The sequence below is a fragment of the Pelophylax lessonae genome (assembly GCF_965119305.1).
Source record: "Pelophylax lessonae genome assembly, chromosome: 6".
NCBI classification, from domain to species: domain Eukaryota; kingdom Metazoa; phylum Chordata; class Amphibia; order Anura; family Ranidae; genus Pelophylax; species Pelophylax lessonae.
In genome coordinates this window covers 223221191-223506634 of record NC_138773.1, presented here as the reverse complement: position 1 = coordinate 223506634, position 285444 = coordinate 223221191, and the positions used below count along the sequence as shown (strand labels likewise).

Below are 285444 nucleotides of genomic sequence, written 5' to 3'. Positions count from 1 at the left end.
GCTAGAGATACACGACTTGAAATGCGGCCAATTCCTGCTGAATCAACTAAAATTGAATCTGTAGGTTGCCCTGTTGGCACCACCAGGCTTGACAAACATTGATTGAAAAATGTAAAATTGTTGGTCACACTATGACTACATCTAAGTGCTGCGGCTGTCTGAATGCAACAGCTAGTAGGCAAGTTTCTTGAGTGATTTCTTGAATGCCACAGGCTGAACCAGAGAAAAATAAATGTGTACGGCTAACTTAACACGTGGCTGCATCGCTTGGTCACTGTAAGACTCTATAATAACAGAGAGTCAACCTGAGAACTGCTGCTTGGGACTATTTTCATAGCCAGCATCCTTCTCGTGATGTCTAGGGTAGCTCTGATAACACCGGTGAACAGCTGGAGGAATCCAAGCTAGAATCCCCACCCCACTGGAACTGGGGCTGTCTGGCAGCAATCAGGAAGGCTCTCATTTCCCAGTAATAAGCAATGAGGGACCACCAGGGGTCTCCACTGGGCATCCTCAGCTGCCGCAGGCCGTGGAAGGATGTAAATTTATATTGTTCTTGACCCACCCACAAAGGGTGGAGCTTTGGGACTCGATCATGTGACCTTTTGGAATATACAAAAGCCCTACCACTCACTCCCCCAACTAGCTCTGATGAAGGGGGAACACCCGAAACGCGTAAGCGTTTTTATGGAGGTCTACATCCTTCCACGGCCTGCGGCAGCTAAGGATGCCCAGTGGAGACCTCTGGTGGTCCCTCATTGCTTATTGCTCGTGTTTCATAATCGTTTTGTGAGTATAATGTGTATACATGTCTATTACAATACATTTTTTAAAGATAATGCGCTAGGCTGGTGCGCCCTCTGTCCATTTCTCTTTTCCAGTATCTGCTTTGGGTTACCACGACCTGTTGAGAGTGGCAGCACAGCCTGAATTTACTACAATTTGACCTGAATCGCATTTTCAGGATACCAGCCGCAAGGCCACCCCTCAAGCGCAGGGGTCATTTGTTCTTTCTCATTTCCCAGTAGCTGGGTCTTTTAGAGAAGCTTTGTGCCATTACCTTTGGGCCGGCTGTCCACAGGCTATTTCTGAAAGTGAAGGTCTTCTAACCTGGCTGCAGATAATTTGCCCAACTACATCGACCTCATCACGTGTGGCCTCTCTGAGCTGTTGCTTGGGGAGGAAAATAGAGACATTTATCTTCCCTGGGCAAGTCCAGGAACCCAGTAAATTGCGGGTAAAGACGCTAAAAGGGACTGCATCTGAGTATGGTGAGTGAACGGGCACTCTGCTACACAGTGAACCAAGAAAGTTTTTTTTTTTCTAAAATTTTGCTCCATTTATTTTCCATTCTAAATATTAATATATTAGAATTAATGCGCCCACATGAGCTTACAGAAGATCAAAATATAGTATGACAAATTTTTTTTTTATTTTATGTGCCAGAGTTTACACATTACCAGTCCTATTAGATTAGTAACTGACTGGCAGTTGCAGCAATGTATATCGCATTTCAAACCTAAGTGTCTTTGCACGTCTAACAATCTATAATTTTTGTTGGTGAAAATTCACTTTTTCTGCGACTAGGCAAAAGTTACACTATTTATATAATTGCGCTTTAACAGAGGTTTCATATATTATACTTGTAATCAGCCCTTCAATTTAGCCAAAACACAACCTGGAGCAACCTGAGTAGTGCACTCAAGGGGGTTTATTTTCTAAAGGAAAATAGTCTGTTTACTATGCAAGGGTAATTGCACTTTGCAAGGTAACTTTCCCCCAGAGTGAATGCAATGAAATCTCACTTTGCAAAGAGTATCCAATCATGTGCAAGGTAAGGAAACTGCATTTTTGCTTGCACATGATTGGCTAATGCAAGTAAGCAGACCTTCAGCTCACCTATTATGTTCTTGGGGAAAATTTCCCTGAAAAATGCAGTCTGTTTGCCTTTAAGAAATCAACCCCTAGATGTACATAGGATCTTAGCATCAATAGCAGTTTTTTGCTCAAGTGGCAAAACAGTACAGTGCAAGTGCATACACCAGATGTTCTGCTTGTGTGTTTCAATTAACCATACAAGTAGCAGGCAGGATGGGTCACTTCAGGTTCTATTAGGGCTGTGCAGACTACAGCCATGGAGGTGGGGCTTTGGTGGCTTTTGATTTCCATTGTACGTCTACCTTTTATGAAGAAAAAGGCTGTCTACAAGTTTACTGCAATGTTTTTTTTTTTTTTTTTAAGGATTGGATGGTAATCACAGATGAAGGATGACTGGTTCCAGATCCAGGCAATGACATTGAGAAGTATCTTGATGCACCTCCTTCTGATACTGGTCAGGGAAATAGTTAACGTGTCATGCTGAATTATTCTAGCTGGCAACTTTTGCTCACATGAGATAAGACATAATACATGGGTTGCCTTGATGGATGACACGAAACATAATTACTGTATATAATTTTGGATTCACAGAAGAGATTATGTGTGCCCATTTTGACCTACCAATGGCTAGCCTAATCAATAAAAGAAAAGTCTGTATTTAATCTTTGCATGGCTTCATTTAGCTGTGTACATGAGGCATCTCTCATCCACAAACATGCCTTCTTCATAAAATATTTAGTCAGTTTGGACACCCTTACAGAAGAATAAACTCTTAATGAAACTCTCGGTTATGTCATTGTATGGTATCATGCACTGTTCTCTTATACACTGCCAGGGTTAAATTGTTTTCTATGAAGCAATGGAACAAAAGACAGAGCATATGTTTGTCATTACTGGAAACAGTTAAAAAAAAAAAAAAGGGAAAAGAAAGTAAAGTCTGATGGAGTGAATGCTGAATGTGAGAGTAATTCATTCCAGCTGCACCTTACCCCATCCCAGCTCCTAGATTGTATTTGCATCCTGATGTAAATGAAGGGGTCAACCAAGGGGGACCTTATGTCGCCTCCATTAAAAATAATTAATTGTCTTCATGCACACAAGAGACAGACAACATTCTTCCTGAAAGCTTACCATAAATTTTTGTTAGATTTTCCTTCTCTGGAGAGCTTTTACTGTTCTGCAGGCGCGGCTAATTCCTAGGAGTTTTCCGTCTCCCCCCCTTCTCTCCCATTTTTTGTGGAGGGAGGAAACCCAACTAGGGTACCTAGTATTGGTCCCTTTGCTGCAGCTTTTTGTGACACATCACAGACCCCAAGAGTCTGTGAGTTGATTCACGCATGTGCAGTGGGAAGCCAGCTGTGAGGCCACAAGGAGTCAATGAAATAATGTAGGAAAACACAAAACATCCCCAACTGTCCCAGATTCCACAGGATGATTTTGCCAAGATATTGGTGACTCACAGGTCCAGGAGAATCTTCCTTGCAACTTTCAGCACGTGATCTATGCCAGCACCATCGGGTAGAGTGATCCCGTACTTTACAGTGCTTTCCACTGTATTAGGGTGTGCACCCCAAAGCTTAAACATGTTTGTGTGTGTGGGCACATGTGTATATACAGTATCAGCAGAGCAATGGATGGTGTCAGAAAAGCAGAGAGTGGTGTCAGTAGGGCAGCAGATAGTGTCAGTTTTTATTTTTATAATTATTTTTCCATTTTTTTTTTTTTAGGAGCCCTGTTGGGGCTTTGGTGAAATATCAGGGGAATCTGCACCATACAGGGTGCTTAGGTTGTTCCCAGGCACACCCTGTGTGCAAGCCTATGGTGCTTTCATATTCCCAGCACAGATATGACTTTGCAGTGTGTTACAGGGACCCTCTGTGTCTTAGGTATGTAAACCATTGAATAGCATTCATACATTCCGGACTGAGTTACCACTGACACCACTGCAGATGGGGCTTGTTTATTACACTGACAATAATGGTGTTTTTTTTCTCTATTTACAGCAATAATGGGTATTCCATTTCTCTCACTAGTTTGCAATGCCAGGGCATCTTTCTGCTTTCACCAACTGCCAATGCCCAGGCATTATTCTTCCCATTGACACTCTCTCTCTCTCTCTCTCTCTCTCTCTATATATATATATATACACATACACACACCCACATATGCTATGAATAGGTGTGCACCCCAAAGCTCAAAATACACATGCCTTTCTCTGCAGCATCAGCTACACAGGGCAGTGAATGAATGGGGAGTGCTCTGTGCTGAGCGGCTTCCTGTTCATTCACAAACTGAAGCATAGTAAACACAGTTGACTTTGCTTCAGTTATCAATGAACACCGGGACCGAGTGTGTTCACTGTGGATATTTAGAAAGGGGGCTTGTAAATTACATATTTACTAGCCCCTTACGCCACTCTGCATCCTGGAACATCCTCCGCTGCAGCCAGGGCAGTGGCGGGGAAGCAAACACGGGGGAAGCCCAGGCAGTAGGGGAAATCGGCACCACGCGTAACGATTGGGGTGTGCCCAGGCACACCCATGATGCTGTGTCTAAGGCTGTGTAGCACAGTAATGAAGGCGGATGTTGTGGATGCAGTGTATAATGAGAGAAGGCTGATACTGGGCATTTTTTGGTGCAGTAGGCGGTGCTTGCCCCGTCTGTCAAAGTGTGTCCCATTGTACAAACCTTGTAATGTATGCTTTTGTGCATTTCACTGAAATTATTTTAGGAACTATCTTGAAGTTAGTGATATGTAGGGTTTGCAATTTGGCACTAACACACAAAGAAAGAATTGACTTTATGTTTTAAAAGTCCATCTCAGCACTTGTAAACATCTAATGTCTTTTATGAGGTTTCCAGTCTTGGCATATGTGCAGAATAAAGTCCTGTCTCTGCTTAACAATTCTTGCCAGCATTGATTAAAATCATCACACAACACTGCCATCTACTGAGAATTTGATGGGTACTGCAGTTTTTTTTATTATAACACACAGGTAAAATAAAGTAGTATGAAATTCCCAAAACAGTATATGGTCTACATAGCATGAAATACAAGTAAACTGTAGTGCTAAAAAACAGACAAATCTGCCAGGAATTTCCTCGAATGCTTGTTTAATTTTAATTGTGAAGAAATAAAGTTGCAGATATGTGAAGATAAAGTAGCAGGTTACCTTGGTTTCTCTGGAGTTCTCTTCTTTGCAACAGGCCTGGCTCTAGGAGGGTGATGGTGATGGAGAGGGTTGCATGCTTCCCTCACCCCCCCAGGTCTCACAGTGCATCCACTGGTCCATGAGCCAGTCTAATGGGGTAATTGTACTAAGGGGGCTCTATGGTTGGGACATTTGAAGTAAGGGGACACCCTGATGGCAGCAATTGATATAAGGGGGCAAGCTGATGGGGCCGATTTATGTAACAGGGCACTCTGATAGAGGCACCGGATGTAAGGGAGCATTCTGATAGGAACCCTGTGGGATAGAGGGACAGTGATGTGGACTCCTGATGTAACGGGGACGCCAACAGGAACACCTGATATAAGTGTTCTGTTTTATTATCCTAATCTAATAACAGTCTAATACATATGTAGCAGGTTTTTTAGGCCTTGAGCCAAAGGTGGGTCTGCCATTACTACTGGTGACACTTCCAACACATTTGAGTTGTGACCCCCCCAGGTGTGAGAACTGAAACAATGACCATTTCGGCATCCATTTTGGTTTGTTTGTTTTATTGTATTTAGGGGATGGGAGAAGGGAATTAGTGGGATACTCCTCTGCCTCAACTAGGTACACTTGAAGAAAAATGCCTGTTAGCGCTACCTTGACGCCGGCTGAATGCCAACCACCGCTTCCTGACGCTCAAAGACACTGTAGTACTAAAATTGTGCTGGAACCTCGACTTTAACTCAGAAGATCCAGGACTGTAGAACACTTGACTCCTGACACTGCTTTTAGCTCAAAAGTCACTGAACAGCTCCCTCCAGCCCTGCACTGGCTGAGGTAGCTCTGTGTAGATACTTGTGCTGCTGCAACTCTTAACCTTGTACAATTCACACTCATGGGCGTCCACAGAACTTTTTTCAGGAGGGGGCATCATTTTAAGGTCACCCATGCCCCGTCTCTTTTCAACAAGGTCATGAAGGGGAGGGGCTTAGTCATTATACTTATTTTGAGTAATTATTTTTAAAGGGCAAATGGCAGCATTTAGTTTTAAAGCATTTGTTAACCTAAAAAAAAAAATGTATCCTGTTCTCTTAAAGCATGTTATACAGCACAGTGCTTGTGCTGTCATGTGGCCCCTTCTATTACCTCAACTACCTGGCTGATCCTGCCTGGTTATGTCCTCCCCTCTGTAAACTGACCACGGTATACCAAGGCTGCTGAGCCCTAACACCGTGGTCAGTTTACGTGTCTTCATCTTCCGCAGCTCTCCTGTCGTCCTCTGTCCTCTCCCCCCCCCCTCCATGCCTGTCTGCTCCTGTGTCAGAGCCCGCCCCCTCCCCTCCCCTCCTACTGCTGTAGTTTCATTTAAAGTTTCATATCCTGTCTACAGTCTGTTTAATAATCCTGTGTGCCCCTGTATCTGTGTTTTATAAAAAGTTTTCAGAGCGCCAATCGCTGCTCATGTGACCCCCTGCCTCTCTCCTCCTCTTCCCCTTCTGTCCTTCTCCCCTCCAGACCGATGTAAGCAAGGAATCCTCAGCCCCGCCCGCGACAGGTAGCTGTCAGACGGGGAAAGGAGAGAGCCGATGGGTCACATGAGCGGCGCTCGGCACTATAAAAACTGGTAAAGAATGGCTTATTTTTTTAAAACACAGACACAGGGGCACACAAGATTATTAAGCAGACCAAACAGGATGGTATAAAGTGGCTTAACAGCCACTTTAACCACTTCAATACAGGGCAATTTCACCCCCTTCCTGCCCAGGCCAATTTTCCCCTTTTAGCGCTGTTGCATTTTGTATGACAATTGCGCGGTCATGCAACACTGTACCTACACCAAATTTATGTAATTTTCCACCCACAAATAGAGCTTTCTTTTGGTGGTATTTGATCACCTCTGGGTTTTTTCATTTTTGCTAAACAAATAAAAAAAGACCAAAAAGTTTGAAAAAAAAAAAAAAAAGTTTTTTTTGTTTATGTTATACAATTTTGTAAATAAATATGTTTTTTCCTGCACTGATGAGACTGCACTGACAGGCACTGATGGGGTGGCACTGATAGGCACTGATAGGTAGCACAGATATGCAGCATTGGTGGGCACTGATAGGCGGCACTACTGGGCACTGATAGGCGGCATTGATGGGCACTGACGGGCACTGATAGGTGGCACTGATGGGCACTAATGGGCACTGATAGGCGGCACTGATGGGCACTGATAGGCAGCACTGATGGGCGGCACTGATGGGCACTGATAGGTGGCACTGGTGGGCAATAATGGGCACTGGTGGGCGACACTGAAAGATGGCAATGATGGGCACTGGTGGGCAGCACTGATAGGGAGGGCACTGGTGGGCAGCACTGATGGGGAGGGCAATGGGGGGCTCCCTGAGCCCTGATTGCCATCCCTGGTGGCCATAGTGGGCATCCCTGGGGTCATAGGTGGGCATCCCTGGGGTCATGGGTGGGCATCCCTGGTGGTTCTAGTGGCACCCCCCCCCCCCCGAGGGTCTGCACTGGTAATCAATGATCTGATTACCAGTGCCGCCCCCGCCCTGTCAGGGGAGCCACAGATCGGCGCTCCTTTACTCGTGCCTGTCAGGCACGAACTAAGGAAAGCAGATCAACGGCTGTTCCTGTTTAATATGTGACCAGCCGTGATTGGACACAGCTGGACACATGGTAAAGAGCCTACGTCAGAGGCTTTTTACCGAAATCGGAGATGCAGGGTGTCGGGGGGCGCGCAGAGCTGTATTATCCTGCCGCCGTCATATGACGTCCGGTCAGGATAATACAACCACATTCCCGCCGTCAATCTGCTAGGGCGGGCGGGAAGTGGTTAAAGGGGAAGTTGAAATTCCAGGGGGGGGGGCGTTTGCCCCCCCTTGCCCCTACCTGCGGACGCCCATGTTCACACTGTACACTGACTCTTCAGGGTCCAAACTGCAGGCGCCCCCATTAACACTTCAGGGTCCTCTCACTAGGTACCCCCTTTGCAATTAACTGACTCCTGGATCCCCAGGACCTTCTCCAGAGTGGTTCCCTCTGACACTAGGATGACCCCCAGGGGCAGTCCACAGTACTCACGACCTTTGTAGGCTTTGCTGGAACTGGACCCCTCTCTCTCCGCTGGTTCTCGGCACACCCAATCCCCTCTGCAGCTTAGCTTCACACTCTCTTGATTCCCAGGCCGCCACCTGGGACACCCGCTTCCTCTGACAGGAAGCGAGACAGCCGTACTCTCCCTCCTGGGACTCTGCTTCCCGCCAAAGACGCTGAATCATGCACCCCCTTCAGACTTATACCCACTCCCAGAATCCTCTGCGGCAGAATCTGCCTTCTGGGGTAGATAGAAGCCTGAATGTGTCCCTGATTGGGTTTCATCCACTGCCCAATGAGAAGCCTCTCATAGAGCCAGTGGGGAGACTTCCCTCTCAGCAGACACAACTGAGAACAATGACAACCTACTGAAATCATGGCTCTGCTGTTTACCTAGCACCTACCTGTAGGGTGCTACACATATGTAGCAATATTTCTAGGCATTGGGCCTGATGTGGGTCTGCCATGGTCACTGGTAACACCAACAGCACATTTAAGCTGATTGCCCAAGTGTGAGATCTGAATCAAAGAACAGGCCGGCATCTTTGGTTTGTTTTTGTTTATTTTATATGGGGATGGGAGAAGGGAATGAGTGGGATACTACTTTGGCTCAACTGGGTACAAAAAAGGGACACTTAAGAAAAAAATGCCTTTCAGCGCTGACTTGATGCCGGCTGGATGCCGACCAACGCTTGCTGGTGCTTGAAATCACTGACTTGCTGCACTGTATTGAAACTTGACTTCTGACACTCTGGTTAGCTCAAAAGTCTCTGATACTGCTCCCTCCAGTCCTTCCTGACTGAGGTAGCCCTTTTAGCACTGCTGCAACTCTCAACACTTCCACTGTACACTGAATACTTCAGGGCCCACTCACTGGCACCCCCTTTACTCTTCAGGATCAACACTGGCACCCCCTTTTCTTTGCTCCTGCACCGGCTAGCTAGCTCCTGGATCCCTCTGACCTTCTCCGGAGTGGTCCCCTCTCACTAGGCAGACCCCCAGGGGCAGTTTGCAGTACTCACGACTGGGAATGCTTTCCTGAAACTCGACCCCTCTCAGCTCCGCTGGTCCTCTGCACCGGATCCTCTCTGCAGCTCAGCTCAGCCCTCTGTCCCCTCAGGCAAGCCGCCTGGGACACCTGATTCCTCTTGACAGGAGGAGAGACAGCCGTACTCTCCCTCCTGGGACTCTGCTTCCCACCAAAGACACTGCGCCATGTGCTCCCCTCAAACCTATACCCACTCCCAGAATGCTGTATGGCAGAATCTGCCTTTCTGGGGTAGATACAAGCCTGGGTGAGCCATTGGCTGGGTTTCCTCCACTGCCCAATGAAAGCCCTCATTGAGCACAGTGGGGAGACTCTCCAGTCTCAACAGCCACACCTGGGAACCATGACAGCCCAGCTGAAAATCATGGCCCTGCTGATAAGCAGGCAAGGCCTACTACACTTTACCTAGCACCTACCTTGTAGGGTGCTACACATAGAAGCATGACCTGTTCGACGGTACTTCTGGGTTGTGACTCTGTGGTACAGAAGTGCACCAAGTAAACCGGGAATACAGATTCACTGCGTGTATCACACTTACATAGTTACATTCATCATTAGTCTGTTTAATAAAAGACAAGTCCAGGGGCGTGGTCTGCAGCCAAGGAGATGGCCGATTAGTCGAACAGCTCCGTGAGCGCCGACTAAATCCTGTGGCTTAACAGCGACTTCTCAACACAAATCCAGCTCCCTGGGCTCGGTGACACACCCGGGGAACTGGCGGACAGGATGGGGGAAGAGAAAAGGAAGAGAGGGGCCCCGTAAATTGATGGAGTTCTTTGTATTGTCAGTGGCGTCCTCTCCGTAAGATGGCGTCGGCTCCAGCACTTTCCACGCTGCTCACAGCTCAGCAGGGAGAGAGAGTCAGCTCTCACCTCAGGAATGGAACAGATCACGCCCGTGGCAGAATGGAGCCTCACTGAGAGCATCCCCTACATGCAGCCCTCAGAAAGCAAGACAATGCTGGGAATCAGGAGACCAGGTGGGTGACAACATTACAGACTCCCTCTCTGGAGACACCACCAGGGAATTCATTGAGCAGTTGAAAGACTTCCAAACTACAGATTTACCCCTCACTGCAACTACTATTAAGGATATGCTAATTTCCCTTAAAGGCTCCCTTCATAGGGACATGCTATCTTTTATGTCACAAGTAAAGACAGATGTCACCGCATTAGGGGATAGAATAAACCATAAGGAAACTAAAATGGGGGAGTTTGCAAATGCACATAAACGTATTGACGCTCATATTGAAGCGGAGGAGGATATACAGGCAATAATGTTGAAACTAACTGATCTTGAAGATTGCTCCAGCAGGAACAATATAAAGTTCCGTGGGATTTCCAAAACCATGTTAGCATCTGACTTGCAGAGATATGTGCATCTCTACTTTATTTCCTGATACGTCGGACAGAGAAATAGTGGTAGACAAAGCACACAGGCTCCCAAAACCGTCTCATCTTCCTGACAATATACCTAGGGATGTTATTGCTAAAATTCATTTCTACCATGTCAAAGATGCATTGATGCGATTCTCAAGGAAAAACTCCCCTTTACCTGGCCCTTACAGCGATGTATCTTTATACGCTGACCTATCTCAACATATCCTGCTGGCGAGGAAAAAACGTGTTTCTCTGACTAAATTGCTACAAAACCACGATATCCCTTATTGGTGGGGTTTCCCCCCCAAGCCGCTGGTCACTAGAGAGCACCGAACAATTGCTATACACACTGAAGAGGAAGGCCCCAAGTGGGCTAAAAAATGGGGTTTACTTCCTAGTGACAAAACCCCTTACCGCCTACATCCTCTCCTAACAGTGTTTCAGCGGAGTGGGAAGATGTTCCAGTGAAACCATTTTCTCCCAATCCCAAGAGGCAGGACATCATTCCTGAGAGGTGATTGAAGTTGTACTCTCAAGCTGTCTAATAATTTTCTATACAAGCTGGACTATGCCTCAGGCACCCCCCTAGTTAATGTTGTGGCGAAGCCATTAACTGTTTTTTTTTTATCATAACCTTAAAGTTTACACCGTAGTTTATGGGTGTTGTTGATATCTAACCTATATTTCTTTTTTTACGCTTATAACAAAACTGTCTGCTGAAACACATCCGCTGAGTATGTACTGTAGGTCGCTTTATACAGAACTTTCTTCATAGACCCAGAAGATCTCCAGAACTGTGAGTTTTCAGCTTCTAAGAGGTGTGCTCATAGCCATAAAAAACTCAGTGTAATTTACATTACATTCCACCACCGTTGATGCACAAGGAAGGATACCGGATATTGGTCTGCGACTTAAATAACACCACCTATACCATAGTGAACCTGTATGCGCCCAACATTGGAAAAGGAAAGTTCCTTAACACTTTACTTAAAAAGTATTGATAGTCCGTCAAGGACTTCTCTTGTTTAGTGGAGACTTCAACTCCATCTGCAACCTACAACTGGATATTACATCAAGGAGAAGATCCCACAGAAAGACCCTTTTTGCTTTCCTGAGGGACAATAATCTCTATGACCCCTGGAGGTGTCTACATGCATCAGAAACAGACTATACGTTTTTTTCCGTTCTGCATCATTCCTTCTCAAGGATCGACTTCTTTCTAATGGGTCTCCAGCTACTCTGTAGAACTACACATGCAGATATACACAGTGCCATGTGGTCGGACCATTGTCACCATTAGAGAAAAGGACACGATCTCTCCAACCTTCTTATGGCGCAACGACACCTCTTTATTTTCCAAGCCCTCTAACAGAGATTGATAACACAGCTTAAAGATTTCTTCCAGCTTAACTCAGACTCATACGGATGTATTTTCAATTTGGTGCTCACACAAAGCATTCTGCAGAGGTTTACTGATACAAATGTCAGCAAGGGAGAGAAGGCAGAGGTCGCACATCAAATCAAAAGGTTGGAAGAACAACATAAACAAAACCTATCCCAGCAAACCTTAAATGAATTACAAAAAAGTAGGCTGGACCTTAGACAATTCTTATTGCTACAGCATGAAAAAACTATTAAACGGTCTAAGGCAACCTACTATGCTCAAGGCAATAAAGCAGAGTATCACCCTGATGTGTATCACCCTGATGAAACAGCGAATGCGTTCCAATCGGTTATATAACTTATAAGATGATTCGGGGACACATCAACCCTCCTCAGATAGTATTGAAAACTTTTTCACTAACATAAACTTACCATCATTGACCCCCCAACAACTTACCTTCTTGAATGGCCCTGTATCAGATGAGGAAATCCTTTTTGCTTTTAAAAATATGCCAAAAGGTAAATCTCCAGGGGCTGACGGATTTACCAAAAATTCTCGGACATACTACTTCCACATCTGAAAAAAGTTTTTAACAGGGTTGCGACCTTACCCTCCTTTGCTCTGGAAATGCAGAGAGCTACAATAGTTACTCTCCCCAAGCCATGGCAAGTACCTGTGACTGTCCTCAAAACCCTCAAAACTTCTGCCCCATTTCTCTATAGAATTCAGACTTGAAGCTCTATCCTGGCTAACAATACAGTGCCTTGCGAAAGTATTCAGCCCCCTTGAACTTTGACCTTTTGCCACATTTCAGGCTTCAAACAAAGATATAAAACTGTAATTTTTTGCGAAGAATCAACAAGTGTGACACAATCATGAAGTGGAACGAAATTTATTGGATATTTCAAACTTTGTTAACAAATAAAAATAACTGAAAAATTGGGCGTGCAAAATTATTCAGCCCCTTTACTTTCAGTGCAGCAAACTCTCTCCAGAAGTTCAGTGAGGATCTCTGAATGATCCAATGTTGACCTAAAGGACTAATGATGATAAATCCACCTGTGTGTAATCAAGTCTCTGTATAAATGCACCTGCACTGTGATAGTCTCAGAGGTTCGTTTAAAGCGCAGAGAGCATCATGAAGAACAAGGAACACACCAGGCAGGTCCGAGATACTTAATAAACAAGCAAAAAGTTGGGGGAGCAAACCCTGAACATGTATTTCTAAAGCTGGTGCAGCAATGAACCAAGCGACATGCATATTAAAAAAAGAATAGCGCACACATGCAAAAGAAATGACTATCAAATATGAAGACAATCCATGAATAAAAATGGGGATTTGGTCTCACCATATGGCCATATCGTGCTCAAGCCCACCACTACGTCAAAGTATCCCATTGTCAGTGGGTCCTACACTATCCATAAAAAAGGATGAATCCAGCCTCTCTAACCCTTGGAGACAACACTCCTTGCTGGGAGAGATGTGCTAATGCACTACAAGGAACTCCTCCTATATCTACTTGATAGTGGACACTGAGAGTACAGAAATAGAAAAAAGAATGTGGATGGACTTTAAAGGCACAATAAGATAAGAGTAAAAAACTTGTTTATTAATGACATAAAAACATTCGGACGTGGCACATTGTTTTATTATGTTGTTGCACCCCTATTTTTGCTGCTGTAGTGATAGCGCACTAACCTTGTATAACTTATAGAGTACAGGTGTGTGTGTGTGTGTGTGTGTGTGTGTGTGTGTGTGGGGGGGGGGGGGTTGGGTGCTCAATGTCAGAAGTCTGGTTAGACCGAATACATAATAAACAAGCAAAAAGTTGGGGGAGCAAACCCTGAACATGTATTTCTAAAGCTGGTGCAGCTATGAACCAAGCGACATGCATATTAAAAAAGAATAGCGCACACATGCAAAAGAAATGACTATCAAATATGAAGAAAATCCATAAATAAAAATGGGGATTTGGTCCCACCATATGGCCATATCGTGCTCAAGCCCACCACTACGTCAAAGTACCCCATTGTCAGTGGGTGATAGTCTCAGAGGTCCGTTTAAAGCGCAGAGAGCATCATGAAGAACAAGGAACACACCAGGCAGGTCCGAGATACTGTTGTGGAGAAGTTTAAAGCCAGATTTGGATACAAAAAGATTTCCCAAGCTCTAAACATCCCAAGGAGCACTGTGCAAGCGATAATATTGAAATGGAAGGAGTATCAGACCACTGCAAATCTACGAAGACCTGGCCGTCCCTCTAAACTTTCAGCTCATACAAGGAGAAGACTGATCAGAGATGCAGCCAAGAGGCCCATGATCACTCTGGATGAACTGCAGAGATCTACAGCTGAGGTGGGAGACTCTGTCCATAGGACAACAATCAGTCGTAAACTGCACAAATCTGGCCTTTATGATAGAGTGGCAAGAAGAAAGCCATTTCTTAAAGATATCCATAAAAAGTGTAGTTTAAAGTTTGCCACAAGCCACCTCGGAGACACACCAAACATGTGGAAGAAGGTGCTCTGGTCAGATGAAACCAAAATCGAACTTTTTGGCAACAATGCAAAACGTTATGTTTGGCATAAAAGCAACACAGCTCATCACCCTGAACACACCATCCCCACTGTCAAACATGGTGGTGGCAGCATCATGGTTTGGGCCTGCTTTTCTTCAGCAGGGACAGGGAAGATGGTTAAAATTGATGGGAAGATGAATGGAGCCAAATACAGGACCATTCTGGAAGAAAACCTGATGGAGTCTGCAAAAGACCTGAGACTGGGACGGAGATTTGTCTTCCAACAAGACAATGATCCAAAACATAAAGCAAAATCTACAATGGAATGGTTCACAAACAAACATATCCAGGTGTTAGAATGGCCAAGTCAAAGTCCAGACCTGAATCCAATCGAGAATCTGTGGAAAGAACTGAAAACTGCTGTTCACAAACGCTCTCCATCCAACCTTACTGAGCTCGAGCTGTTTTGCAAGGAGGAATGGGCAAAAATTTCAGTCTCTCGATGTGCAAAACTGATAGAGACATACCCCAAGCGTCTTACAGCTGTAATCGCAGCAAAAGGTGGCGCTACAAAGTATTAACTTAAGGGGCTGAATAATTTTGCACGCCCAATTTTTCAGCTTTTTATATGTTAAAAAAGTTTGAAATATCCAAAAAATTTCGTTCCACTTCATGATTGTGTCCCAATTGTTGTTGATTCTTCACAAAAAATTACAGTTTTATATCTTTATGTTTGAAGCCTGGAATGTGGAAAAAGGTCGCAAAGTTCAAGGGGGCCGAATACTTTCGCAAGGCACTGTATCAGAAATTGCCCCTACCTTAATCCAGGCTGACCAGGTGGACTTTGTGAAAGGCAGGCAAGTGGCAGATGGCACTAGACGCATATTCAACCTACTGAGATTAGTAGAAATCGCCAAAACCCCAACTATCTTTCTCGCATTAGACGCTGAGAAAGCATTTGATAGGGTCCATTGGGGATACTTTCAGGCCACATTAACTAAATTTGGCTTCCAGGGCCTTATCAAACAAGCCATCTCTGCTCTGTACACCAAACCTTTAGCCCAGGTTTTCTCGTCAAGTGTAATATCTGACACATTCTCTATCACAAATGGTACATGGCAGGGGTGCCCCCTCTCCCCGTTGATATTCTCCTTGGCTATACAGAGACTGGCAACCCTCATTAGATCCCACCCTCAAACTACATAGCATTAAAGCTGGAGAACAGACATATGAAATAGGGCTTTTTGCAGAGGATATGATCCTCACCGTCTCTGAACCTCAAACATCTCTCGAGGCAGTGAGTGCAGTCCTGAAAACATTTGGCAAAATATCCTATTACAAGCTTAATATAAAGAAATCATCCGCTCTACCAATAGGAATAACTGGAAAAGCCTTGAGGACCTTAAAAAGTTCATTCAATTATCAATGGGAAACCCACAGGCTCTCATATTTAGGCACCATCCTTACCCACCCTTCCAACCAAACATACTGTATGAGGCCAACTATGGGGCTTTGCTGAAACAGATGCTAAATGATTTCACCCACATAGGGAAATTTATGCTGTCCTGGATGGGGATACTATACTGTTTCCACACAGTCCCTGGAAGTTTTTTCAGCGCTGTGGATGTGGCTATTAGACGCTTCATTTGGCAAGAAGAAAATCCCACATAGCTTACACATCTCTGAGTAAAACATAAATCTGAAAGGGGGAATAGGCCTCCCTTTAATCTGCAATTACTATTATGCTGCGTTACTAGAACAGCTCAAAGCTTGGTTTACACCATTAGACAAAGAGTGGGTAAATATAGAGTGGTCAACAATTCAAAATCGTGATCTACAATCGTTAATGATGGCAAGTACAATAGCCGCCCCCCTGCTCAAATACACATCTCTCTTCCGTGTCAGCCACTCTGGAGACGTGGAAGTTTATTTTGAGCCAATATAATAATAAAACACAGGTAACCTTAGACATCCCTTTAAAAGTTTATGAACATCTTATACCCTTACTCAGGGTATCTCAGTAGTTGAATGTAAATACTGGAGAAAAACTTTTTTAGGCACACATGGGTAAAATCAAAAAAGCTTATTCAAAACAAAAATTCACATCATATACTAAAGCCATATAAAATCAGACTAGTGGAATTGAGTATCTGACCAAACGCTAGCACTCAGCCAGGGTCAACTGGCAACCCAGGGTCCTGTGGTGGTAGCCAGCACAATTGCGATTGGTCAGCATCAATGATTGAAACTCAACATGTTTCGCAAAATATTTTGCTTCTTCCGAAGCTCATTTGATTATTCTAGATGGATAAAAAATTAATAATAAGTACATTTCACAATATATTTAAACAATTTCTTTGCTGATAGGTAAACCAGAGGTAGAAAGACTGTGCTTGAGGTCCAAAAGTGGAATACCGACATGCAAAGAGGCTAAGGGCAGATGTGGGGGCACACACGGTACCAGCACCATAATATAATACAGTGTCCCTCATTACACAAGAAAATAGAACTACAGAAAGAAAAGAGAAAACGAGGTACACCAACTTAAGGAACATTAAAGTTTAGGTTATAAAACAAATCACATACCCTAAATGTCTCTCCTGGTAATAAATAGTGGTGGGCATGGGTAGCCCTTCCTCACAATGATGATATCGCAAATGGAATGGCTCAACCAGATACATTTTCATGACAAAAGCATTATGCAATCTATGAAAAATAAACCACTGCATTTAATGGGTATAGCACAGAGGGCATATGTCTATGTTATGGCTGTGCTGGCCCTTTAATCATCATGGCTGGTGATGGAAACGTGCTCACCTCAGATTATATAATCATGTAAGGGGTAGCCAGGGTTGGAGTGTTGTTTGAATTGTATGACTGTAAGTAGTGTTGAGCGAACACGGACTGTATTATTCGTGTTCGTACCGAATAATTGGATTTTTTTTACCCGAACACGGACACGGACACTTTACTGTATGTTCGGGTAAAAATCCGTGTTCGGTCGTTTTATTTCCGGGTTTTGCATGCTTTGGCGCTCTTTTCATGGCGGGCTTTCAACAGCCAATCAACAATCGTTTAACTGGTGTGCCTTAAGCCATCCCAGCCATGCCTGCAAATGTCTTAGTAGCTGTGATTGGCCGTCTGAAGCATGTGACCAAGTCTTTATAAGTTCGAGGCAGCCGCCGCAGCAGCGTCATTCTGCTGCTTAGCTAAGGGACAGAGCACACATCAATGTGCTGGCTGCTGATTAGGGAAAGATAGGCAGGAAAAAACCATTTGTGTCCGGATAGAATTGAGGGACAGGTCGGAGTGTTTAGGCAGGGCGAGTTGTAGGCATTTTAGGGATAGAGTCTGCTGAATTATAGGGTCAGTGTCTTCTACAAACTACAATCGATATTGCTGTGTGGGGGGTGGGGTGAATCTGCACTCAATCCTGATCTACGATCTCTTCTCAATCCTGTTAGGGACAGAGTCTGCTGAATTTTAGGGAAACTGTGTTCTACAAACTACAATCGATATTGCTGTGTGGTGTGGGATTGGAGATAGGCAGGTGTCAGTGATCCACATCCATTTTTCTGTGTGTGAGCTGCAGTGAACACAATCTTTTTGGGCTGCAGTGAACACAATCTTTTTGGGCTGCAGTGAACACAATCTTTTTGGGCTGCAGTGAACACAATCTTTTTGGGCTGCAGTGAACACAATCTTTTTGGGCTGCAGTGAACAAAATCTTTTTGGGGTGCAGTGAACACAATCCTTTTTGGTGTGCAGTGAACACAATCTTTGTGGGGTGCAGTGAACAAAATCCTTTGTGGGGTGCAGTGAACACAATCTTTTTGGGGTGCAGTGAACAAAATCCTTTTTGGGGTGCAGTGAACAACATCCTTTTTGGGGTGCAGTGAACACAATCTTTTTGGGGTGCAGTGAACAAAATCCTTTGTGGGGTGCAGTGAACACAATCTTTTTGGGGTGCAGTGAACACAATCTTTTTGGGGTGGAGTGAACAACATCCTTTTTGGGGTGCAGTGAACAAAATCCTTTTTGGGGTGCAGTGAACAAAATCATTTTTGGGGTGCAGTGAACACAATCTTTTTGGGGTGCAGTGAACACAATCTTTGTGGGGTGCAGTGAACACAATCTTTTTGGGGTGGAGTGAACAACATCCTTTTTGGGGTGCAGTGAACAACATCCTTTTTGGGGTGCAGTGAACACAATCTTTTTGGGGTGCAGTGAACACAATCTTTGTGGGGTACAGTGAACAGAATCTTTGTGGGGTGCAGTGAACACAATCTTTGGGGGGTACAGTGAACACAATCTTTTTGGGGTGCAGTGAACACAATCTTTGTGGGGTGCAGTGAACACAATCTTTTTGGGGTGGAGTGAACAAAATCATTTTTGGGGTGCAGTGAACAACATCCTTTTTGGGGTGCAGTGATCAAAATCCTTTTTGGGGTGCAGTGAACACAATCTTTTTGGGGTGCAGTGAACAAAATCCTTTGTGGGGTGCAGTGAACAGAATCTTTGTGGGGTGCAGTGAACACAATCTTTGGGGGGGTACAGTGAACACAATCTTTTTGGGGTGCAGTGAACACAATCTTTGTGGGGTACAGTGAACAGAATCTTTGTGGGGTGCAGTGAACACAATCTTTGGGGGGTACAGTGAACACAATCTTTTTGGGGTGCAGTGAACACAATCTTTGGGGGGTACAGTGAACACAATCTTTTTGGGGTGCAGTGAACACAATCTTTGTGGGGTGCAGTGAACACAATCTTTGGGGGGGTACAGTGAACACAATCTTTTTGGGGTGCAGTGAACAACATCCTTTTAGGGTGCAGTGAACACAATCTTTGTGGGGTGCAGTGAACAACATCCTTTTAGGGTGCAGTGAACACAATCTTTGTGGGGTACAGTGAACAGAATCTTTGTGGGGTGCAGTGAACACAATCTTTGGGGGGTACAGTGAACACAATCTTTGTGAGGTGCAGTGAACACAATCTTTGTGGGGTGCAGTGAACACAATCATTGTGGGGTGCAGTGAACTCAATCTTTGTGGGGTACAGTGAACACAATCTCATACTTCTGAAGATTTGAGGGTGCTGCCTGTTCCATACTCCCCCTACTCCTCATCTAGCCTTTTAGGGGTACAAACAATAGTAATTGGGGCCTAGTGTGGTTGTGTACGTGTGATATACATACACTTTTTTTGGATCATATTTTCTATTCCGCTATTTAATCAAAAACCTTTGGGGATCAGTTAAATTGGGGGATAGTCTGTGTTGGTACGTGTGAGAGAGATCCACCTTTCCAAGTTGTTGGGGTTCATCTCATACTTCTGAAGGTTTGAGGGTGCTGCCTGTTCCATACTCCCCCTACTCCTAGCCTTTTAGGGGTACAAACAATAGTAATTGGGGCCTAGTGTGGTTGTGTACGTGTGATATACATACACTTTTTTTGGATCATATTTTCTATTCCGCTATTTAATCAAAAACCTTTGGGGATCAGTTAAATTGGGGGATAGTCTGTGTTGGTACGTGTGAGAGAGATCCACCTTTCCAAGTTGTTGGGGTTCATCTCATACTTCTGAAGGTTTGAGGGTGCTGCCTGTTCCATACCCCCCCTACTCCTCATCTAGCCTTTTAGGGGTACAAACAATAGTAATTGGGGCCTAGTGTGGTTGTGTACGTGTGATATACATACACTTTTTTTGGATCATATTTTCTATTCCGCTATTTAATCAAAAACCTTTGGGGATCAGTTAAATTGGGGGATAGTCTGTGTTGGTACGTGTGAGAGAGATCCACCTTTCCAAGTTGTTGGGGTTCATCTCATACTTCTGAAGGTTTGAGGGTGCTGCCTGTTCCATACTCCCCCTACTCCTCATCTAGCCTTTTAGGGGTACAAACAATAGTAATTGGGGCCCAGTGTGGTTGTGTACGTGTGATATACATACACTTTTTTTGGATCATATTTTCTATTCCGCTATTTAATCAAAAACCTTTGGGGATCAGTTAAATTGGGGGATAGTCTGTGTTGGTACGTGTGAGAGAGATCCACCTTTCCAAGTTGTTGGGGTTCATCTCATACTTCTGAAGGTTTGAGGGTGCTGCCTGTTCCATACTCCCCCTACTCCTCATCTAGCCTTTTAGGGGTACAAACAATAGTAATTGGGGCCCAGTGTGGTTGTGTACGTGTGATATACATACACTTTTTTTGGATCATATTTTCTATTCCGCTATTTAATCAAAAACCTTTGGGGATCAGTTAAATTGGGGGATAGTCTGTGTTGGTACGTGTGAGAGAGATCCACCTTTCCAAGTTGTTGGGGTTCATCTCATACTTCTGAAGGTTTGAGGGTGCTGCCTGTTCCATACCCCCCCTACTCCTCATCTAGCCTTTTAGGGGTACAAACAATAGTAATTGGGGCCTAGTGTGGTTGTGTACGTGTGATATACATACACTTTTTTTGGATCATATTTTCTATTCCGCTATTTAATCAAAAACCTTTGGGGATCAGTTAAATTGGGGGATAGTCTGTGTTGGTACGTGTGAGAGAGATCCACCTTTCCAAGTTTTTGGGGTTCATCTCATACTTCTGAAGATTTGAGGGTGCTGCCTGTTCCATACCCCCCCTACTCCTCATCTAGCCTTTTAGGGGTACAAACAATAGTAATTGGGGCCTAGTGTGGTTGTGTACGTGTGATTTACATACACTTTTTTTGGATCATATTTTCTATTCCGCTATTTAATCAAAAACCTTTGGGGATCAGTTAAATTGGGGGATAGTCTGTGTTGGTACGTGTGAGAGAGATCCACCTTTCCAAGTTGTTGGGGTTCATCTCATACTTCTGAAGGTTTGAGGGTGCTGCCTGTTCCATACCCCCCCTACTCCTCATCTAGCCTTTTAGGGGTACAAACAATAGTAATTGGGGCCTAGTGTGGTTGTGTACGTGTGATATACATACACTTTTTTTGGATCATATTTTCTATTCCGCTATTTAATCAAAAACCTTTGGGGATCAGTTAAATTGGGGGATAGTCTGTGTTGGTACGTGTGAGAGAGATCCACCTTTCCAAGTTGTTGGGGTTCATCTCATACTTCTGAAGGTTTGAGGGTGCTGCCTGTTCCATACTCCCCCTACTCCTCATCTAGCCTTTTAGGGGTACAAACAATAGTAATTGGGGCCTAGTGTGGTTGTGTACGTGTGATATACATACACTTTTTTTGGATCATATTTTCTATTCCGCTATTTAATCAAAAACCTTTGGGGATCAGTTAAATTGGGGGATAGTCTGTGTTGGTACGTGTGAGAGAGATCCACCTTTCCAAGTTGTTGGGGTTCATCTCATACTTCTGAAGGTTTGAGGGTGCTGCCTGTTCCATACTCCCCCTACTCCTCATCTAGCCTTTTAGGGGTACAAACAATAGTAATTGGGGCCTAGTGTGGTTGTGTACGTGTGATATACATACACTTTTTTTGGATCATATTTTCTATTCCGCTATTTAATCAAAAACCTTTGGGGATCAGTTAAATTGGGGGATAGTCTGTGTTGGTACGTGTGAGAGAGATCCACCTTTCCAAGTTGTTGGGGTTCATCTCATACTTCTGAAGGTTTGAGGGTGCTGCCTGTTCCATACCCCCCCTACTCCTCATCTAGCCTTTTAGGGGTACAAACAATAGTAATTGGGGCCTAGTGTGGTTGTGTACGTGTGATATACATACACTTTTTTTGGATCATATTTTCTATTCCGCTATTTAATCAAAAACCTTTGGGGATCAGTTAAATTGGGGGATAGTCTGTGTTGGTACGTGTGAGAGAGATCCACCTTTCCAAGTTTTTGGGGTTCATCTCATACTTCTGAAGATTTGAGGGTGCTGCCTGTTCCATACTCCTCCTCCTACTGCTCAACCATCCTTTTAGGGGTACAAACAATAGTAGTTGGGGCCTAGTGTGGTGGTGTACGTGCGAGATACATACACTTTCTTTTTGATCATATTTTCTATTCCGCTATTCAATTAAAACCTTTGGGGATCAATTCAATTGCGAGATAGTCTGTGTCGGTACGTGTGAGATCCACCTTTCCAAGTTGTTGGGGTTCATCTCATACTTCTGAAGATTTGAGGGTGCTGCCTGTTCCATACTCCTGCTCCTACTGCTCAACCATCCTTTTAGGGGTACAAACAATAGTAATTGGGGCCTAGTGTGGTTGTGTACGTGCGAGATACATACACTTTTTTTGATCATATTTCCTATTCCGCTATTCAATAAAAACCTTTGAGGATCAATTGAATTGCGGGATAGTCTGTGTCGGTACGTGTGAGATCCACCTTTCCAAGTTTTTGGGGTTCATCTCATACTTCTGAAGATTTGAGGGTGCTGTCTGTTCCATACTCCTCCTACTCCTCATCCATCCTTTTAGGGGTAGAAACAATAGTAATTGGGGCCTAGTGTGGTTTTGTACGTGCGAGATACATACACTTTTTTGGATCATATTTCCTATTCCGCTATTCAATAAAAACCTTTCTAGGGCAAGATCTTAAATTACAGAAATATGAGGAGACCGTCAAATAAGGGCCGTGGCCTGGGTCGTGGTGCTGCTGGTAGAGCTCCTGTTGCAAGGAGAGGACGTGGTCGATCTGTGCCAGCTACACGCACAAGTGAAACACCTTCCTCAAGTGTGAGTAGGCGACAGAACCTGCATCAGTATTTGGTAGGGCATCAAACGCCCCTAGAAGTGATGAGGCCAGAACAAGTTGAGGCGATAGTAGATTGGTTTGCTGCTGACAGTGCCTCCAGTTCCTTCACATTGTCTCCCACCCAGTCTACTGCAGAAAGGTCAGAGTTGGCACCTGCAGCCAATGTCCAACCGTCTTTCACCTCACCCCCTTGCAAATCAGGCCAGCAGTCTGAGCCCCAAGCCATACAGCAGTCTCTTATTCTTTTTGAGGACTCTGTCAGCAGGGTTTCCCAGGGCCATCCACCTAGCCCTGCCCCAGAAGTGGAAGAGATTGAGTGCAGCGATGCCCAACCACTTATTTCTCAAGATGAGTACATGCAAGGATCATCGCAGCACGTCTCCGATGATGACGAAACGCAGGTGCCAACTGCTGCGGCGTTCAGCATTGTGGAGACCGACAAGGAGGGCAGGGGTGAAGACTGGGTGGAAGATGATGTGGAGGACGATGAGGTCCTCGACCCCACATGGAATGAACGTCATGCAGGTGACCTGAGTAGTTTGGAGGAAGAGGCGGTGGTCGCACAGAGCCACCAGCACAGCAGAAGAGGGAGCAGGGTGCAGAAGCGGAGCGGCCGTGCCCTAGACACTACGCCCGCTACTGCCCAACGCAGCAAGGGAACGAGCGCACCAAAGTCAGCTCAAAGGAGTTCTCTAGCGTGGAAGTTCTTTAGAAAATGTGCTGATGACAGGACACGAGTGGTTTGCACCCTGTGCAATCAGAGCTTGAAGCGAGGCATAAACCTTCTCAACCTGAGCACAACCTGCATGATCAGGCATCTAAGTGCAAAGCACGAGCTGCAGTGGAGTACACACCTTCAAAACCAAGAAACGTCTCTGGCTCATCCTGCTTCCTCTTCTGCTGCAGTCTCGGCCGCTCCAGCCACATCTGTAGTGATACCGGCACCTGCCACCCCGCAAACAGACGATCTGTCAGCAACACCACCACCTGGGTCACCAACAACCATCTCCACAATGTCCCGTGGAAGCGTTCAGCTTTCCATCTCCCAAACACTTGAGAGGAAGAGGAAGTACCCCCCTACCCACCCGCGATCCCTGGCCCTGAATGCCAGCATTTCAAAATTATTGGCCTTTGAAATGCTGTCATTCCGTCTGGTGGAGACGCACAGTTTTAAAAACCTTATGTCGGTGGCTGTCCCACAGTACGTCGTGCCCAGCCGCCACTACTTTTCCAGGCAAGCCATCCCTTCCCTGCACAACCAAGTGGGGGAAAATATCAGGTGTGCACTGCGCAACGCCATCTGTGCCAAGGTCCACCTAACTACGGATACGTGGACCAGTAAGCACGGTCAGGGGCGTTATATCTCCCTAACGGCACACTGGGTAAATGCAGTGGCGGATGGGCCTGAGGCGGATAGCAATTTGGCGCATGTCCTTCCACCACCGAGGATTGCAGGGCGCTTCAGTTTGCCTCCTGTTCCTAACTCCTCCTACTCCGCTTCCTCATCCTCTACCGCCTCCTCATCCGGACAGCGTAACACCTTCACCACCAACTTCAGCACGGCCAGGGGTAAACGACAGCAGGCAGTTTTACAACTTGCCTGTTTGGGGGACAAACCACACACCGCGCAGGAGTTGTGGAGGAGCATGGAACAGCAGACAAATGAGTGGTTGCTGCCAGCGAGCCTCAAGCCCGGCCTGGTGGTGTGCGATAACGGGCGAAATCTCATAGCAGCTCTGGGCCTAGCCGGTTTGACGCACATCCCTTGCCTGGCGCATGTGCTGAATTTGGTGGTGCAGAGGTTCCTTAAAAACTACCCCGATATGTCAGAGCTGCTGCAGAAAGTGCGGGCCGTTTGTGCGCACTTTCGGCGTTCTCACCCTGCTGCTGCTCGCCTGGCAGCGCTGCAGCGTAACTTCGGCCTTCCCGCTCACCGCCTCATATGTGACGTGCCCACAAGGTGGAACTCCACCTTGCACATGCTGGAAAGACTGTGCGAGCAGCAGCAGGCCATAGTGGAGTTTCAGCTGCAGCACGCACGCGTGAGTCGCTCTGCGGAACAGCACCACTTCACCACCAATAACTGGGCCTCCATGCGAGACCTGTGTGCCTTGTTGCGCTGTTTTGAGTACTCCACCAACATGGCCAGTGGCAATGACGCCGTTCTCAGCTTAACTATCCCACTTCTATGCCTCCTTGAAAAAACAATTCGGGCGATGATGGAAGAGGATGTGGCACAGGATGAGGAGGAGGAGGAGGATGAAGAGGTAACATTTCCAAGGCTTTCAGGGCAGTCATTCGCAAGGGGCTCCGAGGGTGGGTTCCTGCACACGCAAACGCCAGGGACGCAATTGTCCAGCAGGGGCACAGTTCTGGAGGATGAGGAGGAGGAGGAGCTGGAGGAGGAGATGGAACCATGTTCACAGCAGGGTGGCACCCAGGCCAGCTCATGGCCATCACTGGTGCGTGGCTGGGGGGATACAGAGGACACGGACGATACACCTCCCACAGAGGACAGCCTTTCGTTGCCTCTGGGCAGCCTGGCACACATGAGCGATTACATGCTGCAGTGTCTCCACAACGACCGCCGAGTTGCCCACATTCTAACTTGTGCTGATTACTGGGTGGCCACGCTGCTGGATCCCCGTTACAAGGACAACGTACCGTCCTTAATTCACTCACTGGAGCGCGATCGCAAGATGCGCGAGTACAAGCGCACGCTGGTAGACGCCATGCTGCTGGCATTCCCATCTGACAGCGGGGCCACAGTGGAAGCACAAGGCAGAGGAGGAGGAGGAGGAGGTCGCCAACGCAACCAGGGCACCGCCAGCACCTCAGAAGGCAGGGTTAGCATGGCCGAAATGTGGAAAAGCTTTGTCAGCACGCCACAACAAACAGCAGCACCAGCAGCTCAGATGGAACGTCTTAGCAGGAGGCAGCATTTTACCAACATGGTGGAGCAGTATGTGTGCACACGCCTACATGTAGTGAATGACGGGTCTGCCCCCTTCAACTTCTGGGTCTCCAAATTGGGCACATGGCCTGAGCTTGCCCTTTACGCCTTGGAGGTGCTGGCGTGCCCTGCAGCCAGTGTATTATCTGAACGGGTATTTAGCACGGCTGGGGGCGTTATAACAGACAAGCGCAGCCGCCTGTCCAGAGACAATGTGGACAAGCTCACGTTCATTAAAATGAACCAGGCATGGATCCCACGGGACTTTTCCGTACCTTATGCAGAATAGCAATGGATACCGACCTTACCCACCCATTGTTCCATTTTTGCTCTTTCTCACTCTTTTGGGGTGTACCCTCATTTAAAATTTTTGAAAAGAAGCAGTGTTGGCTACCTCGTCCTCCTCCTCAGGGCCAGATTAATGTAGGGGCTATTGGAGCTGCAGCTCCAGGCCCCTACCTTTTATATAGGCCCCGGGTTGGCCATATTCACTGTTACCGCTCTTCTGTCACTTGTAAACACAGAAGTCTGGCTTCTATGCTCGCTTCCCCAGGCAGCACCCTCAGAACCTCCCCACACAGCGTGAAGGCCGGACAAGGAGGGACAGTTGGCGATGCATGGATGTGTTTATGGGCTTCAGAGACAGCATCCCATGTTGAATTAGGCATGCATGGCTGCACCCTTCCTCCTCTGGGTGCATGGCAAGGCACGGCCCTTAAGGCCCTTCAAAATCCTCAGCACCAAGCCCATGATGCTGTTAATCCGGCCCTGGTCCTCCTCCACCGCCGCTTCCACCTACACCGCCCATAGGTGTGCGCAGCCTATTGCATTAAGGTGTGCACCCCAAAGTTGAAATACACATGCATGTGTTTGCCAGCAGGGAGAGTAATGTATCGGGGCCATGTACCTGTAGGCAAGGAGAAATAGAGCAGAGCAGGTCCCAGGGAGATCTTTCCCATCTCCTCACTGGCAATGCTATGTGCCCTAGGTGATTAGGGTGTGCCCAGGCACACCCAGCACACCCTGTGCGCACGCCTATGTCACCGCCACATCCACCACCACCTCAACCTCCCTCCTACTCCATATGGGCCTCGTCCTTCAGAGATGAAGAAGAACATTGTTTTATTTTTCTGTTTTTTTTTGTTGTTTTAAGTTATTTCCCTATCCACATTTGTTTGCAGAGCACTTGCCATGCTCTTAATTACGTTTTGCTGCCATTTGCAGCACTCTAGCCCTTTCCTTTGGTGTTTTAGAGCCATTTTAGTGCCTTAAAGTTCGGGTCCCCATTGACTTCAATGGGGTTCGGTGTCCGGGAAAAGTTCGGTAAAAGTCCGGGACACGGACCCGGACTTTTTTTTAAAGTTCGGCCGAACCCGTCGAACACGGACATCTAGGTGTCCGCTCAACCCTAACTGTAAGCAATCAAGGTAAACCAGTGTCCAGCTAAAGCAGTATCAATCGTTGCATCAACAATGAAGCTTTCCCAGGGTATAAGGATCTGCAATGTAAAGAGCCATCAAGTAACCAAAAGGACCATCTAACTACTCATAAAATTTATGCAGCAAGACTGACACAAATAGAGGTAAGATAAAAATAGCCAGAGCAGAGCTAGACATAATCTTCCACATGCCAAAGTTACCAAGGAACGCTACATGCCAGCCTACACACATGGATCGTAGGTGGTGTCTGACGCTATTTAAGGCTCACAACTGTGCCTTTTATGTGCGTCCTGATCGGGGCGTCCACGCCATCGGCAATGGCATCTCTCGACCCGGCCGGTCTGAAGTGCTCATACCCGAAATGCACAGCGCACATGTGTGAACGATTGTGAGGATCGCTGGCCTATAGAGCTGGCCAGGACAGACAACACACTCAAATGGAACAACAACCAGGGCACGTCGCCCCCCTGGTGTATCCTCCAGACACCGCAACCAATATCCACAGTCCTGGGAAGGGGCTGAGAATAAATTAGGTTGTGGCTTTCCGACCGCACATATGCCCAAAAAGCCTAGCAAGCATGGCTCCACACATTGATTGGACCTCCAACATAGTTGTATAACAAAACATTAAAAGAACAAACAATTGGTTAAGGGGTTTTTTTATACAGCGATAAATAATAGTATAGCTACTACTTATTCACAAAATAAATCCTCATTAAATGATCATAGTTCAAACCCAATTATCATATGCAACATCAGCATGATTACAAAATACATGAACATTTCCAAGCAAGTAAATTTGCAAAAGTAAGCATAATCACTCCTCAATCTGGATCTTTACCCTGTGAGGATAGACTCCTAGGAAAGGCTTAAAGGACAGTATTACATTAATACCAGGTGGATAGGTGGTTTTAAGTCACTCTATTCACAAGGTTTCTTTAAGTATTCGGTTGTCCCAGTCACCCCCTCTGGGGTCCAGGGGAATAACTTCCAACACCAAAAAGGTTACCAAAGTTGTATTGAATCTGTGGTATAGGTCCAAATGTCTATTTACAGGGTTAAGCATTTTCCCATTCACTGCATAGTGAATGTGGTCATTCAGTCTCTGCCGCAGCTGTCGGATTGCCTTCCCAACATAAAAAGCCCCACATTTGCAGAGCATGAGATAAATGATCCCTTGGGTGCCACAATCTGCTTGAAATTTGGGAAGAAAATTTTTCCCATTCGGAAGCACGAACCTAGAGCCACTGGAAATCCAGGGGCAGAAAGTACAGTGACTACATATAAATATGCCCCTAGAAAGTGCACCTCGCTTCTGAATAGGAGCATAGTGACTGCTGGTAAGCCTATCCCGAAGCGACGCAGCCTTTCTAAAGACAATTTTGAGGTAATTACGTAGATATTTTTTAAAGTAGGGCATCATGTAACAGATGCCAATGATTGACCAGTTTGTTCCTTAATTGGTGTTGCTGACCAGAAAATCTCGTGATGAATTTAACTGTAGGGGCATTCTGTTGCTTGGGGATAGATCTATAGAGGAGTGAATTGTGAGATTGTTTGAGGGCTTTGTTATAAGCCCTTCTTAGCAGGGACTTAGTGTAGCCTCTTTGTAGGAGTCATTGGTGGTTAACGTTAGCCTGCTGTTTGAAATCTGAAAAGGTGTGTACAGTTCCTCAGTTTAAAATATTGAGTGTAGGGAAAACTGTGGATTAATGCAACAGAATGCACACTTTGGATATGTAAGATGGCATTTCCAGCAGTCTCCCAACGATAGAGACTAGTGGCCAAACAAGTCTCAGAGTTGTTGAAGATTTGCCCAGGTAAGCAAGTAGGAGCAGGGGTGTGGTCTAGTAAAATCCATGTATTAATACAAAGCAGAGTTCCACCCTAAAAATGAACTTTACAGCATCAGTTACATTAAAAAAATCCTGAAAAAGAATTGGATAATAAATGGATTTTTGTAAAATCTTACCGTAAAATCCTTTTCTCCTAGCTCATTGACAGACGTAGTCCTCGGTGATACAGCACCTTCGGGTTATGTTGCCTCCACAGGAGCAGGACTAGACAGGAAATAAAAATGCTCTGGCCACACCCTAGGGGCAGTCCCAGAGGGTATATCCTCTCTCTCTCTGCCACAGCAAATCAGTTATGTCACAAAAGCAGTGCTTAGAGAATTTAACCCAACCCAACTCAAAAACAGAGGGGTGGGGACTACGTCTGTCAATGAGCTAAGAGAAAAGGATTTTACGGTAAGATTTTACAAAAATCCATTTTTCTCTATCGCTCATTGACAGACGTAGTCCTCGGTGATACAGCACCTTCGGGAAGTCCCAGAGCAGTATCACAAATGAGGGGTGGGAAAATGGAAATCAAATCCCAATCTAGAAGGCCCAACCGGTGCCAACTAGAAGTTTACAATGCTCATCCTTAATGATGAGACTCAACAAAAATACATTTTTCAAACAGAAAAAAACCCTCGAGGTAGACCACCGGTCTCCTCAAATTGCGGCCTGCAAAACCTTGCGGCCAAATGAGGCATCCGCCGATGCCATCACATCAATTTTATAGAATTTTGTAAAGGTATGTACCGACGACCAGGTGGCCGCCTTACATACCTGGACCACTGACGCCTGATGGCGAAAGGCCCAGGAAGTACTGAGCGCTCGAGTGGAGTGCGCCCTAACAGGGAACGGAGGACTCTGATCCTTAATAGAATAAGCCTGTACCACCGTTTGTCTAATCCATTTGGCAATGGTCGCGGCAGATGCAGGCAACCCCTTTCTGGGGCCATCCGTGATCACAAAAAGTGAATCCGTCTTACGGAATGATTCCGTAGCTTTCAGGTATACCCTGATTGCCCGAACCACATCCAAGGAATGCAACGCATGTTCCCGATGATGATTGGGCTGAGGACACAAGGAAGGTAGTACAATATCTTCATTCAGATGAAAATCTGAAACCACCTTAGGAAGAAAGGGAGGTTTCTGTAGAACCGATAAAACCAAATTAAGATCCCAGGGCGGTAAGGGCGCGCGGACTGGTGGAGCCAGGTGCCGCACCCCCTGGATGAAATTCCGCACCAAGGACTTGGTAGCTAAAGGTTTCTGAAAGAAGATTGCTAATGCTGAAACTTGACCCTTGATGGTGCTCAAGGCTAGTTTCTGCTCAACCCCTTTTTGCAAAAAAGCCAATATTCGAGTCACCGAATAGGTACGTGGAGGAAATCCTAAAGATTCGCACCACGCAATATAAGTCTTCCATGTGTGATAATAGACCTTGCTGGAAGTCGCTTTCCTTGCTTTAATAAGGGTAGGAATGACTGAAGCTGACAACCCTCTGTCCTTCAGTACTTGGGTCTCAATGGCCAGGCCATTAAAGCCAGCGACTGTAAAGCACAATGGTAAATTGGTCCTTGAGATCACAGACATTCCCTGAGACGAAGTTCCCACGGAACGTCTGCGACTAGCATGTCCAAGTCGGCCAGGCCAGGTTGACGAGGCCAGCCTAGAATTTCTAGGACCACTGGCGCTGACTGGATCTGAACCAGGCGTCCCTAGAGCTATCTGGCCCCGACCATCCGAGAAAGTCTGGTCGTTTCCTGTTCCCACACATTTATCAGATATCTGATTCCTATCAGGAAGGGTGATCTTTTCTGGTTGAACCTCAGGGACCGAAGTCACCCGGCTAGAGGCTTCTTGGTCTGTCCGGTCAACCAGATCCGATTCCTGTGGAGAATAGAGACTAATCTTAGGAAAAGGTAAAGGAAAAGATCTATTCAGGGAACGGTGACTACCGCTCCCTGTAGTACTTAAATGTTGGAAGGGAAGAATCGCACCGGTAGTGGTAGTCGATGCTCGATCTAATATCCTGAATACCGGTGAAAACGTCCCCCCACCCTCAACCCGGGTGGGGGCGCACCTTCAGGCTGTGTAATCCTTTGCTTCGGGTTTGGCTGAGTCGGTCCTCTGTTTGTCCGACCAGCCTTTCTTGAACCCTCCTGGAGGAGTCTTGCCTTTCCCGCTTGTTCCAGCCGGGCGTACGTACCCTTTATGGGCGGTAAAGAAAGGTCCTCGCTTGTTGCGAGGTCCCTTAGCTTTAGCAGCCTGTGGCAAAAAAGTGCTCTTGCCCCCAGTGGCATCCTTAATAATTTCATCTAGGGTGGCCCCAAATAGACGATTCCCCTGAAAGGGGAGATTCGTCAAGGTCTTTTTGGAACCTAGGTCAGCTGACCAGCATTTTAACCACAGCACACGTCTGAGGATTACCGCTGACATAGATGCATGCCCTAATAGGGGAGTAGTGTCCAAGGCTGCGTCACAGATAAACTGTAGCCCTTGTATAATCTGTTCCATCAAATCAGATGTTTCCTGGGGAATATCTTTTCCCCTAAGGTCTTGGCGTACCAATCTTGCCCATTCCGTAAGTGTCTGGGAAACTAGACCAATAACAATTACTGGTCTAAATGCTGACCCTATCAGAGAGAAGATAGTGCGGGACTCTGCTTCCATCTTCCGATCCACCGGATCCTTAAAGGACGAAGTGTCCTCCACTGGGATAACCGTGGCTTTATTCAGCCTGGAAATAGGTGGATCCACTACTGGTGGTACCGTCCATTTCTTAATGAAGGATTCCTCGAATGGATAGCGTCTAGCAATACGCTTGGAAATCGTAAAGGTACGCTTAGAATGCTCCCATTCTCCTTTAATTTTATTACCAAAACACTTGGGTACAGGAAAAACCTTCACCGTTTTGATGGGCTTGTTAGTACCAAAGGGGAATCTCTGTTTCAGTTGCCTCTGCCGGTAAAACCTCAAGTCTTAAGGTTTCCCGCACTGCCACAACTAGTGCGTCCACCAATGCTTCTTCCTGAATTATAGCGGGAGAAGGAACGTCCTCCTCACTGTCTGAGGGAGCTTTACCTGAGGTAACAGCCCTTGCAGAGGGACCTTCAGCTGCAGTGACCATCTCTGAATCTGAGTCAGAGGTGTCAGATAATATAGGGGTAGGCGGGGGTCGCTTCCTTGACCCCCGTCCCTGACAGGCTGCCTCCACCCGAGCCACCAAAGACTCCAAAACTGCTGTAAATGCATCCATACTCTGTGCACCGGCGGGTCCCGTGGCCCCCTCGAGGGAAACAGGTGGGGGAATTTGTGTGGCAGGGTCCATGATTATTCCAGTAACTTCCCGGAGAATACAATTCAATTAAATAAAAAACTTTTTTTTTTTCAGACCCCCAGCGCCACAAAAGCCCCTTAGTGTTACCTGCTAGGGATCCCTATCGATCGAGAGAGAGAGAGATAGACCCCCAGGCTCACCTTGAGCTTGAGTTTAACTGCAACAGGTTACAGCGCTGTCTTCACAAACAGGAAGTCTTTTGGCTGGCTGCCCAGGAAGAAAGGAGGCGGCTCCGCCCCTCTGCACGCCTTCCGGCGCCTCCCCTAGCTCCACGAGGTGTTTGGATCACCTCAAACATGGCCGCCCCCATGCTGGAGACACGAGGCTACGCCAAAATGGCGGCTCGTGCGATCCAGCAAAAAAAAATGGCGGCGGCCTGTACCAAATAGCGGTGTGCTGCAGAGCACACAACACCTTCTCTGCATGGGGATTTGGCGTGGTTGGCGGTACCGGCCCTGGCGGACCCCATGGCCGTTCGGGAGGCCTGCTATAGCTGGAGATTTGACTAGGAAGGCAGTCTACATGTCCGTGGCTTCTGACTGGTAGGTACTTTATTATTATCATAGTAAGATTCCCAGACTGCCACTGATTACAATCTTTTTAACATGTATACAATTAGATTGTTAGCTCCCAAACCAAGCCTCCTGGCTTTTTGCACATAAAATCACACTCAAAGTAGGGGGATCTGTGCCATGTTATAGGATAGAGGGGGACTCTATCTTACCATACAGAGAGGGGCCCGCGTTCACCACAAGACCCGTCAGGGGAAAAGGGGGAACATACTACTCACCATACCGGAACCAGGCGGGCACCAACTCCTGACAGTACCCCTCTCCACCGGGGCGGGAGGGCTGTCGACCAATACGGACGCCGTGACTCATGGTCCTTGGCGTTTCAGCGAGACGTTTAACTCACGGGGTCAGTCCCCCAGTGGGACTATGTCGCGGCCTACCCAGCGCGGAGCTATGGCCTGCACGCGCTCGTAGGCTGAACTGGGGTGACCACCGGATCTCAACATCCAGCCCGTCGCCCAGTTCAGCTTTCTTGCTTAAAGATCTCACAGGAACACTGGAGAAAAAAGCTGTCTAAAAAATCTTTTTAAGAAAAAAATCTTGCCAGGACCGAAGATCCCAGCAAGGTATCTAGGTCCTTACTCCTGACTAGACAGAAAAAAACTGATTTGCTGTGGCAGAGAGAGAGAGGATATACCCTCGGGGACTGCCCCTGGGGTGTGGCCAGAGCATTTTTATTTCCTGTCTAGTCCTGCTCCTGTGGAGGCAACATAACCCGAAGGTGCTGTATCACCGAGGACTACGTCTGTCAATGAGCGATAGAGAAATTTTTTTTTGTTTTACTTACCTTGTTTTTAATGAAATTTAACTTAGCTTCCTTCCTCTTCCTCCTTATGCGACCGGGGCCCCGATGCCACTTCCTCCTTTGCATTGCGTCCTGGGAGATGAGCGTCATCAATCCCAGGATGCAATTGGAATGGCCGGTCGCTACTCTGATTGCCGATCGCAATCTACAGAGAATGCACGAGATTGCGATCAGCATTCTGAGTAGCCAGGAACCAGGAAGAGGGACACTGCTGGGGACACAGCGGCATCAGATGCCCACACCGGAGATGGCCGCGCTCTACAATCAATTTTAAAGGTAAGAATTTATCTTTATTCCATAACTGTACTGCACTGTAATGTGGGGTTGGTGTTAGTGTAATAGGCGATAGCTTAGGATTAGGGGGGTATTTTAGGATTAGGGGGGGATTTTTATGTAAAAAATGTTTTTGTGGCCGGAACGCCACTTTAAGCAGAAATGAACAATAAACCTGCCTGGGCCCCTGTATTTAGCTGATGAGGCATGGGCCCAGTACAACAGGACCAGTTGTACTGCCTTACCAGCGGCCCTGGGTGGGGGGTTATGAGAAATAGCCCTCCCCAAACAGGATATTGCGCTAAACCTGTATGTAAATAAGAGTACCAAAACCTTTGCTAAGTGCAAGAGCGGGATTGATAATAAAGTTGGCAGTGCATCCATCAAGGACAGGGCCTCACTGAACAGAAGGGAACCTCTTCCTAGAAAATGAAACCGTAATCTAAACAAAGTAATTGGGAGCATTAGACCTATATAGAAATGATACAAGCTTGATAAGATATAACAGTACATACATCCAATGTACAAACACTTATTATTAACAAGGGACCTGATAGGAGTTCTGGTGGAATTATGCACATACAGTATACCTGTGTATACATAGTTAATATAGATACCTCCAGATACATTTTGCAGCAAAGTCCAAGTGCAGGGGCCCCTAAGGATTATGCGGAGTCTGTCTTTGTATTGCGAGATCTGAAGACAAGATCAGCGGTCACAGGGGTATCCTCCAACTGTTGTCCAACCAGTCTGGCAAGGTGCTTCTCACCAGAAGAAACTGTGGTATGGCATTGGAACTTCGAGCCAGCCTATTTACTTTGTGCTTAATCTCTCCCTAGTAACTTCTAATCTGACATGCAACTGGACCTCTCAACTACCAGAAGTGGCAATTGCATGCCTCACCTGGTTCCAGCCTATGCTGGTTATTGAGCCCTAAACTATAATTATAGCACACCTCCCAACTTTTTGAGATGGGAACGAGGGACACCTATTAGCAAACAAATGTAAAAGAATGTAGAAAATGAAATAAGGGCACAGACTGACCTAACAGGTAGGTCAAGTTATGCCCTCAAAGGGGGGGGGGGGGGATTTAAATGTGCCTCTATGAATCACCAAAATATGCATATGTTTATACAAATCATCAACAACGTGCATATATTAAAAAGGTAGTAAATCTTTATTTATACATATAATAAAAACAGTAAGTACGTCATTCTATCTGCATAGATTGGAAACATCAATATATTGTACAACATTTACAAAGTATAAAGATATTGCTGGAGCTACGCGTTTCACATTATGCGCTTCCTCAGGGTCCAGCAAGGAGATGTATTTAAACAGAGAGTCAATCTTAGCAAACTAGAGATACATAAAAAAACTTGTTAGATTTATGAATACAGTCATGCAAATAAAGTATTTTTGTTTACAATTCATTGCATCTGAGCTTTATTTTAAATTGTCTATTTCTTGCATCAGTAAATACTATTATATTAACTTCAACAGACCATTTTTACTATTGTCTCTTCAAGATGAATTCATAGTATATTTAGACAATAGAAAACTTCTTCTAGGTATGTCTGATACAATACAATACTTCGTCTTATAGGTCAATTAGAAAGACTAAAGAGAGTCTGAAAAGCTTTTTAAAAGTAAAACACAGCATCAAAGCATTACAGCCAGAAACAGTAACCTTCTAGGATACGAAAACAGAGGGAAAGGGAAAGAGGAAAAGGACGACAAAATGGGAGGGGAAAGAAGGAGTTGGGGAGCAATGTGGAGTGTGAATTACCACGTAGCCCAAAGGGGGGGCGATGAGGGGGTAGGCTGATTCCCCGGATTAATCAAATCCGGGGGACAGTCCATCCACATAGGAGGCATAGAGGAGATGCGACAAGATAACAAATGTGAAGATCCATATCCCTTAGGATCTGAATAGGAGAAACTCAGGTGTTTCGATGCCTTAGTAATAAAATAAAATAATCTTACCCTAATCTGAAGATCGCAGTAGATAACGTAGATCGTACTTGTTTTAGTTTAAAATCAAACTGTGTAGGGGAGGAGCCATAAGCCCTTAAAATTGATAAAGGGAAAAGAGAAAAATATATCCGTTAATCCTCAATTTAGATTGAGTTTAACCGGGGAGAATTTGGTGATGAATTTATTCATGAGAAGGACACTTACCAGGGACTCTTTCTAAGGGATCATGCTTATGGTGACAAGGAAGTCAAAAAACGTGCATAAAGTGTGGGTTTAAAGATTCAAATGCTGGTTATTAAAAAACATCCCAATCACTTGTATCCACAGGTGAGTGAGTAGGCGTGCAAAAAAAATTAGCCCTATTCACAATTAGGGATGGTTCTAGTGCAAACAGTGTAAAATTAAATAAGGCAGAGTCACCGAACACACTAGGCGCTTGGCTCACATCTAGGATCTGAAAAAATATATATTCGAGAGAAAATTCGTAAGTGATTGAGCATATTTATATGAAAGAAGAAAATGGTATAGAAGTATCACTTACCGGACATTGAAATTCAAGGGTCTTAGTAAAAATACAGCCGTCTAAATGTAGACCTGCTATTGTGAGCTGCCAAGTGTGTCAGCTATATATACTACCTGATGTGGGTCTAGCCTCCTCCTCCTCCGGGTCTCCCGCCCCCTACATCCGTCCGCCAAAGCATCCACGTGTGAACGCCGCGGGAGGATGTTCCCGCAAACCGGAAGTGATCGCCACTTCCGAGACCGGAAGTGACGATCCGCCGTAACGTAGTCCGCAATCAAAAATGCTTAAGCCGGTATCATCCACTCAGCATGTCTTAAAGGAACAGTCGTTCAAAGATACAGCAGACAAGAGTATACCATAATGACATAGCAACAAGAAGATGGCATATATAGAGAATACTTTTATACAATTCCTCGATAACTGTTTATCTGAACTTAAGATCCACTTCGACCATATAATAAGTAATGTTCTCTACAAATACCTACAAACAATCAGTTTTCCAAAGGGCATCATCTATAACCATATCTGAATGGCATAACAACATGGGAAAATAAGATATTATAATATGTGTATCATAGATAATACGGCAACCGGTATGCAGGACAATGGGTCACGTGGTAGTCAGACCCACAAAAAAAAAAAAAAAAAAAAAAAGGGCAGGGAGAGGGAAGGGAAAAATAAAACAATGTGATTTAAATTTTCTTCTTCAACATCATATTAGATATTTGGAAAGGTATTAATCTCCTAGAAAAGGAGCAAAGCTCAGGTGTTCATTGAGTCCTGGGAGAGTGCATGCATTCAAAGAAAAGATCCAACGTGCCTCCTTTTGTAAAATTTAATTATCAAAAGGCCCCCCTCTGGGTCCAGGGTGGATCCTATCTAAGGCAAAAAACTTGAATTTTGGACATTTATATCTATGCGTTTGAGCTATATGTCTGGCTATCGGGCTTTCTAAATCACCACCTCGTGTATACGATACATGATCCTTAATCCTCTCCCAGAAATGTCGTTTTGTCTTGCCCACATAGAAAGCGGGGCATTCACATTTCCAAAGGTACACAATTCCTATGGTTTGACATGTCACAAAATGTTTCAAAATGAATGGGCGGCCATTTGGCAGGGTTTGTTGAGCTTTGCTGGCAATGAACTTGCAGTACTCACATAGCCCACAAGGAAAAGTTCCCTGGGGTAATTTAGTGCAGGGGTCTGCCCTTCTGTCTCTCTGATAGTGACTAGCTGTCACCATGTCTCGAATAGATTTTTTTCGGTGACTCTGCCTTATTCAATTTTACACTGTTTGCACTAGAACCATCCCTAATTTTGAATAGGGCTAATTTTTTTTGCACGCCTACTCACTCACCTGTGGATACAAGTGATTGGGATGTTTTTTAATAACCAGCATTTGAATCTTTAAACCCACACTTTATGCACGTTTTTTGACTTCCTTGTCACCATAAGCATGATCCCTTAGAAAGAGTCCCTGGTAAGTGTCCTTCTCATAAATAAATTCATCACCAAATTCTCCCCGGTTAAACTCAATCTAAATTGAGGATTAAACGGATATATTTTTCTCTTTTCCCTTTATCAATTTTAAGGGCTTATGGCTCCTCCCCTACACAGTTTGATTTTAAACTAAAACAAGTACGATCTACGTTATCTACTGCGATCTTCAGATTAGGGTAAGATTATTTTATTTTATTACTAAGGCATCGAAACACCTGAGTTTCTCCTATTCAGATCCTAAGGGATATGGATCTTCACATTTGTTATCTTGTCGCATCTCCTCTATGCCTCCTATGTGGATGGACTGTCCCCCGGATTTGATTAATCCGGGGAATCAGCCTACCCTCTCATCGCCCCCCCTTTGGGCTACGTGGTAATTCACACTCCACATTGCTCCCAAACTCCTTCTTTCCCCTCCCATTTTGTCGTCCTTTTCCTCTTTCCCTTTCCCTCTGTTTTCGTATCCTAGAAGGTTACTGTTTCTGGCTGTAATGCTTTGATGCTGTGTTTTACTTTTAAAAAGCTTTTCAGACTCTCTTTAGTCTTTCTAATTGACCTATAAGACGAAGTATTGTATTGTATCAGACATACCTAGAAGAAGTTTTCTATTGTCTAAATATACTATGAATTCGTCTTGAAGAGACAATAGTAAAAATGGTCTGTTGAAGTTAATATAATAGTATTTACTGATGCAAGAAATAGAAAATTTAAAATAAAGCTCAGATGCAATGAATTGTAAACAAAAATACTTTATTTGCATGACTGTATTCATAAATCTAACAAGTTTTTTATGTATCTCTAGTTTGCTAAGATTGACTCTCTGTTTAAATACATCTCCTTGCTGGACCCTGAGGAAGCACATAATGCGAAACGCGTAGCTCCAGCAATATCTTTATACTTTGTAAATGTTGTACAATATATTGATGTTTCCAATCTATGCAGATAGAATGACGTACTTACTGTTTTTATTATATGTATAAATAAAGATTTACTACCTTTTTCATATATGTACGTTGTTGATGATTTGTATAAACATATGCATATTTTGGTGATTCATAGAGGCACATTTAAATCCCCCCCCCCTTTGAGGGCATAACTTGACCTACCTGTTAGATCAGTCTGTGCTCTTATTTCATTTTTTTCCATTTTTGCATATGGGGGAATGTGCCATTATACTCTTTATTTAAATAGGCCCCAACCTCCCCTTCCACTTAAATTCTTCCCTGTAATAGAAAGTAGGACACACCCCCTTAAGGGAAACCTATACAACAAAAAATAAATTAGTTAAACCCACAAAATCATTTTTATCCCTACATTCCCTTTACACTGACTTTGGAAAGTTACAAATGCAGCAATTTAGAAATTGGATACAAGGTTTAGCACTGTAAAACACCTTTTAAAGGATAAAAAGTGCATTTTATATACAACTATATAGATCAGACCAAAATGAGGGAGAAATGGAAGAAATAGGGACAGAGGGACTTTGTTCCAGATCAGGGATAGTCCCTTGAAATCAGGGACCATTGGGTGCCATGCTATGGAATCCCAGACCAGAAGGGACAGGGTTAACTAGAACAGGAGCTGCATATAAACTATATTGCAATAAACAGAATCACCCACTAATATGCTGGACGGTGACCACTATAAATAAACAGTGGCACAGACCTGGCTATCTGGAACTGTGCATGTGAGATAACAAAAAGGACAAACTTATTTGTCACTAGGATTCAGAAATACACTCAAGCAGCTATTGGCCACTGCGGTTAAACATAGTAATACTTACATAATAATCTTGGCTTCTGATCTGGGTAAAAATACAGCGGCAGTATCAGCCCCTGTGAGTATAAAGCCATGTAGCTCAGTTTTCTGTCTTTACCTTAATTTCCTCCTTCTGGGGTTGTCAAAGCCCCTCCCTGAGACAGGAAGTGGTAACATATAATTATACAAAGCGTGATATTAGCAGCCAACAGTAGAGGCCAGCAGATCCCTATACGTGCTATAACTTTTAATTACCAACACATTTGAAAATTGAAAAGTGTGAAAGTATTGTCAAGGTGATACAATTATAAAAGCTTAAAAGAGGAAAAAAACATACTTACTAGACAATGAAGTCCAGCATTGTCTTGCCTGCAGAGAAAGCTCTCCCTACATTGCTCTTCTCTTGGGCAGCCATCTTCAAACCAAATCCAGTACATGCACATATATGCTGCAGGGGTATTGACCAGGTCAAATAATGAAGACTCCATGCCATTTCGGCGCATGCACAAGAGCCCGCAAACTGCCTCTCGAGATGCGCGACAGACATCCCAGGAGGCGGTTTGCTGGACCTTGTACGTGTACAGAAATGTCACAGGAGATCCGGCAGAGATTTAACATTTTTTTTTTTTTTTTGCAGATGTAGCACCCTCCGAAGTAGGTGCTAGAGAGAGTATAGTTTTGGGTCCTTTCTGCTTACCAGAAGGACTGCAGGTAAATCTTTATTGTTCTCTGCTTACCAGAAAGCAGGATCGGTTAGTGAGGTCTGCTCATTGTGCTCCGTTGCAACTTGTTTTGTCTGCAGAGTGTTTCACACTGGTCCAATAGGGAGGCATATTGGACAGTGGAAGGAAACCTGACAAATTAGTGCACAGGCTTTTGATACAGCCCTGGTGATTTGGCAGAGGGAGAGTGCATGCTGGGATACTGTATAAGAGCCAGGAGCACATGTGCTCAGGGTCTTCGGCTGGATAGCGGAGTCCCGGAGGGAGGCCTCAGGTGCTCAACTTGAGGACCTAGAGAGTGCCAGTGATGAGCTGAACCCAGGAGGTCCAGGGAGGCTGACTGAAAGGGGAGACACTGGAGGATCTGATTCTGCAGTACAGCGAGTACAGATCGGTGTTAAGGGGCTTGACCTGAGGGGGACCACCCCTGAAGCTAGAAGAGTCAGTGGACGGGTGTCAGTAAAGTGGATGCTAGTGAGTGTCCCGAAGATAATGTAGATTCACCAAGTCTATTGCTGGAGAGAAAAGAGCAAGGAGACTTAACCCTTTCCATACATGTGGCAGTATGGATTAAGCAGTGCAGCTGCTTCCACAAATAGCCTGGTGAGGCCAAGTGAGTTGTCCTTATCCATTGTGAATAGTTATACAGTTGGAGTATCCCACTATTCCCTTCGCCCATCCAAGTTCCAAAATAAATACTAAAAACCAATACCCCTGGACTGTTTGTAGAACGAGCCATTGGGAGTAAGGAGGGATGTGTGAACTGTACCTCAAGTGACTGTTTACTCATAATCAGAGGAGGCCCGAGAAGTCATCTTACAGCAAGCCCTACGGGCACAGTGCTACACAATTGTTTAACTGCTTGCCGACCAGTTGCCATCGATTTACTGTGGCAGGCTGGCTCTGTCCAGCGAAACAATGTACTGTACATCGAATCGCGGGACCGCGAATGGGGGCGCGTACACACTGATTGCCCACAGGGGGAGCCAAATCAGCGGGTCTGCTGGGCACCCGCGATTGCTCCCCATGGAGACAGAACGGCGGTGTGCCGTTGTAAACATGGCAGAATGCTGCTCTGTCAGTAATGAACACAGGGATCCTGTGTTGTTCTTATTTAGGAACACAGGTCTCTGCATATATGCAGCAAGCCCATCCCCCACACAGTTAGAAAGCACCCCCTGGGGCCACATTTAACCCTTTGATCGCCCCTGCTGTTAACTTCTTTCCTGCCAGTGTCAATACAGTAACAGTGATTATTTTTAGCACCGATTACTGTAGTAATGTCACTAGTCCCCCCAGAAGTGTCAAAAATGTCAGTTAAGTGTCTGACCTGTCTGCCACAATGTCGCAGTCCCACTAAAAGTCGCTGATCGCCACCATGACTAGTGAAAAATAAATTAAAATTACAAATCTTTCCCCTAGTTTGTAGACGCGATAACTTTTGCGCAAACCAATCAATATACACCTATTGGAATTTTTTTTACCAAAAATATGTAGGAGAATAGATATAGGCCTAAAATGAAAAATTAGATTTTTTTGTTTAACTGGAAATGTCATATAGCAGAAAGTAAAAAATGTTTTTTTTTTTTCCCCAGAATTGTCGCTTTTTGTTCATAGCGCAAAAAAAAAAAAGAAAAAAAAAAAAAAGAGGCGCTCAAATGCTAACAAAAGAAAGCCATTGTGTCAGTCAAAGTAACGCAGTGCTGTATTGCAAAAAAATGGTCTGGTCAATAAGGGGGTAAAACCTTCCGGTCCAGAAGTGGGTTAAGAAAGGGAAGGCAGGAGAGAAGAGAAGAGTGGAGGTCTGCTATAAATTGAAAAACTTGGTATGTGCTTTGATGGCTTGTATTATTACAGATCATCTGACAGAGGGAATTTAATACTCCAAAAGCTTGCGTGAAAACATTTTAGAGACCATTACAAGCCATTATTTTGACAATGCCTTTGCTTTATTCCTGTGTAAAGCAACCCTTGAAATCTTGCAGTATACATCAGCCACCATGTGGTAACATCTTAGTATTACTCTTACTCAGACCGTACATGTTCCATTAATGAGCACTGCCTGCATTCTTCGTAGAGACCAAACACATGCCAAAAGTTAACTTTCCAGAGTAACATTAGGAACTAAAATGAATATGCACAACATTACTTTTTACGCCTTTAGTTTTATACAATGTTTAGGTTTTATTACCTTGACTCTATAAAGCTCAAAGAAAAAAAAATTCTGCACAAGGGAAGATTTTAACACACAAAAGCAGTTTACACCAATAATCTGGGATATCAAATTAGAGCATAAATAAATCAAATAGTGTAGCGCTAAATTATTACCACATGATAGAAAATATACTGTACTTAATATGCATACAACTCAGATAAATTAATGAAAAAAATCTCAATTCATAAGGTGCAAAAATGTGAAATACGTGCATTTTTTATGAAAAGTAAATTTGCATTTTTCTTCCTCATTTTTGCACTTTATTAATTGAGATTTTTATCATTAATTTATATTAAAAATGTAAGCACATTAAGTACAGCATATTTTCCATCATGTTGTATTATTTAGCGCTAAACTATTTAATTTATTCATGCCCTAATTTGGTGTAGCACCCTACAGGTCGTGCTAGGCAAATGTATAGTGGGCCTTGTCTGCCTAACAGCAGGGCTGTGATTTATTTAGTTAGGGTGTCAGGGCTTCCAGATGTGCCTGCTGAGGGGAGAAGTATCCCCACTGGCTCCTGTGAGAGGCTTCTCATAGGGCAGCCCAATCAGGGGACACATCCCAGCTTGTAACTACCCCAGAAGGCATATTATGCTGCAAAGGATTCTGGGAGTGGGTATTAGTTGGGGGGGGGGGGTTGGGGAGTGCATGGCACGGTGTCTTTGGCAGGAGCAGAGTCAGAGGATGGAGAGTGCGGCTGTCTCTCATGTCTGAGGAAAGCGGATGTCTCGGGCTGTCGCCTGAGAATCCAGAGAGTGCTGAGTTGAGCTGAGGGGATCTGGTGTGCCGAGAACCTGCGGAGAGGGAGAGGGGTCCAGCCCCAGGAAAGCCTACACAGGTTGGGAGTACTGAGGATTGCCCCTGGGGGTCTTCCAGAGTTAAAAGGGACCACTCCGGAAGAGGTTCTGGGACGCAGTGCCAGCTAGCTGAAAGGGGGTACCTAGGTTGAGGACCCTGAAGTTACAGAGGGGGGTGCATAGACCGGGAACCCCGAAGAGTTAAAGGTTAAAGGGGGCACCTGCAATTGGGCCCTGAATTGTACAGAGTGCGCCAGTTGGGATTTACAGCTTTACAGAATTCTACAACATACTACCTCAAGCCCAAGCAAGGCGGGAGAGAAGTATTCAGTGACTTGTTGCAGGATAACAGTGTTGGTGGTTCTACAATTTCCCAGTCCTGGATCTTTTGGACTTTAAGTCAAGGATTCAGAACTTCTACTAAGCTACAGAGTGTTCTCAGAGTTAGTGAGCGTTGGCTGGCGTCAAGGAAGTGCCAACAGGCATTTTTCAGGAACAAAGTCCCAAATGTACATAGTTGAAGCCTAAAGGAGTATCGCACTCATTCCCTTCTCCCATCCCCTTTATCTACAATAAAACACCAAAACCAAGATGCCGGAGTTGTCCATGTCTCAGTCTCTACACCCAGGGCCGCAGCTCACATGGGCTGGAAAGGTAACCGGTAACAATGGCAGATCCACATCAGGCCACAGGCCTGGAAAACCTGCTACATTGGTATCACAGATTTTGGTGTAGGCCGCTTTTGTGATAAAATCTTTCTCAGCACAGGATTTTAGTTTTTTTTAACATTTATAGATACATCCAGTGCCTTGCGAAAGTGTTCAGCCCCCTTGAACTTTGCGACCATTTGCCACATTTCAGGCTTCAAACAAAGATATAAAACTAATTTTTTTGTGAAGAATCAACAACAAGTGGGACACAATCATGAAGTGGAACGAAATTTATTGGATATTTCAAACTTTGTTAACAAACTGAAAAATTGGGCGTGCAAAATTATTCAGCCCCTTTACTTTCAGTGCAGCAAACTCTCTCCAGAAGTTCAGTGAGGATCTCTGAATGATCCAATGTTGACTAAAATGACTAATGATGATAAATAGAATCCACCTGTGTGTAATCAAGTCTCCTTATAAATGCACCTGCACTGTGATAGTCTCAGAGGTCCGTTTAAAGCGCAGAGAGCATCATGAAGAACAAGGAACACACCAGGCATGTCCGAGATACTGTTGTGGAGAAGTTTAAAGCTGGATTTGGATACAAAAAGATTTCCCAAGCTTTAAACATCCCAAGGAGCACTGTGCAAGCGATAATATTGAAATGCAAGGAGTATCAGACCACTGCAAATCTACGAAGACCTGGCCGTCCCTCTAAACTTTCAGCTCATACAAGGAGAAGACTGATTAGAGATGCAGCCAAGAGGCCCATGATCACTCTGAATGAACTGCAGAGATCTACAGCTGAGGTGGGAGACTCTGTCCATAGGACAACAATCAGTCGTATACTGCACAAATCTGGCCTTTATGGAAGAGTGGCAAGAAGAAAAGCATTTCTTAAAGATATCCATAAAAAGTGTTGTTTAAAGTTTGCCACAAGCCACCTGGGAGACACACCAAACATGTGGAAAAAGGTGCTCTGGTCAGATGAAACCAAAATCGAACTTTTTGGCAACAATGCAAAACGTTATGTTTGGTGTAAAAGCAACACAGCTCATCACCCTGAACACACCATCCCCACTGTCAAACATGGTGGTGGCAGCATCATGGTTTGGGCCTGCTTTTCTTCAGCAGGGACAGGGAAGATGGTTAAAATTGATGGGAAGATGGATGGAGCCAAATACAGGACCATTCTGGAAGAAAACCTGATGGAGTCTGCAAAAGACCTGAGACTGGGACGGAGATTTGTCTTCCAACAAGACAATGATCCAAAACATAAAGCAAAATCTACAATGGAATGGTTCACAAATAAAAATATCCAGGTGTTTGAATGGCCAAGTCAAAGTCCAGACCTGAATCCAATCGAGAATCTGTGGAAAGAACTGAAAACTGCTGTTCAGAAACGCTCTCCATCCAACCTCACTGAGCTCGAGCTGTTTTGCAAGGAGGAATGGGCAAAAATTTCAGTCTCTCAATGTGCAAAACTGAGAGAGACATACCCCAAGCGACTTACAGCTGTAATCGCAGCAAAAGGTGGCGCTACAAAGTATTAACTTAAGGGGGCTGAATAATTTTGCACGCCCAATTTTTCAGTTTTTTATTTGTTAAAAAAGTGTGAAATATTCAATAAATTTCGCTCCACTTCATGATTGTGTCCCACTTGTTGATTCTTCACAAAAAATTACAGTTTTATATCTTTATGTTTGAAGCCTGAAATGTGGCAAAAGGTCGAAAAGTTCAAGGGGGGCGAATACCTTCGCAAGGCACTGTATATACCTATAGAGTAAAAAAAAAAATATAAAAACGAAAAGAAATTAGATTAGGTATATACTCCCATACTTAGCTACTTACACAAGTGGTGGTTAAAAAGAAATAGAAGAAGAAAAAAAAAAAAAAAAAGCATAGAGTGCCTCTAGAAAAGGACAACTGGATTTTTTGGACTTCTTATATACCTATATATTAAAAAAAAAAAAAAAAAATACAATTTTCTTTAAATATTGTTTTTTATTAGGGATTTGGCACCTTGGCCAATAAAGAGAAAGAAAAACAAACATGAACATAGGAATTGCTGGAACATCATTATTATAGCTGCCCGACTCATCAACAAGCTATACACTGTAAGCAAAGATATAGAGCGTTTTATGTCGGATAAAATCCATCTCTGGGATCTTTATAATATTGCAGCAGAACAATTAACATACATATATACATTTTATGCAGTCTCTCATTAAAGCAATACAGTATATCAGATATTTGTAACATTAAAGGAAGAAAAGATCTGTACATTGCTTGTAGGGGCTGCTCTCTTACCGCCAGACTTTTACCCTTGCTAAAAAGAACATGAAGACTTAGACAGGACATGAGGCATCCACCTCTCGAGACTTGGCCATGTCTGAGTTATGGAATGCACACATAAAAAGTTTGTTAACTGGGATGAGAGTAATGTGCATCGTCACTGCCCTGTGTACCGTCTCACTGAATAAGCCAATAGAGTCATTTTTAATTGCACCTTTGCCTTTTGGAAGTTTAAGCATAAAAAGGAACTAATATATACTGAGAATTGATTTATACTTGGTGTAAAAAATAAATACATAAAAACAACTGGACTGATTTAGCCATTCTACTATCAAAGTTCACAGAGAGAGGCACGGGGAAGTCTTTTATGGAGTAGAAGTCCATTTAGACCTAACTGGAATGTGTGATTCAATTAAAACATAGCTAAACCTTCAACTTCTTCATTGTTTAAATTATTCTTTAAAGAACACCTGTTCACAGCACATTGGTGATAGCCAAAGAATGCTGGAACAATATTCAGCTCACTAAGACACCTTCGCTAAGGGTGCACACCTCTTCATGAAGCAAGACCCATGTTCGTGAGGCTTGAGGAGGACATCTGGTAAACTCTTTCAAACGTTCTTAATATCACATAAGAACACAGATCGGAACAAACTCCAAATCACAGCCAACAAACAGTAGTCACTTATCACAGAGGTAATTGCAATAAGCGGAAATCTGATTGGCTGGTATAGGTTACTGCAAACATTAATACTGCTTGTCACTATCCCTTAACGGGCAAGTCAAATAATTTTTCTTAAGTGGTGTACCACACCATTAGTTTGCAATTATATATTAACACTATTATCCTAGGACACATTTTCCTGTTCAACATTGGTCTCATCTCACAACAATTACATTTTTTTGATTTCATAACTTTAAATTCATGCATCGAAATGCAACATTTTGGCACATCTTTGAATTTTTGGCACCATTGATTGACTTTTACAGCTAAGACACTAGGGTTCAGCTTTAAAATACAAAAGGTCAAGGAATTTGCCTTTTCGGGAGGCTATGCAGCATACAGGTTTTTTTTTTTGTTTGTTTTTTTTTTTTTTTATTTTTTTTTAATATTAGGATTATAATAAAATGGGAACATGTATACCAACACCTCCAGATTTCACATCTACATACTTCCTGAAAATGCATGGTTCTAAAGAATGAATCATCAAGTCTGTGGAAGCTTTGATAAGTTGTAGGAAAAAGTCTGTCAAAACAGTTCATGAGCAGGAAGAAATTGAACATTTTCAGCGGAGGAATTGAAAACTCATCTTGGAGACAAATACGAGATTCAGTGCTGAGGTTCTGTTGGCTTTTGTGGCCATTCACTCCACATCAATTGGTACTGAGACACATTCAGTCTGAGAACCAGACCAGGAAAGTAACATTGAGATGTATCATTACTCACAGCATAGACAAAGAAAACAGGGCCTGGTGATACAGAGGTCTCTCTTGGTCTAATACTCGGCTGGGAGGCAACGTACAATGAAGTTCACTTGTTTATTATTGAACCTGTTTCCATATGTGTTTTGGGATACTTCTTGTAAGCGATGTTAAAGAAGTCTTCCACTGCATCAAGACATATCAGGCGATCCTAAGACAAAATCACAAATAGTATGCATTGTTACTTAACAGGAACATATAGTCCAACTCTACTATTCTGACTGATTTCAAACAATAAATAGGACTTCTTGCCATTCTTGTTCCCATGTGCACAAAGGTATCCAGTGTACTTTTGGTTATAGTCAAATAGGACCACAGTCACTATTGAATATTGCAGGTATGTATGCCATTAGATGGACATTTTGGTAGTAAAGGTTCACTTCATAGTCCAGCTGCATCAGCAGTTCCCCTAAGAAGTCCAACAAAATATGGACAGTTCCCATTAGGAATAAATGATATAGTGCAGTGATGGCGAACCTTGGCACCCCAGATGTTTTGGAACTACAGTTACCATGATGCTCAACTACACTGCAGAGTTCATGAGCATCATGGGAAATGTAGTTCCAAAACATCTGGGGTGCCAAGGTTCGCCATCACTGATATAGTGTATCTAAACGCAAGACCAAACAAAAAATATACTGCAACTTAGATGAGGTAGATTGCTTTTTACCCTTTTTTAGTCTAGCCCATCATACCAATAACATACTTCTTGTACTAAAGTGACAATGCTTACTTACTGCATCTATGGAGAAGCAGTGTTGTCACACCAGGACAAGAAGTGTGTTAAGGCTACAGCAAATCACCCCTAAAGCATAGTCATGTGGTGGGCCAAAGTGGTTATAATTAGAACACAGAAATGCAGGGAAGATTGATTTACTAAAGGCAAATATGATAGTGCAGTGGCTCTAGATCTGAGGGAAATCTCTGAAAAGAGAGGAAGCCCTGCTGATTTCTATCATTCAATCATATGCAAGCTAAAATGCTGTCCTATTTTCCTTGCACATTCCCCTCAGATCTAGAGCAACTGCACGTACAGTGCACAGACTATTTGTCTTTAGTAAATCAACCCCAAAATGTCAAACTTTTAAGACCCCAAAACAATTTATATGAAAAAAAATATATCACATTAAATATATTTAAATTTAAAACCTACATAATTTCTAATACATCAATACCATCCATATATAAAACACACCACATTGTGCGTTCTCAATACGTCGTGCTAAAGACTTGATAGGCGCTATAAGCTATAAAATGTAACATATTCGAGTTTGTTTTATATATGGACAGTGTAATAAATGCAAATGCAGTTAATAAAATGTATTTTTTATACATCGATTATATTGTTTTGGTGCCTTGAAAGGGCTCCCTCTCCTCATCTCCACAGCCGTTGAAGAAGGTATTCTGTAGTTGACAGAGGTAAACTGGGAAAGGCTGATAAAACAGTTTGAGATGCTGCTACGAAATCCACAGAAGTTAGGGGCTCAATGGATTTCTAGAAGGAATATACTCTTCTAATTGAACAAAAATATAATAAAATATTTTCAGTGGTATACCCTGCAAACCAAAAGAAAAAGGAATCAAATAAGATAAGTTACAGGGGAAAGAGTATTTGATCCCCTGCTTATTTTCTATGTTAGCCAACTGACAAAGAAATGATCAGTCTATAAATTTTAGTGGTAGGTTTATTTTAACAGGGATTGTCAGAGAAATGGCTGTTGCGAGACTGGCATTTCTGCCAGTACTCACGATGGGCACATCAGGCGCATTCCTGAGCGCATGCGCATTGGCAAAAGATTGACGAATGGGCGTACACAGGTTCGGAGTGCATGCATGATGCCATAGATGCGTCCATTTGCTGTCCTATTTAAGACCTCTGCTCAGCCCATCAAGTTGCTGGATTGTCATCAGCCTTCCTGTGTCCTGAGCATCTGCTAACCTATCTTTGATTTCCTGTTGTGACTCTGCTTGTTCCTGACCTGTCTGCTCTCCTCTCCTGGCTCCGACCCTTGGCTTGTCTCACCTACCTTGCTCCAGTTTGGCTCTACAGTGTATGACCTCGACTTGGCCTACGAACTTGTTACCTATCTGCCTGCCCTCCAGTATATGACCTCGGCTTGTTTCACAGACTCTGCCTTTGCCTTCTACCTGCCTTCCTGTTGCGACCTTGTCTAAAGTTACTGTTACCACTACCTGCCTGTGCCCTCGGACTGATTAACTGTGTTTGACACTCAGCTTGCTTCTTCACCCGTTTCCTGGCTGCACTAGTTGTCTAGTCAATCTGAAGACTCCCAGAAGACTTCTGCCCAGCATCCTTCAGGTGACCACAGGTCTACTCCATTGACCCTCAATATGGAAGAAATGGTTGCACTCCAAGTATCATCAAAATTCTGTTTTATTTAACCAAACTTCCCAATGTGGCAAGCAACAGGTAGACGTGTTTCACACACTAGCAAGTGTGCTTAATCATTACGGTGATTACATCCATTGACCCTGTTGGCAACGAGTGCTTCTTTGGGCAGTACACCTCCTGTTCCATCCTCAGGGGTGTATCGCCCTCAGCCGCAAGGGGAACTCTCTCTGCTTTTCAGTCTCGGATCAGGTATGTGACAGTGATAGACAGAACAACAATAAAAAAATCCAGAAAAAAAAACGTATTTAAAAAAAAGGTATAAATTGATTTTCATTTCAAATGAGTGGAAAAAGGATTTGGTCCCCAATTATCAGCTAAATTTCTGGCTCCCAGGTGTCTTCTATACAGGTAACGAGCTGAAATAAGTAGCAATCTCCTACAGGGAGTTCTCCTCATCTCAGCTGGTTACCTGTATAAAAGACATCTGTCCACAAAAGTAACTAGTCAGTCAGATTCCAATCTCTCCACCATTGCCAGGACCAAAGAGCTGTCCAAGGATGTCAGGGATTGTAGACCTACACAAGGCTGGAATGGGCTACAAGCCCATAGACATGCAGCTTGGTGAGAGGGTGACAACCGTTGGTGCGATTATTTGCAAATAGGAAAAATACAAAATAACTGTCAATCTCCCTTGATCTGGGGCTCCATGCAAGATCTCACCTTGTGGAGTTTCAGTGACCAGGAGAACGGTGAGGAATCAGCCTAGGCTAGAACTACAAGGGAGAATCTTGTCAATGATCTCAAGGCAGTTGGGACCATAGTCACCAAGAAAACAATTGGTAACTCGCTACGCCGTGAAGGACTGAAATCCTGCAGCGCCTGCAAGATCCCCTGCTCAAGAAAGCACATGTACAGACCCATCTGAAGTTTGTTAATGACCAGCTGAATGATTCTGAGGAGAATTGGTTGAAAGTGTTGTGGGCAGATGAGACCAAAATCAAGCTCTTTGGCATCCATTTAGCTCGTGTTTGGAGTAGGAGGAATGCTGCCTATGACCCCAAGAACACCATTCCCACCGTCAAATATGGAAGTGGAAACATTATGCTTTGGGGTCAGGAAAATGTCACTGCATCAAAAGGGACGATGGATGGGACCTCCTTCCCTCAGCCACGGTATTCCAGCATGACAATGACCCAAAATACACGGCCAAGGCAACAAAGGAGTGGTTTAAGAAGCAAATTAAAAAAGGTCCTGGAGTGGCCTAGCCAGTCTCCATACCCTTATCCCATAGAAAATATGTGGAGGGAGCTGAAGGTTTGACCAAGCGTCAATCTTGAAACCTTATTGACTTAGAGAGGATCTGCAAAGAGGAGTGGGACAACCTGGTGGTCAACCACAGGAAACGTCTGACCTTATGTTTTTGCGCAGGGGGTCAAATAGTTATTTCACTAATTAAAATGCAAATCAAATTATAACTTTTTTGAAATGTATTTTTCTGGATTTTTTGGGCGTTATTCTGTCTCTCAATGTTAAAAAAAAAAAAAATACCACCATGAAAGTCAAAAACTGATCATTTCTTTGTCAGTGGGTAAACGTACAAAATCAGCAGGGGATCAAATACTTTTTTCCCCTCACTGAAATTGTAAGGGTTTAGATATACTTTAAAGCAACTGTACAATGTAATGGTATAAGTTAATGACTTCCAGCTGAATTGTTGATAATTTTATTGCCCTGGTCTGCAATATTAGATTAAATATGAAAGGAAACCCTAAAGTCAAAACCTGACAACCCTGTCTCTACATAGCCAACTCTTATGTTTAAGCTAAAAAGGGACATATAAAACACTTGTGGCTGGTCAAATGGCTGAAAATACACAGTCATGTGAAGTGTGCCTTAAGGAGGGATCATGTGACTAATGCCTCTGGAGGGGAGGGGGGAGGGGGTTACACTTGAAAAATCAGGAATCATTTGTAAAATACACTTACCATAATATAGAGGTATCTCTCTGGCAAGTCCCATCCAGCTGGGAAGATGGTTGTCTCATCTGCAAGTCGTAAAAGCATTTCCATGGCCTTTTTCATGTTCTTTGGGCAACTGATGGTGCTTTGCTTTGTAACTGACAAAAGGGTCTCTGCTTCTTTTTGAAATCCTGTAACACACGATCACATTATTAAACTCTAAAAGAGCAAAGTTACATTTAAACTTCAGCCACAAATAATTTTTGGACATTTACACTGTAAAAATAAATTACCACTAATGAAGTATTTGCAATGGGTGGCTGTTGCTGCGTTGCTAAAATGCTTAGTATAATTCAGCCCATATAGTAAAGTAAACACTGATAATCTGGCAACAAGACCTACAAGGTGTTCTGAAATTGGAGAAGGGGAAAGAAAGTCTTTGTCGCTCCTCCAGTCACAGAACACCTTGTATGCAGTGAAAAGTATTCAAGACATTTTCTTATTGGAGGAAGTGCAGAGCGCTCAATCAGCTATCTTGAATTTTGGTACTTATTGTACTGTACAGGCTAAATTATAGTGAGATTTCCCAAATGCAGCAGCCTCACATGGAGCACAGTTCATTAACATGAATTTGTTTTTTCACAGAGGAAATGTCCAAAAATTGTTTTTGGCCAGATTTCAGCTTTAAGGCTCAAAACCAAAAAAGCTACATAATAAAGTACTGTGTAACATACAGTAGCTTGTTCTTTCCATATACTCTTCCTCTGCCAGAAGTTAGACCAACAGAAATGTTTTGGGATCTCTGACCCAAACGTAAAGGTTCTTCATAGATGAATGAGGTACAAAAGGTCTCTTTAAGGGGATTGTCCACAGCTTTTACTCCCCATCCATTGTTACCAACAGATTTTAAAATTTGAGATATATATATATATATATATATATATATATATATATATATATATATATATATATATATATATATATATATATATATATATATATATATATATATATATATCTATATCTATCAATCTCACAAAAGTGAGTACACCCCTTACATTTATGTAGATATTGTAAGACACTGAAGGAATGACACTTTGCTACAATGTAGTGAGTGTACAGCTTGTATAACAGTGTAAATTTGATGTCCCCTCAAAATCACTCAACTAAATTGCTGGAAACAAAAGTCAATACACCCCTAATTAAAAATGACCAAATTGGGCCCATTTAGCCATTTCCCTCCCCAGTGTCATGTGACTCATTAGTGTTACAAGGTCTCAGGTGTGAATGGTAGCAGGGGTGTTAAATTTGGTGTTATTGCTCTCACTCTCTCATACTGGTCACTGGAAGTTCAACATGGCACTTCATGGCAAAGAACTTTCTGAGGATCTGAAAAAGAATTGTTGCTTTACATAAAGATGGCCTAGGCTATAAGAATATTGCCAAGATACTGGAAATGAGCTGCAGCATGGTGGCCAAGACCATACAGTGGTTTAACAGGACAGGTTCCACTCAGAACAGGCCTCGCCATGGTCAACCAAAGAAGTTGAGTGTACATGCTCAGCATCATATCCAGAGTTTGTCTTTGGGGAAATAGATGTATGAGTGCTGTCAGCATTGCTGCAGAGGTTTAAGGGGTGGGGGCCAGCCAGTCAGTGCTCAGACCATACGCCGCACACTGCATCAAATTGGTCTGCATGGCTGTCGACCCAGAAGAAGGCCTCTTCTAAAGATGATGCACAAGAAAGCCCGCAAACAAACAGTTTGCTAAAGACAAGCAGACTAAGGACATGGATTACTGGAACCATGCCCTGTGGTCTGATGAGACAAAGATAAACTTATTTGGTTCAGATGTGTCAAGCGTGTGTGGTGCCAACCAGGTGAGGAGTACAAAGACAAGTTTGTCTTGCCTACAGTCAAGCATGGTGATGGGAGTGTCATGGTCTGGGGCTGCATGAGTGCTGCCAGCACTGGGGAGCTACAGTTCATTGAGGGAACCATGAATCCCAACAAGTACTATGACATACTGAAGCAGAGCATGACCCCCTCCCTTCAGAGACGGGACTGCAGGGCAGTGTTCCAACATGATAACGACCCCAAACACACCTCCAAGACGACCACCGCCTTGCTAAGAAAGCTGAGGGTAAAAGTGATGGACTGGCCAAGCATGTCACCAGACCTAAACCCTAATGAGCATCTGTGGGGCATCCTCAAATGGAAGGTGGAGGAGCGCAAGGTCTATAACAACATCCACCAGCCAGCTCGTCATGGAGGAGTGGAAGAGGACTCCAGTGGCAACCTGTGAAGCTCTGGTGAACTTCATGCCCAAGAGGGTTAAGGCAGTGCTGGAAAATATTGGTGGCCACACAAAATATTGACACTTTGGGCCCAGTTTGGATGTTTTGACTTAGGGGTGTACCCAATTTTGTTGCCTGCGGTTTAGACATTAATGGCTGTGTGTTGAGTGATTTTGAGGGGACAGCAATTTGACACTGTTATACAAGCTGTACACTCACTACTTTACATTGTAGCAAAGTGTCATTTTTTTACTGTTGTCGCATGAAAAGATACAACAAAATATTTGCAAAAATGTGAGGGGTGTACTCACTTTTGTGAGATATACATTATATATACACATACACACACACACACACACACAGATTTAGCTTTCTTCATTAGTAACAATATTTTTGCTGCAGATTAATCGGAAACCAAGGATACAGGAAAAGTCTCTGTTAAGCCCTATTAATTATTAAATTGTATTAACGATTAGTGGCAACTTTTTACAGAGCATACCCAAGTCCTCCAGTATCTTCCTCCATCTCGTTCTCACTTCTCGTCTTGCTTGCCTCAGGGTGTAAATTTCATAGTTGAGTTTCTGCCATTCCTGGTTGTTGACAAAAAATAATTATGACAAGTGAAGATTTAGGTTTCATTTTCTTTAGAACAGCAAGTTGGTTGGTTTGCTTAGGAGCTTGTATCATATGTTAGACGACTATACAAATAGATACAGTAATATATTAAAAGCATTTTATTTTAATATATAGCCATGCAACTCCTTTAAATGTAAAATACACCCGTTGTACATTTCTGATTGTAATGAACTGCAGCAAGTAAAAAGTCAACAACTATAACAGCATCAGCATCTATAACTATAACAAGAGCAAAGGTAGTTCAGCAAATAGTATCACTCATTAGATACACACACTTATCTTCCTCTCAGCTAATTAAAATGCCTTTAAAGCCATAATGTCATTCACTCTCAAATTGCAAATACTAAAAATCTGGAATATTGAAGAAGCTACGTACAGTACATCAAGGCATTCCGTGCTCCCTGATAAAAGGGAGGTTGATGAGGTGGATTGTATGACATGTGCCTTAAAATTTTAAAAACAGCAAAAAAAAAGGTGTTCCAAAAAACACAATGGCCAACTAAAAAGTGATTTTTTTTTGCCATATGACCTACCTAAGATCCCATAGTACAAGTTAGCCATGGTATCTTATTTCACATGACACACATTTTTTCTTCTTTTTTTTTTTAATATCCAAAAGTTTTCAAGGTACAGCTTAAAACACTGAACATATAAATGAAAATCCAGAGATTTTTAAAATGAAAAAATTTGCAAAGTCAGAAGGTTTATCGTAATGCATTCTATGCATTAGGATAAAAAAAAAAAAACCTTTGTGCAGCAACCCTCTCAGCCCCCCTAACACTTACCTGAGGTCCCTCTGTCCAGCGATGTCCACAAGTGTCTTCCAAGATTCTCCCTTCTGATTGGCTGAGACACAGCAGTGACTCCATTGGCTGCCGCTGCTGTCAAAGTCAGCTAGCCAATCAGGAGAGAGGAGCGGGCTCCATGTCTGAATTGACACAGGAAGCTGTGACTCAGCTCAGGTGCCCCCATAGCAAGCTGCTTGCTGTGGGGGCACTGAACAGGACGGAGAAAGGGGCCAGGATAACAGAAGAGGGACCCGAGAAGAGGAGGATCCAGGCTGCTCTGTGCAAATCCACTGCAACAGAGCAGGCAAGTATAACATGTTTGTTATTTTTATAGCAACACAAATAAAAAATGAGCCTTTACAGTTGCTTTAATATAACCTTATAGGGAGAAATAATTTCCTACATTCAGTAAAGACTCAAAGCCTGCTTTGCTGAGAATGTAAAACCCAATCTCTTCCATCTAAATCACTTCCTGAACCTTTCATTCTGCATGCTCTCTGAGCATTCAGCTCTGACTGTACTGACCAATGACCTTCTCGGAGCACAACTAAAAGGGTTTTACCTGCTACTCCTCGATCTTTTCACTGCATCTAAAAGCTGGCCATAGGTGAGTATTCCCCCCCCCCCCCCCCCGGTCAGTGGGTAAAGAAAAAAAAAAATGAACAGATTCTTTCATTCACACAAAGTATACCCAACATCAGGACATTGTATTTTGAGAACATGGACTGATGCTGTGATTGACAAAAAAGTCTTCCAACTTGTTAGTCAATCTAAAACTTTGACTTCTGTTGAACACAAGGATTGAAATTTTGGCTGCTCCCCATTGAATCTGTTGAATTTTGATCATCTATGACCAGCATTACACTGCTAGACATACCCTACATACTCCTTTTTAGTGGCATCTCTCCAAACTCTGTCAGAACACCCTAAGGTCAGTCCATGGCCCAGTACTCTGTCTATGCTACCTGTCTTGGCAAACTTGTCTTTTCTGTGCTCTCCAATATCTTGTATGAAAAGGACACACAGATCTTGATTTATTTTCCTGAGCTTTTCCCGTTTTGACCCTTGACAAATGCCAGTGGGACCATTTCTTCATGGAAATCCGAGAAATCACATAAAACGTTCATTATTTTCTGTAGAATAATTTCTTTCCTCATCCTTTGAGACTTGCCCACACCTTTAACATATTTAGGCAGCCCCTCAAACTGACTATCCAAAACCTCTTTCCTTGTCGACCATTACCTAATAATCAACGCTTATAACCTCAAACATTCATCATCTCGCTTACGTATTGTAGGTGTCCCTCACCTCCTACAATGTAAGCTCATTTGCCTAAGACCCTGTTTGTCTCATGTATCATGCAATTATATTGCCTGGAGTGTGTAACTTGCATTCCTTAATTTTTTTTTATGAGGACTACACATTTGCTGCCTAGCAACATGATATAAACATACCCTCCAGTCAAACCCATCTCCTTGGGGTTTCAGGTTTTCATGCAGGCATTGCTATAGTGAACCAGACCACTGTTTGTTATGGTAATCAGGGAAAAAAGGTTTTTATTTTTTGTAATGAGAAAGATGTATTTCCAAACACACCCACTGTAGCCTGTGTAGTGTCAGACAGTTCAGAAGAGTCAGAACTGTCAAAATTAAAAAGGTTTCTCACAGCCACCAGTCACATTCAAACCAGTTTTAGAAGTAGAATCTCATGGGTTACACACCAGCTGGAAATATAAGTTGATAGCACAGACTTCAGAAAGCTGGCCCACCACAAAGAACCTCTGGAACCTGGCCACTGTACATTTACATATACACATAGCCTGTCTCAACCAGGGTTTCTCCAAGTTGATTGTTAGGGGTTCCATGAGCTCCATGCCTCTCAAATAAGTTCTTGCTGGCAAAATTAATTGTAGCTACCTGTAATGGGGATTCTTCCCAATGGCCACAAACGTAAGGAGTATTCTTCCCAGTAACCATCACACAAATGTATAATGAAATGTAGATTATTAGCAGGGGTTCCACAGGACCGGAATGTTATTACAAGAATCTCTACAAGTTTAAAGGGTTGAGAAAGTATGACATAAAATATAGCTCAGCAAACTTAGTGGATGTTAATATTTATTGTGGATAGCTCTAACAGTGGACTAATGTTTATTCTTTTTTTTTTGCTTCCTAAATCGCTTCAAACTTTTGTTCACAACTACCTTGTTTGCAATACACTAAAATGAAGAAATTGTACCATGAGACCAAAGCTGGATACACACTATACAATTTTCTTCCCATTTTTTCCTTTAGATTTAGAAAACCATATAATATGAGTGTAGCACTACTCCCTTGGGAGCTGCTGGTTACGGGTTCCCCTGGGTTACCATTAGCAACAACATGACAGTTCAACATTTTCCCAAGTGTTTTTAGCTTAGTCAGGAAACAGTCCAGTAGCTTTGGTTTTTGTGTTTTTATTGAGAACTTGGATGGGAGAAGAGAATGAGTGGGATACTCCAACTTGTATAAACTATGCACAATTTGCTGGGACGACTGATTAATGCTGATTAACGCTAATTTAGCAGGTTTTCCAGGCCTGTGGCCTGATGAGAGTCTGCCATTGTTACCCGTTACCTCTCCAGCCCATGTGAACTGCAACCCTGGGTGTGAGAACTGAGACATGGACGACTCCGGCATCTTGGTTTTGTGGTTTTTATTGTAGAAAAGGGAATGGGAGAAGGGAATGAGTGGGATACTCCTTTAGGCTCAACTAATTACACTTGGGACTTAATCCTAGAAAAATACCCGTTGGCGCTCCCTTGACGCCAGCCAACGCTCACTAACACTGAGAACACACTGTAGCTTGATAGAAGGGCTGGATCCTCGACAATAAGTCCAGAAGACCCAAGACTGAATTGTAGAATTACTGACACTGCAAAGTCACTGAATACTCCCCTCACGCCTTGCACTGGCTTGAGGTAGTACACTGTAGATTTCTGTAAATCTGCAACTCTCAACTGTCACACTCTGTCCAATTCAGGGCCCATATGCAGGTGCCCCCTTTAACCTTGAACTCTTCGGGGTTCACTGACTATGTACCCCCCTCTGTAACTTCAGGGTCCTCAACCTAGGTACCCCCTTTCAGCTAGCTGGCACAGGATCCCAGAACCTCTTCCGGAGCGGTCCCCTCTGTCTCTGGTAGATCCCCAGGGGCAATCTGCAGTACTCACGACCTGTGTAGGCTTTCTTGGGACTGGACCCCCTCTCGCTCCGCAGGTTCTCGGCACACCGGATCCCCTCAGCTCAGCTCAACACTCTCTAGACTCTCAGGCAACACCCCAAGACATCCACCTTCCCCAGACAGGAGGAGAGACAGCCGTACTCTTCCTCCTGCGACTCTGCTCCCGCCAAAGACATCCTGTTCCGCACTTCCCCCCAAACTTAAACCCACTCTAAGAATCCTTTGCAGCATAATCTGCCTTCTGGGGTATTTACAAGCCTGGATGTGTCCCCTGATTGGGCTTCCCACACTGCCCTATGAGACGCCTCTCACAGGAGCCAGTGGGGATACTTCTTCCCTCAGCAGGCACATCTTGACACCTTACTAAATAAATCACAGCCCTGCTGTTAGGCAGACAAGGCCCACTATACATTTACCTAGCACCTACCTGTAGGGTGCTACACCGAGTAATGCTGAGTAGCACTGTATACCGCTAGTCACGGCTTGGCCTCTGCTTTACCTCGTCATAAGTAGTGAAATATAATTGAGTGAACTTCCTGAGGTAAACTCTACTGTACTGCCGAACAATCTTCAGGGCCCTTCCTGGCACCCCCTTTGTTCCTATTCTTCAGGGTCAACTACATGGCACCCATTTTACTGTCAAACTTCCTGTGTGAGCTAACTCCGTGATCCCCTGACTTCTCTGGAGAGGGCCCCTCTCCTAGGTAGGCCCTGTGGCAAATCCCCGAGTACTCACGACACTGTTTTTCCTGAGAGGCTCTGCCACCAGCTCTACTGTCAGCACTCTGGATCCTCTGCAGCTCAGCTCCACACCCGGTTCACTAGGCCGACTTCCTGAACCACCTTCCTCACACCTGCAGGAGGAGAGACCAACCATCTGCCTCCTCCTGGGACTCTGCTTCCCACCAAAGACACCCTGTCACATGACCCTCCGCTTTTATGAGCAATTCCAGAATTCATTGCAAGAATACCCTCCCACTGGGACTCTCACAAAAAACTGATGTGTCACTGGCCGGGTTTCCTCCACTGTCCAACAAGCTCCCTCATTGGATACAGTGGGGACACTCCCTCAGGCCCAGTGAATCACACGTGGAAACATGTGACAGGCAAACTAATAGATCAGGCTCCCCGGTTAAGCAGCAGGAGCAATATATGCTTTTATCTAGCACCTACCTAACTAGGAGGGTGCTACATGAGGTCAGACCTAAAAACTTTCAATTTGTATGTGTAGCACCCTCCTAGTCAGGTGCTAGGTTCAAAGCATTTTTTGCTCCATCTGCTTATCAGGGGAGCTTGATCCATTTGGTTGCCTGTTGCATGTTCCCAGGTAAGATTCACTGGGTCTGAGGGAGGGTCTCCACTGCATCCAATAGGGGAGCCTGTTGGACAGTGGGGGAAACCTGGCCAGTGACACATTGGCTTTTGTGGGAGTCCCAGTGGGAGGGCACTCTTGCAGTGCATCCTGGGATTGCTTATAAAAGCTGAGGGGACATGTGACAGGGCGTCTTTGGCGGGAAGCAGAGTTCCAGGAGGAGGTGGATGGCTGTCTTTGCTCCTGTTGCATGAGGAAGGTGGGCATAGGTGGTCGGCCTAGTGAACCAGGTGTGGAGCTGAGCTGCAGAGGATCCTGTAAAGCTGACAGTGGAGCTGCTGGCAGAGTCTTCCGGGAAAAACAGTATCCAGTGAAGTCCGAGGATAAAGGGTCAGCTCACACAGCGGGTCAGAGTAAAGGGGGTGCTGTGTAAAACTCTGAAGAGTAGGGAAAAAGGGGGTGCCAAGTAGGACCCTGAAGAGTGATTCACAGTACAGTGCAGTTTGCTTAATTCTACTTCACTTTAGTGGCATGGTGAAGCAGCGGCTGGCCGCATCCATTTATAATCAGAAGTCCCAGTAATTGTGCATAGTTTGTTCAGTGGGGAGTATCCCACTCATCCCTTCTCCTATCCCAGTTCTCAAATAAAACAACAAAAAAACAAAACCCTGGACTGTTTTCTGACTGAGCCAAGCAGTAGGACATGCTAAATCATCAAGTTGTTGCTATAGCTAACCCAGGGGAACCCGTAATCAGCAGCTCCCACGGGAGTAGTGCAACATATGCAATCAGGCAGGCCCTTGCACTACATAGCTGAAGGTAAATCTAAAGAAAATCTACCAACAAAAGTTGTATAGTGTGTATCCAGCTTAAGGGGTTGATTTACTAAAGGGAAATAGATTTGCACCTGCTTAGTAAATGAGGTAAAGCTTCACTTTGCAAAGAAGACCCAATCACATGCAAAGGAAAAAAAAAAAATGGATTTTTGTAAGATCTTACCGTAAAATCCTTTTCTCTTAGCTCATTGACAGACGTAGTCCTCGGTGATACACCACCTTCGGGTTATGTTGCCTCCACAGGAGCAGGACTAGACAGGAAATTAAAAAGCTCTGGCCACACCCTAGGGGCAGTCCCAGAGGGTATATCCTCTCTCTCTCTGCCTCAGCAAATCACATAACTGATTTGCTGAGGCAGAGAGAGAGAGGATATACCCTCTGGGACTGCCCCTAGGGTGTGGCCAGAGCTTTTTAATTTCCTGTCTAGTCCTGCTCCTGTGGAGGCAACATAACCCGAAGGTGGTGTATCACTGAGGACTACGTCTGTCAATGAGCTAAGAGAAAAGGATTTTACGGTAAGATCTTACAAAAATCCATTTTTCTCTAGCGCTCATTGACAGACGTAGTCCTCGGTGATACACCACCTTCGGGACGTCCCAGAGCAGTATCACAACTGAGGGGTGGGAAAATGAAATCAAATCCCAATCTAGAAGGCCCAACCGGTGCCAACTAGAAGTTTACAATGCTCATCCTTAATGATGAGACTCAACAAAAAAGAGAAAAAAAAATTTTTTTTTTTTTTTTTTTTTCAAACAGAAAAAAACCCTCGAGGTAGACCACCGGTCTCCTCAAATTGCGGCCTGCAAAACCTTGCGGCCAAATGAGGCATCCGCCGATGCCGTCACATCAATTTTATAGAATTTTGTAAAGGTATGTACCGACGACCAGGTGGCCGCCTTACATACCTGGACCACTGACGCCTGATGGCGAAAGGCCCAGGAAGTACTGAGCGCTCGAGTGGAGTGCGCCCTAACAGGGAACGGAGGACTCTGACCCTTAATAGAATAAGCCTGTACCACCGTCTGTCTAATCCATTTGGCAATGGTCGCGGCAGATGCAGGCAAACCCTTTCTGGGGCCATCCGTGATCACAAAAAGTGAATCCGTCTTACGGAATGATTCCGTAGCTTTCAGGTATACCCTGATTGCCCGAACCACATCTAAGGAATGCAACGCATGTTCCCGATGATGCTTGGGCTGAGGACACAAGGAAGGTAGTACAATATCTTCATTCAGATGAAAATCTGAAACCACCTTAGGAAGAAAGGATGGCTTAGGATGAAGTACTACCTTATCCCTATGAATCACTAGGTATGGGGACTGGCATGATAATGCAGCCAGTTCTGACACCCTGCGAGCAGAAGTAATAGCCACCAGGAAGGCCACCTTCTGGGATAAAGTAAGCAAGGGAATCTCCCTGATGTTTTCAAAGGGAGGTTTCTGTAGAACCGACAAAACCAAATTAAGATCCCAGGGCGGTAAGGGCGCGCGGACTGGAGGAGCCAGGTGCCGCACCCCCTGGATGAAATTCCGCACCAAGGACTTGGTAGCTAAAGGTTTCTGAAAGAAGATTGCTAATGCTGAAACTTGACCCTTGATAGTGCTCAAGGCTAGCTTCTGCTCAACCCCTTGTTGCAAAAAGGCCAATATTCGAGTCACCGAATAGGTACGTGGAGGAAATCCTAAAGATTCGCACCACGCAATGTAAGTCTTCCATGTGTGATAATAGATTTTGCTGGAAGTCGCTTTCCTTGCTTTAATAAGGGTAGGAATGACTGAAGCTGACAAACCTCTGTCCTTCAGTACTTGGGTCTCAATGGCCAAGCCATTAAACCCAGCGACTGTAAAGCATGATGGTAATTTGGTCCTTGAGACCACAGACACTCCCTGAGACGAAGTTCCCACGGAACGTCTGCGACTAGCATGTTCAAGTCGGCCAGGCCGGCTTGAGGAGGCCAGCCTAGAATTTCTAGGACCACTGGCGCTGATAGAATCTGAACCAGGCGTCCCTAGAGGTATCTGGCCCCGACCATCCGAGAAAGTCTGGTCGTTTACTGTTCCCACACATTTATCAGATACCTGATTGTTATCAGGAAGGGTGATCTTTTCTGGTTGAACCTCAGGGACCGAAGTCACCCGACTAGAGGCTACTTGGCCTATCTGGTCAACCAGATCCGATTCCTGTGAGGTTTAGGGACTAATCTTAGGAAAAGGTAAAGGAAAAGATCTATTCAGGGAACGGTAACTACCGCTTCCTGTAGTACTTAAATGTTGGAAGGGAAGAATCGCACCGGTAGTAGTGGTTGATGCTCGATCTAATGTCCTGAATACCGGTGAAAACGTCCCCCCACCCTGAAACCGGGTGGGGGCGCACCTTCAGGCTGTGTACTCCTTTGCTTCGGGTTTGGCTGGGTTGGTCCTCTGCTTGTCCGACCAGCCCTTCTTGAACCCTCCTGGAGGAGTCTTGCCTTTCCCGCTAGTACCAGCCGGGCGCCCTTTATGGGCGGTAAAGAAAGGTCCTCGCTTGTTGCGAGGTCCCTTAGCTTTAGCAGCCTGTGGCAAAAAAGTGCTCTTGCCCCCAGTGGCATCCTTAATGATTTCATCTAGGTTGGCCCCAAATAGACGATTCCCCTGAAAGGGGAGATTTGTCAAGGTCTTCTTGGAACCTAGGTCAGCTGACCAGCATTTTAACCACAGCACACGTCTGAGGATCACCGCTGACATAGATGCATGCCCTAATAAGGGAGTAGTGTCCAAGGCTGCGTCACAGATAAACTGTAGCCCTTGTATAATCTGTTCCATCAAATCAGATGTCTCCTGGGGAATATCTTTTCCCCTAAGGTCTTGGCGTACCATTTTCGCCCATTCCGTAAGTGTCTGGGAAACTAGACCAATAACAATTACTGGTCTAAATGCTGACCCTATCAGAGAGAAGATGGTGCGGGACTCTGCTTCCATCTTTCGATCCACCGGGTCCTTAAAGGACGAAGTGTCCTCCACTGGGATAACCGTGGCTTTATTCAGCCTGGAAATAGGTGGATCCACCACTGGTGGTACCGTCCATTTCTTAATGATGGATTCCTCAAACGGATAGCGTCTAGCAATACGCTTGGAAATAGTAAAGGTACGTTTAGAATGCTCCCATTCTCCTTTAATCTGATTACCGAAACATTTGGGTACAGGAAAAACCTTCACCGTTTTGATGGGCTTATTAGTACCAAAAGGAATCTCTGTTTCAGTTGCCTCTGCCGGTAAAGCCTCAAGTTTTAAGGTTTCCTGCACTGCCACAACTAGTGCGTCCACCAATGCTTCTTCCTGAATTATAGCAGGAGAAGAAGCGTCCTCCTCACTGTCTGAGGGGGCTTTACCTGGGATAACAGCCCTTGCAGAGGAACCTGCAGCTGCAGTGACCATCTCTGAATCTGAGTCAGAGGTGTCAGATAGTATAGGGGTAGGCGGGGGTCGCTTCCTTGACCCCCGTCCCTGACAGGCCGCCTCCACCCGAGCCACCATAGACTCCAAAATTGCTGTAAATGACTCTATACTCTGTGCACCGGCGGGTCCCGTGGCCCCCTCGAGGGAAACAGGTGGGGGAATATGTGTGGCAGGGTCCATGATAATTCCAGTCACTTCCTGGATAATATAATTAAAAAATAAAAAACTTTTTTTTTTTTTTTTTCAGACCCCCAGCGCCACAAAAAGCCCCTTAGTGTTACCTGCTAGGGATCCCTATCGATCGAGAGAGAGAGAGATAGACCCCCAGGCTCACCACTTGATGCTCAGAGTTTAACTGCAACAGGTTACAGCGCTGTCTTGACAAACAGGAAGTCTTTTGGCTGGCTGCCCAGGAAGAAAGGAGGCGGCTCCGCCCCTCTGCACGCCTTCCGGCGCCTCCCCCAAGCTCCACGAGGTGTTAGGATCACCTCAAACATGGCCGCCCCCATGCTGGAGACACGAGGCTACGCCAAAATGGCGGCTCGTGCGATCCAGCAAAAAAAATGGCGGCGGCCTGTACTGAATAGCGGTGTGCTCTCTGCATGGGGATATGGCGTGGTTGGCGGTACCGGCCCTGGCGGACCGCATGGCCATTCGGGAGGCCTGCTAATAGCTGGAGATCTGATTAGGAAGGCAGTCTACATGTCCGTGGCTTCTGACTGGTAGGTAGCTTATTCTTATCACCGTAAGATTCCCAGAATGCCACAGATTACATCTTTTTAACATGTATACAATTAGATTGTTAGCTCCCAAACCAAGCCTCCTGGCTTTTTGCACATAAAATCACACTCAAAGTAGGAGGATCTGTGTCATGTTATAGGATAGAGAGGGACTCTATCTTACCATACAGAGAGGGGCCCGCGTTCACCACAAGACCCGTCAGGGGAAAAGGGGGAACATACTACTCACCATACCGGAACCAGGCGGGCACCAACTCCTGACAGTACCCCTCTCCACCGGGGCGGGAGGGCTGTCGACCGATACGGACGCCGTGACTCATGGTCTTTGGCGTTTCAGCGAGACGTTTAACTCGCGGGGTCAGTCCTTTAATGGGACTTTGTCGCGGCCGACCCAGCGCGGAGCTATGGCCTGCACGCGCTCGTAGGCTGAACTGGGGTGACCACCGGATCTCAACATCCAGCCCGTCGCCCAGTTCAGCTTTCTTGCTTGAAGATCTCACAGGAACACTGGAGAAAAAAAGCTGTCTAAAAAATCCTTTAAGAAAAAATTCTTGCCAGGACCTAAGATCCCAGCAAGGTATCTAGGTCCTTACTCCTAACTAGACAGAAAATAACTGATTTGCTGAGGCAGAGAGAGAGAGGATATACCCTCTGGGACTGCCCCTAGGGTGTGGCCAGAGCTTTTTAATTTCCTGTCTAGTCCTGCTCCTGTGGAGGCAACATAACCCGAAGGTGGTGTATCACCGAGGACTACGTCTGTCAATGAGCGCTAGAGAAAGCAGCATTTTTTCTTGCACTTGATTGGATGATGGAAGTTAGCAGAGCTTCTGCTCACTTAACTGAGCTCTGGAGCAAAGTGCACAGACTATTTGCCTTTAGTAAATCAACCCCTAAATCTCCATTTGCAAAGTAAATGAGAAATGGGTATTCTAATCATACTTTAAAAGCTCTGCAAGCATTCTCTTAAAAAAAAAAGAAGAAGGATTTATCCTACATTATCTGAGCATGCCAACATGCAGTAAACAAGGTGTTCCCCACAGAATATGTAAATAAAATGGCACATTAAAAAAAGGTTCTGTATGGCTAAGATAGGCTTTGCATTCATATTTCTAAATCGGAGGAATGGCTGCTCATCTAAAACAAATAGTATTTGTAAAGATCTTTTGTACAAAGCCATATCTGTGCAAACCACAGTCACTGAAATGCCAAAACCAACCTAAAACCAACTGGCATTTCAGTGTCTGACTTGCAAATATGCATCTTTGCAAACCACAGACGCACTGAAATATTTTTTTTTTTTTTATGTTCTACAACATGATGTAGACATTATCTTATCCCACATCTGGCTCTAGCTATATTTAGGAAGCATCTGTTGTATAGGGTAGCAGTAATTAGAGGATGCAAATTTATATATGGAGAGAGAGAGAAAAGGGTAAGCCTGATATACAAAAGGGACATGTTGAGATTCAGGTGATGAGCACAGAGCTTGGATTAGGGATAAATTCCTAACAGATCTAGCCAGTTCAAATCTCATTAAACAAAGCAGCAATTAACCCTCATGCTGCAAACTTGGAATAGGAGAGGGATTATTTATCCACAAGAAAAAAAAAGGCATAGCTAGATTAGAGTTAAGATCCACAATTGTTATACAAGATTCTGTGAGAACAAAGCAGTCACAGAACTGTGTGGCTTAATGGAATACTTCCATAATAGCCGGAATTAAAGCACATGCTCCAACAATGTTGTTCTCAGTTCAACACAATGTTCAGAGCAGAATACCAAGGAAACAGCTAAATACACATACTGTAAATCTGTGGTGTTACCTGCAAAAAGTTTTTTAATCCTGTACAGCCAGTCCTACAAAATGCACACCTCTGACACAGTGTAAAAGTCAGGTCATTTATCCTATCAAGTCCTGGTTTAGCTTTTTTGCCAACTGTGGTCCCTTCCCTGCTTATTGCACAGAAGTGATCATGCAATTTTACTGACTAGTTAACATGCTGGAGGTGAAGAAAAGAGAGAGAGGCGCCTCCAAGTGCAGACTTTAACAGTTTAATAAGGGTTAGAACAATTGGCAACTCACATGGAGGTGAATAAAATCAGGCACATCAGTGATTACTTCATAAGAAATCCTCGGTGGGGGGGTCATGTCCCATGTGCTGGCGACGTCCTGCAGAAGGTGACCAGAGAGGCTGCATGACAACACATCCTTCACCAGGGCATGGGACACGACCCCCCACAGAGGATCTCTTAATGCACTAATCACTGATGTGCCTGATTTTATTCACCTCAATGTGAGTTGCCAATTGTTTAACCCTTATTAAACTTTTAAAGTCTGCACTTGGAGGCGCCTCTCTCATCTTTATTGCAGCTCTGGATACCTGGTTTTAGTTTCCCTTGATGGCAGCCCTAAGTACATGGACATTCTAGTACTTTAAAAAAGAGAAAGATGGGGTAACAAAGTCCATGTGCTTCATTGTTTGCTCCCTTTTATGCCCTCTGTTTATTCAGATCTGCAGCTCTAGCGCCTTTTTCCTTGTTGTTGGAACAAGCTGGAGGTGAAAAAGGCGACATTGAAAGCTGCATTACTAAATCAGGAAAAAAATATGCATCACCTGTCTGGCTGTACAGTTTTGGTTTGTACACCAAAAAATACACAAGAAAAGAGTATTCTTAGGAGTATGCAGCACCAGTATAAGCCATTCTGATGTGAATAAATCTTGTCCTGTATCATTGGATCGTAATCTTGTAAGTGAGCTCTAGATGTTTACTACAAATGGAGGCTTTTTGCGCAAAGAACATTCTTTCATTCTGTTAATTTCTGCATGTAGTCTGTAAGGTATATATTTCTGATTTGTGAAGGTATGTCAAGTTTGCTTTTCGAGTATATGCTTACAAGTAATTGACAAGATAGAGAGTTTAACAGTTACACAACCCTGATATACTTCCTCAAACGTCGGGGGTCTGTAGACCTAGTGTCATTCAGGTAGAGAATGCAGGAAATGGAACAGTTGTTGCTGTTGCCACATGCCTAGCATGTGGCTTCTATCTGTAAAGTCGGTCCTATCAATGGGTGTTTTAAGAGAGCTTTCACTGTGCTCTTCCCTGCCCAGGGAGTTCTGGCTAATGAAAAAGGAGGAGCAATCTTGTTGCAGGGAGAACCAGAGTTTATATGTTCCATGTCTGCACAAGTTGATTACACTTGCAATTAGGGATGATCGAGCGGTTCGGGTCGACCATCGCTTCGACCCGAACATTGACTGTTCGAAATTCAGCCGAATTCCAAACTTTTTGCGGAAACAGTTCGGAATTTGGCAACCAGAACCGACCAAAATGCAATGGGACAGGAACTGGGCTTTAAAAGCCCGTGATTGGACCAGAACCATCGGTACAAGCCAATTGGAGTGACTAGGGGGTCCAGAGGCCAATCAGTAGTGAATACCCCCCCCCCAGTATATAACCTAGCCCCTCTAAATCTCTAGCACTGCAATACAGGGGCTGTGGAAGAGAGTGGAAGCAGTTCTGTTACTCCTGCTTCAAAAGTGTCATTTAGCAATTATTAGTGTGAGGAAAGGGATATCTAGTGTAGTTAGGGTACTATTTTCCACTATAGTTAGATTTAATAATCTAGTTTCTGTAGGGAAAGTGTTAAGTGTCAGGGTGACTGTAGTGTAGTGTAGGGTGAACTGACTGACTGCTATGGCAGGGTGACCAAACTCTTCCATGTCAGGGTGACCACCATAGAAAAAAGATAATTTGTCTTACAATTGCAGTAGAGCAGGGATATGGCTCCGCTCCTGTCACACCTGGCCGTTTTTGTTGCAGGCGTTTATTGGGCTTTTTTGTGGACGTCTTTGGAGGCAGGCATGACATCTGAACTTCTGTGTAGGGGTATATATACACACACACACACACACACATATATGTATATATACACATACACACATATAGGTGTGAAAGTAGTGGAACCCTATGCCTGCGCTAATGAAATTATTTGCAGGCATAGGGCTCCGCTCCTATCACACCTATGTGTGTGTATGTGTATATATACATATATGTGTGTGTGTGTATATATACCCCTATACAGAAGTTCAGATGTTATGCCTGCCTCCAAAGACGCCCAAAAAAACCGCCTGCAACAACACACCTGGGCGTTTCTGTTGCAGGCGTTTTTTTGGGCGTCTTTGGAGGCAGGCATAACATCTGAACTTCTGTATAGGGGTATATATACACACACACACACACACACATATATGTATATATACACATACACACATATAGGTGTGTGAAAGTAGCAGAACCCTATGCCTGCGCTAATGAAATTATTTGCAGGCATAGGGCTATCCATGCCTCAGCCCCGGGTCAGGCATTCCCTGGATCGGCTTTGGTCTCCTTTTCCTATACTGGATTGCTCGTGGATCTATGACACTGCTTAAGGTAGTGTTCATTCAATTATATCCCCCATTATAGTTCATGATTTTATACAAGTATTTTATTATAACCCATATTCTCATTTTTAGACATATAATTTACATTCAAGCTCCTGATGAATGGACGGAGGTGCATGAAACGCGTCAAGACTACAAATACTCAGATGTTTCATTGAATTGTGATATATTTAAAGATTGTGATCACACAGAGATTAATTTATTCATTATATTATTGAGTGATCCATGTTTGATCCTAGAAATATTGTATTTATTTTTGATTCAATATGTACCGTTTTATCTACTGTATGCGCCTATGTAACATTGTTCTTATATTATATGCATTTATTCTCATGTCCAGTTGACCTTGTTTAAAGTCCGATACTGGATAGATAGATAGATAGATAGATAGATAGATAGATAGATAGATAGATAGATAGATAGATAGATAGATAGATAGATAGATAGATAGATAGATAGATAGATAGATAGATAGATAGATAGATAGATAGATAGATAGATAGATAGATAGATAGATAGATAGATAGATGCAACTAGACATTCTATGTGGCAAATCATATATATATTTTTTTTGTTGTTTTGTTGAAGGAGCTGTATGGAAAATGTTTGGCTACACAGTACCTTCATCTAATAAGATGAAAGCACTGTTGTGTATTCAGCAGCTGCTGAATACAATAGCCAATAGTAGAGACTCCTCTTTCCACGTTGCCAAGCATGGATAGAGAAAATCAGTTGATTTCCCTCATCCAGCCTGAGTGTGGGATAGAGGGTTGAATGTGAGGAATCTACATGCGTATACCCAACTTTAGAATAGCCTACACAATACAAGTCATTCTGCGAATGGGCAAATGGAGAGCTGGGGCGAACTTATTTTGGGCGACAGATGTCCCGCGATTCTGTTTGTTGGGTGACAATCGCAGCAAAATCGTGCCGCGATTGGGGTGCCATTGAAAAAAAAAACAGGAATCGCAAGCGCATCCTACTCTTTGCAGAATTTCAAAATCATGGACAAAATCTCGATGATTTCGCCCACGATCCGGAACGCCATGGCGTGAACCGAGCCTTAAAAATCGCATAATGTCCTGGAATAGCCAAATTGGAGTCAAGATCTCAAGCCAATAGAGAATTTGTCGTGGTACTTCTAACATCTAGTTCCTCAGCCAAGCTGGAGCAGTGTTGCAGAGAGGAAGTACAGTGTCCAGATGAGTAAAGCTGATAGAGGAGACCAAGCCGACTCAAAGCTGTAGTTACTGCCAAAAATGTATCTTCTAAACACGAATGGTAAAGGGGATACATTAAGTCATTTATTTTGTGTAAAATTAATTTGCAGAGATAGAATTATTCTTCAAAGATTATCGTACTGTTGATAAAAAAAAATAAATAAAAAATAATGAAGTTTAAGCAGCATTGGGGCTAAAGTGTAATTCCCAATATGTGGCATGAAAACCTTTCAGAGAAAAAAGCACAGGTGGTACATCCAGACACGTTCCACAAAGCAGTGAGGTGAAAGTCCTTTGTATTTTGGGATATAGCAAAGGGTGTCTGTAATTACCCTTTATAAAAACCCAAAACAATGGGGTACTATCTCTCCAACTAATACCAATGATGGGACACTATCCCTCAATGATGTGGCTCTATTCCTCCAAATACCTATGATGGGATCTATTCATCCAACTAATACCAATGATGGGGCTTTATTCCTCCAGCTAATACCAATGATGGGGTACTATGCCTCCTCCTGTTGACTTCAGGCGGTATAATGTAATTGTTTTACTCCCACTGACCACTAAGCCTGGAGGCATGGTTTACTCCCACTGAATACGTTTATTTTTTTTTCTATCCCTACAGGCCACAATCCGGCTCCCAAAAAGACAGTACACTGGCCCTTTGTTTAGAAAGTGTGGAGACTCCTTCTGTAGAGAGTAAAGAAAACCATGGGTCGGCAAAAAAAAAAAAAAAAAAAAAGTATAATGCAGTCATTTTCAAGCCTTTACAAATCCACAAACCTTATGAGAAGCATGAAGCGAATATGAAATGTGACCAAACTACCGAAAACTGTCTGTATCTCAGCATAATAGGGACATTACACTTCACTTTGCTCACTTCAGAGTCTTTCTCCAGTTGGCGTCTAGTCTGAATCCAAGTGTGCAGCATCCGATCATCCACAGCCTCTGTGTGAGATTGGTCATGGGGGGAGCTCCACAGGTTCCTCTCATCATCATGGATTATACTCGTAGAGTAGGTCTGGATATTGTTGTTGTTGCTATTAAGGAACAAAGAACCATCAACAAGTTAAAGATATTTCATAGGAAAATAAATTAGGTCAATATGTTTAGGTTATTGTTCTATAACATGATAATCTAGTTCACAAGAATAGACTTATCAGAAACGTGCATCTGCTACAGGAATCTACTAAAATGTATGAAAGGTGCAAAAAGGTGGGAACAAAAAGGTGAACTTAGAGCCTTAACTTGTTGGAAAAACCTTAAAACATGATTCGATGTGTATAAAATGATACAGATAAAAGATGTCCTCTAATTCTGTGCCATAGTCACCTATTTTAGTGACTTTGTATTTATTGGATGTGGAATCTTTTTTTAAATAGAGTTGTAAAATGGATTAGATATGAAGGGCGTGGGTTATAATTGGATTAAAAAGGTTATTTATTTTTAAAAAATCTGCATCAGTAAGCAAAAAAAAATAATTATTTTTATTGGCTCAGCCATCATTTGCACTAAGGGCACCCAAGGGAGACATAGTAAAGGACAAAAAAGCCTTTTAAGTAATAGGGAGCCAAGGCTGCCTTATTGTAATATCCTAAATCGGGTAGGCTTAAGCCAGGTACACACCAGCCGAATGTCAGGAGACATTTGCCAGTTTTTTTTTTCGTTCAACCTAAGATGTTTGTAGCACCACCCCCGCAGGAGCTGCTGATTATATTATTGGGTCTACACCCTGCCTAACAACCCAATCAAATTGGCTCGAACCCTCCTCAGGCACAACTGACCCAGAATAGGACTGGACTATCAAATAGATACACAGGTTGGAATACAATACTTCACTATGCAACAATACCTTGTTACCTTCTTGAATAGTAGTCCTTCTGGGTGACACAATGGAACAACGCACAAGATTGTAATTAACCAAACTTAGTTTACTATGTATCAAATTGAATAGGGGAGATACAATACAATACAATACAAGTCCATAAAAGGTTATTTAAAACAGCTTTAAAAAAGGTAAAAGAATACCCCCACACTCCTCCTGCATTAAGGCTAGACACAGTACCAGGTAGGTGGGCCTATCTGAGTCCCTCCCCCAGAGTTCTCTTCTTTCTTGTTGATCTTCGCTAGCAAGGTTATTGAATAGAGCTCATTTGTAATCCAGATTAGGAATAAAGATCAAGAGAGAAAAAAAACATCGAGCTGTTAGTTGTCACCGCAGGGTGTCTGCGTAACTGAGCAATAACTTCTGCGAGAGAGATAAGCCTCTGGCGACTCCTTTACAGACCTTATTGTTTGTCTATGAGTCTCCTGAGAGAGTATGGTGATAAACCCCGGGGTTTTATCACCTCCTGCTGCGCTACCGCTATCTGTAGATAAAACTGTCTCTTCAGCAGATAAAGTCAGTTATTGGGCATGTGCCCTCTCACCAACAGAAGTTTCTCCTTCGCGCGCTTCCACTGCGGTCTCAGTCCTTTGGCTATATGCCAGCCGCGCGGGGTCCTTCTGGCGGATGACTTCCGGTCTCGGCAAACAGCAGTATGACCTCCAGGAATGTGCCTCGTGCTTGAGATGGGACGGTTCCACGTCGTCCCTCCAGGCTAAAAGGCTCTGGCCCAATATCCAGTGTCAGTCCTTCACTCTCGCTCGCTGGTTCCTCAGAGTCCAGCGCAGAAAGGCCCCCCCTTCGCGCGCTTCTCTCTTCCTTTAAATAACCTCCCCCATAGTGCCGTGCGGTGCAGCCGTGCACCCTGGATCTTGCAAAGCAGCCTGGGAGATGTAGTTTCTTCATCTTGTGAAAAGGAAGTCACAGCCCGGGAAATTCCATGCAGCTACCACTAGAGGGAGCCTAGTTCCTGGATCTTGCAAAGCAGCCTGGGAGATGTAGTTTCTTCATCTTGTGAAAATGAAGTCACAGCCCAGGAAATTCCATGCAGCTACCACTAGAGGGAGCCTAGTTCCTTCCCACATATCAAACAGTGTCTTTAGGCATGTTTAACCCCGCTACACACTCCCCCCACTTGAGAAACTTTGGTCCCCAAAGAGGTCAACAGTATGTACCCTAGTGCATAGGTTGGCATTATACAACAAAAACATTAACATTTTGCTGAAATAAGTCAATCTGAATATATCCAATTTTGTATTCTAATAGCAGTGCAACAGTAAAACGATAAAGTGCAATTAATAAACAAATAAGTGATTTCTACAGTGTTAATATAGTGCTGATTTCTAGTGCTTTTATATAGTGCTCCTTTAAAAAGCACATGTGCCTTTGCAATTTCTTAAACACTTACATCTTAAAGTTTGTGTTGAAAAAAAAAACATCAAAAGGTGAGAAAGAGAAAAAAACATATAGTGAGGTCAGAGCAACAAAATGTGCGCAAACATTAACTCACAAAGTAAACCAAATTGTGAACATCAAAAACTGTGCTTATTATAATGGCCAAACCCAATATCCTTATGTACAAACTTAAATGCAAACGTTTTCTACTTCAATACTTTGTTCTCATGATCTCTCACAGACCCCCCAAAACTTGGGTGGCTTGTACAGTTGTGCCTGGGGGTGAGCTAGGGTTGTCCCCCACCAAATCTACAGTGGAGGAACTAGGCTGGTCAGGAGATCTTTTGGAGGTAAAAACAGCTTCTTCCGAACATTCACCCAATTGATCATAGGTCAGTCTCTTAGGTGGGTGAATGACTCTCCTTTCCCTCTGTTCCCGTGGAGGCATGCTCTCAGAGGTGCTAGGATCAGGCACTTCTGAGGATTCTTCAATGTCCCCCTCCTCATGTTCCAACACAGAGGAACCTGATGGTTCAAGAGAGGTCAGTTCTTCTTCAGAGAAGGGTGCAACCTCCTCCTCAGGATCTTCATCCTCAGCTGCTTCTTCTGGAAGCATATGAAAGGGTATGAATTCAGGGGCTTCTGCCCGAAGGGCTCCTCTATCAGCCAAGTCAGATGAAGACAGGGAGGCAGGTGTGGGTTCTGGCAACTGAGATGACCACAACCAGTCGGGTACCTCCTCTTCATCTTCCAAATCTTCAGATGGAGAACTTCCCTCTCCCTCATCTGGGAGCGTCGTCTGAGATCTGGTAACTGGTCTGGACCGGCGAGAAGTCGAAGGGGCCTCTGACAAGTCTTCCACAGGGGGCATACGAACCGCTTCAGAGAGAGGCAGCAAATGGTTCCGATGCCAAGCCTTCAATGGACCCACACTTCCTTCAGGCCGAATTTGGTACACAGGAAGGTTTGGCAGTTGCTTGCAGATAACATAAGGTTGGGACTTCCAGCGGTCTGCCAACTTGTGTTTTCCCGGGACACCCAAGTTTCTCAACAAAACCCTGTCCCCTGGTTGCAGGTCATGGATCCGAACTTTTAGGTCGAAATTTTTTTTATTCCGCAGTCCACGTTGATCAGATGTGGCCTGAGCCTTGTCATAGGCCGCTTTCAGACTCTTCCGCAGTCGGTCCACATATCCTCTATGCGATGCTGAAGAGGTATGATCAGGCGAAATGCCAAAGGCCAAATCCACTGGCAACCGAGCCTCCCTTCCAAACATCAGCCGATAAGGGGAATATCCAGTAGCATCACTGACAGTGCTGTTGTAGGCATGCACAATGGCAGCTACGTGCTTGCCCCAATGCTGTTTCTTCTCTGAGCTCAAAGTCCCCAACATATCCAAAAGAGTCCTGTTAAATCGTTCAGGCTGGGCATCCCCCTGTGGATGGTAGGGAGTGGTTCTAGTCTTTTGAATGCCTAACATATCTAACAGTCTCTTGATCAGTCTGCTTTCAAAGTCCCTTCCCTGATCAGAATGGAGGCGTTGTGGTAACCCATAATGTACAAAGAACTTCTCTACAAGAACTTTGGCTACCGTTGAGGCCTTCTGATCCCTTGTTGGGAATGCTTGAGCATATCTGGTAAAATGGTCTGTTACCACAAGGACATTCCCCTGGCCACTCAGATCAGGCTCTAAGCAAAGGAAATCAATGCACACCAGCTCCATGGGTCCCTGACTTTGTAGATGGCCCATTGGGGCTGCTTGACGTGGCAGAGTCTTCCTCTGTATACACCGGACACAAGAATGACAGTATCCTTCAACTTCGGCCCTCATACAAGGCCAGTAGAACCTGTCCCTGACAAGCTGAAAGGTTCTTTCGGGCCCCAGATGGCCATGATTATCATGAAGAGCGGCCAGAACTCCCTCTCTGTATTTAGCTGGTAAGAACAGTTGCCACTTCTCCTCCAGATCTTCAGATGGACCTCTCCGGTAGGCCACTCCTTCTCTGATCTGTAACCGGGTCCACTCTCTATGCAACAGACGGGCCCCCTGAGGGGAGTCAGTTAGAAGCAACTCAGGGCTCTGGATCTCCAGAGCTTCCAAGAGAAGTTTTCCCAAAGGGTCTTCCAACTGCTCCTTCCGCAAGTCCCTTTTGGACAGCCGGGGCAAACCCTCCCCTTCAACTTGGGTCACCTGGCAGTAGCATTTGGGTACTCCGATAGCCGAAACCCCAATCTCTTCTGCTCTTGACCCTCCTCGGGATCGAAATTCAGTTCCCTGATATAGGGCACGCACCCCTTCTGGAGCCAAATGAGTCCATTCTTCCGCAGGTTCCTGTGGAACATGCAACCTTCTGGATAGGGCATCTGCATCCCTATTTCCGATTCCTGGCCGATACTTCAGGCTAAAATTGAAGCTAGAGAGGGCAGCCAACCATCGATGTCCTGTTGCATCCAGCTTGGCCGTAGTCAACAGATAGGTGAGGGGATTATTATCTGTCTTGACAATGAATTCAGCTCCGTACAGGTAGTCTTTCAATTTGTCAACCACTGCCCACTTCAAGGCCAAGAATTCAAGTTTGTGAGTAGGATAATTCCTTTCAGCAGGCAATAGGCTTCTGCTCACATAGGCAACAGGTCGCAGATGACCCTCATGCTCCTGATAAAGTACCCCCCCCAGCCCATCTCGGCTGGCATCAACATGCAGTTCATATGGTTTTGTGGGGTCCGCATAGGCCAACACAGGGGCAGTGGTTAGGGTTTCCTTCAGCTGGACAAAGGCCCCTTCGCATTCCGGGGTCCACTGATCCTGGATGGATTCCTTAGCCTTCCGGGGGCCTATGGTGGACTTCGCCGGCTTTACCAACTCAGGGACATCATCTTCTTCATTCTTCAGGAGCTCATTTAGGGGTCGGGCAATCTGGGCGAACCCCTCCACAAACCTCCTGTAATAGGAGCAAAAGCCCAAGAATGACCGGAGTTCGGTCACATTTGTGGGTCTCGGCCAGGAAGCAACAGCATCCAGCTTGTCCGGGTCAGTGGCCACCCCTTCTTCAGACACGATATGGCCCAGGTAATGGACCGAGGACTGATAGAATTGGCACTTCTCAGGAGAAAGTTTCAGACCTTCTTCATGTAGCCTCTTCAAGACCTTTTCCAACCTCTCCTCATGTTCTTCTAAAGTTCTGCCAAACACGATAACATCATCCAAGTATACCAGTACCTCTATCAAATTCATATCTCCAACGGTCCTCTCCATCAGCCTTTGGAAGGTAGCAGGGGCCCCGGACAACCCCTGAGGCATGCGATTGAACTCAAAGAACCCCACAGGGGTGATGAAGGCTGTTTTCTCCCGATCTTCAGGGTGCATGGGGATCTGATAATACCCACTCTTTAAGTCCATCACACTGAACCACTTCGCCCCTGACAGACTCTGTAGGGCATCTTCGATTCGAGGAGTGGTATACTGGTCTGGGATGGTTCTTCTGTTCAGCGTTCGGTAGTCGATACAAAGCCTCAAAGATCCATTTTTCTTCCGGACTACCACTATCGGGGAAGCATACGGGCTCCTGGATTCTCGGATAATCCCGATCTTTTTGAGCTCTGCCAGCTGTTGACGTAGATCTTCTAAGTCACCTAAGGGGACTCGCCGGACTCTCTCCCTGAAAGGCTTGTCCTCACTCAGGCGGATCTTATGAGTAGCGCTCCTGGCACATCCCACGTCAAACTCGTCCTTAGAGAATATTTCCCTACATCGAGCAAGTTGTGCCTTGGCCCTCTTCACCCATTCCGGCGGGAGGGCAGCGTTTCCAGAGCAAAGCTCCTCTATAACCGCTTCACCCTGTTCCTTTTCTTTGAAATCAATGGGGGCAACTGGGGTAGCCGGGTTGACTTGGCCCAGGAGCACTCTGGCCGGTACCTTCACTGGTGTAATAGAGGTGTTTCTGACACTCACTAAAACCCTTCCACGGTTTTCCTGTAACACCTTCAAAGGGATCACCTCAGGGATCACTTCTATCCCTCTCTGTCTCTCCTTTTGACCTGATTCAAAGATAATGAAGGGACCCGGCTGTTGCCATGTGAGTTTAACAGAAGCCTTAAAACAGGCCACCTCTCCTGGCTGTAAGACCTTTTCTGCTCTATCCAGCTTCCAGAGTCGTCCAACTCCTTCTGCGGGGGTCTCTTGCTCCAACACTAATCGTTGGTAGGCCTGCTGTAGCATGGGATGGATCCTTGGCGCCTGAGCATCTTGTCCCTGGACCAGTTGTATCAGAAGGCGCCTTACCAGGTCAGTGTTTGTTCCTACGATGAGAGAGCTTTTGTTGGCCCCTGGTGGACGAGGACAGACCACCGCTAAGGTGTCGAAGGTTTCCGCTTCACCAGCCACTGATGGATCAAAGGTCAACTTGATTGGCAGATACCCGTCATAGGGAAAACTTTGGGTCCCAATACCCCATATCTCCAGATCTTCCAACTTCTGCAAAGGTAGATGGGTAAGATATTTATCATAGAAGTCTCTATACAAAAGAGTCACCTGGGCCCCTGTGTCAAGGAGGGCTCTTGTGTAAATTCCTTCCACCTGAACCGAGACCACTGGGGAGGGCCCGACCAAGTTAGTTGGGAATTCTCTTGATGTAGCCTGGTTGTCTGATTCAGTTCTCTGTACCCTGGCCCTCTTCTCCTTTTTCTTCCTTGATCTGGGCCCCCGCTGAACCCGGTGTGCATTGACTTTCCTTCCCTCAGTAACCCGGAGTCTAGAACTGGGGGTATTATATTTGGGTCTGACCCCCTGACTCAGTTTCCCTGATCCTGCACCACTTCTGGAGTCCCTTAAGACTGGCGGACACCCGGTTGACTCCTTCACCGGTGTCCTCTGAAGTTTCCCGCTGGCTCGCGAGGTTTCGCGGCAGCATTTCCTGAGCTGGGACATACCCTTCTAACATGCCCAACTCCCCCGCAGTTGAAACAAGTTAACAATCTTGCAGGCCGTGGCTCTGGATCTGTGCTGAGACTAACAGGTTCATCTGGCCTCTCCGATATACTCCCCTTGGGTAGAGTGGATACCTGACCAGTCAGGATGGACACCATTTCTATCAACTGAGACACTTGGGTCTTTAGAAGTTCAACTTGAGAGTCACCCTCTTCCACACTTATCACTCCAACCCGGGCAGTTGAGTCAAACTGCCGACTTTTCTTCTTGTTGTCCAACATAACCTCTTCCTCTCTGACCATTCGAATCAGATCGGGGTATTCTAGAATGCCGCCATCTCGACGAGTTCGTAACAGTATGGCAATGGGATCTAAAGGTTGAGCCCCTTTCAGAACCTGTCGTGCACGAGTCTCATCTATTTTCCGGTGGTCTATTCCTTTCTTTAACAGAATCTGGTGGATAATCCTATCCAGACGTTTAATGAATTCGGACAACTTCTCCCCCTCTTCTTGATAACAGTGGTCCAACTGGTAGAGAAGTTCAGCCGCGTTCTCCGTCCGACCAAACACATCTTGCAGAATGTCCAAATAATCCTGTGCAGTGCAGTTCTTCTTGCTAAGCTTTAGATTACGTACAGCCTCTAATGCAGGTCCCCTTAAACTCTCTGTGATTCTCTGCTTCTTGTGCTGTTCTGGTACCTCCCATTCCTCCAAAGCCTGAGTGGCGGTATCTAACCACTCTTCGAACCCATCTTCTGCTGAAGGCACAGGCTGTTTCCCAGAGAATGTCCGGAGCTTCCTATATCCAGTCATCAAATAGCTCGAGGAGTCCCTACTACATTTTGCCACAATCTCCCCAAGAACAGCACACAGTTCTGAGCTAAAAGTCGACAAAGGTGATGACTCAGGATGCCCTTCTTGGACACCTTTTTCTTGGCTGGATACCCCAGGGGTGGTGGATGAGGGACCCGCAATAGGAACTCCTGGATGTATCAGGAAAAGTTCTGTTTGGTCAGTAGTTTTTACACTGTTTCCGTTGAAATAATCAGGGACCCCCTTCCTCCACTCACACAGTGCATACGTGTGTGGGACAGTGGTGTCAGTTTTCATGTCAATCACCCAAAATTTCCTGTCTGTGGATAGTGCCCTCAAAACAGGGAGGAGCTTTTCTTCAGTCCAGGCTTCTCCCTTGATTTCAACCACCAGGCCATTTTCCACTATGACATTCTCTTCCTTGCACCACTCAGCAGCAGCGACAGGATCCATTTCTGCGTGGGAGGGGATTCTATGGCTGAGAGGGTTGTATTGCAGGACTGTAGAAATCCCGGACGAGCCCCCACGTGTAGCACCACCCCCGCAGGAGCTGCTGATTATATTATTGGGTCTACACCCTGCCTAACAACCCAATCAAATTGGCTCGAACCCTCCTCAGGCACAACTGACCCAGAATAGGACTGGACTATCAAATAGATACACAGGTTGGAATACAATACTTCACTATGCAACAATACCTTGTTACCTTCTTGAATAGTAGTCCTTCTGGGTGACACAATGGAACAACGCACAAGATTGTAATTAACCAAACTTAGTTTACTATGTATCAAATTGAATAGGGGAGATACAATACAATACAATACAAGTCCATAAAAGGTTATTTAAAACAGCTTTAAAAAAGGTAAAAGAATACCCCCACACTCCTCCTGCATTAAGGCTAGACACAGTACCAGGTAGGTGGGCCTATCTGAGTCCCTCCCCCAGAGTTCTCTTCTTTCTTGTTGATCTTCGCTAGCAAGGTTATTGAATAGAGCTCATTTGTAATCCAGATTAGGAATAAAGATCAAGAGAGAAAAAAAACATCGAGCTGTTAGTTGTCACCGCAGGGTGTCTGCGTAACTGAGCAATAACTTCTGCGAGAGAGATAAGCCTCTGGCGACTCCTTTACAGACCTTATTGTTTGTCTATGAGTCTCCTGAGAGAGTATGGTGATAAACCCCGGGGTTTTATCACCTCCTGCTGCGCTACCGCTATCTGTAGATAAAACTGTCTCTTCAGCAGATAAAGTCAGTTATTGGGCATGTGCCCTCTCACCAACAGAAGTTTCTCCTTCGCGCGCTTCCACTGCGGTCTCAGTCCTTTGGCTATATGCCAGCCGCGCGGGGTCCTTCTGGCGGATGACTTCCGGTCTCGGCAAACAGCAGTATGACCTCCAGGAATGTGCCTCGTGCTTGAGATGGGACGGTTCCACGTCGTCCCTCCAGGCTAAAAGGCTCTGGCCCAATATCCAGTGTCAGTCCTTCACTCTCGCTCGCTGGTTCCTCAGAGTCCAGCGCAGAAAGGCCCCCCCTTCGCGCGCTTCTCTCTTCCTTTAAATAACCTCCCCCATAGTGCCGTGCGGTGCAGCCGTGCACCCTGGATCTTGCAAAGCAGCCTGGGAGATGTAGTTTCTTCATCTTGTGAAAAGGAAGTCACAGCCCGGGAAATTCCATGCAGCTACCACTAGAGGGAGCCTAGTTCCTGGATCTTGCAAAGCAGCCTGGGAGATGTAGTTTCTTCATCTTGTGAAAATGAAGTCACAGCCCAGGAAATTCCATGCAGCTACCACTAGAGGGAGCCTAGTTCCTTCCCACATATCAAACAGTGTCTTTAGGCATGTTTAACCCCGCTACATGTTTAAAACAGAAAAAAAAATAGTGTGTACCAGGCTTTAGATCTCTTCCCTGAGTCTGCCTGATAAGGAATTCTCTTTAAGCTGGATACACCCTTAAATTGAATGCGGGTTTCCCTGCATCCAAGTCGCAGCTTGCAATGGAGCCTGTCCACACAGCTCCATGGTAGCCGTGGTCCAGATTGCAGAAGGGTACTGTGCATCTTTGGCTCGGTTTCAGGTACGAATTCAGGCAAAAATTCAGACTGGATTCACACCTGAACAGGGACGCACCGGACCCCCTGCTGTGAGCTGCGCCCTCAGCAAGGGTGAACCTGACCTAAAATTGAGCTAAACACGCTTATCCTTTTCAGTCAAGGAAACTGCCACCTTAGCCTCTGTTTGATCTGCAACTGCCATGGCGATGTGATGCACATGTGATCAGTTAGGGCACCAGTCATTTGATGGTTTGGTTGAGAACACAAGTAAATTTGACAGTTCGCATTAACAGCATGCCTTGAATGTAACTGCTTTTTGAAACAGTTACATTGATGTGTTTAGTTCCACTTTAACCACTTGCCTACTAGGTACTTTCACCCCCTTCCTGCCCAGGCCAATTTTCATCTTTCAACACTGTCACACTTTGAATGACAATTGCGTGGTCATGCAACACTGTGCCCAAACGAAATTGGCAGCACTGGTTGGCACTGTTGGGACTGCACTGATAATTAGGACGTTAATAATCAGTGCCCTAATTATCAGTGCTGATGTCCCTTTAACACAAGCAGGTTATCGACTTTGTTCTTCTCTTCTCACACAGACAGCATGAGAAAAAAAAAAAAAAGTCAATAACCGGCTTGTGTTGACATCCGTGATCAGCGGTCGTTGGACACAGCTGATCATGTGGTAAAGGACCTCTGTGATTGGCCCTTTACCCCGATCTGTGATCAGCTGAGTCCTTCGGACTCGGCTCTCACAGAGCGTGCCGGAAGGGCGATCGCGGGAGTCAAAGTAAGCCCGTGCTGTACCTGTAATTTGGCTATAGAGCGGGCAGCAACAGGTTAAACTTGCAGCTATTTCCAATTCTATATACCATTAATCGATTTAGAATTAAAACCTGTGTAGTTCAGGGGAGGCACTCTGAACTCCACCAAATCACATTGTTACGAACAAGAAAGGGGGGGGGGGAACAAAAAGAAAATGGAAAGATACATATGATCTTTAGGTTCTACAGTTTCTTTGTAAGCTTTAAAGCTGTACTACAATCAATTGAAAAACAAGTTGCAATTTACAGCTATATGTCCTAGTTGTTTGTTGAAGACAGTTTCAGAAAGATTAAGGCCCCTTTCACACATGCTGCTCCGTCGGCGCACTCCGTTTTTCTCAGCGGGGGATCGATCCGCCGATCCTCCGCTGAGCAGGCGGATGGCAGCTCTGTTTCCGCACACAGCGCGTTAGGTCCCCGCTGTTCTCTATGGGGGGGAATCGGACGAGAACGGACCGTCTGTCCGTTCTCATTCGATCCGATCAGCCAGATGGATGGAAAATAGGGTTTCCATCCGTCCGGATTTGACGGACAGGATCGGATGTCAGCGGACATGTCTCCGCTGACATCCGATGCCCCATAGAGATGCATGGGGCATCCGTTCAGATGCGCCTGAAAAATTGATAGGCGGATCTGAACAGTCCGCAAGTGTGAAAGGCATCAAACTCTTTACCAAAGCAAGGACTGCTGTTTTAGGTCTTTTGCTCTGTACTTGAGTAGTTACATTTCATAACCTTTTATCTTTATTTCATAAATAAACCATCTCGTGGATATTGTATACTGGTCAAAACTTAAAGAGGAGTTCCGCCTCCCCCTCCAAAAATTACAAGTTAGCAGCTACACATACTGTAGCTGCTGACTTTTAATATTATGACACTTACCTGTCCTGGAGTCCAGCAATGTTGGCACCGCAGCCGATGTTTCCATCGGCTGTCGGGTGCTGCCGCCGCCATTGCCGTTAAGGGAACCCAGCAGTGAAGCCTTGCAGCTTCATAGGCGGGTCCCTACTGCGAATGCGCGAAAAGCACTGCGCATTCCTATTGGCTTGGCAGGCAGAGGAGGGAGGAGGGGGCCAAACTTCTGAGAGATGGTGCTTTGGTGCCGTATCCCGGAAGTGGGGAAGGGTACCTGTCAAAAACAGGGACCTCCCCCCTCCCTCCTGAAAGGTGCCAAATGTGGCACCAGAGGGGGGGGGGAGAGAGAGAAAGTTCCTCTTAACTTTTTTTTAAATGAAATAAAAACATTGAACTGAAAACCTGTGTGGTTTCTTTTTTCTTTAATATACTGTGAGGGATTTAAAAAGAAACAAAAAATTCTGAGGCAAAGTTACCATGTTGATAACTAATTTTACTGAGCCCCAGTAGTTTTAAAGTGATTGTAAACCCTTACAGAGAACTAGTGAAGTGACTGGCCTCAGGTGATACACAGAGTTGAATCAAATCCTCTGATACAAGTTATACCAGTCCATCTGCAGTCTTCTCTTTTTTACATCCATTTTAAATGCTGAATTTATAAAAGCTTGCCTTAAGAAGTTTAGAGAAAGGGGAACGGAAAGCTGAAATTACACTCTGCAGACCTCAGTGAGGAGAGCTCTGATAGCTGATTGCAGAGGAGGGAAGGGAAGGGAAGGGAAGGGAAGGGTTACACCCCCCCCCCCTCCCCCTCCACTTCACACAGGAACCAAACCATTTTTCTCTTGTTGTCAGGAAAACTTGTCAGAACTGACTTATGCTGATAGCAGAGGAACGAAGCAGCAGGCAGAAATTACACTTAGTGCTCCTAATGAAGGCAAATGCACACTATAGAGGGATGAGCCTTGTTTATAATTCATGTCTGAAGTTAACCACTTTAATTCACTCAGCTATAATGATTATTATTCTCCATAAAGACCCTTATTTCCAATAATGATGTAGCACCCTACAGGTAGGTGCTAGGTAAAAGTATGGTGGGCCTTGGCTGCCTAACAGCAGGGCCATGATTTCAGCTGGGCTGTCATGTATCCCAGGTGTGGTTACTGAGAGGGGAGTGTCCCCACTGGCTCCGGTAGAGGATTCTCATTGGGCAGTGGAGTAAATCCAATCAGTGACCCATTCGGGCTTGTATCTACCCCAGAAGGCAGATTCTGCCGCAGAGGATTCTGGGAGAGGGTATAAGTCTGAAGGGAGCGCATGACGCATCATCTTTGGTGGGAAGCAGAGTCCCAGGAGGGAGAGTATAGCTGTCTCTCCTCCTGTCAGAAGGATCGGGTGTCTTGGCTGGCTGCCTGAGTATCCAGAGAGAGAACTGAGCTGCAGAGAGGATACGGTGTGCTGAGTACCAGTGGAGAAGGAGGGGTTCAGTTCCAGGAAAGCCTTCCAAGGTCATGAGTATTGTGAACTGCCCCTGGGGTCTGCTTAGTGTAGAGGTGACCACTCCGGTGAAGGTCTCAGGGATCCTGGAGCCTGCAAGTGTAAAGGGGGTTGCCTAGTGAAAGGACCTTGAACTGTCAAGGGGGTTGCCTAGTGAGAGGACCCTGAAGTGTAGAGGGGGCTCCAGTGGTTGGGCCCTGAAGAGTTAAGTGTGCAGTGTTAAGTGGGCAGTGTTAAGAGTTGCAGCAGTAAAAGCAGTCACAAGGAACTACCTCAGTCGGTGAAGGGCTGGAGGGAGTCATACACAGGACTTTTGAGCTAGACAAGAGTGTCAAGAGTCAAGGATCATTACAGTCCTAGATCTTCTGAGTTAACCAAGGGTGTTAAAATCAAAGTTCTAGCACAAGTTCAGCATAACAGTATTTTCAACGCCAGGAAGCGTTGGTCGGCATTCAGCCGACGTCAGGACAGCGCCAACGGGCATTTTTCTGTACAGTGTCCCAGTTAAACCTAGTTGAGCCAGAGGAGTATCCCACTCATTCCCTTCTCTCATCCCCATTATAAAATAAACAACACAAACCAAAGATGCCGGAATGGTCATTGTCTCAGTTCTCACACTTGGGTTTTCAACTTAAATGTGTTGGATGGGTTTCCGGTAAAAATGGCAGACCCACCTCAGGACCAATGCCTGGAAATATTGCTACAATGAGAACCAATATTCTCTGAAAAGTAACATGGCTAAAAGAACCATGGTTATTGCAAATTAGAGCTCCATGAGTTGTGCCTAATAGGCTTCATCTAAAAGCGATATTAAAAACGCAAAAACCAAAAATATTATATTGCGGCTCACCAATCATTAAATGCATTGTCTGCATCAGTTTATTTGGCCAGTAACATACCTCCTGTATTAGAGTGCCTCCACTCTTGATAAATGAGCACAGGGGCACCATTGTCTGTCTGGGGGCAGGGGAGCATTAGACATACTAGCAGATTTAGATACACTAAACAAATGGAAGCCAAACTCCAGCTCACACTTCAGTTACAGTTGCATTTCTTTTTTTCGATTTTACAATAAAGGTTTTACATAAATAAAATACAAGCCAATCATTTTAAGCACATAATGATACATTTGCAGGACAGCTTGTTCTGTTAAACAGATTTACTGTCCAGATCACCAGGTGCAAACAGAGGGAAAAACGCTTAAACCCCCCCCAAAAAAAAAAAAAATCACACACACCTGAGAATTAATTGGTAAGTTGCAATATGATAAACATTTGCTTTTGGGTTTAGTACTGCTTTAACCACTTTTCATTTTACACTTTTGACTTTTTAAAACAGAAGAGGATTCAGTTGATAAAGTAATTGGTAACAGGCAGTACAGCATTTGATGACAAGGTTATTTTAGAACTGAAGCTTACATACAATTTGTTTGGGGATACAGCATCAGGGACATACAGTCAGGTCCATAAATATTGGGACCATCATTACAGTTCTAATCTTTTTGGCTCTATACACCACCACAATGGATTTGAAATGAAACAAACAAGATGTGCTTTAACTGCAGACTTTCAGCTTTAATTTGAGGGTATTTACATCCAAATCAGGTGAAAGGTGTAGGAATTACAGTTTGTATATGTGCCTCCCACTTTTTAAGGGACCAAAAGTAATGGGACAACCAGCTGCTCAGCTGTTCCATGGCCAGGTGTGTGTTATTCCATCATTATCCCATTTACAAGGAGCAGATAAAAGGTCCAGAGTTCATTTCAAGTGTGCTATTTGCATTTGGAATCTGTTGCTGTCAACTCTCAATATGAGATCCAAAGAGCTGTCACCATCAGTAAAGAAAGCCATCATTAGGCTGAAAAAAACAAAACAAACCCATCAGAGAGATAGCAAAAACATTAGGTGTGGCCCAATCAACTGTTTGGAACATCCTTATATAGAAAGAACGCACTGGTGAGCTCAGCAACATCAAAAGACCCGGAAGACCACAGAAAACAACTGTGGTGAAGAAAACACCCTTCACAACAGTTGGCCAGATCAAGAACACTCTCCAGGAGGTAGGTGTATGTGTGTCAAAAGTCAACAATCAAGAGAATACTTCACCAGAGTGAATACAGAGGGTTCACCGCAAGACTTAAACCATTGGTGAGCCTCAAAAACAGGAAGACCAGATTAGAGTTTGCCAAACAACATCTAAAAAAGCCTTCACAGTTCTGGAACAACATCCAATGGACAGATGAGACCAAGATCAACTTGTACCAGAGTGATGGGAAGAGAAGAGTATGGAGAAAGAAAGGAACTGCTCATGATCCAAAGCATACCACCTCATCAGTGAAGCATGGTGGTGGTAGTGTCATGGCGTGGGCATGTATGGCTGCCAATGGAACTGGTTCTCTTGTATTTATTGATGATGTGACTGCTGACAAAAGCAGCAGGATGAATTCTGAAGTGTTTCGGGCAATATCTGCTCATATTCAGCCAAATGCTTCAGAACTCATTGGACGGTGCTTCACAGTGCAGATGGACAATGACCCGAAGCATACTGCGAAAGCAACCAAAGAGTTTAAAGTTTAAATGGAAAGAAGTGGAATGTTATGCAATGGCCAAGTCAATCACCTGACCTGAATCCATTTGAGCATGCATTTTACTTGCTGAAGACAAAACTGAAGGGAAAATGCTCCAAGAACAAGCAGGAACTTTAGACAGTTGCAGTAGAGGCCTGGCAGAGCATCACCAGGGATGAAACCCAGCGTATGGTGAGGTCTATGCATTCCAGACTTCAGGCTGTAATTGAATGCAAAGGATTTGCAACCAAGTATTAAAAAGTGAAAGTTTGATTTTTGATTGTTAATCCGTCCCATTACTTTTGGTCCCTTAAAAAGTGGGAGGCACATATACAAACTGTTGCAATTCCTACACTGTTCACCTGATTTGGATGTAAATACCCTCAAATTAAAGCTGAAAGTCTGAAGTTAAAGCACATCTTGATTGTTTCATTTCAAATTCATTGTGGCGGTGTATAGAGCCAAAAAGATTAGAATTGTGTCGATGTCCCTATATTTATGGATCTGACTGTAACTCACCTACAATGAAGAGTACCCAATGTTCTGCGTTCCTGATCACTGTACAAATTCTCCCTTCATGGATGATGGCTCCTCCTCCATAATATCTTGTATTATTTTCCCAGAGTGCAAAGTATTCTGTGATTGGAGGGGCATCCTGTCCCTGTGCAAACCTTCACCATTCTAGCCAAAGCAGTTAACCCATGCAGTGCTGGACATTCACCACTGAGATTTCAGCATCAAGAGACATTTACAGTCTATGTAACTCTTGGATATTCTTCATTAAATGAAAGTTATGTTTCTGGTGCTGTATCCCCCAAAAAATTGTAAGTGAATTTTAGCTTTAGGGGCTCATTCACACTATGTGGGGACTTCCATTTTTACCCACTAGTTAAATGCAGATCACCATTAGGGTACATACATTTTTTTTATGTGATCTGTTCACTGTGATCCATTGCGGTGTGGAAAGATGCAGCTTGTTACTGCACAGCTACACAATGCTCACCTTCCTATGAAAAAATATAAGAAATTGATCCTTCATTACATTCTCAACACTGCTAGAGCTTGTATCTAGACATGCGCAAAAATTAAGTTAGTTATTTACATAAATTGGTCTAATTCATTTTCGGATTACGTTTCGTTTATTCAAATTAAAATCTATTTGAATTCCATTTGAATCGAATTTCATTTGAAATCGAATTAATTCAACTTTTGGAAGATGGTTATATTCTTTCTAATCCATTCTTTTCTATTTTTCTCCCCCCCCCCCCTATTCAAATTTCAAAAAATGGTTATAATTATATTCTTTTCTATTGTCCACTCCATTTCCAATTTTATTCGAAATTCTAATTTCGTAAGAAGGTTATAAATTCTATACTTTATTTTCTATTCCATTCAAAATTAGAATTTATTCTATTTGAATTTTGGGAAATGGTTATACTCTACTTTTTTTTTTTTTTTTATTAAAATATTTTATTCTTTTCTTTTCGATTCTATTTGAATTTATTCTATTCAAAATTTGAGTTTCGGAGGAAGGTTATATTCTATTATTTTCTATTGTATTACAATTTATTCTATTTGGAATTCAAATTTCAGAAGATGGTTATATTTTTTCTATTTTATTTGATTCAAAAACGATTCAAATTCCCTGATGAGTGATTATTCATGAATTTGGGTACCCTTTATTATAACAGGTGATCGAAGGCCCTTATCCTCCCTCTAGCCCCCAGATCCCATGCTAATTTTTCCCTTCTAGTGGCAATCCCCGCTTCCCCCACTGCCCTAAATCATACCAAGTCCTCCTACTGTCTCTTTCTTATATATCTGTGCCTTCTGTTGTACCCTTCTCAAACCCTTTTCACCTCCTGTTCCCATCCCCCATTTGTTTTGTCCTACTTGACAATAATATCTTGAGGTTATTGTACTAGAAATGTGCTTACCTAAAAAATGCATATGCTTCACATATTTCTCAGCTTTCATTTACTCATTTTTTTATCTGGACTTTTAGCATACTGCCAGAGGCATACTACTGTAGTCAAAAAGAATGTACCGACGTATCTTAAAAATTATGCCCTGTTCACACTGGAAAGAGATTTTATTGTACGAACACTGAATTTACTACTTGAGATTGCCTTTTATATCGTAAAAGAGGCCGGCTGTTCTATAAAAAAATAAAATAATAATTCACTATTTAAAATTGTTCTACTACACGAACAGGTTATCTAAATTGGGGCTTGACAAATTTGACAAATTTGGAATCTAACAGCCAGCTAAAAAAGTTAGAAGCCAGTTATGTCGAATGGCCGGCTTCTGTCGGACCGGCTGCCATACACACGGGCCGAGCGGCGGCCAGTTTTCATTGAACCGGTTGACGTTGCCCGTGTGTACTTGGCTTAATGGTGTGATGGTATAAAAGAAAGATATAACTGCGCTAAATACTAGATAACACAGCAGCAACTTAAATTGTGACAAGCAAAAATGGGTATATGTAAGGGCTAAGTTGCGCTAATGGGTACTACATCCACAGATAAATGTAAGATGAAGCACACTAATGATAGTCCAACATTGGTGACAAGTCCGTATCCAAATGAAAGGCACAGTCCAAAACAAACGATTCCAGTGGCAGATGATTAAACCAACATTCAATTCTCCTTACCAGAATGCAGAATAGAGTTCGCCCAATACTCAAGTCAGATCTAAACGCTCAGCCTTCGGTCGGTGTGATCAATTAGTCCTCTCAACCACAAATAATGATCATATGCAAAGAAAAAATAGACAGTACATAGCGTAATACTGTTGAATGCTATTTCGTCACCAAGAGGAGTGCACACCGTCACCAGATGGCTAATAGTGGAAAGCACCAGTAACCTTAGGTCCCAAGTCCTCACCAGATATTCAATAATTAAGGTGATGGTTAAAAATGAAAGTGACACACAGAGACCTCTCCCGATATCACTGCCTCTTACCAGATTAAAGATAAGTGAGGGCCACACAGTCTGAAATGGAAGTGACACACAGAGACCTCTCCCAATAACACTGCCTCTTACCAGATTGTATATAAGTGAGAGCCACACAGTCTGTCGTCCCGTCACTGGAGCCGATAGCTCTGATGGTCCCTCCAAATATCAAATTCTCCCAGAATGTGTTGGGTTAAGCCACTCTCCCCAGAAGCCAATCCTTAGAACAGGTGTCACCAGGAGAGATTCTAGGGCTGACTCGATCATGTATCTGCACGGCCTCTGAAGACCCGATCAAAGCTGGCAGCTTTGATCGGGTCTTCAGAGGCCGTGCAGATACATGATTGAGTCAGCCCTAGAATCTCTCCTGGTGACACCTGTTCTAAGGATTGGCTTCTGGGGAGAGTGGCTTAACCCAACACATTCTGGGAGAATTTGATATTTGGAGGGACCATCAGAGCTATCGGCTCCGGAGACGGGACGACAGACTGTGTGGCTCTCACTTATATACAATCTGGTAAGAGGCAGTGTTATTGGGAGAGGTCTCTGTGTGTCACTTCCATTTCAGACTGTGTGGCCCTCACTTATCTTTAATCTGGTAAGAGGCAGTGATATCGGGAGAGGTCTCTGTGTGTCACTTTCATTTTTAACCATCACCTTAATTATTGAATATCTGGTGAGGACTTGGGACCTAAGGTTACTGGTGCTTTCCACTATTAGCCATCTGGTGACGGTGTGCACTCCTCTTGGTGACGAAATAGCATTCAACAGTATTACGCTATGTACTGTCTATTTTTTCTTTGCATATGATCATTATTTGTGGTTGAGAGGACTAATTGATCACACCGACCGAAGGCTGAGCGTTTAGATCTGACTTGAGTATTGGGCGAACTCTATTCTGCATTCTGGTAAGGAGAATTGAATGTTGGTTTAATCATCTGCCACTGGAATCGTTTGTTTTGGACTGTGCCTTTCATTTGGATACGGACTTGTCACCAATGTTGGACTATCATTAGTGTGCTTCATCTTACATTTATCTGTGGATGTAGTACCCATTAGCGCAACTTAGCCCTTACATAATGGTGTGATGGGCAGTGGCTCACTAGGGAGGAACATTGCAGCAAAGTGAGGGCGATCGGTGATCCAGTAACTCATGCCACCTTAGGTCCCTTTCATACAGGCACCTCCGCTAAGCGGAATCCACTTGCTCAGCTGGGATTTTTCCGCTAATGACGGGGTAGGCGAATGACGGGGCCTGTCCACTCCGCTATGCAGAGCGAACACTGACACATTCCCGCTCTCCTCTATGGGCCAATAAGATGGAAATGGACTGCCTGTCCATTTCCATTCGATGCCATCTGATTCGATCCACTGGAGGGATGAAAAATAGGATCATCATCCATCTGTTTTTGGTGGACAGGATCGGATGGCGGCAGTTGGCTGCGGACATCCGCCGCTCCAAAGAGGAGACTTAAGGGTCCGATCAGGTCCCCCTGAAAAAGTAACCGTCTAACCTGATCAGACCAGCTCGTATGAAAGGGGCCTTCAGCTGTTTGGCTGTCGCATGGTGGGGAGATAAAAAAAAAAAAAGTTAATAAACAGTTTCCATCTTTTGTGAGGGTGTGAATAGAACTGAGGCTGTTCCAATCAACCACCCCACACTCCCTGTCCACTTACCATTAGGTGAAGGGCACCAGACAAAGCCTGCAACAACTTCAGTTTCTTGTCCTCTTGGGAAGGGGATGGTCAGGCAGTGAGAACAGACAGGGGAAACACTCAGCACCGTTCGTGACTGCTTCTCATACCCCTGGCCACCACAAGAGGGCGCCAGCATCTCACTCCAGAAGGCCGCAAACCTGCCGGCGCGGCATCTTAGGCCACGCACCCATGCGCGGGGGGGGGCACAGGGACAAGACACCTTTTGTAGTGCAGCACAGGCACCAATTCTAATTGCCAATGCAACCTGACACCTGGGGTTTGTCAAGCCCTGATCTAAATAGCCAGTACAAAAGGAAAAGTAGATGTGCAAGAAAAAAAAAAAAAGTACTCCTGGAGTTTACATGAATTTTTTCCATACTTATTCTTTGTGACCAGCATAAAGGGGGGTATGGCAGTGGGGTATCATTTGCTTACATACTTTGTGCTGAAAACTGACTCTTTCCCATGTCTGAAAGTTGGGAGGTCCACCAATGTCAATTTGCCTTAAAGTGATTTAAAAAAAAATAAAAAACAAAAACAACCAAAATGCAAACAAACCTACTTGCTCAATGGTTTTACACAGGGTAGCCAAGATCAGCCTCCTCCTGAATCCCCCACAAGTGTTCTCAGCACCTCCGGGTGCCACCATAGAAAACCACTTCCCATGGTGGCACACAGTGAGGCCTGGCCCCTCCTCCAGCTCTCTTCTCACTGGATTTGATTGACAGCAGAAGCCAGTGGCTTCCACTGCTGCCTCTATGTCGAGTGTGGGGAAAGAGAAGAAAGGGAGAATTGGGACTTGAAATGAAGCAAGCGGCTACAACCTGGTAGCATAATCGATTGTTACATTTATTAATTCATGTATGTACCTGTTTAGAGGTACCGTGCAGTTGTAAATAGTAATATTGGTTGAAAAACACACACACACACACTGCACCCGGAAAGTATTCACAGCGTTTCACTTTTTCCACATTGTTATGTTGCAGCCTTATTCCAAAATGGATTAAATTTATTAATTATTTTCCTCAAAACTCTACAAAACAATACCCCATAATGACAACGTGAAAAAGACGTTTTTGTTTGAAGCTTTGCAAAAAAAAAAAAAATTATTTATATATATATATATATATATATATATATATATATATATATATATATATATATATAAAAAAAAAATCACATGTACATAAGTATTCACAGCCTTTGCCATGACACTCAAAATTTAGCTCAGGTGCATTCTGTTTTCATGGATGATTGGAGTCGCCCTGTGGTAAATTTAGTTGATTGAACATGATTTGGAAAGGCACACACCTGTCTATATAAAGGTCCTAGAGATAAAAGTACATGTAAAGGCACAAACCAAGCCACGAAGTCCAAAGAATTGTCTGCGGACCTTGAGACAGGATTGTATCGAGGCACAGATCTGGGGAAGGGTAAAACAATTTCTGCAGCATTGAAGGTCCCAATAAGCACAGTGGCCTCCATGATCTGTTTATGGAAGAAGTTTGGAACCACCAGGACTCTTCCTAGAGCAGGCCGCCCGGCCAAACTGAGCAATTGGGAGAGAAGGGCCTTAGTTAAAGAGGTGACCAAGAGCCCGATGGTCACTCAGAGCTCCAGCATTTCTCTGTGGAGAGAGAACCTTCCAGAAGAACAACCATCTCTGCAGCACTCCATCAATCAGGCCTGTAAAGTAGAGTAGCCAGATGGAACCCACCGCTCTAAAAGGCTTATGAAAGCCTCCATTGAGTTTTCTAAAAGGCACCTGAAGGACTCGCAGACCAGGAGAAACAAAATTCTTTGGTATGATGAAACAGAGATTAAACTCTTTGGCCTGAATGGCAAGCGTCATATCTGGAGTAAACCAGGCAACGCTCATCACCTGGCCAATACCATCCCTACAGTGAAGCATGGTGGTGGCAGCATGATGCTGTGGCATGTTTTTAAGCGGGCGGGAACTGGGAGACTAGTCAGGATGGAAAGATGCATGCAGCAATGTACAGAGTCACCCTTGATGAAAATCTGTTCCAGAGTGCTTTGGACCTCAGACTGGGGCAAAGGTTCATCTTCAAACAGGACAACGACCCTAAGCACACAGCCAAGATAACAAAGGAGTGTCTACGGGACATCTCTGTAAATGTCCTTGAATGACCCAGCCAGAGCCCAGGCCTAAACATGATTGAACATCTCTGGAGAGATCTGATAATGGCTGTGCACCAATGCGCCCTATCCAACCTGATGGATCTTGAGAGGTCCTGCAAAGAAGAATGGGAGTAACTGCCCAAAAAATAGGTGTGCCAAGCTTGTAGAATCATACTCAAAAAGACTTGAGGCTGTAATTGGTGCCAAAGGTGCTTCAACAAAAGTATTAAGAAAAGGCTGTGAATACTTATGTACATGGGATTTTTATTTATTGATTTATTTAAATAAACTTCTGATTTAAAGCAAACTTCTTTCACGTTGTTATTATGGGGTATTGTTTGTAGAATTTTGAGGAAAATAATGAATTTAATCCATTTTGTAAAAAGGCTGTTATATAAAATGTGTTAAAAGTGAAGTGCTGTTAATACTTTCCGGATTCACTGTATACCATCATAGCACATGACCGTTATAAAATATTATCTCCCATGGTGGGAGATTTTTTTCCAATCATCAGCACGCTATAACTTTTCTCTTTCTTCACTTGGGTTTCGAGTTCACCCCTATCATCTTTATCACACTTTTACTTTTATAGTCAAACACGCTACACTATGCTATTTTGTACTATGGAATTAGAAATCCTGTACAATTAGATACACTTCTACACTTTTTAACATCCTTCATAGAAGCTTTTTGGAGTTGTTTCTTTTGTACTACCCCTGATTACCATTTGGGGACCACATTCCCATAGACTCTTGTCCACTGCTGTCTTTGCTTGTGTTGGCTTGTAGTCATGGACTAAACTGCCACAGCTCCTGGAAAGGATGCCCCCAGTGTACCTTCAGCATTCAGGCCACATTCTGAACCTATAGTTGATCTGCAAGTAATCTGGGGGGTTATTCTCTCCCTTTCTCTCTGCCTCCCCCCCCCCCCTTCTTTCCTGTTGGATAACTACTAGACCAAATTGCACTTGATCTTTTTGTAGATATACATCCCGCATGTGCTCCTGAGGAAGTGGAGAGAATCCACAAAACACATCAAGCTTTTTGGATCATGTGTTCATCTTTAATTTTGTATACATACATTTTTGCAATTATGAAATATTTTTAATGTAATATGCTGATGTGGATCGGTGAAGTTTTTAAGCTACAAATCATCAACAATATTATTTATGATATATATCATAGGTAAAAAGGCGCTGGTAATCTTAATATATCACGTGTTATAAAAATTAATAGGTGATTTAAAGTGTAATATATGTGATTAAAAATTGCTACAAATATATATATGATCTACTATTGGTGCAATTAGCAAAGAAAAGTGCATACCAGTGCAATTTCAATTCAGAAGTGTTTGTGCTTCTCAAAGTAAATTAATCCACAAAGGTGTGGATCAGTGAACCAATAAATAGATATATAAAGAATTCCATACAAAAATCACATAAGAATATATAAAAATATAAATATATAAATGTGCTCCAAGTAGTGTTTAAAAGTCCAGGCAATAGCATGCAATCAAAATTGTGCTTGGTGGATTCTTATTAATCCCTTCACAGTGCTCCAGGTGCTGGGATGTGACAACCGTCAATTAAGAAGTGCTTGTGCTTCTCAAAGTAAATTAATCCACAAAGGTGTGGATCAGTGAACCAATAAATAAATATATAAAGAATTCCATACAAAAATCACATAAGAATATATAAAAAAGTATAAATATATAAATGTGCTCCAAGTAGTGTTTAAAAGTCCAAGCAATAGCATGCAATCAAAATTGTGCTTGGTGAATTCTTATTAATCCATTCACAGTGCTCCAGGTGCTGGGATGTGACAACCGTGGCCTCTTACCAGCTAGCAGCAGGTCACAAGGACCCCCAACGCCTGTGATCCCTTTATTGGGTGGATCAGACCTCTCCTCGATTGCTTGGATCTCTGGCTCCTATATTACTCGAGTTGGACCATGTAGTCCCCCCATACACATAAAGATATAGAAGAACAAATAGCCTCCAATAGTGAAATACTGTTTTATTCTCCAAAAAACATACACTATAAGGTGACAATTAGCCTCTTACTATTTGTTGTGCCCTCCTGGCACTGGGCAATTCGGCAGTACAAAATCGTTTTTTTGGGTCTTAGGAAGATATTCTCCGGGGATCTGCAGCACCCTGTATCTCCTTTCCCCCTTTCTTTGTATTGCGGCGGTGGATGGGTATCCCAGCCTCTGTTCCGAATGCCTCTGTGTGTTACTTCCGGGTTAGCATTGACCACAATGCATTTCGCTTAACGAGCGTCCTCAGGCAGTAACACACAGAGGCATTCGGAACAGAGGCTGGGATACACATCCACCGCCGCAATACAAAGAAAGGGGGAAAGGAGATACAGGGTGCTGCAGATCCCCGGAGAATATCTTCCTAAGACCCAAAAAAACGATTTTGTACTGCCGAATTGCCCAGTGCCAGGAGGGCACAACAAATAGTAAGAGGCTAATTGTCACCTTATAGTGTATGTTTTTTGGAGAATAAAACAGTATTTCACTATTGGAGGCTATTTGTTCTTCTATATCTTTATGTGTATGGGGGGACTACATGGTCCAACTCGAGTAATATAGGAGCCAGAGATCCAAGCAATCGAGGAGAGGTCTGATCCACCCAATAAAGGGATCACAGGCGTTGGGGGTCCTTGTGACCTGCTGCTAGCTGGTAAGAGGCCACGGTTGTCACATCCCAGCACCTGGAGCACTGTGAATGGATTAATAAGAATTCACCAAGCACAATTTTGATTGCATGCTATTGCTTGGAGCACATTTATATATTTATACTTTTTTATATATTCTTATGTGATTTTTTTATATATCCTTATGTGATTTTTGTATGGAATTCTTTATATATTTATTTATTGGTTCACTGATCCACACCTTTGTGGATTAATTTACTTTGAGAAGCACAAGCACTTCTTAATTGACGGTTGTCACATCCCAGCACCTGGAGCACTGTGAAGGGATTAATAAGAATCCACCAAGCACAATTTTGATTGCATGCTATTGCCTGGACTTTTAAAAACACTACTTGGAGCACATTTATATATTTATATTTTTATATATTCTTATGTGATTTTTGTATGGAATTCTTTATATATCTATTTATTGGTTCACTGATCCACACCTTTGTGGATTAATTTACTTTGAGAAGCACAAACACTTCTGAATTGAAATTGCACTGGTATGCACTTTTCTTTGCTAATTGCACCAATAGTAGATCATATATATATTTGTAGCAATTTTTAATCACATATATTACACTTTAAATCACCTATTAATTTTTATAACACGTGATATATTAAGATTACCAGCGCCTTTTTACCTATGATATATACCTATTTATTGTTTTATTACAATTAAAAGGGCAGCAGGTTCAACAATCTTTTATTTAAAGGGCCAGGCGCCTTCTCTTTTCTTTTTATTAATATTATTTATGACTGCAATGACCGAAAACCAAATCTCTTGCGACAGAGTCAAGTTGAATTTTTCCAGGTTTAACAGCCACCCCAAACTCTTGAGATGAGATTGAGTCTCCTGGAGATTTTCTAACATCTCTCTGGCATCTATGAAAAGTAGTAAGTTGTCCAGATAAGGGACAATGGAGATCCCCCTCAACCTCAGTGGCTCCAGAGCTTCTGCCATCACTTTGGTGAACACTCTGGGGGAGGACAGCCTGAAAGGGAGAGCCCTGATTCGGAGATGCCAAATGGATTCCCCCAGGTTGACCGCTAGCCAGAGAAGCTTGTGGCAAGACCCTGCTATTGGATGTGTAACTAGGCATCCCTCAGATCTTGAGAAGACATGACGTATCCAGCAGATAGCAGTTTTGTAGATTAGATAGTGTCCCCCTGAAAATGTTTGTACCCTATAGACCTGTTTAGAACCTTTTGATTTAGGATCAATTGATGATTGCCTGAGGGCTTCTTCACCAAGAAGATGTGTGAGTAGAAGCCCCAGCCTTCCTGTTCTTTGGGGACCTGGATGATGACTTGCTGTTGCATCAGCTCCTGCAAGGGAGACATAATTACAAAAGCTATTTCTTGGTCCTTTGGAAGCGGGGAGACAAGGAATCTGCTTTGGGGGAGTTTGAGAACTCTAGGTTGTAAACCCAAGACACAATGTTTTGGATGAAAGGACTTGAGGATAGAGATGGCCTTGCGCTTCGCCCAGTGGTCGGTTTGCGGCGAACTTTGCTCGTTCGCTGTTCGCCGAACATATGGTGATATTCGCGACCGCCATATTCTTTTACATTGTGAAAAAACTTGGACCCATGACACATCAGGTGGTACAGCACAGCCAATTGAGACATTTCAGCACATGGACATACCCTCTACCTTATAAATAGACCTGATGTGGCTGCCATTTTACATTCTGTCTTTTGCCAGTGTAGGGAGAGGTTGCTGTGTGGAGCAGTGACGGACTGTTAGTGACACAAATCGCTAGCTAATAGGTCCACAAAAGTCCTTTTAAGGACTGGTATAGGTTTACTATTGTTTGTGTGCAGTATATAGAGGTGTAATACACTTATAATATGCTTTCTAATATAGAAAGCATATTATAGTGGATTTGTATTATGCAGCATTGTGACTGGTGAGCGGTTCTGCCGCGATACTACAACTTCAAATGTAGTGACAAATGCAATTAGAAAAAAGTATTATAACTGGTGTGATATACCAGTCTCCCCCTAAAAATGACAGGATTGAAGCGGGGTGTTATATATACTTTCATAATAGTGTATTTGGGTACTGCAGAAATTTTGCCTGTTTTTCTGCGTTCCCTCTGCTACACACAGTGACAAACGTTACTGGAAAAAAGTATTATAACTGGTGTGATAGACCAGTGCCCCCCCCCAAAAAAGATTGAAGCGGGGTGTTCTATACCTTCTTCCACATATACTGCACTTCTCTAGAGACTTTTTTCACAGGGTTTTAAAAAAAAAAAAAAGGACAGGCAGAGGAAGAGGCAGGACCTTCCGCAGGGGTGGTAGGGGTAGGGCAGGAGCACCAGGCCGGAGCCAAAGTGGGAAGTTGCAGAAGCTGCTTTCGATTAAGTCAAAAGACGCACCAAACTTGGTTGAGTGGCTCACTCAGCCTTCGTCTTCTTCACCCTCCTCATCCTGTCTCCCACTTATTTATCCTGTGAATGCCTATTGTACCTCCAGCCACAGAATACAAAGTTCTTTGCTGTCAGGTAACCGCCTGTCGGCTAATTTTTGGGGCCTGTAATGGCCGACACTTACTTCTTTATCCTGTGAATGCCTGATTTTTCAGACGAATTGAACCTTATTGGACCCTATATGTATTTGACATGTATTTCCCGGCTGCTGTCAGTTCTGGCTGATTTAGGCCGAGCTATTACACTAAAACTGAGCAATATTACAAAAAACAAAATACAAGTTAAATGTATAAACGATTTATATAACTTATAAAAAAAAAAAAATTATGGCAACTTTTCCAATAGCAGGATCATCTCCTGCACACCCTTCATAGCCTGGTGTTGCCTCTCCTATGCGCTCCTGAATTGTCGAAATTTCGCAGATAAAAAAAAAAAAAATGAATGCTTGTCGATCGCAGATTCGCTTAATACTTCTGGTATGTCAGTGTCCCATGTTGTGGGACTGTGTGTGCACAGCTAGTAAGTATTTTGTGGCTGCAAATATGACCTGGAGGTTTTTCATGTTCGCCTGCCATTGAATGGGACCCGCCGCGAACCTGTGCATTCGCGAACCGTCCCATCATATGTTCGTCCATCATTACTTGAGGAAGCTTGTTCCCATTGTGGGAGAATAACCCCAACTTTCCTCCCACCGGAAGGGGGACATCATTTGCTTTTGGAAGACTGATCCAGGGGCTTGAGGAGAACCCCGACTCTACCTCTGCCCTTTTGGGAGGACCACTTAGGCTTGTGGTCCTGTTCCTTACCCCTCTGGGGCTGCGAAACAGCATGAAAATTTTTCTTTATAGGCGGTTTCTTCTTAGAGGAAAAGGCCTTCTTATCTGCCGTCCTATCCAGGATTGATTCAAGTTCTGAACCAAACAAAAAGGTCCCCAGAAAAAGGTAACCCACACAATTTGATTTTTGAAGCCGAGAATCTAGCAGACATTTTAATTGATTCCGCAGAGGCATCAGCCATGTACTTAACTGCTTTAAACAGCAGGGGAAAAAAGACTCCAATACATTTTTCCTAGATGTCCCAGCTTCCACATGGGTTTTGAGTTGTTCCAACCAGCACTCCAAATTCCTGGCAACCACAGTGGATGCCATAGCCGGTTTAAGGCTGGACCCAGAAGAGTCCCAGGCCTTCTTAAGGCCTGAATCTGTACTTTTATCCATTGCATCCTTTAAAAAAAACACCCATATCTTCGAATGCTAGATCAGTGTGGCGAGAAACTTGAGAAAAGGCTGCATCAACTCTGGGCCTTTTACTCCAAACCTGGGATTCCTAATCCTCAAAAAGGAACCTTCTCTTAAGAGATTTACAGAAGAAATGGGCTTTTTCAGGTTCCTTCTATTCTTTTTTAATGGCTTCTGTTGGAACCTTGTGCACTGGGAAAAAACTTGTGCTTAGACTCATCCAATACATTTTATCATGTACAGACAGCTGGATCTTTTCCTCCTCAATTTCAAGAGTAGTGTAGATTGCTTTGAGCAAATCATCTACCTCATCTAAGTACAGTTTATATTTGGAAGATCTACCAATATGAATCTTCTGAATCCCTGAGGGAGGGAAGTGTACTTGCTCCTTCTCCCTTTGAGACACTGGCCTCTGCCGACTTTAAGGTGGATGCTAAGGAGCTAGAAAAAGTACTCTGCTTGGAGTCTGTCTGTGTCGGCGGAACTTTGACCAATAAGGAACAGACTGAACTCAGTATCAGTTAACTCTTTCACAGAAGAAAATAAATCTTTGCATTGTTGCACAGACTCCTCTTCAACAAGGTCTGCTATACAAGTTTTGCACAGAGGCTTTGGCCAAGTATCTCTTAAGGGATTCTTTCCTTGATACAGAAGGAGACCTGGATTTAGCAGTGACTTAAAAACACAAGGCTATTGCCTACCAAACTAAACCCTGAAACACCAAGGTGAACAGACAAAAAAAAAAAAAAAGAAGGCTAATCAGTGCAAAACCCAGACAGACAAAAAAAAAACTCCCAGCTAAACACTGTAAAGGCTGAGACCATTGCACCCGCCACTAACAGTGGCAGGCTCCAAAGGAGGCAAAAAGGACAAAGGCCCAATAGTGAATAGATGGAGAAAAAAAAAAAAAAAAAAAAAAAAAAAAAAAAAAAAAAAAAAAAAAAAAAGGTACCCCTCTTACCTGGCCGGTGCTAGCGGCGCCTGCATCCACCGATGCTGCCGACCTCTCATCCATCCTGTGCAGAGGGCGCAGCAGAATAAGAAAAATGACTCCTCTTTGAAAAAACCACTCCTGGCATCCCTACGCTCCAGGGACCGGAAGCACCGACTCTTGACCTGCCGACGATCCCTGCGTTCCAGTGGCCAGAACCAATGGCGCAACACCCCCGAAGTCCTGCCTACCAGACATGCGCACTCGCAAGCCAGGACCGACATGCTGGGAAATTCAAAACTATAAACCTTGGCCCGGGCTGCCTACCAGCCCAAGACCTGCGGCTCCCGAGCACCCAGGCGAGAAAACCAGGCGAGGCCTCTGCTCCCCTGAGCCAGAAGGATCAGCAACTACGACAGCATGGGGGGTGCTGGGATGGTCAAAGAAGTAAACAAGGTGGGAAGCTAACCCTTTCCCCACTTGGAGAAAGCTCAGCCCCCTAAGGTTTCTAGCAGTCCTTCCACCATGGTGGAGGAAACACAATAACTGAGGGCATGATGGAGAAGGAGGGATTTAAAGTCTGCAGTGTTTCCTGGGTGGAGCTACGCTCTCTCCAGGCGCTGTCCTGCAAGGCTATTTGAGAAAGCAGGACACGTAGTACTTTTTTTTACCCGCACAGGTTATTGCAACATACTGTACCACATTGCAACCCACTGCAGTGAACACTTTAGAACATTTCAATAATGCAAAGAGTGTGCTGCATTGTGACACCGCTCCCTTCATAGTGTGGTAGAATGCAGCCATTGGTATGGACATCCCTGAAAAGCATGTTACACTTATGACAAGGGCAAAGAAAGCAAAGTGATAGCAGACAATGCCAAATTGTGACTTCAGCACTCCAGTAATGCTACAGCCTTCATATTTATATGAAAAAGATTGACTGTTCTTAAAGGCTAGAATGCCATTCCCCCCACCACCTCATGCGACAGTACCCAAGATGGAGAGCAAGTTAAAGTGTCCTTCTGGAGGGGGAATGAGCCTGACCCTCAATGGACCCTGGCACTCCCCTTGGAGAGGAAACATGGAGGCGCCCACTGTTTGGTTGTGGAGCTCTGAAGATAGTGCTGCCAATGGTTGCCGAATTGTAATTTTGTGCAAAACACCTTGGTGCACATTCCCTTTTTTGCACTGTGACAGCAGGAGTGGGGACAGAGTCCGCAAGACTTGTTTCTGGGAGGTGCAAAAATAAAGAAATAAATAGTGCTGCACGCTGCCAAAGTGATCTATAAAATACAGTGACCTTATTTAAAATTGACCTCAAAGTTGCTGCAAATACAAATTGTGTTCCCACAATAATAAGTGCTGATTGAAAAAAAGATGTGTATTTGCGCTGCTTAAAACAGATCGCTTAATTATATGACCATCCTCTGGTATTAGGTGATATGAGAGATTTTCTAGAATGTTTAAGCACCTATGAAAATGCTCAAACACATTCATATGACAGCAACACCTTATACACCTAAATGACAAATAAAAAATAAATAATAAAAAAAAAAAAAAAATTCCAAAACAAAAAGGAAAGTAGAAAGAAGTCAGTGCTTAGGGCCCTTTACCCTTAAAAATGATGTGCTTCACTGGGAAAAGCTTCCAAATAGTCTGCAGTTTATATCCAAAAACAAAGAAAAAAAAAAAGTGCAAGCGATGAGGGCTCTTCACCCTTATAAATGATGTACTCCACCGCCAGATGATTGTCATACTTCTAGAAGGATTGTTGCCCCTAAAAGCCTGCTTGATCTGTATTAATTTACAGATCTACTTGCAAGGTGCGCAAGCATTTTAGTTGGTGGTGGAGCACATAGTTTTATAAGGGTGAAGCGCCCTCAACACTTGAACCTTTTTTCCTTTATGTTTTTGGATATAAACTGCGGACTATTTGGAAGCTTTTCCAGTGAAGCACATAGTTTTTAAGTGTGAAGGGTCCTAAACACTGACTTTGTTTGAACTTTAGCACATCATTTTTAAATTTATTGCGGTTTTTCATGGTTTGGAATTTTTTTATGCAATTCGAAGTATAAAAAGGTGTTGATGTCATATGAATAGGTTTTTGATGCGAGAGATTTTCTAGATGTTTAAGCACCTATGAATTTATTCACCTAATACCAGATTATGGTCATATAATCAGCCAATCTGTTTTAAAACACGCAAATAAAATATTGCTGAAGGTATCTAAAGTCCTAACCCTCTCTCCATGTGAGCCTGGAACAATAAAACGTCTTTAAAAATACAGAAAGTGACTGGTACCCAATTTTATTTTAATCCTCTACTTAGAGTGGTTCCAAAATGTAACATTGCGCCATATGGTACAACACAAAATTCAGTAACTGCGTTCCAAATGCTTCATGTACACGTTAGAAACAATGCACAAATACCATGCAAATTGTATCTCAATTAAATGTTTGCATGTTAGGAGCAAAACTTTGCATGGCCATGATTAATTAGCATTAGATGGTAACATTTCAGTGAAGTTATCCACTAGTCCCAATCAAAAAGTAAAATACAAATACAGCTGTCTTTAAAACTAGTGTGGAAGCATGCACTGGGATCATGACAAGACCACACTGTTAATAGGACTATATCTTGTCAAACAGATTTTCATTTTATTGAAGCCTAAAAACATCCAATTTAATAGCTATAGAGTAAGAAAAAAAGAAAAAAGAAAAGAAGAGAAAATAGAAGAATAAGAAAAGAAAAAGAAAGACAACTATTCTTATATATTCACATTGTACTGTAAAATTAGTTTTATAGTAGCTATAGTAAAGTGAAAAAAAAAAACCCAGCTTACCAGTCCTTAAATATGGTTGCTGCATTGTTTTCTTTGTTGGGCTTTTTTTCCCCTAAATTGGCCACAGATGGATAAAAATTCAGCCGGTTTAGCATGAACCATCTGAATCGATCAGCAGGTGGTCGTTCCTGTCTGACAGAAGTCCATCAATAGATCTTTCGTCAATCAGCTGCTGCAGCCTCATTTGTGTGGCTGGAGGAATCTGTTATTTCTGGTTTAGCCCGCTGGCTGAATGAAAACAAAGAAAACCAACCCATCTATGGCCAGCTTTAGCTTTCACTTTATGAACTTGCCATTAACACCCTCCATATACTAGGAAGACAACGCTCACTCATTATTTTGTATCTCTGGGAGGAGCAGGGTTGACACCCTAGAACAGGAAATGTTAGGACTACAGAATACCTCATTCTCTTCTCCATAACATAGTGGGGAGGTGTTCTGTAGTCCACAGAGAGAACTAGGCAGGGAAAAAACAGTGCAGCAGAGGAGGAGCATACAGGAAGTTATACGCTCACTGGGTTTCTGGCAGGATTAACAGTTTTATATTTTGAATTTATCGAACAGATTTGACAAAATACTTTCAAATGGTAAATTTAACAAAGAAGAAGAAAAAAAATAAATAAAAAAGTAGTATATCGTTAGGTGTTACTAACAACAGTAATACGAGTCTGTATATGCAGTAAAGCATGCTTGTTACACTCACTGTGGAACCTAAGGGGTTAATCCTTCACATTGTGTAAAAAGGCTGTTTGATCCTGTCTTCTCTGAGCCTCCCTTTCTTTTACTGTCCCCAATCCATCTGCTGATAGTTCAGAGCCGTGGGGGCACTCTGCATGTGCTTAGTTTGGTGTGTATTGCTAGAGAGTTTTTTTTTTTTATTGGGAGAGTGCATTTTATTAGCACTGGGCCAATCAGCACTGTCCAGCACTTTTTTTTTAGTAAGACAAAAGTAAAAAAGGAACATTTGTGTACCTGCCATGTAGTTCTAAGAGAGAAATTGTACATTCGTATTAAATTCTGTACAGTCAGTTTTATGGACAAATACAATTTGAAGTGTCCATGTTGGTGGCACACATCGGAAACAAACACCAACAAGAGAAGGATCTGGGTGTTCTGGTAGATCATAAGCGTATAATTGGCATGCAATGCCAAGCTGCGGTTCCCAAAGCGCGCAAAATACTTTTTTTGTATTAGGAGAGGCACGGACTGCAGGCATAGAGATATCATTTTGCCCCTGTACAAATTAGTAAGACCTCATCTGGAATATGCAGTTCAGTTTTGGGCACCAGTTCTCAATAAGGATATAAATCGGGGAACTGGAGAAAGTGCAGAGAAGGGCAACCAAACTGATAGGTGTAGCTTTTTTTTTTTTTTTTTTTTTTTTTTTTTAATCATGCTTTTGCCCTATTGCTGCAGCATGTTGCAATGTTTTAGAATACATAGCAATGTGCAAAAAATGCTACATTTTTTTTTTTTCAGTGCTCACTAAGGCCCCTTTCACATGGTTGGTACGCCCAACGGACTTCGTTTTTCTCAGCGGGGATCGATCCCCTGAGCAGGCAGATGATGGCTCCGTCTCCGCTTACTTTGCAGAAATGGAGCTGTCAGAGCCCAGCTCTCCTCTATGGGAGATCGGATGATAACGGACCGCCTGTCCGTTTTCATTTAATCTTATCAGATCCAATCCTCCAGACAGATAGAAAATAGGGTTTCCATCCATCTGGATTTCACGGACAGGATCAGATCAGATAGCAGCGGGTGTCAGCGAACATGTCTCCATTGACATCTGCTGCTCCATAGGGTTGCATAAAGCATCCGATCAGGTCTGCCTGAAACAATGAAAGGGGCCTAACACAGCGCATTGGTGTGAACTGAAGCCATAGTACATACAGCTGTTTGTCTACTCCTTGTTTTGTGAGTAATACAGCCAATGCAGATGGTGTGAACAAGCACAAATTTCTGGGATGAGATTGTCTCCATGAGTTTCTGAGGCTAGAATTCATAACAAGAAAAAAAAAAAAAAAAACACAAACAATGCTGAGTAGTAGCAGCTTCAGTGCTGATCAAAGAAGCAACTCGAGACAGGACATTTCAATACAAGCAATAGAAAGGTTTTTAACTTTAAGCTGGAGGTAGAAAATCCCTTTGAGTCCCTCCTTATTTTAAAACTGTATTGCAAGTGGCAGTGGTGTGCAATATCCCATGTAAGACCTATATGTGTCAAGCCTCGTACATACGCAACGATTATCAGCCGACAGATCGTCCGACTTTTGTCCAAGTTGTGTTTTGTTAGTTGGAATGTGCCTAGACTGCACACAAATTTTCTCGGCCAACAAAAATCTATTTCAGAAGTGATGTCATGTGTTGGTTTGTTTTCGTTGTGTTTTTTCTTCACTGAGCATGCCCAGACTTGCTCGTCAGATTTTTCCCTGTCAAAATCTGTACTGACTGCACGAAAATCGGCCGTTGTGTTGACGGCCAACAAAAATTTTATAGTCTGCACACCAGATTTTTTTTTCGGCCGAAAAGTCGGAGTTGGTTGTCAGAAGCATCATACTAACAAGCCGGAAATCGGCACGTTGGCCGAAAATTCCCTGCCAATTTTCGACGCGTGTGTACGGGGCTTTAGGGTGGTAGAGTAAATTTGACCGAGTTACTATAGGTTACTGCTCTGTTTCTGCGGGGTAGTCATGCCACACAAATTCTATTACTATTGCTTTATATCTACTATTACCAATCCATATTTACATAGTCTGGTTGAAAAAGTCCATTTAGTTCAAACAATAAAAGTGGAAAAAAAAAAATGATACTATCCTAGATACACAATCCTATACCCACAGTTGATCCAGAGGAAGGCAAAAAAAAAAAAAAAAAAAAACGCAAAGCATGATCCAATTTTCTCAAGCAGGGGGGAAAAAAATATTTTGTGATTCACCGAGAAGGTAAAGATCAACTTTACCTATAAATGTTAGAATCTAGTTTATATTATGTACATTATGAAAGAACCCAGTCCTTTTTCAAAGCAATCTACTGAGCTGGACAGAACCAGTTCTTGAGGGAGTCTATTCCCAATTTTCACAGCTCTTACTGTGAAGAAACCTTTCCATATTTGGTGATTACCTTAAAGTGAATAAATGTACACCACTAGTTCACTATATGGACCCCTTATGTATTTATACATGTTGATCATATCCCCCCTTAACCTCCTCTTCTCAAGAGAGAAAAAATTCAGTTGCTCTAATCTTTCCTCCTAGCTGTTCGATCAGGTCCACCTGTCAGTATTTCAGGCGGACCTGATCAGACCCTCCAGTCACTTCTTTGGAGCGGCAAATTTAAGCTGACAACTGCCACTATCCGATCCTTTCCGCCAAAAACAGACGAATGGCAGTCCTATTCCCCATCCCTTAGACGGATCAGATCAGATGGAAACAGACAGGTAGTCCTGTAGAGGAGAACGGGGCTGTGTCTGTTCTTCAAAACATAACTGAATGGATGTGGTCTGTGAAAAAAGGGGCCTAACAAGTCCCCTAGACCGAAACAAGCAGTTAACCATTGCAAAGCAGGTGCAGCCCCAATGCAAGAGAGGATTTTTAGATTTCCTGGAATTCAGCTTAGACCCCTTTCACACGAATGCCGCCACTAAGCAGAATCCGCTTGCTCTGTGGAGAATCTCTCCGCTGAGCAGGCCAATGACAGGTCTGTGTCCCCTCTGCTATGCAGAACAGACACAGACACAATCCCGTTCTCCTCTACAGGACCACCTGTCTGTTTCCATCTGATCCGATGTACGCATGGGGAATAGGACCGCCATTCGTCTGTTTTTGGTGGACAGGATCAGATAGCGGCGGTTGTCAGCTTACATCTGCCGCTCCAAAGAAGTGACTGGAGGGTCTGATCAAGTCCGCCTGAAATACTGACAGGTGGACCTGATTGGACAGGACAGCCAGTGTGAAAGGGGCCTATATAACTTCTGGTCATAAAAATGTATACCTTTGTGTGTTAGTTAAAGGCACTACAAAAATGGGCGGCACAGCGGTGTAGTGGTTAGAACTTTCACCTAGCAGCAAGAGGGTCGCTGGTTCGAATCCCAACCACGACACTACCTGCCTGGAGTTTGCATGTTCTCCCTGTGTGGGTTTCCTCCCACACTCCAAAAAGACATGCTGGTAGGTTAATTGGATCCTGTATAAAAAATAAAAAAAAATTGGCCCTACTATGTATGTATTAATGTGAGTTAGGGACCTTAGATTGTAAGCTCCTTGAGGGCAGGGACTGATGTGAATGTGCAATGTATATGTAAAGCGCTGCGTAAATTGACAGCACTATATAAGAACCTGAAATAAATCAAATTCAAAAAACATGCAACGATAGTGCTGTACTCTTTTGTTCAGTGGGAACACTATTACCTGCAGATTTTTTTTGTAGCAAAAAAGAACGTGTTTTACACAATAACTTCCAATGCAAAGCATTACAAAGATACACAAAAGTTTAAAATGCAAGGGGCCTTGAAATGCAAAGATAACAAGCTTGTCCTCTAGGTTTGATAAAAAAGGTTGATCTATGCAGGTAAACCACTTCAGCTTTTAGCTGCATATACTGCAATAATGCTACTTGTAGGGGAGGGGGGTCACCGAACCCAACAAACCACGTGTCTTCCACGTACACATTTTTTTTTTTTATTATTAGCGTAATACAATGCAATTCAATAGGCAATGTCCTAGCAAATATCATTGCATTTTGGTAAGTGCAATGCCTTAACCAAAGTGCACTGGCCTTAGGCCTCTTTCACACGGCCGTTCCGTTTTTTTTACTCCGCTCCGGCACTTTTTTTTTTTTTTTTCCACGGACACGGATGACACTTGTGTCATCCGCTCCGTATGTCCGCATATCATCCCACCTGTTTGCGGATGATATACGGACATAATGTATGTCTATGGGGATTGTGGATGTCAGCGGAGGACACCGCTGACATCCGATTTTGCATCCGTTCCGTTTTTTAAAAACGGAAGAAACATAGGGTTCTGTTCCGTTCCAAAAAAACGGAACAGAACTGAAAGGAAGCAAATCGGATGTCAGCGGATGGTCATCCGCTATCCCATTGACATGCATTATGTCCGTATATCACCCGCAAACGGATGGGGTGATATACGGACATAAGGAGCAGCCGTGTGAAAAAGGCTTTACTGTTCAGTGAGTCCTGCAAGTAACATTAATAAATTCTTATTTGGTGCATCAGCCCCCATTCACACCTGAGCGTAGTGTTGTACAATTCCCGAAGAGTGACAACTCTCAAGGTGAAGAATTCCAATTATTTTTCAAAAGGCTCATTTACACCTGAGCTTTGTGTCACATATCTCCGGAATCTGAAAAAAGTGCGTGAGCAGCAACACACCTTTGGACCTATCAACTTTAAATGGTTTTCAAAAATGTATACAATCATCCCCATATTATTTTAAACCGAAAAAGAAAGAAAATAACCCTTTGGGACTATAAAAGATAACCACTAAAGTTTTACAACAGAGTTTCTTCTATACATCAAGATCATTGGACTTTTTATGTCACGTTGGATGGAGAATCATGCAGGTTTAAAAATGCTTAAATAGAAATATGACGTATGAATGATGTACTTTGTTATGGGTTTCTAAGTAATAAGCTGCCTAACCATTTTTTATCATATCCCATGGTTGTTACAAATAACATATTTAAAACTTTTTCAAAATACTTTTAGTGGTTACTTTTATAGTCCCAATGGGGGCATTTCTTCTTTTTCTGTCTACATAACCTTTAATGCGAGTGCAAAAAAAATAAATAAAAAAAATTATATATAAATAATATATTTTCACACCCTATGTGTTCCTAATTAAGAGTCTGTGCTGCAAAACACACACAACTTTGCTCCTATACTACAAGTTGCATGTACAAAAAAAAAAAAAAAACGCTTAGCTACGTTCACACTAAAATGTTCATGGGGGATCATACACAGCTATAAGTTGTTGGTACTCCTACTCTACATTTGATCTTCAGTTTACAGGTTCCAGAAGTATAATAAATGTCCTTAAGTAAAGGCGAGGTCTAGGTACTCCACATACCACAAGTATTAGGTTATTAAACCTGTCCAACAATCTATCATGTTTTTCAGGACTCCTCACAGGTAAAATGCTTTCACACAAGTTTCTTGGATAGTCCAAGGTTAGAAAAAAAAGTCAGTTTTACTATTTTTTTTTTTTTACAAAATAAAAACTACTACTTACTTGACTAAAGGCTGCTTCTCGTTTTTCGGATAATCGATGCACCCCAGTCTCACGCAACACAGAGCACACAGCCAGTCCTTCAGCCCCATGGATTCTAGAGCAAGACAAGAGACATGCAGTGAGCAGACTGAAGGCTCACCTTCCTCTTCTTTCCACGCTCATAGCATATAAAGCGCCTGTCAATATGAGGAGTGTGTACAAAACCAGACGCTCAGGTACAATGCACAGTCCAAAATGACTTTTTCAGCTCTAGCACAGAGTAAAACATTCCCTGGAATAATATAAAATGGAGAGGCAGGCTAGCTAAAAGCTCAAGAGCTCAGTCATGTGGCTAAGTAACTCTAACCTGCCTGACGATCAACCATTTCTAAGTGCTAATTACTTATTAGCATTTGTGTGGAAGGTTTTGTAAGAGGTACACTGCACAGCCTAGTGCAAGCTCAAACGAAACATTGCTGAATGGCTTGTCAGCTTGCCCATCAAACTAGTTGTATAACTGGAATTTTTACTTTAGAGAATGATCCTGTAGAATAATTAAAATGTTATACAATGTTTTTGTATTGAAGAGAACCAACCTAAGGGGATACCTTTGTTTGATGCTAAACGCCATTGCTAGCATTTGTCCATTTGTAAATGCAGCATGTTTTTATTAGCCAACTTTGTAAAGAAAAACTTTATGTACACTAATTTTAATTTTTCATTAGTTCAGGCATCTTAAAATTAAAATGAAAATTTTTTTTGGGTACTTTACCATAAAAATAAAAAAGGGCAGCAGGCATCTTCATTTTCATATAGGGCTACTTAATACAAAGACCAGGCGCCTTCACTTTGAGAATAAATCTTAAAACTAAACCCACATATGAAAACTGTTTTACCTTCCAAAAGGAATTGTATCACGGTCCATCAGGTCATCAGATAGCCTTGTCAAGACAGGGTAATTGATCTTTCTCTGCTGCAGTTTCATGTTCACTTACAGGTCTCCTCCCTTACCCCGCCCTGTGACCGTATCACTGATTGCAGAGCTGCATTCATTTTTGTTTTTTAATATATATGCCTGGAGTTCAGCTTTCAAATTTTAGTTATGGCCTGTGTTTACGGACTTGGGCACTCAGGCCTATAGCCTGTGACTTGAGCTGACACGTGCTGCATGCAGGCAGTCCATGTAAGTGTATAGGGATGCAGGGAGTGCACAGAGCCAGCTGCTCATCCCAATTTGACAGTTTTAATTTTGGGCAACTCAGCCACATGCTTATCAAATTAGGGTGAGTGACTGTGTCCAGGCACCTCCTATAGAATTAAATGGGCTGCCTGTATGCACCACCTGGTGACTCAGGCCGCATAAACACACAGCCCATTCATGATCTATTGGCTTCAGCACTCATGGTAATGAGGCCTTTAGGGAAATCTGTTGCAAAAAGAATATAAGAGCTACCTTTGCTAACCTAGTTATGAAAAGCATTTAGCTACCAAAGTAAAAAATTAAGAGATATGAAGCTTCTGCTCTAACTGAAATTTCCTACACCAAAAACTATAGAGGTGGGCTCTGCTCTAAAGCTGAAATTTAATCCCCTTATACTTTGCCTTCCCTAGTCCCTACATTCAATCCTCATCAACCCGCTAATGCAAATTTTTTAATAAAACCATCCTATTTTCATTACATACCTTATTTTATACCCAGTAATGTCATCACTGGATCTCTCTGTTGTTATTGCTTTAAACTGCACTAAGCCCTATAGATCTAAACAGTGGCCTAATATGGCACAGTCCTCAGCAGTAAAGGATAGGAGGGATTAGTTCCAATTTAAAGGCTAAGTTGGACTATGCAGTTAAGGGGCTCCAGTAGCTTCATGCAATTGCCATACCTTTAAGCCATTTTTGGCATTCCTAAAGCCTGTCCAAAAAACTTCCATATTGTTAGTCTTGGCTAGTTGCTGCCCAAAGCCACAGTGGCTGGGCTCAGCAGTACTGTGACTAGGGGGGAGAATGTTTGTTCTTGTGATGCTGGAGGTTAGTGCTCAATGTAAGCCGTGCCCTACATTGAGCACTCACTGGATGGGGGAATGCTAACGATAAGGCTGCATTCACATGTCAGCGTTTGGATCGCGGGCAGAACCGCCGCGGTTCCGCCCGCGATCCGGAGATTATTGCAAATCGCGGGACGCCTAGCGTTGCCCGTTGATTTGCAATAGCCCCCCAAACGCCGAGCGATGTTGCCGCGATTTCCGCCTGCCGAATCGCGGCAACATCGCGCAAACAAAATTGCGGGACGCAATACGCTCCAAAGAAGCTCTTCTTTGCGGCAACATCGCTCGGCGTTTGGGGGGCTATTGCAAATCAACGGGCAACGCTAGGCATCTCGCGATTTGCAATAAATCTCCGGATCGCGGGCGGAACCGTGGCGGTTCTGCCCGCGATCCATACGCTCACATGTGAACGGAGCCTTATGCCCCATACACACGTGCAGATTATCTGCAGACTTTTGTCTGCAGACTTACCTTTTCTGTGTAGTGCAAGGGCCTGCCGGATTGCATACAAATTGAAAGTGTTTAGGTTTGACCTCATATTATATGGTTTTGGTAAGTCTGCAGACAAAAGTCTGCAGATAATCTGCACGTGTGTATGGGGCATTAGGCTTGATTCAAATCTATGCATGTTGCTTTTAAATGTTTTTGCTGTGCATTCTGCATTTTTACTGTGATTTTACTGCGATTTTGCAGTGATTTGCGTTTTTTTGTGGAAAATTTGTTGTTGGGTAGATTTAAAAACGCAAATTGCAGTAAAAACACACTACATGCTTTTCTGCAGCTTTTCCATTGAATTCTATTAACCCAAAAAATCAAAAAAAGCACCGTTTTTTTATTTTAAAAAGTCCCTGACCAAAATACAGAGGCACAAAAATGCATTAATGTATACATGTTCCATGTTAAAAAATGTCCTGCGTTTCAGCAAAAAAGCCTTAAAAAATGCATTGCTGTAAATGGAGTCTTAGGGCTCTTTCACACGGTCCACCTCCGTAGGCGGATCCAAGCTGCTCAGCAGGGGATCGTAAACACAGATCAACGCTGAGCAGGCAGGTGACATCTCCCTCTCCGCTCTGTGTGTGGAGAGGGAAGTATCAGAGCCCCATGCATCTCTATGCGGAGATCGGATGAGAGCGGACCGCCTGTGCGCTCTCATCCGATCCCATCCGATCCAATCCCCTGGACAGATGGAAAATAGGGTTTCCATCCGTCCGGATTTCACGGACAGGATCGGATGCGGATGGCAGCGGGTGTCAGTGGACATGTCTCTGCTGACATCCGCTGCCCCATTGGGATGCATGGAGGATCCGATCAGATCCACCTAAAAAACTGACAGGCGGATCTGATCGGAGCGCTCGTGTGAAAGGACCCAAAGGCAACCAATTCAAATCAGATAGCTGTAATGCATCTGGATGTCTGAAAATATCCTGCTGCTTTTTTTGCAACATACTGCATTGCACGCTGAAGAGAAAGTTTGATGTTGTTTTGGTGTCAGTGGCCACACTGTCAACCCCCCCTTCCCCCCCAAACAATCAATGGCTGTTAAACCCACATCCTGCACTGGTACTCGTGAGTAGTGCCAGTTAACACCCTTCCCTTCACTGGTTAGTAGCAGTGTATTTTAATACACAACAGTTTCATTGGTGGTTAAGGTAGTATTTTTTACACCCTCTACCCATGCATTGGTGATCAATGGAAGTGTTTTTAACCCCTCACCCTGTTTTCCTGTATTGGTGGTCAGTGCAGTGTTTTTTATAACCCGCAACCCGCCTCCCCATATTGGTGATCAGTGCCAGTGTTATTTAACCCCCCTTACACTGGTCATCACTGGCAATATTTTTTTTAAATCCTCCCCACATTGATGGTCAGTGCATTGTTTTTTCACCCTCTTGTCCGTGAGGAGCAGACCCCTCCATTTTGCACACAGCATGTGACCTGTCACATCGGCCTCAGATATTTGGTGGACTATTTAGGTTGCAGAGAGAGATATCTCTGTGTGACCTGTGGACTGAACATGGGCAGAGCAGCTATGCCCTAATAAGCCCTTTTCTGTAGCACTTTGGGTGATTGAAGAGGAGCGCCCTATATCCAAAAAGAGAAAGGTCTCACTTGATGTGCTGTATTTTATGACGAGTGGGTACATTTTGAAAGGGTTAAAGTGATTGCAAAGTCTAATTTTTTATTTTTTAAATAACAAACATGTTATACTTACCTGCTCTGTGCAGTGGTTTTGCGCAAAGTGGCCTGGATCCTCCTCTTCTCGGGTCCCTCTTCTGTGCTCCTGACCCCTTCCTCCTGTTGAGTGTGGGGGCACCCGAGCCGAGTCACAGGTCCCTGTGTCAATTCAGACATGGAACTGTGACCCGGCCCCATTCCATCTCTCTCCTGATTGGCTGACTGACTTTGATTTCCAACAGGGGGAGCCAATCACACTGCGCTGCTGTCTCAGCCAATGAGGAGGGGAGTCCTGGGCAGCTGAGAAACTCCTGCAACATCGCTGGATAAAGATGGTCCCAGGTAAGTATTGGGAGGCTGAGGGGGGCTGCTGCACACAGGTTTTTTTTTATCCTAATGCATAGAAAAAAAAACCTTCTGCCTTTACAATCCCTTTAAATTCTGTATTTCTTCAAGAGTGGTTACATTTTGAGAGGCTTCAATTCAATCAGCAGCTCTGCAGTAGCCAGCCTTGTGGAGCAGAGACAGCTGTTGTCTATGCTTCACAGGGCTGGCTGCTGCAGAGCTGCTGATCAAAGTTAACCCTCTCAAAATGTAACCACTCTTCAAGAAATACAGAACTTAACCCTCTTAAAATTTAACCAATCTTCAAGAAAAACAGCCCTGAAGAAGGGGGAGGCAATTTCCCTGAAACGCGTTGGGTCTACGTGTTTACTTTTATCTCCAAAAAATAACTATAAAATTCATCAAGTGAGACCTTTCTATTTTTGGACATAGGGCGCTCCTCTCCCATCACCCAAAGTGTTTACTTCAGTAACGTCTCCATTGTCGTTATCAGAAAGGTAGCAGCCCCCAATGGAGTCTATCACTTACCACCTACAGTTGGGATAGAACCCATTGGAAGCACTTCCCTCTGCATCTGCTACACAGTAACTTGCTGCTAGGCAGCTGCGAGCGGTATCAGTCCAGCAATGTCTTCCACTCAAACTTTTCTGTAGCAGGCTTCCTAGTGGAGTATTTGTTGACTCGCATGCGAGCCTGTCTACACACAGCTGCACACAACTTTAATCCAGCCAGGACTTTATTTCTGTGTGTTTTAATGCTGGGTGCTGCAAAGCAACTCAGTGCCCAGAACCCTGCTGCAGCTATTTAAAGTCAGCAGGTGCCCAACAGGTGATGGACCCAGTCTAGGACATGGCAGGTTGCACACTGGGATCAGGCGGTCTGCGTGTTGGTCACCAGGGCAGTAGAGGGTACTCGATGGCACATAGACTAGACATGGCACATGAGCTTTATTATGCATCCTATCTTCTAAGTTCTTCCTTTGCAGAAAATGAAATGACAGCTGGTCTAGGAAACTTGAGCTTGTGATAGATCAAACATACTGGCGTCTACAAGAAAAGGTCAGTACTGCCATTTACTTGCTTACAGACATACATGCACAAGCCTAATTAAATGATCTGCAATATAAAAGCAGTCATTTTCCTTCTCATTAACATGAAAAGGAGTGGAATGGAAATGATCTTACACAAGCTACTTGTGTAACAAAGCTTTTTGCATATCACAGATTGCCCCTTGCAGAGTTTTAGTTTACAGGCAACAGGAACCTGATTTATGTGTTCAGAAGTAATCATCTTTGAAAAGTAGAAATGTATTATCAATTGTAATACAAAAAATGCATACATTTAACTAACAAAGGGGCATATTCCATCTTGTAATGTAAATATTGGTGTGTTTTCTATGTGTTGTTGTGCCAGCTGCATCACATGATGTTAAAAGTGATATGCAACAGTTTCTATTGATGCCCAAAAGTGTGAACCAAAACAATAAGGCACTTGCACCAATGTTCTATGTTAAAAATGATTCTAAATGATACACCATTACCACAGTGGTGTAAATATTGTAGTGTAGAGGGAGCATTTGTAAGGTGAGTATAACTCAGAACTTTATACTTACCTCTCCTCCAGAAAGCTCCCTTGTCTGTGCCAAAATCTTCTCTCTGGCTTCTTCCAGGTTCAGGGTCTAATGGAGTTAGGATTATGTAACTCCCATACACACGCACTGGAACAAACTAATTTGGGTGCTGAGGTCTGCTGTAAATGTACACTAAAATGTGTGTGCTTTTTTTAGCCTACAAATCATATTTCGTATTTTGGCTTTTGCCTCTGCAGCTATTACTGCTCAAAGAACTCCTATAAATATTCTGAATAGGTGATGGCTAATGGTTTGTGAATTTCAGTGATTCTAAGTATTCAAATATGTCTAGATTCACCCACTTTATTTACTACGATTCAAAATTTGTAAAAATAAATATTAATAATAGTTTTAGGTTCTAATAGCTTTTGACATGAATCCACAAATGATTGTGCATGTTATTATTTCTTAAAATAGCACTAGCTTCTGTCCTTATCAGCAGGTAAAGGCAATTAATACCAACATCATTACCAGAGAAATTATCGGGCAATTCACTGAACTATAATACATACAGTATTTTCATATCCGTTTGTTGTTTGACTTACATTGTACTTCCTATTCAAATATTAAGCAATGATACTTGTGTTCATGGAATCCTGTACTATTGCACTTTTGTGAGTGGAAGAAGAATAGCAAATGTTGTAGTGCATGAAAGTTCCTCCTGCTGGTCCATTATGTCATTTACTTCATTGAAGATAATCTTTGTGTAGCACCCTCCTAGTTGGAGACTTGGATGTCAGGCAAATTTAGTTATTTTTGCTTCCTCTGTAATCATTTGAGCAGCTATTGATTTCTTTGGGCTGTGCTAGATCTCATAGGTTGCAGGTTTGACTGATTCCCCTGCCTTCTGGAAGTTTCCAGAACATAGGGCTGGGAGAGTAAAATGGGCAGCTTGAATTTATTGTGCTTCAGCTAATCCATGAGGAGGTTTGTCTAGAAGGTGACTAGGGAGAACGAAAATAGTCTGGGATCTGGGGCAGCCCTGTTCTTGTCCTGCTGGAGAAGATCTTCAGAGGCAGCTACCTCTTTGGGGCTTTTCTACTGGACTTTGCTCATGATCATCAAAGACTTAGCTGTTGCAGAGCTGGGTAGCCTATTCCTAAGTATCCTTGAAGCCAGCTAAGGGACTTCCTTTAAGGATCTGATCTGGAGAACTCACTGAAGAATGCCAAGTGGAAGCTGGAAAGTGTATAGCTGTCTTGTGCCATTGTGAGTAATAACCTCTCCCTCACTGAAGAGTGTTAGATGGAAGTGGGAAAGGGAGTGAGGAATTTATTTATTTCAGGAATTTACATAGCACCAGTTGCATCAACCCAAGAATTCAAGTAGCCAAACTTAATCTAAGGTCCCTATCTCACATGCTAGGGCCCAATAACCCACCAACATGCCTTTGGATTGTGGGAGCAAACCAGAGTACCCAGAGAAAACCCACACAAGCAGAGGGAGAGCATGCAAACTCCATGCAGGTGCTGTCCTGGTTGGGATTAGAACTAAGGACCCTAGTGCCCCAAGATAGGAGTGGTAACTAGTCACATTCTCTCTGGTGAGAAAAAGGACAGAAAACAGCAATGGGGTGAGCATTGATCAGTGACTCTTTCCTGAAGAGCTACCAGAGGAAACACCCCCTGACAAAGTCAATTATTGCATTCCTATAGTCACGTTGTCTTATAAAAAGGATAACTTCTAAAATAGCTACATTTCTCTGGGCCTGATGCAGAATATGTATTAAGAAGCCATAATATCACTTTATTAGAGCAATAACCTCCCTAAGGCAACATTGGTGGAACCAGATAACCTCAACACAATTTTTAGGGAGGGGGCTTGGTTTGTGAATTACTGTATACTGTATACTTTTGTATTTTCATGTATATGACAAATTTAATTTCGTTTTTTTTTTTTGTTTGTTTTTCAGTAGTAACTAATGCCAACTCAAATTGTATATGTGTTATCTTTCTGACACCAGGCCAAGTTATGGTTGTTATAATTGCTGTGTGCCGTTCTGTCGTTGTGGTAGCCATTTTCCCATTACTTGTTTTTATTGTCATAAGGAAAGCAGCTGGAGAAAGGTGTCCCCAAGGCGAGCACAGAAAGCAATAAAGAATAGACAGAATGTTTATCTCTCCCTTACTCTATCCAGAAGTAAAAATGAATGGCTTAAAGTGGTTGTAAAGGCAGAAGGTTTTTTATCTTAATGCATTCTATGCATTAAGATAAAATGCCTTATGTGTGCAGCAGCCCCCCTCATCCCCCCTAATACTTATCTAAGGTCCATCTAGATCCAGCGATGTTGCACAAGAGACTTGGCTGTCTGGGACTCCCCGCCTCAGTGTCTGAATAACACAGGGAGCTGCGGCTTGGCTTGGGTGCCCCCATAGCAAGCTGCTTGCTGTGGGGGCACTTAACAGGAGGGAGGGGCCAGGAGTACCAAAGAGGGACCCGAGAAGAAGAAGATCTGTGCTGTTCTGTGAAAAATCACTTATTAGAGCAGGTACATATAACATGTTTATTATTTTTACCGGAAAAAAAAAAATGAGACTTTAGTATTACTTTAAGTTAGGCTTTAAACCTCACCTCAAGCGGCAGCCTGGCAGTTCACTAGGGAAGGGGGAGCATGGCTCCTGCAGGAACTAGACAATCTGAAGTGTGATAGTGGGTGCTTTTTGATGTCATAATTTGATTAAGGCCAGTTCACATCACATGTAGTCCAGTGCATTTTTATCTGCATCAAAAACACATGGAGGGTAGGCTACATGATTTCAATGGCATAGTTCACACCAGTGCAGTTAGTTCCAGGGTGTTTCAGTTCCAGAAAAAAAAGTAGAACATGCTGCATTTTTTCTGCACTGGACTGTACTGGAAGGCAGTAAAACACATCAAAAACACACCAGAATACACTGGAATGCATCAAAAATGCATAAAAAAATGCACCAGACCCCAGTACAGTGGGAAAAAAAACAGGAAAATAATGAAAAAACCGCATTACAAACACGCATGCAGAAAACAGATCTGGAGTACATTTTTGTGGTGTGAACTAGCCCTTAGTTTTAGTCATAGCCTTTTGATTAAAATGCCATTTTAGTTTTAGTCGTATTTTAGTCACCTGAACTGTTTTAGTTTTAGTCATATTTTAGTCAACTACAGTCTCCAGTACACTTTTGCTGACTAAAATCGAAATGGTTTAGTTAAATTGTACATTTTTTAAGCATTTCTCTAGAATTTCCAAACTCATTATATACTCCTGGAGTAAAAATCTAATAACATGTTATTATTTATGGTATTACGGTTTGAACATGCACTACAGACACAGATTTAGGCTGGCCATACACTATACAATTTTCTTATTCAATTTCCTTTAGATTTACCTTAAACTATGTAGTGCAAGGGCCTGGCTGACTGCATACAAATTTAAAGTGTTTAGGTTTGACCCTATATTACATGGTTTTGGTAAATCTAAATGAAAGTTGAACAAGAAAATTGTATAGTGTATGGCCAGCCTTAGACTTGGTTCACACTACGGCGATCCGACTTAGGGGGCGACCTGTGAAGTCGCGTGCACCGCGACTTCGGCACGACTTGCATGGACTTCATAAAATGAATGTCTATGCAAGTCGCTCCAGGTCACCCCGAAGTAGTACAGGACCCTTTTTCTAAGTCGGAGCGACTTGTGTCGCTCCTATTAGAACCGTTCCTGTACTACACTATGGGATGCGACGGTGCGTGACTTGTCAGGCTGACCAAGTCGCCTGACAAGTCGGACTAGTGTGAATGGAGACTTAGCCCCGGTTCACACTACTGCGTGTGCGGGGTTCGCATGTCATGTCGGAGCGCACTGCTCCGACATGACATGCGATCAGCTGTGCGGTGCGAGTTTAGCCATACAGTTTGTATGGCTAAATTCGCATCGCACCCGCAGCAAACACGCACAGGAGGCATTTTTGCTGCCGCATCAGGATCGGATCGCACAGCGGTTCACACTTGTGCGATCCGATCCTGTGCGAACTGCACGATCGCACTGCGATATGCGATCAAACTGGGGGTGTCGTTAAGATTACATTGACACCCCCAGCGGATCGCATATAGCAGTGTGAACTGCCGGGGGTGCGTGTGCGATGCGGGAACAGGCTGCGAATTCGCAGCCTTCCCGCATCGCATCAGTGTGAACCGAGCCTTAGCCATTGTGATATATAACTTCTTTATAAATAAAACCACATTTTTTAAACAAACAAAAATTTAGCTTTTTGAAAAAACGGAAGTGTAACTTTAAAATATAAAAACAAAAACTGTAAATTCTATTGGCTATAATGACATTGCACATATTACCTGAACTTATTATCAGCATTAAATATTAATAAAAAAATAAGAAAAGCCTTTTTCCTATTTTTTTTTCTTTCGGCATCTTAGTAGATGCCTCTTACTTATTCCTTTGTGGTAGTGCAGTGTTAATTTTAATGTCAAATTTCGATTTTATTTTAGTCATAGTCTTTTCACTAAAATGCCATTTTAGTTTTAGTTGTATGTTATTCATCTGAATTGTTTTGAGTTTTAGATGTATTTTAGTTGGCAAAATTAACAATGGCTGGAACCTGCCAGGGGGTAGAACTACGTCCTTCCACTCATAATATTCTAATTCATAATATGTTTGGGGAGAGGAAAAAGTTACACATCTTGGGGGGGTGGGTGTCTGTTACCACGTCGGGCCTGAAAATAAAGTGGGGGGTTGGAGAACCCTGAGCCCCAACATTCATGTCATTTTTTTTTCTTCTATAGGCAATTGATACAAGAGTGTTCTTCACTGACCACCAGTTGCCATGGCATTCTTTCTTACACTAACATTGGAGTGTATTTCCTTTCACTCATCATTAACACTAGGGAATGTCTTCCTTTACTGACCACCAGCATTTTGCAGACTGATTACCAACTTTTGGCTACTTTTTCCTACTGACAACCAATTCTGGGGCAATTTGGAGTTTGTCTCAGGCAGCAGAAGAGCCGGGGTCTCTCTTCTGCTCTCCTCTGAATTCAGATGGCAGAACCCAGACCTTCTTGCCTTTTCTGTTAGGCAGATCTCCCTTTTCTGCTCCTTACTTTGTTATGCTGATCATCATCATTTGTGATGCAAGTTTCTTCCATTGCCATTACTGTCAAACAACTGCACAGTGTACATTTTGAGCATGTACTACATCCAGATCAGTGACTTTTCTTTTGCCCCCATCTCTACTGATGTAACAATCTGAATATTCCAAGGCTGGCCCTAGGGAGGACATTCTGGTCACCATGAAATCTTTTCTAGTAGTTATCGTGACCTTGTGACTGGTATTTGTTCAGCCTTACAAAAATGTATATGCTACAGTGTTTCACAAAAGGTCAGAAGATAAATACTAATCATATTTTTTTATAAACAATTTACTATCCCAACCATGGCACTACCAGTCTGGAGCTTGCATGCTCTCCCTGTGCCTGCGTGGGTTTTCTCCGATACTCCAAAGACATGCTGGTAAGCTAATTGGCTCCTGTCTAAATCGTCCCTCGTATGTGTATGTATGAGTGCGAGTTAGGGACCTTAGATTGTAAGCTCTTTGAGTGCAGGGATTGATGTGAATGTACAACTTATATGTAAAGCGCTGTGTAAATTGAGGGCATTGTAGCACTGCCCCCTCAAGGACTGCTGGATAAAACACTCTCGGGTCCACCTGGGTTACTGTTAGCAACACTAGCATTCACAGACTTTACATCTTACGATCAGTCCAGGGGTATGTAGTTGTTTTCGATGTTTTATTTTAAATAGGGATGGGAGAAAGGAAGAGTAGGATACTCCAAATTAAACTATTCACAATGGATGAGGACTCCCGTCTTGAAATGCAGCCAGGCTTCAGATTCACCTTTAGGTCAAGTCCCTGTTCAGACGATTTGGATGGATAGATTATCTTCAGGATACCTGCCTAGTATCCCCTTTCACTCCACAGACTGACACCCATCCTCTGACTATTCTACACTGGGGTGGCCCCCTCAGGTCAGGTCCCTAGACACGATCCCCTGTACTCACGATACTATTTTTCGAGGGTCTTCAGTGTCTCTACCCCTCCAGTCAGTTCTCCTGGAACTCTGGGTTCAGTTCCTTTCCTCTGGTCCATAGGCCAGCTGCCTGTGACTGCGTGCCACTGCTACAGAGGAGGAGGCAGCAGCCACCCTCCCTCCGGGACTCTGCTCACCAGCCAAAGACCCCGCAGCACATGTGCTCCTGGCTTTTATACAGTATCCCATAATGCACTGAGACAGCCAGTCTCTACCAATCACTGGGACTGTATCAAAGCCTGTGTACACATTGATCAGGTTTCCTCCCACTGTCCAACATGCCTCCCTATTGGACCAGTGTAAAACACTATATAGACCCAATGAACCACACACTGAGCAGACCTAACTCACAGATCCTGCTCTCTGGTAGGCAGAAAGCAATATAGATTTCCCTGCTGCTCCTCTGATAGGCAGACAGCCAAAACCTATACTCTCTCACTAGCACCTACCTAGGAGGGTGCTACAGCACTATATAAGAACCTGAAATAAATAAATATAAATATAGAAGTTATTATTAAAGTAAATCTAAAGCCAAAACTTTTTTCCATTTTAGATATAGTTGGGAATGGTTAAAACTGTCCATCAGTTTTTTTTGTCATCTGTGTCCTGTTCAAAAGATTTCCCTTTGTTTCATATCCCGTAGACACAACAAGAAGTGTGGAAATCTCTTCAAAATTAGATAAATACTCTTTTAGACAGTTGTCACTGGAACATGTGTTCCTATTGGAAGATATCCCATCTATTTCTGTTTCCTTAATTCTGTTTCATACTTTTTTGTATACAGGCTTCAACTGATTCATACATATATACTGTCATTGACTCTGTGAGCCATCTTTGCCTGTCTCTGCCAGGCAATCCACAATACCTTCAGCTCCCAGATGGGACTTGTCTGATACAGCCCTGACTTGCACCTGCCTTTTTTGGGATATTTTTTGGTTGCTGCAGGGTCGGACTTGCCTACCGGGATAACGGGAAATTTCCTGGTAGGCCGGCAAGTCCCCCTGCTCTGAGGCTGGTAAAACCTGAAAGAAAAAAATGGCAGCAGCCAACCCAACATGCGCACTCGGGAAAGCCAGTACACATTCGGCTATTTCCGGGCACACGGCCCATGCGCGGTGACTTGTTGGCGCCGGGCGGCGCCATTTTTAAATGTAAGGCGCCTCACTAAAAGGTAAGTGAGACTCCTCCGCAGCCCCTGCATCTTCTCAGGAGATGCACTGCTGCAGGCATGGTACAGGAGATTCTCCAGTACCATGTCCGCAGCACTGCATCTCCTGCACTATGTCCACAGCCCTGCATCTCCTGCACTATGTCCACAGCCCTGCATCTCCAGTACCATGTGCACAGCCCTGTATCTCCAGTACCATGTCCACAGCCCTGTATCTCCAGTACCATGTCCACAGCCCTGTATCTCCAGTACCATGTCCACTGCCCTGTATCTCCAGTACCATGTCCACAGCCCTGTATCTCCAGTACTATGTCCACAGCCCTGCATCTCCAGTACCATGTTCACAGCCCTGCATCTCCTGCACCATGCCCGCAACCTTATGCATCTTTTGTACCATGTCTGCAGCCCCTGCACCATGTCCACAGCCCCTGCATCTCCTGCAACATGCCTGCAACCCCTGCATCTCCTGCACCATGCCTGCAGCCCCTGCACCATGCCCACAACCCCTGCATCTCCTGTACCATGTCCGCAGCCCCTGCACCATGCCTGCAGCCCCTGAATCTCCTGCACCATGCCTGCAACCCCTGAATCTCCTGCACCATGCCCGCAACCCCTGCATCTCCTGCATCATACCCGCAGCCCCTGCAATTCCTGCACCATGCCCGAAGCCTCTGAATCTCCTGCACCATACCAGCAACCCCTGCATCTCCTGCACCATGCCCGCAGCCCCTGCATCTCCTGCACCATGCCCGCAGCCCTTGCATCTCCTGCACCATGCCCGCAGCCCCTGCATCTCCTGAACCATGCCCACAGCCCCTGCATCTCCTGCACTATGCCTGCAGCCTCTGCATCTCCTGTACAATGTCCGCAGCCCCTGCATCTCCTGCACTATGCCTGCAGCCTCTGCATCTCCTGTACAATGTCCGCAGCCCCTGCATCTCCTGCACCATGCCCACAGCCCCTGCATCTCCTGTACCATGCCTGCAGCCCCTGCATCTTCTGCACCATGCCTGCAGCCCCTGCATCTTCTGCACCATGCCCGCAGCCCCTGAATCTCCTGTACCATGTCCGCAGCCCCTGCACCATGCCCACAACCCCTGCATCTCCTGCACCATACCCGTAGCCCCTGCATCTCCTGCACCATGCCCGCAACCCCTGCATCTTCTGCACCATGCCCACAGCCCCTGCATCTCCTGCACATGTCCACAGCCTCTGCATCTCCTGTACCGTGTCCACAGCCTCTACATCTCCTGTACCATGTCTGCAGCCTCTGACATCTCCTGTACCATGTCCGCACAGTCTATTACCATCTCCTGTACCATTTCCGCACTATTACCACTTTTGACCGGAATTCGCTCTTATAGATATATACAGTGCATTGCAAAAGTATTCGGCCCCCTTGAACTTTTCAACCTTTTGCCACATTTCAGGCTTCAAACATAAAGATATAAAACTGTAATTTTGTTTGAAGAATCAACAACAAGTGGGACACAATCATGAAGTGGAACAAAATTTATTGGATATTTCAAACTTTTTTAACAAATAAAAAACTGAAAAATTGGGCGTGCAAAATTATTCAGCCCCCTTAAGTTAATACTTTGTAGTGCCACCTTTTGCTGCGATTACAGCTGTAAGTCGCTTGGGGTATGTCTCTATCAGTTTTGCACATCAAGAGACTGAAATTTTTGCCCATTCCTCCTTGCAAAACAGCTCGAGCTCAGTGAGGTTGCATGAAGAGCATTTGTAAACAGCAGTTTTCAGTTCTTTCCACAGATTCTCAATTGGATTCAGGTCTGGACTTTGACTTGGCCATTCTAACACCTGGATATGTTTATTTGTGAACCATTCCATTGTAGATTTTGCTTTATGTTTTGGATCATTGTCTTGTTGGAAGACAAATCTCCGTCCCAGTCTCAGGTCTTTTGCAGACTCCATCAGGTTTTCTTCCAGAATGGTCCTGTATTTGGCTCCATCCATCTTCCCATCAATTTTAACAATCTTCCCTGTCCCTCCTGAAGAAAAGCAGGCCCAAACCATGATGCTGCCACCACCATGTTTGACAGTGGGGATGGTGTGTTCAGGGTAATGAGCTGTGTTGCTTTTACGCCAAACATAACGTTTTGCATTGTTGCCAAAAAGTTCGATTTTGGTTTCATCTGACCAGAGCACCTTCTTCCACATGTTTGGTGTGTCTCCCAGGTGGCTTGTGGCAAACTTTAAACGAAACTTTTTATAGATATCTTTAAGAAATGGCTTTCTTCTTGCCACTCTTCCATAAAGGCCAGGTTTGTGCAGTATACGACTGATTGTTTTCCTATGGACAGAGTCTCCCACCTCAGCTGTAGATCTCTGCAGTTCATCCAGAGTGATCATGGGCCTCTTGGCTGCATCTCTGATCAGTCTTCTCCTTGTATGAGCTGAAGGTTTAGAGGGACGGCCAGGTCTTCGTTGATTTGCAGTGGTCTGATACTCCTTCCATTTCAATATTATCGCTTGCACAGTGCTCCTTGGGATGTTTAAAGCTTGGGAAATCTTTTTGTGTCCAAATCCAGCTTTAAACTTCTCCACAACAGTATCTCGGACCTGCCTGGTGTGTTCCTTGTTCTTCATGATGCTCTCTGCGCTTTAAACGGACCTCTGAGACTATCCCAGTGCAGGTGCATTTATACTGAGACTTGATTACACACAGGTGGATTCTATTTATCATCATTAGTCATTTAGGTCAACATTGGATCATTCAGAGATCCTCACTGAACTTCTGGAGAGAGTTTGCTGCACTGAAAGTAAAGGGGCTGAATAATTTTGCACGCCCAATTTTTCAGTTTTTTATTTGTTAACAAAGTTTGAAATATCCAATACATTTTGTTCCACTTCATGATTGTGTCCCACTTGTTGTTGATTCTTCACAAAAAATTACAGTTTTATATCTTTATGTTTGAAGCCTGAAATGTGGCAAAAGGTCGAAAAGTTCAAGCGGGCCGAATACTTTCGCAATGCACTGTATATATATAAAGCCCGATGTGCTTTCATATCTGTCTTATCTATATATAATACACTCTTCATATGTGCTTTAAAATGCATTATTTACCCTTTTAGTAACAAGAAAATAATGGCCCTGGGTTGCTGTGATACTCTAGTGCCTTTTGTGGATGTGTGATTATCCTGTTCATTATTTATAGGGATTGGGGAATGCTTTTTCTTACTATATTTTCTATTTAGTTTGGCCATATTTCAGAGCTGCAATATCACCGGAGTGCCCAAAAGCACAAGGTGTGCAATACTCAGAGACATGGCCAAGGTAAGAAAGGCTGAAAGACGACCACCACTGAACAAGACACACAAGCTGAAACGTCAAGACTGGGCCAAGAAATATCTCAAGACTGATTTTTCAAAGGTTTTATGGACTGATGAAATGAGAGTGAGTCTTGATGGGCCAGATGGATGGGCCCGTGGCTGGATTGGTAAAGGGCAGAGAGCTCCAGTCCGACTCAGACGCCAGCAAGGTGGAGGTGGAGTACTGGTTTGGGCTGGTATCATCAAAGATGAGCTTGTGGGGCCTTTTCGGGTTGCCAGTTTCTGGAAGACACCTTCTTCAAGCAGTGGTACAGGAAGAAGTCTGCATCCTTCAAGAAAAACATGATATTCATGCAGGACAATGCTCCATCACACGCGTCCAAGTACTCCACAGCGTGGCTGGCAAGAAAGAGTATAAAAGAAGAAAAGCTAATGACATGGCCTCCTTGTTCACCTGATTTGAACCCCATTGAGAACCTGTGGTCCATCATCAAATGTGAGATTTACAAGGAGGGAAAACAGTACACCTCTCTGAACAGTGTCTGGGAGGCTGTGGTTGCTTCTGCACGCAATGTTGATGGTGAACAGATCAAAACACTGACAGAATCCATGGATGGCAGGCTTTTGAGTGTCCTTGCAAAGAAAGGTGGCTATATTGGTCACTGATTTGTTTTTGTTTTGTTTTTGAATGTCAGAAATGTATATTTGTGAATGTTGAGATGTTATATTGGTTTCACTGGTAAAAATAAATAATTGAAATGGGTATACTGTATATTTGATTTTTGTTAACTTGCCTAATAATTATGCACAGTAATAGTCACCTGCACACACAGATATCCCCCTAAAATAGCTAAAACTAAAAACAAACTAAAAACTACTTCCAAAAATAGTCAAAATAGTCAGCTTTGATATTAATGAGTTTTTTGGGTTCATTGAGAACATGGTTGTTGTTCAATAATAAAATTAATCCTCAAAAATACTCATTTGCCTAATAATTCTGCACTCCCTGTATAAGTGACAGGGACACAAAGCTTGGGGAGCACCAGGAGAGGACCCAGGACTACAACAAATCCATACATTTTAAAAGTGGGGTATGCCAGTACACTACAGTGATTGCACTAAACTAACTTAACACACTATCCACTAACTACCTGCCTAATCCCTATTGTAACACACTATACACGGCTGCTGTGTAAGCAGCCTTATATAGTGTGGGGCATGGACTTAGCCCCTGAGCCATGATTGGTTAAAGGCACCCTGACTTTGGCCAATCATGGCTCTGACAGGACATTGTGCTGTGATTGGCAAAAGCATACAGGTCAGGTGCATGCTTTGGCCAATCATCAGCAATCAATGCACTGCAACAGCGCAGTGCATTATAAGGTGCTTATCAGCAGGCGAACTTTCCACCGAGCACCCCATTTGTTTGTGTGTTCGACTCGAACATAGAGCCCATCCCTAGTTGAGATCCACTAACAAAAACTTACCAGAAGGAGCATTGCTGCATAAGCTTTTGCTGATGAGTTGTTTGGGAACTTGAAGTGCATCATGAAGGTGAAAACCTAAAATGAAATAAATACAAATAATTGTGTAAGATTACAATCACGGTTCTATATTTGGCCTTTTGTAGAAACAAAATTATCTTTAAATGTAGTCAGACAAGTTAACAAACCATACAAAAAGCAATATTTGTAAATATTGGGTCCAATGCAAAACTCTTTTGGCTATTTTAAAGGGTTAATGCTTGAGTTATGTGGACATGTTGGCCAAACTGTATTACTGTCAAGGTGCCAGGAAACCAGACCACATGGGAATTCAGGTAAAATAAAGCAGTTTATTGAAGCAACCAACAATAAACGTACAGCAAGAGTGAGGAAGCAAAATCAGGAACAAGCCGGGGTCAAGTCTAGAAGCGGGTAGTCATCCAAGCTGGGGTCGAGTCCAGAAGCGGGTAGTCTGCCATTGCTGGGTCATCTGCCGATGCAGGGTCAAGAGCCAGGAGAGTCGTCAGCCAAGCCAGGTCATACACAGAGGAACATGGAGAACAGAAGACTGCTAGCAGAGATGCACCTTGGAGCACAAACGCAAGGGCAAGGAGGACTGCAACTCATCAGGTGATAGATATAGTCAGGTGTGCAGCATCATCACTGTGTGACACCCTGGCAGCAGGCAAGTAATAATGCAATCAAAGTTTATAAGAGGCAGCAGTCTGCACATTTCCAAGATGGCTGCCAACAGGAGGGCAAGGTAAGACCTTGACAATGGCGTAGGTTCAAGGCAAATCCAGAAAGTTGGTCAATACAAAAAAAAAGAATCCATGAACCAAAGTCAACCTTTCTGCTTCAAAAATGTAATTTAATCTTCAATCCAAAAAATCCCAGATGATCTGGAAAATGAGAAGACCCTCTGCATAGTCACTAAACAGTACCTTTTTCATACTATAATAGCAAATACTTAACCATATGTAATAAAGCACAGTCTACTGTTTATGCAGTTTGTAATGCCCAGTGTACTAAATTGTGTAGCTTCAGTGTAAACATTTCTTTTTGACTTGAATCATTTTCTTTATCAGGATTAGAGGTGGGAAGGCCTGGGAAAAAAAAACTGAAAAATTGGGAAAAACAGGGTTTTTATCCTGTTTTTTTTTCAAAGCAGTTTTTTGTTGTTTTTTTTTTCTGTAAACATTTTTTAAAAAAGTGTGGAATATGTCCTTTCACAATGATAAGTAATATATCTAACACATGGTATTCAAACTATATAACAAGAAGACCTTCATTTGAAATGATTGCAAATTCTCTCTCAGCTGAAGCCAAGCAAATCCTGGAATACAATTCAAGTAACACTGTACTTCTCAATGCAGTTCTCAAACAAGAAAAATATGCATATCTGCCACTAGGGGGCACTGCAGAGGAAAGGTTACTGTTTAATTTGCTTATGGGCTCCATCTTGTACCTCCTACAGTTGGGTGAATATTGGGATACAGTAGATGATAGTTTCTATTCTCTAAAAGGAGCTCCTAAACTGTGGGTCATGACACACTGGTGGGTCACAAGCTGCCTTTGAGAGCGGTTGTGTAGTAGGTATGGTCAGGGCTGCCCAGGCATCGGCAGCGCACTGTGCTACAAGGAGCAGGCGGCGCCTTGAGCTCCACTGACACTCCGACCCCGCCCCTTGCCGTGCATGCTGTGTTCTGTACTGGAGGCGGCTCCTCGGGGTAGGAGTCGGACTGCACAGTGGAGCCATTATCAGAGTGCAGCAACAGATTGGAGCTGAGCTGGCCAGGACCAGTCATCAGGTAGGTCTTTCTTCTCCCTTGGCTTTAGACTGAGTTTAAAAATCCTGACTGAGTTTAAAAACCCTGACCAATTCAGGCTGTGGCTTTATTTTTTAGAGAGCAGCATGGGCCACCAGACGTCCAGACCAGACACTGCTTGATGGCTTATTTTAGGCCTGGTTCACATGTATGGGGGTTGGCGGCCCACATTTGCACAGGCATAGCAGCCCATTTATTTGAATGGGCTGCTATGCCTGCATTTTCAGCAGAAAAAAGGTGCATGCAGAATTTAAAAAGTGCAGTGGCCTTGAAATCCATCCTGCTTTTGCACCATGCGACTTACCTGCAGTTCCTGCACACGCAAACTGTGTTTTTAAATGCTGGGCCCACGTATATAAAAACGCAGAAAGCTTGTCAGTGCAGAAACTGCAGGTAAATCGCATGGTGCAAAAGCAGGATGGATTTCAAGGCTACTGCATTTTTTTAAATGCTGCATGCACCTTTTTTCCTGCGGAAAACGAGGGCATAGCAGCCCATTCAAATCAATCGGCTGCTATGCCTGTACAAATGTGGGCCGCCAACCCGCATACATGTGAACCAGGCCTAAAGCAGTAGTAAAGTAATTTACAAATGAAAACACTGGTCCCCCTGCAGGTTTAACCACTTCTGGATCGGAAGGATTTGCCCCCTTAATGACCAGGCCATTTTTTTGCGATTCGTCACAGTGTTACTTTATCTGACAATTGCGGGGTCGTGTGATGCTGTACCTAAATAAAATTGATGTCCTTATTTTCCCACAAATAGAGCTTTCTTTGGTGGTATTTGTTTATAATAAATTGAAAAGTAGTAAATTGATATTTTTATTTAATATCCCCCTCCCTTTAAAATATGCATTATTATTATTATTATTATTTGCATTTATATAGCGCCAACAAACTCTGTAGTGCTTTACAATATTCAATTACAGTAAAACAACATCTGTGGCGCTAAACCTTGAAATACAATCCCAAATAAATGAGAAAAGAACAGCAGTCCATAAAGGTGCATCCCACACTTGTAAAAGGATGAGGCAGCTTCAGAACCGAAATACCACCACCGGACAGCACACCAATCACCACTCCTTACCAGCTGCAATGGATCCCCATAACAGAGATCTCACAAGCCCCTCTATATACGATTGAGAACCAGATGATCCCGCTCTCCAATCCCGGGCAAGCAGATTTGGTAGATGGTATATGCAAAAAAAGAGCAGGACACTAACATAGCGTAGACTGCTATTTATTTTAATTTGCACATGAGTGGGTAACACTTACAAGATAAAAAGAAGTAACTCGCATCTCTCAAAGTGGTGTATGGTCCTCCCTGGATGTTTACTGGGCGTTCAATGCATGGATAACCAAGGAAATGGCCGCCGTGTCTCCTCCACGCTATGGTGAGCGTCACCTCGAGCGCCACCCGACGTACGTTTCGTCCCACAAGGACGTCGTCAAGGGGTGCGGCCTCAAGGAGCGCTCCTACCATATGTAGCCACGGAGGAGGGCGGGACGCAAGCAGACACCCTACGGCCGGATATCAGAGGTGCGTTCCATTCACCGGAAACATCGCCCCGCCGGAAGGGGAAGAGAGGACCATGGCAACAACTGGGGGATCGAAAAAATGTTTCCGGTGAATGGAACGCACCTCTGATATCCGGCCGTAGGGTGTCTGCTTGCGTCCCGCCCTCCTCCGTGGCTACATATGGTAGGAGCGCTCCTTGAGGCCGCACCCCTTGACGACGTCCTTGTGGGACGAAACGTACGTCGGGTGGCGCTCGAGGTGACGCTCACCATAGCGTGGAGGAGACACGGCGGCCATTTCCTTGGTTATCCATGCATTGAACGCCCAGTAAACATCCAGGGAGGACCATACACCACTTTGAGAGATGCGAGTTACTTCTTTTTATCTTGTAAGTGTTACCCACTCATGTGCAAATTAAAATAAATAGCAGTCTACGCTATGTTAGTGTCCTGCTCTTTTTTGCATATACCATCTACCAAATCTGCTTGCCCGGGATTGGAGAGCGGGATCATCTGGTTCTCAATCGTATATAGAGGGGCTTGTGAGATCTCTGTTATGGGGATCCATTGCAGCTGGTAAGGAGTGGTGATTGGTGTGCTGTCCGGTGGTGGTATTTCGGTTCTGAAGCTGCCTCATCCTTTTACAAGTGTGGGATGCACCTTTATGGACTGCTGTTCTTTTCTCATTTATTTGGGATTGTATTTCAAGGTTTAGCGCCACAGATGTTGTTTTACTATTTTTTATGATCTGTATTGTTCCAGATTAGTGTGGCTGCTTTTCCTGCCATAGATTTTATTGTTTGTTATCCTTAGCGCAGCAATATTGTGTTTTAATATTCAATTACAAGCAAGTGGGTCCCGAAAAATAACTGTATTCAGAAGTGAGTCTCAGCCCAAAAAAGCTTTAATTGACAGGTAAGAGGATGAATTTGTCTGACAAATTTGTTTTTTCTTTATAACCTTTAAATGATTCCTATTAATGTTCTCCACTGTCACTGCATAATTATTACCTATAGTCTGCTCAGTAAATTGTTTTTTCTTTTGCTCCTTTCAGTAAAATAGTTAGACCAACTTCTAGAGTTTGGAAGGATTTCCACTGTGCAATTTCTGCTGCAAAGCTGCAATTTGCAAATATTGTGAAAATAAATATTCATTTCCAAATGCTACAAAACACATCCTGGCATGCCAGAGGTGACATTAAAATACTTAATTTAATAAAAAGATGAGGACCAGATTGAAAGTGCAAGTAGCTATTCCCTCCAAAGTTCTCATTCCAGAACACTCTTTCTGCTGCTTCTGGATCATCACAAAGTGTTTCTTCACCAGCAGCATCTTCAAGTAAGGAAGTGTTACAATCCACGGCCTATAATACAGAATCCCTTAATTTACAGAGAAAATTACACCTGGAAAGCAGGTGAACATTGATCAAGCTCTTCATAGAGCAATATATGCTTCTGAATCAGCATTGTCAATAACTGAAAATGCATATTGGCAGGAACTTTTAAATTATTATGAGGGAAAGGTGGGTGGTTACCTGTTCTCGGGTATAGTTGAAATGTTCTTAACATATACAGTCCTTGTTATTCAATTTGTAAAAAACAAATGTAATTTTAAATGTAGCACTACTCCCTTAGGAGCTGCTGGTTATGGTTTCCCCTGGGTTACCATTAGCAACAGCATGACCGTTCAACATTTTCCCAAGTGTTTTAGCTCAGTCAGGAAACAGTCCAGTAGCTTTGGTTTTTGTGTTTTTATTGAGAACTTGGGTAGGAGAAGGGAATGAGTGGGATACTCCAACTTATATAACTACGCACAATCTGCTGGGACGACTGAATATTGCTGAATGCGGAAAAAGGCTGCTGCTTCACCTTGTCAGTAGCGGTGAAGAAGTAGTTAATGAACTATTGTGATAAACTTGACTGTACTGCAGAACACTCTTCAGGGTCATTCCTGGCACCCCCTGGTCCCTATTCTTCACGGTTATCTATACAGCACCCCCTTTTCAGTAATACTCTCTGTGTGATCTAGCTCTTTGATCCCCTGACTTCACTGGAGTGGTCCCTCTTCCTGGCCAGACCATTTGGCAGATCTCCTGGTACTCATGGACACTGTTTTTCCCGAGAGACTCTGCCAGCAGCTCCACTGTCAGCACTCTGGATCCTCTGCAGCTCAGCTCCACACCTGGTTCACTAGGCCGACTGCCTAAGACCACTTTCCTCTCACACTGCAGGAGGAGAGACAACCATCCACCTCCTCCTGGGACTCTGCTTCTCGCCAAAGACGCACTATCACATATCCGCTCAGTATTTATGATCAATCCCAGGATGCATTGCAGGAATGCCCTCCCACTGGGACTGTCATAAAACCTGATGTGCCACTGGCTGGGTTTTTCTCCACTGTCCAACAAGCTTCCTTATTAGTTGCAGTGGGGACACTCCCTCAGACCCAGTGAATCACACCTGAAAACATGTGACAGGCAAACTAATAGATCAGGCTCCCCTGATAAGCAGCAGAAGCTTTTTTCCTAGCACCTACCTAACTAGGAGGGTGCTACTTAAAAAGCAAGTTTAGCTTATTTACTGAATAAGCTGTACTTTTTTTATCAAGCATAATACTTTTATATACAATGCATTTCATGTCCTCAGTGTAACAAAACAACTTTAAGTTTGTAAAACTAGTCCATGCTGGTTTTTTTTTTTTTTAATTTTTCCAAAATGTTAATTTTTTTCTAGGCAAAAAACAGTGGGAAAAATTTTTTTTCACATGGCTTCAAAATTCCCAGAAATGTTACATTTCTATTTAGGATTTTATCGCTGCCTGTGTACCTGTTGGTCAGCTGGGCAGAAGACAACCCTCCACCATTCTATCCAAAACAAAAAATACCTAGTTAGAGTTCCACGGTAATCTAATTACATATGGTTTGAACCATGCTTTGCCACATATGTGACCATGCAGTAATAGTATTCAATAACAGGCATCCCAACCTGAAAAAAATAATTTCAGGGAGGTGGCAAACTAATTTCAGGGAGGTGGCACTCACCCCCCCCCCCCGCACTGGTTGTTAATAACAACTACAGTAGTTATTAAAAAACATATTGCAACAATTTACACACGCTAAAGCACATACCTTTTCTACTTATTTTGCAGACTGCTGGCGGGTACTGCTGGTGTGGTTACTGCTGGCGGGTGCTGCTGGTGGGTAATGCTGGGGGTTACTGCTGGCGGTTACTGCTGGGGGGTACTGCTGGTGGGTACTGCTCGCGGTTACTGCTGGCGGTTACTGCTGGCGGGTACTGCTGGTGAGTACTGCTGGCGGGTATTGCTGTAGGTTACTGCTGGTGGTTACTACTGGTATGTACTGCTGGTGGTTACTGCTGGTGAGTATTGTTGGCGGTTACTGCTGGTGGGTACTGCAGGCGGTTACTGCTGGTGGGTACTGCTGGCTGTTATTGCTGGCTGGTACTGCTGGCTGTTACTGTTGGTGGGTACTGCTGGCGGGTACTGCCGGTGAGTAATGCTGTTGAATACTGCTGGCACTGCTGGAGGTTATGTGGGTAATCATGCTGGCGGGTACTGCTGGAGGAAGTAGCGGCTGCAGTAGAGAGCAGAGCCGCTGCTTCCTTTATGGCTCCTGTTTCGGGCGGGGTGCAATTGATATCACTCTGCCTGTGACAGAGCCAGAACTACAATGGAAGCAGCGGCTCTGCCACTGACATCCTGACAGCGGCTCTGTCACTGAGACAGACATCCTAAGTCTCCAGCGACAGCCGGGAGATTGCAGGGCACTTGCGGGTGGCCGTGAGCCGCCAGCCAAAGGCGGGAAACTTGGGATGTCTGAAATAACCACACAGTCAATCATTATTACACCATTCTGCTTTCAACTCTAGCTGACCATTTTTGTCAGCATCAATATTGTAAGGCAGGAACAGAAAATATTATCTGTTAAAGGAAGTGTGAAGAACGAAAACTTCTACACTTGCTGCCGACCACTAAAATCATTTGACTCAGAACTCCTTCTGTTACCAACACTGAAGAGCAAATTTGCTGATTTCCAATGGATGTTGTATTTTTCTTCAGAGTGAGGTTGTAAGGACAGCAAAAGAAAGCTAAACAACTTCATGTATTGCTAGCCTAGTGATGGCCATACACATACCAGAAATCTTGTTCAGTATAATGGCTGTTTAGAATCACGACTTTAAGAACAAATTTTACATTAAAAAAGGGTGGTTGAATTAATGTGTTTTCCTGTGCTGTGTTAAGGGGTTGTTTTGAAAGAAAGATCATTTAAAAAAATGTAATATTTGACCAGTCAGTCATTTGTTGCTACATACTGTATATGGTTAGTATAAAGCCTTGTAAGCATGGACTTCAGCTTGTATTAAATGTGTGAAGTGAACAGTAATAGGAGTGCTGTGTGTCATTTATAAAACAGCTTTAATAAGCTTTTAAGAAGCACAGCACCCATTGTACTTTCGACCCACTTGAATGTAAGCACGACAGGTTTTGTAGAGCACAGCACTATGGTTGTGTTTCAACTTCCCTCTTCTGAAGGCCATTCACAAAGTGAAGCCTTGGGCTCTATGGGGTTGATTTACTAAAGTTAAACATGCAAATGGGGAAGATGCAAGAAAAAAAAAAAACAGCCTTTTTGCTTGCACATGATTGAATGATAGAAATCAGCAGAGCTTTATCTAATTTCAAAGCTTCCCCTCAGATCTAGCGCAACTGTACTTGCGGGTGCACTTGAAATGCACAGTTTATTTGCCTTTAGTAAATCAACTTCAGGGGGATTGATTTACTAAAACTGAGGAGTGCAAAATCTGGTGCAGCTCTGCATGGTAACCAATCAGCTTCTAACTTCAATTTGTTCAATTAAACATTGACAAAAACCTGGAAGCTGATTGGTTTCTATGCAGAGCTGCACCCGATTTTGCACTCTGCAGTTTTAGTAAATGAACACCAATGGTTTATAACATGGAGGAGAGGGAGGCAGAGACATGACCATAGTGCTGGAGTCTATGAGACCTTTAACGCTAACATTTGAGCAGTCCTGAGGTACAGTATTTGCTTAATATGGAATTCTGCATGATGAGGGTGTTTTTTTGTGGAAGAGACTGTGCAAAGCTGGCCATAAAAGCGGGAAATTTTTGAGCCTACTTACGCTAAAAAGGGTGACATTTTTTTCTGTGGGTAACCCTATTGGCAACACATAGATTGACTTTTCAATTGTCTTTTATTGAAGGAGCAAGGTGGAAAATTGTCAGCTGAACAATGCCCAATCAGCTGCAATCACTGTTCAGGATTCTAACAGCCGGTTGGATCAGCCATCTGAATACAAAAACCTGCAGCAGCACATTTGTCCAACCACACTGTTAGTATAGATGGTGTCTGTTAGATTTTTATTTTGTTCAGCACACAAGCTGATGCAGTGGCATCTTAAGAGCATTATAGGCCCCCGGGCAATGCAGTGCACTGGGACCCAAGAGAATAAAAATGCAAATCATTGATAAGGCGATATTTATGGGTACAGCAGTACCAGGCTAGTGACAGCTTCCAAGTTGGGGGGCTGGGTCCGGTGAATATACACACAGGAGTCAGACTCGATTGTCCTGTGTGTGCCTGTTCCCGTTGAGGCGGACAGGCATTCCTGCAGTTGCAGGGTCCCCCTTCATGATCCAAGTGGCCTGACAGCAGCGCAGGGCTGACGGACACTTGCCACCTGCTAAGTTCAGCGGTGCAATGCATACAGGAATCAGGACTAATGCTTGACTGGGGCTGGGTCGCTGGGCATGTGGGGCCACCCAGGCAAGTGGGGCCCCCGGGCAACCGCCCAGCGTGCCCATTCGGTAAGATGGCCCTGAGCTGATGAAATAAATCTATAAATGTATAGTAAGCCTAACCCCTTGAACACTGTTAATTTTTTTTTTTTTTTTTTTTAGATTGGGGCTGCGTTAAAAGCTTTAAGAAAAGTTGCTCAAAGTTTTGCAAAATGCTTTGTAAAAGCTTGCTGTACACGCTGCATTTATACAGGTGGATGTCCATGTGTAAAAGGCTGAGCTAAAGCAGGTAAATCGGTGAGTTGCTAGTTATTGGCCACGAGGGAAGTAAAGTGGATTTCCACTGATTGTAGAAATCATATTTAAATGTTATTTATTAGTTATGGTTTTTATGATGTTCTGCTGTCACTGCATTCTGAAAGTTGTAACACTATGTTTGTTTAGGGCTTTTTTCTCATTAAGTGCAGGTACTCTACCTTCCGAAAAATCACCCTTGCATCTGCCCCTACCTACTTCAATGCACTGTCCCTTTAATGATAACAGGAAAGGAAGCAAAATAGATCAACCATCTTTCGCAACAATACATCCCTCCCAGGAACAATAGATCCCCACAGCAACTATAGACACCTCCAGCAACAATAGATCCACCCAGGAACAATACCCCCTCCAAAGGAACATCAGATCACCCACCAGCAATGAGAGATCCACCCCAACAACAGTAGTTCCCCCAGAACTAAAAATAGCCCCCCAGCCATAACAGATTCCCCACCAGCAACAACACACCACACCACACCCAACATCACTACACCCCCAGGCAAAAGTTTATCCTCCTCAGAAGCAATAGCCCCCCCCCCCCCCCAGGAAAAACAGATCCCCCAGCATCCCCAAGCAACCATTGCCAGTATATACATTCATTCAGTGTTGGAAGGCCAGAACTGGGTACCACTGTTTTCTTGTTAAAAAAAATCCCTGTGTTTACTCATCTTTTTACATTTTATTTTTCTAACACAACAGCTCCTTGATTACCACTAATTCAGATAATATGTCATACTGGAGGGTTAGGAGGTACACAATTTTACCTTTCATGTGAACTTAGCCTTCACATACAACTCCAGCCAAAATTTCCATTGGGAAGACTAGCTGAAACATGTACATTAACATACCTGTCAGCCATCAGATATGAATGGATATGCTGAGTAAAATATCCCAGTACACACCTACACATTCCATGTGTAGTGCCCTCCTAGGTACAGTAGGTGATAGAGTGAGTGTATACCGTTTTTGGTTCTCTGCTTAACAGGGAGACAGTCAGGTAAATTTAAGTGTTGTCTGCTTAATAGAGAGCTGTGATTGTTTAGTTAGATCTGCTCAGTGTGCTTAGGTGCTGCTCATGTTGTCTTGAAAGTTTCACACTAATCCATTAGCTATGGAGTATATTGGACAGTGGGTGGAAACCTGGTAGATGAGAGCATTGATGTCTGTACAGCCTTGGCCAATTAGAAGGGGATGTGCCCCAAGACATGCTGGGTACCTGTATTTATATCTGAAGAGCACATGGGCTTGTGGGCCAGTCTACCTCTACAGAGAGAGGTCCAGGTGGGGAAGGGGATGCTGCCTCTCCCCAGCACAGGCTGCCATGCGGCCTCACGTGGTCGACCTGAGGGCCTGAAACATTGAAGTTGCAACCCATGGTTCTTATGAAGGTTGACTGAGGGAGGATACCTGTGGATCTTGTTTGGTACCACTGAAGAGGGCTGCCGTGTGTGCTTCAGGAGCCTTGTGAGGACAGACTCCCACAGGGGATCCCTAGGACTTGTGCTGTTAGATCCCCCTGGGTACTAGAAGTCATTTACTGGGAGGCAAAGTTTACTGAGTTCCTTCAGCTACAAAGGGACTTTTTCATTCCATACAGGTGCTGTATGGTCCTGCTACACAGTTCTATTGAGAGAGTTGTCCAAACCTGTGAATAGTTCATTTGGAGTATCCTACTGAATTCCTTCTCCTATCCAAGTTCTCCAAATAAAATACAAAAAAAAATCCCCTAGACTGGTCATTGAAGATAATGAGTGGAGGAGTGTGTGCACTTGAATGTGAAAATACCCTGTATCTGGCTGTGGATTAATCAGAGGGAGGCCCAGGCAAACCTATATTCAAGCGACTCAAGTGGGGGAACTGCTACACATGCTCATTCCATTGGCAAAGCACTGCATTGCACCAACTTGAACATTGCTTATCATGCTAAGCCATTCATGTGAACCCCTCCTTCCATGAATGAAACTGCCATGTGGGGCAGAGGTTAAAAAACACAGGCACTGATTGCTTTCCTGCAGCCTAACAGATACTCCTTACGTTAACATATGTTACATTACAGAATGTGGAGTACACTTTCTCCCGGAATTATCATCTGATGTGGAAACATAAATATTACCATCTGAAAATTTATAGATATAGTATCATCAAGTGGATGTCATTAGTCTGGGCTGCCAGATGACTACATTCCATAAAAGACACTGTTATTTAGCTCTGCTTGTAGACATCAGCATTCCTCTGCTGCTTATGTATAAGCTGTAAGCCACTTTCTCGTTGTTCAACTTTTCACTTTTAATAAATTTCACATACAGTTTTACACAATGGGAATATTTTGGTTTATTTCTATGTATGTCATGCTGGGGAACTACCTAGCATGACTTAGAGCGTTCCTATTGAAAAGGAAGAAAGGTGTTGAGGTGCAGAGAGGACTTCCACCCCAAGGGATATCTTTCCATACTGTGTTTGTGACTTATAATTTAGAGTGCATTTTCTGTGGTAAGGAGCCATTTTTTTATCACATGGTGGAGGCGCACCTGGATGATTCACCTTTTTCGTTTGATATTCACAATAAAGGTATATATTGGACTTATGTTGAACACCAGGTATCTTTCATCCCTTTGGAGTGAATAATAAGTTTCATCATTGGGCTGTCATCACTTATTGGACTTTATTTTTTCTTTTGATGATTTTATTTGATTTTTTTATATATATTTCATTTATTACTATTTTATGTTAGTGCAGGAATTTTGTATTATGCTATGTACTGTATATAAAAGCATGCAGAAAAGTGATATTAGAAAATTGATTACATTTATATGGGAACCCTTAGCCAACCAGCAAGGGGGAAAATCACCACCCATAGGAGTTTTTTTCCTTTTTATAGGGGTTAGAGTCATTAATTAAAGCAAATCTGTAGTGAAACAAATGGGGGCTGCCATTACTGACCACCTTCTAAAAATGCTAGTTATTTAGCTGTCTGTGAATTGGCTTCAATACTTTTTGAGTCACTGATCTAGAATAAATATGCAACAGGTTAAGGCAGGGTAAAGTTAGAACTGCTGATCTAAATACTCTGGGTAAGTTACATAGAAAGAATTGAAGTCTTTGGATCGCAACAACAAACCAGACAACTTGAATTTACAAAAGGAGACGTGTGCAATGTTAGGCTACAAGATTTGTCAGTGCAGGTTGCAATTAATGGGATCAAACCCCCCAGCCTCCCATCCATTCTTTAGAGGGCATTTAAAAAAAGCCTAAACAATTGACCTCCAGAAGATTTACCCCCCTTTTATGACCAGGCCATTTTTTGCGATACGGCACTGTGTTACTTTAACTGACAATTGCATGGTCTTGCGACACTGTGCCCAAACAAAATCAATGTCCTTTTTTTTTCCCCTACAAATATATTCAATTCTACATTGTGTTTCAGTTATGTCTTACTTACTTCTGTTAATTAGAACACTTTTGAAGTTTGCAAACTTACTTTTCGAAAATTCCTCATATTTACTTCCTTGAATTCTGTGACACATAATCACTATGCTCTGTGGGTATTGTACTGCTGTGTCACACTTTTCACAGAGCCATGTAAACAAGGCAGACCGCTGTTCTGTCAAGGAGGAAAATAGAGATCTTGTGTTTCAGCTAACCTGAAACACAATCTCTCTTTCCTCTAGTGCACAGGTGTCAAACACAAGGCCCGTGGGCCGAATGCGGCCCCCCAGGCCATTTCATAAGGCCCCCGCACCTCTACTGCAGCTTCGGCACCCCTCTTGTCTCTGCCCCCATCTTGTCTGAGTAATGGGCAGCAGAGAGGACAGAACTCCTTTGCCAGATCCTGCACTCCTCTGTGCAGCTGCAAAAAGGCTCGTCTTTGCCCCCCCCCTATTCTCAGCAGTCTGCAGCAGAGAGGAGAACACAATTTCTCCTACGAATCCTGCACCTCTCTGTGCAGCCGCAACACTACCTTGCCTTTGCCTCCCCTGGTCTCCGCATTCAGCAGACTCTGGAAACTGACTCCAACCCTCCTTTGGTTCTTCTCCAGACCATGTACTTCTTCCCAGATCCACCCGCATCTTCTTCCTGGCAGCAGCACAAGGTAAGGGGGTGCATTGTGATGTAAGGAAGGGAGGGTGACTCTTGACTTCTCATGTAAGGGGGCATGGGGTGCTTTGGACATCTAATCCTACAGATATAACCGGCCCTTTGAGGGCAACCATAATGCTGATTCGGCCCATGATGAAATTGAGTTTGACACTCCTGCTCTAGTGCATCCATTCCCACTACAGTTAGAAAGCACTCCCTAGGAGCACACGTAACCCCTTGATCACCCCTAGTGTTAACCCCTTCCCTGCCAGTGTCATTTATACAGTTACAGTGAATTTTATTTAGCACTGATCACTGTATTGGCAGAAAGTAAAAAATATTGTTTTTTTTATTCAAAATTGTGGTTCTTATTTTTGTTTATAGTGCAACAAATAGAAACTGCAGAGGTGATCAAATACCACCAAAATAAAAAGCTCTATTTGTGGGGAAAAAAGACATCAATTTTATTTGGGTACAGAGTCGCACGACCGCTCAATTGTCAATTAAAGCAACGCAGTGCCGTATCCCAAAAAATCGTCAGGTCATTAAGGGGGTAAAACCTTCTAGAGCTGAAGTGGTTAAATCGCTAAATTATTTAACATTGTTTGAATGCAAATTGTAACCCCTCCATTGCTGGTACTGCATGAATAATCCAGACATTGCTATTTGCAGAGCTCCAGAAGCTAGTTAATAGGATTGGTTAGGTTAGCTCGTCCCTAAGCAGAATTTTTCCTGAGTGCAGCAGTTATTTATGAATTGGATTGACCCTTTTCTAAATATATCATAAGGGATGAAAACTGTTACCATGGGGACAGTACAGACCCAGGATGTTACATACTGGGTGTTCCATCACTGCAGCATCATGGAGCCTCGGCAGTTTCATCCTAATTAGCGAGCAGGACACTTGGCAAAGCTATACCGCAGAGTCGGCTGGAAGTACAGGAAAATCGTTATATTCATCAACGCCTGCTGCATCTGCAACTGTAACCTCTCAAATATTTTCTTTTACATCTTTATGCTTTTTGCTTATTGTGACTATAGTGACTTTCTTTACCCTTAGCTAGAAATTGATTCTAGAGGCAAAGATGTGTAAGGCTGTGCAACTGCAACTAGGGAGTAAGACAGTTATTTATAGCCTATTGTGAATCTTTCACTTCTAGTCTATTCCTATGACAGATGGTCTTATAATGACTTCCGTATCTAATAAACATGACTTTCATTGACCCTTCCCAAGTAATTATGCTTGCTGTATATAATACTATAATCTGATGAAGGCTGGTGGTGGTGAAGTTAAGTTCACAAATGCCTTCTGAGCTACCATTGAAAAGTTAAAACGGGCTCAAGTGCTGAACATACATAAACAAACAGTAGTCCAGGGATAGGCAAACTTTAAGAAGTGGAGATCTACCTGAACAACATAGGAGAAGCCAAAGATCACCGGGCACAGTGTCGCCAACTCACACCTGATTTAAACCTCTAATTGCTGTACTATTGTGTCAAACTGCAAATGTAAATGAACCCTTACTGTTCTGAGCCTCCTATAATGCTGCTTTCACACTGATATGTTGCAGTTTACCTGTACAGCGGGTGCAGGGCAGTGCATCTGCAGCTTTCCTGGGTTAGCTGCGCTTTGCCATAGACTTCTATTATATCCTTCAGAATGTGCACCAGACCCTCAGGATATAATAGAAGTGCAGCAAATCTGCAGGAAAGCTGCAGGTATGCTGCACTGTCCCCACGGTGTGGGTAAACCGTAGCACTTCAGTGTGAAAGCAGCCCTGTACTATTATGTCCAGTGTATTGTTTCACACTGACCTGAAGATCTCTTCTTACCTACTGCTAGCACCACTCTGGAGACCGCTAGAAATCAAGTGTAGTTGGTATCACTCTGCATGGAACAGGAGCCAGCACTACAGAGAAGGCATTGGCTTGCGAGGCTCTTGCTCCCTACTACATCTCCAACTTTACAAGTATTCCTTCTGCAATGCGCTCTGACAGGGCCGGAGTGGGACTCATTTTCAGCCCTGGAGCTTCATGCCTTAGACCGGCCCACTTTAGTTCACCTGACTGAAAAACTCCCACACACTAAAACACTCCCAGCTGTTCACCTCCACCATCATAATGGCGAGCTCCGTCTCCGCGCTTTTTCTCCCCTAGTGCAGTAGGTGTGAGCTAAAAAGTCACTCATGTGATGGTGGAAGTGAACAGTAACAGCTGGGCGTGTCTTACCAACAAGGCGGGATGGGATACCATCACTGGGAGTTTTTTAGTCAGGTTTCAGGAGGTATATAAATGGCCTTTACCTATAACAAGGGCTTTATTCATCTTTAGTCAGAGCTTTACAATTTAATTTTATCTACTACCCCCCCCCCCCCCTTTATCTGTATTGGTAGTTTTTGGAAAAGATGAACTAATCCTTTCATGTTCACCAAAACATGCAGTTTGGCTCAGGGGCGGACTGACAACTCATGGGGTCCCCGAGCAATAGGGGATCATGGGGCCCTCTGTGTCCCCGTCCATGTGTCCCAGCCCACACTCAAGCAGCTTATCAGTACCCATCAAATGCAGCTTATCAATGCAAATCAAATGCAGCCTTACCAGTACCCATGAAATGCAGCCTCATCAGTGCCCATCAAATGCAGCTTATTAGTGCTCATCAATGCAACCTCACCAGTGCAAACAAATGCAGCCTTATTAGTGCCCATCAGATGCAGTTTATCAGTGCCCATCAAATGCAGCCTTACCAGTGCCATCAAATGCAGCTTATCAGTGCCCATCAAATGCAGCCTTACCAGTGCCATCAAATGCATCTTATCAGTGCCCATCAAATGCAGCTTATGAGTGGATTCAAATGCAGCTTATCAGTGCCCATTAAATGCAGCTTATTCGTGCTCATCAATGCAACCTCACCAGTGCCATCAAATGCAGCCTTATTAGTGCCCATCAATGCAACCTCACCAGTGCCATCAAATGCAGTCTTATTAATGCCCATCAAATGCAGCTTATCAGTGCCCATCAAATGCAGCTTATCAGTGCCCATCAAATGCAGTCTGTTAGTGCTCGTCAATGCAACCTCACCAGTGACAACAAATGCAGCCTTATTAATGTCCATCAAATGCAGCCTTATCAGTGCCTGGATCACACAGAGCAGCGATCTCTCGCTGTGTCACGGAGCTTGAATTTAAATTGCCCGGCGGCCGCTGTCAACAAAGTCCCACCTCCTAGACTGGCTCCTATGATACAGGTCACACTGATTCAATTTCCCAGCATTGGATCAGTGTGCTGTCTATCATAGGAACTGATCTAGGATGCGGGACTTTGTTACATCGTTGCGGAACCATTTAGATCCAAGTTCCGTGACACAGCAGATTGCCGCTCTGTGTGACATACACAAGGAGAGGAGGAGGAAGGGGAGCACTCTGACAGGGGCACCCCAGAATGACGTCATTCATGCAAATGTGATTCAGTTGTTCCCTGCATTGATGGAGAATCGTTTAAGGCTGAATCGCAATGCATCGATTATACGATTATTTTCAACACCGCTACTTTACCACCAATGTTAGTCCCGGTTCACATTAGTGCAATGACAGACATTGCATGTGATTCGCAGCGCACTGCTCTGAAAATCACATGATGTCTGTGTGATGCGAATTAAGCCATACAGATTGTATGGCTAAATTCGCATCACATTTGGACACAACTTGCACAGGACCCTTTTTTGGGTCTGCAGCAGAATTGGATTGCATAGGTGTTCACATCTATGCGATCCGATTCATGTCTGAACTGTCAGTTCACACTGCGATATACGAACTGATCTGAGGATGTCGGTAACTTTGTATTGACACCCCCAGCGATTCACATATGGCAGTGTGAACTGCCTGCGAGTTGAATGCGATGCGGGAACCCACAGTGAATTCGTAGGTTTCCCGCATCACATATATGTGAACTGGGATTAGGAGACATTCTTCCAGTTGAAGTGTACAGATGTCAGTGTTAGGGAAAAGCCCTTAGTGTACACATATCAGAGATATATATAGGGAATAACTAATTAAGTCCTATTCCCAATAGATAACACTGATATCTGTACACTGAGTGGCACTCACTATACTGGGGAATAGCAGCTGCTAGAAGGGTACTGGGAAAGAAGGAAGGAACACTCAGTCAGTCTGGCTGGTGATTATAGCACACACAACACATTACATTTCTGTCATTATTACACACTGACCTGCTGCTACACACAAGGCAGATCAGGCTGCTTAGCTCCGAGGTGACTCTGCTCAGCTCTGCACTCTATAGCCTCCATCTCCTTCACCCGAGGCAGTCATGTGTAGCCCCGCCCCTCAGCTGAATTCCCCAGAGGGAGGGGTGGCCAGAGCTCCTGTCCCTGCTATGATCTCCACAGGGCTGACGGCTCCGTGATCACTCTCTGATCCATCCTGTGATAGGGAGCCATCTATTCTTCCACGCCTCCCACAAGAATTGTATCACTTGCGAGCCAATTATCGGCAGCGCTGGGCGGCCCGGGGGCGTGATTTTGGAGTGGGACCGAGGCATGGAACACAGCATGTCCGGGAAGTAAGTTTAGTGAGCATCCTGGGACTGGTTGCCTCTGCTAGCGTTTCCTCTTCACCATGAAATGACAACAGCCCTCAACCAATCCGGCCCACCGGGAATTTTCCCGGTGCTCCCGATTAGCCAATCCGGGCCTGCACTTTGACAATATTTCTGTATTTTAGAAAAGGAAAAAAAATACTGCAGGGTGATAAACCTGGTAAGCCAGTATTGTTGCTACTTGTTTCCCACAGTCCACAATCCCTCAACAAACATAAATACCCACATCTATCACATGACAGTTGATCGCTCAGTTCTCAGACTTCTATCATTCACTGCTCATCACTCTAGAGAGGGGGCAAACTCAACTGGCTTTGGCTCTCAGCCATGCGCTAAGAGCCAGAGCCAGCTGTCAGTCAGGCAGCTGGGTGGATCCCGGCAATATGGTCAGAATCCTTCCAGAGTCTGGAGTAGCTATGCGACATCAGCTGACAGTGGGCAATAGCCTGCTCTAAGCTGACTCTGGGTCACATAAGTGCTAATGTAAGTGCTCCTGTGATTCTTTCAAACACAGACCAAGCACACTGTGTTAATGAACTACTCAAGTTTGACTTTTTTCACATGTAAAGTATGCAGACTCTTACAGGCAGTGTCTGAAAACAGCACAATTGATTTCTGCATCCCTTGTACTAAATGCAATAAATATTCAATGTCCTAAAGCTAAACTCAAGGCAAACAGCTAATTACAAAAAAGGTATAAATACATTGCCAATGCAGTTTAACTTTACCGCGGTGCCTCTCTAGATTTTTATGAAGAGAATAACACTTGGATTTAGGTTTATTGGTATTCTACCAGTTCCTCTACCAATGTGAAAAGCACATCACCCATCCTTCCTCCTTTCTTTATGGGTTTCCCTGAGTGGGACTTTCCAACATGAAGGCCTCAAAGTTGATCAATTAGACGTAGGCTCTCTGGCTTGTATCTTTTTTTTTTTTTTCAAGATCATTTTTTATTGAAAGCTACAAAGCACAGTTTCCAGAAATATGTATAAAGAATACTTTCTAGCTCTGGAAGTAATATTAAGCAAATTTCTCAATGTATGTCATATAATACAGCATCAGTCTATTCATATGTATATAGAATGTAATGGACATACTGTGAATTATTATATCTTTTCATGTGACAACACTGAAGAAATTACACTTTGCTACAATATAAAGTAGTCAGTGTACAGCATGTATAACAGTGTAAATTTGCTGTACCTTCAAAATAACTCAACACACAGCCATTAATGTCAAAACTGCTGGAAACAAAAGTGAGGACACCCCTTAGTGAACTTGTCCAAATTTGGTCCAATTAGCCATTTCCCCCTCCCTGTTGTCATGTGACTCATTAGTGTTACAACGTCTCAGGTGTGAATGGGAAGCAGGTGTGTTAAATTTGGTGTTATCGCTCTCACTCTCTCATACTGGTCACTGGAAGTTCAACATGGCACCTCACGAGGATCTGTAAAAAAGAATTGTTGCCCTATATAAAGATGGCCTAGGCTATAAAAAGAGTGCCAAGACCCTGAAACTGAGCTGCAGCACGTTGGCCAACACCATACAGCGGTTTAAGAGGAAAGGTTCCACTTAGAAAAGGCCTAGCCATGGTCCACCAAAGAAGTTGAGTGCACGTGTTCATCGTCATATCCAGAGTTTCTCTTTGGGAAATAGACATATGAGTGCTGCCAGCATTGCTGCAGAGGTTGAAGGGGTTGGGGGTCAGCCTGTTAGTGCTCAGACCATATGCCACATACTGCATCAAATTGGTCTGCATGGCTGTCATCCTAGAAGGAAGCTAAAGGAATACTACTTACATTCTTCACAACAAGAATATCTTACAAAGTGAGAGCTTTTCAGTAGAATTAAAGTTTTAAAACATGACCTCGGATCATTTCATTAAGCATGACTATATAACATTTAAACAAAACATAATCCTATCAGAAGCCTCTTCTAAAGATGATGCACAAGAAAGCCCGCAAACAGTTTGCTGAAGACAAGCAGACTAAGGACATGGATTACTGGAACCATGTCCTGTGGTCTGATGAGAACAAGATAAACTTATTTGGTTCAGATGGTGTCAAGCTCGTGTGGCGGCATACAGGTGAGGAGTACAAAGACAGGTGTGTCTTGCCTACAGTCAAGCATGGTGGTGGGAGTGTCATGGTCTGGGGCTGCATGAGTGGGGAGCAACAGTTCATTGAGGGAACCATGAATCCAAACATGCACTGTGACATAATAAAGCAGAGCACGATCCCCTTCCTTTCAGAGACTGGGATGCAGGGCAGTATTCCAACATGATAATGACCCCAAACACACCTCCAAGATGACAGCTGCCTTGCTAAAGAAGCTGAGGGTAAAGATGATGGACTGGCCAAGTATGTCTCCAGACCTAAACCCTATTGAGTATCTGTGGGACATCCTCAAATGGAAGGTGGAGGAGCGCAAGGTCTCTAACATCCACCAGCTCCATGATGTCGTCATCGAGGAATGGAAAAGGACTCCATTGGCAACCTGTGAAGCTCTGGTGAACTCCATGCCCTAGAGGTTAAGGGCAGTGCTGGAAAATAATGGTGGCCACACAAAATAATGAAAGTTTGGGCCCAATTTTGACATTTCAACTTAGGGGTGTACTCACTTTTGTTTCCTGTGGCTTAGACACTAATGGCTGTGTGTTGAGTTATTTTGAGGGGACAGCAAATTTACACTGTTATACAAGCTGTACACTCACTACTTTACTTTGTAGCAAAGTGTAATTTCCTCAGTGTTGTCACATGAAAAGATAAAATAAAATATTTTCAAAAATGTGAGGGGTGTACTCACTTTTGTGAGATACTGTATATGGATTTATATTAGTTAATAAAAGGGTATGTTGAGCTGCCCCCGAAGGATCTGCTGGGAATTGCCTAGATTATTTTTCCCAGTGATCGCCGCAGAGTCAGGGACACGATCACAGTCACTTGGATAAAAGTCCAAGAACAATTGGTTGCCTCCTTCCAACATCCATGCAACACCATTCTTCTGTGATATTAGAGTAGATTTTTGGATGACAGCCCCTCAGTCAGCTCTCTGTAGCTTTAGCAGCCAGGCCCTCAGGTTGCCCACCTGAGGACTCACAAACAGCAAGCACATGACAGCATTGCCCAAAGGCAAAATACAAGGCTGCTTTGTGTCTCAGTATTTATACAGTATTTATACAGATTCTCAGCAGCCTTCAGGGTCACTCTCCCTGGGATTGGCCAGGGCTGTATAAATATTTATCCTGCTATTTGTATTAGCCCATGCCTATTTTCCAGAGGATTCTACTAGTAGCAGTATTCAAACCAACTGCTACTAAAGCACTAAACAAACCAAACTAATCACATGCAGCTGCACTGATTACAGTGAGCACAACTAAATTTACCTAACAGAGCAATTGCAGCCACACAAGTTACACTGAAACTGTAGAGTGCAAAATCTGGTGCATGGTAGCCAACCAGCTTCTAATGTCAGCTTGTTTAGTAAAGCTTTGACAAAAAGAAAAAATAAGAAAGCTGATTAGTTTCTATGTAGAGCTGCACCAGATTTTGAACTTTCCAGTTTTAGTAAATCAACCCCACAGAGCCATAACTAAATGTACCTAATCCTAGCACCTATCTAGGAGGGTGCTCTAGGTAATATGCAAAATTTCTATCTTAATGTGTATTTTGGCAGGTTGCAAAGGTGCAGAAAGTGGAGCTGAAGTATCTGGGCAACATCTTTCTGAAATATGCACAATGTCCTACATGTAGGATACATGGTATAGAATTGACACATGCCATGTCTTCTAGTAATAAACAGGTTTGTCTTGTACATTGGTAGTGTATGAGATCAGAATGTGCTGGATAATATTTTAGGGGTTAATAACAAAGCATTCTGTTCCACAACAATGTGTGTGGAGCAAGAGCAGGGGCGTTCAGCTATGGTGATCATATTATGTCAAACTTCTATACGTTGCCTCTATGCTGATAAATTTCTGAAAAACACAAACCCTCTGTGCATAGGGACTTTTTACTGTACAGTAATCTCTCCAGAAACACCAGTAAGATACAGTAAAACAATATAGTAAAATGTTTTTTTATTTATAATAATCTGAAATCAACATAGCCAGTAGAAGTACATAGGTGAAAAAGTGACCAAATATTGAATGACAATTGGCAATACTTTACAGAAGAATGGAACCTATAGCAAATATAACAGCGTAAAGTGGCACCCAACACATTTCAAGTTCATGTATCTTTTCTTCAGGGGTGTAAGCTTTCAAGTTCAAGGTCTTTTCTGCAATATGAGAACAGTAAATGTCACACAGTTGTATGCAGATTTGATATTAATGGTAAACCCTGGTTCAAAGTGAAATACACCAACCTTACTGTATATATCCAAAACAAATATAAGGTCTCCAGAGATAAAAAAAAAGCATAAAAGTGAATAGTGCTGCCACTACAGGATAATGCCAACACAGAGATACCTCCAGAGACCACGGCGCCCCTGCCACTAGGATCACCCAGAAAACAGAGCGGAAAAGAAAGCGGGCTATAAGGTATTGCTGTAAAGGAAAGAGAGGAAGGATAGAAAGGAAGGGATGATAGAGGCTGAACTATATAGCCAAAGCTAAATTAGATAAAACATGTTTGCATACACTGTATGTAAATTATTCTAAAAGTGTCAATGTATTATAAGCCACACTAACATGTTAAAAGAATGTATGTTCATGAAGATGACATTAAATAGTGGTTTGTCCTTAATGTTGGAACTTGCATCACATCAAGAAGGTCATGTCCAGAAAAGGGCAAAAGGGATGTGTTTTATGATCTAAGGAAGTGTAAAAACAAAGATAAGGCTAAAACATAACAATCTCTACATTAGTATCAAAAAGAGAGGTGAACTGTGGTTCACATAGTAAGTACATGCCAGGTGTAATCATCCAGCCTGCGTGTATGGCGAACATTGCATTAGCACATTTGGATGAAGACTTTATTTATGAGAGACTGGCTTGAGAGCTGGCCAATGAAGATGGCGGGACCAATGGTTGATCTTACCAACAAGGAAAGACCACCCAGCTGTGTGGTGCACAGCACAAGCGCGTTGCGGCTGGCACAATGGTGTCACGCGGCCGCTGACGCACACAAGGCCAGTGCAGTAGAGGCAGAGAGTATAAAAAAGGCTTGGTACAGGGCCAAGCCTCAACCTCAGTTGGTAGACGACTGCCGCAATGCCGGAAATATAGTCGCCCCAGGCCATAGAAGCTGCTGGGGAGTCTACTGTGTGCTCTGGGTGGAACTAGAATAGCCGAGGGACAGAGACACTTTTGCTGGGTCATCCCAGAACAGCAGCAGCACCCACAAAAAAGAAGAAAAAATGGAAGACAAAAATAATAATACCTATATACATACTGGAATTCATAATACAGTTTAAACACGTAGTAACGCCATCACAAAAAAAGAGAAAATTAACTAAATCATGTTAAAGATAACAATAAATGGAATCCAAACAAATGGACAGGATAGATGGAAACGCCCAGGGAAAGATAGATTATAACGCTGAAGATCTCACATAGGGAGTTTTAACACAAATAATTATTCTAAAAAAGATCTAAAGGAGATGGTTTCATTTAACACAGGGGTTGAGGTAACATTAAGTTTAAAGATCCATCTCTGCTCACTTTCGAGGAGGAGTTTATTTCAATCATCTCCCCATCATCCAAGGTGAATACAATTCAAAATAAGGTATTTTATCTTCGGGAAGACACCTCCATGTATCTTACTAACATGTCTACCAAAAGGGCGTTCAGAATTTGTTGTTTTCATACTGTAAATATGCCGATATACTCTTCTTCAGAGTTCCTATTTAGTTTTTCCAACAATAAACTGCCACAGCAAGGAGAAACACGACTTCCTTTGTCCTGCAGTTAGCATAATGTTTGGGCCTATGTTTTACCCCATTTGGTAGTATAATGGATCTATTAGTATCAATATATTGGCAATATGCACAATCCCCACATCTAAAGATACCTGGATATTTTCAAGGGTCCCTTCTTCCCTTTACTTTGAATTCACCCTGGACCAAATGGTTATTGGTGGATCTTGCTCCTCTAACAGTGAATGATGGTTTTTGTGGGGACTAAATGACCTATGTGGGGTCGATAGTGGAAAGATGCCAGTATTTTTGTATAATCTTTTGAATGTGTGTGTGTTGGTTGGAGAATCTAGTAATGATTTGTACTGGATTATCACAGCTGGTTTGATTCTTTAAAAAAACAAATTATGTTGTGTGTGTTGAATTGCCCATTTGTAGGCTTTCTTTAAGCAGGTGTGTAAGTACCCTCTCAGTAGGAGACGTTCCCTCAATTTATTTTCTTCTAATTTAAATATATTTAATTCAGAGCAGTTCCAATGTAGCCTTAGATATTGACTATACGGTATGGATTTAAAAAAGGGTCCTGGGATGGAAACTGGTGGCATGTAGAATAGAGTTCCCAGCAGTGGGCTTACGATATAGGATGCTGGTAAGGCAGCCATCACTGTCCCTGTGTATTTGTATGTCTGGAAAGAATATAATTTCAAAATGATAAGTCATAGTGAAATTGCGGTTTAACTCATTAGTATTCAATGCTTGAAATAATTCATGACATTTGTTTAAAGGGCCATCTCAAAACACCAAAATGTCATCTATGTATCTAGGCCACAATATTGTATATTTTCAGTATATGTTGTAAGCTGGTCTGTGCTCATGATCATGCGTTCCCATTCCCCCAGGTTCAGATTGGCGTAGGATGGGACAGGAGTCCCCATCACTCTGCTGTGTACCTGGAGAGAATGGGAACCATAGAAGCAAAAATAGTTGTGATGAAGAATGAAGTCAAGTGACTTCACAATTCATTTTCTGAAAGGACAATCCTCCTTACTTCCCTGAGATAGAACATGTTTGAAATGATGTGGTATTGGACTATACAGTGCATCTACATCTATGGCTACAAGATAGGCAGATTCCAAAATATGAAGGTCATTGATAATTTGAAGTAAGTGAATGATATGAATGAATTGGACGTCCTGGTGGTTGAGTGGTGTTTTTATGCAATTTTGGCAAGCAGTAGAAAGTACATGGAAAGGGGGTCTAATAAATTCCCATTTGTCTTTACTAATAATTCCATTCAAAAAGGCAGTAACAATCATTCTGTAGAAGTCCTCATGAACTTGACCAATAACACTAGTGGGAATGGAACAATAATGTTTTTAAGGACTTTGTTGCCCCCCCAACCCCCCCTTTGTCTGATGGTTTGATGGTTATATTGGGATTATTCATTAATTTGTGGTGAGCTTTCCTCTCTCCTTCAGTGAGGTGGCTGGATTCTTTTTTAATTTTATGATTTCTAATATCTTCACATGTAAGGTTAATGGAGGCAGCCACATTAGCGTTCAAATTAACAGAGAATTTATTTTTGTTAATGGTGGAAGTATGTGTTGGCACTGGATCGGTTGTTTCTTCTAAGTCTAGTAATTGTTCCATATCCAAAAACTTAATGAGGTCTTGTGAAGCCTAATCTTCTAAGAGAGATCACGTCCTCAGGAGCATTGCCATTCTGGTCTCTATTGTTTATATTGTTGGTGGAATTTTTTTAATTTTATAATGTTTTTAATATCAAATTTCTAGCAAACAAGTGCAGATCTTTCACTATTTCAAATTTATCCAAATTATTATCAGGACAGAAACTTAGGCCTTTCATCAGAATTTGTGATTCTTTATTGGAAAATGTGTGATTGGAAAAATTAACCATTGTCAGTCCAAAGTCACTGTTTTGTTTTGACTCTGGGATTGTGCTGCAGTTCTAAAAAAATATTGGTCAAAGTGTCTCATGATTGTGTGGCATATTCAGCCTGCATGTCTTTTTTTTGGATTCCTTGGAGAAGATAGGATAAGAAGAAAGAGAAGTCACTAACCCGTGCTTTACTTGCCACCAAAGAAGGATAACTATCACTATCACCACCATTGATTTTATGGATTCTAGCACATGCATAATGTAGATGGAGTTGGTGAGACCTATTTCTGCATTATTCGTTTTTTAGCAAGAGTTAGGAATCTTGAGAGACCTAGAAGGTTAATAAAACAAAGTTTTGATTTCCAGTTTAAATTGAGGGTATATATCTTATAATTGGTGTCAATATCTATAACACCTTGCCAGTAATGTCATTTAGGACAGTGCCACAGGATATAAATATTAAATCTCCAGATTCTCATAACCCTATAATATACTGCTCTGTATCTATAGTTATTGAAGTGGAACTAATCTGCGCACCACAAACCAAAACACTATTTAATTCATTTTTAAAATTGCCCATCCATCCATGTCTCCATGCTTTATCCCTTTTGAGAAAGCACGAGTGATTCATGTAGCATTTTTTTCCCCGGAAACCATCTGCCCTTAGCTAAGGCATGCAGGCAGGAGGGTGTGCTTAGCCAAGAAAGCCATTCCTCCCTTTCTCCAGATGAAGGAAAAGAAAAATGCCCATAAAGACTTATGACATGTATGACATAATTTGGACCTAGGTCTGAAACCAGGAAGAGAAAATAAAGTTTAAAGTATAACTAAAGGTAAAACTTTTTTTTTAGTTTTGGATAGAGTGAAGAGGGGTTATAACCCCTGACAGCTTTTATTGCTCTCTGTGTCCCTGTTAAAGAGATTTATCCTCTTTATTTATCCTTTTTCCCATTTTCATGAAAAGTAAAAGTAAAAGAAAACCCCAAGTTTTGGGTTGCCCCAAGAAAAGTAATAGATGGGAAATCTTCCTATGGGGACACTATTTCTGGTGACCCGGTGGTCCCAAGAAACTCCTTTAATTTGCAGGGATTTCCTCTCACTTCCTGTTTGGCTCTGGGACAGGAAGTGAAGGGAAATCTCCGCAATGGGACACAGGTAGCAAAAAAAACTGACAGGGGTTATAACCCCGTCTTGCTCTATCCAAAAGGAAAAAAAAGTTTTGCTCATAGTTCTACTTATAAGTATAAGTTATACTTATATACCTTCCTACCTAATTACTAATGCTGGATTAGGATTAAAAATTGTTAATGTTGACTGAGAGACTTTAGTTTCTCTTTATGTTTTTGAGGAGTTATGTAGACCTTCTGTAAAATAAATAATTATGTGTGAGAAAAAAAAGAAAGTCTAGTAAGCATGTCAGTCCACTGTTTCCTCCTAATGGTGCCTACTTCCATTTCACAATGATCTTTGCATTGTAGTGGTGAGTTTGTAGGAAAGAGAATTATATATATATATATATATATATATATATATATATATATATATATATATATATATATATATATAGATGTGTGTGTGTGTGTGTGTGTGTGTGTTATAGTATTTTATATTCTGGTTAAAGATCTTTCTTGGAGTGAGATTCACAATTGGGCAGAGTCTGATGTCAGAGGGTTAAGTTTATACTGCAAATATAAAACGAATAATACCACGCCAATGAAGAAATGTGATGAAAATCGAAAAGCTACTAGCACCACAACCGACTAAAAATTGTGTACACACATAAAATATAAAAGTGCAGTGCTCAAAATTATATATACTGTATATCTATAGATATCTATATATAGATCTATATATTGATAAATATATATATATATCTATATAGATATATATAGTGATCATATATAAACACTCATGGAGAATCAAAAACAATAAAGTTCATGTTCAAAGTCCACAGAATCACAACAAGAAAGTCCAAATAAGGTCCACATTCCAGAAAGGTGCTTAAGTGAAAGTGCTTTAAAACTTGTATGGAGACAGAGTTGTCCAGAAACCAGTGGTCACCATTGTGCTAAGCCAACCACCACGGATAAAGGTATTGCGCTAACCAGAAGCTGTGGACCCAGATACCATAAACTAAATGGGTCATACATGCAGGGATAATAGGTAACGGCTAAAAGACCGGAATCGCTCAGGAATCTTCAATATGGATATCCACAATGTATCACCACAGTTCTGATGGGATTGGACCTCGCCTTAGAGATGAACCGTATTGCCAGGTTTAGGCTGATCGCTTCATCTGTATGCCATCTGTGCAGTGTTTGTACACAGGGAGAAAAAGTACTGGGCAAAGAACTTATCTCAAATAGACAAAACTCACAAAGCGAGTAACTTTCTGGAATGTGGACCTTGTTTGGACTTTTTTTGTTGTGATCCTGTGTAACATGAACTTTATTGTTTTTGATTCTCCAGGAGTGTGTATATACGATCGCTATATATATTTTTTTTTCAGCGCTGCACTTTTATATTCTAAGTTTATACTTAGCAGTTTGGGGCATGATGTAACCGAAGGAACTTATAAAAGAATTCTGTATGCAAATTATATTAGCTTTGAAATTGAGAAAATGAATTACAATCATTGTCAGTATGGAGCTGATGAAGGCAAATAACCCTTTTTGCTTGCCATCCTTCAAAACATTCCAGCATAATGATTTCCTCCAGGTTATAATTATTACATAATGGGGCAAATGTGATATATCCCTTGTATCGTAGCATTTTCTTTATATAAACAAACATTTTTCATTGAAGGGGTAAAATTAAGCAGTTGTTGTCACCCAAGTTGTCCATCTTCTAGAAAGTGAACTAGGGAGGGTATGGAAGTGATTGTGGCCAAAACTGCCCTAATTTGGTTAATTTTACCCTATCTGACCATAAAGTGCAACTGAGAAGCTAAACCGTATCCATATAATTTTTTGTATGTTTACCCTTCCCACCACAGATAAAGGTAGGTTAAAGGATAGGTTCACCTTTAGTAACATGTTACATGTTACACCCATATTGAGTAGGCCTACACACCCACGATATCCCACTGTGATAGTGGGTGGGGGAATCCTCTCTGAAATGTCCCTTTAGTTTGTACTGTTTTAATACTTTGTATTTATTTTGCCCTCTACACTGTATTGGTACTATGAACTGAAGTATGCTGGTCAGTGGAAGCTTAAGTGTTTTGCCAGCCTGCTCCTCCGTGTTTATGGCTCTGCCCATTTGGGTGGCACATAAATACCAGGGGAGGTGGGCCTTGTGGTCTTTGTCCTTTTGGTCGGTCTCTCTTTCTCTGTCAATCATTGGGTCATTTGTGGAGGAGTTGTGTCAGTATGTATTTGGACTATGTCTTCCACAGCCCCTTACTAGGAATCCAGTCGACTTCTCATGAATTGGAATGGCAATACATGGAATGAAATTCAGCCAGTTCCTACTGAACCAGCTGAATTCCGATTCATATATGATCAGCTTAAACTAAGTGTAGCACTGCCCCCTTGAGGGCTGCTGGATGTCTCACTATTTCAGGTCCCTCTGGGTTACCGGTAGCAACTGCATGCAGAATCTTAACACTTTACTCTCCGGCTCAGTCAATAAACAGTCTAGGGGTTGTTGTTTTGTTGTTTTTATTTTCATATGGGGATGGGAGAAGGGAAGAGTGGGATACTCCAAAACCTGAACTATTCACAATGTTGAGGACTTCTATCTGAGGATGCGGCTAGGCTACACTTTCACCTTGCCACTAGATGAATCTGAGGTAAAGTTCCTCAATAGACAGCTAGCTTAGCACTTATCTTCAGGGTACTTGCCTAGCACCCCATTTCTATCCACCAGCTGACACCCATCTTCTGAGTACTCCATTCCGGGGTGGCCCACTTCCTGGTCAGGCCCTTAGACACGATCCATTGTACTCATGATACTGTTTTTCCAGGTTCTCCAGTGTCTCAACCCCTCTAGTCAGCTCTCCTGGACCTCTGGGCTCACCTCCTTCCTTCTGGCTCACCAGGCCAACTGCCTGTGACCATTTACCAACTGCTGCAGAAGAGGAGGCAGCTGCCACCCTCCTTCTGGGACTCTGCTCACCAGCCAAAGACCCAGAGCACATGTGCTCCTGGCTTTTATACCACACCCCACAATGCACCAAGACTATCGGTCTGTGCCAATCACTGGTGCTGTATTTAAAGCCTGCATACTCATTGGCCAGGTTTCCTCCACTGTCCAATGTGCCTCCCCATTGGACCAGTGGGGACACTCCCCAGACCAGATGAATCACACACTGAGCACATTGAGCAGACCTAACTCACAGATTCTGCTCCCTGTAGGCAGAAAGCAATATAGAATTTACCTGGTGCTCCTCTGATAGGCAGACAGACCCAAAAACTATGCTCACTCTCTAGCACCTACCTAGGAGGGTGCTACATGAGCTAAAAAAGAATCATTTTAAGTGCAGTTGTCAGGAAAGGAACATTCATGTGTGTAGACTTAAAAGCCTAAAAAATACTTCACTGGCTCCTGTTCCTCTGCTAGCTTATCTAGTCCTGTTATTCCTGCGTTCCAGATGCACGCCTGCCAGCGAGAGACTTTCCAGGCACTTGTGCCACTCTGAGCTCCGGCGTTCCCTGTCACCTTACCAGGGATTCGAAAACCAAGGCTGTAAGAGAGGACTTCTTCAACGCTTCAGGCTGCACCACCAGGTAGGTTACAGCAGTGTTATCTAAGCAAATTGTATGATTTTGGCTGACTGGTCCAACATGTCTCTCGCAGTATAATACTAAACAATGAAGTATCATTCCCTAATATTAGATCTTTACTGGAGAGAGTCATTTGGCTCCCAGAAAAAGGAGAGCATAATTTCTCTCTTCAGGATGTTGTGTCTTCCAAATATCTGTAAGACCTAGTTCCGTATGCTATAAGTTTTGAAGTAATTGATGTTATAACATTGGAAAGAATGCTGAAATTGCACTTTTTTTCAAACTATAGTAAATATTTTAATTGGGTCATTGAGACCTCTCACATTTAAGGAGAAAATGTTAATATTTGGTACACTCCACATGGTAATAATTGGGAAATATCAATATGGGAACTAAATAGTTGTTTGCATTTGTAATTCCCTCCAGATGAGAGTTTGCACAGGTAATTTCCAAGACAATTAGGAGTAGCATGGGATAAGCAAATTACTGAGTCTCTCCTGCAGCTTGTCAGTCACCATTCAAAGGAAAATAGTAAGAAAAACAACAAACAGTCTTTCTAAAATAGTGGAGAGAAAAACATAGATGAGTGAAAAAACATCCTCACAAGGTAACATGGGAGGTTACAGCGAAGGTAGCTTCACGGTCAATATCCGCAACCTCTGGACTGTCATTGTAAAAAAGTCAATGATAACTGCCTTTTAAACAGTAGGAAAACAATGAAGTTTAAGTCCATAATCAATCTTGAATCACACTGGGACAGGATTCAGCAAACATTTCTAAGAAATGAATGGTGCCATCAGCCACTACTCCCAATTTCACTGGGTACAGCATTGCATATGATAAATAGAGGGCCCACAGTCAGTGTTTGACATCAACTAATGTATCAGTTTAATAGCATCAGGAAGAAGTACTACTTTAGCACCATTAATGGTGCTAATGGAGGTCTTTCTCTAGTTTTCATGAGTGGGATCTCTCTGTTTTTTATAGCTCAATCATTTTATCAAGAAGGGTCTTGGAGTGTTCCCCAGAGGGAAAGGTTGGCTTGGGACCCTTTGAACACAGAAGTAAAACAATTCTTTCCAAATGTAATTAAGTGCAAGGATTCAATACATATCATTTTTCTGGGATACCAACTAATCGTGCATTATTTTTCCAGAGTCAGTTTTCAAGATTAATCAATGTCCAAACGTGCACAGCAATGGCTCTTAATTTCAAAGTTCAAGTATCACATCATGATTGAAGTTTCCACAGAAAAAAAATGTTTTTACTCCACACAGAGGACCAATGATTCTTCTCCTCTGCCTCAGCTCAACAGAGGAGGCATGCCTAATAACTCCTGGGGGAATATAGCCAAGGTTGCCATACTCCACTGGATCAGTGTTGCCAACCTACCAGATTGAAATTTACTGACACAACATCCAAAAATTACTGGCACAACCATGTTTTTACTGGCATTTCCAAAAGTTATAAAATTACAGTTTTAGTAAGTAAGTAGCTTAGGGACCGGACAGGAAGGCAAGAAATTATAATAGAAAGGTGCACACATACTTAAAATTGACTACAGCACAGATGATGACACATCTCTTTCTGAGTCACAGTGAAAGTCTCTCTCTCTCCACAATAGGTGATCCCTTAAGTCCACTCCAGTCCAAACAGCTCCTGGCTTGCCTTGCTCCCATCCCACTCTGTTTGGCTCCTTTGCACCATGACATCACAAGACACGCTCAAGCACCGCCTCTGCCAGAAGTTCCGCCCCGCTGGTGCTGCCTGAACACACTGTAGCAGGCACTTGGATGGTCTCGGCCAGCTCCAGACCCGAACATCACATGCGCAGTTCCAACCTGCCATATTTTTTCCTGGCAGCCTTTTCCTTTCACTGGCATTTACTGGCAAGAGAAAAGTGCCCATTTTTTACTGCCTGCCAGTAAAAATACTGATGGTTGGCAACACTGCACTGGATAGATGGAGTCTGTATACTGACTACACGGTGACCTCTCATTCACCATCTCTCCAGAGAAATCCAAGGCATAATTTCTAGGTCTCCTCCTAACTGAGCCATGCCTCCCAACACCACACTCACTGACACGCTGTCACCTGACTAGAGAAAAGCGCCTATTAAAGATAGAAGAAACAGGAAATGCTTTAAGGTAGAATATTAGTGCTAATTAAAAATGTCCTCTTTTTTTATTTGTAAAAAAAAATGTGTCCTCTTTTAAAAATGCTGCCATTTAAGTAAAAACAGTTAAACAAGTGGGGTGCAAACATCCTCTGCAATGCTGAAAATATCTAGCTCTTGTGAGTAATTACCAAAAAGCTTTCAGCTGACTGAGGCGGGAATTATTATCTTCAAATCATCTAACCCTAAGAAGGTGAAATTTCCTTCATAGAGTAGAATTTTAGGCCAACAGTAGCTTCTCACAATGAGTAATGTGCAGGTCCAGTGTGTTGGCTTATTGAAGGAAAAGTATGGCCAACACTCTTTTGGCGATACTTCATCTTTAGGTCAGAGGGGTGCACTTAGTTCTGCACTCCTGTAACCCAGAATCAGCTGACAGCAGGCTAAAGGTGTAGAAAAAATAGGTATTATACTAATCTTTTTTTTGTCTTCCGTGATGCAGGAGATGACATCATCCTTTTGAAGATCCTGGGGAATATTGATTACACCACGTTTCATAAGAAGATGCTGCAGAATAGTGCTGGGAGAACCTTCTCAACAAGTTTTAATTTACTTTACGTTCCCCAGATCTCACAAGAAAAGGATAACTGCACCCTCGCCACAGTGCTGCAGATGGAAGCCAGAAGAACAGTGAGCATAAAATCTAACATGGTTATTTTCTAAACGTAGACCATGCATTTTAACTGCAAGGTCAATTTAAAGGCTAAATGTACCAGTTGCAGAAGGTCTCATTTTATAACATGCTGAGTGTGGGCTTGTGTACAACTGAAGAATTGACATGCATTCAGCAGCATTTTTCAGTGTAGAAAAATTTCAGAATTTTAAAAAGAGAAATCCACTGTTTTCAGTAGAGTTTGCTCACACCAATGCTTTGCAGAATGTAGTGGGGAAAAAACTCTGAAAGCTGCATTCTGGGTGCTATGACCTTTAACTTGTCCTCTAAGAAAATGTAACATGATGCATTTTGCATGCTTGTCAGTACATAAAACTCAGAGTTTTGGTGTGAACTTCTATTGTGCCTTTATCTTAAAGAGTTTGTAAACCCTCTCTTATAACTTGTACCTATAGGTAAGCCTTTAATAAGGCTTACCTATAGGCACTGCAAATACCTCCTAAACTTGCACCATTTAGGAGATAATTACTTTTAATGCAGCCGATGACGTCATTGGCGCATGCGCTCTGAAGGAGCGACCACCTGTGCCATTTCTTCAGAGCCCTGTGCCGTAAATGCGGGGGAGTGGTGTCATCAAGCCTCCGGCCAATCAGATGGCCGGAAGATCGGAAGATGCGAACCAGGAAGCAGGACAGCCAAACATGTCGGCCTTGTCACCGGTGAGCAGGCAGCACTGTGGGGGCTTTGTTCTACGGTATTTCATAATGAGCTAGTATGCGATGCATACTAGCTCATTATGGCTTTGTCTTAGGGGTTTTTTTTTTTCTTTTTTTTTTTTTGGGAGGGGGGGGGGGGGTTTACAACCTCTTTAATGCCTTTCTTGGGCATTGTGCTTCCCTGTTTTAAAGCCCTCATGCAGTTCAAAATAACACGGAAAAATTACATAAAAGTAGGGCAGAACAAAGAACAGTTATTTAGAAAGATGCTTAGTGTATCTTTTTGCATCTGTTTCCTACTGCAATAGTTATTATTAGAATCAATATTAGAATGGGGGTTGCCTAGCTATGAAATTTCCAAGACACTGTCCAAATATTCCCAGCTGGAAAAAAGAAGTGAAAAAAATTGCTCTTGCCGTTTCTGTGTAAATCATGGAAATATTTGCATATAAAAACATTTTGTGCTTTAAAGTCCAATTGCCTGTTATCTATAACTAATGTAGCCTGGTACACTTTTTAGGAACTCTGCTTGGCACCTGGGAGGAAGTAGAAGTTAAGCCCCGTACACACGTACCGATCGTCGGCCGAACGATCGGCCGTCTTTTGTCCAGGGCTGTCGTGTCTGTTGAAAACTGCAAAAGACTGCACACGAATTTTGTCGGCCAACAACAGCCGACTGCAGAAGTGATGTCATGTGATGGTTAACTTTCCTTGTCTTTTTTCTTTTCTGAGCATGCCCAGTCTTGCAAATCTGCTGTCTGTCGGCTGAAATCTGTACTGACTGGCGAACAATCGGCCGTTCTGGTGTTGGCCAACAAAAGTTTTAATGCCTGCACAACAGATTCTGTTCGGCCGAAAATGCGCTGTCGGCTGTCGGAAGCATCATACTAACAAGTCTACAATCGGCCGATCGGTCAGCGGCTGAATATTTGCGGCCGACAATCGCTACGTGTGTACGGGGCTAAAGTGTTGTGCAGTGTTGGGCAGACCACACAGTGAAGATCTCAGGGAATCGATGACAGGTAAGTATGTACTCTTATAAAACTGCTGGGTGAAGGGGTTGGCGCACTCTATGGGTTCAGGCTCTATAAGTGCATCTAACATTTAATGGACAATGATAGTGGAAAATAGCATGCTGCATTACCTGTTTCAGGAAAGTATGCCTGAGATTTCAATAAAGTACCAAACTTCAAATACCCTTGGTGATTGCAATTTACAAATATCTACATAAAATTTGTTTGTGGACAGGGCTGGGTTTAATCCACCCAAGGCCACTTTGTAGTTACCTAGCCTTTGACCACTTACCTACTAACTCTTAACGCTTTGTATGATTAAAAGATAACCATCATTCATATTACATTTGCATGCTTACAAAGAAATGATGTTCATTTGGGTAAGAAAATGGTCGGCCACCCTCTTGAAGATTTACTGAGCAAGAATTGTTCACATCATAATGTTGTGATAAGGAACATTAAATTAGGACATTTCCAAAAAAATTGAAAACATAGTACACAATTTAAATTATTGATTACCAGCAGTTTCACAGGAAATGTCATACAAAATGTCTGTAAAAAACCTTTATAAGTTCAATGAAGCACTTTCAAAATGTTTGGTAGCACTTTCTAACATTTATGCATTCGCAAGACCTTTTCAAGCATTTCTAGTTTTTGCAAATGCCGACTATAAATATCCCTAGCCATATAAAACATTTGTGCATGCACGAACAGCTGTCAACTACTCATTGTAGACATTGTAAGTGTTACTCCTTTTTTTCCTACCTTGATCACACGTCTTAACATTTTTTATCACACAATTCCTCATTATTTTTTTATTGCAGTTGTGTGCTTAACAAATCACATGATCCAGCTGTAATCACCCATTCTATTGCTAACTCTGCTCTTCACACCGGTATAGTGTGACTCACTGCAGGTTCACACATCATAATCAGAGATCTTGCTCCATTTTCCTCAATCTCTGCTGCCCCCACCACTAGACATCTCCATAGCATGTCTATTTTCTCCACACACGTCAACATATACGTCTGTACTCCCCCTCCAATAACACAAATCTCCCATCACACACATACAATGCTGGGCAGACTTCTCCAATATTACCATTCTATGCCATTATTGTTACTTTTTTACAGATTTTACACATTCTGGACTGCACAGCATTGAATTCTCTCTGCATACCTTATAGTAGGACGACCAATACAACCTTTATTATCTCAGTGTAGCTACAGCTTACCATCCACTCAGCTATAGAACACAGAATTCATACTTAGAAATGTATGTCCAAACATTTTTACGGCAGCTGTGCCAAAAATTGCCAAGATCGTAAAAAATGTACAAGCCCTAGTGATTCAGGGTGCTGAAAAAAATAAATTATTTAAACCTGTAGTAAAAAAATTATTTTCAAAGCTTTACAATCACATTGCACATTTTAGGAAAGAGATACTACTATGTCATACTCAAACAGAATTGTTGAAGAGCTAACCGTAATTCAATACAAAGGCTGGTTACATCTGTACTAATTTACTGCTAGCTAACTAGCGCTGCACTTATTGTAAGCAACTGGTGATATTCTTTAAAGGCATTGCAGAAATGGTGTGATTGGTGCCATCTGTCTACGCATGAATAGAAGACAGCGTGACATCTATTGTGTCGAAAAGGCAGCCTGTGTTAATTGTGATACACATACAATATACAAAAAAAGCATGATAATGTGGTATATTGTATGAAGAGAAAGACAGATGATGGCTCGCATGATTAGATAGATAGATAGATAGATAGATAGATAGATAGATAGATAGATAGATAGATAGATAGATAGATAGATAGATAGATAGATAGATAGATAGATAGATAGATAGATAGATAGATAGATAGATAGATAGATAGATAGATAGATAGATAGATAGAAGACAGTATAAATGATAGACAAAGAGATGAAGATAGATAAATAGATAAATAGATATAGAATAAAAAGCTAGTCCTTTTAGCTTGAATCAAATACAACTGCATTATTGTTCTGCTTTTCAAGAATTGTGTATTCCAATGTCCTTTTTGTGAAATGAAGGTTGCCTGGATATACATGCAATGGATTCATGGCTTCATGGGTATAAATGCACAGCGTTGGCACATAGATGCTGTGATCGATATTTATATGCCCTTACCTTTTGTCTTAGGATCGAATCCATCCTTCTGCAGAGCAGATTTCTCTGCAGGTTGCGGATCCCTCATTTTTTCCAACTGAAGACTATGCTGAATTCACTTGATGCTCAATGTTTGACTGCAAAACTGCACAGGCAGCAGCTGAACCAACACAGGTGGGGAGAGGGGGAGAACAGGAGGAGAGCTGCGGCAGTACAGTCAGTCCTCTAGAGTGTAATAATGCAGCTGCTACCCATAGATCTTCTTGAATATATCAGCCCCGCTGATACTGGAATCATAAGTGTTATACATTTTATTAACACCCTAGTACTGAACTAGACGGAACCGATAGTAATTGGATACCATTCCTATAGTGGTAAGGTCTGATAAAAGCAAGTGATGCAATGCTTGCAAAAAAATGGGTAAAGGTGCATTGATAAATGCTTCAGTTATTGGAAGGAATAGTCCTTGTAAACGAAAATGTTCCAAACTTCTGTGTAAAAAAAATCATCAATGTTAATAGAATATCAGCTCGGTTTTTTGTGGACAAAAATAGGTAAAGATTTTCCTTGCTTGTGGCCAATCAATGTATTGAAGTCGATCGTGAAGAAGATCGCAAGTGGGCCTAGTAGTCACTTGTGGACACAGGCATATGCGTCTGCTCTTTATGAGAAATCTGCCTGTCTATGGTCACACTAACGCCTAAGAAATATTGACAATTTTCGTCTTAGCAATCACACACTAAATTGCAGAAACTGAAAGTCATTGAAGTCACTTTGATTTTACGCATCAGATATTTTAAGCTGATGGGGCACACAACTGGTCATACATGATTGCTAAAGCCCCGTAGACACGATAAGAAATTCGGCCGGGAAATTTCGTCCGACGACCGATCTGCCGATTTTCGGCTTGTTAGTATGGTGCTTTCGACAGCCGACTCCGACTTTTCGGCTGACAAAATCCTGATGTGCAGGCATTCAAATTTTTGTCCTCCGTCAACACACATTCGATTTTCGTATCATTAGTACAGATTTTGACGGGGGAAAATCTTATGAGCAAGACTAGGCATGCTCAGAGATGAAAAAACACATAGAAAGCAATCCAACACATGACATCACTTCTAAAATAGAATTCCGTCGTACGGGAAAATTCGTGTGCAGTCTAGAGCACATTCCAACCAACAGACACACACTCTGGACAAAAGACGGACGACCGGTCGGCGGAAATTTGTTGCGTGTGTACGAGGCTTTAGTGTTGCAGTTAAAGGGAAACTTCACTTTCGTGGGGGAAAAAAAAAAATAGCAAATAAAAAAAAAATATATAGCATACACAATTGTAACCCAAGTCATATAGTAATTGAAGATTATTAAAAATTACCTTTCCCATTCAATCTGCAGCTCTGTAATTCTCTGTAAAATGCAATACAATATGGCTACCTGGAGGTGTTCTGGACACAGATGGTGTACAGAATGCCCCCCCCCCCCAAAGATATAGTTTCCTGCTTGTGTGATTTGCTCCCTGATTTTCCCAGCAGTCTGCACTAAGATACAAGTCAGATTTTGAGCATCCCCTGCAACAAAAGGTAATTTTTGGTGAGATACTCCCCAAAGGAAATCACGTCTAAAGGGATGCATACCTCGCCAATTTTCCCTCAAGGCTTCACTTCCTGTTTCCCTTAGTGAAGATGCCAGTTCCCGGCACCTGGAGCCGATTGATGGATAGGCTTGGGGTGCAGACACCTGGACAGATAAATGTCCTTATATTAAAAGTCAGCTGCTACAGAATTTGTACCTGTTGACTTTGAATTTTTTTTCCCCCAGGCTGGAACTCCTCTGCACCGTAAGATCAATGCTGGAGGGGGTATCCACTGGGTAAGGGGAGAAAAAGAGGACTGAAGATGTCAAGGAACAAAGCATGCACCAGCACATGATACACTGTTTATCCATGTAAGTATTTTTCCTGGTACTGATTTAAAAAAAAAAAATCACTAGATTTCAAACACACAGCTCACACCCTGTTCTTCCTTTCAGCTGAAAAAAATATAAAATTCCTTATTTTGCTTAACGTAAGCGTTAGATCACACACATTAACGTATGTTGGGCCACGAGTTAACATGCTCTGCATTAAGGCAACCCATTCATTTATATGGGCTGCCTAATGCACCAAAGTGCAATGCAATCTTTCAGCAAGGTGTGTTATTGTGCCATTCAGAATAAATGTCAATACTTCATACCAATGTGCGTTGCCACTTGTTACCACAATGCAGTAGTGTATATTGACCCTAAATGTCAGATGTAAAACATTTCTGTGCTTGGTGGGTGACAAATAAGTTAGGGCTGAGTAAGAAATCTATAAAACAAAACAAAAAAAACACATAATAAAGCTGTCACTAACAGTGACTAAGTAGGCATTTCTCTATTTACATTTTTCATAAAAATAAAAGTTCAACCTAAACAGTTTTTACTGAAAAGAACCACAATTTTTTTTTTTTTTTATTACATTTTCTTTTCCCCACTTTTCTGGAACAAGCCTAACAGTTGGGCATTACCTTATTAGATCTTTCACAAAAAAGTGTTCCCCTATAGCAGTGATGGCGAACTTTGGCACCCCAGATGTTTTAGAACTTAATTTCCCATGATGCTCATGCACTCCGCGGGGTAATTCGCATCATGGGAAATGTAGTTCCAGAGCATCTGCGGTTCCAAGGTTCGCCATAACTGCCCTATAGCTTTAGTGACCTAGCTTTTACCTTTAATGAAGTATGTCCCATGTATGTAGGCAGCTGAATGCTGTGTAAATCTTCAGTGCAGAGATGACCCATCCTCTTCCTGCTGCTGAACTTTTGGCACTGCAATAGTTAATGGCTCCGCGTCTTCTGTGATGCTTATGTGAACAACCTTCCGGTGAGGATAATCTCCCTCCTCCTCCATTGGGAATAGTTGTTTCATACGGTATACTGCATGTAACACAATCTCTAAATGGGGGAGAAAATCCTATGGCTAATTAGACTCTTTCCTCAATTAAGAGATCACATTACATGCAGTATATACTATGAAACAACTTTTCTCAATGAAAAGGGAAGGCGGAGGGTGCGGGTCCCCAATGGGAGCTTATTCACTGCAGATTCACAGAAGACGCGGAACTACTGACCCCAGCAGCCTTAAAAGTTTAGCACAAAGAGGAAGGAAGAAGGACTGAGCATCCCTGCATAGAAGATTTCTACAGGGCCTAGCTGCCTGCACAACCTGTTACAGGTAATGTAGCATCCTCCTATTGTAGGATGCTAGGTAAATTTAGTTTTTGGCTCCTTTTGCACTCAAAGTAGCAGTGATTCTTTGGTCTGGTCTGGTCTGTTCAGAGTTTCACAGACGTGATTGCTTACCCTTACCTATAAAATATGTTTCTAGAGCTTAGGGAAACAGAATTTTAAAAAAAATTGCCCTTATACTGATCAGGGCTTAACCAATTCCTGGGGAGGTGTGCCCAGATGGTGGCTGGGAAGATGATAAATGGTCTGAAGCTCTGAAGAGATTTTCTTTCCCCAGGGAGGAGAGTTCCCAGCCTCAGAGAGCTATGGCCACCGAGGCAGCCTATGGACTGTGTTGCTTTTCTTGGAAGTCTCAGTGGTGGCAAAGCTGGGACCTGAAAGTGACCTGAAACTGACAGCAGGACTTCAATAAAGAGATCTGGTCTATAGAAGGCCGGTCCCACTCACTGGATTGTGCCCGGAGGAGGCTGGAAGATGACAGCTGTACTGGGAATTGTGAGTAATGACCCTGGATTGATTCCTGGTGACTGCGTACTTTTGTGATATAAGTGCCAGAGTTTGCTTGGACTGGGACTGCTCTCATAGGGTGTCAGATACTGGCCATACCCCTTCCTTAGCAGTGTCCTGGACTGTGAGCTTAGAGAAGAGTGCTCACCTGTATTGTGAAGTGTTCATGAGATTACATGGGGTATCAGAAGCTGTGCAGTGGTGCAAGGCAACCAGATGCCAAAGGGACTTGCCTTATAGTCCCCAGCTTTGAATCCTTCAAATGTCCAAAATTCACAGTTGCTTAAGGAGAAGACTTCTTTTAGTCAATTGCTAACTGTTTTGTAGTATTCCATGTCCCCAAAACCTCCCTTGTTACAAGTTTGATCAATAAATCACAAAAAGACAACCCCTAGACTTTTCATTAGAGCTAGAGGGAAAGGACTGTTGCTTGGGTGGCTGGTAGCCTCTGTGCTGTTTGGGGCAGAACCAGTTAAAATCAGTGTCCCCTGTGGGGGTAGCGCTACAGTAGGTAAGGACAAACAAGCTATAGTGATTTTTCTTCTAGCTAAACCTTAAGTTATTTTAAAGGCAAATATTTTTTTAAATAACAAACATGTCATACTTACCTGCTCTATGCAGTGGTTTTGCACAGAGCAGCCCAGATCCTCCTCTTCCTGGGTTCCCCACTAGCTTTCCTGGCCCCTCCTTCCTGCTTGCTATGCTATGCTTGCTATGGGGGCACCCAAGCAGGCTCACTCTCGAGCCCCTGCTTTGTGTGTCCCTTCACACATGGAGCGTGGCTTGGCCCCATCCCCACTCTCTTCTCATTGGCTTACTGGCTGTGATTGCTGTCTCAGCCAATGAGGAGGAGAAGACCCGGGAAAGCCGCTGCTCTCATGCACATTGTAGACGTGAGATAAGGCTCCGGTAAGTATTAGTGGGGGCTGGGGGGCATAAAATGCATAAATGTAGAAAAACCTTTAGCCTTTACAACCACTTACATTTTTAAAGTGACTCTTTTATTTTGGGCTCAGTGGTTTGTTTTGGAATTTATGTAACAAAGTACAGAAATTATATCAAGTGACTCATAACAATCAGCTAACAAATACATAGATGCTATAAGTTTATTTTCTTCATTTTTCTGCCTTGTTTTACCCTTTATTGTCATCTTAATTTGCTTTTGGCGGTATAAATCCATGTGTAATTATTGAGCCTTTTTTTCATATATTAAATATGTTTAAACCTAAATTTGAAAATGTTTTAGTAAAATAGCTTTTCTATAACTAATCAGGATTGCATTACAAAAATCTTTTATTTTTTAACATACCCTGTATTGTGTACATCTCCTTGGCTGTATCAGGCTTCTACCATACCAGCCTGAGCACACCTTAGCTATAGCTGCATGACCCTGCTGCCCAATCCATCTTCCTGGAACCTCTGTCAATTAAAACAGCTGAGGGCATTACAGAAGGAGTTCCTGGGGATTCAAGCTTTGAAATCTGAGTGCAGCATAACGTGTTTATTGTTGCAGAAGAAACATACAGTAGTTACTCACACTTTAGTATAGAGTGTGCTTCTGGCTCAAAGAATCATTCCTAATATAAGAGTCCCCTGGGAGGAAGGAAGACTTCAGGATGGCCTCGATGGCTGCCCGATCCTTGGATGCGGCTGGTGTATGTCAGCTTCTCCGCGGCTCAGCAGACTGTCCGGCGGCTTCTCCTGTGCTCGACTTCCGGGTGCAGGGGGGTTGCCAAGGCGACGCATTTGCGGAGCATGCACTCCTTCTTCAAGCTTTGAAATTTGGCTGTTTTGAATGATTTTAAGTGCAGAGAAGAGGTTTGGAGTATTTTAGACCCACAAATCCCTCCATAACTGTACCTGTGAAAAAATAAAAATAAAAAAGAAAATTTGTTTTAAATGTCCGAAAATATCGGCCAATATCGGCAGATACCAATATCCGATGGCCAAAATATCGGTATTGGTATCGGCACTAAAAAAAACGATATCGGTCGATCACTATACTGCACTATACAATACTGTACTGTACACTGTTACTGCACCAAGACAAAGTGAGTGAACCTTGCCATCCTATCACACGAACTCCCTGGAGAAAGCCATGATCACCAAGTAAATTGTAGGAATGCAAGGAAAAGCAGAAGAAAGGCAAGCTATCATGTATTTGATTTTCAACTTTAGATTACCACACACTTTAAATTTCCAAGCATCCTTTATATTAACCACTTTACCACCGGAGGATTTTGCTGTCTTACGTCCAGGCCACTTTTTGCGATTCGGCGCTGTTAAATGGAAATTGCGCGGTCGTGCGACGCCATACCCAAAAGAAATTTACGTCCTTTTTTTCCCACAAATAGAGCTTTCTTTTGGTGGTATTTGATCCCCTGTGCGATTTTTACTTTTTGCGCTATAAACATAAAAAAAGAGCGTTTATTTTGAAAAAACAACAATATTTTTAACATTTTTTTATATGAAATTCCCCCCAAAAAAATGTAAAAATCAAATTTTTTTTACATTTTTGGCCAATTTGTTTTCTGCTACCTATGTTTGGTAAAAAAAATCACGATAAGCGTATTTTGATTGGTTTGCGCAAAAGTTATTGTGTTTACTAACTACGGGAAAGATTTCTGTCATTTTTGGTGTTTTTTTTTAACGCGTAATGGCGGCGATCTGCGATTTTTTTTGCGGGACTGCGACATTGCGGCGGACAGATCGGACTGACATTTTTGACACTTTTGGGGGTACCAGTGACATTACTGCAGTAATCAGTGCTATATATATGCACTGTTACTGTAAAAATGACACTGGCAGGGAAGGGGTTAATTTTATTGGAGAGGGAGGGGTTAATGTATGCCTGGTAATATAAATAGAAGAGAAATTTCCGCGCTAGATGTGACAGAAAACCAAATGATTAAGAACAATAGTGAGCAGCTGGCACAAAATCAACTAACAGTGATTCAAAAAATACAATAAAAACCAAAAAGTGCAGTGCTGAAATCAGTATACAATTATATAGCTGAAAAGCTCATATAAAGAAAACAAAAAAGGAGAGGGGATAATGTCCAAATGAATAGTCCCAATATTAAGTGCAGAGATGTGAATCCACGTGCAAAATAACTTTCTTCCAGTGACACCAGGGAAAAGTGTAGGAAGGGGACACCCTTGTGCTCAAGTATAACAAGCAGCTTACCGAAATTCCGTGGCTGCTCAATTTAATGAGACAGCCTCTCCCAGCTAGTAGTAAACCAGTAGGTCAACCGATATCAAGCTCAGGTGCTTCGAAAGACTCCAAAAGCCGAAAGCCGTTTCCGGTGTGTTGTTAAACCGATCACATTAATATGTGGCACACTTGGAACTTCTCATATACTCCATTGAACGTAAAGCCATATGTAGAAAGAAACAAAGGCCCATAGCGTAATCCCGTAAACCAATAGGTAAATTTATTAAAAAAACTACTTACAATTTAAAAGACAAAAACAGGCATGTAGTATGTGCCGGTCATGGATCTAACCGCGGCGTCCCGCAAGTCTCCAGATCAGCATATGGATAAACAGCCGGCTTCGTTGGGGGGCGTGTGGACGTTTATGTCTGGGATCGCCAACGTTTCATCATAAGAAAGACTTCTTCTGGGCGTGACCCCAGACGCAACACACACGCCTATGTACCCCCACACCTATGTCACATGACGGTCACCTCTGACAATGGGTGTTCAATCCCAGGGGGGCGGGAGTAATATGTTAATAACTCGATTCCAATAGGTTAAAAGACCAAAGGAAACCGTCTGGAGATAGGTGGTACAAAACGCTAATAGGAAGTGATGATCCGTCTTCCTTAATGCCCATTCGTTCAAAAGGCAAAGGGGCAGGGAGACGGTCGTCACGTGATGCACATCACATGATGAACAGGAAGTGATGATCAGTATCCTCTGATGACTCATCGTCATCCGGGCGGAAGTGACACGCTCACGCCCATAGCTGACAGGGTAAGAGGGCGGAGGCGGAGGTGCGGTCGTCACTCCAGACACATCCCTTGTAACAGGAAGTGATGATCCTCACTGTTCAAGAGTGGTGTCAGCAGAGTATGTCAAACCCTTGTAACAGGAAGTGACGATCCTCACTGTTCAAGAATGGTGTCAGCAGAGTATGTCAAACCCTTGAAACAGGAAGTGATGATCCTCACTGTTCAAGAGTGGTGTCAGCAGAGTAAGTCAAACCCTTGTAACAGGAAGTGACGATCCTCACTGTTCAAAAATGGTGTCAGCAGAGTTTGTCAAAACAACACCGTCGGTATTCAGGCGCCCCTGTGTACAGAGTGCAACCTCCAACAACATAATATGGTTAAAACCAAAATACATATATACCAAGGTCTATAACGGAATTAAAAATTATTAAGGATGAGGTGGAATGCTGGATAATCGTTGAAACAGGCAAAGGAGTTGATGTCCAATTCCTTCTATGTAATGAAAAATTTATTTTACATATTTAATAATTGGCCATTGTGATACTTCATTCCATTGATATAAAACGCCATCTAGTGGCCAAATAAGTGTGACACCACTGAAGGAGATAAAAATCAAAAAGGATAAAAATTAATTATGTGAAAAAACACTGTTGGTGAAAACAGTGAAAATGGGAGTGGGTTAAAATAAGTGATATTTAATCGAATAATATAAATTAACATGTGAATGAACACATATTATTTTGTGAAATAATTAACCCTTACTTACTCTCCCTATATTTTTTTTTAGTGAGTGAATAAAAATAGTGATAAATATGTATAAAATGAAAAATATGTGAAAAATGCAAAATATTAATAAATGGAATGTGTATCACACATAGCCTCACAATTTAGAACCAGCCTGTATAAATCAAGATATACATCAACTTATGAGAAAGATTAAAAGGATTAAAAAGTTTGAAATCAGCTATTATTAATAAAACAATTTACATCCCATTCCACATTTAACCCATAGGGAATATAGGATTTTAGGCAATAGATCCAGCGAGTTTCCATCCTTGAAATTTCTCGCCTTACGTTGGATCCTCGCCAGTGAGCTTTAAACCTATCTATCCCTATAAAGAGTGTGTTTTTTGGGTTCTTGTGGTGGCATTGGTCATAGTGTTTGGAGACACTATGACCAGGGAAGCCTTTCCTAATGTTGCCCACATGCTCTCCTAGCCTGATCTGTAATTTCCTCGTTGTGCGTCCAATGTATTGTTGACCACATTTACATTGCAACATATAAACGACGTTGGTGGATGAGCAAGTGATGAAAGAATCTATCTTGTATTCTCGTCCAGTCGTGGAGGATACAAATTTTTCGATTTTTCTCCCTTTGAATGAATTGAGGGAGCAGATCTGGCATCTGTGACAGGGGTAGAAACCTCTAAAATCTCCAAAGAAAGTGGGCTGAATAGGCCTTTCAACAACGTTTTGAGCTATTTTATGTCTCAAAGATGGGACTCCCCTGAAAATAACTTTGGGATGTTCAGATAAAACAGGGCCCAGAACCCGGTCATTTTTAAGGACCGGCCAGTGTTTTTTAATAATATTTTTAATTAAAAAATTCTGGGTAGAATATGAAGTAATAAAAGAATTTTTAAAACTTTGGTTGTTATTACCCTTTAGACTTGGACGTAGCAACGAGGATCTGTCGCCAGCCGCTACGTCTCTAATGGTAGTGTCTAATTGGGAAACGTTGTACCCTTTCTCTATGAATTTCATTTTATGGGTGTTAGCCTGTTGAAAAAAGTCATTTAATTGGGTGCAGTTTCTGCGTAATCGCAGGAACTGTCCCTTTGGGACAGCATTGAGCCATGATTGGTGATGACAACTATCATGTGGAATGAAGCTGTTCCGGTCCGTTTTCTTAAAATGAGTGGTGGTAATGATTTTATCCTCCTGTACCACCAGATTCAGATCAAGAAACGTGATTTGTGTAGAGCTACTAGTGTGATCTAGTTTAATACCTCTATTGTTGATGTTTAAGTTCGAGATAAAAGAGTCAAGTGAGGGGGCATTGCCATCCCATAGGAGGAGGATGTCGTCAATGTAACGCCGCCACAGGATCAACTGCGGCGGTCGATTCGCAAAGACGACATCCTCCTCCCACTTGGCCATAAATAAGTTGGCCAAGCTGGGTGCAAATTTTGCCCCCATCGCGACCCCCCTGTTCTGCAGGTAATGAGTGTTGTTAAACCAGAAGAGGTTTTGATAATGTCTACTATAAACCTCTTCTGTTCGCTGGATAAAGAGCTCCACAGATCTAGATAATACTGTACAGCCTCTAATCCCTGCTCATGGTCAATTATGGTGTACAGGGACGCTACGTCCGCTGTAGCCATAATATACCCTTCTTTCCAGGAAATATCTTGGAGGATATTTAGGACATGGGTCGTGTCTTTGAGGTACGACGGAATTTGTTTAACAAGGGGTTGTAAAAATTTATCAGCATATTTGCCTATCCGGGAGCAAAGGGAATCTATCCCGCTGATTATGGGGCGTCCCGGAGGTTTAACGGGATTCTTGTGGACTTTAGGTAAAAAATAAATAATAGGCAAACGAGGTGCGGAAGGTATTAAAAACAATTTTTCTTTTTTGCTTAAAATCCCCTCTTCATGTGCCTTATCAACTAAGGATTGTAGCTCCTTTTTATACTTAGGAGTAGGATTGGAGGCTAAAACTTTATATGTCTCTCTATCGTTTAAGATACTATTCATTTCAGAAACGTAGTCAGTTTTATCCAGAACTACTATGCCGCCCCCCTTGTCAGCGGGGCGGATCACTATGTCCTTATTATCACAGAGTTTTTGAAGCCCTGTATGGAATTTATCCTTAGTAGGAGGTTTTTTGATTCTGATGTTTTCTATGTCTTTCAAGACCAGATCTTTGAAAACCTGGACTGAGGGGGCAATTTTTCCAGGGGGGTTGAACAAGGAAGCGTTAGCCAGGGATGTGTGTACATACCTATGATCGGTATTAGCCAAAGTGCGAGTGGGATTAGAGATAATATATCTCTGAACGTTCAGTTTCCTGATGTACTTTTGCACGTCTATAAAGGCGCTGAATTTATTCAGCGCCTTAGGTGGTGCAAATTTTAATCCACGATCAAGAACGGCTTTTTCATCGTCAGAAAACTGAGCCTTTGACAAATTGAAGATGCCAGGATCTTTTACACTCTTCTTCTTTTCCTTCCTTGTCCGCCTCCCCCCTCTGGTCCCTCTCTGTGTTCTATATAGCGTTTGTTTCCTCCTCCCCTGTGAAAATCCCCTTGTTGATAATTATCTTCACGTGAATACTCGTAGGAAGGATAATTTGAACGGGGGGTATTCCTGGGTGGATAGTATTCATTTTGAGGTCTCCTGGTGGCTGACCATCCATTATTAGAGATATCACCCGGATGACGGTCTCCAGTGTCCAGGGGGGAATCCCATCCCCCATTTTCTAGGGGGGTGAACCTATTATAAAGGGGAACCTCAGACCGTCTTGGTGTTATAAAATTAGGGTTAGACCCTTGTTGATTGCCATTATTATTTCCCCTATTGTAGGGTGGATTTCTATAAGGCAATAGGGAATTATTTGAGTTGTTATTTCTCAAGGTCTGGGGTCCCTGTTTGTTTGGGGGGGGTTTTCGTCCTTTTCCCCTCCTTCCCACCTGTTGTGGTCTAGGGGGAAGGGGGGGGGGGGAGGGGAAGGAAGAGGTGTGTAGGACTGTGTCTGGATCTCCATTTCCTCATCACGAGGGTTAGAGGTCGCAGAACCTTCAGAATTCCTTACCATTTGCCATTTAAAAACAGTATCATTCTTATAGTCCTGTAAATCCCTATTGTATTTCCGTTTCTTTTTATTTTTTTGTTCAATTATTTCTTTTTCCAAATGTTTCTTGAGTGTGTCAGATCTCTTTTTGTATTCCTCATCATCTTTAAGATCAGCAAGGGACGTCTTGAGAGTCTCAATTTCCTCATTGATCTTAACCAGTTTACTTTTTTTCCTACTGATAAGGAACTGGATAAACCTGACACCTGCCTCATTAAAGTATTGAAACCAGCCTTCTATATCTGGTTCATCGCTTTGGGGGTTGACTTCCCACCTGAGGCTGCGGGGGACCATTTTATCAACTACGTATTTTTCTAAAAATGCAATATCCCAATTTGTATGGGTTTCAGATGTCATCAAATTTTTAAGGCGTAGAAAACGCATTTTTCACATATTTTTAATTTTATACATATTTATCACTATTTTTATTCACTCACTAAAAAAAAAAAAAAAAAAAAAAAAATTTTATGGAAATTTTGGATATAGGGAGAGTAAGTAAGGGTTAATTATTTCACAAAATAATATGTGTTCATTCACATGTTAATTTATATTATTCGATTAAATATCACTTATTTAACCCACTCCCATTTTCACTGTTTTCACCAACAGTGTTTTTTCACATAATTAATTTTTATCCTTTTTGATTTTTATCTCCTTCAGTGGTGTCACACTTATTTGGCCACTAGATGGCGTTTTATATCAATGGAATGAAGTATCACAATGGCCAATTATTAAATATGTAAAAGAAATTTTTCATTACATAGAAGGAATTGGACATCAACTCCTTTGCCTGTTTCAACGATTATCCAGCATTCCACCTCATCCTTAATAATTTTTAATTCCGTTATAGACCTTGGTATATATGTATTTTGGTTTTAACCATATTATGTTGTTGGAGGTTGCACTCTGTACACAGGGGCGCCTGAATACCGACGGTGTTGTTTTGACAAACTCTGCTGACACCATTTTTGAACAGTGAGGATCTTCACTTCCTGTTTCAAGGGTTTGACATACTCTGCTGACACCATTCTTGAACAGTGAGGATCATCACTTCCTGTTACAAGGGTTTGACATACTCTGCTGACACCACTCTTGAACAGTGAGGATCATCACTTCCTGTTTCAAGGGTTTGACATACTCTGCTGACACCATTCTTGAACAGTGAGGATCGTCACTTCCTGTTACAAGGGTTTGACATACTCTGCTGACACCACTCTTGAACAGTGAGGATCATCACTTCCTGTTACAAGGGATGTGTCTGGAGTGACGACCGCACCTCCGCCTCCGCCCTCTTACCCTGTCAGCTATGGGCGTGAGCGTGTCACTTCCGCCCGGATGATGATGAGTCATCGGAGGATACTGATCATCACTTCCTGTTCATCATGTGATGTGCATCACGTGACGACCGTCTCCCTGCCCCTTTGCCTTTTGAACGAATGGGCATTAAGGAAGACGGATCATCACTTCCTATTAGCGTTTTGTACCACCTATCTCCAGACGGTTTCCTTTGGTCTTTTAACCTATTGGAATCGAGTTATTAACATATTACTCCCGCCCCCCTGGGATTGAACACCCATTGTCAGAGGTGACCGTCATGTGACATAGGTGTGGGGGTACATAGGCGTGTGTGTTGCGTCTGGGGTCACGCCCAGAAGAAGTCTTTCTTATGACGAAACGTTGGCGATCCCAGACATAAACGTCCACACGCCCCCCAACGAAGCCGGCTGTTTATCCATATGCTGATCTGGAGACTAGATCCACGACCGGCACATACTACATGCCTGTTTTTGTCTTTTAAATTGTAAGTAGTTTTTTTAATAAATTTACCTATTGGTTTACGGGATTACGCTATGGGCCTCTGTTTCTTTCTACATATGGCTTTACGTTCAATGGAGTATATGAGAAGTTCCAAGTGTGCCACATATTAATGTGATCGGTTTAACAACACACCGGAAACGGCTTTCGGCTTTTGGAGTCTTTCGAAGCACCTGAGCTTGATATCGGTTGACCTACTGGTTTACTACTAGCTGAGAGAGGCTGTCTCATTAAATTGAGCAGCCACGTAATTTCGGTAAGCTGCTTGTTATACTTGAGCACAAGGGTGTCCCCTTCCTACACTTTTCCCTGGTGTCACTGGAAGAAAGTTATTTTGCACGTGGATTCACATCTCTGCACTTAATATTGGGACTATTCATTTGGACATTATCCCCTCTCCTTTTTTGTTTTCTTTATATGAGCTTTTCAGCTATATAATTGTATACTGATTTCAGCGCTGCAATTTTTGGTTTTTAATGTATGCCTGGTGCTTACTAACGTGTGGGGGGGAGGTGACTGAGTGACACAGGGACAGATTGCATATGTTCAGCTGAACACTGCGATCTGTCACTCCCTGTCACTTAGGAGATCCGCCTGCTCTGTTCACACAAGCGGGCGGATCTCCTCACTCGATTCCCCGACGATCGGGGAAGAGCAGTGGCGATTGCCGCCGCTCCTCCCCTGGCCCGACTCCCGCTGTGACTGAAAACAGTGGGAGCGCGCCTCCGGCGGCGCGCGAGCGCCGCCTACAGGGGGAGGAGTCCAGCGACGTAGGTCTACGTCGCTGGACTGTATCGAGCCACATTGCTGCAGTAGCAGCAATGTGAGCAGTGGCCAAGTGGTTAAAGTGGTACTAAACCAAAAACAAAAATATAATATGTTTCAGCTTACCAAACATTAAATGTGGTGGCTGCATATATTTTCTTTTTGTCCTTTATTTTCACCTGGTAATTCTGCCAATAACACACTTCTTGTCTTAGTATGTCCCCAGTCCACTAAAGAACCAATGAAGACACCTTTGGAAAGCAGCATTGTCAGTATGGGGAGAGGGTAGAGTTAGATGTGCTTGCAGATCTAGATCGACTTGACTAACAAATTAAATCTGAGTTTCAGCTAACGCTTTTAATCCAGTTACGGCACAATTTTTTTTCTTCTTGGGTAAATATTATCCATAAATGTATAAAAAGTGACCAGTGCTTGTCATTGTTAAATGTTTTTTTCAGTGCTATAACTCCTACTTTTGTTGGACAGCTTGGTCTGTGAAAGGAAGTTGAAAAATAACTGGCTTACTGGCAGGATCATGGGTAAAAATTAAGAGAAAAACACACTCCTAAAAAAAATGGAACCCAATGCAGATACCACATCTACAATTTGACATACTACTATATTACGTGTTTTTTTTTTTTTTTTGGGGGGGGGGGGGGGGGTCATCACTTTAAGTAATGTGTCACTAAATACAGACTAAAAGGTGTTTCCTTAAGTTGAATGATAATTGTGGCCATAGTGGTAGAAACATTTAATTAGTAAATAGAACTTTTACTTTGTTTGGATGTGGTTACGGATATAAGTAATTGCAGCACTAACAGATGCAGTTGTTAGGACCTCATTCTTTGTAAAGCCTCACAATTAGCAGGTAATCTGCCGATTTTCAAAAAGAAGTTATAACACCTGGCACATCTGTTCTTTGAAACAACTTGAGAGTAAAAAGGTAGGCAATACTCTCTTAGAGTACATCTTGAGATGCAAGCTTTCAATCCTCAGTTTTCTTTATCAGGCAGGATTCCAATACAGTAGACATCAACGAACTGGTGTCTGACAAAGAGAACAGTGTTTTCAAATGCTCCCTCCTGAAATATATTAACAAGGGTTTCACCTACATTTTTATCTTCCTCTTGCTATCTATGACTAATACAAAAAGAAGGAAAAAGGATAAAAAGGTGCGTTTCTAAAAACACAGTAGAAAATAAATAAATAAAAATTTGGCTAGGAGCAGTGATCTTTTTCTTTTTTTAACCACCTAAGGACCAGGCCTATTTCTGACACTTGTTGTTTACAAGTTAAAATCAGTATTATTTGCTAGAAAATGACTTAAATCTCCTAAACATTATATATATTTTTTAGCAAGGACTATGGAGAATAAAATGGCGGTCATTGCAATACTTTTTGTCGCGCTGTATTTGCCCTGCGGTCTTTCAAACGCAATTTTTTTGGAAAAAATACACTTCACTGCATTTAAAAAAAAAAAACGAAACAGTAAAGCTAGCCCCATTTTTTTTATACTGTGAAAGATAATGTTATGCCGAGTAAATAGATACCCAACATGTCATGCTTCAAAATTGCGCACACTCATGGAATGGCGACAAACATTTGTACTTAAAAATCTCTATAGGCGACATTTTAAAAATTTCTACAGGTTACCAGTTTAGAGTTACAGAGAAGTTCTAGGACTCTCATTCTAACGATCATGGTGATACCTCACATGTGTGGTTTGAACACTGTTTACATATGTGGACGTGATTTGCATATGCGTTCGCTTGTGCGCGCAAGTTTGGAGGGACAGGGTGCTTTAAATTTTCTTTTTCTTATTTATTTTACCTTTTATTTTTTATTTTTACACTGTCCCTTTAAAAAAAAAAATTTTGATCACTTTTATTCCTATTACAACAAATGTAAACATTCCTTGTAATAGAAATAAGCAGGACAGGTCCTCTTTAATGTGAGGTCTGGGGGTCAAAAAGACTTCAGATCTCACATCTACACTAAAAAGCAAAAAAAAAAGAAGCAAGTGACGTATGATGTCGTTCCAATGCTCCAAGGCCATAGAGTTGAGTGGGATGGATGCAAACTCACCCTAGCTCCACCGCATAGTGAAATGAACGTGGAACTGAGTGTCAGTGCTCAGGCTGCAGCATCCAGATGCATGCGATTGCTTCCAAGTAACAAGAAAAGCTGCCACATGAATGCTTCCTTTTGATGTGATTTATTCCAGCATGACAGTAGTGTACAACATGTTAAAATGCTAACGCGTTTCGGCCGTAGCCTTACTCATAGCTATCATTTTACCATGTTGTACACTGCTGTCATGCTGGAATAAATCGCATCAAAAGGAAGCATTTGTGCCGGCTTTTCTTGTGACTTAGAGTCGAGTGGGGGCCAGCTTGCCCTCACTCGACTTCCTGCCTAGGAGGGGAAAGGACTGGATGTTTTTTTTCCCGCTACCTCTGGTAAGCAGGGAAAATGACTGGGATCACTTTTATGAGAAAGAGGACCACCCACCCAGTAAAAAAAATACCGGGTTTATGTAACGTCAAAGTAGCGAGTCGCGACGTATAACTGCGGCGGGCGGTCTGGAAGTGGTTAAACACAAATTTTACAAATTTAAAAAAATGGTTTTAATTTGCCACAAAATGACATTTGCCTTTGGTATTCTATTTAAAAGAAAAACAAAAATGGCACACAGCCCGGCCAAAGGCCCCCAAAATATTTTTTTTTTAAATAGAAAAATGAATGAAATGTCAACTGTCAGCATTTTAAACTGTATCCCTTCTTTTTTGGAAATGTCACATAGCACATCCTGCAGCAAAAAAAAATGTTGTTAGCATCCCCTCCCCAAATACATACCAGACCCTCTGAGTGTCTGGTATACTGTATATTTGGGGGGATAGTAGGGGTTTACAGGGGTAATGCAGGTCTTCTAGAAAATCTATACCAGATCCTTAATTCAAGCATGCAATCTGGCTGGCCAGGAAGGGGGAGGACAAGCATGCTCCCTCTGCCCTCCTGAACCATACCAGGCCACTTCCCTACAACATTAGCCAGTGGTTGTTGGGTTGGTGTCTGCGAGGAGGGGGCATATCGGAATCTGGAAGCCCCCTTGAAAAAAAAGGGGGCCCCCAGATACCACCCCCCATGTAAATGAATACTTCATAAAAAGGTAACCTAGACAGCCAAATGTTTATAAAATAAAAATCCCCCCAAAAAAGTCCCTTATTATAAATCAATTATCAATCACGATGCCCGCCAACTCATTGAATTTAATAATCTGACAGACCCAGTACACATAACCATAGCCTGACAGTACAGCTTGCTTAAAAACAGCTCCGCAAGCTGCAATCAACTATATAAGGAAAGAGATGGGGATAGTAGTGACATCATTGATAACATTTGGCCAGGGCCACATTTGGTCAATGTAATTTCCCAAATATAGCCAGTGGCTAACATGGCTGGGAATTTCTGGCCATGTAAGCAGTGTGCAGGTAACAGCAACAGTTGCTAGGTGCATGGATGGTGCCAGCACCCACTTCTTTCTTAGAAACCATTGACAGCGGGAAGCTGTCATACATAAAAGCAAAGAAATACCACTTCTATATATCTGATGCTTGGCTCCTGCTGAATGGGGGGGCCAAACAGGCAAATGTTTGGGCATTCATCCCTAGTTGCAAGCTAAGCTAGTTTCCATGTTTAAAACCTCATTTGTACTGAATAGTTTTTCTACATTTTGAGACCAAACCTATGGATCAGGGGTGTCCAAACTATGGCCCTCCAGCTGTTCCGGAACTACAATTCCCATCATGCCTAGTTATGTCTGTGAATGTCAGAGATTTACAATGCCTCATGGGACGTGTAGTTATGCAACAGAAAGGCCGTAGTTTGGATAACCCTGCTATAGATCTAGATTTATTATAACTTTCCAATGCCTCAAAATTCTTATATGTTTAAACTCTTTATAAATCTATCCACGCATCCAATATTTTGCATTCATTATAATAACTGTGTATAGTAAGATTTGGAAATTGAATTAGAACCAGGATCTTGGAATTTGCTAAACAAACGTACAGTATATCAGTTTGCAGGATGGAAGGTTTTCCAGCTAACTAGAATACCGTAGATATGGGCATTAGCTAACCATCCATTGCTGTGCATACATCCTCATTAAGCATATTCTCTTTATTTACCATTGTGTGTAAAAAAAAAAAAAAACATTTGCATGATCTGATTACAGAATTATCTGCATTTTTAACCTTGGATATGCTGACCAAGGATACTGGAGCATTACACTAATAAATGGATGTTAGACATTCATTTAATACTTAACACTGGAAGAAACCAACCATCACAGAAACGGAGTTGTGTAATATATTTTAAATGCAGGGACCCTGTCTTCAAGCCTTGCGTATTGTACTGAGGTTGTAATTTGGTTTATTTTTCCAGGCAAATATATAAAGTCAGTGCTATCACCTATATTTGCCCATTGTTAGTGTTATTTTTACACTACACTGATAGCTTCTGCATTGCATTTTTGGAATTCTTCCATGGTGCAGATTTAATTGTTTTCTCAATGGTATTTTTTTTTTGCCAAGTATTCCAGGAGACCCATAAGTGTTTAGCTTTCCCTTGATTATCCTTGACTTGAGATTGTGTTTATGCTGTGCATACTTCCACATTTCTTGCTTCAGTTTTGGGTAAAGATGCAAGAAGTCAGACTTTTGAAGTAAGTGCAAGGTGAAAGTTGTGTGAATCTTGAGTGAAAAAAATGTATAAATAGACTCCATAGTGTGGTCACACAGACTTGAAGGATATATCTATCATTTCGCTCACGGTCTGTGCGCCTCTATGGCAGCAATGGAATTCTGTAGGGCAACTGAGCTAAAGTTCATCCATGAAATGTCTAAATCAAGCATCCCTTATTACATCTAATGACATTGCTTATGTAATCCTGTTACATGAAAATGCTAAATATTAAAACTCTGCTTTGTTTTTTTTAACAGTATGCAATAAATTACATAAAATAAATCATAACCCATGTAAAAAAACGCACACAAAAATGCTGTCATTTTTTTTTTTCTATGTCAGAAAGAATTTTAACAATGCTTCAAGTACAGAAAAACAACTGTCAATCTACCAGATATCCCGCGTGATTCTGTCTTTCTGCTTGAGCTGACAACACAATGCCGTTGCTGCCCTAAAATCCCTACCATCAATGTCAGCCCTGCCTGTTGGACTACAGAACTCCACCTATCCCCACCTCTCTCTGTCCTCCTGCACATCCATACATTGATTTATTTCCCAACAAAACCATGCTGCTGCCTTCACTTCTACATACTATGTGTATGGAAAGGGATTTTGGAGATGTAGTTCTGAGGGGTATGCCTACATTAATAGGGACTGATCTTCCAGTTGCTACCACTGTAAACATTTTTGGAGCTTAATAATGAAAGCTGTTTCTTGCTACAAACATAAGTGCTGGGACATGATCTAGAAAGGAAAAAGGGAGGTAAATTTGACTCATCCTTTATTAAATCTTTTAAAAAAGACTAACCTAAGGCAAAGGAATGACTAACGTAAATAGCACAGTATGGTCAAATTAATACAACTTTATAACCACTGACAATCCCTCATATTCTCACCTATTAATGGATGGCACAATTAGCCCCATTAACCTCTTACCTTGCCACAGTTAATGTTCATTTTATTGGTTAGTGTTATGGCATATCTAGTTGCTCCAATGGCAATTGATACTATCCTATATCTGCACCCCCCCCTGCCTTGTGTATACGCATCACTTACCCAATGCTCAGACAATTCCCTAAAGATTTACCTACTTTCCCCATTATCCCCTTGCAACTACTGATTACCTCTTTTTTATCAAGGATATAAGAACCTTGCAGATTTCTATGTGGGATAAAGCAGAGTTATAGAGAATGTATAAGGGGTTTGAAAATTTCTCTTCTATACAGTCCACCGATCATGCTGCTCCAACCGCTGGGTGCTTTTTTTTTTTTTTTTTTCAAACCTGCACAGTAAAGACATAATGTGCTAGTATTACATTCTAGCACATTATGTGAAACTTACCTGAAAACGAAGCATTCCAGTGATGCAATATCATCGCTGGAGGCCGCTTCCATCGTCACTTGTCTTTTTTCCGGGTTCTGTGTGACTGGCTGGATCTGTGATGATGTCACTCCACACTGCGCATGCATGGGGGAGCCGTCATTTATGGCACAGGATTGAGTGCATGCACCAATGACGTCATTGGCTGCATATATAGTAAATATCTCATAAACAGTGCACGTTTAGGAGATATTTACAGTATGTATAGGTAGCCCCTTATTATAGGCTTATACCATTATTATAGGCTTACCTATAGGTGCAAGTACAAGATTGAGGTTTACAACCACTTTAACCTCCCTAGCGGTATTCCCGAGTGTGGCTCGGGGTTAAATTTCAGTGCCAAAAGCGGTTACCCCGAGCCACACTCGGGGTACCGCTAGAGAGATCGCTTGATTCTGTAAGAGAGGGTACTCACGTTGTCCCCAGGATCCAGCGATGTATCCCGGCAGTGTGCGGTGGCCGGATCTTCCTCCCGATGCTCTGTGCCCCAGCTTCCATCTCCTGCGACGTGATGCTCACAAGGGGGTGGAACCGGCGGCAAATGTAATCAGTAAAACACACCAAACACACTGATACATACGTATATATATATATATATATATATATATATATATATATATATATATATATAGTGACAGCAAGTCAGGTAAATCTGTGGGTGTTCTCACAGACGGGAGATACATTTCTGCCTTGTTTAGACAATTCACCGATTACTATCAGGTGTCGGCTGCAGAGATAGCCAGAAAGGTTTAAGGACGTTGGAAAGCTTCAGCTATTCAGAATGAGGCAATTAAGGCCTCTATAAGTTATCCAGAGAATGACTACTGATTGCTGCATCCTGAGGCTTTGTGCGTTAAGGAGAGCAGTGAGCTGAGAGAATTCTGAAGGTGAGGTGGTGTTGACTTTTTCTGTGTGAAAAGAAAACAAATAGACTATTGGTCTTCTGCTGTATGACCAGTAGTGTCTGCCCAGCAGTAGGTTGGGACAGACACCATAGGTAGGTTCCTGTGTTGTGAAGGTAGACGCCCCAAGTGGCCAGGGTTTATTTTATGTTTGTTTGATTTATGTTGTTTGGATGCTTGCACTTGTTTCCAGCAAATTGGAAGAATAAACCATAGACCGTTGTTTTCAAACACTCCTCGGCTGTCTCCCTGTGTAACGAACCCACCCAAGGGGTCACCCACACCCGCTACTGAGCTAACCCTTTACACATGGTGAAATGCCGTGGGCAGTTAAAGTAAACCCAAAATGGAGGTGATACTGAAACAACTGGCTATAGCAAATGCAAATCAACAGCAAGCAAATGCAAATCAATAGCAGGCAAATGCAAATCAACAGCAGACAAATGCGGGTTTTCAGCGGAGCCTTGCAGCTCAACAACAGGCTCACCAAGAGAGCATTGCAGGCCTGGAACAGAGACACCAGCAGCAAATGGAGGCCATTGTGAAACAACTTCAGAGACAGCAGACCGAGGCTGGGAGTCAGGCCAGTAACATACCGACTTTTCGGGTAAGCCATTTATTGCCAATGATGACTGCAGATGATGACCCTGAGATGTTTCGCACCACGTTTGAAAGAACAGCGGAGAAAGAGAGTTGGCCTAAAGAACAGTGGGCTGGACTAGTGGCCCCCCTATTATCTGGAGAAGCCCAAAAGGCATATTTTGATTTGGAGCTTGCAGATGCAAAAAACTATGATCGATTAAAAAAGGAAATATTGGCAGGTTTTGGGGTAACCTTGGATGTCCGTGCTCAGCGGGTCCAAAATTGGAGTTATCAGCTGAGGAAGCCACCTCGGTCACAGATGTATGACCTCATCCATTTGGCTAAGAAATGGCTGCAGCCAGAAATTCTGTCCGGACAAAAAATTTTGGAACGGGTAGTCATGGACAAATTTCTTAGGTCTCTTCCTAACACCCTGCAGAAATGGGTGAGCCATGGTGGTCCGGAAACCGCAGACAAACTAGTAGACCTGGTCGAAAGGTACCTAACAACAGAGAATTTTACCTCTTTCCCCAGAGATGCACAGACTTTTCACCCCAAGACCAGACCCTCCCCACCTATGGGTAAGACTGCATCAAGGGATGGGGTGGAGAGAGGGACCAAAGAGCAACTAGAGGTTTTATCGGGACTACTGTTAATGTTTGGCGAGAGCGGCCTGAAAGACCCATCCCACAGGAGAGGACCAGAAGGTTGATTTGTTACCGTTGCCGGGAAGAGGGACATGTAGCAGCGGTTTGCCCAGCGGGTGATGAACCCATGCAGTGTGACTTTCTGACAGAGAGACGACAGTCCCTTTTTGCAACCACATGCACTGCAGTAAAGTGGAATGAGAAACCTTTTTATAGAATGTGCTTAGATGGTAAAGATGTTGTGGTATTGTTGGATTCAGGTAGCTTGGTCACCTTAGTGAAAAGTGATCTAGTGGTGGGAAAAACCTTACATCCTAGGAAAATGGCTGTAGTTTGTGTACATGGGGACACTCGAGAATATCCGATGACTACGGTTTCCTTTCAAACCTCCCTCGGTAACTTGTGTCACCAAGTGGGTTAAGTTCCCAAACTGCCACATGACGTCATTATGGGAAGGGATTTCCCAAAGTTCTGGGAGCTCTGGGATTGCCCAGATTCCCCAGTAGGTGGTTCTTCTGAGCCTGAAACATCTACTCCAGAATCCTCTAACTGGGAGGATTCTCCTGAGTTTCCGTTCTCAGTCTTAGCAGGGGAAACACCAGTCCCTAGGGAGGAGCCTGCTACCTCAGAATAGGGTTTGATGACCTCGAGGTCATTTGGTGATGATTCACAGTGTTGCCAGCTGCTTCCTTAGATTCAGGACCTGGTTTTCCAACATATACTGTACATGGAGCATGATGAGTCATATTACCACTGGACATGGTACCTACTAGTGTAATGGGGATAATCCTAGAACAGTGATGACAAACCTTGGCACCCCAGATGTTTTGGAACTACATTTCCCATGATGCTCAACTACAATGCAGAGTGCATGAGCATCATGGGAAATGTAGTTCCAAAACATCTGGGGTGCCAAGGTTCAACCATCAATGTCCTAGAAGATTAGGAATTCAATTTTACACAAGTTAGTGTTAATCTACTTTCCTAACTAAATTCTAGTCTTAGCCTGTCACGGTTCTCGCTGTGCCATACAGACGGCCAGGCGTGGCCGTCGTTAAGTACCTAACAGAGGATTTGAACCTGGGCACTTTGATGTTCTGTTATCCTGCCTCTGAGCCACACTTTAGCTCATATGGATCCAGTCTTGTTTATCTGCATTGACTGCAGCACTAGGGGGCTGGACTTTACCTGAGAATGCTCCTGTCTCTCATTGTCTACCTGAAGCTAATTGCTCATTTAAGCAAGGTATAAAACACTGCCTCTCCCTGAGCGCAGTGTCAGTCCATTGTTCCTGGTTAACAGATTTGGGGTCTTGTTTTCTTGTCTGCTGAGCTTGTTTTCCAGACTGACACCAGCTTCTGACCTTGCTTCCGCTCTGTGTTTATTCTGACTTGTGGCATCCATTGACTACGGTTAATCCTGGACTATTCTTCCATTAGTATTCCTGCCAGAACTGCTAATTGGAGCACTTTTCCTGCCAACCCCCGTGCACAGATTCACAGCCCAGGTGGCTTCCTTGCCTGGTCACCTTGGACTGTGGATATCTGCAAGGGTGAGCGTACATCTCTGTGCTACAGACTCCAACCAAGGTAAGCCGTGACATAGCCCTGGTTATTTCCTAGCTGTTTGGGGTGTCCTGATTACTGATCATACTGCTGATGGCCTCCACTCTTCCTGCATCCTGATCACATGGCCTCTGGCATCCTCTCCTCCTTCTGCCTAATCATACTGATACTGCTTCTGTCTGCAAATCACCCAGCCCTACTCTCAGCCCTCAGTGCTCACAATGCTCCCAGCTACTCAGTCACTTGCAGCCCTCAGTACTCACACTGCTCCCAGTTCCTTAGTCCTCAGCTCACACAATGTTTACTCACAATGCTCCCAGTGATTTACAGCTCAGTCCTCACAATGTTCTTGGTTACTCACAGTCTTCAGTACTCATAATCCTCCCAGTTACTCACAGTACTCATAGCTCACATCACATTTTTTATAAACTCCTGAATAATGGCAGTTAGTCAAAACATGTTCCAAATGTATTGTTAAAGGATACCTTTGTAAAAAAAAAAAAAATTGCAAATGCACTAGCGCAGGTGAAAAATGTGCATTTATTATTTTTTTTACTTAGAGCCTGTAAAGCGTTGCACCCGTGATCAGCAGATCGTGGGTGCCATGCAGAATTCCATGATGGGGATACCTCTTACTGGTTGAAGCAACACTTCCAGCAGCTGGGTCCCCCTTCCTCTTCTCCAGAGCAAGGAGAACTCCTGGGGGTGATGAGGGGACAAGTGTCCAAGAAGATAAGGAGCAAGGAAAAATGTCTGGACCCAGGGTAAGAAATTAGCTTGGCTCATAGAGGAAACTGATTGTGATATATTACACTCCAGGATGGTTTAGGAAGATTTGTTTGAACTGAAGACTAAGAAGGTAATTGTTGCACAATGCACCATTTACGTTTTTTTTTTTAATTTTAATAATTTTTTTTTTTTTAAATGGAAAAATGAATAAAACCCTGTCTCTATTTTCCAGATTTGTGCCCCCTTGGGGAGATTTTGTTTACTTTCTGTCTTACAACACTAAGAAAGAGGAAATCTCTCCAAAGTGAGTGTAAATTCCCTCTTGGGTAGTTGTCATCAGAACAGTGTCCCCATGCAATGGGACTTGGGTTCACTCTGCAAACAATTGCCAGAGACAGAATTGGAGCCTGCCCATCACAAATGTGGGTCACAAGCTTACTCTGCTGATACTGACAGCACACTGCTTTTTATATCATTTTGACCTCCGGCTCTCTCAGGGAAAGGGATATATCTGATCCTGTCTGTCAAATGTAATATTAATCATTGGCTGTTTGGCTCACAATGACCACTAACTGTAGAGATCTACATAATACTATTATATAAACCTCTCTGTATATCGTGAAACCCTGTTTTTACTGCACACAATCAGAGAAGGAGGCAAACGTCCACAGAAAGGACAAACTGAATTTTTACATCGATAGTTTGAAGGTCAACTCTGGACTAATTTGTATTTGGCCACATGAGGGTGTTAAAAAAAAAAAAAAAAAACTTACATCTTGCAGTTCCCACCTTTGTATCTATAGATCTGAAATTTCTAAAGATTTCTTTTTAACTACACTGCTGAAAAAAAGTAGCAGTACTGGGATGACAATATCTGTTCTGATGAGCCACAGAATTTTCACCCCCATTCACAGATCATGCTACAGTCAGTGAACGCAAGGTCATTGTTGGAAACCTTTTTCACAGCAGCATCACTGAAGACCCAAATCTATTAACTGTCTCAACGCTGGAAGTATAGAAAAAGGAAGAGGACGGTCATCCCTGCAATGAAGATTTCTACAGGATCCAGGTGCCTGCAGAATGTGGAACATCCTTTATTACAGGTGAGTTTGAGATTTTTTTTTTTTTTTTTTTTTTTTTTTTATGGCTAAACTTTGGATTTAAAATAACACATGGTTGTATTTTCCAGCATTTCAATGAAGATTTGAATTGAGCCATACAGCTGGATTTTTATTTTATTAAAACAAATGTCTGACTGTTTCCTTTACATTGGTGTGTTTATCACAAACTGCAAACACACAGGTGCATCTTATAAAAATAGAATATCATCAAAAAGGTAATTAATTTCAGTAATTCACTTCAAAAAGTAAAATTCATACATTTTATATAAATGTGTTACACACAGGGTGATTTATTTCAAGCATTTCTTCTTTTTTTTTTTTTTTTTTATGATTATGGATTACAGCTAGCAAAGCCAAAATTCAGTACCTCAAACTTAGAATATTACATAAGATCAAAAAAAAAGAAAAGGATTTTTATTACAGAAATGTTGGCTAACAGAAAAAGTGTGTTCATGTACAATATAGTATGTACTCAATACTTGGTTGGGGCTCCTTTTGCATACATTTCTGCATCAATGTGGCGTGGCATGGAAGTGATCAGCCTGTGGTACTGCTGAAGTGTTATAAAAAGCCCAGGTTGCTTTGATAGTGGCCTTCAGCTCATCTGCATTGTTGGGTCTGGTGTCCTTAATCTTCCTCTTGCCAATAACCCAGATTCTCTATGGGGTTTAGGTCAGGCGAGTTTGGTGGCCAATCAAGCACAGTGATACCATGATCATTAAACCAGGTATTGGTACTTTTGGCAGCGTGCGCCGGCCAAGTCCTGCTGGAAAATGAAATCAGCATCTCCATAAAGCTGGTCAGCAGAGGGAAGCATGAAGTGCTCTAGAATATCCTGATAGAGGATTTCGCTGACTTTGGACTTGATAAAACAGTGGACCAACACCAGCAGATGACATGGCTCCCCAAATCATCACTGACTGTGGAAACACTGGACCTCGTGCAACTTGGATTCTGTGCCTCTCCACTCCTCCAGACTTTGGGACCTTGATTTCCAAACGAAAAGCAACATTTTCCACAGTGGGGTCCTACATCTGTGGGGTATTGTCAAGAGGGAGATTCGGAGAAGCAGTCCATACAGTGAGGTGGCCCTATCTACAGCCCCTGGAGCCTCCTGACCAAAGTCAGCACCAGCAGTGCCAGTGTGAAGTCTGTGCCAGCAGGAAATCCCCTCAGCTCACAGTCTGTTGAATGAATGATTACTATCTTGGACACATGAGATTTCTTTAGCTCTCTACTCTGTCAGTAAACTGAACTCAGAGAACTCTGCTGCCATCCAGTGGCCATTAGTAGAACTGCAGTAGAATTGTTTTCATATGTTCTAACCCTGCTTTCTTGCTGTTCGTATTATCATTTTGTACTGCAACCCCTGGTCATATGATCTCCTGTGTAATCAAGATTTTCATTGTTAAGTAAAGTATAATTTGCACATCATCACTGGTCTGATCGTTTGGCTGATACCATTACATAACCCCACTAATAGTTTAGGGATGGTAGCAAAAAAAAGTTCCAGATTGTAGCAGTATTCAGGAAACATCACAGTCCTGGAATATCAATTATACAATTACAAACATTAAAAATAAGAGCACCAATTGAATGCAATAATCTTTACATTCAATAAAGTATTGTGGAAAAAGCCATAACAAATATAAAGGAATATGGGCACCTATCATTAGATCCCAATAGATCCTAATATAATCCTTCAAATGATGAGCCTGTTTTTTACATGGTTCTAGCAACCATGTAACTTCTGGACTTACTGTAGCTCTTTTTGTGGTCTGCTTTTTCCAGGGTGGACAATCAATTAAGAATCAGAATAGGAAAGCACTGACAAAAACTGAATTTTTGTAAAATCTTTCCTGTAAAATTCCTTTCTCTGAGTCCTCCGACAGTCGCCGCCTCCTCTAAGTCATCACTATTGGGTATTGACTTCCGCTCCGCAGAAGTAGCTAGGCATAAGACTTAGTCAAAAGAACAAAAGCATTTGCATAGACACACCCATGGGGGCTGTCCCACTGGTCAATACCCCCCTGCAGTGACACTCCCAACTCAGTTTGGTAGAATAGCAGTAGGTAAACAAGAAAACAACTCCAAAAGAGGGGCGGGGGCGGCGACTGTCGGAGGACTCAGAGAAAGGAATTTTACAGGTAAGATTTTACAAAAATTCAGTTTTCTCTTACGTCCTCCGACAGTCGCCGCCTCCTCTAAGTCATCACTATTGGGATGTCCCAAAGCAGTGTAGACATGAGGGGTGGGAGACGCAACCGTAGAAAAGGCAACGCAGTACCCACGTCAGAGAAAGGAACCTTACACGCACAGTAAGAGAACCTTCTGGGCAATAGAAAACAAGGCTCAACAGGAGCAACAGCCCAGGAAAGCAAATAACCCAGGGTATAAACAACCCCAACAGCCAGGGACCCACAAAAAAAAAGGGTCCCCTATGGCACTGCCGCACTGAGAACTTTGCGGCCAAAGGAAGCATCAGCTGATGCCAGAATATCCACCTTATAGAATTTGGAAAAGGTGTGCACCCACGACCAAGTCGCAGCCTTGCACACCTGGGCCACCAAGGCACGATGCCAATAGGCCCAGGACTCACTCAAAGATCTGGTAGAGTGCGCCTTAACAGGGAAGGGTGGAACCCGTTCCTTCAAGGCATAAGCCTGTTCAATGGTCTGTCTGATCCATTTGGCAATGGTTGCTGCAGACGCAGCCATGCCCTTCCGAGGTCCCTCAGGAAGGACAAAGAGGGAATCCGTCTTCCGAAAGGACTCCGTAGACGACAGGTAAACCCTGATCGCCCTGACAACATCCAAGGAATGCAAAGCAGCCTCCTTAGGATGCTTAGGCTTCGTACAAAGCGAAGGCAGGACAATGTCCTCATTAAGGTGGAACTCAGAGACCACCTTAGGAAGAAAAGACGAATGAGGTCGCAAGACCACCTTATCCTTGTGAATTACCAAGTAAGGAGAGCAGCAAGACAACGCCGCCAGTTCCGACACTCTGCGAGCCAAAGTGATCGCCATCAAAAAGGCAACCTTCTTAGACAGCAGAGGCAACGATATCTCCTGGATGTTTTCAAAGGGAGCACGCTGTAACACGGACAGAACCAAGTTCAAGTCCCATGGAGGTAACGGCTCCCTCCTGGGAGGAGCCAAATGTCGCACACCTTGAATGAAGGTGCGAATTAAGGAATGAGACGCCACAGCGCGTTGGAAAAGAATAGCCAGTGCAGACACCTGGCCCTTTATTGTGGCCAGCACCAGGCGCTGGTCCACCCCAGACTGGAGGAAAGCCAACACTCTCGACACCGAGTATGAGCGAGGGGAGAACCCCCTGGACTCACACCAGGCGAAGTAAGCTTTCCAGGTACGGTAATAGATTTTACCAGAAGAGGATTTCCTAGCCTTGATTAGAGTAGGAATGACCTCAGGGGAGAGACTCCTGTCTCTCAGGACCTGGGTCTCAACAGCCTGGCTTTTAAAGCCAGCGACTGTAAAGCAGGATGGAAGATCGGTCCCTGAGACAGTAGATCTTCCCGCATTGGCAGCCGCCAAGGAGGCGCCACTGCCAGGTGAACAACGTCGGCGTACCAGGACTGGCGTGGCCAGTCAGGCGCTACCAGAATCACCAGGTGCGGTTCCGAGGCTAACCTGCGAAGGAACCTGGACAACAACTGAATCGGAGGAAAGGCATACATCAGACGATACTGATGCCAAGGGGCCACCAACACATCGGAGGCGTCTGCCAGAGGATCGCGCGTTATTGCCACGAACCTTTCCACCTTGTGGTTTAGCCGAGACACAAACAGATCCACGTCCGGGGATCCCCACTTCGCACACAGCATTTGGAAAACCTCCGGGTGCAGGGACCATTCCCCCTGGTCCAGGGTCTGGCGGCTCAGATAGTCAGCCTGCCAATTCTCCACACCCGAAATGTGAACTGCTGAAATCGCTGGGACATGAGTCTCGGCCCAAGACAGAATGACGGTCACCTCCCGGGCCACCCGGGCACTCCTGATGCCCCCTTGGTGGTTGATGTAAGCCATTGTCCGTCTGTACCAGAACAGGACAGCCCCGAAGTCGATCCGACCACTGGAAGAGACAAAGTTTTATCGCTCTCAATTCCAACACATTGAACGGAAGGGAGGATTCCTCCCCCGACCAAGTGCCCTGGGCAGACAGGTTGCCCAGGACTCCACCCCAGCCCGACAGGCTGGCATCCGTGGTAATCACCGTCCACAGTAACGGACGGAAAGATTTGCCTTCCGACACTGCCGGGGACTGGAGCCACCACAGAAGATCCATTCTGGTTCGGTGACTCAATGAGACACTCAGATCCAAGGACTGAGGTAGTCTGTCCCACCTGGCCAGGATCTCCGCTTGAAGAGACCGTGTGTGAAACTGAGCAAAGGGTATCGCCTCGAAGGCTGATACCATCAACCCCAGGGACCGCATGCAGGTCCTGAGCGACGAAGAAGGATTGTCCCTGAGGGACCTGATCTCATCCTGCAGGGTCCGGAGCTTGTCCTCCGGCAAGAACACCTTTGCCTGAGCAGAGTCCAGGATCATTCCCAGATAGGGAAGACGAACCGAAGGAGACAAGGTCGACTTCTATACGTTGATAGTCCATCCGAACTCCTGGAGCGTCTGTACCGTGGTGGACAGATCGCGCAGTAGGTTCTGGCTGACACTCGATCTTAAGAGGAGATCGTCCAGATACCCCAAGACCGCAATGCCCTGTGCCCTTAGCAGGCCCAGAACAGGCGCCAACACTTTGGTAAAGACCCTTGCAGCCGAAGCGAGACCGAAAGGCAACACTACAAACTGATAGTGGTGCTCCGCAATTGCGAAACGAAGGTACCTCTGGTGACCTTCGAAAATGGGGATGTGCAGGTACGCATCCTTCAGGTCTATAGAGGCCAGGAATTCAGGGAGGCCACCACCGAACGGAGAGATTCCATACGGAACTTCCGAACGCGCACAAAACGGTTCAGCGCTTTTAGGTCCAGAATAGGACATACGTTGCCCTCCTTTCTGGGCACAGTGAACAGATTGGAATAAAACCCCCGAAACCTGTCCCGATGAGGCACCGGGACAATCACCCCCTGGGCAAGGAGGTCCTGCACCGCTTGATGCAGGTCCTGCAGTTGCCCCGGGGTCAAATGAAGATTTGAGGGAATTCGATCTTGTATCCTGATCAAATGATTTCCTGAACCCACCTGTCCGGAATTCGGAGCAGCCAAGGTTGGAGGAAACCACGCAAACGTCCCCCTACCCCTGAAATGGGAGGGCGCCCCTTCAGGCAGAGGCGGATTGACCCGCCGTACCCGCATTGCCGGACTTTTGCTTGCCCGCCCAGGGCTTCTTCTGGCTACCTTGGCCCTTGAAGGGCTTGCCCTTGGTTTGATTCCGAAAGGCACAAAAGGACCCTTGATTGGGTCAAGAGGTGGAACCCCGCTTGCCACAAAAAGACTTGTTCTTCGGGTTCTGGGGCAGCATGGTGCTCTTACCCCCCGTGACACCTTTTACCAAGGTATTCAAGGCCTCGCCAAAAAGGTGAGAACCTGCATAAGGAAAATCAGCAACAGTTTTCCGTAAAGTCTGGTCAGCCGACCAGCTCTTCATCCAGATCAGTCGACGGTTAAGCACCGCAACACTAGATAGGCGTGCTACCAAAGGGGCCTCATTTAAGGCCGCATCGCACAAATACATGACTCCTTGGTGAATTTGATCCACCATAGCCAGCGTGGCAGGGGGGGCAGAATCAGACGCGAGGTTGCATCTAAGCACCTTAGTCCAATCAGCCACCGCCTGAGCCACCAGAAAGGACACGAAAACAGGTTTGAGCAATGAACCCGCCACCGTGTAGGAATGGCGGGCTAGAGACTCTAACCTTCTGTCCGTGGGATCCCGAAAAACCGGGGTCTCCTCAGTAGGAATCAAGGTAGCCTTGTTTAAGATGGCCACAGTGTGATCCACTTGTGGAGGCACACACCATTGCGATTCTGTAGCCAGTGCAAAGGGATAAAGCAGTTTAAACCGACTAGGAACCATGAATGGACGTTTTAAAGTGCGCCACAGTTCATTCACAGTGTAATGAAACTCAGCGGGGCAGGGAAAAACCTGCGCCGACTTGCGGGTCCTATGTGTACCAAAAGAGGACACAATGCCCGGAGGACTGGGCTCATCCTCCAAGTGTAGTGTTTCTTTTACAGAAACAATCAACTCATCCATGGTCGCGTGTTCTTCAGGCGACCCCAGGGGAGAAACATCAACCCCCTCCACCTCCGCCTCCCCCTCAGACCCTAGAGGGTCCAAGGATGAGCGAGACCCTGAAAAGGGCACGCCCGCCGCAGCAGCCATATCACCATCTGAATCAGAGGAGATAGATAATCTGGGTCTTTTCCTAGCAGCACGTTCAGCCATCAGTACCTCCATTTTGGACACGAAAGACGCCACTACGGTGGCCAAGTCAGGTATAACAGGGGCCCCAGCAGGACTGGGGTTCCCCACCAGAGCTGGAGGAAATTTGCTGTCCTGAGAATCCATTGCCCAAGTTAGAAAAAACAACAGTGGAATAAAAGGTACTGGCCCTTTAATACTGCTGCGGAGTGCGCAGCCCACCGCTATATGTACAGTGACTAAAGACCCCCAAAAGGAGAAGAAACTGAGCCAGGAATGACAAAACAGAAAGTTATGGAAGAGACAGTCTGCAGAGCCCCACAGAGTGTGACCACATTGATTGCTGCTTCAGAGGAAAAGGAAGTGAGGTCATAAGAGGCTGAACTATAAGCTGCAAAAACCCAGGGAAAATGGCTGCCTATAGAACTGAATGGGAGGCTCTGGGAAAATGGCCGCCGAACATGTGCTCGGAACGATCGGTCAGCCACACGCAAGATGGTGCCGGATGGTGCCAAAAACAGCATGTAATGTAGCCCACAGTGAAGCCAGACATGCATGCCCATAGTAAAAATGGCAAACCACGCTGTTTTTTCCCCACTGCGGCCGCCACACGCATCATCTGCACCCCCAGAAAAAAACACCGATGTGACACAGGGGAAGGGGCCCCCAACAATACACAGCACCGCAGCGCATGTACAAAAGACCCCCACAGGGATCGCCACAGGGAGCCCCACACAGGCACAGACATGGGGGACACACAGCAACACAGGACTGCCACCCCAGACAGAGGCCCCACACAGAAGTACTTACCTGTACCAGATGGCGTGGGGTGCCTCTAATGAATGGGAAAGCCGCTATCCTCATCTGACAGGGAATGCCGTTTGCCAAGGACAGAACAATGCAGCACCGCAGATGTGTCCCGTGAGGTAGCCACCTCACAGGCTGCATCCCTGCTGAGAGCAGGGATGGGTCGTTCATATTGCCAGAACGAACACATGGCTGAACGCTCGATAGCGGGCTGAGGGTCCCTCTGACCCTCTGCCCTGGAGAACAAGGGCGGTCAGTCCGAATCCCAGCTCCGCAAGAATCCATCTTCATCCAAAGATCCGACTAAAACTAAAGCTGACAAAATAAACAGCTAGTAAATCAAAGAAAAAACTGACATTTTCAAAGAAAATCAAATAAAAGAGATTAGAAAGGCTGAGACTGTAGCCCCAGCACAGGGAAAGCCTAACTACTCCTGATGCTAGGCAGAAACAAACTGAGTTTGGAGTGTCACTGCAGGGGGGTATTGACCAGTGGGACAGCCCCCATGGGTGTGTCTATGCAAATGCTTTTGTTCTTTTGACTAAGTATTATGCCTAGCTACTCCTGCGGAGCGGAAGTCAATACCCAATAGTGATGACTTAGAGGAGGCGACGACTGTCGGAGGACGTAAGAGAAATATTTATTATATTTATTTATTTATATATTATATTATTAGTCTTTCTTAATCAGTGTCCCCAGGTTTTTTTCACTAATACACAAAAATTCCATTGAAGTCCTCAGCTTTTGAAACCATCTTCCCCAAGTTACTAGCCTTCAAGAGATCCATGTAGATGTAGACAAGAGGGTTTCTGAAGTTGTAATTTTATTACTTTGTTAATATAATATTTACTGTAGGTATCTATATATTGTGGCAGTGCTAGGACCTTAAGTAAATAACCAAAAAAGCCGCTTTTGCAAAATAAGTAAATTCTAAATCAAATCAGTACATTTTATATTATGAAGTCAATATGTGCAAAAAATGCTTGAGTGTATAATTTATAATGACCCTATAAAGTGCAAAAACTGAATACCATATAAATAGCAAAATATCACAATGTACCCTATAAGTGCATATATAAATAATTCATAATAACCATGCTGAACAAATGCATAAAGTGCTTGGTGCTTAGTGCAAACATATATATATTGATCCAATAAGGTGCAACAATGTATAAAAAAAAACACATATCAGGTGCAAAAGTGCCAACAGAATGTATATTTAAAGTCCCATAAAGATTTATATGAAATGTACTGATTTGATTTAGAATTTACTCATTTTGTGAGCGCTGCTTTTTTGGTTATTTACTTATGGTTCTAAGTTTTTCACTTAGTGGGCAGCAGCTGCATCACATTAATTACACCTTTTAAAACTCCTAAGCGCGAGTTTAAAATCATTTTACTAGTGCTAGTACCTGTCACGGTGTGAATGTAGGCAGAAGGCATACAGGAATCTCAAAGTTACATTTTGAGGGTCTCCGAAGTATTATTTCTGAGTGCAAAAGTTTGGTTTGCCCAGTGTTCTCTGACTTAGGTAATCCCAGATCAGGGTCCAGAGTCTGAGGGCTTTAAAGAGTTTTGAGTGGGTCAAAGCCTTCAATCCCGTAGCCAGGTCCTATGGGATACCTGCAGGCATGGTGTGTGCAGGTGTGCACAGTCATTATAAACTAGCCCATTTCAGTAGTTTAGGTCCCCGATAGGAGACAGGTGGCTCCAGCAAGGAGATAGGTGTGCTTCCTGTCCAGGAGACAAATGGTTACAGGGGCAGCATGTGTGTGTTTAGGTCTGTCCAGTGTGGCAGAAAGGTGCTATGTCAAGCCGTCATTGGACAAAAGCAGTGTGGGTCACTGAGGTGCACCATGGGACTAAAACCTCGTACACACGGAACGAATTTCCACCGACCGGTCGTTCGTCTTTTGTCCAGAGTGGTGTCTGTTGGAATGTGCTCTATACTGCACGACAGAATTCTACTTCAGAAGTGATGTCATGTGTTGGATTGCTTTGTATGTGTTCTTTCATCTCTGAGCATGCCTAGTCTTGCTCATAAGAGTTTTCCCCATCGAAATCTGTACTAATGAGACGAAAATCGGACGTGGTTTTGATGGTTGACAAAAATTTTATAGCCTGCACACCAGGATTTTTTCGGCCGAAAAGTCGGAGTCGGTTGTCGGAAGCATCATACTAACAAGCCGAAAATCGGCAGATCGGTCGTTGGACGAAAATTCCCGGCCGAATTTCCACTCGTGTGTACGGGCCTTAAGACACTAGCTTAGTTTCTGTACTAGCCTGAAGGGAAGGCCTTCTAACAAGGCTGGGGCCTGAGAATAAGACATAACCCTACATGGACAAGCAACATGATGTAGGGACTTTTTTTTTTTTTACTTTTTAAATCATGGGTGTCCAACCTTTTGGCTTCTCTGGGCCACATTGAGTGTAGAGAAATTTCCTCGGGCCGCATATAAAATATATACTATAGTTAAGGTAGATAAGCAATAAAATGCCACTGTACCCTTCCTGATCCGCCGCGCCCCACCCCCTCCCCCAGCACTAATTTAACACAACTAGAGGACGATCAAATGAAATGGAATCAGTATACTGAGGATTACTTCTTCTGAGCGATAGTAAAGGAACACTCTAACCACCATGACCACTTCAATGATTTGAAGTGGTGATGGTGGTAGGAGTCAGAAACACTGCACATGCTGGGATATTTACAGTTATGTGCTGGGGGCTAGTTGCACTCCTAGCACATATGACTTAGACAGCCAGAAAATCTAATGTCCTTATTTATACATGTATGAACAAGGACATGACATATTATGACAAAACACAACTAGTTATTAAAAAACATATTGCAACAATTTACACACGCTAATGCACATACCGTTTATACTTATTTTGTAGACTGCTGGCAGGTACTGCTGGACATGCGGTTACTGCTGGAGGAAGCAGCGGCTGCAGTAGAGAGCAGAGCCACTGCTTCCTGTATGGCTCCTGTCACAGGCGGAGTGCATTTTATATCACTCCGCCTGTGACAGACCCGGACCTATACAGGAAGCACGGCTCTGTCACTGACTGCAGACATCCTAAGTCTCCCGCAGCAGCCGGGAGATTGTACGGCACTTGCAGCCCAGTGCGTGCCCATCCAATGCAGCTTCACCAGTGCATGCCCATCCAATGCAGCCTTACCAGTGCATGTCCATCCAATGCAGCCTGATCAGAGCCCATCCAATGTAGCCTCACCAGTGCAAGCCCATCCAATACAGTCTGCAATGAAGAGAGAGGAGAGCCACTGAATGACACAGAACGGGGAACTCCTGCTTACCAGGCGACTGCTGTCATACGAAGTCCTGCCTCCTGGACAAGCTCATATGATAGACATCACCAATGTGCTGTCTATCACAGGAGTCAATCCAGGAGGCAGGGCTTCATATGACAGCGGCCACCAGGAGATCCCCCCTCTGTTTGTAATCCGGTGGCGCTTGCCCCCCCCTCACCTCCCCTCCCCTCCAAGGTGGCCTCTGTCTACAGTTAGTTGGAAACCACTGTGGCAATGCCCCCAACTCAACTTCTTTCCTCCTCAGCAAAAAAAAATTAATTGTCAGGGGGCAGCGGGCCGCATTGCCTGCGGTTCTGTGAACTGCTAAGCCCTACAATAAGCTTGTTGACTTGCATGAATTCACTGAAATGCATCTAACACTGAACTAACACCCCCAGAATACGTGTGTGTGTTCTCATCTAGTTTTATCTTCAAACTTCAGTAAGATCTTCTACCTTTTCTGCTACAAGCTTTTAAAGTGGTCTGCTGCCACCAGCTGGAAACATTTGATAAGACATTGCAGTAATTTAAAGTGTATCTACTGCAAACATGTAATGGATTACAGTTGACTAATTTTTAAATGTCCGTTTTCAGGCTTTTTCTTTCTTTTATTATCACTTACTGATCTTCATATTTTTTTACTTTCTTTAATAGACCAAGCTGTCTAGCAAAAGTGGCAACTGGAGGGTTAAGACAAATAAATAGACACTAGCAGGCTGCAACAATGGTCAGCTTTTATTCATTTATTTATTTAGTTCAACCTTTTATTCCAACCCTCCCCCTCCCCCCCCCCTTAAAAAGTATTAGTTTGAGTGAGGCTCCGTTCACACCTAGGCATTCAGGATTGCCATCGGAATCAATTGTGAGCAGAATTGATCATTCTGGTATGATTTTACAGAGATTTTACGGGCGACAATCAAAATTGCACCCAAATTGGGGTGCCAGTGAAAGTAACGGGGATCGCAAGTGTGCCCCACAGTTTGCGGCGATTCGGAAATGCGAGCAGAATCGCGGCGGTTCCTCCCGCAGTCTGGGACGCCTAGGTGTGAGCCTTAAGCCTCGTACACACGCAACAAATTTCCGCCGACCGGTCGTCTGTCTTTTGTCCAGAGTGGTGTCTGTTGGTTGGAATGTGCTCTAGACTGCACACGAATTTTCCCACACGACAGAATTCTACTTCAGAAGTGATGTCATGTGTTGGACTGCTTTCTTTGTGTTCATCTTTGAGCATGCCTAGTCTTACTCATAAGATTTTTCCCCATCGAAATCTGTACTAATGAGACGAAAATCGGACGTGTTTTGACGGTCGACAAAAATTTTATAGCCTGCACACCAGGATTTTTCCGGCCGAAAAGTCGGAGTCGGTTGTCGGAAGCACCATACTAACAAGCCGAAAATCGGCAGATCGGTCGCGGGACGAAATTTCCCGGCCGAATTTCTACTCGTGTGTACGGGGCTTTAGACTCTAATTTGTTAAAGTCCATTAAAAAACATACATACATGCAGATTTGTATTTCACATATAATCATAAGAGTTTAGCAAAAAAAAAAAATGAAATGCAGACACATTAACTGCTTATAAAAAAAACAATATATGTAGCCGGTATCATCTGATTGTTCCAAACATGTATCTAAAATTATAATATTATAAGAACATGTTGATAACTAAAGCAACACTATGGAGGGATTTACTAAAGCTGGAGCACTCTGAATCTGGAGCATCTGTGCATGGTAGCCAATCAGCTTCTAATTTCAGCTTGTTCAGTTAAGCTCTGGCAATAAAACCTGGAAGCTAATTGGTTACTATGCAGAGCTGCACTAGATTTTGCACTCTCCAGTTTTAGTAAATGATCCCCTCAGATAACTAAGGTCCCTTTCACATGGGGTGGATTCTTTGAACAGACTCCACTAGCTCAGCGGGGATCACTCCGTTGATCCCTGCTGAGAAGGCAGATGACAGGTCTGTCTCCGCTCACTGTGCAGAGATGGACCTGCCGATCTCGTCTCTGGTGAAATCGGATGAAAACAGACAGTAAGTCAGTTTTCATCCGATCCCATCTGACCCGCTGGACGGATGGCGAGCATATTGCCACTTGTCTATTTTCAGGCAGATCTTGTCGGATTGGATGTCAGACGGGTATCAGCGGACATCCGCCTCCCCATAGAGAATAGGTGGCCTCAGGTCTGCCTAAAAAACAGACAGACGGACCTGATCCGTTCAATCGTATGAAAGGGGCCTAAGGCAGAACAAATATCACGTAATCAAATTATATTATCAAGGATATGTGCAAAAGAAGTGAAACGTAATCAATGAATTTAACAGCAAGCTTCTATCTTATCTATGGCTCATAAGAACCCACTCTCCGGTATAGCGGCTATATATCGCAGATAATGTTATAACATCAAAATAAGTTGGCATCAAAGATTCCTAAACATGAAATACAACCTTGTAAAGATAATATTAGTGTAGCACTGTCCCCGTAGGGCTTGCTGTGTGATGACTTCCTTGGCCTCCTCTGATCACCTGCAGTCACTTAGGGGCAGTTCACTCATCCATCCTTACTCCCAGTTGCTCGTTACTCAATAAACAGTCCAGGGGTTTTGGTTTTATATTTATTGTGGAACTTGGATGAGAGAAGGGAATATTAGGATACTCAAACTGGAACTGGAACAGTTCATAAGGACAACTCTCACTTGGCCCTTACCAGGTTATTTGTGGAAGCAGACTCACTGGTTTAACCATACTGCCACTTGTATGGAAGAATTAAGTCTTCTTGCTCTCTCTAGCAGCAGACTTGTTGCAACCACTTTATCTTCAGGACACTCTCTAGTAGGGATCGACCGATTATCGGCAAAGTCGATATATCGAGGGCCGATCTGCACTTTCCCCGATATATCGGAATCGGCCCCTGAGGTTACCGATATTGCCGATATTTCAGGAAAGTGCTGTACTGGAGTGATGCCTGCAGCTAGAGGCATCCCCCCGGTACTGGCGTCCATAGCAGACAGTCGGCTGTCTTGTAATGACAACCGATGCGGCTGAGAAGCTGCTTGGCTGTCATTACAAGGAGTGGGAGGGGACGTAGCCCCCCCTCCCGCCGCCTTCTGTGGCTTGCCCGGGTCTTCCGTCCCACCGTCCTACCTGCACGGCCGCCGAAGACCCGATCAAAGCCGCATTCACAAGTCACATGTTAGGGTTAAGGGCTAGGGTTACGGTTTAATGTTAGGGTTAGGGTTAAAGGCTAGGGTTAGAGTTAGTTCTCTTTGTGATATGAATCAAAGTAGTGCAGGAACCTTTTTGTCCAAATTCGCAAGTTAGGGTTAGGGTTAGGGTTAACCCTAACCCTAACAATTACCACTAACCCTAATATTTAACCCTAACCCTAGCCTTTAACCCTAACATGCGACTTTGGACACAAAGGTTCCTGCACTACTTTGATTCATATTACAAAGAGAAACTGTAAGTATTTATAAAGAAAAATATACTAATATGTATGATAAGCACCTACCTTTTCGGCAGATTCAAGATTTAAAAAAAATTGATGCATAGAGATTAACTGAAAATTGATTACTTGGGTTATGTTGATCCTGGCAAGGCAATCCTCAATAGATAGCTGAATTTATCAAACAATTGCAGCACCCTCCTAGATAGGTGCTAGTTTAGGTAAATTTAGTTACGGGCTAACTGTAAACAGCTGAGCCACATGTGATTGTTTTGGACTGTTCTGTATTTCTTTAGCTGCAGGGTTGACTGCTTCCACCTATCTGTCTGGAAAGGTTCTGGAAGATAGTGGGCTGGGACAGTCAAATCAGCAGCTAAATATTTACTGTATATAACCCTGACCAATCTTTGGGCAGAAGAGCCCAGATGGTGGGTAGGAGGGAGCATAAATATTCTGTGGCCTTGAGCAGAGGGGTTCTGGTCCTAGAGGAGGAGATCCCAGTCTGGAGGGCTACTGCCCTCTTGGGCAGGCTTATCATGAGTCTGCAGTTCATCAAGGTCCCAGCTAAGCTACCTGGGGGGGGGAGGGCTATTCTGCTAAAAGTTGTTGGAGCTGACTGAGGGACTTTCATCTGGGGATCTGGTCTGGTATAACTAAAGAGGTGTCTGGAACACACACAAATAGAGCTTTCTTTTGGTGGTATTTGTTCACCACTGGGTTTTTTATTTTTTGCGATATAAACAAGAATTTTTTTTAAAAAAAACCCTCATATTTTCTACTTACTGTTATAAAAAATATCCAATAAACTCAAATTTCATCATGAATTTAGACCAAAATGTATTCTACTACATGCATTTGGTAAAAAAAAAAAAGCCAATAAGTGTATATTAATTGATTTGTGGGAAAGTTAAAGTGTCTACTGTAAGAATATTTAATAATAATATCTCGCGCTCGTACTTCATTATGTCAGAATATTTATACTGCTCTGAACAATAGCAGTGTCTATTTATGGTTAATAAGCAAAGATCTATGAGAAAGGAGAATCTTCACCTATTGCCACAAATCAATATGTCATGAATTCTTTTTAATTGATTAATTTCTTTTTAAAAGCATATACCAATCTTAGTGAGTACAGTCTACAGTATGGAATATATATAAAATATTTATTCTCAAGACATGTAATCACAATATATGATCAAACAAGAAGTGACACAAAAAGATAACTACATAAAATACTAACTTCAAACAATCAATGCAATGTGATGTTTAGCTCAATAATGAAAGTGAAACAATTAAGGAGATACCACCCCCTTAACATAGCGTCAGGCTGACTGAGTCTTATCTAAAAGAACGTCAGTTTTCCACTTATTTATGCCCAAAAGAAAACAGAGACATCTGCTGAAAGTATAAGACCCTATTGTAAGAGAAATTTTGTTTAACAAGTACATATGAACTCTCCTTCACCTTAAACTAAATGGAAACTGCATCATTCAGAATCTTATATGCATAAGATGAAATATACATGGCTTTTTAAATCAATTTTTTTTCTATTATTATATTAATAACCCCAAATAATCCCGACACTACAAACTATGGTATATACTGTATACTAGAATTTACAAAGCTTTTACTTTCTGACTGCTTATCACATTTCTTGAGGTGCTAAAATGCCAGGGAAGTACAAAACCCCCCAAATGATCCCTTTTTGGAAAGTAGACACCTCAAGGAATTTGCTGAGAGGCATATTGAGTCCATGAAAGATTTCCTTTTTTGTTAAAAATGATAAATAAAAATATTTTCCTTTTTAAAATTATTTTTTTTTTTTACACAAAGTTGTCACTTAACCACTTCCTGCAAACCAACGTACGTCGGCTTGAAGTGGTTGTACTGGGGTGATGCCTGCAGCTGCAGGCATCAACCGAGTACCGTTTTTTAGAGCCGGTGGTTGGCTTTCTAGTGATAACAACTGATATGGCTCAGCAGCCACTCGGCCGTTATCCAGGCGAGCGGGAGGGAACGTCCCTCCCATTCGGCCGCTTTCCGTTGCTCTGCCTGAGTCTCCCCGAGTCCCGAACTAAGCCGCATTTGGCTTCAATTGGCTCTCCGATCAAGTAAATCAGAACTTCAGAAGATATATCAGCAAGTAAATAATACTAAAAATTCCAGCAGCTGTACACTCAGGTTCAAACTTACAAAACCAGCAGAAAATATACACAATAGAAATAGTGCAGCACTCATATATAAAAAGTCCATGCAATCGCCCATAAGTGAGAGATAAAAAATTGTATTAATGACTGTCCATAAGGGTGCTCTTCAGTGAACTAATAGCCCACCACCTCATGCAATGGCCTCTCACCTCAGAGCTGAAATAAACAAGTCCAACTCTCCTTAACAGACCAGACGTCAGACTCACTGGGACTAGATAGGACAAATGCTCCTCATATAGATCAAGAATGGATTCTTCTAATAGAGATCACCGGTACTCCTCCCAGATAATTATGTCATGGAAAAAGACAAAAGGGGGCGAACCATAGCGTGATACTGACAAGCTTTATTAACAAATGATAAAATAAAAATGGCCTCTTACTATGTAGCAGAGTCAACACACGTGAAGATGAAAGTAACTGTGCACAGCAGAAGACGGTATAGACAGCGGCGTCCTTCCCGGATCGCGCCATGTTCCAAAGTGACAGTGGGTGACGTCAGACGCTCCTCCTCCTTCCGCACGCGTATCGCCTCCTGAGTGGAGGCTTCTTCAGCGGCGTTCTCTGATCAAGTAACCCGGAAGCACCGATTTAAAAAAAACTGACAGCATTTAAGAAAAAAAGGATTTCAGCGTTTTGAATACTTTAAAGTGCATTGAAGGGGTTTGGGGCATTTTAGACCCCAGATCTCTCCAGAAAGAGTACCTGTCACTGCCTATTACTGTCCCAAGGAATGTTTAGGGTCCTTTCATGCGAACGAGCTGATCAGATCCGCCTGTCAGTCTTTTAGGCGGACCTGATCGGATCCTCCATGCATCCCTATGGGTGGGGCAGCTGATGTCAGTGGAGACATGTCCGCTGACACCCGCTGCCATCCGCATCCGATCCTGTCCATGAAATCTGGACGGATGGAAACCCTATTTTCCATCCGTCCAGTGGATCGGATCAGATGGGATCAGATGACAGCGGACAGGCGTTCCGTTCTCATCTGATTCCCCATAGAGAGCAGCGGGGCTCTGACACCACCCTCTTCACAGTGCGTAGATGGAGCTGTCATCCGCCTGCTCAGCGGGGATCAGCGGATCGATCCCCACTGAGCAGAGAACGGTCCGCAACAGAATGCGGACCGTGTGAAAGGAGCCTTACACTCCTTGTGAAAGCAATAAAAGTGATCAGATTTTATTTTTTTTTTTTAAGGAACAGTGTTAAAAATAAAAAATAAAATAAGGAAAAAAAGTGCCCCTGTCCCCGTGAGCTCACGCACCATAGAAAACGCATACGTAAGTCTCGCCCGCAAATGTAAACAATGTTCAAATCACACATGTGAGATATCGCCACGATCATCAGAGTGAGAGCATTGATTCTATTAAAAGACTTCCTCTGTAACTCTAAACTGGTAACCATTAACAATTTTTAAAACTTCGCCTATGGAGATTTTTAAGTTTGTCGCCATTCCACGAGTTTGCACACTGCAATGTCGCAGTCCCGCAAAAAATCGCAGATCGCCGCCATTACTAGTAAAAAAATAAAAAATTACATCTTTAGTTAGTAGACACGATAACTTTTGCGCAAACCAATCAAAATACGCTTATTGTGATTTTTTTTTACCAAAAATATGTAGCAGAAAACAAATTGGCCTAAAATGTTAAAAAATTTTGATTTTTAAACCTAATTTTTTTGGGAATGTCATATAGCAGAATGTGAAAAATATTGTTCTTTTTTTCAGAATTGTTTATAGCACAAAAAGTAAAAATCGCACAGGTGATCAAATACCACCAAAGAAAGCTCTATTTGTGAGAAAAAAAAGGACGTAAATTTTGTTTTGGTACAGCGTGGCACGACCGCGCACTTGTCTGTTGAAATAACACAGTGCCGAATCGCAAAATAGGGCCTGGTCAGGAAGAGGGCAAATCCTTCCAGTTTTAAAGTGGTTGAAGTCCCAAACCTCCCTCCTCCTTTTATGTACCAGGGATGGAGGCATATGACTAACTAGTCATTGCCTCATTTAAAGTGCCACCTATCCCCCCTTTTGAACTTTTGTCATTGGGGGGGGGGGGGGTAAACTTCCCTGTAATTTCAGAGTCACTGCAGCTGTAATAGGTATTTAGGAAGTGTTATGAGGAAATATTGCCCTATAAAATCTAAATGTGCTTATTTTAGGGTCCTGTACATGGCTAGACTGCCTAAAAAATCTCTCACATATGGTATTGCAATACTGAGGGGAAGTAGCAGAATGTGTTTTGGGGTGTAGTCTCACATATACCCATGGCATGTTTGAGAGATCTTATTAAATTGACAACTTTTAAGTAAAAATAAAAAAACTTAATTTTCCAAAAATACATTGTCTACTTTCCAAAGAGGGATCATTTGGGGGTTGTTTTGTACTATCCTGGCATTCAGGACCTCCAAAACTGTAAAAGGTAGTCAGGAAATGTAATATTGCCATTTTAGGCTAGATTCACACTTATGCGTTTTTTAGCATGTTTTGCAGTTTCAGAAACACACTGCAGTCCATGTAACATGGTTTCCTATGGGACACATTTTTACATCTTTGCATTTTTCAGGGGTCAGGGACTTTTTTTTTCCCTGCAGCAGATTGCGTTTTGCATGCATTAGACTTTAAGGGACCCGCACCAAAAATGCTTGTGTTTTTGATGCGTTTTTACATAGTTACATATTTACATAGTTAGTGAGGTTGAAAAAAGACATCCGTCCATCCAGTTCAACCTATGATGTGTGTGTGTGTTTGCTGTTAACTGTACATTGTATACCCCTGTATGTTGTGTTCTTTAAGGTGCCCATCTAATAGTTTTTTGAAACTATCAATGCTCCCTGCTGATACGACTGCTTGTGGAAGAGAATTCCACATCCTTACTGCTCTGACAGTGAAGAACCCCCTACGCACTTTAAGGTTAAACCGATTTTCCTCTAGTTTTAGTGAGTGGCCACGTGTCTTATTGTATCTCCTTTCTCTGAATAGTTTGTTCCTTATGCTAGGGTCGCCAATACAGTATTTGTACATTGATATTATATCCCCCCTCAATCGTCTCTTCTCCAGAGAGAATAGATCCAGTGCTTGTAGTCTTTCCTCATAGCTGATGTCCTCCATTCCCCTAATTATTTTTGTTGCTTTTCTCTGGACTCTCTTCAGTTCCAGCACATCCTTCCTGAGGACCGGTGTCCAGAACTGGACAGCATACTCCAGATGTAGCCGGACCAGAGTCTTGTAGAGTGGAAGAATAATCTCTTTATTTCTGGAGTGAATCCCCTTTTTTATACATCCCAGTATTCTGTTGGCTTTGCTTGCAGCGGCTTGGCATTGCATGCCACTGCCAAGCCTGTTGTCTACCAGTACCCTCAGGTCCTTTACATGAGTTTTGTGTTTTTTCTCTCCTAAACAAACTGTAAATAGCCGGTTGTTAAGGAGCGAGCAGTCGCCGCGTCCTTAATAACTGATGAGTCATCAGCTGTCAGAGGGGTTCCCTGCTGACAGCTGAATGTAAAAAAAAAAAGAAATGCCGGCAAACAAAAAATAAGAAAAAAAAAAAAAAAACAGACAACATAAAAAAATAAAATGGATGCCAGACCCTTATCCGAGCATTCAGCCAGTAAAGGGGGGGGGGGGGCAGCCAACTCCCCCTCCTGAACCGTACCAGGCCACACTCTGTAAACATGGGGGGGGTGCTTTGGGGCGGGGTCATTCCCCACAACCCTGACTGGTGGTTATGGAGGCCTGCGGGTGGGGGGTTTTTCAGAATCCTGAAGCCCCTTTTTAACAGGGTGGCCCCCAGATCTCTGCCCCCCTATGTAAAAGAGTATGGGGTACATTGTACCCCTACTCATTTACCACATAAATGTCAAAAATAAATAAAAACACACAGTTTTTTAAAAATGTCTTTATTAAAAAAACAAAAACAATTTACCCCAAAGTAAATCCAGCGTAATTTAAAAATGGATGCTGCTGCCGACCAAAAAAAAGGGGTTCACTCCTGCCAAAGGCTCTCGGCATCTGACAGCTCCGTCTTCTGACAGTTCTTGAATAACTAAGGGGCAGGGCCACCTGATGACGTCACCCCCCCCATGTTGAGGGCATGTGACCTGGTATGGTTTAGAACAAAGGGGGCACTTATGGCCTGCCATAAGGGTCTGGTATGGATTTTCGGGGAGTGGGCCACGCCTGGTTTTTTTTTTTTCTCTTTTTTTGCCGACAATTCTCTATTTTACATTTAACTGTCAGTGAGGGACCCTACTGACAGCTGATGACTCATCGGTTGTGAAGGATGTTCCTTAACAACCGCCTATTCAGTTTGTTAAGGAAAAAAAAATTACAAAAATGCAAAAAACATGAGAAATGCATGCAAAAATGCATTAAAATTGCGTGTTCAAAAACACAAAATGCACTACAAAACGCACCGGAAAACCGCATCAACAGCAAACTCATGGATGTGAACCTAGCCTCAAAGCCTTTAGGTACTTACTGCCAAAAAGTCTCTTACATGTGGTATCCCTCCCAGCATGCTCCCTGATCGATAGAGTCACAAGGGGCTGGGTCACCTGATGTCATTGGGTGGCTCTGCCTAGGGCCGGACTGGCTTGCCGGGATAGCGGGAAATTCCCCGGGAGGCCGGCTGCCCTGGGGCTGCTATCGGCTATTGAGCTGCTGTGGGATGTTTTTTTTTTTTTTTTTCTCACAAGAGCAGCGGCCGCCGGCCGGGTGCCGCCCACTTCATTAGAACTGCTGTCTGGTGTAGTGATATGCTTTTGCAGTGCAGCCACGCCTCTTTTTGTCAGCTGGCTGAGTCGGGGCTTTCACGGAGCTCCAGTACAGGTGGGCGGAGCTAGAAGAAGACAGCAGTCCCGATCATTGCTTCCTGCTCAGCATATTCTCTCCCTCCCTGAATGAAGATCTGAGAAGACAGATGGATGGCAGCCTTCATCTTCTCCCAGTGAGTCCTGACCTTCTCTGCCTTCCTCCCTGTACAATGCTGTGTGTAAACCTGACCTGCACCTTACATTGCAGGTTTACTGAGACAGACAGAGAGAGAGACTTTCTTAAACAGATTAGGGATATACTGTGACTTCTGAGGTGATACATAGATGTATTCCACACACATCTTATATAATAAGTTATAGTATGTATATGGAATACATCTATGTATCACCTCAGAAGTCTAAGCATATTCCTAACCTATTAGAAAAATTGAAGTATAAACAGCACTGAATGAAATTACATAACAGGGCCAACTATAGGAAAGTATAAAAAAGTCCACCCATGCAGTGTAGGTGTGGGGAGGGGGAGGGGGAGAAAGGCCTCTTTTACCTTATTCCATGCTGCAGACAGCTCCAGTGCTCTCTTCCTCCACACAAAGTCCTGACATCATCACATACAATGCAGGGACATTAACCCCGTATAGGATGATTGGGAGGCTGGAGTGTGACCACAGCCAGTACTCTACATAGAAGCTGAAGGGGACAAGTAACAGCACTGGAGGAAGCCTACAGGAGGAAGGAATAAGGTAAAGCTGGCTACTCATACATTGAGATTTCTCTAGTTCAGCAGGGAACAGATGAATTTCAATCTGAGTGTAGCTCCCCCAATATTCAGGGTGAAACATGTTCTAGTTGCCCCCCTCTCCTCTTCAGGCACCTGTACCATGTCCGCAACCTCTGATCACCTCCTGTACCATGTCTACAACCTCTGATCACCTCCTGTACCATGTCCGCAGCCCCTGCATCTCCTGTACCATGTCCGCAACCTCTGATCACCTCCTGTACCATGTCCACAACCTCTGATCACCTCCTGTACCATGTCCGCAGCCCCTGCATCTCCTGTACCATGTCCGCAGCCCCTGCATCTCCTGTACCATGTCCGCAGCCCCTGCATCTCCTGTACCATGTCCGCAGCCCCTGCATCTCCTGTACCATGTCCGCAGCCCCTGCATCTCCTGTAACATGTCCGCAGCCCCTGCATCTCCTGTACCATGTCTGCAGCCCATGACATCTCCTGTTACATGTCCGCAGCCCATGACATCTCCTGTACCATGTCTGCAACCTCTGATCATCTCCTGTTACATGTCCGCAGCCCATGACATCTCCTGTTACATGTCCGCAGCCCATGACATCTCCTGTACCATGTCTGCAACCTCTGATCACCTCCTGTACCATGTCCGCAGCCCCTGCATCTCCTGTACCATGTCCGCAGCCCCTGCATCTCCTGTAACATGTCCGCAGCCCCTGCATCTCCTGTACCATGTCCGCAGCCCCTGCATCTCCTGTAACATGTCCGCAGCCCCTGCATCTCCTGTACCATGTCCGCAGCCCATGACATCTCCTGTTACATGTCTGCAGCCCATGACATCTCCTGTTACATGTCCGCAGCCCATGACATCTCCTGTACCATGTCTGCAACCTCTGATCATCTCCTGTTACATGTCCGCAGCCCATGACATCTCCTGTTACATGTCCGCAGCCCATGACATCTCCTGTACCATGTCTGCAACCTCTGATCACCTCCTGTACCATGTCCGCAACCCCTGCATCTCCTGTACCATGTCCGCAGCCCCTGCATCTCCTGTAACATGTCCGCACAGCCTCTGCATCTCCTGTAACATGTCCGCAGCCCCTGCATCTCCTGTAACATGTCCGCAGCCCCTGCATCTCCTGTAACATGTCCGCAGCCCCTGCATCTCCTGTACCATGTCCGCAGCCCCTGCATCTCCTGTAACATGTCCGCAGCCCCTGCATCTCCTGTTACATGTCCGCAGCCCATGACATCTCCTGTTACATGTCTGCAGCCCATGACATCTCCTGTTACATGTCCGCAGCCCATGACATCTCCTGTACCATGTCTGCAACCTCTGATCATCTCCTGTTACATGTCCGCAGCCCATGACATCTCCTGTACCATGTCCGCAGCCCATGACATCTCCTGTACCATGTCTGCAACCTCTGATCACCTCCTGTACCATGTCCGCAACCCCTGCATCTCCTGTACCATGTCCGCAGCCCCTGCATCTCCTGTAACATGTCCGCACAGCCTCTGCATCTCCTGTAACATGTCCGCAGCCCCTGCATCTCCTGTAACATGTCCGCAGCCCCTGCATCTCCTGTAACATGTCCGCAGCCCCTGCATCTCCTGTACCATGTCCGCAGCCCCTGCATCTCCTGTAACATGTCCGCAGCCCCTGCATCTCCTGTTACATGTCCGCAGCCAATGACATCTCCTGTTACATGTCCACAGCCCATGATATCTCCTGTTACATGTCCACAGCCCCTGCATCTCCTGTTACATGTCCGCAGCCCATGACATCTCCTGTTACATGTCTGCAGCCCATGACATCTCCTGTTACATGTCCGCAGCCCATGACATCTCCTGTACCATGTCTGCAACCTCTGATCATCTCCTGTTACATGTCCGCAGCCCATGACATCTCCTGTTACATGTCCGCAGCCCATGACATCTCCTGTACCATGTCTGCAACCTCTGATCATCTCCTGTTACATGTCAGCAGCCCCTGCATCTCCTGTACCATGTCCGCAGCCCCTGCATCTCCTGTACCATGTCCGCAGCCCCTGCATCTCCTGTAACATGTCCGCAGCCCCTGCATCTCCTGTTACATGTCCGCAGCCCATGACATCTCCTGTTACATGTCTGCAGCCCATGACATCTCCTGTTACATGTCCGCAGCCCATGACATCTCCTGTACCATGTCTGCAACCTCTGATCATCTCCTGTTACATGTCCGCAGCCCATGACATCTCCTGTACCATGTCCGCAGCCCATGACATCTCCTGTACCATGTCTGCAACCTCTGATCACCTCCTGTACCATGTCCGCAACCCCTGCATCTCCTGTACCATGTCCGCAGCCCCTGCATCTCCTGTAACATGTCCGCACAGCCTCTCCATCTCCTGTAACATGTCCGCAGCCCCTGCATCTCCTGTAACATGTCCGCAGCCCCTGCATCTCCTGTAACATGTCCGCAGCCCCTGCATCTCCTGTACCATGTCCGCAGCCCCTGCATCTCCTGTAACATGTCCGCAGCCCCTGCATCTCCTGTTACATGTCCGCAGCCAATGACATCTCCTGTTACATGTCCACAGCCCATGATATCTCCTGTTACATGTCCACAGCCCCTGCATCTCCTGTTACATGTCCGCAGCCCATGACATCTCCTGTTACATGTCTGCAGCCCATGACATCTCCTGTTACATGTCCGCAGCCCATGACATCTCCTGTACCATGTCTGCAACCTCTGATCATCTCCTGTTACATGTCCGCAGCCCATGACATCTCCTGTTACATGTCCGCAGCCCATGACATCTCCTGTACCATGTCTGCAACCTCTGATCATCTCCTGTTACATGTCAGCAGCCCATGACATCTCCTGTACCATGTCTGCAACCTTTGATCATCTCCTGTTACATGTCAGCAGCCCATGACATCTCCTGTACCATGTCTGCAGCCCATGACATCTCCTGTACCATGTCCGCAGCCCATGACATCTCCTGTACCATGTCTGCAACCTCTGATCATCTCCTGTACCATGTCTGCAACCTCTGACCATCTCCTGTATCCTGTCCGTGGTCTCTTACATCTCCTGTACTGTGTCCGCAGCCTCTGACCAGCTCCTGTAACATGTCTGTAGCCTCTGACAAGCTCCTGTACCATGTCCGCAGCCTCTACCGAGCTCCTGTAACATGTCTGTAGCCTCTGACCATCTCTTGTCTTTTATCATGTCTGCAGTCTCTGAGAGGGAGCCTGGAAAGAAGTTTGCTCTTATATTTATAAAGCCCTATGTGCTTTCATGTCTGTCTTATCTATACATAATACACTCTTCAAATGTGCTTTAAAATGCATGGTTTTCCCTATTATGAACAAGAAAATAATGGCGTTATGCTGTTGGGCTGGTATAATAATGCTATGGGGCTGGTATGAAATAATTTCCAGGGCTGAATTGTATTCCCAGTCCGGCCCTGGCTCTGCCCCTTAGTTATTTAAGAACTGTCTGATGGCGGAGCCTTTGTCGGGTGCGGATCTTTTTTTTTTTTCTTTTTTTCGGGTCAATGGTAGCAGCAGGCATCGTGATTGATGTTGGATCTACTTCGGGGGACATATATATATATATATATATATATATTTTAATAAAGGACTGTTGTGTTTTTATTGACTTTTTACACGTTTTTGGTGAATGAGTAGGGTACTATGTACCCCATATTCATTCACATAGGGGGGCCGTAATCTTAATAAAGGGGGCTTCCAGATTCCAATAAGTCACCCCCCAAAGACACCCCCCCCATGTTGAGGGCATGTGGCCTGGTATGGTTCAGAGAGGGTGTGCTCACTCATCCCTACCTTTCCTGGCCTGCCAGGCTGCATGCTCTGATAAGGGTTTGGTATTGATTTTGGGGGGACCCCAAGCCATTTTTTTTGTGCATTTTACATTGCTGGCTTTCTTTTGTTTACATTTCATTTTTCAGTAGTGAAGCTCACTGACAGCTGATGTGTCATCGGTTGTTAAGGACGGCGGCCAGCTTCCTGACCCACTCCTTTACAACCAGCTAGTCTTTACACAGAATTCAAATCAGTCCAATCGATTTTTCGACCAATCTAAATTAAAATCTTTCCAAAAATTTGGAATTTGTTGGAAAACGAATATATGAAATGACACTAAATGAATTTCAATTACATTTATTAATATTTCATTCAGAGATTCAGATACATCAGAATCTCTGAATAACCAAGAATTTGTCCAAATTCATATTTGGACCCAAACGAATAGCACATGTCTATTTTTACATGAAAGTGGACTGGCTGAAAAAAATGATACTAGGATGATGCCTGCAACTGCAGGCATCATCCAGGTATAACCACTCAAAATCCAGCAGCATACAAGTACATCACTGGTCCTTGTTGGGCATATATTAAGAGATTCCTCCATTCACATCGATCGGTGTGGATGAAGAAATCTTTTTCAGAAAAGTGTGTGCTATGCCCACCATTATAATATACCGACCTGCATCCACTCTTTTCTACCAACGGGCATACATGTAATGTTCTTTTTTTTTTTTTTTCATTGAGCCCAGATTTAGCAACAGATTTCTCCATTCACATTGACTGTAGAAATCTCTGCCAAAAAAAGTGAAAAAAAAAATATGCCGAAGCATAGGGGCAATTTGCCTACTAACCACCCCAGGCCCCCAAGCTTGGGCATATATGTTCTTTTTTTAACTGCAGATGAGAAATCTCCTCCAGCAGTGCTGCAAGCACTGATGTAAGTATCCTGAAAGCACACCCTGCTGCTGTCAGAATAAACAGATCAATGCTGCAGCTAAATTGCATTTCTGCAAAGCAAACAATGGTTAACAAAAAACACATTAACAGAACATTAACTCGACATTATATTTCTTTCTTTATTTTTATTTTTTTTACTTTTTTTTTGTATTTTATAAAAACTGTAAACTTTCCAGGCTAGGGTCTCTTGAAATGTGATAGCAAGTTTCCTGACTATCTGAAATCTTTTAAGACCCTGTGTGAATGTTTTCCCTAGACTGTGCCGTGCTGTACCCTAACTATACCCTATACTAATACTCCACTAGTGTGTGGTAACGAGGGAAGCGGTCCTTGAAGCAGAGACTAGGTTGGCCAGGACAGGGGGGACAAAAAAAGTGTCTATCATGCCTAATTCCGCATCTCCTACAGACACAACATTTTTTTGGGGTGACTTTTGGGTTGGGGTACCAGAGAGGACATCTAGAAAATGCCTCTTATGCAGCTGGCTAACTGCATCCGGATTTGGGGATTGGGCCACAGCACCTTCTGGATACAAAAAGGCCGTGATGATCTCTTCCTAAAAATTTAGGAAGGATCCACTTCGTCCTGTTGCTTTGTAAAGTACAAAAGTGTTGTACAGAGCCAATTTAAATATACAGACACTTTCTTGTACCCGCATCTGGCTTTACGGGAATCTAAGTATGGCTTTATCATCTGGTCGTTGAAGTCCACCCCTCCCATGTTAAGGTTGTAGTCATGGACACAGTGCGGCTTCTCAACAACACCAGACGCTGTGCATAAACATCCTGTTTGTCCTTCCACTTCACTGCTGGCAATTCATCATTTCTCAAGCAGGCTTTCTCCCTCTTTCGAAGTCAGGTATTTACAAGTTGTTGGGGGAAGCACCGGCGATTAGGTCGCACGGTGCCACATGAGTCAACTCCAAGAGCAAAAAGATGTCTAAAAAGTGGCACGCTTGAATAATAATTGTCCACATAGAAGTGGTACCCTTCTTTTATGGAATAAGGGTGACACCAAGTCCCAGGCTGTCTTGCCACTGCTCCCCATGTAGTTGCCACGTGGGCATTCTGGGGGCTCCAGGTAACTATCTTTTCACGCGTAAATCCAAAAATTACATTTATAGCCTGTTATGTAAAAATGTGCCATACTTAAAGTGCAAAGTGCATACAAATACAATAGTGTTTAAAAAACTCATCCAGTGTGAGATATAAGTTCATGAATTTTCCACACATAATATGTAATTCTCAGATCAGTGGTCAGATCAGGTTTAATGCACCTATTGGAACATCAATGGTCTCCTCATTAATACAGAACATTTCCCAACTTCAGGCAAGTCCTCCTGCTGGCCTGCAAGTCCTCCTGCAAGGAACACTGTTCCTTGGACTACATAACATGTGTATAAAGCGGAAGACCGACCATAGCATAATCCAGCATAAAACAATGGTGTTCTCACTTATATAAGGACTGTGTAGTATTGGATAGTTGGCAATACCATTAATACTTAATCTAATTGACTATTCCTGGGCTTAGCCTCTTTTGAGTTCCTTTTGGGATTATCATTGTTTACACACTGAGGGAATTTTCACAGCACTGTCACACTTAATGCACTTTACACTTTATTTGAGAATATCATATTATATGTGGAATATTAATGAATTTATATCTCACACTGGATGAGTTTTTAAACTCTATTGTATTTTTAGACAATTTGCACTTTAAGAATAGCGCTGCACTTTTTTATATAATAATTGAGATTTACTTCACCAAGGTAAAGTGCTAGCAGCTAATTGTCTAACTGGGACCTAAGTGCAAAGAGATCTGTTTGATATACATGTATATCAAAAACGAAGAGATTTCCAGTCACAACTTACCAACCAGTCAGCGACCAACCGAATTGACCTGTCTAACAGTATGCGTTAAAAACAGGGGTTTGGTTGCACGGGGCATGGAGGCGGTGACCACTTTATGCATTATTGATCTATATTGAGCCAGGCAACGCACTGACACCTTTGCCGCCATTGTGCGATGTGCTGGGTGTTCAGTGTGACCCTGTGCCTTTAAGGAGGGGTGGGCTCCCTCTAGTCACCTGTCCTCCATCTATCCCATTAAATACACGTGCTCTCACTGTAGAGACTCTTTAAATTGTAGAGTTAGGGACTGCAGATCACAGGGTGCCTTGTCGGGGCCTGCAGCTTACGTATGTATTTGCAAATGTGTGCAACCAAACCCCTGTTTTTAACGCATACTGTTAGACAGGTCAATTCGGTTGGTCGCTGACTGGTTGGTAAGTTGTGACCGGAAATCTCTTCGTTTTTGATATGCATCCACCCTTCCAGTGCTTCTTACCATTAAGACCAGTTATAGATGGAGGCGGTGACCACTTTATGCATTATTGATATACATGTATAGCCTGTTGCACTCTCATAGAGGTTATACATTTTGACCCCAGATCTGGCACTCTTGCTGGGGAGATACTGTTTGAACGCAGACATTTTGTTGGGGCGTATACACATCTGAAAATTTCTGGTTAAGGTGATTTACGAGAGGACAAATTTTGTGGAGCCGATCATACTCAGGGTCATCCCAAGGACGACAGAGTGTATTGTCCATTGAAATGAATAAATTGCCTTATATTCTCATATCTTTGGCCAACAACACCAGATGCCGTGTGTAAACATCCTGTTTGTCCTTCTACTTCACTGCAGGCCATGGCAGCAGAGAACACGACATATGATATTTCAGGTCTGTAGACCAATACTGTATGACCTGGACTCATTCTTTTTAGTAATGCCCATGTTGAGACTTTTAAACCATGATAGGTTTCAATTCAAATTGTCTGTCAAGGAACTCATTTGGGTTGGCGGCAATAATATGCTCGGCATATAAATTGCTTTTGTTCACAATTGATCAATACAGATCTTCTGCGAAAAACAACTCAAAAAAGGTAGTAGTTAAATTTGCTGTTTCCACCTGAATTCCGGGTTGGGCAGTGAATGGGGGAAGCACGGGTCTTGCAGAATCTGTGGGCTCCCAATCTGGACTTGCAAGCACATCAGGAAGGACACTATGGCACTCATCGCAATGAGATGCTGTAGTGATGGTATGTAAAAGGCCAGAATGTGCTAGGTGGCTGGTGCTCGCCAGTTCCCCAAAAGGTAGTATGGCACTAGTACTGGCACTCTGCTGCATATGAGAATCATCATGTGATTGTAGCACCTCAGCAACCTGGGCATGGGGTTGGGTACGCCTGACCTTATCAGGGACCTTTTCTCCATAGTCTGAGCTAGCTGTCAGGGTGCCGCTGCTCTCTACAGGTTTGTATTCTGAGCCTTTGGCTCTCAGCTAACATACTCAGAATTCTGTAGGCCTCTTCACTAGTGTACCTTTCGTTGGACATTCTGACCCCCAAATTTATAGGTACCTAGTGTGACTCATGGGAAAAAGAGCACCTGGCTGTCAGGGACTGCTTGAATCACTACAAATAAAATGTACCTGCTAGCAGAGGTCAGGCTTGATCATTCTAACACTGCGATTTTGTGTGCAATGTATCAGAAGTGACAGTGATCTACTGACACTGCACTTATTAGGGGAAGGGGGCGGGGGGCAAACGCAGGTGCTGGCAGGTGTCGGGGCTTATCCTGCTGACGCTGCATTTTTAGGGATACTATACTATTGGGGGCGCTAGTATAGTTCTGATTTAATCAAAGATACTGATCAATTCACACAATCTACTAGTAATGGAGGTTTATAGTGTGTCTGTGATAGTGTTGCTGGTAATCAAAGGGTTAAATGTGATAAATATGTAACGGGAAATATGACGCTATCTGGGATTGATGCTAACTGACGTTAATGCTATCTGGCGTCAGCCATGACACTAATACAGTGATCAGTAAAAAAATCTGTACACTGTACTAATGACACTGGTGACAGGGCAGTTAAAGGGTTAACATGGGTGCGCAATCAGGGGGTTAAAATGTGCCTAAGGGATTGTGTTTTACTCTGTATGATGTGCATTCTTCTTTCATTGGAACCAAAAAGATCACATCATTTCCTGTGCCTGTGTTTTGTGAACACAGGCACATGCTGTTCTGTGGTTCGTCAAAACCGATCAGCAGGTCCAGGCCAAATATCATTAGCCTGCACCTGAAGACTGATTGGTGCTGTGAAGAATCCCAGCACTGCTGGGCCGGCATGCTCGCAGATCACGTACCTACGGTAGTACATGATCCAGCACAGGAGAGCCGTCTTGCCGCTGTAGAATGGAAGCGGAGTACAGACTGGAGTGAGGGATCCCTGAGACTGTGTGCTGCTGCTATCCCTTGGGTGCTAGAGACAGCAGTGCTTAAAAGTGACATTGTGCCTGGTGTCCTGGTATAGCTCGGTCCACTAATTGCTTGTGCAAGGACTCTGCACAGAATATTAGAAGAAATATTAGTGTCCTCAAGTTGCTGCTAAAGTTACTGGAGTATCCCACAGTTACCCTACTCCTATCCAAGTTCAAGGTCTGCAATAAAGCATCAGAAAGCAACCCTAACCCTAACCAAGGTGTGACTGTGACTGTGTACCTGGCTGTGGGTGAAACAACAGAAAAAAGACCCAAAGGAACCTTAAACTGCAGGCTTCCGTGGGAGTGAGCAGTACACAAATGACAACCATTAAAATCTTTTTTGTATGCAATAGGTTTCAGGCATACAATATGAAGCATTGGCTTTTTGTATTTAAAATATTCAAATGTCAAAAGGAATATTTCTTCTTGAGCTTCAACATGCATCTTGCAAAATAAAAAAGTAGTAGCATAGAATGAGAAAGGAGGAAATTACATCATAGAAAGGGGATTATACACAGAAATATTAGTGCAGTTAACACAGTGACCACAAGATGGCAGCATAACAATGAACAATTAGACATAAGAAAGACATTGGAAGTATACACAATGCACTGGAGCACTTTTTTGTCCCCCTCTTAATTTGGACCTGGAGGATCGGTTACCAAACAGAGGAGCGTCACGGACCATAGTGAACCACAGAGCCCACCAGTTACCCACAGGCTTGGGAAGCCACAAGCTCGTAAGGTCTTATTACTGTACGGTACTCAAGACCCACCAAGTCCGGTGAGTGTGCACCCCTTATATTAGAAGCTATGCCGAATACACCAGCAGTTGGAATATTGGATAAATCTTACTAAGGCACTATTTGCACAAGATCACTTATGAACTTTATATTGGGACTCTAATAATATCCTACACATTTAATTTATGATATTGTATCTATTGATGTATTTATACCAGTACTTTACCCAGCACTTTGCACTTTAATATATTTATATGTATGCTAATTTTGGAGTTTTTTCACCCATAAGAACACAATTTTATTCACCTGATTACTTTCACTATTCAGGTGTGGGAACAAGGAATTGTTCGCCCCTGATTAAATAGGAGCAAGCGCTATATTAACCTCTAGGGGCTTAAACTCTTACAAGGGACTATTACATGGCCCTAATAACTGCTGCAGGTGGCACACTACCTGTCTGGTATTGTTAGAAACCACTATATTAACTATAACATAGGGGCAGTTATGTAAATGCAAATACACTGTGCAATTTGCAGGAGACGTCTGTATACCCGAAAGACAATAAAGAAAATTGGCTAATGGTGTAATTTAAGACATTTAAAAGCAATAGAATGGTATATAGTTCACCTCGTAGGGTCAGCTAAAGGTTCTCTTTGGGTTCAGTCCCCAAAAAGGGCAAAAGCAATACAAGTTCAGTGATGGGTCTGATGAAAGTCTTTACAGTACCTAGTTTTGCAACCTACAATTCTAAAATAAAATTGTGTGTGTGATTATTTGTGCACAAGCGAGTGAATAATTAAAGCTGCAAGCATGAAGTGAAAAAAAATCACTTGAATGCTTAGAAAAGAATAAGATTATTATTTTATAAACCTTCAATTCTACTTTTCTTACCTTACATCATCACTAAAAAATTTTTTTACTGATGGGTCAGTCAGTTCTCTCAAGTTCAAAAATGTGTACTAATACTGCACTATGGATGTATGATGTTTACCCTCAATCCAAAATGCTGCTGTTCAAAAGTAATTAAAAAATGACAAAAAAGGACATACAGCGCAAATCAGAATATATAAAGTGACTGGTGCCAAAATTCTTGTGTAGGTGGGTGCCAACTGTGCAATATTGCAAATAAATAAATGAATAGTAAATTCATAAATTAAATAATTCATCCTAATCTGAATCATACAGTGCTGTGAAATCAAGTGCAAATACATATGCACAATAGAAAGCAAATCAATAGACCATGCAATGGTGCATAAATAATTTAAATATGAATAAATGAATAAATAAATAAATTCCATAAAAGTCCCAAAAAAGTCCTTAACCACTTAAGCCCCGGAAGATTTTACCCCCATTCCGACCAGGGGGTATTTTGCGATTCGGCACTGCGTGACTTTAACGGACAATTGCGCGGTCGTGCGACGCTGTACCTAAACGAATTTGGCGTCCTTTTTTTCCCACAAACAGAGCTTTCTTTTGGTGGTATTTGATCACCTGTGCAATTTTTTGATCACGCGCTATAAACAAAAAAAGAGCGTCAATTTTGCAAAAACAGCAATATTTTTCACATTTTTTTATATGAAATTCCCCAAAAAAAAAATTTAAAAATCAAAATTTTTTTACTTTTTCGGCCAATTTGTTTTATGCTACCTATGTTTGGTAAAAAAAATCGCAAAAAGCGTATTTTGATTGGTTTGCGCAAAAGTTATCGCGTTTACTAACAAAGGGAAAGATTTCTGTCATTTTTGTTGTTTTTTTTTTTAACGTGTAATGGCGGCGATCTGCGATTTTTTTTGCGGTACTGCGACATTGGGGCGGACAGATCGGACCCTTGACTGACATTTTTGACACTTTTGGGGTTACCAGTGACATTTCTACAGTAATCAGTGCTATATATATGCACTGTTACTGTAAAAATACACTGGTAGTGAAGGGGTTAACTTTATTTGGGAGGGAGGGGCTGTGTGTATCCCTAGGGGCGTGCTTTCTACTGTGATTGGCTGGGGCTTGAGCTGTATGGACACTGATCAACGGATCTACATACTAGATCCGAGTGATCAGTATCCTAACAGCAAGGAGAATGACAGGTGGCTTGTTTACACAAGCTGCCTGACATTCTCCCTCTCCCCCGCCGATCGCCGGACACGCGCGGGGGGGTCCCTGACCACGCGGGAGCGGGAGCGCGCCTCCGGGGGCGCACGCTCGCTCCCTAGACCCTCACAAGCTAGTGACGTAGCCCTACGTCACTTTGCCTGTGAGGGGCTGACTGCCGACGTAGATCGGCGTTAGGCAGTCGGCAAGTGGTTAAGCAAGTAGCCAGTGAAGGTGCAATGTGCTTAAGTGCTCTTTATTGTACAAACTGGTGACAATCCGTGCCAAAAAGATAAGGTGCAATGGTGAGGGGGTCCACTCCCCGTGGATACTTCCACTTATCAGACTGCCAGGACCCCTTAGCAATATTGCATGTGGGTCAAAAGCACTTAGTCCTTGTGGACTCCAATACCCAATCTTTCCTCAATAAGTCAAAGAATGTGGGACCATAGGAGGGAAAAACTCAAGATAGTGTAATCCCTTTACATAAGCTTTATTAAATAATGCAGAAAAAAAACTCACATTGCAGGAGTGATAACAAGCCTTCAGTGAAGTTACAATCTCCTATGCAGAAAGGACTTCCACCGAGACCGGAAGTGACGTAAGCTTCAAACGTGAGCCGGAAATGGCGTAGACGCATTTCGCCCTCCTCCAGGGTCTTTGATATCCTGAAGATAAGATAAGAGATTGTCCACCAAGTCGTCTTGAAGGAAAACATGAGACTTAATTCCTATTCATCTGAAGTGGCAGGATGCATTAACAGCCTGGCTGTTCCATACCTAAACATGCAGTAGAGAAAATAGAAGTCCTCCAGTGTTGTGAATAATTAAATCGGAGTACCCCACTATTTCCTTCTCCTATCCCCATTATAAAATAAACAATAAAACAACCAAATACCCCTGAACTGATTATTGAAGAGATAGAGCCAAGAGGAATAAAAGAACATTGTATTGCTTTTAGCTGTGTGCTGAAGGGCTCATTTCTAGTAGGTTGTAGTTTCATAGTTTTCTCTACTGTGCTCTATGATATCTGCGGAATCTGCTCCCTGTATGGCTGTGTAGTCTGAAGCATGATATACTTACATTTATTTAGCAAAAGAAGAGTGCACAGAGCCTTGTCTAGATGTTTTTGAAGAAAATGAGTTTTAGTCAAGCAGGGTAACACAGTCCAATGCAGAGAAACAGCCCTAAACAATTTAAAAAGAAATGCAAGTGTGTGTAAATGTGTTTTCGTAAGATGAGAGAAAGTACTAAACTTAATTCGCAGATTAGTATCCTTTTGACTATTCTTACTCCAGTTGTTGTAAAATTGATGTATACCTTCCTGAACATCTTTGTCCAGCTTGAATGCAACAGAGACAATCCCTGCAGACAATCTTCAACAAATAGCTGAACTCATCAAACACTTGGCATCCACAAATATCCATGCAGGAGGATTCAGGAAAACAATATGATTTAGTAGATGTTGGTATTTAAAGTGTTTGATGGTCAAAAGGAATATTTATTTCCTAGCCTTAGTGTTTATTTTGCAGGAAGAACAGCCGCAACAATGGAGAAGGAGGAAATTACATCATAGAAAGGGGAGGACTCACAAAACAATGAATGCAGTTAACACCATGACCACAAGGTGGCAGCATTACAATGAACAATTAACTAAATGGAAAGCTGTTATAAGGACACAGTGTGTATACTTTGTCCTTATAACAGCTGGGAGCAAAACAGCCTTTATATGTAAAGCCCCATACACACGCTACGAATTTCCGCCGACCGCTCATCTGTCTTTTGTGGCATGCTAGTCTGATGTGGAAAGTGAAGAGGTTATTTTCATACGAATTTTCCGTATGACAGAATTCTACTTCAGAAGTGATGTCATGTGTTGGATTGCTTTGTATGTGTTCTTTCGTCTCTGAGCATGCCTAGTCTTGCTCTTAAGATTTTTTTCCGTTGAAAACTGTACTAATGAGACGAAAATCGGACGTTGTATTACGGACGACAAAAATTTTATAGCCTGCACATCAGGATTTTGTCAGCCGAAAAGTCGGAGTTGGCTGTCGAAAGCACCATACTAACAATCCGAAAATCAGCAGATCGGTCGTCGGACGAATTTTCCCTTCAGATTTTCTTATCGTGTGTACGGGCCTTAAGAAGCAAATGTGTCCACTTTTGAGTACCTATGATAACTATACATTGAACTTTACATTGATTTATATGTATTGCAAACAAGGTAATTAACACCAAGCAATTACATTTATCAGTAGATTGAGATAAAAGTTATTTTCAAGGGCTGGCATTTACATTTGGTGACCAGGGGAGGTAGTGGAAGTCACTTTACTTCTCGCTGGCGATGATTCATCTACTCTGAGTAAGAGGGGATCTCCCCTTGAAACGCCTCAGCCATTCGGAGAGTCCTCTGGAGTGCTGGTCACTGTTCTGGAGACCTGGTTGCTTTGGGTCAATTTTGTGGATCGATATGCTTTTACCTAATTTTATGTTTGTGAGTATAACTCCTCTTAATTCATTTTAATTACTTCTACTTGGGTAATGCACAAGGTCGGTGCACCCTCTTTTTGTTCTTTATACAGTGTCATCGGGTTTCCCTGACCCCAGGAGGGCAGCAAAATCTGTGCATATTCCCGGAGCCATAGAGACTTACCGCCACCACATCTCTGTTGAGCGTTGGAGAATTTGTTTGCCGATATTTCATCTACGTTTGGGTTTATTTAGTGGTATGTATGAATGCATTGTTCTCCTGAAATTTCAGGAGAAGGATCATTGTTGCCACCATAAGAAGCAGCGACTCCTGTCTAATATCTTTTTCTTTCTTTGACATTATCCTGACACTGAAAAATCACTGAACCTACTGACCTGGTTACGGATTCTTTACTATGTTTAAAGTGTAAGTTTGCTTTCACACATTCTCACACACCCTCATCTCTATTGTTGTTGTACCAGAAATACAGACATTTCCGCGTAGCGCTGAACAGTCTTCAGATCCTCTGACTTCAGCCTAGCATTAAAAATTTCCGCTTGTCTGCATTTAAGATCTTTTTTTTTCTTTTTCCTTCTCTAATTAGGATGGGGTTGTCTAGCCATTATATGAAAGTATGCTTCTACTTTACCAGGTTGTAACAAATTGTGGGAAATTGTGGGTTAAAGGCTTTTTTTTTTTAGGTTTATCTAAATGTGATCTCTTTAAAGTATATGGTATGACATCTTATCGGTCATTTGATATATTTGTATTTTTGTATGGTAAACTGGCCATATACATTTTGTATGTGGACATAGGGAAATTACATTGAGGTGCTGTCTAAGGTGCTGTGCTGGAAAAATGACAGCTAGAAGCTAATTAGTGCTTTAGTGAGCACCTTAAACTTTCCTCTATTCCTGTTTTAGAGAATATATAAGTCACTAGCAGAAGACAGCTCACAGAAACTGTTACATGAAATGTAAAGATAATTTTCCATAGCAACCAGATTACAGAATTGTTATTGAACTAAATGTTGTTTTTTTTTTCTTTTTCTAGGTAACCCTTCTGGCCCAAGCAAAGCAAGCGGTGAACCTGATAAACCTTTTGTATAAATTGTTTTTTTTAATGATTAAGTGAGATCATACTTTTACCATTCCTTTACAAAAGCTATAGCTCTATGAAAACTTCAAGCTGTTTTGTGAAGCCTTTTAAAGTGGTTCTAAAGGCAGAAGTTTTTTTTTTTTTTATCTTAATGCATTCTATGCATTAAGCTAAAAAACCTTCTGTGTGTAGCAGCTCCCTTTAGCCCCTTAATACTTACCAGAGCCCCCTCTCTATCCATCAATGTTACACGAGAGACTCAAAATAATACAGGTACAAATATATGTGTATAAACACCGTTACCCCGTATGGTTCCCCACTAATGCTACGAAAACCAGAAGCTGGAGGTGGAACGCAGGGAGTTGCGGCGTGTGTTCCAACTATGTCTAGTGACGTAGAAATGAACGCACATGGTGACATCACTAGGTGCAGTTGGAACGCACGCCGCAACTTGCTGTGTTCCACCCCCATCTTCTGGTTTTCGTAGCATTAGCGGGTAACCATACGAGGTAACGGTGTTTATACACACATATTTGTACCTGTAGCCCAGTGATTTTACAGCCTAAAGATTGTGCAATAAAGATAATGGAATTCACTATGAGGAGTCCGATCTTCTTTTTTGTTGTTACATGGTAAACCACGCCATTCTGATCATCGCATAAGGAAGTAGTAGGATCGTTTTTTCTTGGGGCGTACGTCTCCCTGGTCATGGTGACAACATACGCCTACTTTGATCTTATTGCTATATAACAACTAAGATCAACTACATCTGGTGAGTTGGAAATCTACCTACCTCATGGACATCCTGGGGTGTTTATTCCATTTACTAACTCTTCATCCACTGGGAAGGAATCTGGCAGATGGCTTTTTGTTCCTTATCTTCTGAATTTCATGGAGCACTTTATATGTTTATGCACTTTATATTTAATACGGACTTTATGGAGTATCTTATGTTTATGCACTTTATATATATGCGTTAAGGACTATTTTTGGACTATCTTCTTTTGCACTAGCACTTTTATGTAATGTAGTCAAATGTTTTATTAACTGATATTGATTATTATTTATATAGTGTTGCAAGCGCTGTGGGTAGTGTGCAATACGCATGCTAATTTTATCCCACTATTAATAAAAGTGGTCTGATGCTACCACTGAAACACCTCCATCCCTGAATTACATACACAAAAATACAAAATTTGCCCTGGGACATTAAATAAGGGGGAACAGACATAGCCACTGACTAGAAAGGTAGACATGTTCGGGGTTTATACATCACCCAGGCATCTCTCGTATACCTTTAGGGATCTCTGAGCCATGATCCAGTTCGGATCTTGGTTCTCTTCACCAGCACAATTTAAACTCACCTGAGACAGACAGCAGGGCTCTCTCTCAGCCTGGGAAATTAGACAATGTTTGTCTAGGAGAGCAGAAGGTTGGTAACACTGTGAGTGTGTGTCTTTGGAAGCTGACAAGCTGTAGGCTTGCTCAGTCTGTGTTAGTTAGGGACTGCATTGTGTGTAGTAAGCGCTGGGACACGGCTAGGCTTTTGTTTATTATTATTATTCCTGTTTGTTTTCCTAAAAGCACTTTACCGCACCTGTTTATAAACTTGTATATAGCACCAATAAACACCGCTCTGTTTGTCACTCCCTTAGTGGATTTGGTATCTGAGCCTGAAAGACTGCTCATCCCAGGGAGCTTTGCACCTGCTACCTGTTCCCCAGCTTACATATGGTGGAGGATGCGGGCAGTGGTAGTAAGTTACTACTTAAAGGGCCAGTACCTGGAGTGACTAAACATGGAGGAAATCCTCAAACAGTTGGTGTTATCGAACGCTGCACAGCAGCAAGCGAACGCTTTGTTTAAACAACAGATTGGTGTTGTACAAGAACAGACGAAGCAAGCAAATACTGCACAACAGCAAACAAACTCTTTGATTCAACAACAGATTGGTGCTGTACAAGAACAAACGAAGCAAGCAAACACTGCACAGCAGCAAGCGAACGCTTTGTTTAAACAACAGATTGGTGTTGTACAAGAACAAACGAAGCAAGCAAACACTGCACAACAGCAAACAAACTCTTTGATTCAACAACAGATTGGTGCTGTACAAAATCAAACCCAGTTGATGTTTGAAAAACTGACAAGTGCTGCAGAAGCAGACAGAAAGGTGCTGGCTGAGGTGGTGCAGACACTTGCACAGGAGTCTGCTGTGAAAACAGAAACAGTTAGAGACCACTCCTCAGCCATTCATGTTGGTCGCTTCCTGTCCAAGATGACTGCTGAGGATGACCCAGAGGCCTTTCTGGTTACATTTGAGAGAACCGCTGAGAGGGAAGGCTGGCCCAAAACCCAGTGGGCAGGATTGATCGCTCCCTTACTTACTGGGGAATCGCAGAAGGCCTATTACGATTTGGAGTCCGTGGATGCAGGAGAGTATGAAAAGGTCAAGCAGGAAATCCTGGCGCGTCTCGGTGTCAACTTGGCCGTTCGAGGCCCAGCGGGTCAACAGCTGGTCCTTCCGAGATGAGAGGCCCCCAAGATCACAGATGTTTGACCTAATCCACCTGGCACGAAAATGGCTACAGCCGGAGTCCTTGTCTGGGCCACAAATAGTGGAGCGTGTAGTCATGGATCGGTTCCTGAGGTCATTACCAACTCCTTTGCAGAAGTGGGTGAGTCAAGGAGACCCCAAGTCGGCGGACAACCTGGTGGAGCTTGTTGAGAGATACTATGCTGCAGAGAACCTGGTCACCACCCCTACAGCCGCACGGACCTTCCACCCAAAGCCACGGTCTCCCCAGGCAACCGGTAAGACTGTTCCAGGGGAAGTGGGTGGTCAGCATGGCAAGGAGACAGGGGGGAGGACTTTTGGTGCCAGAGCTGAAGTTTGGCGTCCCAAACAAGGGAAGCCACTGCCTGTCAACAAACCTAACTGGGGTAATGTTATACCTGAAGGGTTTCACATGTACTGTCACTTTAAGGCTGGCTCCACCCAGGAGTGATGACAAGGGTCAAGGGGCAGAGTGGCCATCTTTAGACACATGTAGAGATGTATTGATATGCAGAGCTGTCCTGTAATGCTGTACAGTGAGTCCTGAATAAACAACCGTTGTTCCAGACCAGAGTCCTGTGTCTCTCACAACACGGAGAATATAACAGTGGCGACGAGGATGGGATTTACAAGGTTACTATCCGTGTGAGAAAGGAAAGGAAGAAAAAAAAACTCTGGATTGTCAGGAATACAAACACCCACAGAGCCCAGCAGGAAAATGTCATTGATCGGGACATTAAGTGAATTTGATGGCGAACAGACAACGTGGATTTCTTGGATTGAAAGATTAGAACAATATTTCTGTGCAAATGCCATCCCAGGCGACAGGCAAGTAGCAGTATTTCTGACAGTGGTTGGTGCTAGGACATATGACACTCTTAGGGATCTCCTTTTCCCTGAAAAACCAGCAACTAAGACTTTGGCAGAGCTCCTGACACTGTTAGGAAATCACTTCCAGCCTAAACCACTAGAGATTGCAGAAAGATTCAGGTTCTATCAGCGGCAGCAGCAGCCAGGTGAAGATATTAAGGCTTATGTGCTCGCCCTTCGCAGACTAGCCTCAACCTGTTCTTTTGGGGAGTACTTACCGACTGCACTGAGAGATAAGTTTGTCATGGGACTAAATAGTGAGTCTAGCCAAAAGAGACTGTTAACAGAGAAAGACCTTACCCTTACAAAGGCAATTGAGATAGCTTCAGTGATGGAAATGGCTGTGAAAGATACAGAAGCTTTGAACCCCCAGAGCAGAAGGGGAGAGGTTAAAGAGGAAGTTTTCAGAACAGCAGTCAAGCAAACTGCAGCTAACTGTAAATATAGACCCTCACCAACCAGGACGTCAGCTTGCTACCGTTGTGGGAATACAGACCATGATCACAAAGTCTGCCGGTTTAAGGATCAGCTCTGTCATAATTGTGGAAAGGCAGGCCATCTGAAACGAGTCTGCCGTAGTAAGAAAGTGCGAAATAAACAACCTCTGAACCCCAGGACAAAGGCATATATAGTGGGAAGATATACATCATCATCTGAATCAGAGGACGAGGAAGTGCTCCACAGATTGGACATACATCATATGCATTCAGCACCCTCAGCAATGACTGTAGAGGTAACCGTGGAAGGAAAGAAACTCAAGATGGATGTAGACACAGGAGCAGCAGTTTCAGTTATCACCCAGAAACAATGGAGAAAACTTCTGATCCGAACAACTGTCCGTCCAACACCAATCAAACTGCAGACATATTCAAAGCAGATACTCCACCCACTGGGGTACGTGAAAGTACAGGTATCCTACAAGGGTCAGACAAAGAGAATGCCATTATATATCCTAGAACATGGGGGACCCCCTCTTTTTGGGAGAGACTGGATTGCTCACTTTGGCATGCCAGACATCGCCATTAACCCCTGCAACACCGTGACCATCCCATCAGGGGATGAAGAGGGATGGGTGAAGTCCCTGAAACAGCGATTCCCGCAAGTCTTTGATAACCATTTGGGAAAAATAAAGCATGACTGTGTGAGACTCAGGCTGAAACCCAATGCCCAGCCTAGGTTCTTCAAAGCTCGGACGGTACCTTTCGCACTCCGAGCAGGTGTGGAAGCTGAACTAAGCCGGCTGGAGGAACAAGGTGTCATCTCAAAGGTAAAGCACAGCGAGTGGGCATCACCAGTTGTACCAGTAAAGAAAGCGAATGGGGACTTACGCATTTGTGGCGATTTCCGCATGGCACTAAATTCTCAACTGGAGATAGACCAGTATCCCCTACCCAGAGTAGATGACATTTTTGCCTCTCTTGCAGGAGGTCAAAAGTTCACCAAGCTTGATCTCAGGCAAGCTTATTTACAGTTTGAGGTCCACCCTTCGTCCCGCAAGTTTCTAACAATCAACACTCACAAGGGACTGTATGAATACAATCGGATGGTGTTTGGGGTAGCCTCCGCCCCAGCCATTTGGAAACGCAAAATGGATGAGATTTTGGCGGACATTCCTTTCACACAGTGCCTGTTAGATGACATGCTCATCACGGGCCTGACGGACCAGGAACACAAGCATAACGTGGAGCTTGTGTTGGCGAGACTGCAAGAGCAGGGTCTAAAAGTGAACTTGGCGAAATGCCAATTCATGGTACCAAAATTGGAGTTTTGTGGCCACCTTGTGGATGCAGAGGGTATACACACCACGGAAGCCAAAGTTGATGCTTTAGTAAAAGCTCCAGCCCCGACCAACGTCCAGCAGCTGCGATCATACCTGGGCTTGCTGAACTATTACCACAAATTCCTGCCGGATCTAGCACACACTTTGTTTCCATTAAACAAGCTTTTGGAGAAACACTCCAGATGGAACTGGTCGGCTGCATGCCAACGTGCTTTTGAAGTTTCTAAGCGAAAGCTGTTGGCGTCACGCATGCTCGTGCACTATGACCTCCAAAGGCCTCTCACCTTGGCTTGTGATGCCTCACCCTATGGTCTAGGGGCTGTACTATCTCACGTTTTACCAGATGGGTCAGAGAAACCTGTGGCATTCGCCTCCAGGTCCTTGACAAAAGCAGAAAGCAATTACTCTCACATTGACAAAGAGGCTCTGGCGCTCATATGGGCAATTAAGAAGTTTCATCTTTACCTGTATGGTAGGGAATTCACCATACTGACTGATCATAAACCACTCCTTCAGATCTTTAGCCCTGACAAAGGCATCTCCCAGACGACTGCAGCCCGTCTTCAACGCTATGCCCTATTCTTGGGAGCATATAGCTACAAACTCCAGTATCGCAGCCATGATGCCAACGCTAATGCAGACGCCATGTCCCGTCTGACAAGGACATTAACAGACTCTTCTCCACCTGTCAAGAGTTGTCGTTACACCAGCCTGTCCTTTCTGTCTTCCGGGGAAGTAGCAGCCCATACAGCCAAGGATACCTTCCTTAAGACAATACTCTCCTGGGTACGGTACGGTTGGCCTGCAACTGTCACACAGGATTATGAGCCTTACTTCCGTAGGCGTCTGGAATTAACTGTGTCTGGCAACTGTGTTTTATGGGGAGACCGAGTGATCGTTCCACAGACCCTCCGGAGACACATTCTGGAATTGCTACATACTGGTCATCCCGGGGGCACACGTATCAAACAAAAGGCCCGAGGCTATGTGTGGTGGCCGAACCTCGACTCCGATATCACAACATATGTGAATGCGTGTGCTGGATGTGCACAAACTGCAAGAGACCCTCCTCGAGGGTGCGTCCAGCCCTGTACTTGGCCCACGGTTCCCTGGTTTCGCCTACACTTGGACTTTGCAGGCCCGATCAGAGGACACACCTTTTTGATCATTATTGATGCCCATTCAAAGTGGCCTGAGGTCGTTCCTGTTACTCAGCCAACGACTAAGGCGACGATTTCCATACTGTTACATCTCGCTGCTACGTTTGGATACCCCAGAGAAATTGTCACAGACAACGGTGCACAATTCACAAGCCAGGAGTTTCAGGGTTTCCTGACTGCCCACAACATCAAACACAAGTTGACCGCACCTTACCACCCGGCTACAAATGGTCAAGCAGAAAGGTTTGTACAGACCTTCAAACGCTATTTCAAAGCTACTGTGGCTACAAGTAAACAACAGTCCCTGTCACCCCAGCAGCTGGACTCCTTCCTTTCTGCTTACAGAACCACACCACATGCAACCACTGGAAAAAACTCCAGCTGAACTTCTTTTGGGTCGGCAGCCATGGACTGTTTTGGATATGCTCCGCCCTCAAACGGTCCAGGAACATGTACGGCAGTCCCAAGACAAGAGGGTCGAACACGACGAGATTCCCCGGTTTACAGCCCAGCAAAAGGTATGGGCCCCATCTTATGGCGCTTCCAACACTCGTTGGCTTCCTGCTATCGTCGCAGAGACTTTGGGACCCAAAATGTATAGGGTCTGCCTGGAAGATGGTTCCATTTGCAGAAGGCATGCGGACCAATTGCGTCCTCGTTCTCAGCTGCCCGAATCCCTGACATCGGCTGCACCTCCAGTGTCTCAAGGATCTGCTTCTACCGGATCAGGAGGCATTGAGACTGATGCTTGGGGAGACTCTGAACTTTTGAACTCAGCTCCAACAGAGCCCTCCAGCCCTGGTCCAGAGGTCTGCTCACCCTCTGAGCTAGGGGATCCCCTCTTGGCCCCGCCGGTGTCCATTCCGGCCACCCCTGCTTCCTCCAGCCCCGAGTCGCTGGGTGCCCGTCCTCAACGACACTGTCGCCCTGCTGACCGGTTTCAAATGCAAGACCGGTTACGAGACTTTCGACGGGCCCGCCGAAAGTGATCCGCTGCCATTTTCTCCCCGGAGCTTCCCTGGAAGTTGTTCTCACATCCGGACGTGGAAGAAACCATGTAAATCTCCTGAGTTGGAGGACTGTATTGGACAATTATGAGTTACTGTTTTATGCCTGTTCTCGTTTTGTTGTTTTTTTTTTTTTGTTTTGTTTTTTTTTTTTAGGTATGGATGGAAGGTGTTATACCTGAAGGGTTTCACATGTACTGTCACTTTAAGGCTGGCTCCACCCAGGAGTGATGACAAGGGTCAAGGGGCAGAGTGGCCATCTTTAGACACATGTAGAGATGTATTGATATGCAGAGCTGTCCTGTAATGCTGTACAGTGAGTCCTGAATAAACAACCGTTGTTCCAGACCAGAGTCCTGTGTCTCTCACAACACGGAGAATATAACAGTGGCGACGAGGATGGGATTTACAAGGTTACTATCCGTGTGAGAAAGGAAAGGAAGAAAACAAAACTCTGGATTGTCAGGAATACAAACACCCACAGAGCCCAGCAGGAAAATGTCATTGATCGGGACATTAAGTGAATTTGATGGCGAACAGACAACGTGGATTTCTTGGATTGAAAGATTAGAACAATATTTCTGTGCAAATGCCATCCCAGGCGACAGGCAAGTAGCAGTATTTCTGACACTGGTTGGTGCTAGGACATATGACACTCTTAGGGATCTCCTTTTCCCTGAAAAACCAGCAACTAAGACTTTGGCAGAGCTCCTGACACTGTTAGGGAATCACTTCCAGCCTAAACCACTAGAGATTGCAGAAAGATTCAGGTTCTATCAGATCAGGTGTTTCCGTTGCCAGGAACTGGGACATGTTGCAGCAAACTGTCCGTTGACAGATGAACCCATGCAGTGTGACATGTCTCTTAGAAGGCAGTCTATGTTTGCTGTTGTTTCATGCGCTGCTGTGCCAGGTGTAGGAAAACACATATGCCAAATGACTGTTAATGATAAGCCTATTGCAGCCTTGCTGGACTCGGGAAGTCTGGTGACTTTGGTTAAAGCAGAATTGGTTGAAAATGTGAATTTAAATGCAAAAAAAGTTGCTGTGATCTGTGTACATGGTGATACTCGGGAGTATCCTATAGCTACTGTTCGCTTTAAAACTGGTTTAGGTACGGTGACCCATCCGGTCGGACTTGTGCCCCACTTAGTGCATGAGGCCATCATTGGTAGAGGATTTATTGTATCGTGTATATAAAAAGAACGATGAAATTGTTAAACAGTTGGTAGTCCCTAAGCCTTACAGACGGGTGGTGCTGGAATTGGCTCATGGACACTTACTGGGAGGTCATTTAGGGGTTGAAAAAACCACTGAAAGGGTGTTACGCAGGTTTTACTGGCCTGGGATACAGAAAGATATTGACAATTATTGTCAATCCTGTCCTGCGTGTCAGATGTCAGCCCCACTACCCCACTTCCGAAGTCCTTTAGTGCTCTTACCCATTATTGAAGTGCCCTTTGAGAGGATCGCCATGGACCTTGTAGGCCCACTCCCCAAGTCTGCCCGGGGTCATCAACACATTCTTGTAATCATGGATTATGCTACACGTTACCCCGAGGCAGTTCCCTTACGCACTGCATCCGCTAAGAACATTGCTAAAGAGTTGTTCATGGTGTTCAGTCGCGTTGGGATCCCTAAGGAGGTCCTTACGGACCAGGGCACTCCATTTATGTCACGAATAACTAAAGAGTTGTGCAAGTTATTTAAAGTGACCCAGTTGCGAACCTCTGTATACCACCCTCAAACTGATGGCCTTGTAGAACGCTTCAATAAAACATTAAAGAGTATGTTAAAAAAGGTTGTGGACAAGGAGGGAAAAAACTTCCCTGATGTTCGCCATCAGGGAAGTACCCCAGTCATCTACGGGATACTCTCCTTTTGAATTGCTTTATGGGAGACACCCTCGGGGACTCTTAGACATAGCCAAGGAAACCTGGGAGGGGGAGCAGACACCCCACAAAAGTGTCATTTAGCACATCGCTCAAATGCAGGACAGGATTGCAGTGATCATGCCTATGGTAAAGGAACACTTACTGCAGGCCCAGGCAGCCCAACAGAGAATGTACAACAGGGGAGCCCGACTCCGGGTCTTCTCACCTGGTGACAGGGTCCTGGTGTTAGTTCCCACTGTCGAGAGTAAGTTCCTAGCTAAATGGCAGGGTCCCTTCGAAGTATTGGAAAGAGTTGGGGAGGTCAATTATAAAGTGCATCAACCAGAAAAGAGGAAGCCAGAGCAGATTTACCATATTAACCTGTTAAAGCCCTGGAAGGATAGGCTGGCCTTAACTGTGAGGTCCATCCCTGTAACATCTAGGGGTACTGAGTCCCCTCTGGTCCCTGAGGTCACGATTCCAGATACCCTGTCTTATTCCCAAAAACAAGAAGCTAGAGAGTTCCTGATAAGGAATAGAGAGAAATTTTCGGAGTTACCTGGTACGACTTCAGCAGTTCAGCATGATATTGTTACTGAACCTGGGGTCCATGTCAAGCTAAAACCATACCGAATTCCCGAAGCGAGGAGAAGGGACATTAGTGATGAAGTAAAAAGAATGCTGGAGCTAGATGTCATTGAGGAATCCAATAGTGACTGGTCTAGCCCCATCATTTTAGTCCCAAAACCTGATGGTACTTGGAGGTTCTGAAACGACTTCAGAAAATTCAATGCAGTGACCAAGTTTGACACGAACCCAATGCCCAGAGTGGACGAACTTATAGACAGACTTGACAAAGCCCGCTATCTAACTACTTTAGACTTGACCAAAGGATATTGGCAAATACCCCTGACTGGTAGCGCCAAAGAAAAGACTGCGTTTGTTACCCCAGAGGGTTCGTTTCAGTATAAAAAAATGCCTTTTGGGTTGCAAAATGCCCCTGCGACATTTCAGAGGGCCATGGACAGGACCCTAAGACCTCACCGACAGTATGCAGCTGCCTATCTGGACGATATAGTGGTATATAGCACTGACTGGGAGTCTCATTTGCCCCGTGTACAGGCTGTTCTGGATTCCCTCTTCAAGGAAGGTTTTACAGCAAACCCCAAAAAATGTGCCATTGGTTTAGAGGAAGCCAAGTATTTGGGCTACACTATTGGTCGTGGAGTCATTAAACCGCAGTTAAACAAAGTGGAAGCCATCCCAGAATGGCCACGTCCTGCAAACAAAAAGCAGGTCAGAGCCTTTCTTGGAATTGCAGGATACTATAGGAGGTTTATCCCGAATTTTGCAACTCTAGCTGCCCCACTGACCGACCTTACAAAAGGGAAGGAATCAGTAATGGTGAAATGGTCCCCAATAGCAGAGGAGTCTTTCCAAGTCTTAAAGAAGGCTCTTTGTGCACAGCCAGTGTTGTACTCCCCTGATTTCTCCAAGGATTTCTTGGTTCAGACGGATGCGTCTGATGTAGGTTTTGCGGCCGTATTGTCACAGGTACACAATGGGGAAGAACACCCTGTGGTGTACCTGAGCAGAAAGCTTAATGAACACGAGAGAAAGTATGCAGTCATTGAAAATGAATGTTTAGCCATAAAGTGGGCCTTGGATGCGCTAAGGTACTATCTGTTAGGGCGCCAGTTTGATTTGATAACTGACCATGCTCCTCTGAAATGGATGGCCCAAAAGAAGGAGACCAATAGACGGGTGAAATGGTGGTTTTTGGCTCTACAAGATTACTCATTCACTGTAAAACACAGGCCAGGTGTTGAGATGGGTAATGTAGATGCCCTGTCCCGTGTTCACTCCTGTTTTGCCGCAGGTGTTCCAACCCTGGGGTTGAAACAAGGGGGGGGGGGATATGTAGCAGAGCGTCCCAGAGAGAGCCAGGAAAAGTCCTGTTCGGGGTTTATACATCACCCAGGCATCTCTCGTATACCTTTAGGGATCTCTGAGCCATGATCCAATTCGGATCTTGGTTCTCTCCACCAGCCCAATTTAAACTCACCTGAGACAGACAGCAGGGCTCTCTCTCAGCCTGGGAAATTAGACAACGTATGTCTAGGAGAGCAGAAGGTTGGTAACACTGTGAGTGTGTGTCTTTGGAAGCTGACAAGCTGTAGGTTTGCTCAGTCTGTGTTAGTTAGGGACTGCATTGTGTGTAGTAAGCGCCGGGACACGGCTAGGCTTTTGTTTATTATTGTTATTCCTGTTTGTTTTCCTTAAAGCACTGTACAGCACCTGTTTATAAACTTGTATATAGCACCAAGGGAGCTTTGCACCTGCTACCTGTTCCCCAGCTTACAATAGTTATAATAGAGCATCTTAAAAACTCATTTTGTGAGCTTGTCTGCTCACTTCTTCAAGAGTCAAGGCACATAAGACAAATCAACAAAATAAAACATTAATTGTAAAATATGTATAGGTAGTAAATGTTACTATAAATCATGGGGAACACCATAAAGGTGCCCCAAGCCTATTTTTCCATACTTCGTCTCTGTTTGTAGTCACTGATTCCTTTCTTACAGCACCACTTCTATTCTGTTGCACATTATTTCAGTTTTGGTTTACACCTCTCACCAATGCCTTGTCACGTTAGTATACTGTCATACTTTACACAGACACATATTATACATATAAACTTCGTTACAGCTACTAATTGGGATGACACTTACGTTATGGACAAATTTTTGTGCTGCATTCACCCTCCTCTTTGTCCCCCTGCTCGCTTACCTAGTTCCACCCCTCCAGCTCCCAGGCTAGACGTACCGGACCACCATTAGAGATGTATAGAACTGTTCGCCGGCGGACAGTTCCTGGCGAACTTAGCATGTTCGCGTTCGCCGCTGCGGGCGAACATATGCGATGTTCGGTCCGCCCCCCATAATACATCATTGAGGCAAACTTTGACCCTGAACTTTACAGTCAGCAGGCACATTTCCAGCCAATCAGCATACCACCCTCCCACACCCTCCCACCTCCTATAAATAAGCAAGGGCAGCATCCATCTTAGATCATTCTGAAGCAGTGTGTGTAGTGAGAGTAGGGAGAGCTGCTGCTGCTGCTGTTAAGCTAGGGACAGTTAGTCAGTGTTCGTGGTCTTGCAGTGTTCTTGGTCCACTACTGCTGTAAGGACAGCACCCCAAAAAGCCCTTCTAAGGGCTGGTATTTGTGTAATTTTTATATATATATATATATATATATATATATATATATATATATATATATCTAGCGTCCCCAAAAGCCCTTTTAAGGGCTGGTAATTGAGTTTTTTCTTCTTATATATATATATCTATCTAGTGTCCCCAAAAGCCCTTTTAAGGGCTGGTAATTGAGGATTTTTTTTTTATTTATATATATACATATATATATATATATATATCTAGTGTCCCCAAAAGCCCTTTTAAGGGCTGGTAAGGTAATAGAGTTTTTTCTTATATATATATATATATATATATATATATATATATATATATCTATTGTACACTGCAGTTGCCTGCCCGCTGTGTGTGAGAGGCCACAGACCTACCACAGACTGTACTGTGTGCACACCACACTCATTTCGGGTGGCACAGGCACAGTACCTTGCATTTTAAAAAATATATATTTTTTTCCTCTTTCATAATTGCAGTGAGTGCTGTGTCAGGTCCACAGAGTGCACTGTACCCACTGCAGTGCACTGCCCACCACTGATATATATACGGTGGCACAGCATCTTGTTGCAAATTGAAAAGAAAAAATATTTTTTATTATTGCAGTTGCCTGGGCTGCCAGTGACTGTTAGGTCCACAGAGTGTACTGTGCCCACTGCAGTGCCACTGTGTGCCCACCCACCACTGATATATAAGGTGGCACAGCAGCTTGCAAAGTAAAAAAATATATATATATTTTTTAATTGCAGTTGCCTGGGTGCCAGTGACTGCTGTCAGGTCCACAGAGAGTGTACTGTGCCACTGCCCACCCACCACTGATATATAAGGTGGCACAGCAGCTTGCAAAGTAAAGAAAAATATATATATTTTTTAATTGCAGTTGCCTGGGTGCCAGTGACTGCTGTCAGGTCCACAGAGGGTGTACTGTGCCACTGCCCACCCACCACTGATATATAAGGTGGCACAGCAGCTTGCAAAGTAAAAAAAAATATATATATTTTTTAATTGCAGTTGCCTGGGTGCCAGTGACTGCTGTCAGTGTCAGGTCCACAGAGAGTGTACTGTGCCACTGCCCACCCACCACTGATATATAAGGTGGCACAGCAGCTTGCAAAGTAAAAAAATATATATATATTTTTTAATTGCAGTTGCCTGGGTGCCAGTGACTGCTGTCAGGTCCACAGAGAGTGTACTGTGCCACTGCCCACCCACCACTGATATATAAGGTGGCACAGCAGCTTGCAAAGTAAAAAAAAATATATATATTTTTTAATTGCAGTTGCCTGGGTGCCAGTGACTGTCAGGTCCACAGAGTGTACTGTACCCACTGCCCAACACTCCTATAGGGTGGCACAGCACCTTGCACTCATAGTACACAACACATTAAAAAAAAAATGACAGGCAGAGGCAGGCCACCCCGCAAGGGCCGTCGTGGTCGTGGTGCTGTGATTTGCTTAGGCCCTAGAATAATGCCCAGTGTTCAGAGGCCACCACAGACCCTGAACTCAAAAAATTCTGAGGCCATAGTTGACTGGCTTACACAGGACACCCAATCGTCTACAGCTTCTGCTCGGAACCTTAATGCACCATCCTCCTCCAGCTCAGCTTCGGGCACCTCTCAATTTACCACTCGCCAGCCCGCCGGCACCACCACCAACACTAGCACCACAGCCGCTTCACTTGATCCGTCAGAGGAGTTATTTTCACATCAGTTGGAAGAAATAAGTGATGCGCAACTATTAGTGCCAGAGGATGTAGATAACGGGGATATGTCTCAGTCAGGCAGCATTATACACATGGACGTACATTGTGATGATGATGATGATGATGTTGTACCTGCTGCTGCTGCCTTTGCTGAGTTGTCAAGTGAAGCGGCTGATGATGACGATGTGTCTGTGGATGTCACCTGGGTGCCTGCTCGAAGAGCAGAAGAAGAGGGGGAAAGTTCAGATGGGGAGACAGAGAGGAGGAGGAGACGAGTTGGAAGCAGGGGGAGGAGGTCATCGCAAGGAGCTAGTGGCGCAGTCAGACAGCATGTAGATTCGGCACCCGGGGTCAGCCAGACAGCACGCCAATCAACGCAAGCTGTTGCCACCACCAGAATGCCGTCCTTGCAAAGCTCAGCAGTGTGGCATTTTTTTTTGTGTGTCTGCCTCTGATATCAGCGATGCCATTTGTAACCTGTGCCAAAAGAAACTGAGTCGTGGGAAGTCCAACACCCACCTAGGTACAACTGCTTTGCGAAGGCACATGATCTCACATCACAAACGCCTATGGGATCAACACATGAGTAAAAGCAGCACACAAACTGAAAGCCACCATCCTCCTCCTGGTCCAGCATCTTCAGCCACGTCAACCACTGCTGTCCTCCATGCCCCCTATCAACAACCCGCCCCTCCGCCTCTCACCTTCAGCAGTTCCTGCTCGTCACCTGCCCACAGTCAGGTGTCTGTCAAGGAAATGTTTGAGCGTAAGAAGCCAATCTCACAGAGTCACCCCCTTGCCCGGCGTCTGACAGCTGGCTTGTCGGAACTCTTAGCCCGCCAGCTTTTACCATACAAGCTGGTGGAGTCTGAGGCCTTCAAAAAATTTGTCGCTATTGGGACACCGCAGTGGAAGGTACCAGGCCAAAATTATTTTTCACAAAAGGCAATCCCCAACCTGTACTCTATTGTGGAAAAGGAAATCATGTCACGTCTGGCACACAGTGTTGGGGCAAGGGTCCATCTGACCACTGATAGCTGGTCTGCAAAGCACGGTCAGGGCAGGTATATAACTTACACTGCGCATCTGCTCTGCTGCAGAGGAGTTGGTGACACCGCCACGACTTGCAGGCAGGCCTGCTGCCACCTCCTCTACTCCTCCTACTCCATCCTCTTTGCTAACCTCCTCGGCTGAGTCCTCTTCTGCTGTTGCGTCTTTCTCCACACCAACTGCACCCCCCAGCTCCCCAGGGGCTATTCCACATGCCGGATACGACAGTGTCACGCTGTCTTGGGGTTGACTTGCCTGAAAGCAGAGAGTCACACCGGACCAGCACTACTGTCCGCCCTGAACGCACAGGTGGATCAGTGGCTGACCCCGCACCAACTGGAGATCGGCAAAGTGGTGTGTGACAACGGCAGCAATTTGTTGGTGGCATTGAATTTGGGCAAGTTGACACATGTGCCGTGCATGGCACATGTGTTGAATCTGATTGTGCAACGTTTTGTGCAGAAGTACCCAGGCTTACAGGACGTCCTCAAGCAGGCCAGGAAGGTGTGTGGCCATTTCAGGCATTCCTACACGGCCATGGCGCACTTTGCAGATATTCAGCTGCGAAACAACATGCCAGTGAGGCGCTTGATTTGCGACAGCCCGACACGTTGGAATTCAACACTGCTAATGTTCAACCGCCTGCTCCAACAAGAAAAAGTGGTCAACGAGTATTTGTATGACCGGGGTGCTAGGACAGCCTCTGCGGAGCTGGGTATTTTTTTGCCACGTTACTGGACGCTCATGCGCAATGCCTGTAGGCTCATGCGTCCTTTTGAGGAGGTGACAAACCTAGTGAGTCGCACCGAAGGCACCATCAGCGACATCATCCCATATGTTTTTTTCCTGGAGCGTGCCCTGCGAAGAGTGCTGGATCAGGCCGTAGATGAGCGTGAAGAGGAAGAGGAAGAGTTGTGGTCACCATCACCACCACCAGAAACAGCCTTACCATCGCTTGCTGGACCTGCGGCAACACTGGAAGAGGAGTGTGAGGAAGAGGAGTCAGAGGAGTATTGTGGCTTTGAGGAGGAGGAGCACCAACCACAGCAGGCATCCCAGGGTATTCGTTGTCACCTATCTGGTACCCGTGGTGTTGTACGTGGCTGGGGGGAAGAACACACCTTCAATGACATCAGTGAGGACGAGGAATTGGACATGAGTAGCTCGGCATCCAACCTTGTGCAAATGGGGTCTTTCATGCTGTCATGCCTGTTGAGGGACCCTCGTATAAAAAGGCTGAAGGAGAACGACCTGTACTGGGTGGCCACGCTACTAGACCCCCGGTATAAGCAGAAAGTCTCTGATATGTTACCCAATTACCGGCAGTCGCAAAGGATGCAGCAGCTACAAAATAAGTTGAAAAGTATGCTTTACACAGCATATAAGGGTGATGTCACAGCACAACGGGAATCCAACAGGGGAAGAGGTGAAAGTAATCCTCCTCCTACCACCACAACCACGCCGGCAAGGACAGGACGCTTTACAGACGTCTTGTTGATAGGGGACACGCGGAGCTTTTTTAGTCCTATGCATCGCCACAGCCCTTCGGGGTCCACCCTCAGAGAACGACTCGACCGACAGGTAGCAGACTACCTTGCCTTAACTGCAGATATCGACACTCTGAGGAGCGATGAACCCCTTGACTACTGGGTGTGCAGGCTTGACCTGTGGCCTGAGCTATCCCAATTTGCCATTGAACTTCTGGCCTGCCCCGCTTCAAGTGTGCTGTCAGAAAGGACCTTCAGCGCAGCAGGAGGTATTGTCACTGAGAAGAGAAGTCGCCTAGGTCAAAAAAGTCTTGATTACCTCACGTTTATTAAGATGAATGAGGCATGGATCCCGAAGGGACTGACAGTGGGGGATGCATTTGACTAAAAAAGGCCTGGTGATGACTGAGATGCCTTGGCCTAAAAATGGTCCACACGCTGCTGTCTTTAATCATTCTCTGCATGCCGGATGACTTACGTGACGTCTCCCCCACCAACTACGGTTCAAGCCGCAATGTTTTAGTGCACTTTCTGCCTTGAAAACCTAAATTTTTCAGGCCGCTGCTACAGCAGCGGCTGCAACAATACCTGCTTTTTCATGCATGTGTACATGCCTAATTTTTCTGGCCTCTGGTGCTACACTGTGGCTGCAAAAAAACAAAAAACAAAAAAAAAAGGCACATTCATGTGTCAATTCCCCTTCGTGATCGTTACCTTGTCGTGGTGAAGGGGCTTGCGTATCACAATGAAGCGATCACCTCTAGGAGTGTGTTGGCACACCCCAGATGATAAGGTCGTTGCTTCATTGTGAACAGACCAAAAGCGATCCGCAGGATAATTTTTCATAGAAAAAACATTCATTTTCTTTCATTCTTTCTGCGGAGCTGGGTATTTTTTGGCCGCGTTACTGAATGCTCATGAACAATGGCTGTAGGCTCATGTGTCCTTTTGCGGAGGTGACAACCCTGGTGGTCAGTCGAACCCAAGGCAACATCATCGACCTCATCCCATATGCGTTTTTTCTGGAGCGTGCCCTGCGAAGAGTACTGGATCAGGCTGTAGATGAGCATGAAGAAGAGAGCCTTGTCGTTGTCAATTGCTGGACCTGTGGCAACGCAGAGAGAGGAGTCTGAAGAAGAGAAGTCAGAGGAGGAAAGAAGGTGCAACTGGTTTTAAAGGCACCGCGATATTTGAGCAAATGTTTATCAAACCGGCTTCTTGAGTGTGTATCTAAGTCCTTGTGACAGAGTTCTTCCTGTCCCATTATTATTATCGCACATGAACAGTGCCAAATAAGTGCTACTATATGTAGTGGTCACCTTGCTGTATTTTAGAAGGTAAACCTGTTTATTGCTATCAAGTTTATATGCAGCTCCTGTTATTTTAGTTAACCCTATCCCTCTGGTCTGGACTGGCATAGCTAGTTTTAGCTTAGGATTCAATACCCAGGATAGGCCAGAGACAGGTTAGCCATCCGATGGTCACTTCTGGTAGTTAGAGTTCCAGTTGCATGTCATATTAGAAGCTACTAGGGACAAAAGCGCAGAGTAGATAGGCGATTCTGATGTTCAGTGCCACACCATGGTTTCTGCTGGCAAAAAGCTGTGTTCCAGGAGGGTTGGCTGCATGGTCACATCCCTAGGGGTACACTTAACCCCTTGATTGCCCCTGGTGTTAACTCCTTCCCTGCCAGTGTCATGTATACAGTAACTGTGCATTTTTTTTTTTTAGCCCTGATCACTGTATTGGTGTCACTGGTCCCCAAAAAGTGTCACTATGTGTCAGATTTGTCTGCCGCAATGTTGCAGTTCCGCTACAAATCTCTGATCGCTGCCATTACTAGTAAAAACAATAAAAAAGATTAAAAGTCCATAAATCTATCCCATAGTTTGTAGACGCTAAAACTTTTGCACAAACCAATCAATAAACACTTATTAGGATTTTTTGCCAAAAATATGTAGCAGAATACATATTGGTCTAATTTGATGAAAAATTTAGATTTTTTTTAATTTTTTTATTGAGTATGTTTAATAGCAGATAGAAAAAAATATTGTGTTTTTTTTAAATTGTGGTTCTTTCTTCGTTTATAGAGCAAAAAATAAAAACTGCAGAGGTGATCAAATACTACCAAAAGAAAGTTCTGTTTGTGGGAAAATAAGACATCAATTTTATTTGGGTACATCGCCGCACGACTGCGCAATTATCAGTTAAAGCAACGCAGTGTCGTATCTCAATAATGGGACTGGTCATTAGGGGGTAAAACCTTCTGGAGCTGAAATGGTTAAAGTGCATATTTATCTGCATTTGTTGGTTTATATATTCTGAGCTTTAAATGTAAAGTATGACTATTTATTGGTCCTGAATTCAAATCATTAGCAGTGCCATTTGTAAGGCTGGAAAATAAATGTTAAATTCTTATACCCACCATGAAATTCAGCTCAATTTTTTTATATTGAAGTTCTGCTTAATTATTTAATAATAATTAGCTGACATTAAGCTGAGCACTAAGAAGGGCAAAATGAACTTTTCAAAGGACAGGGATGGTAAGCAGCAGAGGCCAGCACCAACTTATTTAACTTGTCTAATTGTTGTTTTCCTGTTACAGATGCCCCTCTTTTGATATCTTTGTCAGATGTGAGATACTTTCTGGATCAAGCAACTGTCATCTCTGTCTTTAAAGCTGAAGTTTAGGTATGGACTATTTGCATAGTTTTATTGGTCCAGCTTGGACTAATGTAAGCATGCATGTGCCATACCAAGTCAATCCCTGTGGAATCTGGAAGTCACTGTGGTAGGCATCGCTACATGGCTACAGGGAATGGCCAGGTATGACACATGCATACCTGCATATGTCCAAGCTGGACCAATGTAACTATGCAAATAGTCCATACCTAAACTTCAGCTTTAAGGTAAGTAGAGGATGGAGCTAGTTCCAGGGTAAGCGATCTGTCAGTTTTTTTTATTTCTATTGTGTTGCTGACCCATAATAAGGCCAGGAGATGAACCCCTTGGACTTCTATGGGGTTCTTCTGTGAAGGCACTACTAGGAAGAGAAGACTTCTAGTGTTGCATATCAACAACCAGAGGAGGATGTGGATGTTGGTTCTTAGTAAGTGTGTATCTGCTGAAGGGGAGGGTGGAATCAGTTAGGTAAGTGGGGAAAAGGGAGAGGGGTGTTGGCAAAAAGGATAACGGTACTTTGTCTGAAAGTGCACTAATTATTTAAGGAGAAAAGCCACAGTTTGGTTGTCTCTGAGCAGCCAATCATTTTGTGTGCCAACATACAGATACTACCCCTAATTGTATGCCTACACACAGATACTATCCCCCAGTTATAGCAAAAGAAGGTACCTGCATAAGTTAAAAATTCCTCCAAACTGTATCTTCAGAACAGACTATTCTCTCTGATATACTGTGGAATGTGGGATTTTCTAAAATGTTAAAATCTACAACAGAATAAATAACTTTACACTAAATTTCCCATGTGTATTCTGCATATTTGATTTAATTTTAGAATGTAAATTGTTTTAATTGCTTTAACCACCACACAAAGAAGCAATAAAAATCATATATAAAAAAATTGAAGATTACAGAGCTTCTTCAATGCACATTAGTGTTCAATACAAGCTAGCATCTATTGGTATCTGCTTTCATACCAGCTGCTTAATTTAAATTTTAAAATTTATGTCAAACATACTTTAGCAGGAAAAAAACATAGGTTTACTGAAAGACTTTAAGCCTGAAAAAAGGGTACCTAGAGGTGCTTGCATAAACTTTTATAAACTGTGGTTATCTCTGTTAGCCCAGAATCTCTGGAGAATAATTACACAAATCAGATGAGTTGGGATGGCCTAAAGAAGCTAGGGGCTTACAGAAAATGGCCAATAACTGCAGGTAGTACTGTAGATCTGGAGTACAGTAGTTCTTGTAATTATTGGACTGTCTGTTTTGTCCTAAGTTCTGAGAAATTAGGCAGGCCACACATTATGAATTGTTTATTAGATTACAGTATGTGTCGTATGTAAGATTTACAACCAGATTTTATTGCAAAAGAAAGTGAATGGTTCCAGCAATCTTATCTCTGACACTTATTGTTCCACATTGATTTATTCCTGTGATGGAAAGCTAGTTAGGAATTTTTGATATTGCCACAAAATCACCTGTATAGTCAGTATTACAGCACATACACACAGGTGTCACTTACTGAATGCCCCCAACACCAGCTTTGAAAATTGAACCTGCTTATATTTGCTGGATGTGAATTTGTTTTGTTCCGGCTCAGTATTGCTTGGGTCTTGCTAGCCACTGTAGTACACTGCTTCATCCAGCTGCCAGAGATCCGTAGACATAGATGAATAAGCATTTCTTCACCCAGTGTCTCTATATATGAGTTGACAAGCATTTATTATTTGTATAATTGCTCCTCAGCATTACCAGATGCTAAGATCTCATTTAAAACTTTCCAACAAATCAATTTTCTATAAATGTATTTATTGCTACCTTACAGAAGTATGTTTTTTTTTCACTACTTTCAACTACTTTGTACACTACACTACAAATCAACTTTGGCATAGTAGATTGGTTAATGGAATTGTAAAATGTCTGGCATTTCATTGCATGCCTTGCATGGATAAACCATGGGTTCACATTAAGGATACATAGGTCTTGTGTTTGAAGGGTTTGACAAAGGAATATCATGCTTGTTCCTCCTTGCAACCAATTAGTGTTTTCCCACCTTTGTTCCAAGCTTTCATAACAACAGATGAGCAAGGATTTTATTGGTTGCTAGGAGAGAACTACAGAAAGTTTTATGGTTAGGCACAGCTGTCAAGTCCCTCGGACACAGCAAATCACAGATCGGGGTACAGGGCTAATGTCATTGGGTCTGTACTATGTGATTACTGTGACCAATTACAGCGATCACAGTAGTAAACAAAGACTTTCATTCATGATGCCCTTGTTTACTACAGTGATCTCTGTGACTGGTCACAATGATCACATGGTACAGAGCCAATTAAATTGTACCATGTGGGGGGGCGTGGCCTGGTCAGCATGCTGTGAGGATGCTTGAGCTGTAAACTCTGATATCCCCAGGCATTTCTTCACCTCTAGCCGCCGCTTTCTGCTCTCCTCTGGGCGCCAAAAGATGCCTTCTCGGTGCCACATCGCCTCACAGCCACTCAGCGGTGGCAGACACTCTGCGAGCGGGCTCCAATCCTTTTTTGACCTGTATACAGCCAGCTCCAAACCCGCTGCCAAGATGGTGCCCGGCCACCAGACATCAAAGCAATCCTTTCCTGCTCCCATGGCAGCTCCCCAGGACCGTCTGCCACACCACAGGTCCAGTATTCTAGCACCTCAGCCTCTATTTATTCAGCAGGACAGTTCTCTCCTCCCTCTGAGCTAGACGCTGCAGAAGCAGAATGGGACATCATGGAGCACATTAGAGCCCTCCCCACCAAGGCAGACATCTAGCAATTATTGGCTGCAGTAGAACAGTCTTGTAAACAGGCAGTAGAAGGGCTGAGAGTGGATACAGTAGCTCTGGGGCACAGGGTGGAAGCTTTGGAGACTGGATCTGATGACATCATGCAATCCTTTACTACAATGCAAGACACCACTAAACAACATGAAGAGGTTTTGAATACCCTATTAAATCAGCTTGATGATTACGAAAACAGAGACCGGCGACAGAACATCTGCATACGTGGTGTGCCAGAGGGCCTTTTCCACCAACTCCTGGGTGATGCAGCGCCTGATGTTATTAAGGTGGACAGGGTTCACCATGCCCTGCTACCCATCCCTCAGGACACTGACAGATCAATGGATGTTACCTGTAAACTCCACAGATACTCTGTGAAAGAGGCAATCATGCAAGCAGTGCATGGAAAACCCTCAATTGACTTTGATGGGGCTCAGCACTCCTTATTTCTGACTTATCGTGGTGAACTCTTATAAAACAACGAGCTGTACGCCCTCTCCTTGAGGCCCTGTGCAGGGTGGATGTCAACTACCGCTGGGGTATTCCTTTTCGCCTGACAGCTACTCGAAATGGGAAGATCCCTGTCCTCCACACCAAAGATGACCTACGGCATTTGGTGGAAATGTTGGACCTTCCATCGACTGATTTTTCCAGATTGGATGTTGAACAGCTCCCTCTCTCTTCCACAATGCCCTGAAAGATGGCACCAGGCTCCGCTCAGGTCTCATTGCAAGAATCGCTGTGGTCGTCGCAACCAAAGCTCGGCATCCTCTCTTCCCTCTGACAAACATACATACACCGCTCAGGCCAAAAGTGGAAAGTACAAAATATCCGTTGCAGGTGCTCGTCTTTGCTCTCCACAGTAGATCATAAAGATACCAAAGAAAGATACGGCCACACTCCACAGCTGAGATAAGATTAAATAGTTCCTTTATTCATCATCAGTCCAGACAGAAAGGGGACTGGTAGACAGGTTAACGTTTCACACAACACACTGTGCTTTTTCATGTTAAAACGTTAACCTGTTACCTGTCCCCTGTCTGTCTGGACTGACGATGAATAAAGGAGCTTCATAATCTTATCTCAGCTGTGGAGTGCGGCTGTATCTTTCTCTGGTATCCTCTCCTCCCTTCTGAATGTTAGCCCGACTGCAAGTTGTGTGAGTTGCTTGCTGGTATTAGGCTGGTCTGGTGGCAGGGGCTACCCGATTGTTACCCTCAGATTTTGCCTTTTTCCCCATCTTGTTTAAGACTCCTCTTTTTCAACCTGGGGCTTTATCGGGGGCTTCTTACTACTTTACTATTATTTTGATTATCTCGCCAATTATTTTGAACTTTTTGTTGTTATACCATGAACACAATTGGTGAGCTCTATCTGTTTACTGCCGCTGAAATTGCATTTAATCTTTTTTGCTTTTATAGTTTTGCTCGGGTTTGAGTGGTCTCTTCATGCCCTCGTTCACTTACCCTCCATTAGATAGGTCCACTGATGAGGAACTTTCTGATCTACTTAGTTGCAGACAGGACGATGGTCATGGGGGTGCGATGTTTCTTCCCCCCAGGATCGCCCTCCCCTTAGCTGGATTATTCCTCCAATGGGGATTAGATATTTATTTTCTTTTTCTTTGGGTTTTTATGTAATTTATGTTTGTTCCTTTTATCCTTCTTTTGGTATGTACATGGGTACTGGCTTGTGTATGGGTGAAGCCCCTTTAAGGCTGCCTCCCTTCAAAGCTGTAGGGTACAGGGTGTGTCTTGCTCTAGGCTTTAGGACCTCCCTATGCTTATAACATGACTGGTAATTTGTAAATATTGACATATAATGCAAGGGGTCTTTGCTCTCCCCAAAAATGGGCCACCTTTGGCAGGAAAGGCATCATTTGTCCTCAGATGATATATTTACACAGGAGACGCACTTCACAGCCAAGTCTACACCCCTTATGCCCCTCATGACCTTTAATCAATGGTTTCATGCCCCATCTCCTATGCCCAAGGCCAGAGGGGTCTCAATAGCTATAGTGAAGTCATGTCTCTTCTCCCTCTTGTCCAGTCTGGCTGATCCGGAAGCCTGTTTTCTCTTTATTAAAGGGACACTGTACGATCATAGATATACATTTGCCAAAATCTATGCTCCTAACCCCAGCATAGTTAGCTTTCTTTTCGGTGGCTTGAGGATTTTAGGGAGGGTTTTCTACTTCTGAGCAGAAATTTCAATCTTACGCTGGACCCTTCATTTGACACCTAGTGGGGGTAAAACCTCCTCATCTTTTAGGGCTCTTAAACATGTTAAACAACTACTCCTTGCCCTACACCTGTTAAACAGCTGGCGTGTAATGCATGTCAGAGACAAGGATTACAGCTACTATTCTATAACATTTGACACCTCTTCCCGCCTAGACTTATTGTTGGTTGACCAATTTTATCTAAACAATGTCTTATCCTCCACTATTGAATCTATCATAATTTCTGATCACTCCCCAGTGACGGTGACCCTACGTCAGGTTACTGCTCACCAGATAGAGAGGACATGGAGACCTAATGAATCCCTTTTGGACGGTAAGTCTGTTTATGAAGCCATCTCCTGATCCTTGGAAATTTATTTTTAAAATAACACTCCCGAAGAGATGTCCAATAAAGTGGTATGAGAAGCCCCTCATTATGGGGGAATTGATTACCCAAGGTTTACGTGTCAATAAAGAGAAACAGAAAGAAATCTCAGACCTTTTGGACAAAATGAATGCCCTTGAAGTCAAACATAAGAAGTGTTTAGACCCTGCGGATGCCCAACACTTGGAGACACGGCAATTTAGTCTCTCCCAGTGTTTAGACTGCAGGGCCAGGGATAAACTCTGGTATTACGCACATTGCTTTTATGAACAGGGGAATAAGTGTGGCAGATTGCTCACTAGGCAAATAAAGAAACAACGAGACTCACCTCATGTCCATAGCCTGACTGTTCACGATAGACAAATAGTAGATACCAACTCTAAAGCAGCTTCATCAATTTTATGCTTCCCTGCATAACATCCCTCCTCCCTCTTTGGGGGAGAGGAACTACCTTATGTCAACAGTGTCCGAGCCTACGTTAAAAACTCTGAATTGCCGACCCTATTCTCCAGGGTTTTAGGAAGAATTAGAGCAGCCAATTTCCATTGAGGAACTGAGCAAAGCTGTGGCTACTCTACCACTAGCCAAAAAAATTCCTTTCCACACTGGCCACCCCCTTCTGTAGCTACTTTAATTCTAATACTAGCTCAAATCCTTTGCCCCCTGAAGCTCTGCTGGCACATGTAACGGTTCTGCCGAAACCAGGGACACGTGGAGCTGCGTAAACTACAGACCCATTTTCCTGTTAAATTCCGACACCAAGCTACTGGCAAAAAATGTTGTCTCTCTGCCTCCAAGACCATATTGTGACATTGGTTCATCCAGACCAGACAGGTTTTATAGTGGGTTGTGAAGCCAGAGACAACACTATTCGGGCCCTACATGTTCTCCACTAGGCACAGCACAGGCCGAATCAGACACCCTGCGTAGATTTGTCAATGGATCCCGAAAAGGCCTTTGACAGGAGGTACTGCAGGGATTGGGGCCAGTTGACCGTATGCTGGGATGGGTTCTGGCTCTTTATGCGAAACCTAGGGCTAGGGCCAAAGTCAACGGTACGTTTTTCAGCATATGCGATGGGACTAGGCAGGCATGCCCCCTGTCCCCTTTACTGTTTGCCCTGGTCTTAGAACCCGTTTTAAGGACAATTAGGGGGAATATAGATATTTCTGGGATCCATATTGGTTCTACAGAACATAAACTATCTGCTTATGCAGATGACCTCTTATTCTGCCTCTCGAGCCCCCAAGTTTCATTACTGGTTTTAATGTCCGAAGTGCATAAGTTCATTGACTTGTATGTGTGTAATGTGCATCCTGTACGTGGTGGATTATTTTAAATATGTACATTATAAGTGGAATTTATGTTTCTACTTTGTGATTCTTGCTGCATATTTTGCATTCTGTATTTCTAAAAATTTAATAAACTTTCATTATAAAAAAAAAAATAATACGATTCGCATAGCATGTAGGATTTTACGCCAAATCCTGCCCTCTTTGGTGCAGAGTATTGCACCCAGCTGAGCCCTCACTTGTAGGTCATTAGACTTTCATCTATGCTGATGTCCCTTTCTGGCACATAGCTCCGTTGGAAATTCTGTAGAATCATTTGATATACTTCCCAAATTGTCTTTAGTTTTAGTGCAGGGTGAATAGTTTCATCAAATTCTTCATTGTTTACGAAGTGGAGATATTTCATTATGAGAGAAAATCTGTACTCTGACATGACCGTGCCAAAGAATGGAGTGGCAAGTAATGTATCGGTTGTCCAATACCACTTCTGCAGGGGTTTCCCCACCACTCCCTGAAGAATTATTAGGCACAGAAATTTCCAAATGTCATCTTTGGTCACTGGTTCCCCCTTTCTGCATCTTGCAAACTTCCGATGCGTAGCCAATTGTTGCTCTTTGTACCGGTTTGTCTGAGTAACTATTTTTTCAATAACCTCGTCGGTCAGAAAAAATTGTAAGTATGCCAAGGGGTTGTCATGGTCAACATCAACTTTCATACTAGGTGCTCCAGTAAATGGGAATCTTGGGGGCGCTGCCTGAACCGTACCTGAGTAAATAGAGCACCAATATTCGTCGCTGTCGTCACTTTCAGTACCTGATGACCAATTTTCCCATGAATGACTATCGCTCAGTTCTTCAAATAATTCTGATTCATTGTCGCTATTTTCTAGTTAGTCTAAAAGCACTTTTGATCTAAAAGAATGCTTTTTGGATGCCATGGATGTTCTCAATTTTCCAGGCACAAAGAACCGCAAAAGTACAGGCAGGCCACTGGAAAAGCCACTAGGTGAAAAGCTGTGGTGAAATGGCTTGATACAAAGTTGTAATCCTAACAGATTACACTGTATCATTTCATTTGTTTTATTTATTTTTTGAATTTCCCACCGGTTCCACCCCCCTGCGTCACGGCGCTCTCAGGGAAGGGACTCAGAAACAGGCGCCGGCATCGGCCGGATCACAGAGCGGGAGGATGGCTGGAGGACAGTGGGGGATCGTAGTGGAAGGTAAGTGCTTTGGACATTGTATATTAACACTCGGCAATACCGCCAGGGAGGTTAGGGTGGCAATGCCCCAAAATTTCAACCTTCTGGTGCCAGATCTGTGATTTTATATATAAAATCACAGAGGTATCTATAAAACTAACTCCTGAATGCTACCTCCTACAAACTACAAACCTACCACTTCATAAATATAAAGGCTCTGTGATAAGACACCTTATCAATGCAGCCAAGTCCTTGATTCCTATTCATTGTAAAACATCCCATACCCCAACGATTAGGGATTGATTTGATTAAGAATTAATTGCCATTGCATGGGATAGAACTGAATGCTTCCACAAAATTTGGACAGCATGGCATCTCTTCCGATACTTAGTTGACTATGAACAACTTTGCTGCCGTTGAAATACCCCTGATACCTTGAAACTCAGATTTACTTTGTTACATCTTGTTTCTTTGAATTTTGATCACACTGAAAGGAACATTGTTCTAGATGATCCCTATTCCCTTATGATAATCACTCTAATATTCATAAAGGTATTTCTTTTCCACCTGTATATTAGGCCGTAGCCTTTACAAACAAGTATCTAAATTGAGACATAGTCAAAGGCTTAACTATATCTATGTCCTATCTGTGGTCTAGGTCTGACGATGTTACAGGTAGCCTGTAAAAATGTTTAAAAGGACGCCTATGGAGATTGTTAGTTTGTCAGCATTCCGTGACCGTGCGCAATTTAACCACTTGCCGACCGGCTGCTATGTATTTACTGTGGCATTGTGACTCTATTGCGTGAAACGATGTATGATGATTGCGCCGTGATTGGCTAGCGGGGATATCAATCAGCAGGTCTGGCGGACCCGATGTCCGCCAGCCACCTGCGATCATCCCTGGGAAAGGCAGAATGGTGAACTGCCTTTGAAAACAAGGCAGATCGCTGTTCTGCAAGGGGATAAGATGGAGATCTTGTGTTCCTACTAAGCAGGAAACCAAGGTCGCTGTCTTCTCCTAATCAGTGCAACCCCCCAACAGTAAGTAAGCACACCCTAGGGACACATTTAACCCTTTGATCACCCCTGATGTTAACCCCTTCCCTGCCAGTGTCATCAGTGCAGTGACAGTGCATTTATTTTTAGCACTGTTCACGGTATTAGTGTCACTGGTTCCCAAAGTGTCAAAAGTGTCAGTTAGATGTCCAATTTGTCCACCACAATGTCACATTCCCACTAACGATTGCTGATTGCCAACATTACTATTAAAAATAAATAAATAAATAAAAATTCCATAAAAGTATTGCATCGTTTGTAGACCTTATCACTTTTGCCCAAACCAATCAATATACACTTATTGGGATTTTTTTGTTACCAAAAATATGTAGCAGAATACATATTGGCCTAAATTGATGAAAAACTTATATTTGCTAAAATTTTTATATTGGCTGTGTTTTATTATTTATTATTATTATTATTATTATTATTATTATATTATTATAATATAAATTATTATTATTTATTTAATATTGATTGCTTTTTTTTTCAACATTATTATTTTTTTTTTTTTTATAGATCAAAAAAATAAAAACCGCAGAGGTGATCAAATATCCCTAAAAGAAAGCTCTATTTGTAGGGAAAAAAGGATATACATCTTATTTGGGTACAGCCTCACGCGATTGCCTAATTGTCAGTTAAAATAACGCAGTGCCGTACTGCAAAAAAAAAGGTCCTTGTCATTAAGGGGGTAAAACTTTCCGGTCCAGAAGTAGTTAAAGCATAACATGTTGGGTATCTATTTTCTCAGCATAACACCATCTTTCATATTATACAAAAACATTGGGCTAACTGTACTGTTTTGTTTTTTAATTCATTAAAGTGTATTTTTTTGCAACAAATTGCGTTTGAAAGACCGCTGCACAAATACAGTGTGACGCAAAATACTGCAACGCCCACCATTTTATTCTCTAGGTCTCTAACAAAAATATATATATAATGTTTGGGGGCCCTAAGTAATTTTCTAGAAAAAAATACTGACAACAAACATCAGAAAAAGTCAGGGTCAGCAAATGGTACACTCCTTATTGATAGGAATGGCACTGACTGATAGGCATAGTGCATACTTCAAAATATTGAAACTATTTCAACAAGAGGTTTAGATATATACCAGGGAGCCACAGATCAGTACGCCTAAAATAAATAGTTTGCAGGATTTGTGAGAGAATGCTTACTCCACTGAAGAATTCATTTTGGAAAATTGTATTATAAGTAACAATCAACATGAATTTTTTAACTGCTCTTTTCATACCACCCAGTCAACATTTTACAAGAAAATGAGCAAGACTTTATATAAAGGAAGGACATTTATATTGATTTTGCAAAAGCATTTGTTCCCTCAAAAAACCTTAACTTACAAACCAAGGTCTATGGGAGTGGAAGAAATGGTGTGTATTTGAATAGAGGACTGGCTTCAGTAAAGGGCACAGGGATAGGGGTTAATGATTTGGACTCTGGGTGGTCTTGGAAAAAGACAGACAATTAAAAAAAAAAAACTTTCACATAAAGCAATTAGTATACACTTATTGGGATTTTTTTTCTTTGCCAAAGAGTTGTAACAGAATACATTTTTGCCTAAATTTATGAAGAATTTTTTTTTTAATTTGATATGTTTTATAGCAGAAAGTAAAAAATATTGCTTTTTCAAAATTGTCAGTCTTTTTCTGTTTATATAATAAAAAAAGTGAGTAAAACCTTCCGGAGCTGAAGTGGTTAAAGCGGAGTTCCGGCCTCAAAATCGATAAAGTCGATTTTGGGCCATCCGCTTGCTGAGGGCAACCTGAAAAAGAAATGGATACTGGCGATTTTTTTTTTTGGTCACTTACCTTATTATAGAAGAAAATATACTCACCTTCCTTCCACTTCCTCCTCTGCGGCCGCGGCCCGCGCCGTCACTTCCGGTTTGCGATGACTCCTGGGAGCTGAACGTCATCGCTCCCAGGAATCAATGCGCCTGCACCGGCCCCGCTCGTCAGTTCTGGTGCAGGCGCGGCATTCACTGCTAAACAGCTTCTGGGCATGCCCAAAAGCTGTGCAGGGATGCTGCGCCTGCACCGGAAGTGACGAGCGGGGCCGGTGCAGTGCATTGTGGGACTCCGACGTCACGGAAGAGGACATGAAGAGGGACGCTGCGGCTTCAGCTGCCCACACCTGAGAAGGCAGCACTAGAGAATACATTTTCAAGGTAAGTATTTCTTCTTACAGGTAAGTGCGACCCAGGACAGTTCAGAGGCTATCCATTATGGAATGTACTAGCCCTGACTGTCCCAGGGGGATTTTTAGCTCAAATTGACCCCCGAGGCCAGAACTCCGCTTGTGAGTAGCCTTATTAGCCACTAATATGCTTCCTTCAGACGGGAGTGGGGTGCGGTGACATTTTGAAATAAATTCTGGTATATTCCAGTAAGATCTTCGTCCTGGGAAAACCAACCAGGCACAAAGCCATGAAATGAAACGTTAGCATGTGTTTGTTCAGTTTCTAACATTCGTCTTATTTACATTGTCAATAAATGTTTCTAATCTGCAGCAGTACAATAAAATTGTTCTAATTTCCTTTTTTAAATGAAATAACATTGTGAATCTATTAGAACTTGTGACGGTACTAACTCATTCTGGAATGTCAGGTGACATCCATATATTCATATAGCTGATCACAAGGTAAAAAGGTAAGCAGCATAGCACTCAGTGCACTGTAGAAGGTCTTTCACATGACACATTACAACATCATTCCAATAGTCATTTCACGTGCCTGTTGATTAGTCATGGGCTAAAGCTCAAAAGAGAGAGGATAAAAGCTAAACTGAATAGCTGAAGACGGTGTCCTGTGTGTGGGGATCCCACACCCTGCCTATTTTCTATTGTGCCTTTGCTGCCTACGCACTCAGGTTGTCAGATTTTAACTGAACCAACAAAGACTACCCCCTCCCCAGACAACATAATGGAATTTACACTATTTCCAAGCTCAGTCCAGAGTGCACAGTCATCAGGTGTGGCCCTATTATGACAAAGAGCTTGCTTTTTCACTTACATCACTGCAGTGCCTGGAAAAATATACCAGCTTGTTTAGGAAAAAAACATAGGTAGAAGTGTGTTTCAACTTTTTTGGTGATTGGAGGAAACCACTTTGCAATTTTCTTTAAGTAATAAAGATTGCCTTTTAACATTCATTTTTTTGTTAATAAAATGCTGCAATTGTCAGGCAAGGGATGCTCCCTTGTCTAATTCTATGCTTAAAGAGTAACTCCACTTTCATGGGGGAAAAATAGCAAATTAAGAAATAACAATAAAGCATATACAATTGCGACACAAAACATATTGTAATTAAATGGTATTAAAAATGACCTTTCCTTTTCAATCTGCAGTGCTGTAATTTTCTGAAAATTTACTGCAATATGGCTACCTGGAGCTGTTCTGTACACAGAATGTATACTGACCACACCCCAGAAACATAATTTTCTGCTTGTGTGATTGGCTCACCGATTTCCCCAGAAGTCTGTCTAAGTCAGAGTTCTGGCATCCCCTACAACAAAAATTTAATTTTTGGTGAGATACCCCCAATAGGAACACGTCTAAAGGGATGCAGGCCCAGCAGATTTCCTCATTAGTGCTCTGCAGGTGCAGCAGCTGAATGATAATTACAAAACCACTCCAATTAGACCCACTCAGCACAGAGGCACAGGAGAGCACACAGGGATTTCTTCAGAATAAAAAAAGATAGGAATCTGCAACAAAGTTTGTTATAATGCCCCATACACACGTGCAGATTATCTGCAGACTTTTGTCTGCAGACTTACCAAAACCATATAATATGAGGTCAAACCTAAACACTTTCAATTTGTATGCAATCCGGCAGGCCCTTGCACTACATAGAAAAGGTAAGTCTGCAGACAAAAGTCTGCAGATAATCTGCACGTGTGTATGGGGCATAAGCCTTGCAATGTACATAGATCACCCAGGGGGGATTTTTTTTTTCTCAACAAAACTGGAGTCACTCTTTAAAGAGGATCTTTACTGCATCTGGGCACCACAAACTAAAAAACGCTATTTAATACATTTTTAATATTCAAAGCAAACTCCCCCATCCATCCATGTCTCTATGCTTTATTTTGGTGAGAAATCACTTTGAAAAACACCCCCTAGCAGTTCTGGCTGTGGACATCTTCAGTAAGGGCAAGTGATTCATGCAGCATTTACTTCCTGCCCTTAGCTCATGTATGAATGCAGGAGAGTGTGCTTAGCTGAGAAAACCCCTCCTCCTCTCCTGAAGACCCCTGGGATGTATGACATCATTTGCCTAGGCATAGAAACCAGGAAGTAACTAAAGAAATGTAAAAAAAAAAAGTTTAAACAAGTAAATAAGAAATACTTTCCTATCTATTTAGTAATGCTAGCAGCATGAGGAATACAAATAATAAATGCTAATTGGGAGAGTGAAATTCCACTTTAAGCTGAATTCACCGATTAAAAAATATTTAAAATGGCATTTAATGCTTGCATACTCTAATGAAATGACTGATCCAGCTTTTCAGTTTATCATGCTTGCCTGTCTAACTCTTTGTTAGTAGGTCTGAAATTCACATCTATGGACAAAAAGTCACTTAGGCCCATTTCATACATGTGGACCGTTTGTCTGTTTTTCATCCATCTGTTGACAGATGAAAAATAGACATTAACCACTTGCCGACCGAGTACGGTAATAGTACTGCGGCAAAGTGGTTCGTTATCGTCTGACGACGTAGTATTAACGTCGTCAGACACTCCCCCTTCTGGGCGGCGCTTGCGCGCCGCCGGAGGCTCGCTCCCGCTGTTTTCATTCACAGCGGGAGTCGGGCCAGGGGAGGAGCAGCGGCGATCGCCGCTGCTCTGCCCCGATCGCCGGGGATCTAGTGTGGAGATCCGCCCGCCTGTGTAAACACAGCGGGCGGATCTCCATAGTGACAGGGAGTGACAGATCGGACTGTTCAGCATAGCTGGACATCCGATCTGTCCATGACTCACTCAGGCCCCTCCCCCCCTACACGTCAGTAAGCACCAGGCATACATTAACCCCTCCCTCTCCAATAAAATTAACCCCTTCCCTGCCAGTGTCATTTTTACAGTAACAGTGCATATATATAGCACTGATTACTGCAGTAATGTCACTGGTAACCCCAAAAGTGTCAAAAATGTCAGTCAAGGGTCCGATCTGTCCGCCGCAATGTCGCAGTCCCACAAAAAAATCGCAGATCGCCGCCATTACGCGTTAAAAAAAAAACACCAAAAATGACAGAAATCTTTCCCTTTGTTAGTAAACGCAATAACTTTTGCGCAAACCAATCAAAATACGCTTATTGTGATTTTTTTTTACCAAACATAGGTAGCAGAAAACAAATTGGCCAAAAATTTTTTAAAAAATTGGTTTTTACATCTTTTTTGGGGGGAATTTCATATAAAAAAATGTTAAAAATATTGTTATTTTTTCAAAATAAACGCTCTTTTTTTGTTTATAGCGCAAAAAGTAAAAATCGCACAGGTGATCAAATACCACCAAAAGAAAGCTCTGTTTGTGGGAAAAAAAGGACGTAAATTTCGTTTGGGTACGGCGTCGCACGACCGCGCAATTGTCAGTTGAAGTCGCACAGCGCCGAATCGCAAAAAGTGGCCTGGACGGAAGACAGCAAAATCCTCCGGTGGTAAAGTGGTTAATTCACCTCTATGGAAAAACGGATGTAAATAATTGATCATCTATTTACATCAGCTTACATCCGCATCCGTCAACACCTGTTCTTTGGAACAGATCAATGCCCTATTTTTCTTCCGTTAGAACAATGGATTAGACAAAAAATGGATGTAAACTGACAAACGGTGCATTTTTGTATGGAAAAATGGCTCTGGGACTCTAGTGGTGGAGGACTCTAGCTTAAGGATATGAAAAATAGATTAAAACGGGAAGGAAAATGGATGGAAAACAGATGACAAACTGTCAAACTGAAAACCTCATCCATTTTTGTTTTTAACTACCTCCCACCCGGGCCATTGTAGATATACGGCAGGGCGGGAGTCTCGTCCTTCTGAATGGACGTTCCGGAACGTCCTTCAGAAGGAGAGAGATTGCGCAGCCGCGGGCACGCGCAGCGGCGCGATCTCGATGTGCCTGTGTCCCTCGGACACAGAGCAACATCATTTGGCAGGAGGGCCCTGTGATTGGCCCTCCTGATCACATGACGGCTGTGTCCAATCACAGCCGTCATGTAATGTAAATAGAGCCATTGTAACGGCTTCGATCTCTTCTCCTCCTGACAGATCCTGTCAGTGAGGAGAAGAGGGATGATCGGTGCTGCTGCGGGGGTGATCAGTGAGTATTTCTAATTACTCACTGATCACAGGGGGGGTCTGTGCTGGTAATCAGAACATTGATTACCAGTGCAGCCCTGGGGGGGAGGGGTGCCACCAGGGATGCCCACCCATGACCACCAGGGATGCCCACTATGGCCACCAGGGATGGCAAGCAGGGCTCAGAGAGCCCCTCAGTGCCCTCCCTATCAGTGTTGCCCACCAATGCCATCTATCAGTGCTGTCCACCAGTGCCGTTATTGCCATCTATCAGTGCCGCCCACCAGTGCCCATTATTGCCCACCAGTGCTGCCTATCAGTGCCCATCAGTGCCCCCCATCAGTGCCGATCAGTGCCACCCATCAGTGCCGATCAGTGCCGATCATTGCCGCCCAACAGTGCCACCTATCAGTGCCCATCAGTGCCGCCAATCAGTGCCCATCAGTGCTGCCTATCAGTGCCCATCAGCGCTGCCTATCAGTGCCCACCAATGCTGCATATCAGTGCTATCTATCAGTGCCCATCAGTGCTGCATATCAGTGCCACCCCATCAGTGCCACCCCATCAGTGTCTCCTCATCAGTGCCTGTCAGTGCGGCATCATCAGTGCTCATCAGTGCAGGAAAAAACATATCTATTTACAAAATTTTATAACCTAAACAAAAAAACTTTTTTTTTTTTTCAAACTTTTCAGTCTTTTTTTATTTGTGCACCAAAAAAGAAAAAAACTGACGGTGATCAAATACCACCAAAAGAAAGCTCTATTTGTGGGGGAAAAAATGACACAAATTTGGTTTAGGTACAGCGTTGCATGACCGCGCAATTGTCATTCAAATTGCAACAGCGCTAAAAGCTGAAAATTGGTCTGGGAAGGAAGGGGGTTTAAGTGCCCTGTATTGAGGTGGTTAAAAAACGTGACTGAACTGATGAAACTGCATGTGTGAAAGGGGCCTTAGGCATTAGGGGATGAGACCAGCAAGCAGGGCACTTGGTCCATAATTACGTAACAGAACAGTTGAGGTTTTGGGGTTAAAACCACATAACACATAAGATAAAATTTAAATGCCACAAAGTATTAAATTTGTGTGATGTAACAACTTTATCAATGTAAGTCCTTTTCAAAAACCCAAAAAATCAACAGCTGAATACAATCAAATATTACAAACGTTTACCAAATATTATTACTATCTGATTACACATTTGCAATTACTTGATTTACTAAAACTGGAGAATGCAAAATCTGGTGCAGTTGTGCATGGTAGCCAATCAGCTTCTAAATTCAACTTGTTCTTTTTTAAATCTGAGAAAATTTTTATTGAGGAAACTCACACCATTACAACAGGTAAATGAACAGTAAAATTCTACATTGAAAGATTTTCGTTTTCCCCACACAATGCCCTTCTTATCACATCAGTAAGATACAAATACTCAAACCATGCCATATGGCCCATAGAACACCACACAGATAAAGAAAGCCTTCCCCTACCCCATTGCCTCCAGGCAGTTAAGATGGTTCTGCTGACACTGCAGTACATAGAGTTACATTAACAAACGATCCATAATGAGATCGTTGGGGGCCAGGGCCGGACCGGCCTACTGGGATATCGGGAAATTTCCCGGTGGGCCGCCGGCCCTGGAGCCGCTTTAAAATTGTGGCCGCTTTAAGACGCGGCCGCTATTGTGGCCGCTTTAAGACACGGCCGCTATTGTGGCCGCTTTAAGACGCGGCCGCTATTGTGGCGGCTTTAAGACGCAGCCGCTATTGTGGCCGCTTTAAGACAAGGCCGCTATTGTGGCCGCTTTAAGACACGGCCGCTATTGTGGCCGCTTTAAGACACGGCCGCTATTGTGGCCGCTTTAAGACGCGGCCGCTATTGGGACTGCCCCGCGGCCGCTGCATCCCTGGTGAAGTCTGTACTATGTCAGCCGCTATGAGCGGCATGACGTCAGATCTGGCGGGAGCGGCTGCGCGGCGCCGGCCGGAGGTGGATCATGTGACTGTCAGCAAGACGGACGGTCACGGTGACGGTGCCGAGGGACCCACTACACGGACGCCAGCCCAGCAGCCCAGCACCAGGGGAATCGAGTCCGACTGTCTGACCAAGTTAGTACTAAAAAATCAGCAGACTGCAGTGCAATTATTGATCCCATCCTCCGACCTCCACCAGACCACCACAGATCTTCTCCCTAATAGGATGGGGGGGAAGCAGTGGCGGTGGGGAGGATGGCACCCCCCATCACCACTGCCACCAATCTCCCCTCACCACCACCACTGCCACCGATTCCCACCCCCCTCACCACCACTGCCACCGATTCCCACCCCCCTCACCACCACTGCCACCGATTCCCACCCCCCTCACCACCACTGCCACCGATTCCCACCCCCCTCACCACCACTGTCACCTATTCCCACCCCCCTCACCACCACTGCCACCGATTCCCACCCCCCTCACCACCACCACCACCACTGCCACCGATTCCCACCCCCCTCACCACCACTGCCACCGATTCCCACCCCCCTCACCACCACTGCCACCGATTCCCACCCCCCTCACCACTGCCACTGATTCCCACCCCCCTTACCACCACTGCCACCGATTCCCACCCCCCTCACCACCACTGCCACCGATTCCCACCCCCCTCACCACCACCACCGATTCCCACCCCCCTCACCACCACCACCACTGATTCCCACCCCCCTCACCACCACCACCACTGCCACCGATTCCCACCCCCCTCTGTCATCTCCTGTACCATGTCCGCACAGCCTCTGACATCTCCTGTACCATGTCCGCAGCCTCTGACATCTCCTGTACCATGTCCGCACAGCCTCTGACATCTCCTGTACCATGTCTGCACAGCCTCTGACATCTCCTGTACCATGTCTGCACAGCCTCTGACATCTCCTGTACCATGTCTGCACAGCCTCTGACATCTCCTGTACCATGTCTGCAACCTCTGACATCTCCTGTACCATGTCCGCACAGCCTCTGACACCTCCTGTACCATGTCCGCACAGCCTCTGACCTCTCCTGTACCATGTCCGCACATCCTCTGACATCTCCTGTACCATGTCCGCACAGCCTCTGACATCTCCTGTACCATGTCTCCACAGCCCCTGACATCTCCTGTACCATGTCTCCACAGCCTCTGACATCTCCTGTACCATGTCCACACAGCCCCTGACATCTTCTGTACCATGTCTCCACAGCCGCTGACATCTCCTATACCATGTCCGCACAGCCTCTGACATCTCCTGTACCATGTCCGCACAGCCTCTGACATCTCCTGTACCATGTCCACACAGCCTATGACATCTCCTGTACCATGTCCGCACAGCCTATGACATCTCCTGTACCATGTCCACACAGCCTATGACATCTCCTGTACCATGTCCGCACAGCCCCTGACATCTCCTATACCATGTCTCCACACCCCCTGACATCTCCTATACCATGTCCGCACAGCCCCTGACATGTCCTGTACCATGTCCACACAGCCCCTGACATGTCCTGTACCATTTCCACACAGCCCCTGACATGTCCTGTACCATGTCCACACAGCCCCTGACATGTCCTGTACCATGTCCGCACAGCCTATGATGTCTCCTTTACCATGTCCGCACTTTTACCACTTTTAACTAGAATTTGCTCTTTTATATATAAAGCCCTATATGCTTTCATATCTATCTTATCTATGTATAATACACTCTTCAAATTTGCTTTAAAATGCATGGTTTTCCCTTTTATGAACAAGGAAATAATGGCGCTATGCTGTTGGGCCGGTATAATAATGCTATGGGGCTGGTATGACATTTTTTCCAGGGCTGAATTTTATTCCCAGTCCGGCCCTGTTGGGGGCCATTCCCGGGCAGTTCAGCCAGGCTCTCCAGATCTTAGAGAACTTTTGCGGAGAGTCCCTATGTTGGTAAATAATCTTTTCCATGCGGAGAGTACTGCCCATCTGCTCCAACCACATCCTATATGTCGGGGGTCCGGTGCTATCCAATGTTGCAGGATAAGCAAACGGGCTTGAAACAGAGCTCGAGTGGCGGCCTCTCAACCTATCCTCTACGACCTGGTCCAGGATGCCCAAAAGGCATTGCCTGGGATCTCTAGGGATGTCCACCCCCAGGGCTCTGTTGATAGTGGATGTCACAGCGGACCAGTACCTGTGCAACTTCGGGCATCTCCACATTAAGTGAATCAAGTCCCCCGCCTCCCACCGGCATCGACCACAGAGGTCGTCGGCACGGAGGCCCATGGCGAACTTGTTCAATTAAGCTTTGACAAATAACTGGAAGCTAATTGGTTTCTATGAAGAGCTGCACCAGATTTTGCACTCTCCAGTTTTAGCAAATCAACCCCAATGTGAATTATCATTATGAAGTAAATCATATGGGGTAATCACAATAAAATAACTTATTTAAAATTATTTTTCTCTGTAAAAAAACTGGTTGTCTAACGTGAAAAATACTTTGTTTTCCCACTTTAGTAAAAAAACATGTAATATCGTCTGTTTGTATGTAGATACAGTCCAAAGTGTACATTGACTATCATATACTGGAATAGTTACCCTTATGTTAAGTTGGCAACTGTACATCAGAGAGAGCTACAGTATTTAACCCTTATTGCTGCAGACACCATTTTTGCCATTTTGCACATATTACCATGCACATTTTATAGGCCTGAAGATTAGTTAAAGCCCCCAAACATTATTACTTTTCTAAAAGCAAAGACCCTGGAGAATAAAATGGTGGTAGTGTAAGTTTTATGTCACATTTTATTAAAGCAACAGTTTATCAAACCTATTTTGTCAGTAAAAATTACATTATAGTTATTTTAGTGCACATAGACACTTTGAGGTTGATATACTTGTAGCAAGGTTTCCAGGCCTGTGGCCTGATGTGGATCTGCCATTAGTACCAGAATCCTCTCCAGCCCATGTGAGATGAGTTCCTGGGTGTGACAACTGAAGCAACGACAACTCCTGCATCTTTGTTTGTGGTTTTTATTTTAAGTTAAGGGGATGGGAGAAGGTAATGAGTGGGATACTCCTTTAGGCTGGAACTAATTACAATTGGGACTTTGATCCTGAAAATGCCCGTTGGCGCTTCCTTGACGCCAGCCGGCGCCTGGGCAGACTCTCTTTTTGAGAAAAGCGATCAGCTTCTCAACTCCTATGCCTTGTTCCTAGCAGAACTCACTAGCCTATATGATGATCCCAATAGGCAGAGTACTGCCAATCTTCAATTAAGATCCTTGAAACAAGGTGGGAGACCTGTAGAAGACTTTGTCGCAGAATTCAAGAGATGGACCCTTGATTCAGAATGGAATGATGCATCTCTGAAGACCCAATTTAGGCTTGGCCTATCAGAGGCCGTTAAAGACGAGCTCGCCCGAGCGGATCCGTCAAAAACCCTGGATGCATTGATACAACTCAGTATCACCATAGATAGAAGACTACGAGAAAGAAAGGCTGAGAAAATGGGAATGCCATTATCCAGTTCTTCTCGGATTTCGGCCGTTGACCCCGTTCCTATGAAGGTAGGAACCATACGCCCACCTCTATCAATTATGGAAAGAGCCAGAAGACGATCTGGTAATCTCTGCTTGTACTGTGCATCCCCGGATCACAAGATAAACGTCTGTCCCCTAGTCTACAAAAAGAAGGGTGAGTGTTCACATGTCCTCCTAGGGGGATTGACAACTTCAATCACTAACCCTTATCTTTCTGTTTGCTTAACATTACAGTGGGACCAGAACAGGATTACTACTAAGGCCTAGGGTTGAGCGGACACCTAGATGTCCGTGTTCGACGGGTTCGGCCGAACTTTAAAAAAAAGTCCGGGTCCGTGTCCCGGACTTTTACCGAACTTTTCCCGGACACCGAACCCCATTGAAGTCAATGGGGACCCGAACTTTAAGGCACTAAAATGGCTCTAAAACACCAAAGGAAAGGGCTAGAGTGCTGCAAATGGCAGCAAAACGTAATTAAGAGCATGGCAAGTGCTCTGCAAACAAATGTGGATAGGGAAATAACTTAAAACAACAAAAAAAAAACAGAAAAATAAAACAATGTTCTTCTTCATCTCTGAAGGACGAGGCCCATATGGAGTAGGAGGGAGGTTGAGGTGGTGGTGGATGTGGCGGTGACATAGGCGTGCGCACAGGGTGTGCTGGGTGTGCCTGGGCACACCCTAATCACCTAGGGCACATAGCATTGCCAGTGAGGAGATGGGAAAGATCTCCCTGGGACCTGCTCTGCTCTATTTCTCCTTGCCTACAGGTACATGGCCCCGATACATTACTCTCCCTGCTGGCAAACACATGCATGTGTATTTCAACTTTGGGGTGCACACCTTAATGCAATAGGCTGCGCACACCTATGGGCGGTGTAGGTGGAAGCGGCTGTGGAGGAGGACCAGGGCCGGATTAACAGCATCATGGGCTTGGTGCTGAGGATTTTGAAGGGCCTTAAGGGCCGTGCCTTGCCATGCACCCAGAGGAGGAAGGGTGCAGCCATGCATGCCTAATTCAACATGGGATGCTGTCTCTGAAGCCCATAAACACATCCATGCATCGCCAACTGTCCCTCCTTGTCCGGCCTTCACGCTGTGTGGGGAGGTTCTGAGGGTGCTGCCTGGGGAAGCGAGCATAGAAGCCAGACTTCTGTGTTTACAAGTGACAGAAGAGCGGTAACAGTGAATATGGCCAACCCGGGGCCTATATAAAAGGTAGGGGCCTGGAGCTGCAGCTCCAATAGCCCCTACATTAATCTGGCCCTGAGGAGGAGGACGAGGTAGCCAACACTGCTTCTTTTCAAAAATTTTAAATGAGGGTACACCCCAAAAGAGTGAGAAAGAGCAAAAATGGAACAATGGGTGGGTAAGGTCGGTATCCATTGCTATTCTGCATAAGGTACGGAAAAGTCCCGTGGGATCCATGCCTGGTTCATTTTAATGAACGTGAGCTTGTCCACATTGTCTCTGGACAGGCGGCTGCGCTTGTCTGTTATAACGCCCCCAGCCGTGCTAAATACCCGTTCAGATAATACACTGGCTGCAGGGCACGCCAGCACCTCCAAGGCGTAAAGGGCAAGCTCAGGCCATGTGCCCAATTTGGAGACCCAGAAGTTGAAGGGGGCAGACCCGTCATTCACTACATGTAGGCGTGTGCACACATACTGCTCCACCATGTTGGTAAAATGCTGCCTCCTGCTAAGACGTTCCATCTGAGCTGCTGGTGCTGCTGTTTGTTGTGGCGTGCTGACAAAGCTTTTCCACATTTCGGCCATGCTAACCCTGCCTTCTGAGGTGCTGGCGGTGCCCTGGTTGCGTTGGCGACCTCCTCCTCCTCCTCCTCTGCCTTGTGCTTCCACTGTGGCCCCGCTGTCAGATGGGAATGCCAGCAGCATGGCGTCTACCAGCGTGCGCTTGTACTCGCGCATCTTGCGATCGCGCTCCAGTGAGTGAATTAAGGACGGTACGTTGTCCTTGTAACGGGGATCCAGCAGCGTGGCCACCCAGTAATCAGCACAAGTTAGAATGTGGGCAACTCGGCGGTCGTTGTGGAGACACTGCAGCATGTAATCGCTCATGTGTGCCAGGCTGCCCAGAGGCAACGAAAGGCTGTCCTCTGTGGGAGGTGTATCGTCCGTGTCCTCTGTATCCCCCCAGCCACGCACCAGTGATGGCCATGAGCTGGCCTGGGTGCCACCCTGCTGTGAACATGGTTCCATCTCCTCCTCCAGCTCCTCCTCCTCCTCATCCTCCTCATCCTCCAGAACTGTGCCCCTGCTGGACAATTGCGTCCCTGGCGTTTGCGTGTGCAGGATCCCACCCTCGGAGCCCCTTGCGAATGACTGCCCTGAAAGCCTTGGAAATGTTACCTCTTCATCCTCCTCCTCCTCCTCATCCTGTGCCACATCCTCTTCCATCATCGCCCGAATTGTTTTTTCAAGGAGGCATAGAAGTGGGATAGTTAAGCTGAGAACGGCGTCATTGCCACTGGCCATGTTGGTGGAGTACTCAAAACAGCGCAACAAGGCACACAGGTCTCGCATGGAGGCCCAGTTAAATTAAATAGCGGAATAGAAAATATGATCCAAAAAAAGTGTATGTATATCACACGTACACAACCACACTGGGCCCCAATTACTATTGTTTGTACCCCTAAAAGGCTAGATGAGGAGTAGGGGGAGTATGGAACAGGCAGCACCCTCAAACCTTCAGAAGTATGAGATGAACCCCAACAACTTGGAAAGGTGGATCTCTCTCACACGTACCAACACAGACTATCCCCCAATTTAACTGATCCCCAAAGGTTTTTGATTAAATAGCGGAATAGAAAATATGATCCAAAAAAAGTGTATGTATATCACACGTACACAACCACACTAGGCCCCAATTACTATTGTTTGTACCCCTAAAAGGCTAGATGAGGAGTAGGGGGGGTATGGAACAGGCAGCACCCTCAAACCTTCAGAAGTATGAGATGAACCCCAACAACTTGGAAAGGTGGATCTCTCTCACACGTACCAACACAGACTATCCCCCAATTTAACTGATCCCCAAAGGTTTTTGATTAAATAGCGGAATAGAAAATATGATCCAAAAAAAGTGTATGTATATCACACGTACACAACCACACTAGGCCCCAATTACTATTGTTTGTACCCCTAAAAGGCTAGATGAGGAGTAGGGGGGGTATGGAACAGGCAGCACCCTCAAACCTTCAGAAGTATGAGATGAACCCCAACAACTTGGAAAGGTGGATCTCTCTCACACGTACCAACACAGACTATCCCCCAATTTAACTGATCCCCAAAGGTTTTTGATTAAATAGCGGAATAGAAAATATGATCCAAAAAAAGTGTATGTATATCACACGTACACAACCACACTAGGCCCCAATTACTATTGTTTGTACCCCTAAAAGGCTAGATGAGGAGTAGGGGGGGTATGGAACAGGCAGCACCCTCAAATCTTCAGAAGTATGAGATGAACCCCAAAAACTTGGAAAGGTGGATCTCTCTCACACGTACCAACACAGACTATCCCCCAATTTAACTGATCCCCAAAGGTTTTTGATTAAATAGCGGAATAGAAAATATGATCCAAAAAAAGTGTATGTATATCACACGTACACAACCACACTAGGCCCCAATTACTATTGTTTGTACCCCTAAAAGGCTAGATGAGGAGTAGGGGGGGTATGGAACAGGCAGCACCCTCAAACCTTCAGAAGTATGAGATGAACCCCAACAACTTGGAAAGGTGGATCTCTCTCACACGTACCAACACAGACTATCCCCCAATTTAACTGATCCCCAAAGGTTTTTGATTAAATAGCGGAATAGAAAATATGATCCAAAAAAAGTGTATGTATATCACACGTACACAACCACACTGGGCCCCAATTACTATTGTTTGTACCCCTAAAAGGCTAGATGAGGAGTAGGGGGAGTATGGAACAGGCAGCACCCTCAAACCTTCAGAAGTATGAGATGAACCCCAACAACTTGGAAAGGTGGATCTCTCTCACACGTACCAACACAGACTATCCCCCAATTTAACTGATCCCCAAAGGTTTTTGATTAAATAGCGGAATAGAAAATATGATCCAAAAAAAGTGTATGTATATCACACGTACACAACCACACTAGGCCCCAATTACTATTGTTTGTACCCCTAAAAGGCTAGGAGTAGGGGGGGTATGGAACAGGCAGCACCCTCAAACCTTCAGAAGTATGAGATGAACCCCAACAACTTGGAAAGGTGGATCTCTCTCACACGTACCAACACAGACTATCCCCCAATTTAACTGATCACCAAAGGTTTTTGATTAAATAGCGGAATAGAAAATATGATCCAAAAAAAGTGTATGTATATCACACGTACACAACCACACTAGGCCCCAATTACTATTGTTTGTACCCCTAAAAGGCTAGATGAGGAGTAGGGGGGGTATGGAACAGGCAGCACCCTCAAACCTTCAGAAGTATGAGATGAACCCCAACAACTTGGAAAGGTGGATCTCTCTCACACGTACCAACACAGACTATCCCCCAATTTAACTGATCCCCAAAGGTTTTTGATTAAATAGCGGAATAGAAAATATGATCCAAAAAAAGTGTATGTATATCACACGTACACAACCACACTAGGCCCCAATTACTATTGTTTGTACCCCTAAAAGGCTAGATGAGGAGTAGGGGGGGTATGGAACAGGCAGCACCCTCAAACCTTCAGAAGTATGAGATGAACCCCAACAACTTGGAAAGGTGGATCTCTCTCACACGTACCAACACAGACTATCCCCCAATTTAACTGATCCCCAAAGGTTTTTGATTAAATAGCGGAATAGAAAATATGATCCAAAAAAAGTGTATGTATATCACACGTACACAACCACACTAGGCCCCAATTACTATTGTTTGTACCCCTAAAAGGCTAGGAGTAGGGGGAGTATGGAACAGGCAGCACCCTCAAACCTTCAGAAGTATGAGATGAACCCCAACAACTTGGAAAGGTGGATCTCTCTCACACGTACCAACACAGACTATCCCCCAATTTAACTGATCCCCAAAGGTTTTTGATTAAATAGCGGAATAGAAAATATGATCCAAAAAAAGTATATGTATATCACACGTACACAACCACACTAGGCCCCAATTACTATTGTTTGTACCCCTAAAAGGCTAGATGAGGAGTAGGGGGAGTATGGAACAGGCAGCACCCTCAAATCTTCAGAAGTATGAGATTGTGTTCACTGTACCCCACAAAGATTGAGTTCACTGCACCCCACAATGATTGTGTTCACTGCACCCCACAAAGATTGTGTTCACTGCACCTCACAAAGATTGTGTTCACTGTACCCCCCAAAGATTGTGTTCACTGCACCCCACAAAGATTCTGTTCACTGTACCCCACAAAGATTGTGTTCACTGCACCCTAAAAGGATGTTGTTCACTGCACCCCACAAAGATTCTGTTCACTGCACCCCACAAAGGATGTTGTTCACTGCACCCCAAAAAGATTGTGTTCACTGTACCCCCCCAAAGATTGTGTTCACTGCACCCCACAAAGATTGTGTTCACTGCACCCCAAAAAGATTGTGTTCACTGTACCCCCCAAAGATTGTGTTCACTGCACCCCAAAAAGATTGTGTTCACTGTACCCCCCAAAGATTGTGTTCACTGCACCCCAAAAAGATTGTGTTCACTGTACCCCCCAAAGATTGTGTTCACTGCACCCCACAAAGATTCTGTTCACTGTACCCCACAAAGATTGTGTTCACTGCACCCCAAAAAGATTGTGTTCACTGTACCCCCCCAAAGATTGTGTTCACTGCACCCCACAAAGATTCTGTTCACTGCACCCCACAAAGGATTTTGTTCACTGCACCCCAAAAAGATTGTGTTCACTGCACCCCAAAAAGGATTTTGATCACTGCACCCCAAAAAGGATGTTGTTCACTGCACCCCAAAAATGATTTTGTTCACTCCACCCCAAAAAGATTGTGTTCACTGCACCCCACAAAGATTGTGTTCACTGCACCCCAAAAAGATTGTGTTCACTGTACCCCCCAAAGATTGTGTTCACTGCACCCCACAAAGATTCTGTTCACTGTACCCCACAAAGATTGTGTTCACTGCACCCCAAAAAGATTGTGTTCACTGCACCCCAAAAAGGATGTTGTTCACTGCACCCCAAAAAGGATGTTGTTCACTCCACCCCAAAAAGATTGTGTTCACTGCACCCCACAAAGATTGTGTTCACTGCACCCCAAAAAGATTGTGTTCACTGCACCCCAAAAATGATTTTGTTCACTGCACCCCAAAAAGGATTTTGTTCACTGCACCCCAAAAAGGATGTTGTTCACTCCACCCCAAAAAGATTGTGTTCACTGCACCCCAAAAAGATTGTGTTCACTGCACCCCACAAAGGATTTTGTTCACTGCACCCCAAAAAGATTGTGTTCACTGCACCCCAAAAAGGATGTTGTTCACTGCACCCCAAAAAGGATTTTGTTCACTGCACCCCAAAAAGATTGTGTTCACTGCACCCCACAAAGGATTTTGTTCACTGCACCCCACAAAGATTGTGTTCACTGCACACCAAAAAGGATTGTGTTCACTGCACCCCAAAAAGATTTTGTTCACTGCACCCCAAAAAGATTGTGTTCACTGCAGCCCAAAAAGATTGTGTTCACTGCAGCCCAAAAAGATTGTGTTCACTGCAGCCCAAAAAGATTGTGTTCACTGCAGCTCACACACAGAAAAATGGATGTGGATCACTGACACCTGCCTATCTCCAATCCCACACCACACAGCAATATCGATTGTAGTTTGTAGAACACAGTTTCCCTAAAATTCAGCAGACTCTGTCCCTAACAGGATTGAGAAGAGATCGTAGATCAGGATTGAGTGCAGATTCACCCCACCCCCCACACAGCAATATCGATTGTAGTTTGTAGAAGACACTGACCCTATAATTCAGCAGACTCTATCCCTAAAATGCCTACAACTCGCCCTGCCTAAACACTCCGACCTGTCCCTCAATTCTATCCGGACACAAATGGTTTTTTCCTGCCTATCTTTCCCTAATCAGCAGCCAGCACATTGATGTGTGCTCTGTCCCTTAGCTAAGCAGCAGAATGACGCTGCTGCGGCGGCTGCCTCGAACTTATAAAGACTTGGTCACATGCTTCAGACGGCCAATCACAGCTACTAAGACATTTGCAGGCATGGCTGGGATGGCTTAAGGCACACCAGTTAAACGATTGTTGATTGGCTGTTGAAAGCCCGCCATGAAAAGAGCGCCAAAGCATGCAAAACCCGGAAATAAAACGACCGAACACGGATTTTTACCCGAACATACAGTAAAGTGTCCGTGTCCGTGTTCGGGTAAAAAAAATCCAATTATTCGGTACGAACACGAATAATACAGTCCGTGTTCGCTCAACACTACTAAGGCCATGATTGACACAGGATCTTGTGGAAATTATATTGACATACGTTTTGCTGCTTTAAATAAAGTTCCTATTATTTCTAAACTTAAACCTGTCTCAGTGAGTCTTATTAACGGTGTTCCTTTATCCTCTGGTCCGATCACTGATCAGACACAGGCACTCCTAGTCACTACTAACGGGTCTCATATGGAGACCACTACCTTCGATCTATTACCTTCACCCCACTTTCCTATTGTTTTGGGACTTCCCTGGTTGCACACACATCAACCAACCATAGATTGGAAGGAACGGACCCTGACCTTCCTCTCTTGCTATTGCGAGGGTACGTGTAACCTCCCGTCTTTCGGGAAGATCCTGTCTGTGGTGACAGATGAGATTGCACCACTATGTTATCAGGATCTCTCTGAGGTTTTTCTTGAGAAAAATGCTCAAGCACTACCTCCCCATCGAGACTATGATTGTAGCATTGATCTACTCCCAAATAGCAAATTGCCGTTCGGTCATGTTTATCCTCTTTCACAGGATGAACTTTCCCATCTCAAAGACTATTTGGATGAGAATTTGGAAAAAGGTTTTATTAGACCTTCCACTTCTTCCACAGCAGCAGGACTCTTTTTTGTCCACAATAAGGACTCAAGTCTCAGGCCTATCATCGACTATAGGCAATTGAATGCTATTACAATAAAAGATCGCTATCCTCTACCGCTTATCCCTGAGCTCATTGAGCAGGTGCGTGGAGCTACCTATTTTTCAAAATTGGACCTGAAAGGAGCATACAATCTCATTCGAATCCGTGATGGACACGAGTGGAAGACTGCATTCAGAGCCAGATAGGGATTGTTCGAATATCTTGTAATGCCATTCGGGCTATGCAACGCCCCTGCAGTTTTTCAACGATTTATAAACGATATTTTCAGAGATTTACTAGATGTCTGTGTTGTGGTATATCTGGACGATATACTTATATATTCACGATCCCTGTCTGAACACATAAGACATGTAAGACTAGTATTATCGAGATTGCTTGCACACAACCTTTATGTGAAACTGAAAAAATGCTTGTTTCATAAAGAAGAGGTACTCTTTCTAGGCTATATCATATCCAAAACAGGAATCGAGAGTAAGATATCCTGCATTCAGGATTGGCCTACACCAACCACACGTAAGGCGCTACAGCGATTCCTTGGATTTTTGAATTTCTACAGGAAGTTCATTAGAAACTTCTCTGCCATTGTGAGACCCCTCACACAGCTCACTAGCATTAAAAAACCATTCAAATGGTCAGATGAAGCAAATAAAGCTTTTCACCTGTTAAAGACAAGGTTTACTTCTGCTCCCATACTACGCCATCCAGACCCATCCCTCCAATACATTCTGGAAGTAGATGCGTCAAACATGGCAGTAGGAGCAATACTCTCCCAACGACCAACTCACACTTCACCACTTCATCCAGTCGCCTTTTTTTCTAAATCCCTAAGCAGTCCCGAGATAAATTACCCCGTGGGTGAAAAGGAACTGCTTGCTATAAAATTGGCTCTAGAGAATTGGCGACATCTACTCGAAGGCACCCAATTACCAATACTTATATACACGGACCATAAAAATCTCCAATATCTTCAGACTAACAAAACTCTCTCGCACCGACAGGTACGATGGTCACTATTCTTTCTAAGGTTTAACTTCCTAGTGACCTACACACCTGCAGATAAGAACAAAAAGGCGGATGCACTATCACGACTAACTGAAGAAAACTACTTCGAAATCCCTTCCGTTCCTATAATACCTCACAAACGCATTATTGGAGTTGTCCGTTCCTTGAAGGAAGAGGTTTTGCATGGTATAAGTTTGGATTCACCCCCACCACAACTAAATACTGATGCAGAAGGCTTCCTCTACTACAACGACAAACTTTACATACCACCTACCATACGCACCAAGATCTTGGAATTATCGCATGATGTGCCTATGGCAGGACATATGGGTATGACAAAGACTCTTAATCTGATTACCAGGCAATTCTGGTGGCCTGACATGAAAACATCTATACAAAAATTCGTCTCTTCATGCAATGTCTGTGCCAGGTCCAAAATTGACACTACGAGGCCATCCGGTCTACTATGCAGTCTACCAATACCCCAAACTCCATGGGAAGTTGTGTCCTTGGACTTTATAGTGGAATTGCCTCCTTCCAAAGGATTTAATACCATCTTAGTGTCAGTGGACCATCTGACAAAAATGGCACATTTCATTGCTATTCGCAGACTACCTTCGTCCAAACAAACGGCAGAACTCCTGATGAAACATGTCTTTAAGTTACATGGTATCCCAAAAACTCTTCTGTCTGACCGTGGATCACAATTTATTTCCAAGTTCTGGCAAGAACTATGTCACATACTACGGATCGAGCGGAAGCTCACTTCTCCTTACCATCCGCAGACCAACAGACAGACTGAAAGAGTCAACCAATGCATCGAGCAATATTTACGTTGTTACACTACCAACAGGATGATTGGGTGGATCTTCTCCCTCTGGCAGAATTTGCCTACAACAACGCAACCCACAGTACGACCAAGCAGAGTCCGTTCTACTTGAACTATGGGTTTCATCCCTCTATTCTTCCACCACGCATCCTTCCTTCAAATAACCCAGTAGCTTCAGACTATCTTATCCAAATAAAGGACTCTCTGGGTTTGCTTAATGCTACCATTGCACACGCTCATAGTCAACAAAAGAAGTACTATGATCTTCGCAGAAGACCTTCTCCTCAGTACGCTATCGGGGACCTCGTTTGGCTCTCAACAAAAAATTTAAGACTGAAAATCCCTAGCAAAAAGCTTGGACCTCTGTTCTTGGGACCTTTCCCAATCAAGAAACTTATTGGAAAAGCTGCAGTACAGCTTACATTGCCAATAGACCTCAAAATACATCCCATTTTCCATGTGTCGCTACTGAAGCCCCATGTTCCTGACCAAGGAATAAGGCCTACTATCCCACCTCCTCCTCCTGTACAAGTTGAAGGTGGAGAAGAATATGAGATAAAAGAGATTCTGGATTCTCGTATCCACAGAGGAAGACTTCAGTACTTGGTTCGATGGAAGAACTATGGGCCCCAAGACGACACCTGGCTAAACACCTCTGACATACATGCCTCTAGATTAATCCGCAATTTTCATGCGAAGTACCCAGACAAACCAGCTCCAGAGGCCTTCAGGAGCCGGCCTTAAGGGGGGGGTACTGTAATGTTCTGGTACCTTTGGGTACCCTAATTACTCTTTCATAAGTGTATGCGCCCCACCATTCTCTTTTGGTAAGGTGCGCATACACCTTTAAGACTGATGCTGTCATCACTGAGCGCCGGACTGGATGGCTATTTAGATCTCCGGCTCTCACTCACATGTGTTCGTTCAAACTGCTTTGTGCCTTGATGCTAACCTGTCTTGAAGCTCTCATGCTTGCAAGCATACCTCGCTGTCGGAACCACGCTGCGCTGATCCCTGTATCCCCCTACCGGATCATCCGCTCTTGCCGAACCTCTCCTCTGCTACATTGCTATTAGTGATAAGTACCCCACAGGGGAAACCTCTATAACCTTTATACTAAAGCTTACACTATCTAGCTCTGCATACTAAGGACTATTACTACATCTGCATTATCTAAGATTGCTAGCTCTTGAGCCTACTACCACCTGTTCTTGCACTGGGTTGATCTCTCTTGTATGTCCACCTGCTACTCTGTCATCTACTACCATACATGATTGCTAAACCTATCTGCATCCCATCTGCTACTATCTTACTTTCAAGAACATTTCCTTTCAAGTGTCTGTCATCTACCATCTCTACCCAACCTGTCTCTTCAGCCTATCATCACTGTGTTACTATATACATAAGTCACTCTAGGAAACATCTTATTGAGTGTGTGTATTTACTTGCTGAATTGAGATCATCCACACATGATGAGTCATTGAGAGTTGGGATTGGTGTCTCAGCGTTTCTCTACATGACTACTGAAGTGGAATATTTCTGCAGCTGAAAATCCACATCATACTTAAAACGCAGGAGCGTTACAGGCCTGTTCTGAGTGGAACCTGTCCTGTTAAACCACTGTATGGTCTTGGCCACTGTGCTGCAGCTCAGTTTCAGGGTCTTAGCAATCCTCTTATAGCCTAGGCTATCTTTATGTAGAGCAACAATTCTTTTTTTCAGATCCTCAGAGAGTTCTTTGCCATGAGGTACCATGTTGAACTTCCAGTAACCAGTATGAGAGAGTGAGAGCGATAACAACAAATTTAACACACCTGCTCCCCATTCACACCTGAGACCTTGTAACACTAACGAGTCACATGACACTGGGGAGGTAAAATTGCTAATTGGGCCCAATTTGGACATTGTGACTTTGGGGTGTACTCACTTTTGTTGCCAGCAGTTTAGACATTATTGGCTGTGTGTTGAGTTATTTTGAGGGGACAGCAAATTTACACTGTTATACAAGCTTTACATTTACTACTTTACATTGTAGCAAAGTGTTATTTCTTCAGTGTTGTCACATGAAAAGATATAATAAAATATTTACAAAAATGTGAGGGGTGTACTCACTTTTGTGAGATACTGTATATATCTGAAACTTTATCTCATTTCTTGAGGCTCGAAAATGCCAGGACAGTACAAATACCCCCAAATGACCCCCTTTTGGAAAGTAGACAGTCTAAGATATTTAGTAAGAGGCATAGGGAGTTTTTTGAAGTTATAATTTTTTTGTCACTATTATTTGGAAAATGAAGAAATGAAAAAACAATGTTCCACATTTTATGTTTTTTTACACGATGGACACAGCCAGTGACAGATTGCGTGGCCCCGTGAGATGCACGATCTGGGAGGAGGTCATATAATATGACTTCCTCCAAGAACATCAGTGCTCCCACCTGGCTGTCATTGCACAATAGGCTGGGTGGGAAGGTGTTAAAGAGTCTCTAATAATTATTAAAATTGACTTTAAAATAACAGAGCTTAACTCTTTGAGGACATGTTTGTATGCCATCTGATCCAAATGATTTATTCAACTTTATTTTATCTACCGTAAATGATTTTGGACCATATCAGTTTGGGGCAATGGGATTCTTTTAGGGCTATATAAGTACTATCCTCATTATGGACCTGAACTTCCCATTCACTTTTGTATAGCTGAAAAAAGGTGTTAAATACATTTGCCTTCTTCAAGTCCGCAGGCACCAATTCTGAGTGATCTTGTAAAAGGCCCGCATACTCAGATCTGACCTTTTTCCCTTTTATATATTTGAAGAACTTTTAGGGAGTCGTCCTATTCTGTTTCATGTCAACCTGTCATTCATTGCTCTTTAGCGCCTTCAGTGAATTTTAGTGCCTTTTATTTCCTTTTTACATATCTTGTTACATTCTTTGTAACTCTCAAATGATGACAGTGTTCCTTCATTATTATATATTTTATTATATGTTCTTTTTTTTTTTTGACTCTTCATGGCTTTTTTTTATTGCAAACTGATTTGAAATGTTCTTTTTTCTGCTTTGTTTTCTTTGATGACAAAAATCTACCCTGCTAGTGCAGCATTTAGGGGGTTAAAACAGGCAGTAAGGAGTGGACTTATCGGCTCCTCACTACCTGTCAAATGCCTCTGAACAGTGCGGATCACTTTTCAGAGGAGTGGCAGTTCTTGCCATTATTGTAAATCATCCCTTAAAGCTCTTTCACACAGGTGTTAGATTTTTTTAGATCGTCTTTAAAGAGCAGAAATGTTGCGAAAGTGTTCAATTCACGTCAAGCTGTGCTCCTTAAACACCCTGTAATATTTATTTTATTTTTATTTATTTATAAGGCTATATGGCAAAGTGGTCATTTTTGAGGTTTTGCAACTGTGGCCTGTATTTACGGTGTGCTCGTGGCACGTTTCAAAAGTAGTTATTTATCTCAAGGTCCAAGGCAGTCACCAGGCCATCATCCGTGTTTTGTATGTAAAAGACAGCGTAAGATTATGTTGGACTACACAGGCCAGAAAGGAGAACACAAAAATATTATATAAAAATTAACATCATTTATTTCACATGCAATAAAAAGTATAGATGCCAACATGCATCTTCTCATACATTGTACATATTCCCAAAGCTTATGAATTGTGGTTATAAGGTAAGTACTATACAGTTGGTTCCTCAGAGGCCAATGTGTTTCACTATAACCTTTCTGCTTCCTCAGTGCTTGGGGAACCGAAATAGTACTATCTTAAGACTAACCACATAGGTACAGGCTACCCCCGAAGGGCGCTGGGGTGTACAGGCAGAGACTGACCGGAGAGATCTTGTGTAGTCACTGGCTGGGGTTGTCTCCTATTTCTTGTTTTCAAATTCAGAGATTTAAGATATTAGGTGTTATATACTTCACTGGCATACATTTCCTTTATATGATCCCAAGTGTGCTTATCCTCTGGATAAAGGCAAAAACAAGGGAGGGGGGGGTACCCTCCCCATAGGACTCTCTTAATGATGGTTGCCCCCTTAGTGTCGGAACATATGTCGCCTATCCCTTCACTTCCATCCAGAGTGCCTGCTTGGAAGGCTCTGCATATCTCTCAATCAATGTGATCTCCCTGGTCTCCCCAATCTCCCCCACAGAGATCACATTGATTCAAAGATATTCACTAGAAGTGAATGGGGGTTGTTGGAAAGGGTCAACACCTGTCAAATTCTGCAGACAGTATTATTTTTGTCTCACCCTGAAGCAAGGCAACTCTAAGGCTGCAGTGTGTATCCCCCCATCCACTCCCTATTTTTTTTTTTAAAGATATCATTAATGATTTCAAATACAAGTAACTTACAATTACAGTAAAGTAAATATACCACTATCAGGGCTTGTGCCCTGAATAGCACCAGCTGTACAATTGTCACAGTGTGAAACCTTGATAACGTGTATTTAAAGAATGCTACCCTGTATGGGTTCTTTTTATTACCTTGTGTTTGAATATAAACAAAAGAAATATCAATCAATAATGAATGAATAATATAAACAAACCAAATACAATGCATCATTATTCACATAAAGTCCATTATCTCAAATCTTAATAATAGTGAAATAAAGTTTCATCGTGCTAAAGTGACAAGTCCTGTAAACTCAAATGTGATGCAAATCGTGTTCCCCTCCTGTGTGCTCACTTACTCACCAGCTGTTATGAACTCCCAATGACAGGAGTCATATATGCTTGTGCAGATATCCTGCGCCTACTGAGCTTTGTAGTCTTTCGTCACTCCCTAATTATTGGGCAATAGGATGCTCATACATGGTGTAAATAAATGGCAGAGAAAGATCCACATAGCATAATTCCGCTTTATTATAAATTCAAATAGTTTTAAACATATCCACTCAAATAGTATAGGAAAAAAAATAGGCATAAAAAGACGTGACCGTGGGTCGTGATGTAATTTGCGGTCGGTGAGACGCAGGTCGTTTTTTGGGTTCCGGTTTTATCCTATTCATCATTCAAAGCTTTTCAGAACACTCCTATTAGTAAAAGTGAGGTGGTAATATGGGAGAGCTGCAGAGCTGCATTAAAGTGGAACTTTATCCAAATAGGGAAGTTTTGTCTGCCCCCCCCCCCCATCTCTTTAAAGACAGTGATCTGAGTAGAAGTTCAGCCCCCTCCTTCCCCCGCAGCCTTCTGGAACATGTCACAGGTCCCAGAATGCTGAAAGAACATTCAAAAAATGCAGCGCAACCCGTGCATGCACAGTGGGAAGCCAGCTGTAAAGCTGCAAGCAGCCACAGCTGG

The 285444-nt window shown here is 43.6% G+C and overlaps 1 protein-coding gene across 1 annotated transcript; it reads right to left on the bottom strand.

Annotated features, from left to right (window-relative positions):
* Positions 1–47883: 47883 nt before the first annotated feature.
* Positions 47884–167237, bottom strand: MREG (melanoregulin). Its single transcript, XM_082260914.1, has 7 exons — positions 167032–167237; positions 129746–129820; positions 111555–111648; positions 72426–72585; positions 55406–55496; positions 52637–52800; positions 47884–48449 (listed from the first exon to the last, which is right to left on the bottom strand). The coding sequence occupies exons 1-7, from the start codon at positions 167096–167098 to the stop codon at positions 48348–48350; spliced, it is 753 nt and encodes a 250-aa protein (XP_082117040.1). The 5' UTR covers positions 167099–167237; the 3' UTR covers positions 47884–48347.
* Between the last annotated feature and the right edge of the window lie 118207 nt (positions 167238–285444).

Coding starts and splice junctions, on each gene's coding strand:
- MREG (XM_082260914.1), bottom strand. CDS start 167,098: ATGAGGGATCCGCAACCTGCAGAGAAATCTGCTCTGCAGAAGGATGGA. Junction 72,586..111,554: donor GAGAAGCAGCCTTTAGTCAA/GTAAGTAGTAGT, acceptor GTTCCTTAATAG/CAACAACAACAATATCCAGA. Junction 55,497..72,425: donor AACTGGAGAAAGACTCTGAA/GTGAGCAAAGTG, acceptor GTCAACAACCAG/GAATGGCAGAAACTCAACTA.